The sequence below is a fragment of the Corapipo altera genome, unplaced genomic scaffold (assembly GCF_003945725.1).
Source record: "Corapipo altera isolate COAL_440 unplaced genomic scaffold, ASM394572v1 81, whole genome shotgun sequence".
NCBI lineage: Eukaryota > Metazoa > Chordata > Aves > Passeriformes > Pipridae > Corapipo > Corapipo altera.
In genome coordinates this window covers 401,689-690,046 of record NW_020884987.1, presented here as the reverse complement: position 1 = coordinate 690,046, position 288,358 = coordinate 401,689, and the positions used below count along the sequence as shown (strand labels likewise).

The window sequence follows — 288,358 nt, the reverse complement described above, 5'->3', positions numbered from 1 at the left end:
TTTCATTTTTAATGAGTCTGCTGGAGTGGCAGCTATGAGATCAGGCCAAAACTGAATTACATAGTCACTGGAAAATGCACACTTTGAACTGGCCAGCAGTGAAAGAAAGAAGGAGTTTGTTAGACTGTCGGAGTTTATGCTGTGGAACAGATAAAAGGCCAAGTGTAGCAACTGCCAGTTAAATAATTTCTAAAATAAACCAGTGGATCTTTTTTTCTACTGAAAACTCAGTTTTTCCGTAACTCCTCTAATCTTCTAGTTACAGTTCCTGCTTTAGAAACACTACTGCAAAGCAGAGGCACCAATACATAATCCAAGTTTTACCTCGTTAATGGAGTTTTTATTTACATATGTATGTAATTTATATGCATATATATTTTTTTAAATCACTGTTATTGCAACATGAGGTACTATTTATTGTCAAACCTGACCAAGTCTTTGAGACAAGCGCTGGTGAATTTATTTTTTAAACCACTTTGAAGAGAGCTGGGAAATCTGTGGTGTGTCAGATGGTGGTATCAGGTAATGAAAATGGGAGTGAGAGTCCTAAAGCTGGAAATAGCCTCCAAGTATGGAGGACTTGGCCCCCTGCATGCCTGAAAGTGCTGATATAGGACAACTAACAATGTCTCCCCCTGTTCTTCAGTATGAAGTTCTCTAAACTCTTTTTCTGGAAATTTCTGAATATTTTTTTTGTTCAGTCTTAACATTTAAATTACTTAAAGTGAAAATTATCAAACTGCACTGTAGCTCCATATGCAATCTGTCATGCTGTGATCTGTTCTTGTGGCAGCGGCTAGAGAAAGGAAATTACCTCTGCTTCAGAATAGAGAATAAAGGTGACTAAAGCGTTCAGCAAAACCCCACTGCATTTCAATTTGGAGCTGAAAGCTACTTCTGTCTGAATCAGCTGCGACTTGCTCACATTTTTGTCTGTGCTTACAAATCTTAGTCCAAGCAGGATAAAAAAAACCAAAGCCCAACATTTTTCATCTCTACCAGCCCTTGGAACATTCTGTGCTATTTATTGCAGCTCTTTCCATCCACAGTGTGTTCAGTGGCAAAAGATGTGATATTACAGCTAAAACTTACTTCTGCTTTTGTAATCCCAGTTCTAGTTCCAGCAAAACTCTCCATACGAATGTGAATCCAGACTTTGTCAGAGGTTTGTAAAAGATGAGACATATGAAAACTAGATTAATTTAGTAATGGAGCTATTTGTTCCTTCAGAACCAACCTTCAAAGATCTCTTTCAAGTCAGATTTGAGAGCTGTGTGTTTTAAGTCATAGCCTGCATTCTTGTGAAGGGTAGGATTATTGGGTCCATAACACATTTTGTATTTCATTCACATTAGTGGGTTTTTACTTGTTGTTAAAGAACAGGGCTGTGTACTATAGTCTCTAGCTTTAATTTTTTTTCTTACTATTCAGTTTTTATTGTTGTTGTTTTTTGTTTTCCCAAACATACAATTAATTGTGTTCCTGTAATAAAGATTTTTAGAGCCTGATGGACCCTATACGTGAAGTTTCCAAGCTTTCATCATTTTAAGTGTTCCCTACAACGTAGGTTTAACCTTTATCAACTTCATATACATACAAGCAAAGCTTGGTTGGATACATGCCAGCAGCCTTCCAAGGCAGTAGAATGAAACAAGCTTTTGAACCTCTTTAATGGTCTGTTATAGAGTAATTTTTCTTTCTATTCTATTATCCAGTCTCTTGGCTCTGTGGAGGATTTATTTTCTAACTAGACTTGTTTTGCCTTACTGCAAGTAGCAGTAACTTAGTGCTGAGGCACAATCTCTCCTTGTTTCAGGGTTGCTTCACAAAGCATTTGGATAGATTTAAGTACAGTAAGACAAAATTTGGAAGTGTTTTTTTGCAAGGGAATGGAAAGTTGGAGGTTTTTTCCCCCTTATTTGGGGGTATAAAACTATGGGAGGAAAATAAAACAGGACAAACAATAGTAGATATTCCAGAGATTATACCCAACTGGTTTTGAGGCCACAGAAAGAAATCCAGGATCCATCTAAAACGCTTGTCAGTCAAACAAAAATATCCTGAAACTAACCTTTGAATTTCATTGATACTCCCTGGAAATGCATTGATCAAGTATATAGCAAATACTATATAGCATAGCAGCTACATACTATATATATCACTACTTTGTAACTCAGCAAGACCTTTACTTACCCATTGATTTCAAGCATTTATAAAAGTTCCTTTCTGGATCAATGGAAACCATTTTCATGGGCTTATGCCTGTCCTAAAAGCTTATCTTCACAATGCCAGCAGTAGCCTATGCTTTGCTTGTTTTTCTTCATGTATCACCTTCTCTGCTGTCTCCCTCTGCCGTGTTATGACTTTAATTCTCAGTTTGAGGATTTACTGGGTAGTTTTATTGCATGCTTGGTGTTAAAACAGCTGTTCTACCCTTGCTTATGATGAATGTGCAATGGAGCTTGGAGTTGCACCGATGCCTTGTGCTGGCATTTTACAGAAATGTATCGCTGGACCATTTCCTCACGAAAATAGATTTACCACCTGAACTGCTGGGGAACTGAATGCTAAGCTGCCACCACAATAAATTCTTTCTGAGAAAGAAAAGGGGTTTTTAGTACATCTTTCCATCTGGTTATGCTTACGGTCCTTTTTGACAATGAAACAACACAGCACTGTCATGATAGAATTTTCCATGACAAAACCTACTGGCAAAGCCTAGGTTTCTGCTGTTGGAAATTATTACCTGTTTCTATTAAGTTGGCAATTTCAGACAGATGAATTATTCATATTATTGAATATTAATTGCCCTAAGAAATAATCTCTGGAGAAGATGTGAAGCTTTGAAATGTAGTAGTCCAGTTTTGAGATGTCTAGTCCAAGAAAGTCAGTAATTAACAGGACTTAGCTCTGTGGTATGGCAAAAGAGAAGTATGAAGACGTATGAATCATATGAAGAAGAATTTTCTGAACTGTAAGTTGAGTAAGTGTGTGAAATCATCATTCCTGATATGAGATGAATGCTGTAATAGCTGTACCTTATTGTACCAGGCACTTGTGGATCTTTTTGACTTAGTTGAGTTGTTAATATTAGATTTTAGAAAATGAAAACTTCATAACAATATCCAAACCCAATGAATAATATTTTATGAAACTAATAAATAATATTTTATGAAACTAATGAATAATATTTTATGAAACTAATATATGTATTGTTGATTTTTCTACTCAGCTAGTAGATTAAATGGAAATTTTGAAGAGATGAAATTCTCTACTATGAAAAAACAAAAAGTCCCTGGCTGTCAGAAGCTATCAAAATGTACATGTACTTGTGTTGCATGTTGGATTTGAGACCCCTTACAGAGGACACAATACCTTAAAAATTCCCTCAAAAGACATATCAATAGTAACTACTATTGTAATACGGCAGAGTTTTCTCTTCTTGTTGCTTTCCAATATCTGATGGCCACAGAAATATAATCCAATTCTCAAAAATCTTTCCTTTTTTATTTGTAAATCAAACCCATTTTTAACAACAATATGTTTCTAAGTAGTACCTCTGAAATATCTCTACACCCTTAATTCATTTATCCTACATCAGAGGAACCACATCGATCTCCTAATACTCAGTTGATGAATTTTTTTGTCTAAAGAGTCTTTCAAACTCTTTACAAGATTTGAATGAAAGACCTTAAATATGTATCTAATAAAAAATTATATTGTGGCCAAACAAAATGTCTTTTATCTGTGTTCAGCTATTCTTTTCTGACCCACTCTCCCAGGCATCCATTAATTGCAGTATTTTTACAGATGTTAAAGGGTATCCTTGTTTTTTATTTTAGTTTTTTGAAAACTCTAAAAAAATCATCAACGACCTGGTAATTAATGCAGAAATAGAAATGGAACTGTTTCTCTGAACACTTAGAAATGTTGAGTATGCTCAAAAAGAATCAGTAACTGAACTTGTCCTTCCTTCTCTTGCAGAAGTCAAATTTCTGTTGTCCTTAATGGCCCTTCTGTGGGTACATCAGTGCCTTGTGCTCTGTGCTTCCCTATAATTTATAAACTACCCTTCAAGCTGGTTTTGAAGATGTTTGCTTGAATTCATGGTATTATATTGTTCCCTCATAAAACACACACATAGAATTCCTTAAAAGTAGTGGATGCTACACCTATGTAACAAGAAAAATACCATCTGTGGTAGATTACAGAGTAGAACACACATGGTTCAAATAAGGGGAAAAATCCATTGTTTACTAAAATTTTATATTCTGCAACAGATACCACATGAAATTTGGGCAGTTTTTTCAGGCTTCTGTGTCAACTGTCAGGGAGTAAACAGGAGGAATGCATGAATTGTAGTGGCAGAAAATCTAGTCTTATGTGTCTTGTTTCTTGAAGCATGTTAGAAATCTGTTTTCAGAAAGGGCAGCTGTAAAGGGGGAAGGAAAGAAATACTTTCTCTGTCCATCTAGGAAGTGAAACCTAGGACAACCTTAGGTATTCTGTGCTTGTCACTAGGTTCATATGCATACAATAAAGCTTTCCAGACATGGATACACTCCAGACATGGATACATCCCAACTGTGCAGCTTACTACTGAGTACATCTCCGCCACAGCAGATGATTTTTTCCTTGCTATCAGTGATGTAGTGATGTGTACAAGGCCATCATCAGCCCACCTATTTTCATGGAAAGTAAAAAGAAAAGTCTTCACACTATTACACTTGCCACAGTACTTGAAGAAGCTGTAAGCTGACAGGCCCCAAAACGGAGCATATTTTGGAAATGCCTGTGGGACAATGCAAGCCACCCCCTTCCTATTCCTTACAGCTGTTTTCCAGGAACCTGAGTTTATAAGGGCATACCAGGAATCCCCATTGTCCTAACTATGGAAAGGGTGGGAAAAGGAGAAAAAGAAGTCAATGTGAGAACCTAAAGGAGACAGGAATGACTACGGTGAACTGTTATAGTCAGACACGGTACTATTCACTTCGGAGAGACCGTGCCCGAATCTAAAATCCTGAATTTCCACACTTACTGGCAGAGGAAAAAAAATATGTGTGATATTGCAAGAACATAAAAACAAGTGTGAATTTGTAGTTCAACATGTTATTATTCGTTGTCATGCGATAATGTCTAGTTTTGAAATCTTAGGGAGGCTTTGTTTCACTCTGCCCCTGCACTGTATCACAGGGAACCTGGTTGCCCATGTTGTTTTGTCTTTGGTTATACTTAGTAGCAGATGTAAAGATACAGAAGGCTATCAGCAGTTAGTAAAAGGCATACTACAGGAAGAGGAGTTTTTTTGGCACTGGGCATGCAACAGCAACAATTTTGGAGTTAGCCAAGCAGTAAAGCAGCCACCCCAACTAGCTGTCTGCCTGTTTGTAGTGAGGGTCAGCAAATAAAGCAAATAATTCATCCTGGTTTAACAAGAAGTTAGTCTGATGATGAAAATTCAGAAGTGGGACAGAAAATAAAGCATAGAGGATAGAGTCTTCACTGCAGTGTAACATTATTTTAAATTATAAACTACATGGTGAGCTTTTACAGTAGCTGTGGGGACTTCTTAATTTCCCACAGCTTCTTGCCTAACAGTCTGCTCCTGTGTTTCAATTGCTTTAATTCCCCTCCCCCAGTGAATTCCCTCTGTCCTATCTATTATCCAGAGAAAGAGAGTTAAACTTTGTTTTCCACATTCTCTGATTTACAGTTATTTTTCAAAAGTAATACACACTTCTAATGTAGGGTTTAGAGACCATCCATTATTCAAGTGCCATTCTTGTAGTGGCCACACACTGAATTGCAAAAGTAGGCAGTAAAATAAGGAGCTATAAATTGTGTACCTTCTATATTTGCTCATATTTCCTTATAGCAGAAGCTGCTGCTTGTTAGGGGTTAGAGAACTAAAATGTCCTGGCATCTCTTGCAAGCAGGAAAATCAAAAACTTCAGTCATTCATGTGCTGCAGTAGCTGTGGTACTTAGAAAAGGTCTTGCCTTCTTAGTTAAGTTGAAGTTAAAAATGATCTGTAACACTTTGTACTGAGCAGGAAAATGGTACTTCATTTTATTAGTTGTCATGCTGTTGCACCCCCTTCCCTGCACATGCATTCAAAATCCTCAATATTTTCTGTGTTTTTCCCTACAAAACATAGTCCCCTACATGGTTCTAGAGTTTCAGTATATTTCACTGTCTCAATCATAAAATTAAAAAAAACAAAGAAAAAAAAGAAAACTCGACGAAAACCACAGGCACAACTCTCCCTCCCAAAACCTCAAACCTTCACAAAATGAATGCTTTTCCATTCATGGAACTTGCAGAGCTTATTATTGTTTCCATGTTTTTCAAGGAGGTGGAGTTACAAGAGTTATCCAATTTTTTGCCCTGGATGGAGGCTTGGTATGTTTATCCCAATCAAGCTTTACTCATATAATCACAGATTTTTGAGGCAGTGTTAAATTGGATTTCTTAAGGTAACAGAAACCTCTTTGTTTGAAACCTTCAATTCTAGAAATACCACAGTGAAGTTTAGAAAAAAAAGCAATAAGAAACATCTGGTAAGTCAGGATACTGTCTGCACTGGCACAACGATACAATGATAAAAAGCCATTTTTTTCCAAGTCTGTTCTTGCAAATAACATTATTACAACACTTTTCTGGCTGCAGAGAGCTTTATGGGGATAAGAACATGCTGCAAAGCGTTTTGCTGCACAGAACAGCTACACATTGGAAATAGTTCTCTGTTGGCTGCTTGCATGAGAGAACAGTGAGGTTGGCTTGTAACTGGGGCAGGTCTGTGCATCTCGCACGGACATATTCAAGCAAGCAGCTGGTAGCAGAACCAAGTGCGTTGTAAAAGTTTAGTTCCTTAGTAGTTAAGGCATTCACTGTACTCTGTTGTAATTGGTTCTTCATAGCCTTGGAAAAAGTTATTGGATTTCCATGGGGATCATTCTCTCTGTTTGTTCATCCTGTCTTTGATACCCTTGGTAGTGACAGGCTGCAGCCTGCAAGAAAATGGACATCACCCGTGCATATGAAGATTGTCCCCCAAATAGGCTGAATGTCCCATTGCCTAGGGACAGTTTGCTCTGGGAAAGTAGCCAAAAAGTCCTGGCACAGAATGATTCCCCAGCCCACAAAATGGGACATGGAGCGGTTCTAGTAGTTCAAGCAAGGTAAGCTCATCCCAGCCACAATCCAAGCCCTCGCATTCAGAATGGAAACAACTCTGTGCTTTCTCTGGTGTGCAAGCTCTGCTCATCCTGGCAAAGATAATGCTAATACTGTTCTCACAAAAATGGAGAACTCCCTATTTAAGTAGCAGGTAAAATTATTTTGAGATAAGACAGCCAACAGCACCATCTTGGAAAAAATACATTGCAGAAAAAATACTGTGAATGTACTTTCACTTTCTTCTCCCGGCTGCAAGTATATCCTTGGCATTTTTACTGTTTCCTTTCTTTTCCCTGTAGTCAGATTCTTGGTGTAGTTTGATGCTGGATAGGAGATGCTGATTTATCTCAGTGTCAAACAAGCAACTCTTGAGCAAGTTGTGAAGTGGGACGTTTGTCCCGGTGTAAAAGGGCTCTGCTGGCACCAGATGTCAGTGTTGGTCTGCACTAACAACCCTGGCAGGGCACATCTGAGTGTCCCCCTCTGCACCACAGGCTGAGCAACTGCCTCAGCAGCCCAAAATGGTGACAATATACTTGTGAGGCATCACCTGCAATGGAGTTATCGATGAAAACAGCTTTCCGATTAAAAGATTTTTTAAAATAAAATACTCGCTTTAGAAGTGTTTTGATAAATTGTATCAACTGTGTGTGTATGGGAAAAAGGAGTTTAGATGAAGTAGGAAGGGACATGCTTTGAGGTGAGTGGCTGAGACTGATTTCTGAGTCAGATTCTGTGTTTCACCTTCTGGAGGATTGTAGAGAATTCTTGGCTTGTTGTGATCTATGATCTGAAAGAGCTTTTGACACAGCCTTGCAAGGGAAATGTTATTCTGTGTAATGGAAGCTAATGCTGGCTGCCTTTACTTTTAATGGCCACAGTGATGTGAAACCTGAGGCCAGCATGTTTGGGCAGTACTGCTGGTAAAGGGATGGCCTTCCCACACAACAGGAGAGTCAGAGGTTAGGGTCAGGGATGCTGTTTCTTGACTGAGACCCTCAGTTTCGAGGGGAGTTACAAGCAGTTTTGGAGTATTTTTAGTTAACCTAAGTAAAATCTATCTGTGACTTGAATTGCCTTCTAGAGGTTCCTGTTAATCTCTGATCATTGAGGAGAATACAGCAGCAGTACTTTGGGTCATATATATAATTTAAATGCTTAAAATTTAATGTGATCAGAGGTAATATCTCATTGTTTAATAGATCAATAAATTTATTAATTTTTCTACTATTGCTGCTATAAAATTGATACTTCCTACTACAGCTCATAAAATTGCATTTTGAAATCATGTGAGTTTTGACCTCTGGCATCCTGCAGCAATGACTTCCACAGTGTGACAATCTTCTGGGAGTAAAGGTATCTCTTTTGCCCTTCCTATGCTCCTGAAGAATTTACCTTCTATATTAAAGACAGACAACTAATTCCCATCTCCCTATACTTCAGTATCATTCTTTTTTGTTTTTCAGATTTTTGTCATGGTCCTTCCTTTGAACTCTCTTTTTGTCTAGAGACAAATGTCTCTATTTGTTTCCCAGATGGGTACTACACCTCTAATAATCCTGTTCAGATTCTATCACTTGGCAGAAAAATGGTCTGTTTTCTAATTTTCCCTAACGCTTCCTATTTATTTATTTATTTATCTTTACCCTTATGAAACAACTGATGTTTTTTATAGGACTGTCCATTATAAACCTAAGATCTTTCTTTGGAATGGAATTAATTGCTTTAGATCTATTGTTATATATATACACTTTTAAAAAAGGCTTTCTTTATTTTTTCCATTAGTTTTGAATTCTGGGAAAGATCTGGTCTTTGGAAGTCCTTACTCTGATTCTGCTTCTAGTGGGGAAGGCTTACAGCACACATTAGAGAGAACGTAATTCCAAACATGATAGCCTATAATCTGAAAATATCAAGGCTTGCCAAGGGACAGAAAACTAAATGCTTGGAAAACCTCTTCCTTGTTTCTAGTTCTGTCAAAAAAAAAAAAAAAAGATATATTCCTTAACCCAGCTGTCACTTGAAGTAGCACCGAATGCTGTTTTCTAGATCCAAACCTGCTCTTACTTCTGAGATTTATTATAGGTAGGTCTGGATATAATCTGCTTCCTAAATTTCTGAAATCTTGGTATGAGTATTTTGTGTATACACTAACTTAGAAGATACTTACCATGCTATCCATAACTGTTTCCATAACAGGGACAATTACTTTTAGTTACTTTAATTTTATGCTCATGGGCCTTTTGCATCAAGGAAGATCATTTTGTAGTTACATATTCCACAGCTCAACTACAAAAGTAGTTGAACAAAACAGAAACCCCTTGAGAGCTGCTGTAATTGCTCCCAAAACTGAAGTATTACCTTGTTTTCATCTCCAAGCATATGACAACTTCATGGGTAAAACTTTGAAACATTATTTAGTGTTTTGCTCTTATCCTTAAAGTGTTATTGAGAGGAAAATTGTACAAAGGTAAGAAAATCCCAACATACACCTTCAACTTGTCATTCTTCCTAAATGGCATCTATTTGGTAGGTGAAGTGGCTGTAGTTTAGGGGAGGGTGTGAAGCAGATATTTAAATACTGTCAGTATTTTTTCTCTCTTGCCCTCCCCCCTCCATTATCTATATTCCCTTAAACTACTGTTGTATTCATTGATCCCTGGTGTGAAAGTATATCCATAAACTAAAGTTGCATTAGGTCCTCAGAGGAGGAAGAAGGTGAAGAAAAGCAAAACAGTAACTTTGGCTTAGTAGTACTAAAAAAAAATATCTCTGGTAAGAGAGAATGCCAACAGTGTGAGAATTGGAACACTGCTGTAATTGAAAAGAATGCTGAACTAATGTTTGTATTAGACTAAATTACTGGGAAAGAATAAGAGAAAATATGAAAGTATGAAAACATATCTAGACCACAGAGTCCAAATAGATTACATTTTAAGGGAACATAGACGGAAACAGGAAACTTCCTGTTATTCTCCTAAGTTAGATTGTTAATAGAAATAAGAAAGTGATTTAGCAAGAAATGTGTTTCACTGTTATCTCTGAGTCTTTTCTTATATTACCCTGAAAAAACATGATAATAGATATTAAAAATAACAAAAGACCCTCCACCCCTGCCCCAAAGCCAAAACACTTCCTGCTTGCCATCTTTATAACTCCTGTCAACCCCAGCAGTATTTAGGCAGGAGAGAAATTCTGACTTTATATTGCTTAATCATCCTATGTGCTTATTACTTTGTAGTTCTGTCTGTGATTTGCAGTCCCACCTGTCACCTGCGCTCTCTCTTACTATTTCTTGTTCTCACCATAATGCTGTTATGGCATAATCTTTGCCTGATACTTCTGAGGCCTTCCATAAAATAAAATTAGACCCTCAATTGTTTAAGTATATTCTGACAGCAGTGATGAAAATATGTTAAAGCTGTAATAACTTGGTTAAAAAATGGAAATACTGGTCTATTTTAGAAATATGTAGAAGCCAAAAAGTAGCCACAGCATATATGATAGCATATTATTCTTGAAGAATTACAACCTGTTAGTATATTTCTAGCTGTGTAATAAGACTGCAAATTAAAAACTCCATCTACTCAAATTTTCCTACTTGGTGGTAGTAAGACCAACTGACATTATGGAAGTGGTATTTTAGCACTGCTTTGAGAGATGAGGTAATACTTTGATCACTGAAAGGGATTCCTTTTCTTTAAGGATTTTTGTCCCGATTTACAGAAAAAACTGAAGAGCTCTCATCTGAGTGAGTTTTATATGTTTCATCCAGGAAAAAAAAGTACAGTGCACAATTTATCTTCCTCTATTCAGTGACACTGATCCAAACCCTATTGAAGTTCAAGAACTTTCTAGCTGTTTCTATAGGTTTTTGCATCAGGTTAGAAAAGAATATCCTTTTGACTTTCATGCAAGTGAAGTACTTGTGTCTCAGATCATAAATCTAATCACCAGTGGAAGTCAGACAGAAGAATGTCCCTTTTTAGGCATTGAGCTGCACTCTGTCTTCTTGTGTGCAAGTAATGACTAAGCTTTCCAAAGGTAAGGGCTGATGATGCTCTCCTTCCCCATTTTTCCCTCAGGGAGTACACAATTCTTCTCCTTTCCCAAGGTTGCCCAGCATGTTACCCTCCTAAGAAGACAAGAATAAGAAGGATGTTTAGGACACTTCTTTCTCACATTGCCTCCTTCAATAAGTTCTGTGCTTCATTTTCCTTCTCCTGGATTTACTCCAAATGTTTCATCATGAGCTCAGAGTTTTATTTAAATCTTACATCTGTTAAATTAATCTGTGTGTGGCAGACTGCTACCATGATTAATATTTCCCATCTTGGTGTGGACAGTTGATGCAAAACACAGGCTAATATTTTCAAAACTGCACATTTCTAACTAAAATCCTATTAGTCATCTTTTCTAGACAAAAAGGAAGGGTCATGTATACACTCAAAATGAGGTTACTTTAAAAGGCAGACAGAAAATGTAATGTAAAAGCTCACGGCGTTTTTAGAGCATGCATTGATATATGTAGCTCTAAAATATTCCAGGGTGTGGGTTTTTTCTTTTCTGGAAGAAAATACAGATGTTTGAACTCCAGCATTACCCACAGCACTAGTCATGTTTTCCAGGTTGGCTTCCTAGATGAACTGTGGCTTCAAGTCTAATATCTCTGGGATTCCTCTTTCACTACATCAATATCTGGCACAGTGATTTTTTGCAGTTTTGTGATTGCTTTCCCCATTTAAAATATAAACACCATGAAAAATGTTACTGGTGGTGATATGTTATCATACAAAGGAAAGATGCTTTTGCTTTCATGGTTAAACATGAGATTTTAGTCATGACTGGTTAGAGACCCTGGTCATAACTTTGGTTTAATTTTATTTTTCTTGTGTCTGAATAAGAACCTTCATCAAACAATGATCAGTGATTAGACAGGCATCTGAAGCAAACAGAGGGAGCATGTATGTGAAGCAATGCAGGCACCAAGAAGCTTCTCAGGCAAATCTGAGTGACCTTTAGCATGGCTGCTGTGGCCCAGCCCTCCCTTTAGCAACGGCAGAAAAATGCTACTGAGAGCAGAAGATTTCAAACAAGTAAGTGAAAGTGAATAATGGTTCTTTTTCATTCTACGCGAGGTAAAATAAAACAGGTAAATAACCCATGTATTGCACAAAATTGAGTTTTAAGCATGAAAAGCATGTCTGTGGCAGATTTGGGGCAGACAGGAGTGTGACAAAATCAACTATCAGGTGGTGACTTCTACAGACTAATCACTTTTGATCTGTACTTCTGTACAGTTCAAAAATTGTTAGGTTTCAACTTCAGCCTTAGATTGCTCAGAAATCAAAAATGCTTGAGGTCCTATATTTCCACTGCTTTTCTCAAGTCCTCATATAAAATTGTGGGTTTTTATACATTTGATTTTATATGTCACGTAAGGTAATTTCTATTAGTTCTACCCAGTTTATGTCAGAGTTTCTTCAGTGCGTAGTTCCAAGTGTGACACATATAGATAGTAGAGCTGCCGGAGCTATATTTGCTTATTATTAAAGTGTCTGGGCTGTACACAAAGTCATCTTGCAAGGGCTTAAAGACAAGGGATTCTGCAGGACTTAGAAACAGTTTGAACCTGGTAACTTCTAGGGGTACTGGTAAAGAAAACATTCCTCTGGTAGACAGACTAAGTAGCTAAGGTTTTGTGTTTTAGTTTAATTGCATTTAATATATTTTGTAATAAAGTTAAATAATTTAGAGCCTTAGAGGTAGATTTAAAGAATTGATTAAAAATTAATAATATATAAAATAAAATTGCAAATTCTTACATTTAACCTAGTTAAGGCTGATCCATAACCCAAACCAGAAAGGCTGGTTTATTATATCATCAAATTTTGTCTTCTACATTTTTCATTTTGTCAAGTGGGGCTACTTGTCTCTCTTTTTCACTAGTCTGGAAACAGTAATTGGAAGTCACCACTCCTGTGGAATGAGGGGGAAAGGTAAATTCTGAGTGCATCTCTAAATATAACCCTACCTGCATTCCTTCCATACAGCCACTATCCTGTAATTCAGAGAGGGATGTCCAAAGCTGTCCCTAAACACTCAGTCATAAAATTCAAGTCCCAAACACTAAACCTTGATCTTTTCTTTGGTAAGAATGCATATGAGTAAGTCAATCAATAAACACATTGAGTGCTCCCAAACTCTCCTGGCAGCTTTGCCATTGTGAAGTCTTGCATTCTCAGGGCTCCCCGAGTACAGCACTGACTTACTACTGCAGCTACTCCTGTTTGCTGGGATTTCTGTGCTCATATTCGTGGCTGCAATCATGGCAAAGTCTCTTGTCTCGTGCTCCCCCGAGAGTGTCTCTTATTGGGATTCTTGGAATATAAATCAGTGACTGTTTCAGCCCACGTTCTAGCGAGTGGACGACCTCTGTATCCCTTTGGATAGCTCTGTAGTGACTCACTAGTCTTGTCCTATCCTGGCTTTCTTAACGTTTTTCCATTCACTTCGGTTGCAGAACAATGTTTTTTCCTGCACTTCAGCTCTAAGAACGAGGGAATTCTTTTCAGCATAAATTGAGCTAGCTGACTAAATCTGTGCCTCTTGCTCTGTTCTTCATGTGGCAGTTAACTTCTTTTTCCCTGCTTTGGTTTCTGCTGGGCAAGGTCAGGCCCTGAGCAGGAGCAAACCGAGCGGGCATCTCCTCGTGTCCCTTGGCTCTGTGCAGTGTGACCTTTGTCTGGCACTCCACACTTGCTGCCATGCTTGGCCTGATTTAATATACCAGTTTGCACAGATTTTATTTTGGAAAAGAGATCTGGCCACGTTGATACGTGGAACTATGCGATGACAAAACTTCTGTGTTACACAGAGAGTGTTTGTGGGCAGAGAGTGTTTGCAAAAAGGGACAGTCTAAGTAAAGCATGCAGCCAGGACAACAGATTCTTAAAGGTACAGAAAACTACCAGGAATACAGTAGACCTAAGATTGAGAGTTGATTTTCATACAGTGTCACCCATAATAACCCTTAATTGAAAACCAGTTACATGAAATAATGTTTCATTCTGTGTATTACAGCAGCACAGATAATGAGAGTAACCAAATCTGTGCCACTGAGAACTGGAATGAAGAGCTTTCTCCCCACAGGGAATGTTCTTACCTTGGTCACTGTGGGTCCCTCCCTCACAGATTTCTGCAACTAGGAAGCCATGGCTTTCAGGATTGGCTCCCTACATTTTGAGGATTTCAGATTTGTGGATTTCAGTAACATGCTTCTAGAAGTCAGCTTTGTCCAGCCCATCTGGTATCAAGGTTCTGTTCAGAGCTTCTACAAAATGTATCTCAACTTACAATACCTTTTAAGTTACTCTAACAAAGAACATGATTTCTTGTAAAAAGTAAAACTGAGTAATTTTGTATTTCATAATTTATGAAAATTTGTAATTTTATTTGTATTTTTCTGATTTTTGTAATTTATCATAGCTTCCATACTTTGGCAGGAAAATAAACAAGGTAATTAGCTGAGATTTAGAGTCATAGGATGCTTAAATCCTGGTTATTAAAGGTATTTATCTTAAGATTCATGTATGATGCCTAAGGGTAGATCTTAAAGACATTTAGATAGAAACAAAATCCTGTTGTTTGAATGCTTTTTTTTTTCCCCTCCTCTGAAAGAGTTCATGATATGAGAGATGTTAATTTTAATTTTACTCTGGTTTTGAACACAGTGTGAGTGCTGCTATTACAATGATGGGTTTATTGTGGGGTATAAATGGAGCAGGTCTCTCCATCCAAACTCTCAAAGACATGTGCATAAACATGTCCATGCAACACTCACTACAAACCTCGGTTGTTTGAAAACAAAATGTGTAATTTTTAAAATGTAATGTTGTAACTGCTAAATTTTATTTTTATCAGCAGGTTTGATCAACTTGGCAAGAAAGAACTATTTTGACAAAAGACCAAATCTGAGGGAGTTTTTATTCTGAAGGAGAAATTGTATGCAGTAAGTAGCAGACATATTGTGTGATTCTTATTTTATTCTTAAAATATTTAAGACTCCATCAGAGTGTGCAATAGAAATGCTTTTATAGAGGCTGAGTTACTAATGCCTGATACTGCCAACTTTTGGAATGGCTAGAACTGAATTTCTGTAAAGGGTTGCCTGTCTTACATGGTTAAAATTAGTTTGGTGCTTTTTTCCCCCCCTTATCCAGTTAAAATTAAATACTTTAACATATTTAACAAATTGTTGCTCTATAACTTTACTGAGATGAATCCAAGGGCACTGATGCCTTTCTGTATTTATGGTATCTACTTCATTCTTCTGCCTTTCACTTCCAGATGGTGGATGGAAGAGAAGAGTCACTGATCTGGAGCACTGTTAAACAAAAAGCTCTCAAAAGTGCTTAAAAATAAAGATCTGAACATTATATTAAAACTAAAAAGTTGCATTTCATTATCACAGCCAGCACTGAATTTCATGTATTCCACTATTAAATGAATCTTTCTGTGCTAAATCCCCCTTTTAAGATTTGTCCTTTTTTTAAACACAGGAGGTTACTTGAGAGTTTTTTTTCTAATAGGGTAATTTCTTAGCAAACCTGTGCTTGAATGGTGTGTCTTCCTAAAAATAACTAAATGCTAAAAGAAAGCTTTACAAAGGTACAACAACCCTTGACAGCACAATGTTAATTAAAAAGCTGTCTTTACATCTGCAGCTGATTACACTTCTGTGATTATTTTGTGCAGTAGCCAAGAAATGGGTGCTCACTTGTCACCAAAAAGAAATCTTAATGGCTACTGTGAATCATCCAGGTTGTTAAGAGGTTAGTTCACAAACCAGGTGGGATTAGGTAGAGTTGAAAAGGTGTGCCAGGCTCTGCAGGAGCTCTTCCCCAAGCAGTTAGAAGGGAGAAACTTCCTGCAGTAACTGGAGTTTCACAGTAGGTGAATTGTAGGCTTCACAAAAAGGTCGAGGGGGTAATCCTTGAATATGCTGTCCCTTGAATATGCTGGAATCCTTGAATATGCTGGAATTCTGAATGTACAATATGTTAAAGAAAAGAACAAAATGAAGTAACTGCCAAGTAGAGGTGTTAACCTCTTGTGTTCCTGAGAAGGAATTAAACTAGCTTCACTGCTTAAGTACTTTGCTTGCCTTAAAAACAAAACAAAAAAACCCAAACAAAACCCCCAAGAAATCAAAATCCAACACCTGCACGTTAATCAAAGTTTTGTGATGTTTGCCTTCACAGAGTTTATTTGGGACAGAATTGGGATCTGCACTATCCGCATAGATTTTCCAGAAAGAAAAAGTAGATTGATAGATATGAACCATCGTGGTAACAGAGATTGCTAAAACCTTTTTATCTTTTTTTTAAATAACCATTAAGAGCTTTTCTGAAAGATTCTACAGTTTTTGTGGGATTTCTACTTAAATGTTAGGACTGGACCATGTGGTAAAAAATTACAAAATCCTCTAGAGGATATCAGAAATCTAGAGGAATGTTGGTGGTGTTGCCACCAAGTCAACATGTTATAACTGAAAAATTTAGTTCTGGCCTCATATATCTTTATTTTTGAACTAACAGAAGGTTAGAAATGGGCAGTTCTTGAGATCTGTTTGTTGAACTTTGAAGCTTATCTTTGTAGAGTAGCAGTGAAAGTCTGAGGGAAATGTCAGCTATGGTTTTGGATGTTTTTTCATACAGTGATTTATCTTTCTAATCAAGGAGGAATAAAACTTTAAGAATTTAAATGTGAGAAAGGAAAAGGGAAGAAAGGGAACTTGAATTGTGAAATTGGCTTCCTTCTCTGTATGAGTGGATGTATGGGGCTGTTTGTGGAAAGGTACTGATCATAATAGCACTGAGACTTTAATTTTTAAGGTTTTGTTCTGATGGAGTCATAAAAGAATAAGATTTCTTGTGGTAGACAAAAATACCATTGTGATTTATTTAATCCCACAGATATCTCCAAATATTTTCCTTCTGTCTTCCACATGGTAGTCAGCTCTGACCCGGAGATATTAATCCAGCTGCTCTGGCACTCTGGGATTACACAGCACAACAGATAATAGCCACTGAGAGAAAATATAAGTTTGCTTCCTTACCTTGCATTTAAAACTCCTTGGAGATGTCAGTTCCTCCTGTTTAACACAGTGGTTTTACAGCATTGACATGTCCAACAAGGACTTGGTTAGACAGGCTTTTTCTTTGCATGTAATCCTCTGAGGACCTGATAAATATTTGGGGGTTTCATTTTTATTTTTTTTTTCTACTGGAGTTTTTGAAAACAGGCTCTTGCAGGCCAACTCCTGAACCTTGTGAATAAGGGAGGTGACACGCAAGACCCACAGGTAAATTCACTGTGCCCCTGGGGCTGGTAAATCAGTCAGTATTTAGAAAGAACACTAAGGAATCAGGGGTAAAACCTATAAAATCAGTAACTAGCAACAATTTTTTTGGATGTGCCAGCACTGACCAGTTTTGAAAGGGTGATCTAAACCATCTCTTTGAGCTTCTACAGGCAGGCCTGTGTGGTGTTGCTGAACAGCATTTACCCAACATAAGTAGTTTTACAGGTGGAATATTCTGAAGCAGAGTGACATACCTGTTTTTATAGAATTTTGTAAGTTATAAAGATATAATTGGACATTTTATACAAGCAGTATCTAAGAATGGTAGTGTTTTATTAATTCGGAAAGCAGTAAAGCTTGCACAAACTGTTTGCATTAGCTTTTGAAGTCTGTTTTCTTAACATCTTGAATTCTGGCTTCCTGGCTTTGTGACAGAGATGCTCTCTTGAATGATTTAAGAATGGTGGCAACTACACTTGAGCCCAACTGCTTTAACGAGTCCTAGTTTTGGTATATGGCCCTTAAAACTTCCACAAAAACCATAATTCAAAATTTGTCAGAATGAGAGAGTCCTGTTTATGACATCAGTCATGGTAACGCAGTGCTTACGAGGTCTGCTGCCAGAAAACATGCAGGGTTAGAATTGTATGATTTTTATTCTGTATTTCTATAAAATAGAGAAGAAAATTCTATCTTTTATGCTTATAAAGTTTGAATTCATGTTCTTTCTTTCCCTCTCTCACCACTACGGGAATTCTAACTAACAGGCCCTTAAAGCATTGCAGTCGCTGTGGGATTCATGTTTTTCCGTGCTGCACAGATGTGTGGGGTTTTTTCCTTAGCTGTGATTCACATCAGGTAGTTTGAACTCTGTTAAGTTATGTAGCAGAAGTAAAAGGGGAAGAGGCTTGTGAAAAGGAAGAAATCTGAGTTTAAGACTTAGTAATAAATGGGTAAGGAGAAGAGCAATTTTGTTAGCTCTGTAAAAGAAAAAAGTTTTTCATGTAACCTTTCTTTTGTATTTGTTAATCTATAAGCATCTGCCTTCTCTAACATAATGTTTTACCATAAAGTCCTATAAAATATGATTTTTGGTTTTGGGGAAATTTTATTCTAAAAAATTATGGGATTTTTTTTTTTTTTGGAAATAGCTGACTTATTTCTAAAGTACTTCTGAATTCCACTGGGTTTTATGGTCAGGATTTTCACAGCTGTACAGTGAGGTATCCCCATTCAAATTCAACTGTAGTTAAACAGTGAACTCCTATGCTTTGAAAACTTCCCAGAGTACCTCTGAGTATTGGGAAATGGCTGCATGGCTTCCCACAAGCTTATGCAATGACTGGAGCATTTGGAATTCAGCTTCATTTGTGGCTTCTAAAAGCATTAGATGCGAAAATAAGTAATAAAAAGTGGTGAAGGATCTAAAACTATTTTGAGAATTACACTGATGAAAAAGTATGAACGAACTTGTAAGGAGAGGTGCAGCCAAAAAACAAAAAAAACTCCGACAACAAAAAAAGCTCCTCCAGACCACCCGAAATGCTGCTGTCATAGTTCTTGTTTTAATAAAGAAATAAATAAACACACCCCCTAAAAAAGAGCCCCAAGCAGACAAAAGCCAAACCATCAGAACTGAAGTTCTGTAATGTTGCAAAACCATGTTCTGCTTTTTTAATGTGAACATGAAAGCTCACAGTGGCCAAATAATGTGTTCCACAGTTTAATAAACTTATAAGCCTGCCTGTCTGAGGTACAATCTCTTCTTTTAGTTTAAGTTAACAACTTTACCTGAATTATTACACCTAAATTTACTGGTATATTTACATATTTCATGGTGGCTTGAATCATAAAGAACCTATTTCTCTGAACACCCCTGGAAAGGTGAAATTTAATAGATATTCTAAAATATACTTTCTGGGTGAAAAAGTTTAAGAAACACTCTGTCCCTGTAGGACAAGAAAACTTCACACAGCAAAATTAGAAAGGTAGAGACACAGAGGGGAATGCAGAGGTGAACACTGTGCCAAATCCCAAAGAAGCAGTGCTTTTCCCCTTCCCCTGGATAGGGGTGTGAGGACTGTTGTAGCCTTGTAGTGCTTATTCCCCCTTGTGAAAGTTGCTGACAACTGACTTAAGAACCAGCAGGAGAAAAAGCTTGAAAAGGCACTCGTGCATCACTTTAGTTCCCTGCTTGTATATTATGTATCAGCACTGTGACTCAGAGTTAAACTGTAAATTAAGTACCTTTGAAATTAAAATTGAAAACCCATATGGGTATTGGTCTCTGTTTTTTTCTGGTGCCTGGCGCTTTGCCCCAGCTCATGTTTCCATATGTACCCTAGAGATGAGTAAAAGGACACCTTTCTCTCAGCCTAGGGAAGGCTGCGTGGAGCATCACTTTGGTGTGCAAGACAAAGACCTGCCTGTGTGTTATGGACTGGAAACTGCATGGAAGGAAATGAATATTGTAGGTATGGCTCCCCTTCTGCTGGGTCTCAGCAGTGGTTCCAGGATATTGCCGTGCGTAAGTCACCAGCAGAGGGGAAACTTCAAGGCTTCCGTGCAGATCTGGAATATTGCTTTGTAAAAGTAGTAGGAAACCTCAGCCATGTCAGACCAAGTAAAACAGAATGAGGGACCATAACAAGAACAACAAAAATGTTTGCAGTGTCTGCCTGCCTGGTCCTTCCTTGCTACTCTTCATTTGTGCTTATGAGCACCTGTAGCAGTCGGTATTTGCTGGCTTTGTTCAGTTTGTGCCACTGCTGCGTGGCTCCTCACATTCTGATTAGCTCACTGAGGAAAAAAAATGAAAAACAAAACCCTCCAGAAATTAAGATGTGCAGTTCCCACAGACAGCAAGAGGGGAACTCAAAAGCGAGGACCAGAGAGGGCTTTCATTATTCCTTAATGCTGTACCTGGACTTGTATCTGAGTTTTTGTTCAGCAGTTTGGGCAACGATTGATTTATGGCATTTGCACTTCTTACCTAAAGCTGAAATCATGAATGGGTAGGATAGGATTTGCTTTTGTGATGGCATTATAAAAATAGCACTGTCTGGAAGCAATTTGAAGAGTCCCTGCAACACGAGCAGCACACTATAAAGGTTTTCTGATTTGGAAAGTATTTTCTACTCCATGAGACTTAACTCTTTGGTAACTGTAGACATGTGGCAGTTGACAAGTTACATACAAGGATGTGATCTAGCAGAAGACAAGATAGGTGGGACATCATGTTAAGAAATTATAAAGTCAGAGATACTGGTATTCCTAGGATGCAAGGATAAGCTATGGATCTAGGTAGCATACTGCAGATTAAATGTCCTAAATGTTTGTGTTTTTTACTAAATATTATAGAAATATATAGCATATTTATATACACGGATAGAATTTGTGTGCTTCATGCTTTAGGTACAGTTTTTGTTAATATGAACTGGATTTGTAGTCCAGAAAATATTTGTATTCAGACTGTTAACAAACACTGTTCCAAGAAAACTTTCTTTACAGAAAGCTTTTATGTAAGTTGAAAATGCCTTGCTGTTTATACATAACTGCATACACAAAAGTGGCATTACAGGTCAGTTGCTTTGGAAAAAGAGATGTGACCTGGAAAAAATTGCCAGTTCGTGAAAATTTCTCTGTTTTTGTAGATGCAAAATATTTTGCTTTATTTTTCCTTCCTTTCCGTTGGGAAAGAAGTGGTCTCATAGTGATATAGTTCATCAGCTAAAAGGATTTTACTGAACTTTTAGAGCACAGGAAAGACTGTGCAACAGAAAGGCATAAAACAGCATTTGCAAGCAGTTTGTGGCCAACTCTAGCTGCAAACTTCCATCTGTGCCCAAGGGATGCCACCTCTTGTAACAAAACTTGAAAGGACTAGATGCTGTCTTTAAAGCTTTAGTTTCTCAACTGCATTTTTAATATAAGCAAAAGATGTGTCTTGCTTGCAGGCAGCTGATAATATTATTATTCTTAGCTACATGTTGTCTGACCTGCTCCTGAATTGAAGTCTGCTGCAATTTCCGTCATAGCCTTTAAAGAAAAGTGAACTGTTGGTTTACATTGCCTTAAGATGCTATTGTGTGAACTGTGCCAGCTGAAGAGATGATTGGTGAATATTCCAGTTGTCCCAGGCAGCTGAGGCCACTGCCTCAGCAATTATCCCAGGCCAAGTCATTTGTCCTTGTGGTCAGTGAGCTATGACCTATTTCTCCTTTCAAGTATGTTTTGGATTTTAATGTACATTTTTTGCTGTTCCTTTTTCCTTGTCCCTGTATTTGAATCATGAACTACAGTGCTACTTTGCTGAGAAAAAGAATTGCTGGCATCTCAATAAATGCAAGGTAGCTGAGGCAGGCAGGGGATGGGGAGCTGCAGGCAGTGCAACTGCTCTGGTCACTGCACAGAGTGGGAATGATAAGTTTATTGCACCTTTGAATAACCTTCCTTGAGGAGAAAGCTTTCTCCACTGAGATGCTGGCTTCCTGTGTGATCAGTTAGATTGTCTTCTCTGGCTGAGAAGCAGAAGGCAGAAAAATACAGCACAGTTTAACAGAGTAAGTCAGAGGGTTTAACAGAGCAAGTCAGAGGGTTTAACAGAGAAAGAGGATTTCAGAATATATGAACAGGAAAACATATATTTCTGGAGGAACCTAACTTACTGCATAACCTCTGCTCAGCGGCTAAAGGAGAAAGCATGTGCTTTCTCCAGGCTAACACCCACTTTGCCTTTTGCTCCAGTCTGAGAAGCTCATGAAATAACCATTTATTCTGTACAAGTTTTCCATGTGAACTGAAAGAATAGCTCGGCTTTATGATTACAGCTATTACTTTCATCCAGCGTCAAAGCTGAGTTCCAAAAAGGTCTGTGTTTAGTCTCCAGTGAAGGAAAAATAAGTTCCCTGCTCCTGCTGCAAACTCTCTCATCTTTTCCAAATAACTTCTGTGTGAAGCAAAAGATGTGTCTGAGCAGTAGAGGTGGCAGCAGCCTATGTTATGCTTTGGCTACGACTGGAATTTGCAGAGAAGTGCTCTCTGCCTGGAAACCAGGCTAATATTCCTTCACTTGAGTAGCATGCCCGTGAAAAGACAGGATAGCAGAAGGAATCCATGTCTGCTGTTTGTGCTCCCTGCTTAGGGACACACACGAGCACAACCCTACAGAAGTAAAGCCTAAGTGAACTTCAAACTGATTTCCTTTCACAAAATGTTTCCTATTGTATGTACCACCTATCCCACTTCTCTACTTATACAGTGGGTAATAATTAATCAGAAAATAAATTTTGTCAATATTGCACCTTCATCTTTTGGTCTTTGTTTATTTTAAATTAGCTTCTAAGTCTGAAGGTAGAAATGAGACTTGTGAAAAGACTTTATTTCAACCTAAAAACTGGAATTGAAACTGCATTTTGTCCTCACAGTTATTAATACTTGTACAGAATCAGTATATAAATCTGTTGTCTTGCAAAGATGGGAGTTTTACACGTACCTCCTTCAGGAACAAATGGGTCTGCAAAAAACAAAGCAGAGGATCTCAATTTCTGGTTGCTCAGTGCACTTTAATGGCTTTAGCATATGATGTGCGAGTTCTCCGTCTGTTTTTCGGAGCAGAGGAGTTGGTAACAGCAGTGCCCTGGCCAGATTCCAGCAGGGAACTCCAGAGCTCCATCTGCCAACTCCGTCCCGCGGTCACAGATGGGTAACTGTTGCCTAAATAAAGCATCCACCCCCTGCTGACTCTCTCACGTGCACGAGTATATGCAGGGTGCACAGCTTAAGTGGCTTCATGCTTCTGTCTAAGTCATCTCTTTATTGTGATAACACAGCAGCTTCTCGTTGCGTGTTACATTATGAAATGCTGAATTGTTTTCTTTTTTTCCTTTATTTTTTTTCCCCCTCATCTTTGAGCAGATTTTTTTTTTTTTTTAAATAGAATTTGCCAGGGCATTGATTGTATATGTACCTGAGGGATAACATGTTTGTATTTTGGCTTTGGAGGAGTTTCTTGCTCTCTGTAAAGTTCAATACTGAGGAGGAAGTTGGAGGAAATTTCTTTTGCAACAATGTCTAGAAGTATCAAGTGCGACGTGAAGTGCTACAATATAGGAGCTGGCAATCTCTGCGAGGGAAAGCAGAGAAGGCCTGGCATCTCTGAACGTGAGGATACTGGAAAAAGGGAAACTTCTGTACGCATCCAAGAGCAGGATTCAGGTTTTGCAGAAGGCTTTGACTTTTGAAGACATGCTTTAAAGAAGCAGTCTTTGTAACTTTACCTACAGGAAATCTTTATATTGCTTCTCATGCAGAAACCAAGATAAGTGTCTTTAGCAGGAGGTGTCTAAGCATCTTTTCCAGCCTCGGATCTTGTCTTTGCTTTGCTTACCCTAAACTGGCTCCTTTGAACAAGAGACAATGAGAAAGAAGCCTCCCAGGAAGGACAATAGGGGTTTTTTTTAGTGCAAAGAGAAAAAGAGCTGTACTTCAACAGAGGCACCTCATTGGCAAGACATTTGCAGATGGTTGTGTGAGGCAATGTTAGTCTGACATGATGAATATCCTGGATTAACAGCTGCATTACCTTTTCACTCTTTGCTGTCTATAAACTACAGAATTTAAGCCAGTTTGTCCTGGCCATTAGTGTTATGTATGTGGTATATGCAGGCATTTTCTGATTCCCAAATAAGTAAAAAATATCTTTAGTTGATGCTGAAAGTATACATACTGTTTATTTATGTTTCTACTGTAACAAAAATCTAACAATTATGGAACCAGTGCCATGCTGCTGCTTCTACAGTCTTTGCTCAGAATTGAATATAAGTGAGGGAAAATAAAGTTCTTAATCTCTAATTTTCATTTTCCATTTCCCGTTTCCCCAAGGTTTAAGAGAGCAATTTCTCTTTGGAAGTTATGTTTGCAAACTTGTGCTTCTGATGTAGCTGTATGTTGATAATCAATTTTAAACCAAAATGACAATAAGAAATAGCTGATGGTGATTTAATATTTCCTTGATAATAAAAGGATTATTCAGTATGTATTTTTGTACCCTAGCCCCAGATTTATGTTTGAAATTGTTGCTAGACTCCTGCAGAATGCAAAGTCTTATAAACCCTTGTCATTGTCAGAGAAATCGAGACTGGTTTGAAATCTGGGCATATCAGATGCAAGCAGGATTTTCACAGTGATAGGATTTCACCCTTGGATTATGCTGAGAGTTCTCAGTCGAGAGATGACTGAAAGCTTAAGCAATTTCCTTTTTTTTTTTTTTTTTTTCCTACTGGGAAATAAGAAGTTGTTTCAGGCTTATGTCAGAATCCATCTGAGTGGGTATGGAAGCAGGCAAGTTCCAAAATCACTTCAAATTAAAAATCAGGCCAATGATCATTTGTGTTCCCTGCAAGCAAAGATTTCTCAGTATCCAAATATAGCTTGAAATTACGTGGCCGCAAGGAAGGATTAGTAGCATCTCATGATAAATATGATTAAATTGAATAATCTATTTGAAGTTCCTCTGGAATTTGCCACTCCTATATTTGTACACCTTTAGCTACTCCTGGAGGAAGGTGAGTGAAAGGAATTTTCCTGGGATTTGTATTTGCAAACTTCTTTTCTAAGAATCAAGGACTCTTCAAGTTATTTGGAAAGTAAGAATGCAAATTCATGCCCTATTCTGTGTTTTATCATATTGCCGATAAAAAAATAATGTGACACTTTAAAAACAAACCTGGAGAAACTCAGTTCACATTACTACTGTAGAGGATACATCAGTATTATGATGCAGAAGATTTGGTGAAATACTGGGCCAATGGTTTCTGTTTTGAATGTTCAGCAAACTAAGTGTGAAGAGTACAGAGACTGAATCTACATTCTGAAACATAACATTGTGGTGAAGGGAGGGAAAGAACATACAAGGGCTATCATCTAAGCCACATTCACAGGGTAAAAGTATGAAGAAAAAAAATTAATTTTAAAATGTATCAGTTGAATTTTCAGGTTTTGTGAGATTTAGCAGGCTGTGGATTAGGGTCTGAGCAGAAGATGAATGCAATTAGAACTTAACATGAAAATATGGGGGTACACTATACATGCAACACATGTCTAGGGAGTTGTGTACTGTGGTGTTTTGGCAGATGGCGGCACCAAGTGTCTCAGTGGGTTTTCTCCTTCCCTCGTTTGGGTGATTCCTCATATCCCCAGGACATTTATTTGAACAATTATTCTTGTGGAAATCACTGGGTGAACAGTTCTGGAAGGGATTGGTAGCACAGTGATGGTCTTTGGTACAAGGTGGAATTTTTGTGACTGCTAAAGCTGTTGTAGCCACAGGCACATTTAAGAGATCAGGAGGTTGTAACTGTTTACTTGTTAGGTACTTCCCTGATACTTTATTTAATATAGATGTATTTATATACCTGTGCATAAATATGTATGTGTAGAGTGTATATATTCATGCAGAGTGAGTGAATTTTTGTGAATGGAAAATTCTAATTTGGCAGTACATTAGCAAAATGATTGGGAATTGAAAGGATTCTGTTGGGACAGTAAGGCCTCAGATTTTTTTTTGTTTTATTTAATCAGACATAAGACTTGTGAGATATGTCATGTTGATAATGCTAAAAAGTAAAATTCATCTTTTCTGAGAACAGGCTCAGTTTGAACAGGTATAGATCAAGCTGTTAATTTGGTTACCCTAATTCAGAGAGACAACTTCAAAGCGTGTTTCAGCCTCCAGGGCATCTTTTGATGGATAGTTATGACAGTTAATGTACTAATAACACTTGTTCAGTAGAAAATAATTTTGAAACCATAGATCACCTGTGTAGTCATCCAACAACGAGTGAAAGTTAAATTCTAGGACTCAATTACATTTGAATCAGAAGCCTACTAGTCAAACCTCTGGATCCCCTTGTCTCCCCAGAATTACTTTGTTCAAGTACCTTAATAAACTGACTTGTATTTTAACAAAATTGAGGTAAATAACTTAGAAAATCTAAGTAATCTTGTGCAGATTATGAGAATCTAAAAGCGAAGTCAGTGTGTACAAGGTGGGTGACTTTTATGGGTTGGAGAAAATGCATTTAACAGCATATCTTGAAAAATTCCTGTGACCTTAAAAATCCAGTCAGATTGCTGGTGTTACATTTGCAATGTAGGTAACTAGGCTGATTTTAACTGCTGCTGTTATCAGTTGAATTACACAGACACCGTGATAGCACACACGCCTCATGTTTACTGTGGAAAGATTCAATAAAGTTTGCAATTCTTACATACTTCTGCTACTCTTAATGCTAAAATACGTACATCTTCCCTCTTGACTGGCTACAGTGTTTATTTTTTACGGTGAAAAAAGATGGCTGATGGTGAATCATCAGGCCAGCAACTACTGGCCTTGTTTGGAATGATGTAACTGGTAGTCAGAGGTATGTGAAAGTCAACCATTATCTGAAGCAATGCTAAAAGTACAGCATTCTAAACCAAAAAAAAGATCAAATGTCATAGTAAATAGGTTCCATAGTGAAAAGGGTACTATTTTTTTTCAAGTATCGTCTAATTTAATTTAGGTGATGCTAACAACCATTCTGCATTCCTGTAACTATGCTGCAGCTCCTTGCCATGCAGCTGAGCTTCCTAGGTAGATGCCATGAAAACCTCAGGACAATGATTGTCCTGTTGCTCTCACAGTGAACACTGCATGATTTGAGGTTCTGTGGGTCACCAGAAAACCGTCTTTGTAATTCTTTTAATATTGGGAATTCTGAGAAAATTTTTGTGTGGTTTAGTCTGATTTATAGATTGCTTTGTTAAGCCCTTCCCTGACTCAGAGATGGGTCAAAGAAGAAGGCAGCAGGGAAAGCCTTGGTGGATTCCTAAAGCTGCTCTGCATCCCATCTGGTATCCCTTGGCATCCTGTCCTGCATTGGCAGCCCATCCTGATCATGGGGCAGAAAATGGAGGGTGTGCTCTCCCAGCCCCCTAAATCTGTTTTTCTGTGCCACTCTTGATGAATCACTCTTAGCAGAACTGCATCAGAAGAAATCAAGGGGGTCTCTAGATTTAAGGTTCTTGAGTTCTTTGAAAATTATCACAGAATGATGGGTCCTTTGCTGTTCGTAGCAGACAGGGTTGTTCATATGTAAGTTCTTTTATCAGAGGAACTACAGACATGACGTGCCATATTTGCCCTGTGATTTCAATATCATGTGCTATATTACTATGTAATTGACTTCTAAGTTGCAGTTTTAGACATGTTCATTGTGTTAAGTTTAGAGTTCATTTGTGTTAAGTTTAAGTTTTAGCAAGTGCAGTGGTTTTCAGAATACCATTGCTCAAAATTTTTTGGCATATCATTCTCTGTCAAAAGGCAGTGCTTGAAGCAGGTGGGTGCAGAATTCAGTGTTTGCTGAACGGACATAAAATGGCAAGAGGTCTGTGAGTACTGAAGAGTCACAGCTACATTTTTTTTAAACAATGGAGAGCATTTGCAATGGACCACGTGTAAACATTTTACTGTCAGGGAGGTATTATTAATAAAGGTCTTCTTCTCCTTTCCCGCTATCCCCAACTTGCTTTTATACTGAGGTTTTTTTTGTGTTTGGGTGGAGTTTGAGTGGCTCTAGTTGTAAATACCTTTCATTTCTGATTGGTGTTTTTGATGGGAGGGACACCTTCCACTAGACCAGGGTGCTCAGAGCTACACCCAACCTGGCCTTGGACACTTCCAGGGATGGGGCAGCCACAGCTTCTCTGGGCAACCTGTGCCAGTGCCTCCCCACCCTCACAGGGAAGAATTTCTTCCTCATATCTAACCTAGACCTACTCCCTTTCAGTTTAATCCACTCCCCCTTCTCCTGTCACTACATGCCCTTTGTTTTTGACTATATTGAGGTGTAAACTAGATTTATAAATACTAGAAATTCACATTTATAAAACAAAAAGTAGGTTTCAAAAAGCAGAATTTGCACTGATTCTTGAAGACATTAAAAGTTAAGACAAAATAAGTGAGCTTTTCTTCACCAGGAAATTTCGAAAAAAGGATATTTTTTTAGAAAGTTTGGTGCTGCACATATTCAAAATACATTTGTTCTTTCCTCTTCTGTTTCTTCTTCATTTCCTTCACTTGGACATAGTTGTGGAGAAGCATAACCACTATGAAATACCAAACTACTTTGGTAGGAACAGAAATGATGACAGATGCAACTATTTTGGGGAATGAAAGCTGCTAATCCATGTAATTGTAAGAACATATGAAACTCAATAATGGCTGAAATGAATGTCTAATTGTTCACTTGCACTTGTCTTTGGGCTTAATCTTAAGAACTCAGGGCAATCAGACTTCCCAAGAAACTGTGATACCTCAGAAACAGAGCACTTAAATCTGAGCTGTGAAGTTAATTTTGGCATGTCTTTCTTAAGCAGGGTTGCAGTTGGAAAAAAAATCTGTATGACCCAAATGAACTAGTTTGGTCTATTTTTTGGAAATGTAAACAAAGCATCATCATTACATGATTTACAGCTATTCAGCAATGTTGGATTGTACACCAGAGGAAGCATCTTGTTTGAATGGAAAACTTGGACTTATAAAGTGACTGTGCTGGTTACCATTCCCCAGTTGCTATGTTTTGTTAAAAAAGGAATATTGAGATGTTGGTGAATTACTGTGAATTTCCAGATGACTTGCCTCAGATTCTGCACTTGGCCCAAGGTAATTTCTAGCCGCCTTTTATTTTTTTTTTTATTCTCAGCTTCCAACCCCGCTTTGACATTACTTCAAGACTGGTTAAAATGCAGAATTATTGTTTATTATTAGACTCTGAGTGTATAGTGGAATTTTCAAAATCTCCCTTTTTGAATTTTATTTTGTTAAATGAGTTAAAAGGCATACTTGTAAAATTATTTGAAAATTAAAAAAAAAGCAAAAACCAGTTTCATTTCCTTCGTTCATATATTTGCTTTGCTGAAATTGGAGACTTATGAAAGGAAGGGACTCTAAGAGTATAAAGTTTAACACTTAAATGGGAGTATTGTTTTGCAAATCTGTTTTTACACAGTTCCATTTACAGCATGGATGGTATTTTAAGCTTTCAGGCTTTTAATTTTTTTTTTTAATTTATTTACCAGTGTCTGAATATCTAATCTTCCTTTTCTTCCTTTTGCAAAGCAGATGTATGACAGTGGTCACTTGGAAAACATTTTAAGCAGTAGGAGAGAAATGTCATTCAACTGGCGTTAGACTAGTTATTTATACTTAAAACCAGCAAAAACCTCTAAAACCCCATGCCCTTCAAAACAGCCTGTTTCCTGTAGAAGTCTTGATGGTTAAATTCATCATTCTTGTGTTTTCCTTGGATGCTTTTTGCATGTCTTTAAACACAACTAATAGCCTTGGGAAACATCACAAGATGGTTTGCAGGCAACTCTCTGAGTTTTCCATCCTCGGACCCTCCCAGCTCCTTTGCAGTGTGTTCCCATTTGTTTAATTGCTCTTTGGGGGCAGTCCCACATACCTGCTCCCTTAGTTTTAAACCCTTGTGACTGGATTATAAATGTCTGTTTACAACATTGGTAATGGTTCAGTGCCTTCAATTTGGATGCAATTAAAATGCGTTTTATCATACATATTTCCTTATTCTGTCTGTAGGGATCAGGATGGCTTTGAACTATTCTGGTATATAACTACCAGCAATTTATGCTGCTGCTGTTGAGGACTCTGGACTTCTTGCCAGCCTGAGAGTCCTTGGTAGGCCATCACTGACTGAGATAACTTCATCAACTACAGAAACATGTACAAAGATTTAATTTGTGTCTTTGCTTTTTTTGCAAAATGGAAGTTAAAAAGCCTGGAGGTCTGTTTTTTTGTTTTGTTTGTTTGTTTGTTTGTTTGTTTTTTGGTTAGTTGGTGTTTTTTTGTTTGCTGTTTATTGGTTTTGTTTTTGTGTTTTTGTTTGGTTTTCATTTTTGGTTTTCATTTGGTTTTGGTTTTTTGTTGGTTGTTTGATTTTTTGGTTTTTGTTTAGGTTTTTTTTGTTTGGGTTTTATTAAAGAAAATCTGGAAATTCTAATTTTTACTTTACTTAAGTAGGAGGAATTCAACTTTCTGTCAGAATAGAAATTTACAGCAGTGGAGATTATTTTCTCTTAGATTTATTGTTGTAGCCTGTGCTGGAATGATATGGTCTTTTAAACGAGTTTGTGCCTGAGTTTTAAATGTTTATGAGGGTCAAACAGACAACACCAGGTTGAAAGAAGCCTTTAAAGTACAACAGGGTGAGATTGATCAATTCAGGTTGTGGCTTGGAAGCAACTGAATTTATGAAGAAGGGTGAATATTAATTGGAAAACTCTTATCTGCAGAGTGCTAACTTGGAAGGTGTGGCTCAGAAATTCAGAGTTAGAACAAGAAGCCCCCAGTTCATTTTATTTAAGAGAGGTATCAGCACTTAATTCTCATTCTTCTTGGGGAATTTTACTCCATGTAAATGATTTTAAAAAATTCCTCGAAAGATCTACTTAATGATTTTTAAAACATGCCATCATTATTTCTTAATACTGTGCCAACTAAGACATAAAGTTAGTGATTTACAGAAGTGAAATGAGCCAACAGGACAACCCACAATAAAATTCTGGTGCTCTGATACTGAATAAAATTCTGATGTTTTGTTCCTTGCACTGTGATTGGATAGAGATGCTTGTACCATAATTGTGCCAATAACTGAACTAACAAAAATTTGGATTTTTACCTTAACTTCTTTAGTTCCCATTTATTACTACATTTAATGACTTGGACCAAGTATTCATAGCTAGTTCCTGGTAAAAAGTTGCAGGAACTACAAAAAATGGTTTTCAACATATGAACCCCACTCTTCTTGGTGTCCCAGTGTGACCTGTGAGATACTTGTCTTTAATCAAACTAGTAGGGCCATTCCTAGGTCTATGGGAACAGTCATAAAGTTGGTACCACTGTCCCTCTCCCTGCCTCCCTCAGTTTATTGAAGTAAAATACTGATGCCTGCACTGCTGAATGCTGAAGAATTTTTTATATACTCACAAGGAGCAAGAAAGATGAGTCAGTGGTGATTCATTTAATTATCTGCTTCTCCTTAGCCATGTGGTGTTTCACATCTCACTAGCTCTATGGTCAAATTTTTGGCAACCTGTCCAGCAGTGAGTGCAATAGGCAGTTTCTTCTTTCCCTGAAGTGAAAATGAAGCTGTGGCCCCAGAGGCTGGCAGCAGGCAGGTTTGCACTGGCCCCAAGCCACGTCTTAAATGCCATCGTTTCAGTCCCACCACTGCCTGTCAGCTGCCCCACTGCAGTCAGAGGATCAGCCTCCTACCTGCCCTGAAGAAATACTGACCATCAGCTTCGTGTTAGATGGCACACAGCTCTCTCATTTTATTGTGTGAGAAGGCATCTCTTCCACAAGCATAGGTGGGAAAAAATTCCACTGTGGAATCAAATTTCTCCGACCCCTATAACTCGGACAAAATTTTCCTTGGAAGCATAGATTTGTGACATAATCAGCCAGTGGTGGGTGCAAATCAAATTCACTTGCAGATCAGAACCCTCAGAACTATAGAAAAGCCAAATTGCCTTCAAGGTTAAAATATGGTGAATTGAAGTGAGAACCTGTTTAACGACAGTTAACAATAACTGAGGCACAAGAAGATGATTACTGAAAAATATTTGTAAAAATACAAATAATATAAAAGGAAAGTACTATATTTTAAAAGTACTATATATTAAGTACTTTATATATAGTACTATATATTAAAAAGTAGTATATATTAAAAATCCATTACATAACTTGTCAAGAAAGGGAAATTACATCTGTTTTTACAGAATTGTTTCACGTAACAAACACATGGCAGGACACAAAATTCAATGAAATGTCAGTGTAGAAAACAGCACTGCCCAACTGCTGCATTTTGTATTTATGTGGTGGTCAGGCAGATTTCTCTGGCTGCAAATGCCTCTCATATAATTGCCATGCCTCTGTAGGTACCATTCAGGTGACACATCTAACAAACACACAAACAGGGAAAGGAGGTGTCCACAGGGAAATCCTACTCTTCCTGATGGAAGAGCAGCCCACATCACACCCTCTCATATCATGGTGGCAGGGCTGAGTTTCATCACTGGTTTTAAAGAGCAAGGATATAATAAAATTGCATTTATCTTCCCATGTTAAGATATCATGAGGTAAAACTGATGGCTGCCTGAAAGAGTTTTGTTTACTACCAATTAGACTTGCAATGACTGAAAAATCATTAAAATAGCAACCAACTGAATTTGGAAAGACTTCCAAAGTAAAGAGACAGCTGCTTCTTTTATGCAGTTCCTCAATCTTTGTGGGTTCCCTGCTCACCAGAGAGCATCCACAGAAGATCAGCAATGCAGGAAACGATGTGTAAATCATTCCTGCAAGGTCGGTAAATTCACTACTGGAGGTTAAAAGTTATTTGTGATCAGAGAGAAGCAGTAAAACCTATCAAATGGTGGTTCTAGAATTCAAATAAAAGTTGAAAAAGCAGATAAATGTTCTAACACGATCTATGTGTTTCTACTTTGCATTATTAAAGGCTAAGTTAAATTTTAGCTGAATCTTCTGGCTTCAAGTCATCTTCTTCCACCACTAGCTCAAATAAAAGTGAATTGCTTCTACATTATAAAAGTAAATGTAATAGAACCTCTGAACAGTATTGAGGACAGGAGCAGTTTTGTATTAAGGGTGGTGTGGGGGATTTTTTTTTCCTTTTTCAAGCCATGTAACCAATAATGCTAGTCACCCCAAAATATTGGGGTTACGCATTAGGAGCTTGTGCATTCAGGAGTGACAGTGTGCCTAATGGTCTTGGCACTGATTTTTCCTACTGCTGGCCTGCTCTTTTAAGCTTTGACTGGCTGAGTTTTTTTTAGTGTAATGGTTTGCCTTCAGTTCTGGACTATCTACTTAATTTATCAGGCAAATCCAGCATTTTAAGTTTTCTACACAGGCAAAGTGACGAGACTCTCTTATCTGTTGACATTGGCAAGATTCACCCAAGGCATTGCTGATATTCCATCTGAATTGTTGTGATCTGTCATGACATCCCATAATGTGGGGGATTTCTCACTTGTTTCCACCATACCATATTCAATGTTTTATATGCAGTTGTGAATTGTTGCTGTCTTTTCGTTTGCTAATCAGTTTATTTCAGATTTTTTGACTTTATGTTATGCTAGAAGCTATCTCCACATTGTATCTAAAACAGTTTTAAAAACCTGAGGATTGATATGGACATTGGCTCCATCCAAGCCAAACTTTACTGTGGATATTCATATGTGGGTTGTAAATCTGTTTATTTCTTGAAAAACCCTTCATTCCAATGAAAGTTTGGCTACTGAAAAGAAAGCTTCATTTTTACATGTTTTGTGGCTTGGTTTTACTAGAACTAATTGCGTTTATAATAGTAGCTGACTTCATTTGTATGGTAATGGGTTATTTTGTAGGATAATTAAGAACTTAGATACAAAGAGGACACTGAAAGTGAGCTGTCACTGAGCATCAAGTGCAGATTTATGGGTTCAATTAGGCTTCTTGTAATACTGAACCATATTAAAAACACTGAATGAGGATCAAGGGGAGACAGAAACACATCTTTGTGCATCCAAGTTTCTCAACTGCAAAGTAGGTGGCTGACAAGCCCACATGGATTGATGACAACACACTACTGTTCTCAGGGTTTTTTAGACAGGGATGGATTCAAGGTCATGAGACTGCTGGGACAAAGCTTTGGTGTGGAAATTGTCCCATAAATGAGTGAAGTGACTAGTTCTGGGCCTCACAAATGTAAGGAATTAAGTGTTACTTAGATCAGTACATCAGTTCAGTGGTTTTCTGTACTGATGCAATACTTTCCTTCCAGGAGAGCAGTACTGGGAAAGGGGATGCCAGACAGGCATTTCTGAGTTGTCTCTCTTTTTACCTCTTCCCCCCCTCCCTTCCCTTTTAGAAACACCCCCCCCCCCCCCCCCCCGCCCACTGCATTTGTAGTGAAGTTTGAACCTTGCACACACTTACTGTACTGTCTTTAGTGAAGTGTGGCCCTTTCTCCCCACAGTCTCACTTTTCTCTGGAAATTGTGACCAAAGTAATTTTGGAGAATTCTCTTTGGAGAAAGAAAATTCAGTAGGGAAGGAAAGAGAAGAGGAGGAAGAGGAAAGAGCAGATTAAACCAACACAGTGTAGAAACAAAAAGCCTACAGATCAGAATCCTGCTTAGCAGGCTAAATGTTTGTGTGCTTTTTGTGCGTATATGCTGTAACATTAGGTGAAACCATTGGCATAACAAAGGCATTGCTGCTGATTTGAGTTTTGGTCAGGATTTTTCCTCTTCAGTATCTTCCTTTCTTGTCCAAACCAAGGTGAGATTTCTATTAAGCTGTTTTGTGTTTTGGCGTGTGGGTATGTCACAAACTGCTACGTGAATACTAGTTCACTGCATGGGGTTGAGGCTTTTAGGAAGGATAGAAAAATCAAGGGAAAAAGTTTTGGACTTAGAAGGCTGGGGTTTTTAGTATGCATCACCTGGGGGAAAAAAGCAAAATTCCGTGCCCATTTTCTAGGCTGTTCTACTGATTTGTGTATATGTACTGGGAGAAGCTGAAAGACTTTTACCCCAGACCCAAGGCACAGGTACCAAAGCATGAAAATTAGGGAAAAAATACCTTTGCATGATAAAAATAACATTGTACGGTGTTATAAAGCAAGATACAGAATGGGCCCAAGTATACAAATAGTTTCAAAGCTAATTCTGAGGAGGTAAAAATGTACCATGTGCCACAGTATTATTTTTCCCATCCAAACCTGCACAGCACTCCTGAACGTGGTGGGAAATAGGACCTCTTTTAAAATATTTATTTAAAGGAATCTGACACCAGGAGTGTCCACATAAATTGTGTTTTCTTTCAACTTCAACAGTTGTACAAAACCTTGTACTTAAGCAACACTGTCTTTATACCAAGTTGCTTTGCTTGACTGCTTGGAATACCCACGGGAACCTCTCAGTTCAGCAAAGCCACTGTGCCATAGTCTTTGGAGTAATGTGATGCATCTCAGAGTGACACGTTCATCTGGATGCAGTTGACCAATTTTTAAGTGAGATTACTTTTTAAACTAAACTCTTCACTGGATGTTAATAAAAAGAAATTGCAAAAATGGAAAGCAGGTTGTGTTATTTTGTCTGTCCTGTTCGCTTTTCCTCTGATTTTCACTCTCTTTCTTGCTTTTTCTTTTTATGTAACATATGTCTACTAGGTTAAATAAAAATAAGTATTCCTTTTCTGGGAAAGATCACGTGTTACATTTGAGAAATATATTGGACATCCTTTCACAAGGCTTGTGTCATTACTTCTACCAATTACAAAAGGTACCATTATTTCCTCAGACCTTTCTTGGAGTCAGGAATACCTAGCCAATGAGTCAGAACCTCTTCACATTTCGCCTTTTAATAATTTTCCAGTTGCAATGGTTGTCTGTGTTGTTTTTTCTAAACCCTGTAAACGTAAAAACCCCATTCTAATTAAGTGAAAACAGACTAAAATGTGACTCATCCTACTTGTCAGGGATTGGTTTGCAGATGTAATTTCTCCTTCTATAGCCAAAACCTGGGAATAGTTATAACCAGTCTGACATGATATTATGTTTCTGGTGAACTAAATTAAATCTCAATCCTTTTAAAAAAAGTTTCAGTTGGAATTACTTTCTTTCAGTCTTCCTACTATTAAGTAAAACTGAGCACTCCTCAAATCAGCCCTACACTCCTGCATGTCTTATTAGAACATAAACATCCAGCAGGAAATTTTTGGAATAAAATAGGAGCTTTTATGCTCCAGCAACAGGGATTCCTGGTAGATGACTGTGCAGCTGTAGTAACCACACTGTTCAGGGGAAAGTGAGGTATTGCTTAGCATAATGCTGAATTTCCAATCTCCCTCTGTATTTTCTAGGGAACTCTTTGTTAAGAGACCAAAAAAAAGTATTTTTAACAATACATTGCTTAAGAAGTACACAGGAAGTTAATTTTTGGTAAGTTATAAATTCTTGGGTTCCTAAACGCCTTAGTTCACAATCTCTTTGCTTGCTTTATTATTTTACTAGCCTGGCTGGGAAAACAGACTTTTAAGTTCTTATGGGAAAAGGGGAGGAGGAGGAGAAGGAGGGAGGAGCAGATAGACTAACATATGAGAGAGAATTGCAAAGCTGGGAAATAAAATAGCTTTTGGGACAGCACTGTGAAGTGAGTCATGCACTGGATTAGGGACTAGGATGAAGCATGACTGTGTAAAGGAGGCAGCAGGCTGTGAGGGATGGCCTGAAGGGGAAAGGAAGGGAGAGTGCTTGGCCCTCTGATGAAAAGGGAAAACTTCAGGCATGACTGTTGCTTGAAGAAGATGGGCTGTTAAAGTGGGATGATTCATTTCATGTTTCTCACCTCTCCTAACCTGGCCAGAATTGTCTTTCTTGGAACCTGCAGACCTTTGAATGTCCTAAGCTGGGTAGCAGCATGAAGCCTGCACAGGAGATCTGTGCTTGGATCAGGAAGCTTTGGCTCTGTGCTGGCCCAGGTACACAAACCTCCATTCTTTCTTTTCCTTAGCTGTGTTCCTACGTGCCTCCAAGGTGGAATCTAACTCATGTGTTCACTTATACATGCCTTATTCTCAGATCCAATCCCCTCCTTAGACAGGACATTAACTTTTGTCCTGCTATTTCCCTCTTCCTTTGCCATGCATCTCTATCTACCAGAGAGTACAAGTTGAAGTCCTCTGTACAACATTAGTTGTAGAAATAACACAGTTTAGTTAAATTGTTGGATGACAAAGTCCTGACGTGCCTTAGGCACAAATTTTCTTTCAGAGGTGGAGGAAATAGGTTAATCTGTAGAATTCTGAGACCAACAGACATAACCTGCAGAAAGACTAAGTAAGGATGGATCATGAATGTTTGCTAAGGAAGTAAAGATGATTAAACTTTTAGTTTAGGGAGAAATACTGTAGACAAGCCAAGCTATAGGATTAAAGCCATCCAGTAGCCCCCTTGTAAACATGAATGAACAACAGACAGAAGTCCTTTTGGTATCTCCTTCTTATTAACAGTGGAGAATGACTTCCATGAAGTCTGGTAAGCATCAGACACTTAAGTTTCAGGATCACTTAAAGCAGTTGTTTCTGCAGTTTTGTTGAGTCATCTCTCACCATCATTAGCAAAGCAGAGTTTGTCTTTGGCTTTGCTGACATTCACTGACCTCTGCGTTCAGAAAGAGTACTTGGTGCTGTCTTGAATTTGACTGTGAAAATGTGGCACTAAACAAAGCTTGAAAACATACAATTGCAAATGGTCTCCAGATGGATTGAGGGATTTACTGAAACACCCACTGTTGTAGAAACGAACAGTCCTTTGGGTAAAACACGATACCTGGAGTTTTAAAAGCATTACAATAAGCACTGAAAGAGTATGCTGTTGAAAATGATCCAGCTTCATGAAAAGGAAGGAATCATTCCATGATTATTTAGCTATTCTTTTCTTTCCTTTATAACTTTGGGTAGTGTCTTTTTTTTTTTGAGTTTAGATACTTTAGATATTGCAAAAAGTGCATGATTTGGCTGTGTTTACACAGACTCGTCCTCTGCCAAAGAAAATACTTGTCCGTGTGCCACCCTAACTAAGTACTTCCTCTAGTCTGTGTGTGTGTTAAGTTCAGCTTGGCCTTCTGGTGTAGCCTATATATAACATAGTGGACTTTTAAAATTCTTTGTTACAGGTTTAGCAGCAAACATTCAAACAGCCACTGCAAGACTGTTGTAACAACAGTGTAAGTGGTCTCATATCCCCAGTCCAGGGTTATGGAGAATGCAAAAGGCTCTTTCTGCCTTGTTTCTTGTCCACAGAATCTACATTTTGTTATTTTGCTGTTGACACACAGATTGTTTGCCTTTGCCATGGTGGAAGTCCTGTTCCAGGACATGCTTTAGCAGGTCATTGGGCTGAGTTACTTCTAGGACTGATATTGGAGCTGCAGCCCAGCGAGCCCTCGGTGATCTGTAGGTCCCTCATTCCCTCATTGGAAATGGCTTTATTCTGCAGCTTCAGTGAGACTGAGTGACTTTTCAGAGGCCTAAAAGTTCTCTTACAAGCATATAGATTGTATTCTTAAATGTCTGTGGCACTGAGGAGAGGTTAGGAGTAACTTGTTTTCACCTCTCCTTTCCTTCTCTCTATTCTCTATGTATGAGAGTACTCTTATAAGATTATTCAGACAAGCCAGTTACAAGCCTGAATTTAAGATTTCAAAAAGGCTAAAAAAAATAAGGTACATTAAGTAAACTAAACAAGTCCTGGAGAATGTCCAAGCCCTAAGAATATTTGACTAAATGCTGGTGACTTTTTAAGAGTTTGCCACATCCTTGAGTTAACATCTACATAGAGCCCTCTGACTTCAGTGGGGCTTGTGACAGTTTTGACAGCTATTCCCTAGGGAGTGTTACAAGATAAGGCAGGGATCAATGTCAAGTTCCTGACAGGACTTTACCTCTGACATGCGTGTTTGCTTTTTTTACAGAGGGACATTGTCACAGGCTTCTTGAATGCAAATAAATTAGGTCAAGATTTTATATTGAAAGTTTTTCTGTATTCTCAGCAGAGTAGAGCTAGGATTTCATGGCAGTCTCTTATTCTTAGGTGTAATTCTAAAATTAGTCACAAGAAGCAGACAAAAAAAAATCTGGAAAACTCTTCCACCTTCATTAAAGTTGTATAGGAATTGACAGATTTTTCTATTGCAAATTTTATAAGTAATTGTAAAAAATATTGCATGAAATAATAATAGTAGATATTTAAAGCTTGTATTCTAGTTGCAAAAGATAAGTTTTTATTAACACTAAGCAAAAGGTAAGTTTTTATTAATACTAAGTTTTTATTAACACTAAGTTTTTATTAACACTGTTTCATCCTGCTTGAAAATATCTTTTATGTAATTTAAACTTTGGTCTTCATAGAAAAATTGTTGGAATGTGGAATGTTAGAAGTATAAGGATGAAATCGAACAAGCATTTTCATTTATGTTTCCCACCCAGCATATGAGATGTTTAAACCTAAGAATAAAAATAGTTGATTACAATCGAAAATTTTGTTCTTGGTATCCTAAAATCTGTGGACCATCAAGTACTTTTTGTATACAAAAAAGAGCTTTTTTATACATGGCTAAGTTTATGTGGGCTTGGCTCTTTGTAGCCATGTTTAGACTTGATTTGCCTGCTGAGGTAATACAGATGTAATTAGTGTACTTGAATATAAATCCTTTATACAAACTCTTGCTTCCTAACAAGAACTCTAAATCTTTCCCAGAGAGCAAACAGTTGTTAACTGAGGGGAAAAAGAGAATTCCAGTCACCCACTGTGGCTGTCACTACCTATGTTTTAAACCAACCCGTTACTGGATCAAGGGTTATAAGGAGAGGTTGTGTTCGTGTCCTGCAGTGCCACCAAGTTTAAGTATTTCAGCCACTGTCTGAAATGACATGATAGGAGATATAAGGAGACCGTTTTAAGCTACCGTGGGAATCTTAGGTGTGGGGATCTCTGAGAAACAAGTTATGCTACTGAAGCAATGAACAACCATCTTCAAGCATTAATAATTATTTTATAAAACATCTGAGGCTCATCTAAGCTAAGCTAGATCATCTAAGCTATCACTCAAAGGGTAAGAGACTGGTTTCCTGAACTACATCATGAAAGCAATCATTTGAGGCAAAATGAAACACGACAGTGAGTGTGGCGGGTAGGTATCCTCCTGAACAATCTGTTTCAGCCCATTAACCATATGAGAATCCACTTGCTGATGGACCATAGCTTTGGAAGTAAGCCTATGTCCTAAAGAGTTCTGAAAAAAAATATTTATAGGGCTTTTTAAAAGTTAAATCAGTTAATATATTTTTTTCATGGCAAAAATTAAACCTAAACTTGAGGGATTGTTTCTGGGTAAACTATGTTTTCAATTAGCACTTGGTCTTTAAAGGCAGCACAGAATGTGCTCCACACATGCATTCAAAGAATCTTAGTGCAATAAAGCTCATAAAAGCTATAAAATATTGGAAGGAAGACAGCAGGGAAAGGGAAAGGAAATGGAAAAGCAAAGCAGGCAGAATCAACCTGGTTTGCATTCTGTATTTGGACCTGGCATAACTAACCAGGCAACTGTATTGACACTTATTTAATGTTGTCCTGGGCTTTTAATTCTAGTAGTGAGACCAACATCCCCAATGAGGGATATATACATATTTTATATATATCATAACTGTTAGAGAATATTTTTCTTATATTAGCTTTGTGCAAATGTGATAAATTCAAGTCTTATATCCTTGACTTACACAAATGCTGATTCTTTTCTTGCTTCTTTTTCTCTCTTATTTCCTTCTGTTGTTGTTGTTCTTCCCTTTTCTTTTATTAATCATCCATAATTTTGTCAGTGTTGACACAGCTTTTTCCTTTCTACTTTAAACAAAGAAAAATGGAATGTCCATGTCAACATGGAAAATACTAAAAATATGAGTTTTTCATTTTTCATGATTTTTTAAAAATGTTTTTAAGTTAGGTTTTAATAATTCCCTGGTTTTTCACTTATAAGATTTTATCGTCTGATAGAGGTGGATCCAATTTTCCAGAAGAAGACTCACTTTAAAGAGAGAACATAGTCAGTACATAAATCCCATTTTCCTGCTAGGAGAAAAACAGTGCTGGAAACAATCTAAAAGGATCATCCAGAGTATTGCAATGCATTATGGAAGATAAACTCTATCCATATTATTCCTGGCAGGTGTTTATCTAACTTTTTCTCATAGACCTCTCGAGTGTAACCTGCCCATCACCTGGAGGTGTTTAAGGTGAGACTGGATGTGGCATCAGTGCCATGGTCTGGGAACCATGGTGGGGTTGGATCAAGGGTTGGGCTTGATGATCTCAGAGGTCTTTTCCAACCCTGCTGATTCTATGATTCTATGATTCTATGATTCCATGTTGGGATTGCTATTGCTGCTGGCACCAGCACCTGACAGAAGGACGTTGTGCTCAATGCTCCAGGCGGGGATGTTTGTTTATGTAGTAAAAAACAATGTGATAAAAAGATAGTTAGACAGGGGTGGAAGTAACCGTCCCAAGAGAACATATTAATTCAGCAGCTGAATATTGCTGCTGTCTTCAGCAGGGCCATTCTTTCACCACAGTGTCTACTGCTTTGATTTGGTGTCAAGGATAGCTGCCCGAAAATTATTAAATCCATTCCTTCTTAATAATTAGATAAATTAAATAATTTGTTTTAAAAAGATTACCTTAGAAAAAACTAAGCAATTCCAGTAAGTTCCTTCTGTCAATGGAGCTGAGGCCTTTCCCAATTTTAAGGGGTAAAGAAGTAGAATCAAAGGCACTTCAACTATCTAGGACAAAACCAGTATGATTAAATATGGGGGTTTTCTGGCAAACTTAAGTTTAATGTATGGTATTATATCGAACATTCACTAAACATCTGCTAAGGTTTTTCTTACATGAGAAACAGTATCCTGTGTAAATGGATCCCTTCAGTCCTACTTTATAGTCTGTGTTAAGTCACAGGCACTTTGTTTCACATGGATGTAGCAATAAATATGGTTTTGTATAAGGTGAAAAAATATATTCTTTAGTTTAGAGGTCCTTTGCCTCAGTGTTTCCCTCCTGAGAGGGGAAAGTCTCCTTGGACCCATCTCCACTTTTGGCTTGCACAGGGCCTCATCTGCTGGAGATACTGCCTTCTGCAGACCACCCAGCGTGGTTCATGGCAGCCAGCAGGCTCAGGCCCAGAGCACTGCTGACAAAGTCTCATTTTACTCCAACAGACAAATTCCAATCCACTCGGTTACCTTCGGGTTTATCTTATAATTTAGATAGTTTATAGAGCTTGATTATAGAGCTTGATTAGTAACTAGCTATCCTTGCAGCATTATGTATATACTTTCCTCTAAGTTTAATTTTAATGTACATTTACTGTGAGTAGCCTGTTAATTCTGAAGTCCCTCCTGGAGCTGCTTTAGCCATTCTACAGCCAAATCTGCAGGCAAACTCTGTTAATTGGTGTGTAGTGTGTACAGGATTTCTCAGTGTTTTTATTTTCCTAGGAAATCAGATGTAACTTGGGAGCAACGTGGTGTGTAAGGCTGCATTCTGAACTTCTTACTCTTGTTATGGTTGGTAAGAATTTTGCTATGGACTTAAGTGCTTTATTCCCCAGGCCTGTCTCAAGGCAACAACTCTTTCAGCTTCGGATATTCCACAGAATTAACTCTAAGGCTGAAGATCCCTGCTTTAAAAATGAAAGTGCAATTATAGGAAAAGCAATTAGCTGGGGTTTTTTCCACGCTTTGGTCAAATGTTATGCAGTATGATTTGTAGCTGATGGGGTGTAAGTCCGTGAGACCAAACATGGAAGCCACGTGCTCTTTTCTTACCCAAACTGACAAAATTACACATCAGGAGAGCTGAACACAGGCCCAGGCAGCACATTGTGACAGCGTGGCTACTCTGCTTCTGGTAGTTGAGGACACAGACTCTTTGGTCCTTAGCTTGAAAATAAACACTGGTGACTACAGGGTTCCTTCTGTGTGGGGCTTTTGATGAGAGTGTGGGCAGTAAGGGTTTAATTACCTCCACATCATCATCCTGATTTTTTCAGTGGGGTCGTAATTGCCCCTTACATTTTGTGAGAATCAATTCCATAATATTTCTGAATGTTCCAAACCTGCAGTAATTACCTCCATTTAAATAAACAGCAACCGATAAAACATTTCAACAACCATGGAAAAACCAATAAATAAGATTTTAATCATATCCTTAGTTAACACAACTTAAACTCTAAATGACAAACAGTACTTTGTTTATTAAAAACATGACATGCTATACTAGGACATTATGACAAGTTATAAAAGGTCTCATTTTGTGCTTGGGCCTGCACTGGGCATATTAAAGCACAGTTCAGTGATCTGGAATCGGTGACAATAAGATGAAATAGTTCTACATATTCTTAGACACAGATTTTTAAATGAAGGAATGACAATGAAATGAGTATAATGTTCTTTTAAAACCGTTGATAGGGTTTTGTTGTGTTGAGTAAGTAACCCTGAGCCTCAACACAGCTTATGATAAGCCTATTCCTAAAAGACAAGAAGATTCAAAATGAACTTTCAGCCAAATCCCCTGTTTACAGTCCCATTGATTTCCCTAGGTCAGGAAAATTGGGATACGAATGTGATTGTTGGATAGGATTTTATCTCTACTTTCGCATGGACTTTCAGTCAATGAAAAGGTGCAAAGTAAACTAAACTATCTTAGGGTCCTAAGGTAAATTAATTAAATATTAGGGGGGAAAAAAAGTGTAGATCTATCATCATTTGGGGCCTATTTGAATTACAGATGAGCATTTGCCCCCACCATCTAAGTGGGTAGCTTGCTGTGAATCTTTTATGTTTTCACTTAATCAGTTTAAGTTCTTAGGCAGACAAAAAACAGACTGACAATGAATTTGCAATAAACTGAAATAATGATGCTGTTTTTCCTGTTCTAGGTAAAGAATAAGTATAATTTACAGAGGACTTCATGCAAGACTTTCCCTAATTATTTTCCTAATTAATTCCTTGATTTTTTTTTTCTTAGACTAATGTTGAGGTCAATTTAATTGAGGCATTTTGAAGGAAAGGCTACCAGTGCCAATAACCTTACTGAGCTTATTGGGTTTGGAATTGCTCACAGAAAAAGCACATTTTCGGTGACTTACATAATCCATGACTCCACTCTAGCACTTTAAAAGCAAAGTATCATCCTACTTCCCCAAATCAAAATAAACTGAAACAGCATTACAAAGTTTGAATGCAACCAAAAAAATATATTTCCTCTATAAGGACTTAAATTCAAAGCCTTCTTATCCAAAAGTTGATGGCAAAAATCTCCTGCAAATGGGCAACACGTCACTGATATGGCATTGTTTAAATCTCTAGCTGTCACTAGTTTTTTTTTTTTTGCGAATTTCTCTGCAGGAAAATTAGGATTTTGAAGTTGTGCAGTTTGTAATCTAGTCCATTTAAAAAGCTGATTAAAAAGTAATATAATATTTTAGTGGTTTTATTCTTGCTCTTTTCTGTAGTTTCCTATTGTGTTTTCTTATTTTAAATAATAGAATTTTCTGTCCTTTTACTATGTGAAAAATCTGTATAAAACAAGAAAACTGACTCCTTATGCACTAAGGGTTTTAAAAGTGCAAAGTGAACACACTTCACAGGAAAAGAAATATTTTCCTCTCAGTTGTGTTCATTTTAATGGTTAGTTCAAATGAAGAAGAGTAAGCTTTTTATGTGGACTATATTTTTGGGCTTTAAATATGTGATATGTCAATTTGCTGCCTGTTTTTATTTTTATTTTTTTTTAAGCTAAGTGAGTGATCGAAGAGCTTATACAAGGTGGAAATTTCAAGCAGCACTTACCATGGATTTAACTGCCTACATAAAACTTGATAGCACCTCTCACACTGACTTAAGCTCACTTTGGTGCAACTGTGTTGCTTTTGAAAATCTTGCTTGTTTTTTGAAAAGGCACCTTTCAAATTTAATGAGAACTTATTTCCAGTTTCCATGAATCCACTGATTTCATGTTGCTCTAAAAGACTGGTCCAGGATCTGATTTATAACAGATAGTTTGCTCAATTTTATGAAGGGATTATTTGTCAGTTTGGTACAAGTTAGTTCAAAACAGGAGCACTGCCACACTGTATGTAACAGTATGGAAAGTCCTTGAACTCTGTTGGAGAGACTCTCATGGATATTGGATTTTAATTGCTCATATGTATGCATGCTCTGAAGCATCCAAAGCTGCTAATTATTCAGGTTTTTCTGGCCTGACTTGGAGATTTTGAAAGGTTTAAGTGTGTAAATTCTATTTTAATATATTTCTGAGTCCTCATAATTGCCTAGTAGTAGTTGCCTAGCTTCATGTATCACTCACAGTGCTCTATGATTTTTGAATAATTTTGAATTTCACGTGTGGTTTTTAGGTCAGATAACACACAGTACCAAATTATTGGCTAAAAATAAGAATGGATGTCAATAGACTGGATAATATGGAGTCTTTAGTTTGTTTTTTTTTTTTCAGAGTACTGTTTCTTGATATTTTTAAGAGTGTCCTGGCTTCGGGGACAGCTGTGATTTCATGAAGACTTTTTAGAGCAGATCCTAAAGGAGCACACACTGCTTTTGTGTGGAGATTTTGCTATTGCTTTGTTGTTTCTCTTCATTTTATACAGAGATTCTTCAAACTTAAATGTTGCTCCAGTGGGAAGCATTATATATATAGTATCCTACCAGGACCTAAAGGGGGCCTGTGAGAAAGATGGGGATGGGCATTTGAGAAGGGCCTGCTGTGATTGGACAAGAAGTAATGGCTTTAAACCAAAAGAATGTAGATTCAGACTGGATATAAGAATGAATTTTGTGATGAGAGTGGTGAAACACTGGAAAAGGGGTTCCAGAGAGGTGGCGGATGCCCCATCCCTGGAAACATTTAAGGTCAGGTGGGACAGGGCTCTGAGCAACCTGATCTAATGGGAGATTTTCCTGCTCATGGAAGAGAGGTTGGACTAGGTGACCTATAAAGTTCCCTTCCAAACCAAACTATTCTGTGATCCAAATAGAAAGTGATTTTTTAAATCACATACTATCACTTTTTCATCTCCCATGAGCCAGTAATCAGCCACTAACTGGTATCCATCCTGAATTCGAAGTGTGTCCTGCTGGTGGAAAGAGCCTTGGTTTGTGTCCTGCATTTCCGCATTTATTGCTCTACTGAGATGGACTAGACAAAGAGGATTAGGTCTTACCACTCCTGCAGTGGCTCTGTCTACTAAATTTGGGGTTGTCACATTCTTTAAGCTTGGTGTATAGCAATGAGTAGATTGAAGGTGGATTGGAATAGAACCTGCTCCAGGAGTCAGGGCCCAGGATTCCCCCCCGGGGAATTTTCATCTTGTGGAAGTTTTCATTGACATAGAATTAAAACGAGCTCCAGAAGGGCTTTATTACTGAATCCAGGACCTTGGGCTAGTTTGCGAAATACCACATTCCTCTGTTCTTACAGAGTCCTAAAGTCTATGGAAAAAGTGAAAAACCATTGGAGAGAAGTTGCTGCATAAGTAAAAGTACTATTCTATGCCATGCTGGCTTCTCCCCTGTTGAGAGGAGGAGGGGGAAAGTGACACTGAGCATACTTGGAATTATTTATCTGCCCACTCTTAATTGCTTGGTCTGACTCTTTTTACGGTGGTGATAACTGAAGAATTTCTCTCACTCATATCCAGTGGGATACTATCAAATAGCTCAGGCCTAGAAGTGAATTTGTTTAAATGAAAAATGATAGCCTTAGTGACTCCTTATGATGCTTGTAATAAAACTGAAAACCTCTTTAAATGCAGATCCATGGTAAAAGGAAGTATTTATAAGGAGGCATAAGGGGATGGATTCATTTTGCATCCTTTTCTATTCCGTTGTTCATCTGTTTTATTCATGTGACATAATTTGTTGGTGACACCAAAGCAGTAATAGATTTGAAGGGCAGCTTTTAGATATTGCTGCAGGAATCTCTACAAAGGAGTGAAATGGTAGAAGGTATCTTTGAAAAATCTAAGTCCTCAAAAAAAAAATTCTATTGAAAATGGTCAAAGGGGTCCTTCTGGTTTTTTTCTTAATGTGCTGTATGGGGAAAATTATGTCATCGTTATTCTATCCTGTTCTTGTTCTGGGGTTTGTATCAGAGTGCTCATTCTTGCTATGAATACTCTAAGAATTACCAACCTGTTGCAGACTTAAGATTTGGGGAAGTAAGCATGAGCACTTGTTATCCCATTTTGAGGACAAAGTGACTGTAAAGGTGAGTTTTACAAGTTTGTGGCCATTTCTCTGGTTCTGGGGTAGAATCTGAGTTCATAGAATCGTACAATTGTTAAGGCTGGAAAAGACCTTTAAGACCTGAGTCCAACAATCAGCCCTGCACCACAACCGTGTTCACCGCGGTCCTTGCTGTAAAAAAATGTTTCCTAATATCTAATCTAAACTTTCACTGCACAAGTTGGGACCATTTCCTCTTGTCCTGCCACTTGTTACCTGAGAGAGGGTATTTTGTGGTCTCATTGTAGCTTTCCCCAGGCTGCTTTAAGGACTTTCAGCTGTTGGTTCTCTGAGCAATTCACAATTTTATTATAAGAAAATTCACATAAATTGTCTCTAGTTAGTAGCATATAGTTCAGAAACACCTACCTGTCTGTCGTAATGGTTTTTCATCAACAAGCACAGGAGACTTTTCAAAACAGTGCTCATATTCTCAGTCTTTCTCCTCTTAAATTATCACTATTTGTGTACTCAGTGTTGTAAGTGACGGGTTACCTCCAACTGGGTGAAACCTTGATTAGTGTGGTTTTTAAAATCTGTTATTTTCCTTCTCTAATATATATATATATATATATATATAGTAATTTTGCATTGTGTGATTTCATGGGATGATTTAGCCATGTTTGCTGCTCTGTCATAGCTCATGTGTGCACAGAACAGAGCAAACAGCATAGGTAACATCTGGCTCTAAATTAGATATATTATCTAGAGCACCTGTTGTTTCTAGCAAGCATCACATAACATCAGCTTTTCAAGGGAGATTTCCTGGGGTTCTGCTAAAGTATGCCACTGAAATCATATGATTTTTGAGACTAGCAAACCTGTGCAAGTCCTCATGAACCTGTCAAAACAAAATTTCACCTGTGACAGGGCAGGTGTTATAACAAATAAAAGATAACAAGTGTTATCTTTTGTTTTTCCAGCTCTGAGTTTCTCAACTGACACTTACCAATGGCTGTTATTGCTTTTCAAAATAAAAATTGCAGTGGCTTGCACAGCTTCAATATTTTCTGGGTTTTTTTTTCCATAGTTATCACTCTTGAGCAACAGGGACTGTGAGATACTCCACTCCTGCAGTAACACCCTGTATGGGCTTAAGGTTGTTGTATCAAGACTGCTTGGTGTGAGAGAATACAGAATTTTGATTTTGTTCTCTTTCAGCATATTTTTATGCTAATACCTGGTTTTACTACTAGAGGAGGTTTGATGTAGCATTGCGGTGCTGTACCATTTTCTGGGTTACCTTTCTTCTTCTGGCCGTGCTGCTCCTTTGAAGAGATAGAAGAGAATTTCGCAGGTTTTAGGATTCTGCATCACTGAGAAGTGCTAAATCATGCTGTGACAGAGTGGTTTCGTTTTGCATGAATCCAGGTGAAGTGTTTACTTAAACCAGGATTGTTCTCAAGCTGAAATGGCTGAACACAGAGAACCTTCCAGCTGATGAATCTGCATTTCCCTGCAGCAGGTGTAGGTGACCCCACTCTTAGCAAATGAGGGGATTAGTGACTGAGCTTCCTTTCAGCAGATCATAAACACTATGGGAAGAAAAAAAATTAGCATCCTACTCCCAGCTGTGATGATCCACAAAAGAGACTGGCTTAGTACTCATGATAGAATGCTTATTAAGGCACATTTTTAAGGGCTAAATACTAGGCTGAGGCTTAGGTAGGTTTCCAATCATCAGGGAACAGTAGCAGAGAATCTTGGAGAAAAGCAGATAATAGGATAGTTTGGATGGTCATTCTGGTGTTAGAAGTGTAGAGCATCTTCGAGAGATTTGCAATAGTCTTCCTGGCTGGTAGGACAGTAAATGTAGAGCATGCTAAGCATTTGAGGGAAGATTATTCAGCAAAAGAATTCATTTGAGAAAGATTATTTCCCTTTGGGTGAAAGGCAGTTACTTACACGTTCCTGAAACAAGCTGCCTCAGTTGCTCTGTGGTCCCTCTCAAGGGACTGGGGTCACTTTTGATAACACAGCTACAGCAAGGCAGGGGGGCAGTTATCAGGAGAGAGGAGGAAATCCTCCTCTGGCGAGCTGGCAGGGATCAAGTTCCTAATAAGGGAATCGTCTCCAAATGGGGCTCTACTCTCCATTCCCAGGAAGCGTGGGCTGGGTGTGTTAAAAGAAGAGCTTTCTCTTCCTGACAGCTTCTTATGGAACTGTGCTCCCTTAATAACTGGTCCTGACACAGCACATGCACTGCACAGCAGCAGGAAAATATCCTACAAGTGTACTCGTAAAGAGAAAAGTTCAAGGAAGAGTGAAGCCAGCCCTGATTCGGTTATTTACCATCAATCAGACTGTTGCTTGGCAGGGAGTGGATGATTAGGAGCCCGAACGAGCTGAAAAGGGGCAGGAAGAGAAGTGGAGGCAGCATTCTTCCTATTTAAAGCTGCATCCCCTGAAAGGAGTGTTTGCAGACTGCGCTGGAGCTGGTGCTGAAGAAAGGGCTTGCAGACTTTGTCCTGGAATTGATGCGGAAAGGCAGAAAGACTGCCCAGCTGGCTTCATGGTGCTAAAATAACCTTACGACTCTGCACTTTTTTTGTTGCCCAGGGAGGATACATGTCTAATATCTAGGCATGATGGCAATCTGGGTACAAACGAGAACTTTTTTCATCCTTGCTGCTTTATTAGGCCGATTTGTAACCACAAAAGCACAAGAAGAGGACGAGTATGACGGCGGTGAGTTTATCTCCCTCCCTCTAAGAAAGTTATCATAAATCCCCCCTCTTTGCATGCAGTGTGCTCGTTGTGCGATTTGGCTAGTAAGCGGAATTGAAAACCTCCGGAGCGCAAGAGGACCAAGACTTTTACTTTTACATACTGAGAAGGAGGCAGAGCTTTGGGCTTCTCACCAGAAGACCGAGGGAGGCTTTTAAAGCCGGGTTTTGCGGCGCTCGCTGCGGGCGCAGAGCGGGAGGGGCGATCAAAGGCCAAGTGCTGCCGTGGGGCTGAGCCCCCGCATCCCGGCGGGGCTGCGGCCGCTGGGAAGTTCCCAACAAAAAGAAGGGCTTGGGACGGGGCTGGAGAGCAGCTGGGCAAGCGAGCCGGGAGAGTAAACACTCGCAGGGCGGAGTCTTTTGCGCTGAACTACATCTGCTTTCTCACATTCTTTGTTTTAGAGGAACGCAGAAACGTGGATTCTCCTTTCTTCTCGCACACGCTCCCTTCGCCCCCTCCGGCCCCACGTTTTCTTTCCCTCCTCCTTTCTTTCCTTCTCCGACTCGTTTCCCCCCGATTGTCGCTGGAAGGGCTGTCCGATCCCCCTGGGATGGCACAGCCTCCCCTCCGCCCGGGGCTCGCCTCGCGGTCTGTGCCGAGCTCTGCGGGGACAGCGGGGCTGGCAAGGGGCGAACCTGACCCGTGCAACCCGAGCTGTCTCAGGCTGCTTTATTTCCGTCTTTATTTAATGTCATTTCAATGCCTGCGAGAGAGAGACTGATGGTCAGAAGGACGCACAGTGACTGTCCTCTTTCATCGCTCGGGATGGATGTCGTCCTGTGTGTTGATTTCCTGAAATGTGAGCAGACTGGCTTTGGGACAGTCTGGAGCTATTGTATGAACGTACTTCCGAGGCTTCTCATGTGTAACAGTCCTCTTTTCAAAATTATGCCCAACAAAGGGACTTTGTAGGGCATTCGAACGCACTGTGGGATGTACCCGACAATACAGCTTGCAGTTACTGTATCGTGTATTTTCAAGAGTAATTTTTCTTGTAACTGAGCTTGTCTGGTAATGCGCTGGATTGCATAAGCGAGGAGGAGTCAAAACCTGATGAATAAACCAGTGCAATAATTCCGAAACTTTCGTTCTACAAAGCAAAATGAGCTTGTCGTGCCCATGCACAGCTGCATGAGAAGTCCCATAGGGGGGGCACTTTGTATAAACTTGCCATAAAGGGAGGCATACATTATGCGTTTTTCAGTTATGTGTCATACCAAAGAAAACACTTATGAAAATATTGACTCCCCTTTTGGTATCTATTTAGTAAAAATGATAGCTTTTTTACCAGTTTAAAAAAAAAAAGGCAAAATTTATGTGAGCGTTGTGTGGGCTTATTACATGTCATTTACTTCTTTGTTGCTATTATGGAAATTATGGGATGAGCCAATAATGTAGCAAAACATTTTGGGATGTACTTTCCATACGCTGAAGGCTGAGGAAATGGAGAGGTACGTGGTAAAGTCAAAGAACAAAATATGTTGTAATGAATTAGTGACATCTGTTTTCACTTCACTTATTCATCTTCCTGTTTGAGAATGTAATAGCTTTTGTCTACCATACATCTGAGGAAACGCCTTCTCTAATATTCATTATATTGAAAAAAAACAAACCCAAAGCTATTTGAGTGTGATGTGAGGGATAGTGCAATGAAGGTAGAAGTGGGGCACATCCTACACATTGGTCTGGTTTAATTGCATAAGCAAGGGATTTCAGCCTTTATTTAGTTCCTGATTGAAGCCTACAAATGCTGCAAAGTGGGCAGGTTTTTACCCTTAGTTTTTATTTGGCTTAGTGCTTGTGCAGAGGTCTAACATCAGTCAACATTGTATTGGACTGCAGGTGATTTTGTCCATACAGTTGATTCATTTCTCCCCATTCATCTAGTCAAATGTGTGACTTGAGTACAGGTAAAACAGGAAAACAAATACTGGAGGTGCCTAGGGAAGCAAGAAAGACACTTCAGGAAACTTAGATAAGAAAAAAAATCAGACTTTCAGAAAATACGTAAACCAGTGTTTTACCAATCATTTTTCATGAGAGTCCTAGAAAAAATGAGAAGGATTAAATGCTGACTGTCAACCTCGGCCATGGTGGAAGAAAGAAATAGCTTTTGTGGAAGTATGTAACAGAATTTATCATGATGTGGAGGGAGTGATAGGGACAGATGAGTTGAATATAATAAACCAGGTAAAGTGGTCTAAAAAATTAATGAAATAACTGTAGTACTTCAAACCAAGCATACTGCTTAACAATATTTTTTTTTTGGCACTTACAATTGTTATGCTTTTAAGTAATACTAGTTTTAATATTAATTTTTTTTCTCTTGGAACCATTGCGGATATCTGTTTTGCTCAAGAACTCTTGGCTGGCAGTGCTACATGGTGCATGCACTTAAGAAAAACAGGCACTTTCAAGCCTAGTATAGCAAAATTGGACATTTTGAGACTGACTGCTTAAATGTGCCTATTTAAAAGTTATTTATAAATAAGGTCAGCACCGTGAAATCCCAGAAGGACTGAAAGATCCTGGTTTTAAATTCTGTCTAGAGACCTAGTTTAGTTCAGAAATGCAGTAGGGTCAAAAATTGCCCAGGAGATGGCTGAAATTATGTGTCATTTAAGCACTGAATACTTGGAAGCCCTGAATCTTGGGTGTTGGGTTTTCCACACACTGTCCAATCCTTCCTTTTTCCTTAGGGCTCAGGATAGAGAAAACTACTAGCAGAAGCAATGTATGCTTCTGGGATCCTTTCCCAACCACTTGGGAGCATAAATGTGATGGCTATTTTTCAAAAGAGTTTTTAAAAAAAATTATAAACACACCTTTGGTGGAAAATCAGTAAACTTGAATCAGATCCAAAATTGTGGAAATCACCTTGTTCAAGAAGCATTGTCTGCAAATTCCACATGAGCATGGGCAGTGACGGTTTATTTCCTCCATCTCCCATACTTCTTACTGCAATCCTATACTTGCTCTTAGGTTCTCATCAGTTTCTGCAACAAAACCTTGTCTGAATTTTGTGGTGAATTATCTTTCCCTTTCCCCCTCATGTGGTGTCAACCCTACTTCAGCTGAGATCAGTGTAAGCCCTGGTATTGATTTAAAAGTATCTAATTTGCCTTGTTTGACAGCATGAGCAAACAAAAACAAAGAATGGCCGCTGTTCCGTTTGAATTAATGATCCTCATTGCTGCCTTTGAATTCTCAAGGTCTTTCATTTTGTCTGGAAACCATGCAAAGGAGAGAGGAGAATGGACTGGCTTTAATGGAGACAGAAACAGCTCAGCTGGTTTAATGGGGGCTATTAAATGTGTCCATTATCCCCTCATGACATTGGAGACATTATCTTCAGGGAGAAAAGATGTTACTACATTGCACAATTTCCATAGTGGGGCAAGTGTTTGGAATACTATGACAGGTGAAAGTCCTCTGTAGCTATGAGAAAGTAAGAGAATGACTGAGCATTCATACCAGATGCTGCTTTAGGTTTTTATGGATCTTTCATCTTTGTAAAGAGTCCTCACAGCTCCTAAGAAGAATGGTATGTATGAAAGGTATTCTGTATGAATGATATCCTATCATTCTGTATGAATGGGGAAAAACCCCCCTGTTTTGCCACTTCTCACAGTCTTAGCGAGGCTCTTATGATACTTAGAATTACGAAATAGTTTAGATCCTGCTCTTGTCTGTGAACCTTCTGCAATCTCCTTGTCCAGATCGTTGATAAAGATGTTAAACAGGACTGGGCCCAACACTGAGCCTTTGGGAACACTGCTGGTGACTGTTTGCCAACTAGATGTAACTCCATTCCCTACCACTTTCTGGCCTGGCCATCCAGAGGATTTTTTACCCAGTGGACAGTGCACCCATCCGAGCCACGAGCAGCCAGTTTCTCCAGGAGGATGCTGTGGGAAACAGCATCCAAGGATTTACTAAGTTCCAGGTAGACAACATCCCCAGCCTTTCCCTCATTCACTGAGTGGGTCATCTTGTCATAAAAGGAGATCATGTTGGTCAAGCACGACCTGCTTTTCATAAACCCATGCTGGCTGGGCCTGATCCCCTGGTTCTTCTGTACTTGATTCTTTTTTTTTCTCCCCCCAAATTTCCAGATCCCCAGATCACTTTCTTATATCTGTATTTTGCTTTCTTGGTGAGAAAGGGTGCATGTGTGTGTGCATGCATGTAGGTATCTGTGTTTCAGGGCCTAATCACAGCAAATAACTCAAACCCAGAAATTATTACAGCTCTAAACAAGCAGAAAATGGGAATTCAATATCTATTAAAAAAAAGTCATAATCCTTTGGGGACTAACTCTTTGACTTTTGAATATTTTGCTTTCCTGACTGTAAAAGTGTGGGAAGGAGACTCTACACAGAAACTTCCACAAGAAGAGTTCTCAGGAGGATTCTTTCTGCTCAGACTGAGCAAGCTTTTCATCAAAACTCTAGAATACATAAAATTGAGGGTCATGTTAAGCTATCCACATTAACTTGCAGGTTTTTTGGAAAATACTTTTTGACTGAAGAATAATTGCATGCTGTGTTTGTCAGTGCAGGCATATTTTTCCTATAATGTTTACAAATATAGATTGTTGCCCTAGAAACCAAATGGTCATTTCATGCTCTTATTCACATTTTGACCCGCTCAGTCTTCATTTCTTGGTGAAGTCCTTCCATCCTCCCAATTTGTTTCAGTATGATAATATTCCATCAGCTTGATTTGTTCATGTAAAACATGTAGGATGGGTTTAAAAATAGTTCAACATAAGTTAGTTAAAAATAAGTATTTTTCAACTTGCTAACTCTTTCGAAGTTTTTAGAAAAAAATAAATGTCCACCAATCCCCTTGACTGATTATAAATGTATCTAGGAAACCCTGCTTAGGAACAACTCCTGGTGTTGAAGTTGTATTTACTGTATGGGTAAAGTAAACTGTGATTTTTCTGTGATTGGAATTAGAACTAATGAACTTGCCATATAAATTGTTTTTTGGTGTTCTGTGAGAAAAGAAACACAGGGATTTTTGTGATATGTACAGGAAAGCAGAAACTCTGAAGGTAGATCTTCATGCAACACTATGATCCTTTAAAAAAAAAGAGCAGATGTTCATGGCCTGTGTACAACTATTTTTCCATATACAGGGAAAGGCAACAAACTCTGTGCCAAAAAAATAACAAAGTAATAATAAAAAATAGTCGAAATTCCAACTGGAGGCATGTGATCTATCCTTATATGTATACTGATTGTTTCTCCCATGTTTGTCATTGTGACCCTGCACATTTTTGTGTGTAAACTCCTGATGATATAACTTTCTCAAAAATTCTTCTTAGAAAGAATAAATCAAAGTGCTAATCCAGTGGATTCTCAGTTGGGTCAAGGAAGAGAGACAAGGTTTCCACTTCGACTTATTTTACACACAACCCCCCCTATTCTTAATCTAATGCCCAGGGCAAAACCAAGTATCCCCTAGTGTAAAATGAATAAATTAATCAGATTAACTTGGAATTTCAGTATTTTACAAAGGCTTCTTGGAGTTTGAACTTTCAGAGCATGAGGAAGGATTGTTGCACTGCCTGAAATCTCAAGCAGCAACAGACCCACCTTGTTCAACCATTCTTTGAATGCCCTGGTGAGACTGTCACATGCAGAGGGTCAGGTATAATTTGAACTGGAATGTCCCATGCATTAATTCCAAGCTTAATGAGGAAAATGTGTTTCTTCAAATAGTATAAAATAAGAAACCAGGCACTTTCAAGCTGGAGAAAAATGGCTTATAAGTCACGTAACACTTTGAGGAATAGAGGTACCCCAGAGGATGGCATCGTGTACTGTTTATATCTTTTATGTAGTCAGTGTCAAATAATGTGTGTACAAAAAATACCTTTTCTCTACATTTTTTTTTGGTGATTCTACACTTTTCCTAACTTAAATTCAGAGAAATTTGAAATGTTAACGCTGTTGCTGAACTACCAGGAGGGATAAAGCAGTAATACTGTCTATAGAAAGAGACACAATTTTTTTCAGAAAATTCTTATTTTATAATTTGCTTTATAATTATGAAAACAGTAACAGGCAGGAAGCTTTGGATGCTGATAAGCCCTCCACGCTGTGGTAATTAAAATATCCAAACCATTGCTTACAATTATCTCTTCTTGGTAAGCAACATACATTTTTCATAGCCTGCTGTGCTGTCTTTTATTCTTGCAGTGAGAAACAATTCCGTTACTCCACTATCCCACCCGCATTTGCTGAGGAAAGGTCATGTGTTATATAAGCAGGGAGACTAAGAATGACTGTCAGAGGGCCAGTGGCGGGATGCTCTCTGTGCAGGGAACTTCTAGTCATGCAGACCCTTGGGATCCTGTTTGCATTAGCTACTGAAGATAGGTCTTGTCTTTGGAGAACTGTTCCAAGGCTGTTCCTTGGCCATGCTGCTGCCAGCTGAAACTTGACTGGGGAATTTGCATTTTTCTGCAGCTTTGTGTGAGTGGTACAGCTGGGAGGACAATATGATGAAGTTGTTTCTATACTGAAAAACTTCCATGGTGTTTTGTGTCTTTACTAGTTTTCATTTATAACCTTTGGACTATGTAGTGGTGGCATGGGAGGTCTGAAGAATTAATTTGAATCTTCGTGCCCCTGTTCTTTGGATAATGTGGCTGAATAGAAGTACAAACAGCAATTCTGATACTGCTGGCAGGAATTCAGAATTTTGGACATGAACTCATTTAGAATAAGAACACAAGAATAAACTGTCTCCCTGAGGCCTGCTCCCTGCTGTGCGGTAGATATCTGGCAGAGAAGGTCCATACAATATCTTCTCCAAACAATCTTTGGTCATTAAATGCTTGCCAGCATCTTCAGCAAGCTGAAATGAAGGATTATAGGCATAATGACAGTGTAGAGCAGGAAGAGATTAAGGGAGATAAAAGGAATCATCAGAGGATCACAGAATGATTTAGGTTATTTAGAAAGTGACATTAAAGATCATCTTGTTCCAACCTCCCTGCCATAGGCAGGGGCACCTTCCACTAGACTGGGTTGCTCAGACCCCTGTCCAACCTGGCCTTTGACAGTTCCAGAGATGGGTCATGCACAAAATCTCTGGGATTTTGTGCCAGTTGCCTCTCCTCCTCACAGGAGAGAATTTCTACCATATAACTAAACCTGTTCCTTGTTTGAGAACTGTCCCCAGCCAGCTGTATTACTACAGGTAACCTAAGAGGTTACGCTGGGCACCCTGTTAAAAGCAGTTCTCTCTCTTCCAGGAAACCATAGACAACCTTGATTGGTATTAAATCACTTTTTAGCCTGAAGTCTCATGCCTTCTGACAGGTTAAATATCCCAGTAGGTCAAGAAAAAGTATATAAGGAAAAAAATCAAAGCAGAAGCAGTGAACACAAGCTGGCTTTCCTTGATTGCCTGTTTTACGCTCAGTTTTCCCCAAATATTTTCTTTACTGGGTTCTATAAAATCTTTTGATCTAGTAAAAATGTGATGTATTGCAATAGTAATTGCTATCCCATGATAATTATTTATGTCTTATTTTCTGTCTACCATAAAGTGTTTGGGTTTTTTTCCCCACAGCTTCAGTGCCTCAGGTTTTCCAAATACTGGTCCTCACATGTTTAGTGGTTGGATAACAGCATCCCATGGCACATTGTTGAGATAAATAATTGAAATAAGAAGAACTTCTGTTAGGCCAGGATATAGCATTAGGTTTATGAGGTGCCAGGATTATCTAGCCATCTTCAAGCCATCCATGCTATTCAGAAAAATCCAGTTGCCCTGAATTATGAGCATCCAGTTAGACTTGAATTATGGACTATAATTATAGGTGACAAGTAATATAATCAATAAACATGTATTATTTTTATTATTTGTGATCAAGTATGATCTATTTTTGGGCTTCTCACATCAGTGATGAGCCTCTTGGTAGAAAAGAAACCATTGGGTAGCTTGGGTCATCTCACTCCTCCAAGGCTCCTGGAGGCTTCCTGCAATTCCTCTGAATAATCCTCAGTGTGTCCAAAGCTCAGAGAATAGAAGACAAAGCAAAGCAAGAGTCAGGAACTTCCAGAGATGTATCAGGTGCGTGATGGGGCTCATAACTCTTGAGGAGTCCTTGGGTCCATGTAAAAGAGGAGTTATTGCCCTGTTGTGACTTTGGGCTATGGAAAAGGAGTGGAAATAGTCTGCATCTTCCACTCCTTCAGAGGCCTAGACAAAAAGTAGTATCCTACCTTTTCTCTGTATTAATTTTCCACCAAAGGAGTGAACTGAATCTTGAATTGTCTGAGGAGTGAGGTGGAATGCAAGTGACAATAACTTATGAAGGCACTGTTCAGACTCATGGCCTATGCATTAGAATCATAGTACAAAAGACTCCGATTTGTTGGGCCTTTTTTTTTGTTTGTGTTTTTGTTTGTTTTGTTTTGTTTTGTTTTTTTTTTTAATCTTAGAAAAAAAAAAATCCACTTCAAATTTCATGTACTAGAAAAAGAACACAACTCTAAATGTAGATATCTGTAATTTGGAACTCCCTCATATCTGAAGTGTTTGGGTCTGTAAAGCTACCAGTAAATTTTTAAAAGAAAATCATGTATGTTATTGTGTGTTAAATTTTAAAGTAAGGTAATATAGAGTGTTTTATTTTATATATATATATGTATATATTATCTTACCTATAAAATGCACTACATATATGTAAGTGTGATGCCTTCCTAGTGTATGGGAACTACATTGCAAAGCAAATGCATCTCAGTGGTGAAAGCAATGGAGGATGATTTCCAGATGTTTAAATGCTTGCTTTGGCAAGAGTCAGAAAGTCCTGGAACATGCATTGGCGGCAACAAAAGGAAGGGAAGAACCTGATGTAAGAGGCACTGAGCCTGGTGAAAAGTGAAGCAGAACATGGAAAATGGAGCCATGTGGGGAAGGAAGAGCCAAAATGACATTATGGCTGCTATGACAGCACCGAATCCTGGAATTAACCCAATGACTGGCATCGTGCTGGAAGCCTACTTCAAAAATTAGGGCTGATGTCAGACAAATTGTCCTTTACTCACTTTTTATTTTGTTTTTTTTTTTTCTTTCCTCTGGAGGAAATGTTTGCTGTAACGATTGAAAATTTTATCTATACCTGGATGCTGAGCTTGAGTTACTTGGGCATACTTTGATTTTACGTCATTACTGTGAAGTGGAGGGCCTTCCTATGAATTTGTGTGGTGCTGAGCACAAAGCATCCTTGATCTCAAACGAAGCCTTAGGGCACTGCTGTAATACACATACTGAGTCATTGTGCTAATAATACATTTCTGGAATTGCATGGATTTTCATGTGGAAGGGCTGACTGGTTTCAGAAGAGCAATCTGGCTCCTCAGCAAAGAAATCTCTGGTAGTGAATCACCTGTAAGGTTTCAGTAGGCACCTCTCTGTGGGGCTGGTTGTAGTGTACACATCAAAACTCTGAAGCTTTACCACATTACAGCAAACTGCTCACTATTCTTGTGCATTTTTTTTTTAAACTTATCATTTTTTTCTTTTGGTTTTTTGGTATGATGGGGAGAGAAAAGCTAAATCTTGATTTCTTCAGGCTGTGCATGTCTACCCTTATGACGAGTGCCAGGGCCAATCAATGTGTGTGGCACTGCTCTAATTTCTATTAGTGAGATCATTTTGATGGTTTTAAAATTGAGGGCATGGAGCACTTAGTTCTTGAGGTTGGCTTTTTTTTTTTTTTACTTTTCTTTTTCCAGCTGTTCTCAGTTTCTCTGAGCCTTTCCTGGTTTCCTACGAAACTGCTGCAGTAAGGAATTTGTCTATTTTACAGGCACAGTGCAAGATAGCCACTTTATTTTGTTTATGTTTGGATGTAATGAATACAGAGAGTAAATATTTAGTTACGTAAATCTCCCATTCAGGAGAGTACCTAACTTGAGGCACGTGAATGGTTTTATATCTTGTAATGAGGTGACTAGTCTGTTTGCCCCTTAATGAATGAGAACTGTAATTATTTCAGTTTTTTGTTTAAAAGAGGGCAACAAACTTCAGGATTTATTTGTCTGAAGTAAGATTTAATTAGGAGAAATGATGCAGCAGTAAGTTATTTGTAATAAGAGTAGTTATCTTAAAAATATTTTATCATTTATACTGACATTTTTGCACAAATTCATGTGATTTTGACTGAAGGTTTCTTCCTGTCATGAGTAAACATCAGCACACAAACAAAGCCCAGTTTCTGGTTTCATGGGAAATCAGGGGAATCTCAGTGGCTTTAGTTTGAGTTTGCTTTGTGCTCAAATCTGACACAAAAAAGGTCCTTATATCATCTCCGTACATAAGAACACGGAAGTTAAGGCTTTTGGGATTCTAAAGATGATCCCTGTGCTTAATATGGTAGATGAACTCCTGGTAAATTTTCCATGAAGGTACAAAATATTCAGTAGAGGCTTAAGTTTGAGGCAGAATTAAGCAAGCCTAATCTAGATGGTGGCATTTGGGGTGTGTGACATCCTGATCTGTAGCTCTGCCTGGAAGAATGCTTTGGGACCCCTTGGCTGGAGTGATGGTACCAGGAGGGAATGTGACTCTGCCTGGAAAGGAGGTGCTCCTGTGGTCCTGTTTTCTAACAGGATTCAGCTGTGGCTTAGTCTAAGTCCTATAAATGTCAGTGAGTGTTGACTCAGTGCCATGAGAAGAAACATTCTGATGTAACAGTTCCCTGCCTTTCTCTTACTGGGGCTGGAGTCACAACTGAGCAATTCCTGACACGCACACAATTTCAAAATGCCATGGAAGACAGTGAGCTCCTGCTGCTGCTCTCCATGTCTGCATCCAGTGTCCCTGCTTTCAAAGCCCAAGTTACATCACTGGTACCACCTGCCAAGCAGAGTTCTCTTGAGAAAAGGAGTAACGCATTTTCCTTGTGCTGCCTTTTTTTTTTTTTTTTTTTTTAAGTCTACTTATCCCATCGGTTGAGTGTTTAAACATCTGAAGGGGTTTGTAAATGTAGCTAAAATACAGCACTGTTTTTGAGATAAAGCTGGTCTGTGGGCTGAAGGATGCACTGAAGTGGAAACATGAGCTGTTGGATAGTATTGTTACCCAGACTTAGTAGCCACCCATACTCTAATTAGCTGGGACAGCTCCTGGAAGTTTGTAGCTTCATCAAATAATTACCAAAGGGCTTTGCTCTTGAAGGCAGCTGGGAGACCCTGGGCAGCAGTTCCTGTAATGAATTACAGTAGAGGTATAGGATGTCTTGAGGCCATGCTTAAAGACTGTTCTCCAGTTTGTCTTTCTATTTACACCCTCACACAAGAAAAAAGGTGTGGTTTTAATGGATCCCTGTTATCTCCCAGTATAATCATATGAAACTGAATCTGGTTAGGATTAATGGAGTGGTTAATCTTCTGACTTTCAGTTGTTTACTTTGAAAGCATAGATTTGGAGCTGGCTTAGCAAAAGGATACACTTCTACTAAAATTAGTTTCCAGTATGTCAGAACTATCACCTTATACTTTTGGTCACCAAAAAAACCCAAAGCAACCCCAAACCAGAGAAATCAGAATTATTCTTTTACCCCAAAGTGGATTTTATTTCTTTATAAAATAGCTAAATAACTCTTCATCTTATTCTTGTGTGTGTGTGCACGTACTCTCCTCTTTTCTTTTTTTTCTTAAATCTCCTCCTTTTTGGAGGCTGAAAGACTGAAATTCCTCCTTGAAGTTTGTGAGACTTAGGGAATTCTAAGTCATTTGTTTATATGATGGAATGCAGTTCACAACGAAATGTAAATACCAGCACTCTGATCCTCCTGCTTTTACTTTTGTTATGACATAAAACTGTTTATTAAAATGGCAGAGCAAGCTTTAGGACATTTTGTCAGTCAGGCAAGACAAATAGCTAATTATTATGAGCCCTTTTGTTATCTAACAAACTGTGAAGTTTGAGGCTAGGTTTTGCTTAGGCCTGGTTCTTTCAGTACTAGTCTCAGTAGGTAGAAGGCAAGCCTTTTTTCCAGGGGTGGAGTGGTATAGGTTTTCTTAGATTTTAGAGAGAGTTGGGCATTGTTTTTTCTCTTTTTTCTTCCCCCTGTAATAATTTAGCATAAGGAAGATGAGGATTCGACAAATGATTTCAGAGCTAGTGCAGAGGACGCTTCTCTTATCTCTTTGTGTGTCCTGTTAAAGCAATGCTCCTGGGACTGCTAGCCTTGCTCTGAGAAGACAACAACAGAAATGGTGTCAGACAACTGTGATTAAGGCAAGTTTAATAAAAGAAATTGCGTATGCTTCTGGCTGACAACGGTCTCTGTCCCACTGAAAAACTTAGCTAATACCTTCAGTTTGATTAGAAATAGAATGACAATGTTTCAGGAATACAGATATGAAAAAGAAGAAACATCTGCTGTGTAATTTGTAGGTTATTACAGATGCTATGCAATTTTAGCAATTATATTGCAGTACAATATCTTCAGGCATCTAAAATGTTTCTTTTGAGTCTTAATGAACTAAACACAGCCCTTGTTCCTGAGAGTGATGCAGGCATGTGCCATACTTCATGTGTTGCTCTGCTATGTGTTTTTGTAGCCCAGTAGCAGATTTGAGGCTGGGAGAAATTGCAGATCTATCTACTATCCCTAATGATAGATGTACTACTAAAGAACACAAAGTGTTTCCTCAAAATGCCTTTTTTCTCCCCATGTTCTAGCTTATGCTACTTTTCTTGCTGTGGGATTGTTTTTGATTTCCCTTTTCTTTCTTTGAGTTCCCATCCTGTGGGAAACATGTAGGAGCCTGCAACCAGATAGCTCTGGGTTTAGAAATGAAATTCTCTTCACACAAAGTGCCTGAAGGGCAATGTTTTCCTTTCAGTCCAAATAAATGCATAATGAGTTTTCCAGCACCTGTGTTACATACACTCACTGCTCTATGGTGAGCAGTCTGACATGCTTGCAGAAATTCACGTTTTCATAGCTTGTGGAATTTCTGTTATGTCATATATGATTAAAGCTTATGGTGTGTGTTGCACCAGTGCTTTAGACGGTGCTTATTCAGAGAAACTTTCTGCAGGAAGAACTAGGACCAGTATGTACCCTAATTGTGGTGTTTGATCTGGGCATGAATATTCCCTATCTAATAAAAAGGAAAAATTTGCTGATTCCTTGAACAGGCTGGTGTATATATGTTACTCTGGCTGCATAAGAATATTAAGAAGAACAGAACAGAGAATAGAAAAACCTTAAGTATATTACAAGTATTTTTAGTCCAAACTGACTTTGCATTTTTGATTAAGGAGTATTCTCTCTGAGTCATCCAATATTTGAGTTATTGGTTTTTATAGCATATGAATAGTTCAGCAATTACCTGAAATTAATCATCTGTCATGTAGGAAAGTTTCTTACTCAGTTTAAAATGCTACCTATGTTAATAACAAATTAATATTAAATAAGATGGTACTAGGACATCAGATGCTTAAGGCCTGATTCAAAGGGAGTAAGTTTGTAAAGCTACTTTTGGAGCCTATGTGAAGCACAGCCTAGCTCCTGTGCAATGCACCTCTGAGGCAGTAGTACAGGCCATTCTGGGCTCTTCAGCTTGATACTAAACTGCCAAGGAAGAAATAAGGTTTTTGTTCTTCAAGCACTGCTGGCCTTTTTAATAACATTTTAATATTCCTGTATAAGCTGGACTTAAAAACAGGTTTCATTTCTGGGTTATTTTGGAAGTATATTGCTCCATCATAGCAAAATGGCACCCCCTTCCGAACCAACCCACAGGCTAATGAATTATGCCTGAAGTTTTTCATGCCTGAAGGATGTTGCACTGCTCATAGGTAGGGGAATGGAAGCACAGAGTGAGGAGACATCTGTTTCCGTCTGCCTGCTGATTCTGAGTATTCCTTTTGGATACTGATAGGGAACACTCAGTAAGGAATGTTCTCCCTACAGATTTATTCACGCAGTGACCTCTTGCTGGATCGAGGTGTTTCACAGTGAACTCTAGGCACCTGTGTTACATCAGGAATGTTTAATTGCATAGCTCAGTTGCAGGACAATGTCTTGCAAAAGGCTGTTACACATTTTTGTATGCTCTCCTGTTTGAAAGAAGATGCTGCTGTTGCCAGAGGGATGATTAACACGGACACTATCCTGTACTTTCATTGTTTACCAGCAGATGTGCATCTGGGATTGAAATTATTGCCCTTGAGGTACTCTGAGGAGTAATTTTGTTCTGAATCAAACAGTCATGGGCTTTGTACCTTACCAGTTGGCTCTTCTGCCTCTCTGCCTGTATCACTGGGCTACTCAGAGCATATTCTTTTCACGGAGAGCTCGCCAGGAATGAATAAGGCCTGTTTTTCATGTTGACCTCAAGTTGTGCGTAATTACGTAAATCCGGACAGACGTAACAATGAGGTGTGCATAGAAGATGTACCTCATGGATGGATTTGTAGAGCTCATAGTGCAGTTGAAATGACATAGCTAGCTATGGGAAATATATGGTTGGTTGTGCTCCATGCTGTGCTTTCCCTCAGTTCTGTGCCATGAGAGAAACACATTTCCTGTATCAGCACTGCTGTGAGGTTCATTATTCCCATGTTCTGGCTAGAAAAGGTATTATTGAACAGTAATAAGAGACAGCTTTCTGTCTCTCTTTAATACCTTTACAATAATGTTTACTTTCCAATTTTAGAAATTTTAGCACAAAATGTATTTCTTCTTTTTTTAGTTCAGTCAATCAAAAAATTCATTGCTCTGTATTTGTGAGCATCTCCCGCCTGCTCCAGACAGGCCCGTGACCCTGCAACTCAGAGCTCAGTTAAGAGCAGGGAATTAGGAGACTTTGGAAGGTACAGTTTCTCTGCAAAGCCTGAATAGGACGATGGAGGGAACTTCACTCTGACAATGTGACATTTACTTAGGGCTGTGGAGCAGGATTTGGAATTGCATTTGGCCGTATCGCCCTGCTGCCAAGCTGTCCCCTTCTTAGGGTGAGAAACACATTTTGGGCAGAGAAATCACTTTTATTTGGCTAAGAAATGGAATTTCTTCATTTCATGTGCCAGTTTTTCTTGCTCTGAGCAAGATGAACAGCGACCATTGTGTTCCTGCTCCTTCCTCGCGCCCCGCCCGACCTCAGCTTTGTCTCTGGTGGTCTCCTTCCAGCACTGGTTCAAAGTGGGAATTCCCAAATTCTTAATTTCTCCTTCACTCCAAATTTGTTTTTATTGTAGGTAAATTGCTTTGAGGGTAAAAATGAAGAGCTGGTTTGCTTAATATATATTGATTCCCACTTATGAAACAATTAGAAAACCAATGACTGATTGATGGTCCTAACTGTGATTCTGAGTTGATTTCTAGGTTGGAAAAGCTAAACAAATGTGTCCGTTTTTATTGTTTTCCTTGATAGGTCAGCAGGAGAGTAAGAAAAGTGATTAATTTCGAATTAATGTTTTGAACAGTGAAATTTTATTCTCACGACTAAGCTGATTGTGAAGTGGAAATTTCATTCTGGTATGTTTGGCACTGAACTACCAACCTTAGATATTTTACATGTAGTGGAAATACTTTTCTAGAAGTAGGCATTGAAATAACTTGTGGAAGAGCCACCTGTACAGATTTGTGTATAATTGAGATGATAAACACTTTCTCTGAATGTAATATTAGCAGGTTTATTGCACAAGGAAAATTTTGGCTGAGAAAATGGGGACTGAAACTTTTTTTTTTTAAAATACAGCTCTCAGGAGCCTCACATATTTTGTTTTTCCTCTGGTCTGCAGTATGTAAATTCAGAGCTTGGGAATGAATGGTCTTAGGAAAATTGCTTGGAAATTTCACCTGCAGAGGTTGTGCCTGGCTTCGGTGCTGAGGGCCAGGAGCAGACACTGATCCAAGGGTGGCATCCAGACTGCCATCTTTGTGATTTCTGACATCGACACAGAACCAGTGAAATAAAGTCAAGCCACCATTTATTTACTTCAGCCTTCATGAAAAAGGCCTGTCCCAGGCTCTAGGCAACCTGCCATCCATTATCCACACAATTCATAACAATAAAAGTGAAAAAGCAGTAAACCATACCCATGTCTGCCAACTGCCTTGGCTTAGGGGAAATGAAATCATCCAGCCTCTCATGTTCCCTTGGGCCCTGCAACTCGGCCCCTATCAAACATTTGTTCCAGAGACAAGCTATGTCTCTGTTGGAGTTAAAAATGTACATGTTTATATGTTCCAACAGATCATGAAATTTCCTAGCTTAGAAAGCTGACTGTGCCAAGCTCCTCTTCTATAGACTGTAATTTCCTTTCTGAAGAGAGAAGAAGCATCTGGACCTACTCAGTCCCCAGTGCAGAGCTCGTCCACGTCAGCAAACTGAAGCTCCAGTGTGACTGCCCAGGGTCAGCTGTGGACTGCCTGGAATCTCCTTATTAAACAAGCCCAGAGTTCTGGATATGGACCAACCCCCCAGAACTGAACATGCTGGGACATTTGAAAAGTCCTGTTTCTATACCAGAAGTTGGTTGCAAAAAGGTCATCGATGCGTGCTCTGAGTCTCAGACTTCAAGTGCAAAACCTTATCCCAGCATAGCAAGGATTAAAAACCCAATTAGTGGAGGGGTTCGCTTTCATTCATCTCTCCAGTAGACAAGGGGGTAGACTGTGCCTAACTTTTGTGATCCGAATCAAACTGGCAGTTTAAAATTATCTTGGTTTCTTTAGAAAAGTTTGTTTAAAACTTATATTCTCAACCACCGTTGCTTGGTAGAAATTTTCCAATAATTGAACTTCTGTCAAAGGCCATACCAGAATTGTAGTAATATAAAGTCATAATGTATTTGGCATGAATGATAGATTATTAATTTTGAGGAGAGCATGGTGTGATATCTAATTTCAGTCCTGATTGTGTCTCCATGGTTCTTTCTAGATGACTATTCTTTTGACTTTGCTGAGAGAAAATACAATAACATTGTTCTTGGCACCAAATTAACCAAAGGATTGTTGGCTACTGACATTCTAGGGTAGATGGAGATATACAAATGGGATCCTCAGTACACATTAGTCAGGGAGACTGGAACAAGCTGCTTCCACTGGAGAATTGTCTCCTGACCTTATTGCCTCACAAAACCCCAACCCCAAACCCCAGACTAAAAACCCAACACCAGTCTGCATTTTCTGATTGTCAAGGTGCTGTGTTGGAAGCCAAGTCCCACCCAGCACATTTCTGAAAGGCTCAGCTGAGCAGTACGGGAACTGGTCACATCTGCAGTGGATTCTCTGGGGTTAGTTTTCAACACCAAATAATTTTGCAGTATATTTTTCCTTTGATTGCAATTTCATACTCGGGTTAGTAATGCATGAAAAAATGTACTGTCAAGTCAGATCATTTGACTTACTATCCTGACATTTCTGTTTGGAAAAGGAAGATCTTGGAATAGATCTTCATCTGGTGTAAATTACGGTGCTACCATTACTTCAGTGGAATAACTTACTCAAGCCAAAGGTCTGCAATGTTATCCAGAGACCAGGTGTGCAACAGGCTTGAGATTTTTCCCCCATTGTCTGTAAAATTATAATGTATTAATGGCTGGAGGGCTCCTAGTGTGGTGGGTGATCTGCTCGTTGTAGTGTGTATGCCTAATCCTCATCATAGTTAGGATCCATGCCATGAAAATATTATCCTTGTTAATGTTTACCTTGCATGTAAAGTACATCCAAGAATTTGGAAATATTCCCTCCAGGCTGTAATTCAGGGATAGGAGGAAATCTCATAACATGCACACTTTTAAACTGGAAAAACAACAAATAAATTTAACAAGTTGTTGTTTTCTACTTTTTGGGTCCTCATCCAATACACCCCTGAAAAGCCTGAATTAAGGCTTGGATTAGGGCCTCATTCAGTTGTTGGGATGTTTTTACTGAGTCTCACAGTTCTTTTTCCTAATTGGAAACCGCAAAAGAGACCTTTTCTTCCCTCCTGGGTGAGAAGCTGGGCTCAGTTTTGAGTGGTCAGTTGATGCTGTTTCAGCTATTTTTTAATATTATGCATGAAAATAAGTGAATTTAGAGCCCTATGAAGTTTGCATCAGAGATATAAGCTATGGGTAATGAAACAGGCAAGTGTCAGTGTATTAATTCCCATTCTGTAGTAGGTAAGTTAGTATTTTCACTGACACCACTGTAAACTTTTTGAGAGAGGACCAGTTTTTTTTTGCCGATCCCTCAGGAGTTGAGTAAGTCCTCTCTAGGATTCCAGGTGTTGCCATAAAATAGATTCTGTGAAAAAAGTAGTAAAAAACCTACTAATAATACTACCTGAAAGTAACCATAGAAGACTTACTTGTCTCTTCCTGATTGAAATGTTTTATAATTTAAATAAAATATTGGGATGTCAACAAGCTCATGATCCAGTAACATGAATAAATCAGGCAAATTTTGTCCATGGATAACCACATTGTTCTTTCCTGTGTGTTATATCAGACAGAAAAGCAACTGATAAGATTAACATCCAGATAAGTGGACTGTATTTATATGAAATTCTTGAGGTCACGTAATCTCCTGGAAGTATAGAAATTCCCTGATTGCAATGTGGCACTTCTTATTAGACTGGGGCAAACTCTGAAGCATGTATAAATGAACCTGTGTATGCATGCATACATGGGACAACGGTAAAAAATGTTTATTATGTTGATGAATGAATGTTTGAGGGTATCATTTAAAAGAAAAACAAGACATTGTGAATGTTGGCATAGTGAGATATTATTTCTTTTCTTTCCCAACTTTTATGGGAACATTTAGGAATAATTTACGCTTTAAAAATTCTTTCTCTTCTGGTTGAATTGTATTTCCAAAGAAGAGGCGGAAAATTGTATGAAATGAATTTCAGTTGTTTTGAAAAATTAAGTTTTTATTACAACAAACTTTATTTACTGGATAAAAATGTACTCAGAAGTCAAGCTTTCTATCATTGGAAAATTTCTTAACGGATGTGCATGTCTGAGTATTCCTCAAATCAGTGAGAGAAACAACACCCATCTCTTCCACAGCATCTTTAACTGCTGTTCCCCAAGGCCTGTGGGACTGTTGTGCACACTAGAGCACTACCATGGATGTTTCCAGTGTTGCTGACTTGACTCAAAATTTATGTAGATGAGAAAAAATGGACACGGGGCCAAAAAATGCACAAGTCATGAAACTGGAGTGGGGAAAGAGTAAAGTCCCATGTTGGGAGGAGACATTTGTTGTTTCACTGGTTCCTTGCTTTGCAGCGTCACATGCCAGCACTGAATTGTGAGGGAGGACTGGGAGGAAAAAAAAGGGGAAAAAGGAAGTATACTTTTAGTGCCTTGCACTAAATCAGCACACATTTCAATTAAAGCATAGGAGTTTTCTCTTTTTTTAAGATCTTCAATTTCTGTGCTATTTAGTGTTCTCTAGAACTGGCTCAAAGCTACGTAATGTGGTTGAATGTAAGTTATTGTTTCATATTATGTATTGGTAAATAACACACCTTTTGTTCCAGAACAAAAATAATCAAGGAAATGTACATAAACAAAGTGAATTAATGGCATGGCCTACTTTTGCAGTTAATGGATTATCATGAGATGAGATACTTTTTTTTTTTTCTCATTAAGTAATTTTTTTCCCTTTTTTTAAACCCCCAGTTGATAAGAATAGTTTGGGAAAATGGAAACTCTAAGTATGACACTGACATTGGATTTCTAAAATTCCGTTCTGACAAGTGTTTTTTTAGTTGCATCAAATCCTGACAGAAGTGCAGTCAAAATATTTTGTAGCCACTATGGAAAGGCAGGAAACACTGTTAACCTTTGTGGGCTGTGGTAGTTATTTTTATGGCTGTGGGTTAAAACACTCTCATTTAGTTGGTATGAGAAGACACCTATTTGATAATACTTAATAACTTGGCACCACATCATTTTCCATAGTTGCCTTTCCATGTGTTAACACTGCTGCTGTTTCTTTTCCAGTGATCCAGGTGTCACACTCTGAGCTCCCTGAGGGGCTGGAACCCCTGTATTGTGTCAATAAGTATTTCTCCTGTGGGTGTAATAGTGGCAGGTCCTATTTAAAAAAAATAATTCACTTTCCATATATTTATAAATTAGTTAAAATGTTTAATTTCTATGCTTATTTATTTTTGTAGCTAATTAGGGCATTCTTTGACTGCAGTGCTATAAACGTGAGAACTTAGAGTTCTATATCTGGATGCAAGTCATGTAGCTCTTCATTTGAAAGCATTTCTAAATTTAGGTGTGTTTGTCACTGTGGTCCAAGGAAAAAGATTACAGGTTGTGTATTTCTGGAGAGTCAAGAAAAAGCCTAATTAAAACTGCACCACAAAAAAGTTGTGCTTTCCCACTGTAAGGGATCTGCTTTGGTCATGATTAAGGCAGTGTAACTGTGTTTGTAGCTTTTGATCCTCTTTTCACGTGACAAAGGTTTCATCTGGGGAAATCACATTTCTCTTGAAATTGTAGGGAGGATTAATGATAACAAAAGTTTATAGAGTAGAAGAAATAAGCAAAACTTACTTCGTAGTGTTTGAGAGTAAAATCTGTTCAAAAAGTGCATGTAGCAAGTTTAACCCCCCCCTGTGGAGTATGTGTGTGTAAGAATGAAAGCAGGGGCTTCCAGCTGGAGTAAAACTAAGCACCTTTGAGTCAGCAAGAAGTCAGTATTTCAACTGAAACAATTACACCAAAGGATGAAAAGTCCTTGCAAAAGAACTCCTTTGAGGAAAGGATAAGGTATCAAAAACATGGGGACTGGACATTTTCAGTTGGGCTTGGTAATGACTCATGAGAAGAAATCAGACTGAAGGAGTACATTTGCTTGGCTGTAGTCTTCTGTCAGTCTCAAGCTTTAGTTTGTTGAGAGTGACAAAATATGACATTCAGTGTGTTACAGAGACTCTTGGCTGTGAAGAGCAGGGATTGGCCACTTTCTAGTAAAACTGAAAAAAACCCAACCCAGATACTTGTGGCATGTCTCAGAAAAGAACAGAGATTTTTATTAATTGCAGCCCCCTTGCTTTGTGTTCTGCATCTTTAATGGAATAGAGAGGACTTTTCTAAGGCATAGAAGGGTGGACTCTATTCTGCTTGCTGTTCCTATGGAATCACTTCAAAATCAGGTGAAAGAAAGCCAAGCCCCCTCAGACATTTTTAAGATGTGGCCAGAGAGGCAGATAAAATACAGCATCACTCTTGGAAAATTCTGAGGACAAATTTGTTTTCAAGGAACAGAACTGCATGACTTCTCACAATGTATAATGAGGTTATGGTGAAATAATTACAGAATCACAGAAGATCTTGTGTTAGAAGGGACCTGTAAGTATTGTTGAGTCCAACTCCCATTTTAACATGCTTACACCAAAATCAGTGTCGTTATCAAGAAGCAAGTAAACAAAACAAAGCAATAAATTTCAGTTTGATGCTGAAAATGCTTTCCAATTTTATAAAATCTATTAATTTACAAAAATTAGGTGTTAAATAGAATCTGGTTAAAAAAAAAAAAAGTTGAATATGTCTTTCCAACTTAGTGGAGACTAAGGTCAAATTTCTCCAAAGTGACCTCTAGTTGGCCTGCTAAAAAAGAAAAGAGGAAGGAATGCACTTGATGAGTAGCTGTCCTCACAGTATCTCGGGGTGAATAGGCCTACTATTTTGGAGAGGTAAAGATTTCAGTGTTCTAAATTGAGAGACAAGTAGGCCTGAATTTGAAAGAAGCAATTTATTTGCCCTTTTTACTTCAGGTTGAGTGGTGGTTGTACATCATTTCATTAGGAAACAACAATAAAAGAAATCTTTCCAGATGAACAAACCCAAACAAGGGACAACTTTCAAATATTCCACATTCCTCAGCTGTAATATAGGAACAAAGTAATATTATATAACCTATGGGGTTTTTTTTGAAACTTTAAAGTACTTAATATCCTTTGATGGAATTAGTTATGTTAAAAAATATTTTACCTAAATTAATCTTAAAATATTGCTATTTCATGGTACAATGGAAAAAGATCTCCTTAAATTACGAATTCAAGAAATAATTTTCTTGAATATTAATCACAACAAAAATGTAGCATTCTCAAATTATATTTATACATTTGAAATACTTTAGAATATGTACATAATATATGTACAGTACAGAATTTACGTAATGCACAGGTAAGCATCCCGATCTCCTTAGGAGGAGAGCATACAGGAAACTTGGCAAAGTCTGTCTTCTCTGATTTCATTCAATGAACTAAAAAAAAATCAATAGGAAAAATAAATTTTGAAATAGGTATCTTAGAATTATTAACATTAATAATTTTTAGGCAGGGTATGTGCAAATCGTGTCCCTGATTCCATTATGTGTGGTACTACATTAGATGTGTTAAGCAATTCAAAATCAGTCAGCAAATTCTTCCATTTCTCCTGAAGGCACTACATATCAGCAAAATATTTCCATTTTCATTAAAATTTGAACCAACAAATGGTTCATGTTAATTATGCAAGCTGAATACCTGGTAAAAGATTTTCATGTTGGTAACACAAGAAAAAAAAAATTATGGTTCAAGTCTCTAAATAATTTTGCAACTAGAAGATTACCCGATAATTGTATTTGAATTCAAACATCAGGTTTTTGCAAAGCCAGACATGTGTGAGCTGAAACTGGAGCTGAGACAAACCAAAACACAGGTTATTCTACACATATTAAAAACCTCCCAGCCCCGTGTGTAGGTTATTCAAAAGTAGCATGAAGCTTGCAAACCAGTGCCAACTACAATCTTGAATATAACAGCATGACCAAACTTGCCAGTGAAGCCATGTGACAGCCTGCTGGATGCAAACAGGCCTTTGCACTCCTTAGAAAAATAATTTTCCGTAAGTCAAGGCAGACCTCTCAATATTGGGTAAGAGTAGCAGACATTCACTCGTACCTGACTGCCTGACCCTCTGTGGACAGCCACTGAAGGAGGTCAAGGATGTTCAGGAGCAGCAAGTAAGGGAGTCCAGAGCAAGAAGGCAGAGCAGGAGCAGGAATGAATGATAGAATCATAGAATCAGATGGGTTGGAAAGGACCTCTGAGATCATCAAGTCCAACCCTTGATCCACTACCACCACAGTTGCTAGACCATGGCACTAAGTGCCACGTCCAGTCTCATCTTAAAAACCTCCAGGGATGGAGAATCCACCACTTCCCTGGGCAGCCATGAAGGCTCGGGAATTCAGAGTTCAGAGTTCAGCTGTATGAGTATGTACATCAAGCGGAAAGTAAAACCAACAGCCTTCCCTTATTTAACTAGCATAAATAAATATCTGATATGTCAGGATTTCAGATGAGGAAGATTGGCTGTGAGTAGTGCAGACCTGCCAGAACCTGACAGTAAGGCTGTGTCCGGCAGCGGGCCAGGACTCATCATTAAGCATTTTCTGTTCTCATGACCTGGAAAGGATTTTACAGCAAAATACCTGAGCTCCCTTTTATTTGTAATTGAGTTGTTTTCTACAAGGTGGGAACGTAAATTAAGTTCAAACTGTTTGATAATGCAAAAAAGCAGTGTCCCCTTCTACATTTTTGGATCGATGCATGTGATGAATGCTTGGCACTGATGTTGAATAAATGTGAATTTATTAGCCATGCATTGCTTTTACGTTGTTCTCTGTGACTACACAGATGTTTTGTGGGAGGAGGATGTAGGAGCAAAGATAGGATTTGGAAAATGTTTAGATGCTTCTGATACATGTAATGCTGATGTAAGGCTTTCCTTGAGAGTGTGCAATTAATTAAAGCTTGGTTACTAATAAAGCATTTTGGAATGGAATACTAGAAGTAAACAAAAAGAAGGAACAATCTGATGCTGATAATAGTAGATGAGATTCATATGAAACTAAGATACAGTTGATGCTGTGTTGTTAATTAAGATCTTATTTAATTATACGAAAAGTTAGTATTACAAGTCTGAAACAAGACTGAACAGTACATTTGTTACCAGAGATGACTTCCATTAAGCTCATATTTTACATGTAGAAGACTGTAACCTTTCAGAAACAATAGATTAGATGCAGCCAAAATGTGGGAGGATGTTTTCTGTTTGTGTACAGGGGAGATGAGTAGACAAGCTTACAGACATATGTGTGTAGTTACTGCATTGCAGTTACTGCTCCCTCCTCTGTGTTAAACCTGTGTTTGAGGGTACACTAAGACCCTCCCTCAGCTCTGTGGTTGATACATGTTTGGTCCTGTTTGAACGACTGAGTCTGCCTGCCCAAATGGGAAGTGTGTATGGCTTTATAGAGGAAAAATATACAAATCCATCTGAAAAACTGTTCTGCAAGGCCTTGTCTATGTGTGTGGAGTTATTATCTGTGATTTTCGAGTATATGGAAATGGCATAGTACTCAAAATCAAGTTACAGGTTGTGTTTGAAGTAGAAAGCTATAATAGCTTGTGATGCCTCCACTTGCTTTTTATTGGTTTTGTTTTAAAAATTTAGAGGGATGCGTAAGATTTCCTTGGTGCTCTCTATGGAAAGCTGGGCCAGCTGTCATTCCTGTAGAGATTGTGAAACCCTGGCACTGGAATGGAATCCTTATGTACGCACTAGACTCACAAATGAAGTGGCATTGCAGCAATTTCATCACACCTATGAGTTCCACCACAGTGGAACTCAATGGGAGTTTGCTGGAGTCTTGATGATCGGATATTTCCTCCCGTGCAAGCTGTGGAGGGGCCTTGGAGCTCCTGGGACAGGGTATCCAGCCACAGCCGTTTTTCGGACGTAAGGCTCATCCTCTATGTGACTCAGACCTTGCTGGGAGGGGTGACCCAGCCATCACAGCCTTTAGAGCTGCAGGACTTCAAAATGAAGCAAACCAGATTCAATGTAGGTAGAGTAAAAGAGCTTCTCATTCAGTGAAGCCTCATATGAAGGTAAGGAGGAGGAACTTAGAGTTCTAAAACTTCTACCCCAGCTTTGTTCTCCTGCACCTCACGGCTTCCACTGAGGTGGCAACAGAGCAGGCCAGTGATTTTGGTCTTCTTTGGGGCCCTTTTGTGTGTGCAGTCAGGTCACTGCAGTGCTATGTGCCTGAGTTCTGGGCACGGGGTGTCTTTTACCAGGGTAATAAGTTATGGGATAGATTGGTGACAGTTTGCCTCACGTATTTTTTTTCCTTGCACAAAATGTGTCAGTGGGTTGGGCTGCAATGGTGGGAACAAAACAAAGGTCTCTTTTTTTAGAAGGTCAAGACAACAAACCAAGGAAGAGTCTTCCTAGGAAATACAGAGTTAAGGGCACAGTTTTAGCAAGGGACAACATTATAATTCAGGAACCCAATAGATAATTTCAACTTTAGCAGAACTTTTCTATAATTTGTCCTGAAATTTCTAAAATTCAGATGATCATCTTCTGGACTTCAGTACTGAGTGGAACTTCATTAGTAAAATAGTAAAAGGCAAATGTATGCTTCTCTATGAACAGTTCCTCTCTTACTTTTCCTTAATTTATAGATTTTTAGGTTGATATTCTCTGATTCAGTCTTTAGCATAAAATGAAGTTCTTCAACAGAAAAGTCATTAATAAGCATATGTATAATGGTAGTGAGGCTATTTTTGTAAATGTCTTCTGTCTGTTTAGCTTCAGCTGCTTAAAATTGCAGTGCTTTAATGGCTAGCAGGTGTATTGATAATTAAATAATTAAGTATCAGTTAAGTAATAAATATCAAAGGTGCTTTTGGATTATTATCAGCCACCAAAATGAGAGTTTGTGCTTTTTAAATGAATCTGTGAACTGTTTCAATAATATGAGATGGAATACATTTGAAAACCGATTTTGTGCTAAAACCCAAAAAGACAGCTTTGTCCTCAATGCCAAGAAGATGTGTTTTCACCACTAGATAATTAACATCATTTACTCATGACAATGTGGAAAACCAGCCTGGATTTTACTGTAAAGTAACTGTGTGAGATACAGTTACTACAGTGATGGCTGACCTTGTCTCCATTGGGATTTTACAGGGCATTCTCTAATGCTAGCTTTCCAACTGTGGGAAAAAAAGCCCAACAAAACAAAAACAAAACAGCTATTCTGCTTTCAATCAAAGAACCCAAATTTATATTTATAAAGTTTTTTTTAAATTTTTTTTTTATTTTTATTTTTGTATTAAGAGTTATTTTAGTCTATATTTATTCTTTTCCAACCAACTACATTTATATCAGGTAAGAAACATGAATAGGGCAGGACTAGTTTGAAACCTGGTAGCCTAGACAGAGAGGTGCCATAGCCTAGAACAGGCTTTTACATTACTTTGAGTAAGTCAGGGTAATAACATGAAATAGAGAGAAAGAAAATGCACAAGCAGTGATTTGTTGAGTGTAAATGGGAAGGAAAATAAACTCTGGCCAAGGGCTGAAAACGAATCTCATCAAATTTTTCACTAACCTGGGCCTTCAGACTGATTTCTATTCCACATTTTCTGGATTTAATCTGCCTTGGGATTTGGGAGATATTTTTAAAGAAATAGTTTTCTGAACTCTGGAAGACTGAAGCTATTTCCATACAAAATAGCCTTCCTGGCTATGTCTCATAGCCATAGTTCCCATATGTATTAAAATACTGCAAAATGTGCTTTTGTTCTTTTGTACTATGGTGGGATGTAATCGATTATAGAGACATACAAAATGTAGAGTTTGTTCTTGCTATTCTTTTCCATGCTTGGATTAGTAATTATCACTGTCAGGAATTTTCCCTTATCAGTCTCTCATATTTATCTGGTTCTCTGGGTACAAAACATATGGGAACTGCAGGGGAGAGCAAGGGGGCAGCGACTGCAGGAGGAAACTCGGAGAGGTTTGCTAGGAGCAGCTGATCCCTGGGATAATGGCTTTTCAGCATTTTTTTAATATGTGGGCCCTGAAGAATGTTGGGAGTGCAGTGTACTGTAGAGCATTATAAATCTGCTAACAACAGATTGGCTTTTCCTCTGGTGTTCTTTAAACTGAAGGGCTGAGGTGCATGTCCTAACTGCATCTCGGTTCTGTGCTGGAGCAAAAGGCAAATTTCCACAACCCTGGCTTGCCTGTTTCCTTTTATGCCCTGGTTTTTTTTTTTTTCAGGAAGAACTGTCAGGAGATGACTTCGAAGTGGGCTCTGATGCCATCTGGTCAGGGCCCAGGTTTGGAATATCAGTGCAGTCAGTGCACACGGTTGCACCTGCATTTTATGCACTTCATACACGTCTGTAGGTATCTTAGTGGGACCTTTTTTTTTTTAACCCAGAGACCATAGGTTCAAAACCACTTCAAGGAATGCTGTTTTGAGAGAATTGCCAGCAGCTCTGCCAAATAAACTGGGACAAAACCTATAACCTATTGATCATTAAAAGAGATTAATATGCAGTAAAAGGCAAATATTGGAGGAGACTGGTTGAAATTATACTGAACTATTAAAATTTAAGTTTGGGCAGGGTACTTAGTCTTCTATGAAATACACTTTTTTTCTAATACTTCTTGCATCCCCAGCAGCTGTTCTTTGCTGAGCCCTTGCGTAGGTGCCTGGTTGCTGCAGGTGGCTCAAGGGAGCACCAGATTTTGGGTGTTAGAGCCTCGTGCCTCTTGCCTCATTGAGAAAGCAGAACCAATATTTGCCTCTGTTTCCAGTGTCTGGATGGATGCTCACCTCCTGCCATGAAGGTAATGGTTCAAAGTATATCTGGTTCTTAACAAGCTGAAGCTCCTGGCCGAGGAAATTGATACTGAGGCGCAGTAGAAATGGAGACTTTTGTAAGGTAATATTTACCATCACTACTCATGTAGAGATACTCTGTGATTACTGTGTGTTTCAACACTGTTACCATGAGCAGCTGTATATTATTTCTGTGCTCTGTATATTAATATTGGACACATGAAATCCATTTGTAAATATACTTAAGGAGCTATTTAAATAATTTGGGTTTAAATATCTTCTTACTGATTTAAATGTACTTTATTGTATATATTTAATATGCTCTGAGTTTGATAAGCAAACACATTTATTTGCTTACAGCTTGCAGAGCTGTATGGATGGTTTCCTGTATTCAGGTTTTGTAGAAACATTTATAATGGCTGTAAAAGTTGCAATGGAAAAGCGATTGGAAAGAGATTTGCATGATTAAATTAAGAAATATGTTTGAATTTGAGTATTGCTAGAAATTGGTGGCTGTGATAGCAACACCATCGAAACACAGGGGAAAAAAAATCTTTTCCAAGTATCCCCCCAGCTTGCTTTTATTATCTTTCTTGTAGGAAAGATGACTGTCTTTACTTTCTCTTTGTATTGCTATACTTTGATAAATAAAAAATAGATAGGACAAAACAATGATTAACAATAATGTAATATATTCCTAATACAAATATTTTGATGCCTACTCTCATATGAGTTTGAATTTTTTAAAAATGTAACCCTACCTTCTTGAATTGGTCCTGGACTGCTCTTTTGTTGCAATGTCCATTTTTTTAGCTGATCAGAGCATATGCTAGATGTCTGTTAAATACAGTATATTGAACCTGGTACTTTTCCAGACTGGACTATTTGAAAGGCAGAAAGAAATTCTATGCATATAAATCCATCAAAAATTCAGGATGAATGAAATCCCAGAGTGATCATGTCTGCTTTCCATTTATTGTATACATTGTCCAACACAGAGCAGGATATTATAAAATAATGTACTACTAATAATAATAATGCAAAAGTCATGGAGTAAAATTTTGTGGAGGATTTTAATTAAGGGAAAGAAAAAGAGAATTTAGGGTTTCAGACTGTGGCTCACATTCTTGAAGTCACAAACTTCTGAGCATGCAAAGAAACTGAACCCTCACCTGAGGACAGTTGGAACAGCAGTGGTGGTAAGGTGCTACTCGAAGTAAGTTCCTAGAAGAGATTCTGCAGCTTTTTATACCCTGCCCATGTATACATCTTTTGGTAAACAGTTAAATAATCCACTGTGCTAGCAATATAGATTTGTCAGTGTTTGTCTTGCCAACAGAAGTTTTTATTTTGAGTTATTAAAAAATTCTGGTTTAGGCTCAGATCCATATTTTCAGAATTTCTCTGTAAATGGCAGCTGATACTTGGTTTAGTTTAAAATAGGAAGAGAAGAAGAAATCTCATGTTGCTTCATGCTGTTTGCCATTAAAGATAGTCGTCTAAAGTACTAAAATGACTTTTAAAATGCAGTTGAGGGGAAACTTCCTGACAGATAAAATAGATCCTGAGCAATGTGCTTGTTAAGTGTAAGGGTGTGTCTGATTCAGCTGCTTCAAGTTTCCAAACCATTCAGCAACGGAAAGGAGGGCTCCAGGGTCATGTCTCCAGTTCCCTGAGGCAGGATGGGCACCATCCCCTGGGGGCTGACTGGAGACCTAGGGACAGAAATGACAGAATCACAGGCTGGCTGTGATTAGCAGATAGTGCCAGAAGATAAGTAAATAGCAGCAGGACGTATTTCTACTCACCCTATGAGAGAGAGAGCACTTAGAAGGCAGAGCTGCTAGCAAATTCTAAATGGAAGAGTCTGGAAGATACATTTTTGCAGCATTGTTTTGATTTTCGTTACATATCATAGAGCTTTGAAGTTGTTCTGGCAAGTGATGATCTGGTTTGTTGTTGTTGGATGTCTCAGCATGTATTCATTAGGCTTACAACACACATGAAGATTGCAAATAAATGGAATCAGCCATTTGAAAATACACTATGTACTGTAGGCAGAGGAAATCTGAGGAATGTGTGTGAATTTTAACCACTCACCACCTGTTTTCTGCACAAAAAAGCTGATGGATGCTGCCTTCTTTTTGACCCTAAGTTATGGATAACTTCTGAGGAAGGATTCCTTTAGCATAAAAGTTGCTTATGTCTTGGTGTAAGTGCTTTTCAGAGTGATATTTCAAGATCCTTCATGCAAAAAGGAGTAGTTTCCTGTAGTAAACTTCCTAAATTTTGCTCTAAATATTTTAGTAATGGTGGGAGAGTTTTACTAGATGTACTTATTACACTTGGTGACGAGGTAACTGGAGTAATCTAAACTTACAGACACAGCAAGGAAAATGGACTAAAAATGGTATTAATAGTTCAGTTTCTTATCCATCATCTGCTGCAATATGCCACTACAAGGAATTATCTTTTTTAAAAAGAGAAAATCCAAGACTGAGCATCAGTAGTGGTCTGCAGAGGGGTACTTCAGTGCATGTTGATGTGAACAGCTGGTGCAGAAGCAGAAGATAATTGTGTGCTGGAATTTAAGGTTGCAAAACTTAGATCAATGGGGTTTTTTTGATAGAAAGCTTTGATATTTCTCATGCCAGAATTCTTCCTCTGGGTGTTTTGAAGCGTTCACCACGAGGAGCTGCAGCGTGAGTGGGTGGATCTGGCAGGAAACTACCACTTACAGCAGAGAAAAACGATCTCCTGTGACATAAAAATAGATATAAAGTATGGCACAGAAGCTCTTTTGTCTCTTGAGTTTAGCAAGCTTTCTATGGGGGCGGAAATTCATGTGAAAGTGCTTATTGGAGGTATTGATCAGAGGTTTACCAGTCATCCACCAGAGGAGAATGGAACGATAGCTGTACAGTGGCTTTTGGACTAGCTGGGATTTGAGAGCCAAAAAATACATCTGCAATAATTGAATAGAAGTCTAAAGTTGTAAATTGAGCCGATCTTAACTTAAGCAAACACAATTATGATATTTTAAACAAAACCTAGTTACTTTTCATAAAGACTTCATTAGAAGATTCAGTTTCAGGTTTAAAGCTTTTAGAACAAATCTTCACAAATCATGAAAGAATCATTGAAGAATAATTAAGGCACAGTTTAGGCTTTGGTTTGGAAATGGACTTTGCAGCAGAGGCAACGGTAGAGCGATTTCAGAAGACAGGATGTGGTTTTGCTTGGTATTGGAAAATAGTAGTTACCTGTCTGTCATTCTTGTTGAGTTTCCTTTGGACTGCTATGTGAGATCTGATGTTCCCAGTGGGTCTTAGTGTTTGCAGGACAATGTTTCTGTTTCTGGGTTTTAGGAAAATAAATGCCAGTGTTTCAGTTTTATTAACTCATGCTTTTGGGGTGGAGGCATCCTGCAAACCACACGGTGATGGTCTAATAAATGAAACTTTTCTTGAAATTATCAAATAAAGAATCTTCATTCTTTACATAAATTGAATATAAAGAATCTTTTAGAGACCATAGTAGGAAAAAAACCATAATCAATCTAATTTATTATCCTTAAAGACTAGTTACTTTATAAAGCTTAGTGACTCTTCAAACTGCTCTGTTGGTGGGGGCATCCGGGCAGTTCCCAGTGACCACTGGCTTGCTGCAGTGCAGGGTTCAGCATCCTGCTGACTCTGAGCTGTTCTGTCCTTGTCCTAGGATCCTTGTTGTAGGATCTACACCTGAGTTGTCCCAGGCTCAAGACCTCACCCTATGAGCACAGTGCAGGTGTGTTTGAAGGTGCTGATGAAGGAAGTGCATCTGCCTGGGCTGGCAGAATCTCTTCCTGCAGTCCTTAAAACACCCTCCTGCTGCTTTCTAATTGATTCATCAGGAGATGAGAATTTATTGCTTAGGGCTGCTTTGCTAGGCACTGTGAATGAGGCTCAGGTTGGGTATCCTGTGGTGTCCTGTGTGCTAACACATTCACAGAAATCACAAGCTCTGAAAACGTGCTCTTTCCAACATCCTGCGACGTCCCCAAACCTTACCTTGATTTCAAATCTTGGGGTATGTATTCTCATAGTTTCACTTCCCTCTCTTATTATCTGAGGTGGAATCTTTATCACTGAGTTAAAATAGTTTCCCCTTTGTGGAGACTCGAAAGTTCCCACCTGTTGAAAGGAGAATTATAATGCAAATGTGTTGACTGAATCTCATGCTATTGGAATAACTGCTTAATATCAAAGGTTGTGTTATATATATAGAGAGAGAGGGAGAGAGAGAGTTCAGGATGAAACCGGGATTTCAGAAGGCAAACATGGAATAAACCTTGCTCAGTTCTATAGCTGGTAATAAATATATAGGGCATACACAGTGAATACAAAAAATGGCAGTCCTTGTGAATTTACAGCTTTTAAACCTAAGTGGTCAGTCAGTCCTGAACAGGGAATTTCACCATTGTGAAGAAGGCAGTATGATGTTGACCTGCAAGCCATGGATTTCATCCCAGACCTTTTCTGTTTAAAGAATAATTCTTCCAGAGTATTTGAGTGAACTGCTTATTCCATAGCACCAATACAGGTCCCTATAAAATTACATGGTTTGGAATAAAAATAAATAAATCATGTTGTCCAAATGTAAATATGGATATATATAAAATAATAATTTCTGTAGCACTTTGTTAAGTTTGTGAAAGATTATTCACTGGATTCTTGTGCTTGGAGGTGAAAGGGACTGTAAGACCATCTATTCTCTGGCCCTTTTATATCACACTTCATTTGCTCTCACCACTATACCCTTGAGCCCAATATTCTGTGTTTTTATTGATTACATCACTACTTAAAAACATAATATGCCTCATTATCCCATTTTTTTCAGAATTGTTAAGGTACATTTTAGAGGTTTTTTTGATGGTTTCTCACCTATCTAATTGGAAAGTGTGGTCTCAGGCAGAGGTGAGGTTCCTGTGGGCATTTGGTTCTCCTATGTGCCTCTTGGCAGTGTCAGTGGGGTCTGGTATGCCTGGTGAGGTCTATTTGCTTGTTGGAGATCTTGAGACCTCAGCAATTGCTTTAGTATTTACAGAGATGCGTATTGAAAAGTATCATCTGTTATCCACTGTTTCATCCCTAACATGACGTAATCTTCATTATTCTCTTGTGCCTCAGTGAGAGCATTAAAGCTCAGCAGTGATTTCTGTTACTTAGAGTTTGAAAATTGTTACATTATATCAATATTCACATCTGATAGAAATCTTATCCTAGTTTTTTTTTTTTTTTAAGGCTGACTATAATGTTGTTATTCCATAATATTGGCCAGGGGTCTGGTGCTGACCCCATTACAACTTAGGAAGTTGCAATGCCTCTTATGGTGAGATTTAGTGGATGTGCTTCACTGATGTTTACCTGGATCTGGGAAACAGGCTCAGCTCTAGTTCCTTTGCCTATGCAGGAGTCCTGCTGAAACTGCTGCTAAACCAAGTGCAATGAAGCACAAGTCTCATCTAAATTACAATATGGGTAATAAGAAAACAAAGAAATTATAGAGAATCGAAATTATTTTTCAGAGAAGTAATAAGTTCAGAATTCAATCAATAAACTGAGTTTTAATTGCATATTTAATATTGTTTCTTTTAAAAGGAGCAGTGCATGGCCTATTAACAGAATAATAAAAGATTGGGTTAAGATCATTAGGTGAAATATTGTTTGAATCAGGTCTTGTAATGTAATTACAAAATCCTCTATTGTCGTTATGGAGAACATGGTGTCTACAGATATACCCATAGTGTACAGAGCTGATAAACACCAAACCAAAACTTTTAATCTATGTGGAAATTTCTGCAGTGGAATCAATAAATGCCAGTGTCTGAGAATGATTTTTATGGTATAGTAATTTCAGTTTGATCATTTACAACCATCTGCATGAAGTGATATCTTGTTTTGTATTTAGATATTGTGTATTTTCTGTTGATCAAATAGCAGCTGATGAGTATAGGTATTTCTGGTGTTTTATTCAAAATTGAAGAATATTAAGATTTTTATCTAGTTTCAATGGCCAGATACTCAGCAGATACACAAGATCAATTCTTAGAATTGACTTTTATTTATTTATTATTACTCCTTTATTAATGCTATAACTGTATTTGACTCAGCAGTTACCTTTCTGATTTGTTGGAGAGATTCTATAAAGTACAACAAGCAATCTCTTAGCTATGTGCTTTGTAAGTTCCTATATTTGATTTATAGACTATATTGAGTGTAAACTACACTGCTCTGCTTAATATCAAGGGTATAAGAGGCCCTGAAACAACAAGGCTGTTTATATTCTTCCCAGTGTTGATATCCAAGGAATGCCTCAAAGTGAGATTTGCTTCTGAACACAATATATTTATAACTTTCTGTTTGCCAAAATGGTGCAGCCAAGGACAAAGAACTTGAAACTACATAACTTATATTGTTCTTCTAATACCCTGAAAGCATATTTTGCATCCCAGAACCTTGTTGACTGGTCTGTTAAGTCACTGTCATCAAAAATATGACAGGATAATTAAAAAAAAAAAAAAGGAGGTATACTTTGTAGTGCCTAAGGAACAGTCTATGTTTTGGCATAATATATTTTTAGCACTAAGTCAGATTTAGTCCTGATGTTGAAGAAAGGCACATTTTCACCTCATAGGTTTGCTCCTGGTAGGAAAAAAAGTAGAAAACCTGTAAATTATGCTCTATAATGATTTTAAATTACTGGATTTCTAAATTGATGAGTATTGTATTACATACAAATCATAGTGATCTCTGTGTAATATAGCAGTTTATCAACTGTGCACAATGGGGTGCACCTCATCTTGGAAGCAAACTTCTCCCTGTTTGTCCTACAGTATATCAACAGGGAGGATTTTCCCTGCTCCCCAAAGTAAACACAAATTTATATAATTTTCCTGTGTTTGTATTTGTTAGCACAGGATTGCACAGGAGGCTACACCCCTGTTGAAATGCCATAGACCTCAATGTTTAATTAATTGTTCATTCGCTTAAAATTCTCTCAGAAAAAACCCCAAAACAACTGTCTTGGAGTTTCTAAAAATTGTCTCTTGGGGGGATTTCTCTATTAAAACCCCAACATGTTATGTGATTTACATAATAAATAATTTAATATTTTTTTATATACTGCAAAAGGCTGTTACCTCGCTTTGGATGGGTGCAACCTTTGCACGTTCTCATGGTTTATACGTGAGAGTAACTGCAATAGCTCATGGCAACTGTTGCTAATTTATTCTGTCATGTTGACAGTGTTTAATTTATTATTAATTTTTAGTGCTTTCCGCAACCATAAGAAAACCCAAACAGCCCACCAACCACAAATAAACCTTGTCAAAAAGTCCCCTGTCAAGCAGTGAGTGAATTCCTTGTCAGGAAAGAATTTGTGATCCAGATATTGGAGGGAATTCTAATACTTCAAAGTTTCTAGCAGAAGAGCAGAGAGCTAGGCAATGTGAAGCGAATTGTTAGTGTACAGAGAGAAGCCTGATCCAAATTTAACGAGGCTAAAAAGTGTTTTTGGGATTGTTAAATTAAAGTGCTCTAAACTGTAACACAAAATTCTGGATTGGATCCAGAACTGAGTATTAAGAAAAGCAGTGTTATATTTATTTTTTATATAGGTCTTAAAAATCATCCATTTTCAATAGATAGAATTAGTGAAAATGCATGAAATTATTCCAGATAATAATCAGTTCTAGTTCAAAGTTTTTAGAAAGGACAAAGCTGAATTAATGTTTTCCAAAACATATCTGAATGCAATTTGTTAACTTGGGGCTTGCTTCAGCTGTAATGAAATCTGTGTTGGCTTATCCATCAGATGAGATTTTTATTTTATTTAGGACCTAACCTTTCCATCTCTCACAAATAGCTGTCTTCTCTGTGTTATTTTCAGTTTCTAACAGGTCTTATCCTTGGTTTACAACTGCTGGTAAAATATACATTATATCTGCACATGTGCTCAGAGATGGGGCAGTGTTTGTCCCTGTGTGACAGTACAGGACAGAGCTGATGTGTCACAGCTCTGTGTCGGCGAAGTCGCTGCAGGTTACTCCTGAAATTGTGTCTTTCTAGTTGAGGTAGAAATGTTGCCTGCCAGCTGGAAACTGCTGGAAACAGGGAGGCCTTTTAGGGAAATGTTGACAGAACTTTATCTATAGCGTAGCCGTGTAAACCATCTGTTTCCAATAAGGTGGTTTTTATCTTTTCTTGTCAAACTTATCACCATGAAAATATTTTGCTCTCTTCTTCAGTATACAGAAGTGCAGTTACAGACATGATAAGAATGAGCTCTATGAAGGGTGGTTTTCCCTTTTGATACTATGCAGGTTAAGATATCAATTTATGCATGTTTATTTCACTGCCAGAGGCAAAAAGTTATATTCCCTTTATGTTCTCCCAGCTCTTCAGTTTTCATGGTTCTTCAGGGAAGCAACACAGAGGACCACACTTAGACATGTACCTCATTCTGCAGCTTTTAAAATTGCTACATATCCACTTGTTTAAAAAATGGTGCAGCAGGTGACAGTGCTGAAGGGCTGTTATAAACAATAGGAAGATCTGTCAGCAATAATGCTGATCCATTAACTTCAGTGCTACAGTACCTGTTCACACAAATTGAGGGTGAGGTTCTCTGCACTAAGTCTGTGAAAATTTGGTTTTCTCTTTTGCTCATTTAGTGCAGTTATGTCCGTTGTCTTTATCACGTGTAAGAGCAAGATTCAACAGGTATATGTTAGGAGACTACAGGCCTTGAATGATTTTGATTTAAACTTTGAATAAGTCCCTGGTGAATAAAAGCAGAGAAGAATTTATCCATATGATGCTGCCAACTTGGTGCTGAAGGCCTGCTGAAGGTATTCAAGAAGTCTTGTGGGTGGCCTACGAGTATAAAATAAATCTGTTTTATTACATGCATCTAGTTTATGTTGCAACATTACTGAAAGCTTGAACTCTCACATGAATTTTTGAAGAGAGCCAGGCAGCAAAGCACTCTCCTGAGGAGATGTGTGCGTTGTGCTTTGGAGCTCCACTGTTGGACACTCCTCCCTGAGAGCACTCTGTCTGTTTTATGCACTGGTGTGCATCTTTAACAGCTGAAATAGTCACTTCTTATGTCCTGTAGAGCATTTTATTTGATTATAACAACCCTTTAATGAATTTGATTCTGGGTATGAGCCTGCTAACCTGGTAGGATTAGTGATATTTTATAAATAATATAATGATGAAATATTTAGCCTTATTTGCACAAAAGATTGTTGGGGTAGCTGCATGAGGCTATGTTAGCACAGGTCACTGGTGAAGCAGGAGTTAGGGAGGAAGGGCATTGGCAATATTGCATTTCTTCACTAGTGTGAGTAAATTTAGCAACAGGACATTGCATTCTGGAAATTGTCACAGACTTCTAGTGTACTCTGTGGACAGATGCCAGCTATTTCTAATTATCTGGTAATTGTCCTAGAACAGTGATAGATGCCTGTGTGAAAAACAGGTGCTGATCAAGGGATTGAAAGTCAATATCTTAAGCAGGTGTAAACTGGAGAAAATTCAGTTTACTGATGGTTACTGGCTTCTCAGAGCTGTGACTCTTTCAATCAGCTGTGACCACCACACCATATTTCCAGCCTTTTTCTTTAAGTGTAAGAAATATGAGTATCTTTGGTGGTTCTTGTGGTGATTGCAATGCTCTGAAGGAGCTACAGTATTAGAGTTGGTTTAAAAGCTGTGTTACATCTGAAGTATAACATCCCTAATTGATTAACTGAATTTCAGCAGGCAGATAGAACAAAACATGCTAATTTGCACACAGATATTCCAGTCTTGCTTTACTTAGAAATGTGAGTAGTGACCCAGGCAATAAAGCCACCTCTTAAAGTTCTTGAACATAAATATCCTACAGGCTTTGAAGAACCAGGATAATGATCTCGCTTCTGTCCTTTGATCATAACAAGCATTGGACTTTACTCTTGTTACTGAGAGGGTGTTCCAACATATTCAATACTTTGCTGAACTGGATTCCTATTTCTAAACAGATGGTAAAAGAATGGCTAATGCTTGTCTGTTTGAGGTAGTGTGAATTACTTCTTGCTATGGAGTTACTGATACTTTTAAAATTTTATCAAGCAGTTCTTGAATGGGAAACTGTACTGTTAAGGTATCTTCTTGATGTGACTCTCAGAGGTGGAAGGCGGTGAAGTAAAGGAAAGATATGCTTTTTCCTTAGGGAAAAGGTTTCAGAGGAAGAATTTGGGGTTTGGAGGAAGATAAAGTGGAAGGGTTTTTTTGTTCAGAAAATGAAATTACATAGGAACCTAAAAATATAGGAAATGAAGGTGCTTTTTGAGGAAAAGTTAAGACCTTGAAAGACCCAGATGAGCTTGTGATAAGCTGGAGTTTATCTGAACCAAGCAAAGCATCATTTGAGCTTCTCCAGGGAGTGATTTGAAAAATATTGAAGAGATGTGGTGAATGGACTTGTATCGTGTTTTTATCCAAACTGCTTCTTCAGTCATAACATGTGTTTTCAGTGCAAAATCTCAATAATTCCATGTTCAAGTAGAGCCCACCCTAAAGTGAACCTTTATGTCTTTTATGAAAAGTCCTAAATTGTGATGTTTAAAGAAGTAATTGTGCTGTTATTACTTGTTGCTTGTTTTGTAGTCTTAAATACTGTGTGAAAAATGTAATTTGGGATACATTTCCGGTACCACAAATAATCACTGCATTAGAGATAGAAAACCTATACTGAAAGGTATTTATAAGGAAATGGTGTGTTGCATCATGAAATTTCAGTGCATCTAAATGTAACACAATAATGCTTTGCATGGGATTAAAGCCCACTGACATTAATAGGTGCCTTTTGATGCCAGGGGTTCCATCACCAAAGGCTTATTATTTAAAAGCAATGAAGGCTTCAGTGAAAAAACAAAGTCCTTTGTTTTTCAACTGGGTGTGTGCTACTATCATGTAATTTTCTAGATAGGTGAAATAAGACACATACTTTCACTGTTAAACTAAGGTGATGTGCAGGATTCCTGGCTTCCAGCTGGTGATTTCCACTTCAAAGACCAAGCCAGGTTTGGTCACATTAGAGCCCAATTTTACGTCAGGGCTCCCTGTGTTGTTTGTACAGATTTCTGAGTGCAAGTGAAGGACCAAGTATTGATACCAGCAATGGGGTACAGTCACACTAGAGTGCCCACATACTCTGAATTGTTCCCTAAAAGTGATTTCAAGTCTAACATCTAATCCCTTAAGCATGGGTGCTTCTTTCAATCACACAGAAATTTTCATTCTTTTATAGAAATGCTGCTTATTTTCTTTTTTTTTGGATTCTATGCATTTACATGCACCTGGTTGCAGCTCCTAGCTCTGCTTTGAGAGTTAACTGGTGCAACAAGTTGTCTGTATTTGTAGTGCTTTGCTTTGGAAGAAAATGTTCTTGTAACTTGGATGCTGCCTCCCTGGGATTTTAAGGGCTCATCTCAAAGAAACAATAGTAAGATAAAATTAAAAAGATCTGAAAAATGATAAAGTAGTTTTGAAAGGAGGAACTGAGGGAAATACAAAGTAGATTAAGTTCAAAGCAAACAGTAGCTGGAGGTGATGACGGCTGGTTTGTTTTAAACTACGCAGCCTTACTTGAATTTTAATTTATTCCAAACCTTTTTAGTATGGACTATTTGCCTGACAAAAGTTCATAAGGCTTCCTCCCTGAAGTATGGAAAGATATACAATGAATAAGAGCAAGAGAGCCTGCAGGAAAGCCTTTCATTTCCTCTGTCCCAGAAACCATAATCCTGCAGGACAGCAAAGTAATGGCTGGTATGTGTCTTTTTAAAGGACATTTATCAATGTTATGCATCTAAATGACAGGGTGGATAGGAGTCACTCTTTGCTGACCTTTTCTTTTTTGTTCTTTTTAACATTTGGCGGGGATTTTTTATGCTCATTTTTCGTATGTATGGACCAAGAATTGGGACAATACCAAAGTATAATACAGTAACAGAGAGAGTCTCCAGATGGGCAAAGATAACTCTAGTTACTCTTTCACACTGGATTTTTCTTAAAAAGTTAATGTAGCCCTTTCCCACTGTTGCATAAAGATAAGAAACTGTTTTTTTTTTTTTAAACTTCCTTCTTAAATTTAATGAAGTTATGCAGCATTCTGAAAATGGAGTAAAGACATTCTTCACCTGACCTAAATCTTCTCTTCCTCTAGTAGGATTTAAAGTATGTTGGTCTGCAAATACAAGTCTTCTTGAAGACATCCTGGAAGTTGCAGTTTGCAACCACCAGCCTGTGCTAGAGAGAAAGCTGCTTATAAATAGCTGGCTTTTCCCAAGCCAGCCTTGATGAGTTGGGGCAACCTAAAAAAAGGTCTCATGACTCAGAAATGATGAAAAAGATGGAATTGGGTCAGGTCAATGAAAACGTTTTTCCTCAGCTTGACTTGGATGTTTATTACAAGGCTTTTATTGGTGTGAAGTTCTCTTTAGAAAATCCCAATGAGTTTTTTTTTGACTGAAATAGGTAATTTCAACCATCCTGAGAATGAAAGAAAAGGTTTTCAATTATGCATCTAGTAAAACTACCTTCCTCGGTATTTCAATAATGTTATGTGCTCCAACAAAAATACCCCACACTGTAGAAAAATTCCTGGTCAATGCTAATTGTATTGCTTTTATATTCAGTTTCAAAGATTTTTTAATCCCAGACCTTTATTAAAATGAACTCAGCCCTACTCTCTTGTTACTTACTGACATTGTTACTGAAAGAAAGAAACAGCTTGTTCCTCCTATATCTGTAAGTAATAAATAACTTTAACTCTCTCTTGGGCATGACACACATCTAAATCACTGTCTCTTCCTTGTGTATGTATGTCTGATTGACTTCAGATTGTGCTTAAAAACTAGACTGCTCCTTTATACCCCTCCTCCCTGATGCTGTGCAGAAAGCAGCCAGGATGTCCTGAGGGCTGCCAAAGCCTGTTCCATGTCATCTTGAAACCAGAAGTTGCTGACTGAGCTGTCTGAACTGTGGTAAAGGTAATGGTGGCAGAAAAGAAACAGAGGCTTTGTTCCTGACATTTTTGCAGACTTTTTTTCTTACCATTCTCCCTTTTTAATTTCTCAGAGGCCTGGAATTTCAGCAAATGAATAGCTTTGCTATACAAACAGCATATTATGAGTATAGTTTCCTAGCAATACCTTCCTGCTCCACCCAAGCACTGGGTAGTTTTCACTTCTGTTTGAAAGGCTGAGCCTGTTGGAATGCAAGGATTTTTAATTATGGAATTAAATTTTCTTGCTAATTACAAATCTTTATTTTTAGTTGAAATGGAGGGTGATATTAGCCAGCAAGGATACATTTAGGGGATTACATGAGTCCACTTTGTAAACCACAATGCAGGAAAGCTTTGTGGAAAAAACAGTGTGTAATGGTAGGTTTCTACTGAACTTTGATGTGTATAGCTTCAAAGAATGAGGATGCTTGGGCAGCAGTGTGTTTCTCTTAGAAGTAACAAGAAAAGATATTCATACACATTTTGTCTGACTTCAAAAGAGCTAAATCCTACAAAACAAGGAAGGCAAACCTGTTATTTTGCAGTGCATTGTTATTTTACCAGTTAGACTCCTGGGTGTTATAGCATGTGTGAAACTGGAATAGTGAAACTTGTAAGATTTTGAATAGATGGGTGCAGAGAAGAGCAGACTGCAGTTAGGGGCTATTTATTTAATAAATTTGCCTTTTGCCATTGAATTGGTTAAATCTGATTGCCTTCTACAATGAGATGATTGGCTTGGGACACAAGTGAAGACAGTGGATGCTGTTTAACTTTGGTTAAGTAACATTTTTGATGCCATCTCCCATAGCATCCATAGGCAAATTGGGGAAGTATTCAGTCCTATATTCAGGATAGGACTGAATGAGTGGATAACAAGGGGAATGAAAAGCTGGTGGGACTACTGAGTTCCAAGAGTAACAGCTGCCAGTTCAGAGTCCAGCTGGTGGCTGGATCATGGTGACATTCCTCAAGGATCAGTGCTGGGAACATCAATAAATGCTTATTTTAGAACCTGGCTGACACACTAAAACCTTACCCTGCATGGCTTGTTCCTTGGACAATGGTTTCTGGTTGACTGGACAGCCCAGATGGTTTCTTGGGAATCACTGATGGATTTACCGCAGGAATCCAAAGGGGCTGTGAGTGGAAACTTTGTCTTGATGATCCTGACACAGGAAGCAGCTGAGAGAATTTTCTTCACAGCCAAAATGCTTTACTTTTTCCTAATGCACAGCAGTCCAAGATTGGATTTTGGAAAGACCAAAATCAAACATCCATGGATTCCGGAACAGTAAGCCAAGATAGACTGTAGAAGAATATTAAATTTTCATTGTAATCTTGCTGGTTTAGACTTAAGTTTAAATATGTTAGGAGCAGTTCCCTATGTCCTGATCAGATTGGCTTTAATGTGCAGTAGCAGCAGGTTGGGCAGAATTCCCACTGTTGGGGTTTGTTTGCTTCCAGAATGAAACCTCTTACATTTTAGGAAATGTGCTAGTTGCAGGTTTAGTTCTGTTTTAATTTTAAAGATAATGCCTGTATTGCTGAACTTGTGAGTGTTCAGCAGTGCTGAGCCCACCCCTACCTCCACTGATTGAAATGCTCCTGATATATGTACTCTTTGTAAGCTCCCTGCCATAAGAATCTGATGTCTCTGTGGGACCAGCCTGCCTTCATGCAAATGAAGTGATTCCACTTAAAAATGTCATCCTGGAGTCAAGAATGTGCTCCAATATTTTGCTTAGAAAAACAAATGATCTCTGTTGCCTCAAGCCTCTTTTGAAATAACAGAAGATAATAATTGGCCATGATAAGCACTTTATTTAGGCTTTTTCTGCACTGAGTCAGGAAGAAAGTTGTGGTACAGGCAGCAATAGCTGAACTGACCTCACCCTGACAACCTTATATGACAAAGTCCAAGCAGGGCACTTGTGGCCGTGTGGGCTCCAACAGGGACCAGGCACCCTGTTACTGGCTTCAACTTTTGGCTGATTTGCTCCAACTGCTGAAATCTGCAATAGTGTTTTCTCAGGCATGCCCTGAATGCCTCCCCGTTGCAGTCTCTGTGCAGCCTTAGACATTTGGAAGTAATTTTATTTCCCACTGTATGCTTGAGGCTTGATTGCTCTCATCTGAGAGTATTTGAGCAACCACTGCTGGCAGATCAGGCTCTTCAAACTCCCTCCTTCACCCTATTCTCCTGCAGGCACCAAGCGATGTGTCCAGCCATTCACTTGGATTCTACTTGAAAAAAAAGAGAAAAAGAAAGTAAACATGTTTACATCCAACCTCCTTCATGGGATAACTCCAGTGAGTTGGTTTAACTAAATGCTTTTGAAATAGGCAGATCCCAGACTGTGGAATAACCAACAGGAAAGGACCAGTCCAATCAATCTTCGAGTAAAGCGTTGCTGCTGCACAATTCCCTGCCCTACCTGGGATGTTTACAAGGGTTGAGACTCGTTCAGCAGTTCAGGAACAGTGAGGTTAAGATGCAGATACACACCAGATGCTCTTAGGGAATTGAACAGTATAATAAACATTGGTCAGTGCTGTGGGACCAGCAAGAGAAATCCTTTTTACTGGAAGGGATCCCACTATATTCTGCCTTCGGATACAGCATGTGTTGGATCTTGCAATAAAAACATTCTTCTTGATTTTTCTGTGTTGGAAATGAAATTTATCCATAAAAAGGCAAGGAAAACCTCTATTCCTACTGATGGAGACATAAATCTGTGAACTTGAGAGCTGGGGAAATAGGGACAACCCCCAACCCAAATGTAAGGTAGCATTGATTCCATTCAGTAAAGGGAACAGTGGAGAAGCAGTTGCATACTTCAGATATTAATTTAAAATAATTTTGGAGGGGTTTTAACTGTATCCTAAGCATAGCTTTTTCTTATTCAGTTTTCCTCATTCAGCAAAATTTGAAATTACAATGCTGAGTGGAGAACACATTTATATATTTTGGCACAATTTTCTGGAATCAAAAAATCACAGTTACCAGGTCACACTCGGAGAGCCCTTTACCTGAGAAATTACCTCTTCTCCTGAGTCAGGGTGTATTGTTCAGCTGTTGCTTTTTGCCTGTGGACTGGTGTTTAGAACTCGGAGGCTGGGTTTTCTTGGTCAATGAATCTCAGAAGGTGAACTCCCTTCCCTCATTGCCAGCCAGAAGCCACCGTCCAGGTGCAAAGTGTGTCTTTAGTAAGGCTTTTATGAACTGCCACAGCAATTTCAGCAATTAATTAAGTCTCTGCTTGGGAACTGACTTGCACCTTGATACTTAGTTTTTATTCATAAAGTTATTCGTGGGCTCTGCAGGAAAACCAGTTGAGTCTGTAATTTTCCAGTCCTAAAATACATGTTTTAAAACTATCTGCATCACTTAAAATAACACTCTGGGACTTTTCTACTTCTGAAACAAGGCACAAAGAATTGCAGCTCCTTGTCTAGAGAGCTGGCCTCCTCAATCACATTGATACTTATTTGGAGCATGCAATATCTTTTAATCTGTGGAATGCTTTTGAAAAAATCAGCTTTCTCAACTTTGCAAATTGCCCTCTAGGTTTGTTTCTTTTTTTAAGCAGGAACTCTGCAGGATGGATTAAAACCTCTTTTCCTGAGAAAAAGTTCTGATGAAACCTGTTTTCCTACAGGTTTGTAGTCTAAACTGTGTGCCTGTGTGCATTCCCAAAGGGATTTGTTATTATCCAGTTGTTTTACAAGGGAGCATTGGTAGGGCACTAACTTGGAACTCTCTTCCTAGCTTTCTGAGTGCACAAAATTGGCAAAACTGTGCATCAGTTTGGTCTTTTATTAGTCAGGAATTCCAGGTTCATCCTCATGTAAAGTATTTATGTGAACTCTCTGTTTTAATAACTATAAACAAGAATTGTTTCTGTGTAACAAATGCAAAATATATTTCGTATTTGTCAACACTCCTGAAAACTATCTGATTTTCAAAGTAATTGGTGTTTACATTACAATTTGCAAGGTACAATAATTAGGATAATACTTTATTTAGTATGACTCCAAAAAAAGTTACCAAAAGATAAACAAAACAGGCAGTCTGATTCTTATTGGAGTAAATGAGAGGCTTTTTCCATTGATTTGAGGGGAATTGGATCAAGCCCTACATTTGTTGTGGCAGGCTGACAGTCGAACATTATTAACACCAAGCTACTCTTGTCCCTGCCTTGGCAGTCTGTACACATGCACAACAGCACATCTGCAGAATGGTTGTTAGCACTTATCATCTTTCACTTTTATTTACTTCTGCACCTCTGCTTTGTGAGTCAGTAGGCTTAAATTTTGCAATTCATATCTTGAAACTCTGCTTTTCATATTCTAGGTTTTTTGAGCTTAAAACCTACTATATCTGTGTAATCTTATATTTCCCTATTCTTTTGACAAGGTAGCGTGAGGATGACAAAGGGAGGATGAGATGAGCCCTATTTCATTAAAAAACCCCCATACCTCTTCTGTTCCAGTCTTTTTATGTTAAGCAATGCCAGAGCATTGGGGTTTGGTTACAGGATGCATCATGAAGTTACTCTTGGCAGAAGAAAGCCTAACGCTGGCAGACTGTGCTTTCAGTACCAGTCCTCATCTTTTCTGCCTGTGTTAGGCTGTGTTCTCTCCTGCTGTAGGTCTGTCAGCCTTTAGGCTTCTTTAATTAGCACATTGGTAGGACTAATAAAAGTGCGACGAAATGGAGCTGCTTTGATGTCAAGCCCTTTTCTTTCCTTTACCACTTCATCTATGAACCAAGGTTGCTCCTGCAGAAAACCTTTATATCTACGTATTTTCTTCCACCATATACCCTCCATCACCTCGAGGTAGTGGTGCTTGACTGCTCCTGCTTTTTATGGTGCCATTTTCCTTCTTTCTTTTTGTTCTGCCTGGTTCCATGCCCGCTCCTTATTTTCCTTTTTCATACACAAGATGCAAACCAGAAATCAGTGAAAGAAATATGGGCACAGTAATGTGGAATAAGTGACTTTAAACAGCAAACGAAGCAGCAGTAAATTTCCAGGTTTTGCTTTCAAAACAATGCATAGCTGGTGATGAAAAATTGAAATGGCTTCATGTGCTGTCTTTTAAAACACTTGTCCTGTTGTTGGCTTGTTGAGGAGTGGAATTAACCTTGAGAGAGATTTACTTGAAATGAAGACAGGCTCAGAACAAACTGCCCGAAGCAGGGTGTGCCTTACGCACCTTGTATGTGCACAGACTTCTTTGACACTTGCTTGTGATGACTGATGGATGTTGACAGCCATCTAGTGGTTGGGATCCCGTATCATGTCCCCTGCCCCTCTCATCCCCCAGTAATTAGTACATTTTCAGTGTTGACACCAAACTAAGCCTGGGTATGTCAGTGCCTGATATGATTTTTACTTCCAAGCTGTTGTTATGTAGTCTCTGAGTCTGATGATCTAGTACATTAGCTATAACTGACTATTTGACTTCTGAGAAATTAGTTTCTTTGAAGTAAAACTGTTACACCGACACGACAATTTATAGCAGAAAAAAACGGCATTGTGCTTACAGTGCATTTCATTGAAATTCTCTTTCTGAAGGTTGGTTGTGCAAGCTCATGGATGAATGAGTCCTTAAATATATCATTGGGTATTTCTCCTACCTTGCCTTTCATATTTGCAGACTGCTTTGGAACTCAGTTTCTCCAGCTTCAATGGATTGGCAACCCTGTGATTTCTTTAGTCAGTCCAATACTAATTAGAATTGTACTTTTTTTCTGTAAGAAAGGAATTGGTTAATGGGCTAGCAGATTCTTTTGCCGCATTAAGAATTTCCAAAGCTGCTTCTCAAGCCATTCAACACATTGTTTTACAACTGCAGGGCTAACAAGAGCGTGTGATACATAAAGAGGTTGTAAGCTGGTCTCTGTAATTAAAACAAACTTGCAAATTTCCAAGCCAGAGAGGAAATGGTAGAATTAGTTCCTTTGCTGTCTTTGCCAGTCTGAGTGTAGCTGGATAACATGTCTGCAGCTCAGGCCTGAGAGCAAAACATCAAAATGTGGTTTTAAAATGAGTTGGCTTTGAAATAGCTGCTCTTGTCAGGTTACTACCTCAGTGTGATGCAGTCACGGCAGAAAAGAAAACTAGAAGCACCAAAGGTAATCATAGAATATGCTGAGTTGGAAGGGACTCAGGATCACTGAGTCCAACTCCTAAAGCTGGATAATTAAAAGATGTAAAATCTTTGTAAAGATGTAAAAATATGAACATTGAAAGATGTAAAACTGCGTTTTCTGGCAGTGTATGGGTTTTTGGTGTGGTTTCTTTTTTTTTTTGTTGGATTTGTTTGTTTGGTTTAGTTTTGGTTTGTTGTGGGTTTTTTTTGGTTGTGTTTTTTTTTTTGGTGGTGTTTTTTTCATCGGCATATCTGCAATCTGATAGGGAAGCAGACTTCTTAGTATGCTTCCAGAAGCTGGTATGTGCTTTTTTCCCCTGCCTTCGTCTGCCTCCTTCCCAGCTGTTGAGTGGGACTCGGGCAGAAGCCAGTCCCCATCTGGCTCAGCTCTGATTTGCCAAAGCGGTTGCTGTGTGTGGTTCATTTGAAGTTATGACAGAACGCTGACTTTGGGCTCAATAACTTAAAAATTTCATTTATGCAAGCTGCTGCTCTTTTGAGCAGCACAACGAGTTCTGAGGGTGATGTGTTAGTTAAAGGAGACACAGACCATATGCCAGACATCTGGGGGGGAAAGGCTGAGTGTGTCAGACAGCGTGTGATGTCATGCTCACAGGGGAGAAGGGAGGAGAGTGGTTTCCAAAATGTGATCTGCTGTTTGGAAAACGATTCTCACAGTGTCATAAATGGACTGTGCAGCAGTCTTGGTCGATGTCTTTACTTCACACTGAAAACATTTCCTCCTGAGCTTCTGCAAGCACCTCTTCTAGTCTTCCTGTCAGTTGGTGTGATAAAGTGACCGAAGAGGAGTCAACCTGGTGAAAGTTGCCATTTGAGTTTCTGTAAGAGGGCTGCAGAAGTTAGTGATGGCAGGCAACAGTTAATGACACATCTGCTCCAATTCTTCTTGACATTGATGGAGTAACTGGACTTGAGTTGAGGCACGAAACCAAAATTCCAAATCTGTTCATATTTATTACTTTGTAATTTTCTGTTTGCATCTGGTTTAAATTAGGGCAGAAATGTATAGAACAGTGAAACTTTCATTGTGCTTAGAACTGTGAATTTTTACACTAGTAACAGATTTTCTTAAGAAAACAATGACTGTGATCTCTGACTAGGGGGATGTGCTCTCTATATATAATTGACCCTATTCCCAGTCTTATATCAGTTAGAAATTAGGCCTGATGGGGAATTTTCAGTAATGCATTTAACTGGATTGTCCAGTTTCAAAGACACTTTTGATAGGAAGGTTTCTCTGGTCAGATGGAGCTCCCACCCAGGTAGGATTAATCGTCTCTGCAGCATCTCAGGGGTCAGGAGAATAATTTTGGACTGTGAGTGACAGCTTTGCTGTGTGTGACTCAGAGAACGTCTTCCCTGGGATTCTCAGTCTTCAAGTTGTTACACATTGTCTAGGGGCAGCCTGGGGACAGTTTGGTTTTGTGGGTGCTTGTGTTCCTTTAGAGGATGAAACATTCACTGGGACAAAATGAAAAAATCTCTTTTTGCTGCTAGGGTTTTCTGTAAAACACCAGACACAAAAGGAAAACTTAGAACTTGATTTTTGAATTCTTTCTCAGACACATTATAATTTTAGGAGAAGATATTGAGATATACTCACCTCATGATTAAAAAAAAATCCATGATATTTAGAGCATTTGCCTACAGAGTAGGAAGAAAACAAAGGCATGGACTTAAGTACTGATAGAACAGTTCCCAAACAGGTGGTTAAGTCCCCTTAGATGCTGCCACCAGTCAAATGGAGAAATTTTTGGAATTTCTAGGTTGCAAAATGAACCCACAGAAGTTGTTTCACCTGGGTGACAGTAGACTTTGTAGAGGGGAGAGAAAAACTATATTGAGTGGAATTCTAATTGATAAGTAAGAAATTTAATTCTAAATTGGAATTCAAGGAAAAGAAAGAAGTTAGTATTAAGACAAGAAAGAAAGTAAACCTTCTGTAATGGAACAGAGTAGATTAAAAATGATATATGCAACTTCAATAAAATAGAATGAGCTCCACAGAAATGTGTAAATACGTACTTAGATGGGACATATACACATAGTCTGTCCATGCTGATCCTACATAAATAGTGACATAGGATAGTTTTTCACATATGGATACAATATTTAAGAGGCATTTTGCATGTAGTTAATATATATCCACAGAAATATTTTGTGTGTGCTGGGGTGATCGTGTAGGTCCAGAGCAGCTGGATTATAAATGCTGAGCAAAACGAGTAATGTGGGGAGCCTCTTGTCACTCAGCTGGAGACAACCCAATAGGTATCCTTGTAGTGGGTGCTGCTGGGCCAGTGGACTGTGGCTGAAAGTCCTGTTTGGAAGATTTGATTCTCCATTCCCCAATAATTAAACCTTGCCTAATAAATGAGGTTTTTCTGTTTCAACCACTGCCACATCTGTTCAGCACTGTCCCAGGCCTGGCTGTGTAGGTCACCTGCAGCTGGGAGCAGGTAGCATGTGCCATTTCATGCAGAAGTCTCACAGGTCCTTTCCCCGGTCAGATGTCTCCAACACCCTGTGCACAGCTCTGACACAGAGCAGGGAATTGGCAGGAGTTCCTTGGGACAGAGTTAGTACCCCACGGAGCAGAATGACATCCAGAGACTCATGAGGCAAAGTTCATTTAGTACTGTGGGGGGACTGTGCTCTCCCTGGTGACTCTATTTTACTTCTTTCTGACAAGAAACAAGGTGGTAAAATGAGAAAGGCTCGTGACTGATATTTAAAAGTCCTTAGTATCAACTTCAGCTATGCTGGTGGCCTGATTTCTCTGTGTATGTGATGCTGCTTCTCATCTCCAGCTGTGCCCTTTCCTTGTCCAGTCCTACTCCTTCAATTTCATGCTTGGAAAATGTGTCGTGTGTTCTCTCTCCCCTGTCCCAGGAGAAGATGTTGATGAAATAGCCTGCACTCAGAATGGACAGATGTACCTGAACAGGGATATTTGGAAGCCCTCCCCGTGCCAAATTTGCGTCTGTGACAACGGAGCAATTCTTTGCGATGAAATCCAGTGTCAGGATCTGCTGGAGTGTGAGAACCCGCAGGTGCCCCCGGGAGAGTGCTGTCCTGTGTGTCCCCACACTGCACGTGACTTTGACCCCACCATTGGTGAGACTGCTTTCTAGTTTACTTTTTTGAAAGGGCAGAAAACCCAAAGAACTAGGGAATCTCATTATATTGAAGTTTCTAATAGTATTTCTGTGGTGAAAGTTTAAATCTGACAATAGTGGATACTTGATAGTTATCTTCCATCTTGGGTTGCACCAGAGCTGGTTCTGGAAACAATTTTCTTTAGAATATGAATCTGAAATAATCCCAAATGGTTTCACAGCTAAAAAGTTGATCTGAATTCCATCTTGATGTTTCAAAGGGGTCGAATTCTGGTTTCTTTTTGTGGTTCATCTGAAACTCAAAGATAAATATATTGACATAAATAAACATATTACCATAAATATATATCATATACATAACTATATATATTAGGTGTGTTCTTTAACAAAATTCAGGGGGCCTCTAATAGATGAACTAATGTATTTAGTGTAAAGTGTTTCTTCAAAGTGAAAACATGGATCCTATTGTGAGATATAAAAATAAAACGAGTGTGAAGTATTATTGACCCCCTGTTTGCATCCCGCCTGTTATATACCTTAAAGATTATGTCCTTTCCCATCCATTTCTTCTTCCTGGAGAGACTTGAATAAAGCAACCCCCCGTCAATTTTCCTAAAAGAAAATTTCTTACCTTGCAATTAGTGCCATATAATACAGCATATTGAATTCTTAGAAATACATTCTATGTATAATAATTAATTTCTTCAGGAGATATAATTGCTGTTGGTTAGCTTAATATAGAACAAAGTAGTGATAGATCAAAGTAGGGACTTATGTAATTGAGAAATGGAGCAAGATGTGGTGAGCATTATTAAATGGACTGTGCATCCTGTTGTGTTTTGGGAGGCATTAGGCCAACACCAACAGAGTACACCCAGTAAATATAAAAGCAATGTGGATACATTCCCAAATTCCTTACTGTTATTCGAGGTATTGATAAAATATTCCTCTGAAGGATTTTTGTGGTCATGGGTGTGGCTGTATGGCTCTGAATGCAGGCACATGATACTGCAGGTGCTTTTTGAAAAAGAAAAGGTCAAAAATCCCTCTGTTAGCTCTGCTTTTTGAAAAATACCATGTAATTTGTTGTGGATCCATCACTACTGCTTGTATTGGAGTCAGTAATAAAGCTTCCTTTGACTTCACTGTCAATCATTAGGCAGCATCTGACAATTCCCCACAAGATAAACTGGCTTCCCAATGTGATTTTTGTTATTCTGTGCAATGAGGTAAAAAAAGCTGAGAATCAGGGGCCATCATTGCAAACTGTTCTGATTCCTCACACCTGAACAAGGGAGTATGTGTGTCTCTGGGAACTTCCCCAGCTCCCTGTAGGCAATACACCATCCTCTGTGCACCCCAGGATCAGGGATGGCTCTGACTGCAACACTGCTCTGCTCTTATTGTGTTCTGTCTCAGAGTAAAAGCATTAATTTCCTCTTTTCTTCTTTTCTCATTTTTCATAGGTAGAGGAAGAAAGGTAAGATTTTCTTTGCTTTCTTTTTTTTCTAACATATTACAACTGTTGAAAGATTCTCTTGCGTCTCTCTACAACTACCTGAAAGGAGGTTGTAACCAGGTGGGGGTTGGTCTCTTTTCCCAGGCAACTATCAACAAGACGAGAGGGCATGGTCTCAAGTTGTGCCAGGGGAGGTTTAGGTTAGATATTAGAAAGAATTTCTTTACAGATAGGGTGGTCAGGCATTGGAATGGGCTGCCCAGGGAAGTGGTGAATTCTTCGTCCCTGGAGATTTTTAAAAAGAGACTGGACATAGCCTCAGTGCCATGGTCTGGTAACCGCAGCGGTAGTGGATCAAGTGTTGGACTTGATCTCTGAGATCCCTTCCAACTCAGCTGATTCTATGATCTCCTTGGAGCACACCACGAAAGATACATATATAAGCTCTGTTTGAAACACTTAATTCTTTCTCTTGGCCTTCCTCAGTGGCTAGGGAGATTGCAGTCCACGTGGAAAAAATGTTGCGATGCAGGCAAAAACTCTGATCTTAATATAGAGAATCCCCTGGCTGAAAATCCCTGCTGTCTACATCAAAGGAATTCCAGTTTGAGTGGTTTGGTGCTTTCACTTCCAGCCGTGCCACAGACTGAGGGAAGGGACCACTTGAGGGAAGGGACCACGAGGTCATTGGATGCTGAACTATCATAGCCTGCAGCTGGTTTTTGTGCCGAGGCTGGCCTGCCCAGTGGGCAGTAGGACAGTATGTTCCTGCCCAGAGCCACGGTTCTGTGGCAGCATCTCTCATCCCGTGCAATTAAACAAAGAGAAGATCTGTTCTTACGAAAGAAATTAAAATGCATTCTGATAAATGAGCTTCTAAGATAGTAAACAACTACAATAAAAAATTGAAATAATTTCTGGGTGATCAAGTATCTACACTCACTAAAACGGAGTGCTCTCTATGTAGAGGTAGTTTATAAATGGATTTATTTATTTAAAATAATTTATACATTTAAAATAAATTTAAATCTATTTATAAGTAGACTGTAACCACCTTACTGTTGCTTGATAAACAAGGCAGGAAATTTTTTGTCTTTGGAAAGTTCTCTTTTTTTCCTTAAAAAACCAGCTACTACCAATAGGTCTAAAGCCAGCAATTTGATGTAACATGCAATCATTGTCAACACACTCAGCTCAAAGAAAAGTCAATTGGCAAATGCAGTTGTCCTTCACTCTGAAGCTGTGCAATATCATTCTGTCCCTGGGCTGCAGATGGATTTTTGTGTCCATAGATTTCATGTTACAAATTTAAATTTAATATTTTGAAGAAATGGAACCTGAATGTTGCTGTGGGCTTTGCATTGTGTATGAAACAAATCATCCAACAACAGAACTCCTGCATATTTTCTAGCGCTTTGTAGCACTTCTAGCACAAACGTTTCATGATTTTTTTTAGTTTGATTATTCTGTCAGATAGTATCTTATGGAGCTAGAGAAAGTTCTAATTTATACCCTTCATTTAATTAGTGTCTATAGTCATTAAAATAATATGGATTGTTTGTCACAGGTACTTTAGTGTAGTTATACCCTTAGAGAAGCTTTAGTTTTTGTCACAGTCACAGGGATGGCATTGATAAACTAACGTGCTGTTAGTTGTACTTGCACTTCTGTTCTGCCATCTGATGTTTGTGCATCTTTTTCCTACAGGGACAAAAAGGAGAACCTGGAATAGTGCCACCTGTAAGTCTATATTTTTTTCTCCATTTATCAGCACACCCTGGAAGTGTACATTTGAGTGCTTTAAAGCAGAATTGCAGTAATGAAGTAAATACAACAAGAATGCACATCCTAGGAATGAAAGGAATGGAATTAAGTACACTGTGTCACACATGCAACATTAGAAATTCCTGTCAATTGCCTTTTGGGAAAAGTTCTTACTGAGTCAAAGCTGGTATAATCTTTATTTTTATAGTTAGATTTTTGTGGAGGTACAATGGTAAATTAGTATCTAGAAAGCGGTGAAATAAAATGTCACTGTTTATCTCTTTCTAGTGTGAAGACAAACGGATTAAAAAAATCGATAAGTTGAGCCTAAATAATTTTAATTCACTTATTTTTTTGTTTACAATAACAGTGATACTTCCAAGATTTTGTTCACATTGCTTTTAAAAAGACTGAACTGGAAATTGATAACCAGTGGAATATTTTCCTTTTTCTTTTTTTCCATCCCCCTAAAAAGCATGATACTTTAATTTCCTCTCTTGGTATTTGCTTTTCAGTAACTCATTTTCTGTAGGGTAGTCGTGACAAACACAGCCATCTCATTAGTGTGGTAACTTTAGTTTCTATTGCCTGCTTTAGGTTTCAGGAATACGAGGCCGCCCAGGACCAGCCGTGAGTACTTTTCCGTCCTCTGTTTCTCTGATGGTGGCATTTGCCACTTCCTGGCATTTCTGTTTTGTACTGGGGGGCTGATGTGAAGGAGGACTCTTCCATGCCTCTAGTGGGTATTGGCTGCAAAACCATCAGGTTTGAGGGGGTGAGATTATGGGATGGTTGTCACAGTTGCGGGTCGGCCCATCCCAAGCGAATGGATGAGTGCTTGTAGGACATGCAGGTCTGAGGACTTTTGTGCCGGGTGGATGCTGGGAAACGCTTCTCCAGCAGGGATCTAGCAGGAGTAGAGGGAGATACAGAATTCTCTAGCTATGGCTAAGCAGGGAGCACTACTGGACTAGCAGGAAGGGTGTCTCAAAGCTGCGCAGCTCCACATGGAGAGCCTCCAGCATTCAGAAAACCTTTGCTGAAATAACCTGTGGAGCACAAGAGAGGTGAAATTATTTTGTGTGTCTCTGCATCCTGGTTCCACTCCCTTCAGGCAATGTACAATTGAGAAGAAATATTGAACACCTGGTGATTAGAGTTGTTTTCTTTATGATGATGTGGAAAAAAACCCCTCCCAAATTATTTTCAAATAAGCATGGTATTTCATATTTTCAGAGCATTATTAATCACTAGCTAGTTTAAAAGGTGCTTAATATTTCTGATCTTTCTTTTAGGGACCTCCAGGCTCACAAGGTCCACGAGGAGAACGAGGACCAAAGGGAAGACCTGTAAGTTATTAAATACCTCAGAAATAAAGTACTTGAACTAACCTCAAAAGATTAGATGTCTTTAAACTATCTCTGTGTCTTCTAGAGCTACAAAAACTGTCCTCCTATTTTCCAGGAATCAGGTGACAATCAGTAAAATGTTTCTATTTCACCATTCCTTAGTTAGATTGAAATGTGAATGCTTTGAGAGAATTGACAGCGGTTTAGCAGTATTTCCACTAAAAGCTGTGTGTTCTCAACAAACATTCCCAGACAAAACTGGAACATCACGTTCCCCTGTTTCTGAACTTGTTGACTATTTGCTGGTGACTCCCGTGCAGCAGAAACAGCGTGAGTTGTGTGGCCCAGAGCATTTGAGAAAAGACAAAGCTCAGGAAGTTAGCAGGAGTTAATATGTGACTACAGTTGTTGGTATGCTGGTGAATAATGTAATCAGGATTGCTCAGTGGAAATGAAAACTTCACAAGGGAATTTCAGTGTCGGCATGTGGAGAACCACAGAAAGGCCAAAGAGGAGTGCTGAAAATACCCAAGATGACATGTTCCTTTTGAAAAGGCTAGGTCAAAGAGCAGAAACTGCTAAAAGCAGATTTTAGTGTTGTATCATTGTAATTCCAATGTGGATATTTTCCTATCCCTCAGGAGAGAGCAAGCCAATACTGAGGTTGAGCATAGGCCTAAAACAGACGCCTGAGCTGTTCTTCCAGTGTGTGCCTGTTGTCTGTAGATGGAAATGACATTTCTAAAGCAGTGGGGTGAGTGTGTAGCCTCTTTGAGATGACTGCCAAGCCACTGCTGCTCTTTAGATCACAATAAGAAACATGTCTGAAGAATGAGTGTCAAGATGCTTAAAAGAAATTTGGGAGTAATCGTGAAATCTTGTTGTGTGAAGAGCAACCTGGGCTGTGTTTTCTGAATCAGGCTGTCTGAAGTGCTTTCCTAGTGTGCAGTACTGTCATTGAGATGCTAAATAATTTCTGATTCCCTGCCAAGCATCCCTCTCATACAGTGGTGGCTACAAGCACCTAAAATACCAAAAGGTTGTAAACGCTTTTGGGTTCCTCTGACACAGGTTATTATTCTGCTTTCAAGGAATATCAAGGGGTTGAGAAGCAGCCAGCTCCTTTGAAAATGTTACGTCAAAGTTTCCAGAGAGCTGTGTGTATGTCAGGTCTGAGACCAAAGAGCACTGCTGTTAGATACAGTGACTGCTAGTGAAGAGGGTTTTATTTTCACTTGTGGAAAAGAAATGTTAGCTCACACCTGCAGTTTGTATTATGAAAACCCCTCACGGAGCAGGTAACCCTGTACAGTACAGACCGCCTTTATAAAGTCAGTTTGGGTAAATGCATTGCTGACTGGGGATGTTACAAAAGCACTACACGTTTTCAAACTCTTTGTTTCTGTCTTCAGGTTATTATTGATTATTATTTTTTTTTTTTTGTTCTTTAAATGGGCTCCTGCTGACTAGTGAGTAGAAGAAACTCACCCTTGCTGTGAATTTGTCTTTTACAAAAGCAGGACCCTGGAATGTAAAATGAATACAGGAGTATGAGCGTATTTTTTACATTAAATGCTTTACTAGTGTAACAACGAGAGCCATTTAGGGACTAGCACATCTAGTTTTAGGTATTTACAAATGATCTTTTGAAGACAGGAAATAAACTTGGGCATCCTCAGAACCATTCATATGTTTTTCTTTCCATATGGATCTACACTCCATTGTAAATGCAGTAACAGTTTAAATAGACAGAAGTCTGAGAGTGTTCTACTGCGAGACGCATTTTTTCCTTTTATTCTATTACAAGCAGTCCCATTAATAGTTTCCTGACCATCAGCAGCAGTGGGCCAGAATGAGGAAATTGTGTGTTTAAACGGTGCCACCTTGTGGCACTTGTGATAATGTTTTTCCCTTTTTTTTTTTCCTCTCAAACCTCACTGACCTTGAGCTGGTGAAAGAAAATGAAAGAGCTTTTTTATGTACCTACAAATAGATGCATAACATAAAATAAATAAAATTACAATCAAGATTTTATTAAACACCCACTTACATTGTTTATATACCACTAGTTAGTTGCCACCTACAAATACAAACATACTTCTCTTAGAGCAGATTGATTTTTGGTGAATAAAAAGTAAGTTCTTTTTAGAAAAGTTATTAAAAAAAGCAACATTTTCTTGATTAGATTTTGTTAAAGTGTCTTGTTTGGATATAGAAAATCAGTAATCATACAGAATGTTGCTAAATTCTTTATAGGCAACTGTTTGTTGCTTTTTTTTCTGTAAAACTTAACTTTGTTTTCTTTTTATTTTGAGAATAAATGAAATAAGGTAACTAATTCTTTTCCTCCTTTGAACAGCAAGCACTTTTAGGTTTGGCAGTGTGTTCTTGTGTTTAAAACAGAGATATTAAATAATAAAATTTTCCACTAGAACCTTCTGCTTCCATCCATCATGCACAAATCTTCTCATTTGTTTTGGAATTCCACCTATTCACAACTCATTCTGCAAACCATACTAGTAGAAACCATACCAGTTCAGACATAAATTCCGCTGAAATGTGTTGCAGACATAGTTCTCATCTCATGGAAATACAAGCAGTCTGTCTGATTATTAGTTGTGTCTCTAAAGATGACTCACTGAGCCAGGCTTCTGAAGTTTTATGTTTAAGGATCTTTAAAATAGAAGAGCTCATTATATAGTATGAAACTTTTCCTTGCCATAGTCAAGCATTTTGTTTTAATGAAAGAATCAGTAGCGACAAGCACTTTAACATCTTTATTTATGGTTCAAATATATCTTTATTGGCCCTGTTACCATTGATTTTGTTCCACTAATGCTTTATTAGCTGCTTCTGTATTTAATTTTAGTTCTTACATGAATTAAGAAAAATGCAGTTTAGGAATCAAGAGTGGGTGATCAAAATGAGAACCACAGGATGGGCTCCTAGCCTATTCTGCAAATACCAGCTAAAGATAACTGTGACACCAGATAACTTACTCTGCATTTCTGGCACTGTAACTGTGTTGAGAATTCACCAATGGTATGATCTGTCTAAACCATTCATGAGGTCAGTAGGCTGTAAAAATCCAGCATTACGCTGAAGCCTCCTAATCATGTGTGTATGGATGTGCTCTGAGCTGAGCTGTATGTATTTTAGAAGTAAATTCACTTTATTCTGTATTGTGTGCAAAGCCAGATAGTTTTTCAGGGATAGTATGCTCCAGTATGGATTGATAGGAAGTCTGAGTTTCTAAGAGAGCCTGTGGCAGAAATTACTGCAATTTACTTATATTTTGGATTCATAATTAATTTTAGCCAATGCTTCTGATCTGAAGGCAGGAACAGGCTCTGAGGGATGTTGTTTGTTTGAAGATCTTTAGAAGCCCAGGTTTGTCACAAAGAGACAGTTGTTTGCCAGTTGCTGTGATTTCAATGAACACCTTTGCATACTTGGCATTTCTGATTTTCTTTCTAGGGTCCTCGTGGTCCTCAAGGGATTGATGGTGAACCTGGTATCCCTGGCCAGCCTGGTGACCCTGGTCCTCCGGGGCATCCCACTCACCCAGGACCGGATGGAATAAGCAGGGTAAGTTTTACACTTGCTTTAGGAGGAAGTGAGTGTTGGATCATATCCACGTGATACAGTTAGTGACTTCCTTTTGATTCAGTCAACATGGAATGTTGTGCCTACAGTTCCCATCTTCCAGTCATGAGAGACAACAGCAAAAAGTTCTGCCAAAAGTTCTGCTAAGAACTGGGACAAGTTGAATGTGAGAAACCTTGGAAAGGACACACCTTTCAAAGTGGGTTTTGGGATCTAGAAAAGCCAAACTGCCCAAATCTAAGACTATCACTACGGTTCTGTTACTTCCAGCTGATTTAAAGACAAGAGATCTGAGGAATATTGCAGGAGAACTAGTACATCAAATTAGTAATATAGAAAAGAGAAAAGTAAGATGAATTATAAATAATAAAATAACTAGTGAGAGAAATGAAAATGTAATTGTTTATGCTTCTTGCTGGAAGTATTGAGACCAACACTGAGAAGATTTATATAAGAATTTTGTTTGTAAAAAGCAATGTTAACCAGCCATATACATTGACAAAGTGTTCTGCAAGACTTATTTTTCTCCCTCCTCCTATTGAACACTAATTATGACTGATAATTAAATAGATATTTGAAATTCTCAAGTATATTCAGTTACATATTTATTGCTGTTTAGAAGATACCTGTTTTGATTTCTCACTCCGATGGTCCAGCAATGTTACTGAAAAAAAATAGAGTTATGTTGACAAAAATCTGAAATATTCATGTTAGGCCAATGGCTTGTAACTTTGGGCAGCTTTTCATGACTTTAACCACATTTCCAAATAGTCTTGAATCCAAGAGATTTAGCCCAAGTAAATATCTTCAGCAGACAGGAATCTCTTAGAATCACAGAAGCAGCATAATGGGTGTTAGGCTGTTGCCCTAGAGAAAACATGGAAGAATAGGTGTGGCCAGAGATCTAATACATTTTTTGTTTGTATTCCTGTTTCTGAAGTTAGACAATCTCCAGCCTTGTGGAAAATATGTTTGGAGACCAATCTGATGAGGAACAAATAGTAAATCTTAGAAAACTTGAATCTGCATTTGAGCTTGTTCCTTGTTCTCAGCCACTGTAAGCTCTGGCCTGCCATGAGTGAGGATCTGGCTCTAAGCGAAGCAAAATAAAACTTGATTTCAACTATGTGCTTGCACAAGAAGGAGAGCACTGCAGGATCTCCCTGCTCGAACTCATTGGTCTCTGTGAAGTGGTAGGAACAGCAATGGTTTTCAGCTTTGCTGGATGAGGGCAGCATGCTTAAAAAATCTGATTTGCAATCATAAAATCAGCCACATTTCCTTTTACCTTAAGATATTTCTGAACTTTGGAGCACAGTAAGTGAAAACAAAAGGAAGGTTTAGAAGACATGAAGGAATAAGGCAGCTGAAGTTAAGGTGTGGTTTAGATTTGCAGGTCATTAAAAAAGTTACTTAATTTCATGGGAGGCTTTTCCCTTTTTAGGTAACTCTCTCATTTATTTAAGGTTAAAGTGGAAAGAGAGTCAGAATAGTAAGCGGACAATATGATTTATCCACCTGGTCTTCGAAACTTTAAACTCCTCAAATTTACAGGAGAGACAAATTCTTTTTTAATGATTAAACTAAGAATTTATTTGCTAGCACTGCAAAGCCGAGGTAAAAAATGGAAATGTGCTTAGATGGATTTTTGCCTTTTGAACCATGATGATGACTTACAGCTAAAATCATCCATCTTATTTTTTCAGCCATTTGCAGCTCAGATGGCAGGACTAGATGAGAAATCTGGGCTTGGCAGCCAGATGGGACTGATGCCTGGCGCAGTGGTAAGACCAGATTAGCCCTGTATGGTAGGACAGGGTGGAAGTGGGGTGCACATGCAAAAACTCAGAGGGGTTCCTATGCCTCTCGAACTTGGATATACAGTATATTCTAGTGCTGTGTTGCTCAGTATCTAGAAAAAAAACAAGTGAAAAAACATTCTCCTGCTAAATGAAAGTCTTTTTTCCCCTCACCTCTAGCCGTCCTACTGTTTTCCTTCACTCCTTCTGAAATGTAGCAGCTACTAACAGTAAGGTACAGGAGAAAAAAACAGCTCCTGAGTTTGTGTTTCTTATATCTTGAGCCATGCAGATTAACTGAAAATTGTCAGGTGTAACACAAAGCAGAATAAACAAATATGTGACTTTGAAGACTTCTTTTCATGTTGTGACAACAAATAAGTTATTTTTGGTAGTAACTGAAAAAAAAAAATCCCAAACCAGCTCTTAACTGAAATCTATGCTTTATTATTTCAAGACAGAAATAATTTCTGTTTCTCCATGGATCCGGTTTTATCAATGGCATCCCTCACTTTTCAGATATGTCTTTTACTTTTTCTGCACTGGGGTAACACTAAACGTTTTTGCCATCAGTGAAAGCTGTTTCACCACTCTAAGCTTTCTCTGCTAGAACCCCTGGGGTTGTTTTTGAATATTATCTCTCTTCATGTTTGATGTCCTGAAAATACTGTTACCCTCTTTGCTAAAATCTTAACATTTATTCTTAAGGAAACCATCCTTTAGTGATTGTGCTGTCCATTAGTTTGCTTACCTGAATCTTATCCATCCAAGTCCCCACTAGTAACTTTCAAAATTAGTTTCAATACCATATGAAAGGTTCTAAAGATAATCTGATATTTTGCCTTAGGATTAACTTTTCTTTTCTGTGAATGTCTCTCTCCAGTGAGCTTGCTTTGTGCACATACAATGATTTGTTCCACAAGTCTGTCCTACTTTGTTGCCCTTCATTGTTTTGCTTAATCCTTTTACTCAGTTTGTCTCAAGGTATTGCATCTCTTGTACTGTCTCTTCTTTTGTCACTCTCAAATATTAATAATTTTGATATTAATACATGTATGTCTCTATAAGGCCTTACACAAAGTCCAATAAAGTAATTTGGCACTCGCTGTCTTTGGATTGATTCATCTGTTATATGACATTCTTTTTTCCTTTCCTTGTAAACTAACTGACAACCGAAACATTGTTCTGTTTCTAATGTTGATTAGATTTTTAAAATAACCTATTACAAACTCTTTGACATTTGCTTTATAAAAATTGATAAAATTAATGAATGTTAAAAGACATAAGTCTTCAGCTTCTGTCAAAATGCAGATTATTGTCTCTTATAGATGTTTTTGTGTTCCTAGAAACAAGAGAATTATTTTCAAACAAGATAATGTTTATTTCATGTTACAAGTTACAATTAAGCATGAGATTTTTCTAACAATCCCATAAAACCTTCTAAGGGAAAATCTGAACTTTCTGTAACAAACCACAGCCATTTGGAAGCTGTTTTGGTGGTTTGTATGATACATTTAAACACGTCCTTCCATTGCTGCTTCTCAGCTCATGGCTGAGAACAACAGGATTAATTTAGTTTTGTCATTGATTCCATTAAGAGATTCATCTGAGTAATGAGATTCCCTTCAAGGGAAGACTATTCTTATTTTGTTACTATTTTTTTTTTTTTCAGTGGAGACAGCACAGTTGTTCTGGCTGATTCCAGAGAAATTGTGAGGTTTCAGAAAGCAACCAAGCCCATATTTTCAGTTGTTAATGAAATGACGCTCCTCTGACTTTTCGAGTTTGAAGATTTCATTCTATGTGCGTTTGATAACTAGAGTTTTCTGAGTAAAAGCCTTCCCAGGGGTTTGACCATAGAAATGCCATCTTGGAGGTCACTATCAGACCTTTCTTGCTGTCTTTGCTGGTGAATGTTGCTTGGGAAAGGGTGTTTTCCAGTATGTAACAAGTTATGTGTTTGACAGGGTCCAGTGGGTCCGAGGGGTCCTCAGGGTCTCCAAGGAAAACAAGTAAGTGCTTCACCTCAGGATATTTGGGATAAGTGGCTAGAGATGAAGGAAAAGCTCATAGTAATGGGTGTGTGTTCATCTCTGGGGCGATGCCCATCTTCAGTGACACGTGGCTGAATACATCTTCATCTAGAAGTGAATTTAAATGAGCTGCTGTCAAGAGCTCTGCTCCAGATGTACTCTGTACACAGGAATTAGCTCAAAAAGAATGGTTTATTAGACCTTTAACAAGGTTTTAACCCAGCACGTATTTTTTAATGAGGGAACAGTGATGAAAATGGTGACTGTTCTGTACAGCTTCAGTGTTTTTAGTATCCGACTTTCACTCATATTGAAATGTGAACTGGTTCTGAATTAGAATCCAGTCTGTCCCATGGACTGTGATTTTCCTGGTCATGAATTTTAATTGATATCCTTATAATTCCTTTTGGACTTTGTAACTGTATTAATCTTTGGTTAATTTTAGGGTGGTGCTGGCCCCACAGGCCCACCTGGTGAACCTGGGGATCCAGGACCTATGGTAAGACCGATAAATGCAAACATTTCTGCAAGAAAATTACCAATATGTTATTCATTTTTGTTTCAGGACAGAATTTTTCTTATGTTGTTTCAACTATTAAGTAACTTTAGTGGAGTTGTATTGTTCAAAGCAAGGACCAATGATATTATAAATGATCATTCTTACTTTTCCAGCGGAGACCTGAGGATGGTTAAGCACTGGTAAAACCATACCTGGTGGTGTAACTTACACAAAGGGTGATGAGAATGTTTATTTTTTGAGGGAACAAAATCATTCAAAAAGGCAAGAGCCAGAGATTTCCAGCAACAGCAACTCTGATTTTTAAAGTATTTTTTTTCTCTTAAAGAGTCTATCCTATATTTTCATATAATATAATGCAGGTTTTTTAGGGCAGGATGGTTAGAAAGAGCACCACAAAATTAAGCAAATGTGCTTAGGCATAAAATTTGTCCTTTGTCCATATGTTTTCATAAAAGCAGACTTTGAAATGAAGCAAATAGGTATTTTAGTGATGGCTAAATTGACTTCTCAAGAAATATATTTATGTCTTAGGGACCAGTAGGTTCTCGAGGACCAGAGGGACCTCCAGGCAAACCTGGTGAAGATGTAAGTTTTTTGCTCTTTGTATCTTTTTAATTTTTAATAAAACAAACATTGGCATCTGTGAGACAGTGACTAACCAGCATATGTGTCTGTTGTAACTGCTGTTATCTGTTTGCTTTTCTTTGTAATCAGACTCCTCATTAAGTGCAGTGTCACAACTGGGAATTTTGGCCATGGTACCTAAGGCCTAAGCACCAGCTCTTTGTTATTTCTTGCCTCAATCAGTTCTTGACTGTGATGTCTTTCCTGAAATCAAATGTGATAATATATCACGAGAGAGCAATTCTCTTCTCTTTTGGTATCACATGATGAGTTAGAAGAACTGTGATGGTAGCATGTACGTGTGTCTGGACAACGAGATTTTAGCGTTTAATTTCTTAAAACTTTTGATAGTTTGTTATATTCGTAACAGATTTTATTACTCTTATCCATGTATGTACACATATATGTAAAATGGGTGGTTTATACATGTTACATAAACGTATATGTACTGCACAACAGCAACCTAAGAGCTTGCCAGTAGGTGTGTATTATTTGTTTGCAAAGCACACTAAATCTGCCTAAACTGTAATTTATAGCTTGGAAATTCGTTAAAAATTGCAGATGCTAGATATTTTAGTATAAAAATTCCCATAGCTTGTGTACCAGCTACCTTCCCATTTAACTGTATGTTACAACCCACCCCAGAAAGGGGAGGGTAACCCAGGTTCTTATTAATAAATCCCTTGGGGTAGATTAGAGCAAAATGACATTGAATAATTGGTGTTTGAAAACTTATATATGTAGGATTTATTTTAGAACAATTTTGTTTCAAAGGTAAACAGGTATGTTGCCATTTTGGGTGTTATCATCTATATCTCTCATCTACAGCAATATGGCATAAAGAGAACCTTTAGGGGAAATGCATAAAGGAGAGAAAGGAAAGACAGTATAAGGGTAAGGGAGAGGGAAAGAAAAGCTGAGAGTGGAAAGATGTATATAATCACCGCCCACGGGGTCCAGAGATGACACTTGGTAGTTGCAGTCGGTGAGTTGAAGTGGTGGCCTTGATCTGTTGGGGATAGGGGAGAGAAGCCCACAAACTCAAAGAAGTTGTGAGTTATTATATCCATGGATGCTGTCCCAGGCCATGCCTTGAGCCTCCAAGGTCTCCTGAGCCTGCGAAGAGTTCCTGTGAGGGACACGGGAAAGGGTTTTTCCCACCTTTCAGGATTGGCAGGGGGCTTTGATGGACCAACAGCCCCAGCCACTTCCCAGCCTACAAAAGTCCCTTGGTGATCTTAGAATGCTTAAATCATTAACTGTTTCAGTCTCTGACACTGTACAAGGAGTTTACAGTTAACTCTCAGCATGGGGAAACCGAATCTTGACGCTGCTCTAGGACTTTCCTCCATTTCCAGAGTACGTCTGGGCATCTTTAATTGCATTTGTGAGGCACTTTGCCTTCTCTCTGTCCAGAAAATATTTTTCTGAAGCCTTTCATATTCCTGCAGGCTGGTGTCCTGGATGTATTTGAACTGATTGATGCATATAAAGGAACGATTGGTTGTGACTGGAGGACTTTGAATAATCTTCAAAACGTGCTTGCTTGGTTCTGCCATATTTTCTTTCCCATTGCAGTACACAGAAAATAGTCACCATCCTAGAATGGAATTATACACATTTTAAAATATTTGAGCAGAAGGAAAGTAACAAGCTGCAATGCAGATAGTTTTAGATTGCTGTTCCAGTGGGAAAATAAAGCAATCTGGTGCTGGGTGAAGAGTGCCTCATAATTCCCAGGAAAATTACGTGGCAGCGCCATCTTGTGATGCTGGGATGCATTGTGGGATTCTCAGTCTTCAGTTCCCCCAATGCTTGGTTAAAAACCTTTCTTAAGTTAATGTGTCTAATACACAACTGCTGGACATGTGTGTGGTTGATTTTAAAAGAAGATGATTGAATATCTTCATTTATTTGAATGGAAGAATGTTAAGAGAAGTTAATTTTCCCATTTTTTCCTAATTTAATGTGGTTTTTTTTTTTTTCCCTTAGGGTGAACCTGGTAGACCAGGACAAGCTGGTGAGCCTGGATTTCCAGGATCTCCAGTAAGAGCATGATTATTTACACTTTAGAAAAACCAATCATATTTAGAAAAATAATCATGTGTCATCATATGATATTGATCACTTATCACATCATACTGATGATTCATCAGTGCAAAGCTCTGCCACTCATACTTGTGTTAGCTCACTCTTAGGCTCCAGTCAGTGGAGCTGTTGTTATCTGAGAGTATGAAGGTGTTCATGTAATTTCTGTTATAAACTCCTGTGACCAATATTCTAACACAAGCACCTAACTCCCCTCCAGGAGTCTTCCCTGAGAAACTGGAGAGGAAACTAAGTCCAAGATAACTTCAGTTTAATTGCTAAATGTGTTTTAGTAATGGCTGTTTATCATGCCGAACTTTTCCAAAAGAACATATGCAGTGAGCAGCTCTGAGTTTATATTTATTTTAAATAGCTCTGAGTTTTGATCTCTGCTTAATTAATGTTTCTCCATATTAAGACTCAAAAGTTCATTTGCCACTCATTTTATTTCGTTACTTCCATTGAAATTTGAGGCTTGATCACACCCTAATATAAATGATAAATCTTTTAATATTAGTAAAAACGTACATAATGTGAGACAGTCCAACTTCAAGACTGTGTCATGTGTGACCTGCTCAAATTCCCTGCCTCACTATGCTATGTCACCAAGGTGAAGGGGTGTTAGCAGTATTCATATTACCTGCACCCTCATCCCTGTTAGCACCATTATTGGTGGGCTCATATGCAGAAATCAGGATTTTATTTGTTTGTTTGTTTGTTTTTCTTACTTAGGGGCCTCGAGGCTTTCCTGGTGCTCCTGGTCTCCCAGGTCTCAAGGGTCACCGGGTAAGAGACAGGTTTTCCTACTGGTTATAGATGATATTTCAGGCAGTTTTACTATAAAGATACTAAAGATTATTTTTTTTTTGGTATTTATGTGAAATTTGACTACACTACAGGCGAGCCAGCTGTAGCAGAATTACTGACATTTGAGAGGAAGAGGGCCTTGCAGAAAACCAACACTATTCCCCTTTAAACTGACCTCTGTGTTACATTCTCTAGTGCTTTCTTCACTCTATTTTCAAATGTTCTGGGAATCTGGAAGGAGCTTGCATGAGCCCTGCCAAGCTTCAGGAGGCGCAAACCTGACAGTTCTCTCTCTTTGTTGGCAAGTCTTGTGTTAGGGTGGGGAACTTGAGAGGTGGATATGTTTGCAAAATGGAGCGACTACAAATTACCAGGTTTTCTGGCCAGAATTTTACTTTGGGGAGGAATAAGTAGGTTTCCTGTGGCTCAGAGCCTCCTCCTTGTTGTTTAAGGATTTTTTTTATAAAACCGTTCTTGTTTTAAAAAGGAAACCAAATCCAAGGAAATGTACCTTGTACAACTGGTTTCCATTTAGGAAATGTTTAAAAACTTTATTCCGTCTGTTTTTTTTTCTTCCTTATTTTTTCCTTTCTTACTCTTACCACCTCAGATCCATTCTCAACACTTTAGTATCAAGTTACTTTAACAATAACAGTAGGAATGCTCTCTGTATGTACATATATGAATGCAATTTCTCCATATTTTTATAATTTACAGGGATTGAAAGGACTTGACGGTCCAAAAGGTGAAATTGGAGCAGCTGGAGCAAAGGTATTTTTGTGGCCCAAAAAACTAAATGGTTGAGCATGTTTTATATGAGCATGAAAGAGGGTAGATATTCTGAACACAGCTTTGTGCACGCTCCTGTCAGTGCTATTCATGCAGAGTGGAGTTGTCCGTATTTACTGTGTGTTTGATATATATAAACTGCTATACAATGACATGTCTGGGCTTTATCCTGAGAGTCCCAGTTTCAACTGGGGCTCAGTTTTAGGCCTGTAAGGTGTCACTGGGTGAATTGACTGCGGTCCATCTGTGACACGTATCTGTGACACCGAACACAAGAAAGTCTCTTAATGAGGAGCCCATGCATATCTTGCAACTTTCCAGTTGGGCAGTTCGTGTTTCTTGTTGGCTTTGTGACCAAGTTGAGAGGGAAAACACAGTTTTCTAACACTTTTTTAATACAATAAAATAGAGCAACACAATAATAAAAACCTGACTCTTCTCTTTTGAATTACTGTACTACAGACTGACTTAAATGAAACAGGCATTGGAGTGGAGAGAGAGGATATATTTTATCCAACTGACTATTTTTCACCTAACAAGTTTATTCTATTACAATTTTTGACCCCCACTGGCACTGCAGCACCCTTACAACTTCAGCTTAAAGCAGTGGTAACACAGGATAGCCACCTGGAGTCAGTCCTTTCAAGATAGGTTAAAAGTTGTATTAAAAGAACATAGAACACTTTTTTCAGGCTTTTCCACGTTCATTAGTGCTGATGCTGAAACATTTTTTGGCCTGGCATAGGTGATAATTGAATGTGGGACAGAACTATTCCTTTAGATTAAAAACATAGTAAATGAAGTGAACCTTCCAAAATCTGAATTTAAATGTGTAATTAGTAGTTAAGGAGAGTTTGTGTAAGAAAAAATTTCTTTCCTGACTTTGACTTTCGGTGGAGGCAGCAACAGCAGAAGACTTGGAAGGAGCAGGTAGGTGGTGTGGGCAGGTAGCTGGAACACACAGGAGTTAAATCTGCTTCATTATTTCACTGAGAACATGTAAACATGGCACCTCCCATCAGCGTGGGAAACAATACTCTTGCCCTGTGTGATGCACATAGGCTACTGTGCAAACCTGCCTCTGAGCTCCAATAGGAGGACACAGGACAGGGAGGAGATGTAACTCCACTTTGCTTTCACCCATTTCTCTAATTGCATAATTTCATTTCCATTTCTAGGGAGAGTCTGGACCAACTGGTGCCATGGGAGCAACGGGTCCTCTGGTGAGTGTCATGTGCACTGGGTATTGCAGAAGTGATTGTAAATACTGTTGCCAGTAGGAATTTCTAGGTTTTGATATCTGTATTTGAGGTCATGGGGCTGAATTTTCTCTTAATTAAGGCTTCATTTTCTATTACACTCACAGTAAGTTTGGTCCACTGTAAGCTGTTATTCTTCTCCGTTCAAAGATGTAGGGTGATAATGATAAATCAGAAGGCTCAGCAGAAACATGAATGTAGGTGTGGTGGTTGTTTACCTACTCATGTAAGTGTAGGGTGACTAGTTTTTTTATTTTTATATATTGATGTTTCATATGGAGTGATTTCAATATGAGAAAAACTGGGTTAGGTTGCTCTGAGGTAGAAGTGGAGTAATTTAGTCAGAAATGAACTACCTAAGAAAACCATGGACGAAGGATTTTGGATATTACAGTAGGGATAAGCATACAAGGCATGAAAGTGAAATGGAGAAACTTTTTCTCAGAGTAGTTTTCATTCAGATGCGGTTTTAGAAAACTGAATAGGTGTGAGATGCCAAAGATTGACTCTCAGCAGTTCTTCTGGAAGTACAGCACCTTTCTGATATTAGATAATGGCATCTCTCTGGGAGCACTATGTTGTATCATGTAGGATGCAATATCCCTGAAGTGGGATCCAATTTGTGAATGAGAAGTAGTGAAAGATATTGCTTTATTGTCACTGGTGAGTATATACAGAATTTATTCAAATGTGTTTAGAACTGGAAATACTGTTGGAACAGAAGAAGAAAAATTACTGTTTATTAAATTTCCACTGGTCAAGTCTGTGAGACTGTAAGGACTAATGTGAGATCCTACTTCTTTCCTGCTATAGCACAAGACAAGCTATACCTGCAGGGATAAAAAAAAGAATAACTTGATTCTTTAACTGTTGTTTCCATCATCCATCCTTATCACTCTTGTAGTCTCAGTGAAACTAATCACGTTCATGTTAAAAGTAAATAAAGAAGATTGAGCAGAAAACCACTGGAGAGTGATGCAGTGCAAAGGAAAAGTCAAGTATGTTTAGAAAAATCCCAAAAAACAAAGGAAAAAAAAATCCAAAAGAGGTGGTGGCAAGTGTTCTCTCCATTATGGGGGGGGAAACTGAAGTGAACTGTGCTCTGCCCTTCTTATTATTCTGCCATGGTGGCCTCCTAAATAATGCACTTCTTGTTCTCTCTTCAAGGGACCTAGAGGAATGCCAGGGGAAAGAGGTCGAATTGGACCACAGGGTGCTCCTGTAAGTAGGATCTTCCTTCTCCATCCTAGTAATTCTTCCCTTGTTTTACTTAAATCCCTGACCCTGAAAGTGTTTATTCATGTGACTTGCCAGTCACTTGTATGGTGAGTTCTGCTGTAGCCTAAGAGTGTTAGGGCTGAGTGGGTTTGTGGGGTGAGACCTTTACCATAAATTTTAAAAGTTAGAAACAGTTTTTAAAAGGAGAATGGTAGCTGTACGGTAACTTCTCATACCAGAGCTGCCCATGAGGCCAAGTACCTTCACAATACTTTTTTCTGTGATACAGAAAAAAATTTGTTTCTGTGGAATTTCTCATGAGAGGCTATTTTCACCAAAAATTACAGAACTGTAAATAATATGTATTGATTTTTGTCTGCATAAAAGTTTAAAACAAAAGTTTAGATGCAGTCTTTCAATTAGGATTTCAAATTTAGATGAAGTCATACAATTTAATTCCAGATAATAAAACTGTCTTCTTAAAAAATATTTTGATTTTCATCTAAAAGGATTAGCCTTGACATGAGATCATACTTGAGTAGAAGTTTCATCTTGTTGCTTTTACATCCAATGTCAAGTATTTCTTTTTCTGGCATTTCTCCCTATGACTTTTATATGTTCCATGTATGTTATATGCCCCATACAATGACATTCTCAAAATATTGTCCTTTCTGAAAATAGAGAAATTCATTAATTAGAAGGGGAACGTAATTTCTTCCAGAGGTTTTTGACAGTGTTTGGAGGAATGTGCAATCCAGCGCTTCTTTTATCAATTTACTATGTGTGGCTTTTATCACAAATGCCAACAATAATAATTTTTTAAAAAGTAGAGTTCTTATAAATATTCTGTCTTTTATATTTTCATAACTAGGGTGGGCGTGGCCAGCATGGTATGCCTGGGAAGCCAGGGCCAATGGTAAGGTTTTTTTCTCAATCACCTGTTTATTCTCTCTATTTCCACTTGCCTTTTGACACTACGAAATAAAAAACCATGTTGGGAGTTGCTGGTATCAGTAAAGTGCACCTGGAATTAATTACTTGTGAGTGATTCCTAATTCTACTTATTTTTGTTTTGGTGCTGTCTTCTGAGAAATTATACTCCCTAGTTTACTTCCTCTAAAGGCTTTTATTTGCAGAGGAGTAAACTACAACATCCTGTGGGAAAGGTGATGCTTTGCTGCTCTTATGGAGTCCATACTGTCGGGAGGAAACTGTCCTAAACATCTGCACTGTGATGTAAATCAGTTTATAATTGCGTATTATCTTCCTTCGAGTACAAAGTTTTCAAACGAGAGCGCAGCCATTCTCAGCAAGGGGAAATGCCACTCACTGAAGCAGAACTTACTCCCTGCAGTTGATCTCTTACCAAAGCTGTGTAAGAGCCTTTTAATTAGGGACAGTCACTTATGGAACTGAAGAACCAGAAGCCTCAACGTCTGCCAAAATGAGCAAGCCTGGTTTGTGTGGCTGTTGAAGTCCTCACGTGATGGCAGCAGGTCTGCAGATGATGTGGCTGTTTGAACTATGAAGTCATTGTATCAAAGGTTGCTGGTTTCAATCCTACAATCCGGTCTCACAATGCATTTGGAAAATGCATATGAGAAAAATTCACATAAATCAGTGATTATTCACACACTTATTATTAATTTTCTGTTGCTTTTACACATGAGAGCTTGTGATGATTTTGTACTGCTTGTGCAAGGCCAGCTTCCACTTAAAAAATATTGTATACCTTTATGTTTACTTTTTTTTAGGATGTGGTTGACAGTTTCTGCCTGTTGATGGAGTCAGCCTGAACCTTTAGCTCTTTGTGATATTTTGCAAACAAAACAACAAACCAAACACAATATCTAACTACCAGACACCCCAAAATCATTGCATAAAAAAACCCCCCCAAACCCCTAAAATGCACCTGACCACAGTAAAAATTTCATTCTTTATTTGCTAATGATTAAAACCTGAGAAAAATTCAGTTACCTATGCCATTGGAATGAACAGACTATTTTATTAAAAGCTTAATTAAGAAATAATTAGCTTTAATAGAAGCTCAAAAAATGAGCGTTAAGTTCCTAAAAGCTGCAAAACTCAGTTATTTAGTTTATCACGAAAGATGTTAAAGTTGTTAGAAGAAACTTTCAAACAATGAAAAGATTTTTGGAGTATCTAAAACAAATGACAAAGTTTAAAAAAGCTGGGTCCCAGGCTAGGGAATTCTACATGAAGCTTGAAATTTTTCTTTGGCATAAAATATGAGCTCAGCTCCACTGGACGTGATAACTGGTTGGCTAATATTTTTGGAAAATCCCATGAAGTGTCACAAGGGAGATACTGGTCCTTGATGCATGTGTTTCTCATTGGAGGAAGCGTTAATGAAATGTGTTGTTATTTGGGTCAGTGCAGTGGTACACTGTAATTCTGGAATTCTTGCTGCAACAGGAGAGAGATTTGGCAGATATTTATTTGTGATCCAATAAGCTGGGACATAGGTTTACAAAAATCTACTTAGTGAGTTGTTATATCAGTTCTGTAGAAATCCAGTGCAAGGTCACGGCAGAAATGCTTGTAATAATGCTAAGTGGGACAGACTGTTCTGATTAAGTTTGTCAGGAGAGCTTTATTACAGTATGAATCATATTTTACAAAAAGGCATAAAGTCAGGAAAGGATAGAGGAATCATGTGGGAAGAGTGTTGTAGTGAGTGTTTATAACCACCGTGTGCTGCCACTCTGAGACTTTATAGTACAGTAGAAAGTTCATCTGTTGAAAGTCCTGTTCAGCACAGGAGGCATTATGGAACCATATGGAACCAATCCACAAATTTAAGGCCCTTAATTGGCAGTCTTCCTGTATAGCAGAACGAGGTTTGCGTCATACCATGCAGGTATTTTCAAGTGTATACTTGCAGTTTGTTTTCTAGTGAGTTTAGACAGTCTACCATGTAATGCCTGCCCAAACTTCATGTCCTCACAGTCACAGGAGGTGTGACTCTGTTACTCTGCAATGCAACAAACCAAGAATTTGCCTCTATAGCCAGAAATAGTGTAGCAACATCAGTACTGTGGCTGGAGCTGTCAGACCTTCTGAGAGCATTGACTATCTCAAGATATTCTGTTATTTGGGGAGAGCTATACTGGTTTGGGGAGCTGAAGGTGTACCTCTGCAAACACGTGTGCTTCATGGTGTGGCAGAACTCAGCCTTTTCTCCACTTCCTTTTCCAGAAACACCTGCCTATCTTTGAACAAAGATTCAAGCAGTAAATTGTCTCTGCTCTACATCTTTGTCTCTCTTGAGAATTTAGTAAAAAATCTGTGTTTTACAGCTTGCAAATGAACTTGTCTGTGAATCTGGGAATCTTAATTCTCATAATTGCTAACTGTGTGTGTTGCAATTTGGACTTTAATAGCTGAATCAAGAACTTTGCTGAAGTCAGTAAATATATTATTAAAATACTGCACCACAGTTCCATAAAATCCGTGTGTATCACTTAAAAAAAGATATTTATAGTTATTTTTATAAAAGTTTTATGACTAAAACCCACGTGTAATCCTAGAACCATATTTACCCAGTGATTTAGGAACTAATCTATAAACTGCCAAATTACAGCTTTCTGTGTCTGTCTTTTATAGGGCCCACTTGGCATAACTGGTTCTCCAGGTTTTCCCGGTATTCCTGGTCTGAAGGTAAAAAAATAAATTGAAAGTATCTTTTTAAAATGTCTAATAACACATAATTAAAAATGTATACTAGACTGCACAGAGTTCAGATTGACATGTGTACAAGTCCCCAGGAGTCACTGCGAAACCAATGTTAGTCAAGACCTTCAGAGAGAAGATGAAAATCCAAAGCCAAATGAAGCAATTGCAATTCACCACCCTTAGGATACTTTGCTTTCACTTTTGCTTGTGTTAAGGGGTGATTATAAGATCAATGTCATGCTGTTCCTCAGGAATCCTGTCCCGTTCATTCAAAGCATAACAAGATGTGTTATAAGTGAGGTTGCAAGGACTGGTCTCAGTCAGTATGGAAGCAGTACCTTCTAGTGCTGAAACCTCTAGTTTTGGCCAAGAACACTTTTTGAGATGACCTCAAATGCCTAAACCCCAAGAGAGATGTGCTGCAGTTCATCACAATAGAGCAAATAATGTTTGCTGCCTTTCGTGGCTCAGTGTGATTGGGCAGAAATGGAAAACTTGCACTGGCTGCAGCACTGCCTTTGTGGCACTTCCCTCACTTGCTTTTCAAGAAAGCGCACAATTTTTTTCTCTTAGCATTGAGACAGTGTCTTCAAAGAGAGAAAAGACAACTCATACGGCTTCCTTATTCTTCTTATACTTGCTCTCCATCCAGTTGCTCCTTTTTTTTTCCTTTACGCTCCTAAAACTCAATAGGAAAATGTTATACAAGAAGAAACTCTCAGTTAGATAGCCAAGATCAGCAGATGTTTTGTGTTGTTTTGAAGCTGGCAGTGCTCATGAAACTGTGTTTTGGAAACAAATCTTAAGAAGAGTGTTAACATAATTGTAGAGTCAAAGAACAGCAGGTTGGAAGGGGAGCTCAAGGATCATCTGGTCCAAGCTTGCTTTGCAAAAGCACAGTCTAGACAAAAGATGGGTGTACAGTTAAATGATAGACCTTTTAGTGCATGTCATAAATGGTTTTGATATGGTAAGCACTATCTTACACAAGTAAATGTTTGAAGAAGCTGTCACATGATGAATCGATTACAGTTTTTGAAAAGGAGAAGCTTGGCTTCAAGTTTGATCATCAGATGATGTCAAATTGGAGTAGCTGCTTTGAACTCCTAAAAACGAAGCAGAATATAAAACGAAGAGGTGGACTTTAGTTCTGAAGACGTGATATTAACAGCCATCAGTTCCAAAAAGCTAATTTCCTATATAAAGATAAAATTCAAAGAAGATGCTAGGAAGAATTTCTTTTTTTTTTTTTTTTTTTTTGTTTGAGCATCCAGTCTAATCTTATAGGGATTTTATGCTTAATATAGTACTGAAACAGTGAGTTCATCTGCACTGTGCAAAAAAAAATCACCCAACCAACCCCAGATGTGTTATTATGTCTAAATCTTAAGTCTTGCTGCTAATGAAGGCAAAAAAAAAAGCCCTTGTAAAATTACAGACACATACTGGGATTTTAGAGAGACGTGTCTGTCCTGTGATCTGATTTGGGCTCCTGGATAGTGCTACTTGCATATAGAAAGCTTCCTTGTCTTGTAAACATTGAGGAAAAAAAATCCTGTTTATGCTTTTAAAGTTTACATTCACATAGAAGTAATAGAAGCAAAATTAGGTAAGCAAAATTTAAGAGTAATAAACTAATTCAAACCAAATTATTTTTCTGTTATAAACTCAGTATGCCTCCTTAATTACTTTATAGTGCTGCTTTTTAGGGCAAAATAATGTTGTTATTTTGTCGTGTGCAATCTTAGGGTGAAGCAGGTCCAACAGGTCCTCGTGGTCCTGAAGGTCCTCAAGGACAAAGAGGTGAAACAGGTCCACAGGGCCCAGCTGGATCACAAGGTCTTCCTGTAAGTACATTAAATTGAGTTCCTCAGTGCTCAGCTTGTGCACGTTATCTGTTTATAGGGGTTTTTAGTACCCCATTTGAGCACCACCGAGTTTTGCTCAAATTACTTTTTTTTTTTTTTTTTTTACCAGGGGAAAAAAAAGGTCTCATTCATTTGTTTTGTGCTTACTTTACTGATAATAACTTTTTATTATTTAATTACAACAAGAAGGAAAACTGAAAGTTATGCAGCTTGATTCAGTATCAGTCCTAGAAGTACTTTAAACTTAAGTTTAAACATAAGACCTTCAACATTAAAAATCATATTTACTTGCATACTTTATTACCCATTTTAGCGTAAGTAGATCATATGTTGCTGTATTTATTTAATAGTCTTTCTTGTCTGGTCTTCTAAAGTGGATAAAATAACCTTCTGCATTTGCTATTGATGCCCTCCTCATTAAAATGATTCTTAATGATTGGTACATTATCTTTAGGGTACTGAAGGCACAGATGGCTCCCCAGGTGCGAAGGGCCCTACTGTAAGTAATCATGTTTCCTGCTGAAGAAATTGTGTAAGTTAATTTATTTTATTTCCTTATTTTTATTATGTTTCCTTACGGTGCTTGCTGTTGTTTCTGTTTGCAGGGATCTCCAGGCACTGGAGGACCCCCTGGTTTATCAGGCCCACCCGGTTCCCCCGGACCACAGGGCAGCACTGGCCCCCCTGGTATCCGAGGCCAGCCGGTAAGGATAGGGATCAGCAGGGCTTCCTTTAAATAAATTAATAATGAGTGTGCTGAGACTCGGATTTTGTGGATCTTCTGTGTGTCCAAAATACTGTTGTTGTCTTCTTAAAAGTCTGAGAAAGAAGTGTGTCTATATAAACTCAGACAAAGAGATTTATTTAATTTTTGTCTTTATAACGTCACAATAAACAAGCATGGTAAGGGGAAAGACAAATCATTATAAGCATCCTATTATATTGCCTACAACTAGTAACTAAGCTAGGAAAGGTTCCTCTGTTTCACAGTATAATACAAACTGATCAGGTGATTTATGCAGACTTTAAACCTTATCAGTGCTACTCATGTGTTTGTTTTCAGGGAGACCCCGGTGTCCCAGGTTTCAAGGGAGAGGCAGGACCCAAAGGTGAACCTGTAAGTCTCCATGTGCTTCGTAAGATGAAAAGGAATCACAAAGGCTTGTATGAATATTTCAAGTAGATCTTTAAATTTTTAAAGACATTTCTAACTGCTCATAATCATGAGAGTAACCATTATGGAAGACAAAGCACAGTGACCCTTGGTGTAGAGTGTGCTAACACTGAATGGTGAAGTGGGTTCTTGGATGTTATAAATCACCCACCCAACATAGGCCTGACAGGACTCAGGGACAGAAAAACCACTTAGTGCAACTATTGAGGTTTCTGTAGCACGCAGAATGAGAGCCTGGTAGTTTCTCCATCTCATATGAAATGGATCCATATGATTCTGGACATTTAAGAGCTCACAGGTCTGTGTGCTAATCATAATAAAGTCCATTTTATTTTGAACTTATATTTAATACTTATGAAGTTTTGCATATATTAGATATAGTTTATTTAGACACAAAATAATATAAATAGTTGCATGTTCACAGTATGAATAGCTGTTTAGCCCACAGTTAATATTTGTGAAAAGTTACTTGAAAACATGGCTAATTACATGCTGCAAGCATGTGACTTTTGGGACAAAACTGACTCTACAGAGTTTAAGTTGATTTGACTTGTCAAACAATCTTTGCAGCTTTTCCAAATACCAATTATCATGGGTGACTGTAAGAAGCACTGTACAGCCCAACTGCAATTTATTAGCTTATAAACATTGTGAAAGAGAAAAGCAGATGCTGAAAAGCTCCATTTTTTAACTGAATCAAAACCTAACTCTTTTTTTTCTCCTTTATTTGGAAAAATGTTTATGGTGTTTAGAAGACAGTCTGTTTCAATATGCCTGAGAAGTGGTAAGCTTAACAATGATTTTTTTAAAAAAAACATTTTACTTACACTAGGGCCCACAAGGTCCCCAAGGTCCCATTGGCCCCATTGGTGAAGAAGGGAAAAGAGGTCCTCGAGGAGATCCAGGGTCAGTAGGTCCACCAGGCCCTGTTGGAGAAAGGGTAAGCAATCCAAAGGAATAATGGCTTGAGAGATGCACTGCTAAGCTGAAAAACCTCTTCACCTAACTATGGATGTTCTTACAGCTTTGTTGTGGGTATAGTCAAAATTTATTTTCCTAACAGAAGTTAATACTGTGCATTATTTTTTTTTTACACTGGATATTTTCATGTGGGGATTCACTGCACAGGGTGGTATGGTAGGGAAAATGATAGAGATAGGACAAGCTAATCTGCAGACCTTTTGCTTAACCCTGTGTAAGTGGTCATCTTGCTTCCAGGGAGCTGTTCAATATGCATGAATGAGACATTGATATTTTTACCACTCCAAGTGGTAAAAAAACCCCAAGACTAAGTACCGAAGTTAGAAAATTGTAAGGAACCCCCAAACCATAAATCTGGTCCTTTATTTGCAATAACTTACGTAGAAGTTAAGATAATCACCTCACATCTATTGCTTTTCCTAGGGTGCTCCTGGTAACCGTGGTTTTCCAGGTTCCGATGGCTTGCCTGGACCGAAGGTAAATGAAATTAAAGTGTTCATCTTTTATTGGGTCATTTGTTAAATTTTCATACATGCAGATACATAAAAAGAAACTCTTCCATTAAAAATGTCTGCTTCTGGGCAAATAGGCTGATCCTCAACATCACTGGAAAAACAATCAAAAAGGCCTCAGAAATGCCAAAAGGGATCTGAGTGTTTTGAGAATAAAATTTTTTGGGAAAAGTCACTTTTGGTTCCTTGTGATGTTCAGCTTTGCTTGCTTGTCCCTGACTTAAGGCTCCCTTGTACTGAAGTGTGCATAGATAAGAGACTTTGACCTGTTCTACTACTATATTTCTTAATGTATTGCTCTGTAGGAAGTAGCTATTTGAAAAATTGCCTTTTCTTTGTGGATGGTGTAATTTTCCTCACACAAATGGGCTTATCTGTCTTTGGTTTTCCTAACCACTCTAACACTTCTAGGGAAGGGATTCACGTGGGTATTTGTCTGGTGCTTCCGTAAATTCCCAACTTCTTGGTAAAAATAAAGGAATTCTAAAATTCTTGTATAAATTTGATTCAAGGGTGAGAGACAACTTTTAAGTAAAAAATTGGGAAAAAAGTAGTAATAATAATAATAATAATAATAATAATAATGGTCTTGATAATTGGGAACTCTGTTTGCAAAAATAGGTCCTTCATGGAAGACACTGTTTTTACTTAACCTTCTCTTACTGTTGCTGCTCAGGCTGTTAACAAGTAGCCCATTTGTATCTTTCTAGGGAGCCCAAGGAGAGCGTGGTCCAGCAGGATCTTCTGGTCCTAAAGGAGGTCAGGGAGATCCTGGACGTCCTGGTGAACCAGGCCTTCCTGGTGCAAGGGTGAGGGACTAACAGCAGCATGCTATAAACCATGGCACTCTGCATTTTCTAAAGGCAACAATGAATGTTATGGAATTAAGAAGCTGTCATACAAGGGCAGACTCATTTCTGTGAGGCTAAAGGCCAAAATACCTGTCTTTTTTCCCTACTGATTTTGGGAAGCACAGCTTTTGTCTTTGAGAAAGGGGAAATAGCCCTGATAGAGAACAGCTAAACAGAAGGAAGTGTGCTTGTAAAGCACATAATTGCCACAGAGAACACGAATTGAAGGTCAACCTTCATTAAATTGGTGGTTGATAACTTACACAGTTGGGTGATGCATGTCATCTAGGGATTTGTTTACAGGAAAATTATAAGAGAACAATTTGGAATACCAGAAAACGACATAAAGGGATAAAAAAAGAGATAAAAGGTAAGATGTGATATAGATCACTGGGTTATGTTGGCAGAAATAAAAATGAGCCTGTGAGAAGCTCAAGAGGTGTAACAGCAAGAAAAGGGGGAATAGGAAAAGGGAAGAGAAGAGACAGCAAGGGATGAAGCTGTAAAGTGAAGATAAGGATGGAAGACCTTTAACACAGGGAATTTTGTGCTGTGGTATTAACTGTGCATGTCTTTTGGATTTATTTACATTTATTTAATGTTCTGGAGTTACATGCCTAACCCTAACACCAATAGTATTCCCGATTTTAGGGTTTGACAGGAAATCCAGGTGTTCAAGGCCCTGAAGGAAAACTTGGCCCCTTGGTAAGTGTTACAGAAATTAGTTCTTTCAGTTAATGCTACAGTAATTCAGAGGTCCCACATCATTGAATTTACTTCTATTAACATGAGTTTTCTTGATTTCTTAAGGCTCATCTTCTCTTTTAATTGTTTGCTTTAGATTCCTGACTTCAAAATTAGTTTTGTCTGTATAGCAGTGTCTGTTGTTCAGCAGCTGCTGCAACATTTTTAAGCCATTTATTGCTAAAATATTTTTCTAGCTGTCTCTTTAGGGACACAATAAAGTATTTGGTACATAATGACTCATTTATAATAATTGCATAGTATTTGATTAAATCCAGCACTATGGCTAAAGCTATGTCTGCTCTAAAGACATTTTAGCTGATAAGTGGAGCACCAAAGCAGGTTAGCATTATTTTCTTTCTACATGCAAACATTTTCTGAGGTTAATAAATGCCTATGAATAAGTATATTTATAATGTATTTGTAAATAAATTTTATTTATTTACAACTTAATGTGAAAAATTCTTTATCTCTTCAGGGTGCTCCTGGAGAAGATGGACGTCCAGGTCCAGCAGGTTCAATAGGAATCAGAGGTCAGCCAGGTAGCATGGGCCTTCCTGGGCCAAAGGGTGGTAGCGTGAGTATGGCAAAATCTGTTCAACTTGAAACATCTGCATATATTTTAATGGATGAAAAAAGTATCTAAAAATAGTCATTTTTATTCCTGCAATTTAGGGTGATCCTGGCAAACCCGGAGAAGCAGGCAATGCAGGTGTCCCAGGACAGAGAGTGAGTATGGTTGTTATTTGCAATGACTACAGAAAAGGATGCTTTTCTGTTATATAAATTCATTACACAAGATTTCTTCCTACGTCATTTTAATTTAGGGAGCCCCTGGTAAAGATGGTGAAGTTGGCCCTTCTGGTCCTGTTGGCCCTCCAGTAAGTCAGCTTTTACCACTCTGCCTGCCCATCACTCCATCCATTCTTCACCCTTTTGGCTTCTGTTTTTTTCTATCTTCATGCCAGTTGTTGATTACAGATAAAAAAATCCCAAGAACATTTAAAGAACAAATTGTCCTAGAAAAATGGGAAGCTTTGTATTAAATATGTGTGTATACATATATGTGTGTGTATATATATGAGTAGTCTAATTCCTTTTACTAACCATTACAACTAATAGTGCATGGAGCAAAATTTTCATAGTTCATTTTCCTAGCTTCCTTAGTTTTAACAGAACTGAGTTCTTTTCTGTGACCACAGAACTTTTGAGGGGGGAAGGACCTTAAGAAGAAATAATATCTTTTAGATGGGGCATATCCTGGCCTGGGATAAGTAAAAGTGTTGAAAACATACATATTCAGAGAGAAGAAAAATTGTGGATCGTGCCTATATTCCTCTGCTGTTTACTTATTACTTTCTTTTGTGTAGGGCCTTGCAGGAGAAAGAGGAGAGCAAGGCCCTCCAGGTCCTACAGGATTTCAGGTATGTGCATTCATTTTTACTTTTATTTGTATTTCGTTAAGAAAAAAATAAACAGCCATGTCTTTATCGACTTATATTGAAGAAATTCAATCAAGTGATATATGATAAGACACAACTTCAGAACTAAGGCAACGATGTTCAGAATAATTAGTGATATTCACTCAACTGAACTGGCAAAGGCTTAAATGCCAACTCTGTATCCCTTGAGAAAACTGCTGCTGTTATTCAGCTTTTATTTGGAGATTTTCCAAAGATGTTCCAAATGCAGAGCAAAGTGATTGTCTTGATAATGAAGTATTAATTAAGTCAATCTTTGTTTATAGAGACCTTTATTTTTAGGGCTGACAAGCAAATGTCCTGCAAATGTTTTAGAGAAGGGCTGTAATCTCATTTAGGGGAGGGAGAATGCTTTGGTGCAATATTCATAAAACTGTTTCCCTTGGGGGTCTCTTGTACTGAGTGTGCTAGTACATTCATAGTCTTGGTGTTTTACATAAATTTCTATCATGTTTATGAGCATTTTATTTACTTTTTTCACAGGGCTTACCTGGGCCACCAGGTCCTCCAGGTGAGGGAGGAAAGCCAGGTGATCAGGTAATTTATGTGTAACATATAATTAAAATGAATTCACTTCATAAAGTAATTTTACATTTTCTTCTCTTTGTAATGTAATTTCCCCCTCTCTATTTCAAAATATATACTGATGTAGTTTCCAAGTTGTCCAAGAACTGCTTTTGGATAAAATAATTGCTAGAATCTGACCATATTCTTGGACTGAGTTGGACTATCACCTCTTGTCATTGATAGATAATATTTAGAACTAGCCATCTACATTCACAGGACTTTGGGAATGAAATGTTTACCTCTGATTTCCATAACTGTAAGGTTATGAATAGTGATTTCTTTCTAATAGTGAGTTCTGTTCCACTTAGGGTGTGCCTGGAGATCCTGGAGCTGTTGGTCCATTGGGCCCGAGAGTAAGTGTTTTCTTTCAGAGTTTAAATATTCATAATAGTTCTCTGAGGTTGCAAGTTGATATATAATATGGACTTTAACAGCTAAAGTGACTATTTGACTCTTTTCCCCCACCAACAAAATGGTTGTAAATGTGGATATTTTTTAAGATACTTTCTGTAAAACCTACCCCCTTTAATGATTTTGTAGCTCCTGAAGTGGTGTCGAGTACCAGCTGCTAAATGATTTGATTTACAGCTGTGAAATGACAGTTTTTAGTTTGCTGACAAACATGCTATTTCCCCCATCTTTAACAGTAAAAGCATTTTATTTGATCAATTCTCCTAGAATTTGTTCATGGGCTCTGCAGTTCTGCACTTATGATGCATTTAGCATTTTGTCTACCAAGACTGTACCCTGACTTCTAAATAAGTAATAATTTTCTATTTTGTAGGGAGAACGTGGCAATCCAGGGGAAAGGGGAGAACCAGGGGCATCAGGACTCCAGGGTGAGAAGGGCATGGCTGGAGGTCACGGTCCTGATGGTCCAAAGGTAAACTGAATGGAGATTTGCATTGCTGGAGGGATGCAATATATAATTCTGCTCATTTGCATGAACATAAATTATAAATATGAAAGGTCTCTTCTTTGTATAAGGATTTCAGGAGGACAGAGAAGTTATTCCAGTTATAATAACTTTCAACATACTTAAGTGCTGAGAGATAGCATTTTGTATTAATTTATATAGGTCTGAAGTTTAAAATGGTTTTTGTGTTTCTCAGCAGAATGGGACAAAACCATTTCTGAACTACAGACAACCTTCTAGCAATGTTTTAAGAGCCATGTCAGCTTGTGCAAAGACACTTGGCGAGGCCGAGCATTTTAAAAACAATGCTGAAAGCTGCGTGCCTGCCTTTCATCTGCCATCGATGTGATTAGGCCTAGGAAGGTCACCCCAAGTAGGGAGTGCCTCTAGTAATGTGGGACATGTGACAGGCATGAACTGTGAGAAACAAAGGAAAAACAAAGCACCTTCGCCTCTGGCAACTTCTACCTGTACCTACTTTTTGTACTAAATATATGTGGCATCAAGGTCAAGGCAGAAACATGCTCAAGCTTCTTTTTTTGCCAGTTTTCATCCCCAATATGCACTGAATAAACACTTTGGAAGGACTGTGGTGTTACAACTGAACTTCCTGAGTAACACAACGGGGAAAGAAAAGTATTTGGATGTGAACAAAGTCCAAATTTCAGATGAAATTATTACTTAAAATTGTACCCCAGAGACTTCAGCGCAGGCACAGCATGTTCTGCAGCCAAGATACAAAGATACTTCTTAGTTGAATAGACAACAACTTGTTCTTTTTGTGCTTCAGGGGAGCCCAGGCCCTAGTGGGACACCTGGTGATCTGGGCCCACCAGGTCTTCAGGGCATGCCTGGAGAAAGAGGGATTGCTGGAACGCCCGGCCCCAAGGGTGATAGAGTAAGTCTCTTTGTTTCTGTTCTCCTGATTAGAATTACCTATCTCTTGACACTGCAATTATTCCTGGGTATGGACTATTCAGCACTCAGTGTCACAACCGAGCCTTTTTGGGTGTTTTCCGTAGGGCGGTGTAGGCGAGAAAGGTGCTGAAGGTACAGCTGGCAACGACGGGGCAAGAGTAAGTAAATCTGCCACTCTTCTCAGACCCTACTCTTCACACCCTGGGTTGTTTACTGTTCTGGGGGGTCTCAGCTTGTGGAGTTAAACACCAAACTTAGCAACATCATTAATTGTAGTCATTGTCATTACCCCAACCTCTGAGACGGTTTTGGGACATCTGTCTTCCAAGATCCTGTTTTGTGTCATTAATAATGAGAGTCAGAATGTCAATGTAAAGGATTCTCAGTTGGTTTGAGATTAGGCTAAGCTGACTACAGTAAGAAATATGAAAAAAAAGAACAGGCAGAGATCAATAGAGGAAAAACAGGCCTTCCAGCTCTGACTCCTGGACTAAGGCAGATGCCTCCCTGTTGTCTGGATTGAGTTGCCCACAGTCAGTCCTGAGTTTCACATGTGAAAATTCCTGTAAATGTACTAAGCCTCACACAGGCAGTAAGTCACAGGCCTTATTCATAAACACTGCACAAAGGAGAAGATGAAGTTAGATGAGAAGAAAAAGATAAAGAAGGAATAGAGGTCTTTTATGAGGAGTTTGGTCACTGGGAGAAATGCAAGTCAATTTTAGACAAAGGAGTTAAAACAAGTTTTCAGAGTTAAAGAAGAATTCAAATGAATGAAAAAGCATATGGGAACAGTAACATCTGAGCAGTTTTAAAGTAACTGTTTTGGAGCATCCTTTCTCTAATTTTCTTTCATCTTAATTTGTTCAAAAGGGTCTCCCTGGTCCAATAGGCCCAATGGGTCCAGCAGGTCCCACTGGTGAAAAGGTAAACAGATTTTTATTCCATTCTCTACTGAATTTATTAGCACTTTTGCTACTCAACAAATAAGTTACTTGGGAAATAATAACCTTTAATTTTATTTAAAGGGTGAACCAGGTCCTCGAGGTCTAGTTGGTCCTCCTGGCTCTCGTGGAAACCCTGTGAGTAAACATATTTTGGTTTTGCCTGGCATAAGTTAATATCCAACACTTATCCAAACTCTAGGCCTTTTTCTCATTTGCTGATATGTTTTCCTCTTTTTCTTTCCCTGTAGCCAGATTTGTAGTTCTGACTTGTAACTGTGTACTTGCAAAACTATTACTAGATTTTGATCCTCTCTCCTATACTTGTTTGAGGGAAAACTTTACAGAGTTAAACTCACATCACTCCTGAAAGTATGCCACTACTTTTAGTTGTTTAAGTGTTTTTAAAAGCATACCCATACCAGATACCACTGTACATATACAAATATTTAGATGGACAAAGTGCAGAGGTTATTCTTAGTTCATCTAGTTATGTAACTCTTGTCATCTTCATCTACTAGTGATTTTTAGTATTTTAAGGGTTGACTTCAATCAAGGAATTAGAGGCTCAGCCCTTCTAGATCCTTCATACTGCTTGAAATTGATTGTGTCCCTGTCATAAATCAGAACAGTCTTATTTCCAGGATAAATTGGAACAGCTTCCAGCCCTCTAGGGAGTGCTGGAGTTGGCAGCCTTCAGCTCCTTCTTTTCCAAACAAATGTTGTGGGGAAAGCTCAGCTGAAGCAGTTCACAGCCTATTCTGACCGTGTAGAGGTCTTTGAACTACTGGTTTTTTTCCCCAGTGTGGTTGGAGTGGCAGGTTGCATGTTTGGCTAATCATGCTGTCTCTGGAAGGAGTGGGTTGGGAGCAGAATTTCTTCTACTTCTCTTTTAGTGCTTGTTCATTTCTTCCATTTTTAAATTCTGAAAGCTGCATATAGTCTTGACCACATGGCGGATTTTAACATCATAGTTAACATCCTTTGTTTTATGATTGAAAGATCATTTGATTCTGATTAATAGAGCAAAAGTATAATCACACTTACAACAATAAATAGTTAACATCTTTTGTAAATTATATTGTATATAGAAAAGACAGTTGTTAAATACAATTATTCTAATTTTTTTTTCACCAGGGTTCCCGAGGAGAAAATGGCCCAACTGGTGCTGTTGGTTTTGCTGGCCCTCCGGTATGTGTTTTGGAACACTAATTAGTTTCCTTTGCTCATGCTTTGACACAGCTCATTTCCTTCATTATGAATAATATTGCAGTGCTCTGGAACGTGAGACGCATTTTTGCTGCAAAAAGGGTTGTTCTTTTTCCCATCAGCATATCGAGTGAAGAAAAGGGCCAGTAAATGCTCTAGACAGTTGAAAAGTGGTTTTCTTTATAAGGTTATGTAATTGCTCACCAGATCTCGTATTTTCATTAATATGCAATGTTGCTCCTTTGAGATTAAAATGAGGCAAGTTGAAAAGTGTCATCGACTGAAGGTAGCAAAGATTTGCACCATGAGTAGTGGAGGCTGGAATGAGTTGATGGACCACATGGAAGGGAATACTCTAAACTTTCCCACAGCTTAAGTATCGTGTTTCAGACCTTTCACAAAGAGTCAGGCACTTGCTTCCCTTGGTGGGAAAAGAAAAAGCCTAGAAAAGACAATTTTGTTTAGTCCTTTTTGATTTTAAGTATGTAGTAGTTGCTGAGGAAAATAGAAAATCTAAAGAAAAGGGAAATGTGAGCTGGAGAAGAAAAATATTTAAAATGGAAATATTCACTTGACAGAATGTTCAGAAAGTCTCATGTATGATCTTCTAAAGACTGTGCTAAACTGTTACAGCTCCCTTGATCTGAACTGTTAAGCAAATGCAGTGTTTTCTGGGTCAATTTGTCCCCTTGGTACTTTTTGCTTATAGAAATTCCCTACAAAATAACTTTGTTAGGCTGGACAGATATGGTATTATCTAACCTGATTTCTCTTCTAAATATTATTTCTTATAGGGCCCTGATGGTCAGCCAGGTGTAAAAGGTGAACCTGGAGAACCTGGACAGAAAGGAGATGCTGGATCTCCAGGACCCCAGGGTCTTGCTGGGTCTCATGGTCCACCAGTAAGTGTGAATAACATCATCACAGGACCAGTGGCATAGGCTGATCTTGCTTGTTTAAAAAGTTCTGGGTGTTCACTTTCATACCTCTCTTTCTCCTCTCCTCTTAGGGTCCTCCAGGTGTTCCTGGTCTGAAAGGTGGTAGAGGAACTCAGGGTCCCCCTGTAAGTAGATTTTATTTGTTGTGATCTGACTGTAGATAACCTAATACTGAATTTTACGTAATGAGTGAATTATTCCTCGTGTCAGCTTGTTTTTTCACAGCCTGCAAATATAACATTTGCTCACTAATTCAGCTGAGAACATTTGAGGTACCTAATGCTGTATTTCTTTTGATAAATGTGGTATTAAAATGTTTTTTTTATTAGGGTGCTACTGGATTCCCAGGATCTGCTGGAAGAGTTGGGCCTCCAGGACCTACTGTAAGTCAGTTGTTTTATTCCTAATAGGTGTGTTGTATAAACTAGTTGTTAAGAACCTGAAGACTAAATAAAGCAGGAAAGATGAAGTAGTGTTTATGACCTGACACTACAGAAACAACAGCTAGTCAACACCAACTTCTGTGGCTGCATGTTTACATCATTAAGTAAAACTCATTAGTCTTTGTCTTGATCTGGTGCCAGTGTGTCCGATGGGTGCAAGGCTTTCCATTGCGTTAAGTAGACTTTGAGCCGATGACTTAATTGCTTACAGGAACAAAAAACCAACCTATATCTACCTCTGCTTTTTACTTTTTTGTCCCTTCAGTGGTGACTGAAGTTAGGGTAAAGGAGGAGACCTCTGCTGAGCTATCTCATTGGTGGAGTTACTCATAAGATCCATCAAAATAAATTCAAAACAAAACCACAATCACAACATTTTCAAAAACGCAATTAAAACAAGAAGTTGAGGATTCAACTCCACAGAGACCTGTGTCATGCTTCATATGCCTTTTCATGTTTTAATGAGAAAAATAACTTGCAGCCATTGTAAGTTTCTCAAAAGGCGAAGTTTGTGGAAAACTTAGTATACCCGTGAAGTTTTTAAAAAATATTTAAGGAATGAACAAAGATCTGTTACAACAATTTGTACTATGTGAATGAAAAAATTGGATATGGACTTTAGTTTGATGATGGTGGAAATAATGCACTAGAGTAAATTTTCTGGCAATGGTTGTACACCTGAGGGGAAAAGAAAAGAAAAAAGAGAAAAACAACAAAAAAAGATGTCTTTTAAAGGAGGGAGTTTGGAATAGAAAATTGGGGAGGCACAGGTGGAACTTGAACGTAGTTTGATGTTTATTTCATCTCATCCATCTGATCATAAAAGAGATGATGAGAATGAGCTTTTAGATCATTCAGATTTTCAGCCTTTCTCAGACCATGTGTATTTATAGCTAATTAAAACATGGTCCTTAGAATTTTATTGTCCTGATCAGAAAAGGATCCAACATAATGAGGTGTTTTAATCTCCTTAGGGAGCCCCAGGGCCTGCTGGGCCTATTGGTGAGCCGGGAAAAGAAGGTCCCCCAGGTCTTCGCGGTGATCCCGGTTCTCATGGCCGCGTGGGAGATCGAGGACCCACTGGGCCTCCTGGTGGTCCTGGAGACAAGGGTGACCCAGGGGATGATGGGCAGCCGGTACGTTCTCTGGGTGTCACTAATTCTCCCTAGGCCAGCTCTGGGCTTGGTCTCATTGTTATTTATTACTGCTGACATGACAGTGATGTGTTTTTCTCCTTTCTGGATTTCAGGGCCCTGACGGCCCCCCTGGTCCAGCAGGAACCACTGGTCAAAGAGGAATCGTTGGCATGCCAGGACAGCGAGGGGAAAGAGGCATGCCAGGGCTGCCAGGTCCTGCAGTAAGTAATGACCAAGGCAGTATGTCACCAGCCTGGGCATTCTCTTTGTGGGATTCTGAGTGTAGTGCCCTACAGCACAAGGAGAAAGCTGGAAAACTCCAACTGCAGGAGCAAATATAGAGAGAATAGAAAATAAATAAATCTTATGCAAATGCATGAGGTGCAAGGTTTGTTTCTGCCATAATGGAAGGTCTGAACCTGAATTAAGAATAAGGGGGTAACAGCATTAAGATCTCTGGCTAAAATGTTCCTATTTGACTTAAAACTAGAACCTTGAAAAAAACCCCCCCAAACTATTCATTTAGATGCCCAAAGGTTACTTGGATGTGAGTGGATACTCTGTAATCACTATTTCATAAATAGTGAACTACAGTCTTTAAAATTGCCATTTGTGCTCTCTGCTAAATGTAGGATTTATAGATATTTATTGGAAAACCAAATTATCCAGGAATTCAAGTCATTAAATAGACTGTTAGTTAAAGGGTTGATATGGAGGATCTGCCATTACCACTGGATCCATAAAGTAAATGTATAGCTGAAGTTGGCCAGAACTTATTCCAGGCTAAGAAGATTCGTTGGTTTTGAGGCAGAGAAAAAAAACCCCCAAAAGTTACTCATATCAAACTTCATTATGTTTTTCTGGAGTCTAAAAGACCTTACCTGTTACAGCTAATGATATTGGATGTATTGATTTATCAAGGGAGTATGTGCCTAAGAGAGTTGCTACTAGATAAACTAACTTCAAGTGCAGCTCCTAGTCAGTAAAAGCCTATTCAAAAGTAACCAGCACAATTAAACTTCTCAAAAATACACAGTATACTAAATATATATTAAAATCTGTAAGAACATTTTCTAGAATTATCAGTTTTTTGAATTTACAAATGCACATGGGGCTTCAGTCTGGATTAATGAGTAGTTTTGCAGGCAGCAGTTTTTTTGTGCCTTCTTTGTTTTGTGATTAAAATTTTGATGTTTCTCATCTTTTTTTTTAGGGTACACCAGGAAAACAAGGTCCCACCGGGCCACCTGGTGATAAAGGTCCCCCAGGGCCTATTGGCCAGTCAGGCGCCACTGGACCTGTAGGTGAAGCTGGTCCAGAAGTAAGTATTAGAGCCTTGTAGTGTGCAAAAAAAGACTAGAGGTTATTCTCCTCGAACTAGAAAGTTATTATCCACCTGTAACTTCTTTTAGAAATGCAAGGTTACAGAGTTAATTGATAGTTCTATTTTTATTCCATAACTCCAGGGACCTGCTGGTAATGACGGTACTCCTGGACGAGATGGAGCTGTTGGAGAACGTGTAAGAATATATTGTTTTCTGAAGTAACTTCTGGAAATCTCTGTTTTATTGCTGACTTAATGTAGATTTTTTCTTCATTCAGTTAACCTGGATGAAGAACTTGTTCTGAAAGTGTATCACAACTTTGAATAAGCAGTACCTCTCAAAGCTGAGGATACCTGGCTAAGAGGCTAAGAACACCGGCCTCCATGAGCCCAGATTTGAGTTCTTGCAGCAGGAATATCTCTGTAGATTGCAATAGCTCAAAAATAGGTTAGCAGTGCTACCGGTCTAGACCAGTCCTCTTTAGATAAATAATGTTGCAATTCTGTTTTGTAGGGTGACCGTGGTGAACCTGGCCCTGCAGGCTTACCAGGTTCTCCAGGGGGTCCAGGAACTCCAGGCCCTGTTGGTCCGCCAGGAGATGCAGGTCAAAGAGGTGAAACTGTAAGTGAGGCTTTTTTTAAAGACACTTTGTTTGTTTATCAAAAGACCATCATGTATGTTTTTGTGTACTGCTTCACATCCCTTCTGTGTGTCATCTTTGTAGGGTTCTCGAGGTCCGATGGGTCCCCCGGGTCGTGCGGGAAAAAGAGGTTTGCCTGTAAGTTGTCTGTGGGCACTGTGGTTTTGTCTGAGATACCTTTTACTGGAAAGTGTATGAGAAACTCAGCCCATATCAGAATGTTAAACAGGGCTTCATTTTGCAGTGTTCTGACTGCAAGTGGGTGCAGGTAGTCTTCTGAGCAGCAAAGCTGGACAAATCTGTTTAGATACTCCAGTTATTTCCACATGGAAATAACAAAGGCTTTGGAAGTCTCTTTATTTGGACTGTGTTGCTGTCTGGATAATGGTAGTACCTGAGTTAACAAATGGCTAAAATCTGTGTTTAAATAAGGGGTAAAGGGACAAATGCTGAACAAAACAACACATTTTTAGGTAAAAATGGCAGAAATACAACAAAATCACCTGTTCCCATTAAACTGCCTTAATTCAACTCACGATTTTCTAAATTCAGTCCAAATGGAAAGCTAAAAAAAGTCATCTTTTTTTATGTTACATAACTCTTTTACAATCCAAGCTTGGAACAGAAAATTAATTGCAAACTTGGGAAATTCAAAACAATGTTGTCCTGTCCCTAAGCAGATGTCATTTATGAGACAGGAAAAGTTTATTGAGTAGTTAGTGATAATGATGCCATTGATAAAATATTTGGAATCTGGCATTGAGAAATTTAGCATTTAATTTGAGCTGAGAAATATAGAATTGAAAGCAGAGGCCGTATTTTCCACTGATTCTTGAATTAGTGTGAGCAGTTTGAAACTGTCAAAATTAACAAAAATGAAATTGTGACAGTAATAGAAGCAAGTTATTTGTGCTGGAGAGCCTGGACATTGTTGTCTGTAGTTAAGGAATGTAACTTCAGTTGTACTGTAATCACAGTGAACTTGAAAGAAGCTGTGAGAAGTAAAAATGCATCATGGATGATTTCATAGTGAAAATATGTCTTATCATTATGAGTCTGTGAAAGAACCATAATATTTCAATCTCATCAACAAAAATCATTTGCCATATCCAGAGAAATTTTCTAAATCATAAAAAAATTCGTTGTTTTTTTGGAGTTTCTTGTGGGTTTTTTTCCTGTATTCTGTAGCTAAGTAGGTTAAATTTACTACAATGATATTTAAGCATAAATTTTCTGTATTTATTTTTACTTATTCTTTGGTAAAACATGAAGGTTTTTGGAGCTGACCCAGAATCACCTTCTTTTTGGCTTTAGAAAGGAAGAGGTCTGAGTACAGTGTCTAAAAGCAAATGATGGGTGTTTGAGGTTGAGTTTTTTTTTCCAGTTCTGAATTTTACAGTTCATCATTGATATTTACAGGGTCCCCAAGGACCTCGTGGTGACAAAGGTGACCATGGAGATCGAGGTGATAGGGGCCAGAAAGGACACAGGGGTTTCACTGGGCTTCAAGGTCTTCCTGGTCCTCCTGTAAGTTTTTCTGTTTTTGCTATAGTTGTATTTTCTTGGTAGTTAAATAACGTATCAGGAACATATTTATGCAATTTAAAAAAGAAAACAAAGCCAATTAGTTACTTTTTTCCTCCCAAGGTGTTTATGGGTGGCCTGGCTGTCCATACTTGCTAATATTTTTAGTGCAGCTTTACGATACCATTGCATGATGAGGTAAAACTGTGTGTTGCAAGATAAAAAACCCCAGCAGCCAAATCATATTTTCACTTCACATTAACTCTGTCAATTACTCTCTTGTAAGCCACTCTGATTCTAAATGCCATGAAACCAAGGCTTTTCTGCAGAAACAACTTAATATATGGCCAAGTATCAGTAAACTCTATCAACTTACTAAGGTACTAAGGAAAAGGTACTACCCATTGTTCATGTGTATTTTAATCCTATTCATCCCAAATCTTGTATATCACACATTAGTCTTTTAAAACTGAAGGAATATGCTTCAAATATCACTATGATATGATAATTTCTTCTGTTTAGGGTCCTATTGGTGAACAAGGCAGCCCTGGCATTCCAGGTCCCTTTGGTCCTCGGGTGAGTATAATGTGTAAGGTTTTTCGTGCTTGATTATTTCTTTTTCCATGATCAGACTTCTATTTCTGCTTCACTTTTATTTCAATGGATTTTATTGACTTTGGTGTCATGTAGTGGTTACCCTAATATCTTTTGCTGAGACATCACCTCATTTAATACAGTAAAACTTTGACATAAGTGTAGTTTATAGCTAGATAAAAAGATCAGGATCACAACAGACCCTTTTTGCAGATGCTTTTGCTGCAGCTGATGCGAAGCCAAATAAGTGGCAGCTCTGCTGATTGCTACTCTGCCTTTCATACCCCCATATGTGTCATTCACCCAAAAGTAAAGGAGAAAGATGACTCTCTTGGATGTTCCCAAGGGACAGTATATCTCTGAACCTGTATAAGTTTTGGCATTCAGCAGCCATTTCAGACTGCATAGCACCTGGAATTGATCCCACTTGAATGGTTAAGGAAAAAATATACAGCTGATCCAAGTTATATTGTCTGAGGTGATTCACATTGAAACTGCCTTCTTACTTTTACAGAAGAAAAACAGTGATTTTTAAAATTGTGGTATTAGACACAAATAATTGGATTGCTTTCTGACAAGGTACTACTTATAAAGGGCTGTTTTGTTCAACTTTGTTATTGAATGCTAAAATATGTTTCTTCTTTCTCCTGTATTTTCTAGGGTCCTCCAGGTCCAGTTGGTCCTTCTGGCAAAGATGGAAATCCTGGTCCTCTTGGGCCAGTTGGGCCTCCTGGTGTCAGAGGGACTGTGGGAGAAGCTGGACCTGAGGTAAGTTGGTGGGAACATGGAGAGAAAAGTTTACTTTCGAATAATGAGCTTTGTTCAACGGCCCATCCCATCACTTTCTCAAACATCCACGAGCTCGAGGCAAATAATAAATGTGCTAGTTTCTCCAACAAACAGCCAGGGTTACTGTGTATTGGAAGGGATCATTTCTTACTCATTTTCATCTTCTGCACTTGTGATGATCCCAGTCTCATGCACCTGTGCTCCCCTTAGACCAGCCTGGGGCTAGTTCTGCAGTTAGGTCATTGGATCCTGCTGGATCTGTAGTTTAACATGGCCATTTGGCCAGTTGGGTCCTTAAACCTCAGGCCTAAGCATAGGCCAGCTGGTGTCTGGAATCGGCAGCAGTTCAAAACTGTCAGTGCCCCTAGGGTGGCACTGAGTTAGCACAGCCATCACCACACTCCGTTGTGCCTTCAGTCCAAATAAACAGCCCTAACTCTAACACTAAGCCCAGCTGACCTTCAGCCTGGTCTGAGGCTTATAGACACCAACTATTAGTTGATTTACAACTAATAAAAACTAGTTTGACCATTTTGGAAGAAGTCTTAAACCTTTGCTGAACACCCCAGGCGTATTCCACATTTACCGATTTGCAGTACTCTTTCACAGAATGGTAGTTAGGCTATTCCAAGGAAGACAAGTTAGAAAACTAGACGAATTTGAGAAAAGAGTGATCTAGATGATCATGTGAAGAATTAAAAAATTGGTGTTATTTATTTTCGGGAAGAAGTGGAAGAGACGGAACAAAATAATGAGCAAGACAAAGAAGGCAGTTTCTGCTGTCTTTCTGCCTGGTAAAACATGTTGTTTCCCATGTTTATGATGTTTATCATTCCATTCATTATTCACCCTATTTCATTTGAATTTCTGCCAATTATTTGTATTTCTACTTCTGTCAAGACACCAAGACCTGAATGAAGAGTCTATGGCAGAGTATGAGAACATAATGTATCTCCAGGTGCTTCACCTGTGTAATGAGACAGTACAAGAAATATCACATACCAGTACTTTTAGTTTTGCTTTTCCCGGTGGATTTCACACAACTGTGAATTGGAACCAAAAAACAAGAAATAAATGTTAAGAATTCCTTTGCCAGACACAGTGTGTGTTTGGGTGTGTGCTCTGTAAGTAAGCATTTGGAGTGCTAGTTGTGAATTCTGAAGTAATCACTCTCAAAGGAAATGTCAGTTCTGATCCACTATCTGATGCACCAGAGCACCAAACTTCAAATGAAGGTACGTTACAGACTTTATGCTGCCAAAGAAGAGCTTGTGTGTGGAGATATGCTTATTATCAGACACATTCCAAGTTGACAGAGGGACCTCACAACCTTTCATTTGGAAAAACTTAGTCAGGAAAACACCTGCTCTTCCAAGGAAGGATGATGCAGGTTCTGTCTCACAGAAACCCTGGGTTCTCTGGCCAGAAAGCACTGGGCTGCGTATGTGTAAAGATGTTTATAGTGTCAAATTTTACTAATTGAAAATGTGCCTGAGGCATCTCAGGGGAAGCAGGAATTTTAGATTGCTCTAAAAATCACTTACAGCTGTTGGGAATTCAAGAAATAAAGTTATTAGGCAGAGATTTGAACAAGAAGGGACAGATGACTTAAAAAAAAGGAGTGAGGAGGCCATTCCTTGGTGACTTTTTCCAGCTGTCGAGTCTAAAATCAGGAGTAAGAAAAAGTGGAGCAAGGCACTAAGACAATCAGAGAGGATGTGAAGCAGAGAGAACGCCTCATATGTGGTTCTAATCTCTTACCTCTGTTCCTGAAAAAGGTGAATTGTTTATATCTGAATTGTTCCCTGTGCGTGAGGGTGACTGGCCCTGAAGTTTTGGGGTTTTTGTAGTGGCTGACTTTGCTGCTGTTATGATCTGGTTATTAAAACTACTAGAAATGCCTCTACCCCAATTCACGTACAAACGAGACCAGATGCCAAAGTCAATAGTATGAGGTTTATTTAATGGTAAATGTGAGACAGAGAAAGAGAGAGAGAAAGAAACAGGAAGGGGGGGGGGGAGAAGGAATAAAGAGAGTGACAGAGAGAGATTAAAACAGAAGAAGTATCTCCACTCCGTGTAACCTGTTGGCATCCTGTCCGTCCAGTTCTTCTGGTCTTCTTGGTGGTGAGGGTTTCTCACAAAACATAGAGTCCAGTGGTTAAATATACATCCAGGAGATACCTGGCACGTCCCCTGTGGGTGGGCGGGAGGCTTTGCAGTCTCTTGTGACAGGCTCTGGATTTGTTACCTTGCATGGATCACGTGCAGTCCTCTGGTGGTGGAAGGCCTCAGGAATGAGTTGGGGGGGCTCTTTGGGGGTCCTTGATGGTTTATGACCCCTGCTCAGCTGCCTCTCATGTGAATGTCCTGTGTGCATGGTGCATGTGGCCTTCCAAGAGCCGGGGGGAAGGCGGGGGGGAAATGGGGTGTGGGTGTTTATTCCTTCAGTTTAGTGTGGAGAGACACACCCAAAACACTTCTCCACCACCACCCCCTGAGCCCAGGGCTACTTCTTAACACAGATACATTGTCTTTCCCTGAGCCTTGTTTACTTCTCCTCAGACTTCAGATGATTAGACAACAGTCTTATCTCGAGTCCCCCGACACGGTCGAAGTTCCAGTCAGGTTTCAGTGGTGGCAGAGAGGCAGTTCCTTCCTTGTAGTTTGACAAAAAGTCTTTCTATGGTTTTGACAATGTTTAAGACATTACCAATATTTCAGTCCATAACAGCCGCCATTTTGCATAGTCTTTATTCTACTGTGCCTCTATTGCCTTTTTGTTTTGAACCTTAGGGTCCACCAGGTGAGCCTGGTCCACCCGGCCCTCCAGGACCACCAGGCCACCTCACTGCTGCCATTGGTGACATTATGGGACACTACGATGACGCGATGACAGATCCTCTACCAGAGTTTACTGAGGATGAAGCAGCCCCAGATGACCATAACAAAACAGACCCAGGAGTCCATGCCACACTGAAGTCACTGAGCAGCCAGATTGAGACCATGCGCAGCCCGGATGGCTCAAAGAAACACCCAGCACGGACTTGTGATGACCTGAAGCTGTGCCACCCCTCCAAGAGGAGTGGTGAGTATAAACACACCATCTTGCGTGGTCTATATGATGTTGTCTTGCTTCTAGTATACACTTGGGCACTGGAAAAAACATGTTTAATACAGATTTTGATGGCCTAAGTTGACATTCACAATAGGAGCTTGAAAATATCTCTCAAAAAATTATTTCCTCTTGCCAGTGAAGTGTATGTTCTGATGTACCCCATGTTTAGTTGTTCAGTATTTAGTCAGATGTTTTTTAAAATAAGTGCAGTAGCACTCATATGATGACAGAGATAAGTTGGGATGCCAATTGGGAATATTTGCTTAGTTGCTATTAGCTCAAAGTGCTACCTGTGGGCTGGAAGTTGCTATTAGCTTAATTGCTATTAGCTCAATAGCTTATAGCTATTAATAGCTTAGTTGCTATAATAGTATAATAGTAACTAATAGCTAATAACTAGTAGCTAATAACTAGTAACTAATAATTAGTAACTAATAACTAGGAACTAATAGCTCTTAGTATAATAGTAACTAATAGCTTAGTTGCTATTAGCTCAAAGTGCTACCTGTGCCTGTAAGTGCATTCCATACAGAATTCTCTGCTGTTATTTCATATTGGCACTTCATAGGTGGTAAAGCACTAACATACTGTTTAGGGCTTTCCCTAACTTACATGGATTATCGGTGGATAAATCAGAACAGACTGGAAGGTAGAGATAATTTGTGGTAGGCCTTACCATCTTTTGCCCTGTTTCCTGAAACTTTGCTTCCAACATCAATATTTAGGAGGGGCTGACATCAGTTTCTCATATGTGGAGAAAAATGTCTTCTGGCCACTGAGTGTTCTTTATATACTTGGAGGGTTCAGAAGCTTTGCAATGAATTTAAAAAACCTTAACCATAGACAGCTTTCAAGTGTGAATTCTCCAGTTTTAAATGTTAGAAATACTGATCAGCTTGTATCTCGGAGCAACATTATAGTGTGTATCTGAAGCACACATCAAAACACAGTTTGGATTGATTCATGAAACATATGCCTCTTTTGCGCTGTTACAACATACTTTTGCTTATGTCTTCCCAGTTATTTCAAGAATCCTTATAATATAATAAAGGCACATTTTATGTTCTTTGTAGGTGAATATTGGATTGATCCTAACCAAGGATGTGTTGAAGATGCAATAAAAGTGTACTGCAACATGGAAACTGGAGAGACCTGTATTTCAGCAAACCCATCTACTGTGCCCCGCAAAATGTGGTGGGCCAGCAGGTCATCTGACTTAAAGCCTGTTTGGTATGGCCTTGATATGAACAGGGGATCACAGGTAAATAAATATAGTTAATATTAAGAGTTGGCTTCTGTGAAACTTATTTTCTTCTGGTTTAGAACTTCATCTACCAGTGAGAACATTATAAGTATTGATTGACTGACTTATATTCAATTGGTTGTTATTACCATACAGTAAAGACAGGATACAGCTGGGAGCAGCAATTGCAAGTGCATCTGAGGCAGGATTGCCTGTAAGTGGACCACTGCTGTAATAGATTTATTTCTCTTGATCCCAAAGCCATCAGCTTCTCTAGCAACCTATTTTACTAAATCACTATCTTGTCCTTAAAAAGAAGTGTACTTTTACCCTAATATGTGATCCAGATCTCTGCTGTTTTGAGTTCTGCTCTTCCTTTCAGAAAACTCTTTACGGCTAAAAGTAACAAAACTTACTTCACAGATTTGTTTTTAAAGAAAGTATGATTGTTATATGTGCCAGGTTGATCCATGCTGAATGCATCAATCTGTAGGCAGAAAAAACTCCACTCACCTTTCTGTTGGGTTTTTCACTCTGTGGTAACTTGGAAATTAGGCTTAATGATCCTGACAAATAACAGAAGTTTATCCTATGCAAAGGATATAATTAATTAACCAGCTTTTGCCATTTTTCCCCTACTTTATCAAAAACACAGAGAATATCTTCAACTGTTATTTCATAGGGAGTTTTTGTCTTTAAGCATTTGGTGTGTAAAAGAAAAATGCTGCTATCGACTGGATTACTGAAAACAGTTCAGAATTCCTACAGTTAAGAAAGATATGATATTGATTGCTTTTTTGAGATGCTTTCACTTATTATCAAATTCAGGAGATCTTGCCATGACCCAAGATATCACATTTGATGTCTAGCTGCCTACAGAGCTACACAGAGGGGTTTTGTAGGTCAGATGCTCTTTGGTGGAATAAATGATCTTGAGGAATACTTACTATAAAAAAAATTTCATTTTTTTGATGTACTGTCAGATTTGGTAACAAATAACATAAACTGTGTAAAAGTCATATGCACTCCTTATGGATTCTAAAAAATAAATGTGTCCAAGATTGCTCAATAGAGATACCATATTTTATAGATTATGACAGTGTCAATCAGCAAGAGTTTCTCTTTTCTTCTCTGGTTTCACTGAAATGTATAAACTTTTAGTCACTCTTGACTGTTTTTTTATATGTTGCAATGATTCATAACATATGAATAAAATGAAACGTGCACAGATAGGGGAAAAAAATCTCAAGAATTTTAGAATTTTTGCTATTGATAGAAAAATTGCTTGTTTTTGTAGAAACAGTGGCACTTCTTAAAACATTTGTCAGACTTCTCTGAAGATTGATTAGTTGATAAAACCATATGCAAATGTATGGTTATTTTTATGTAGTCAAACTCGAGCTGTTTGTGATGCTTCTAAATGCAAAACAAGTTGCTAAAGTTGCAGTGTAACAGGTACTCTGTAAAAGGGTTTTCTGTGCTTGACATTTCTTATATGCTTCAAGGCTACTTTAATGCACTGTTTTATAGGGAAGAATCCCTTTCAGAAACAAGGCAGAATTCATTCCAAAACTTTGCATTTCTGTGGAGGCCCAACTGCCTTTGGGTTATTCAATTGCTGAGCTTTACAGTCAAAATTCTTCAAAATTATCCATGTTATAGAATGCCTGCATTTCTTTGTCCTCACATGGCAGCAAATTACAAAAGAAATCATTCTTAGATTTTATGTAATAGGGCTCCTGCTAGTTATGTCTGAAAAGGGGTATGATAATGACAGATTTTAGAAACTTTGTGAGCTCTTTATGAATTTTAATGTAATGTAAGTCGACCTATTTCTTCATCTTCACAGTTTGTGTATGGGGATACAGCTGTCACTCAGATGACATTCCTGCGCCTCCTGTCAAAGGAAGCTTCCCAGAATATCACCTACCTTTGTAAAAACAGTGTAGGGTACATGGATGACCAGACGAAAAACCTGAAAAGAGCTGTGATTCTGAAAGGGGCCAATGACCTGGAGATCAAAGCAGAGGGAAACAGCCGATTCAGATACACTGTTCTGCATGACAGCTGCTCTGTAAGTTTGGGGGGTTTGCCATTTGCTGTGGAGAAACAGGACTTTTGTGCCTTTTCAGTTCTTTCTTGAATTAGAAAAAAATCCATAGAAGGAAGTAATTAAAATGCTGCCGAACTGTATCACAAATTGCAGAAGTAACTGATCAAATAGTCATTTTATTACAATTCTAGCTTTATGTAGTAGAAGTCTGCATTTATTTAGAGAATATTTACAAATTACTACTTCTTAATGAGCGTACTGAGATACATAATCCTGCCATTTTGCATTTCCCAGTATTTGTTTACCTCTATGTGGAATCACACAGAGTGGTGAGATAACCACAAATATTTTGTCTGCCGGATGGGTATGATTATTGCAACAGTGCAGTGGAGGGACCTCCAATGAGTTGGAATACTCAGTGGACTACACAGTACTCATTCAGTACTCCAGTGAGTTGAAAAGGAAATGTTCCCCCCCAAAAATTCTTAGTGGGAATAGAAACCAGCAACAGTAGTAGATTTTTTCATGTTCGGTAGCAGCCTCAGCCAAGTACAAGACACTGGCAAATATTTCTGAATTTAGTTTTGCACCTGAAATTAAGTAAGGGCTCTCTGTCCTTTGAAGTAGTGATGTGTGCAGGTGCATATTAACACACAGAGGAGACTTTCACAGCATAAAGAAAAACCAGTGCTGTTGTCTCAGCCTGACAGGTCTGTTCATTACTGTAACAGCAAGAGAGCAAGATCTCTGCCTTTCAAAATAACCAAGGTGCGGTGCAGGTGGTGTTGCTCAGCAAACTTGCATTGAGATCCTTCTGAGCAATCAGACAACTGACTCGCCACTGGAATTTGGGCTGGTTTTGACATGGCCTAACACTTAATTTTTTCCTTTTTTTTTTTTTTTCGTTCTAGAAACGTAATGGGAACGTGGGCAAGACTGTTTTTGAGTACAGGACGCAGAATGTGGCGCGCTTACCTATCATAGATATTGCACCAGTGGACATTGGCAGCACCGACCAGGAATTTGGAGTTGAAGTTGGGCCAGTTTGCTTCGTGTAAGAGGAAGGGGGGAAATTACCACACTACCCAAGCAACAGCAACAACTAAACACGTGAACTTAGACTGATTGAAGTTAATCCTGAGACTCTTGAAGTAATGGCTGATGTTGGATCAGCATTGTATATACAGCTCTTTTGAAATGCCCGGCCTCCTTTTGAATATTTATTTTACTTGCAAACGTTCTAAGTGATTAGAACCAACTTTTTAGTACAACAGTACTATTTTAAGAGGATCAATGACCACCTTTTAAAAGTAATATGAATCCTTATGAATCTTTTTCCTCGGTTTCATTTTTAATAATTTTGAAATTTACAGGTACTCAAAATAGTTAGTTTTAATGTGGGACAATGTAAAGCTCTAAGGATTATTTCTTTTGCTTTGATATGTACTGAATAACAGAAAAGTAGAGCACTTCTGCGAACCCTTGGCTGTATTTCAGTCATACCTACTCCCTCTATCCCAGTTTGTCTTCCTGTGGTTGCTGGTACAACAGACATTCACAGAAATCTGTGTCTTTTGTAGAAGAAAACCTTCAGGCAAGATCATCTTAGTTTGGTGTTGTTTTTCCTGCACTTTCCTATGTAAATCTGCTCAGAAGAGAGATCCACAGCCATGATTAATTTATGAAATAAAAACACTACTGGAGTAAATGTGAGTTTTCAGTAGGGGTGTCCCACATATAAAATTTTAAGGCCAGACTTCACTTCTCACAATGTATCAGTATAATTCCTTTAAATAATCCTTAATCTTAAAAATATGTCTTAAACCAAATACTTGTTGATTTTCCAGTACTTGCCCATCTAAGAAACCATTGCATATCAAATTATAGAGATGTTTTATATATGGTGCCAGTTTCTGTACATTGCAAACCATTCACATGTATACCAGACCAATTGCTAATAAAGGAAGTTTAGAAATTCATTGGTTTTAGCTGACATCCAGACATGCATCACCAGTAATTTGACTTTCTGGCCTTGAGTTGTCAAGCCAGGACAGTTCCATCATTTCTTAGCATGAGCTACCTCATCTCTGGAAGCTGGGATGCAATTAATATTCCTGTTTTTATTTTAGATGTTAAAAGGTGCTACGCTTCTGTTGTTATTTCAAGAAAGGAGATAGGCAGGGCAAAAAAAAAAAAAAGAAAAAACCCAACAAAAAAATGATGGTGCTAAATGACTATAGAAGGCTGATGAAATAAAGATGCCTACTGTCAATGTCATTTTCAGAGCTTAGCTGTTAGGCTTATGGTGTTTGAGAGAACAATGTTACAGTGCATTTATTTGTTGGTCATTCAGTATATAGAATGTTTTGTACCTCTGTCATGCTTTATTTTGTAAAGTATGTGGGTACAAACTTACTTAGGTTTTTTTGTTTCTTTATTGCATCTGTGCTCTCCACTTTTTTTTTTTTGTTTGTTCTTTTTAAAAAAATAAACAGCTGGGGCTATCCCTAAAGAAAGTCATGCACACAGCTTTATTCATGTATCTTTGCAAAGCATTTAATTAAATACGTGCTTCTCGCTATGTAAGTGGTTTCCTTTCTCCAATGTGTCCCATATCAGTTAATTTCCAGGAAATTAAAAATAGAAGTATTTAATCTTTGGTTGCTCTTTGCATATCTCATTTGCAACGCATTCTCCTGAAATATTTCAAACCCAGGAATATAGGGATATTTTGAATCATGTCTTCTGTGCCACTTTTTGCAGATAGGTGCCAGTTTGTACAAAATCATCACAGCAAGCCTAATTAGGATTGTTTGAGACTCCAGAGAAAGAGTTTTTGTTCAAGATGGAATGAAATGTAATCTGGCCAATTCCCAATGTCCGTGTAAGTTATCACTTACAGAGAACAGTTTCTGGACAAGCTGTAACATTGCATTTGTGGCAAAGCAGGCAAGAATTTACCTTCCTTTCCCACTTCTGAAAGGGCAGGAGCTTGGCAGTTTTCCGGGTTGTCCATGTGCATGTCCTACAGGAGAGATACAGAGGCTGGGAAGAGGGAAGCTGACAGGTTCACGCTGATGTTACCTGTTGACTTTTATTACTCAGGCAGGAACTCTACCATTTCTTTTTTACTAGCATGAAATGATTTCTGTGAGGATGTGACTCAGGAGTTAACTTATATACTATTGGATCCTTGAGAAGTTTTAGATAATGTTAATTCCACGGAATAATCTGAGGTGTAATGGCTTGATCCAGTGTGCTCAAACACAGGTAGATATCCAGTTGCTGTGATCCATACTTCTACAGCACATTTATCCAGATGCACAAAATAAATAATATTTGGAGTATAGGTTTGTGTTAGAAAGTTATTTTTAATCTCTGATTTTCATGAACAGAGTATTATAATCCATGATTAATACAAATGTTTTGTGAGGTTGTTGAAGAAGAATAATCTTTTGTTATGGAAGATACTTTTTGTTTTCAAGTTTTTGCATCTCTAACTGCATATGAAGTGTGCAGTGTTTCCTCAGCCAGCTGCCTTGAGCACTGAAAAAGATCTTTAACTAGAGAGCTAACTAAGATAATATTCTGTAAAAACTAGGGCTGGAGAATCACTAAAGCAAGGCCTCTTGTGAAGTGTGAGCTCTCAGGTAGTTAACTTTTCTTTGTAACGCAAGTGGTTGGACATGCTTTTTCTCTTCTCTTGATTATGTTTATAGGATACATGAATACTGCATCTCTTTCCCTGTTTATGTGTTCCTCAAAGTATTGTAGAACAATTTTAAGCAGGCAAAAAAAAAAAAAAGGTGGGGGGGTAGGGAGGGGATTTTTTGTCTAGGCAATGTGGCACAGTCTCACATAAATACAGCTTTAATTCTGTGAACCTAGAATGAAGGAGCTGATAATGCTACTTCATAAATTTCAAATAAGGTCAATGTCAGCTATAACATTAGTGAAGCTCTGTCTCGGTCACAAACAGCCTCAAAAATGGTAAAAAAGGCACTTAGAGTGATTATAGCAACATAATACCAAAGACTGCATTTAAATTAAATTTAAGTTACAAGAGTTGGTCGTTGCTTCTGTTTTCCATAACTAACCTGTCCTCAGTGAGAAACACCTGGGGACTGCCAGCAGTTGACATCTTCTCTTGGTTCCTCAAAACCAGTAATGCAATATTGGTGTGACAACTATTCATTGAAATCATATCCAGAAACCAAAATTCCCAAACTCCTTCCTTGCCTGCCTGTTCCCTTCCTTCAGGAAATGAAGGCTACACTGAAGATTTAATACTCGCTAGGCAGTTGGTTTTGCTGAGAGAGGATTCCAGAAAGAGAGTAAAACAACTGCAAAAGGAAAAGCAAAACTAGATGAAAGTGTAGAAATGTGAATGAAGCAAAAATATTCCCTGCAAGTATGCAAATAGTGTTACACAAAGCAGGAGAAAACTTGATTAGCTTGATTGTTGATATATCTACTGTGCTATCAGCATTACATGTTTTATCCGTTGCTGGGAGAAAGTCTGGAAAAGCATTAAGATACCAGGCCACACTCTAATTTGAGCAGGATACTAAAGAGTCAATTTTTTACTCGTTCCCCACTCTAATTTTGTGTATATTTTTATTTTCTTCCTAGTAGGGTAAGAACCCATCTTTCTATAATCTCTGGCTTATTTTTTTTTAATAATGCTATAAACTGTTATGATCTGTTGTGTTCTCAATATCAGAGAATGGTGGGCTGTCAAATGTTTCTATTGCAAAATTTGTTCCTTGATTTATGTATTACTGTCCCTCTTTCAGTAAAGGCTGTAGCTCAGTGTTTGTAGAGAAAAACAAACAAATAAACAAACAAACAAACAAAAACCAAATCAAGCAAGTTCACATTTGACAAAACATCACAGAACTGCTTTTTGGCCTTAGTCAACTGAGTGGAAAAGTCTGATACAACTAACTGTAACAAAAGAACATTATTACAATTCTAGAAACTTTAGTGAAATATTTTTGCGTGTTTAGCAGGGTACAATCTTCCCTGCCACAAAGAAATACTCCCATGACAGAAGATTGTGACAACTGTAGGAGCCATCTTTGTGATTCAGGAGCCTTTGCCCTCTAAAGAACAAGCTGTGTGCTTCCACACAAAAATCAGAGCAAGTCCAAAGCATTTCCTGCTGTCACATTGATGTGGTTTAACCCAGCAAGCAGCTAAACAGCACTAAACTTATTGTCCACTCCTCCCCCCAGTGTGGGAGGGAAGAGAGCTGGAGGGGAAAAATGTATAATTCATGTGTTGACAGAAAAGAAAGGAAAAATAATAATAATAAAAGAATTCAAATGTACAAAATAATGATGTACAATGCAGCTGCTCACCACCCAGTGACCTATACCCAACCAATTCCTGAGCAGTGGTTCCTGGCCAGCTTTCACTGCAGCTTTATATGTTGAGGATGACACCATATGGTTTGGAATGTCCCTTGGATCCATTGACATCAGCTGTCCTGGCTGTGTCACCTCCCAGCTCCTTGTGCACCCCCAGCCTCCTTGCTGGCAGGGTAGCATGAGAAGCTGGAAAGGCCTTGACTTAATGTAAGCACTGCTCAGCAACAGCATCAGTCTGTTATCAGCAGTATTTTCATCCCAAATGCAAATCCAAAACACAGCACTGTACCAGCTACTAGGAAGAAAATTAACTCTGTCCCAGCTGACACATCAAATCTGTGATTTCCTGCTGGGAATTTTATTCTCTGCTTTGTAGATGCTCCCAGCGTGAGAGGAGGAGGTAGCAGGCTTTTTCAGGTACCTTGGAGCTGTTATAACAAATGTAGCAAAGCTGAAATGTGAGCTATGATGGGAACATTCACAAAAATCCCACTTAAACTGCAACATCTCCAGTGCCTCCAAAAGTGATCTTTAGTGACTACCTTCTTCAGGGGGCACAGAATCAGCAACAAAACTTGTGACCTTTAATACAAAGTTATTTATGGCTAAGGGTATACTGAAAGAAGAGAAAGGTTGGATAAGCTTAATTTTGCCAGGTACAACCTCAGGAAGCAGAATTGGCTGCTGTGATGGGAAAGCAGCAGTGGGTTACAGTCAATGCTTTCACAAGACACTCTAGGCCGAACACTGGAGTCTATTTTTGCAGGATGAAAAAGCAGGTGGGAAGACAAGAACACTGGGATTTTGTTCTGGCGATCTTCATTCATCCTGGAACAGCAATCTCTCAGTGTAGTGTAAGCTACTTCTCACCCCCTCCCAGTAAACAGGTAGGTAGAAACACAGAAAACATCTCTTCATCTCCCAAGTCCTAAAACCTCCTGCAAAATGTCTTTCTCTTCTGGAACTTTATGTCTAAGTTTATATAGATTTTCTTTAAGAGCATAGCAAAATGTATTCAAGGACATCTGGTTACAAGCACACATTGAATTAAAATGCTAGATCATGATAAAAAAATTCATACATTACTGTAGCTCAAGATTTTCGTGACATTATGTGTCTCATTACTCACATTTCCCTAAAGAGGCACTTAGTTTAAAAATTGAAGTCTGCCAGACCCAATTTCTTTCCTGGTGTAAAGAAATGGATAAGATTTTTTCATTGAACCCTCAGGGTTTCAGTCTTGGTTGAAATGGATGTGTTATCAATAATAAGAAATATATTCTAATTAAATGACTATAATAATGTGGTCTTATTGTCATAAATGATGAGTCCTCCAAAATAACACCTTTTCCAGCCTATATAAATAACATGCACCTGACAAGGAACACTGGACATTAGATTTTCCTAGCAAAACTCTCAGGACAACCTTAGCATGGCAAAGCATAGGTTGGAAAGAAATGTCTCCTTTATGAATATTGTGTGGACAACTTTCCTTGTTTCTTTTTGCCTCTCATTCAACTTCAAGCCTCTCTTTCAACTACGTAGACAACAATGTTTTTTTCTTTTCTCCAAGATAGTTTTAAATTTATATGACAAAGGAATATGCACCTGAATATGTGCCTAAAATCCACTTCTCTTAGAGCTTGAAAACAGGTGTTAGTGTTTTCATCCAGAGCATTTCTGGATGCTTAAAATGTAAGGAAGGCAAACAGGGAATTGATTTAAATCATCTGTCAAGAGCCTTTTTTCAAACCACAGTTTTGGATATATGCACCTTAGTTTTAGACTAACTACAAAGAAGAGTTTACATTTTTACATTTTTCTACCTCTATTAAGGCAAGTAAAGAGTCTAAAACCAGGTAAAGAGCAGAAAAAAACCTTTTTTTTTTTTTTTACTACTGTAGGATGCGGGCCCTAGGTTTTTATTCTCCCCTGTAGCTGCCTGAGATTGAGCAAAGACAGGTAAATACTCTCTTAATTTATGGGTATTTTAATTATTTTTTCAAGAAACCAAGGCTATATGGAAGATTTATTAATCAATGGGCAGTTGGTCTTACTGAGGGAGGATCCCAGAAAGACAGAAAGTAAAAAAATTGCAAGAGGAAAAGCAAAACTTAATAGAAATGTAGAAATAGTAAAGAAAGAAAAAAAGATTTCCTGCAAGTGTGCAAATACTGCATGGAAAACAAGGTAAAAATGATAGCGTTAGACAATGATCGTACTATTGTTTAAAAAAATCATGACAAAATGTAAAACTAAACCAGCATGTCAAAAGCTGAACTCGAAATGCTGAAAAAATTGGGGACCCATAGACCCAGTTGGCCAACCTGTGTGCTTATGCTAGAAAAAACACAACATTTTGATTTTTGGATTATTGTTTCCCTTTAAACCCCTTGCTGTGAGTTTAAAGCTTTTGTTTTGTTGTGATTTCAAGCCCATTCTGCAGAGTTCAGAATATCCACAAAGGAGCCTGCTCAAGCAGAATTGCTCTGTGCGTTCCAGGGAGTTCAGTCGATTTCTTATAATTTAGGCTGGATTTATCCTGTTCTACCTGCTGTCCTGCTATTCAGAAATTTAGCTCATGTTAAAATCAGAGGTAATGCTTGTTAATGCATCAAATAAAGATCGTGAGAAACCTGAAGAATGTGATGAATTGCAGCTGAGAATCACCTGTGTTAACCCCTGCCCTGCCTGCCCCAGGAGAGCATTTGTGGTCACAAAGGGAAAACCAGGTACAAGGGACTATCTTTCTTGTGAAGTTGTTGCTCATTCCTGTGAGATGATTATTGGGCAATATATTTAGGAACAAGAGAAGAAATTTGCTTTTTCCACAAGCCAAAGAAGAGGAGTGAGTAAGTAAGTGTGTTTATAATTTGTTTATTATTAGGGTCTAATTAGACAGCAAACTTTTCCTGTTAAAGGAAAATTTGCTGGATTTCTGTCAAGTTTTGGAGTGTTTTAAACATCATTTCCATAAAGAATGTAGAAAGGAGATGAACGAGTCCACTTGCCAGCCAGTCCACCTTCACCAGCTTGGTCTCCTGCAAAAGTGCTAATGATGTGGGGGCAGGCTCTGTACCTTCCTCCATGGGAAAGACTGAGGAGCATCTATCAGCATCTACCTCTGGGAGAGGTTTCCTGGCCTGGATTCCTTTGTGTGGCTTATGGCCTCAAGCTCAGATCCTGCCAAACTATTGTAGTAATTACTTCTCCTTAAATTTTTGCTGAAATCTGGGGATCACTTGGTTGTGCAGTTCCAGTGGCCATAAAAAATATCAAGATGTTTAAACTGTCAGCTCTGGCAAACTGCTGGTGCCTCTGGCCTGCCCTTGAACCATTTATTTATGTAGCCCATGATTGCCTATTTATTTAGACTGAGGCGGGTTTTTTGGGGAGGGAAGGTTATATTTTCTCCAAACTGACCTTCCTTGGTGCATGGGCTCTGTTTTGGATCTTGCTGCAAAGAGCTGCATCTGTGTGGATAGAGAAGCTCACCAGGCTTGCAAAAAGGAGCCATTGGATGGAGTAGGAAAATTAAGAAAGAAAAGTTCCTAGTAGTGTACCATAAACTGCATCCCTTAGGATTACCAGGGTTTCCTTCAAACAAATTATCTTTGAAAAAATCAGCTGAAGCGGTACCAGAGTTGTGTCCTGCCTTGTTAATTTGCTTGAACAAAGAGATATAAATAGTAAACTTAAAAAAAAAGGGTAGTCAGTTTTATGAAACAACAAGGAGTTTTATTAAGATATTTTATTATGTGTCTCTGTAAGGAATAGACCAACAACCATATAAAAGCTTACAAAGATGGTTAACCTTCAACACTATAAATGTGTTAACGTGACAGAAGAAATTCACAATTTTGCATCTTTATTGACTTTTACAGAGTGAAGGGAGAAAGTTCTCAACTATGACATGCCAATGGCTATCTTTGACAGGAGGCATTTACAATTCTTTAAATCCTTTACATTTTGGGTTTTTTAAGCAAGTCAATAACCCTGACTTGCAGAGTTAGGAGTGAAAAATACATTAGCACCATCATATTAGTCTTTTACACTTCCCTAATTTTAGTGGTCTTGACCAGCAATGACAGGAAAGTAGAGAAGCACCTTTGACAACAGAATACAATCCAACAATAAAATTATGGCGACTACTGACATTAAGGTATTAAACTCTTAAAATATACTGTACTTTTCACAGCTAATCAGTACAGAAATAGATGTTTTTGTACCAAATGATTCTATGGAATTGACACTGGGTCCAATGTGTTTTGACTGATTTGATTGATTTTTGGTTTGACTCAGACACATCCCAGTTTCTGTCCATGTTGAGGTAGTTGAAACAGGGAGGTCTTCCTAGCTTTATGGACTTCATCTTGGAAAGAAGGGTAAACTTTGGTACTGGGAGCAATCAGTGCTTTTTAAATTGGCTAACATTCAACTAATAGAACACAGTGTTGTTTTATTAAGTGTTGAAGTTGTATTATAGCACCACGGAGACATGTTTTGAAGATGGAATTTGGTAAAAAAAAAAATAGAGCAAAAAGCATTTTTACTGTATTTTGTGTAATAGCAAAAACAAAAACAAAACAAACACCCTTGATATCAAATTGATTTTTTCCCCCAGAAATTTTGTTAATAAATAACTGGGATACAGATGGTCACCTTTACTAGCTGACAAGGCTTAAACAAAGGAGCATGGTTGGAGTGTGAATCTGTTTGCTGGGGTTTCAGAAAGAGCAGGATCTTGGATTTATAAGAAGCAGACTGGGCCAACGTCCACACCAAATTCCTGATCAGGACCACCGATATCTATGGGTGCAATATCAACCACGGGCAACCTCATTGGCTTGCGTGTCCTGTATTCAAAGACTGTTTTACCCCATTCACCAGTGTGTTTCTGTGAAGTTAAAAAGAAGAGGAAAAAAAATGTTAGAGAAATGAGTGTTGGGGCAATGTGAAAATCATCCCACAGTTTATCAGATTTCATGTTCTCTCTTTCCATACTAACGTGTCCCTTTCAACCCTGTGAAAACTGGTTGCAGTCTCTATGGCAGTGAACATATAGACAAGGCATTCTTCATTTCTGGACTTTTTGTGTGAGGGTTTGTGGCTTAAAAGGCTTGGAATCCTGATGGACAGTAAAGTGCTCTGGAGCAGTTCTAGCATCCTGACTTTGGACTGAAATGTGCTCTGTGTGCTGAGAGAGAGTACAAATGGCTACTCTGTAAAAGTGGTTTTGGCCTCAGTAGAGTGTCAGCAGTGATGAGACAGCTCTTCATGTTGGTGTTAAAGAAATGGCCATTAAGTGGCTGTGAAGTAGATATGTTCACACATCCTTAAATGGCAAATTTAGCGTACAGTGTTTGTTGTCTTTTTGGAACCTTAAACACCAGAAGGGAGAAAATGTGGACAGTAATAATGTTTTGCATTTGTTACTGGAAAGGCTGCAGAGGTTGATAGACCAGCATGCTCGGGGTGTTACTGCTCCTCTCCAGTGCTTTCTGCTGCAGTGAGGAAGGCACAGGGAAGCAGTATTGGATCTGCAAAATAACTGCGTTTGCCCCTTCCCATAATCACAGCCCATGGCTTCAAATCAGCTAGCCTTGATTTGTTGGTGTGGTTAGTTTTAGAGCTGACATGGGATGGATTAAAACTTGTTGACTGTGACTTCAGTGTGTTGACTCTAAAGCAAGGAGGTACGTGTAAAGCAAATATTTTAATGGGAGTGGACCTCACTTTCTACACTTGCTATGGGAATGAAACTTCTAGTGTACAGGACCTAAGTTTCCCCTATTAGGGGCAGCTGTATTCGTTCCTTGCCCAGGCCATGCAAAGCTCTCTCTTTCTTATTTATCTGCATTATTTATCGAACTACAGCAGTAAATTCCTGTTTACTTACCGTACAGCTGTCTTCAAGAACAGCATATGTGAATTTGCTGTTTCCTTCAGCCTTGATCTCGCTTTCTGTAGAGCTCATCAGTTTGAGAGCCTTTTTAACGTTCCCACTGGCTTCATCCATGTAGGCAATGCTGTTCTTGCAGTGGTAGGTGACGTTCTGGGAGGCACGGCTGGAGAGGATGCGGAGGAAGGCCAGCTGAACTTCTGAGACGTCCTCCGGAAGCTCAGGATCCCCATAGCTGAACTGCAGAGTGCCACACATATACAAGAGCGTTTAGTCACGTCTAGGGACAGCCTACATCATGATTATTTCACCTATTTATTTTTTAGTAGGCTGTGATGTACAATATGGGCTGTTGACTGTGATTATTTCTCACCTGGAAGCCTCCATTCATAGATTCTCCAAACCAAATGTGTTTGTTTCCACTGTTTGCACCAGTCCACCAGTTTTTCCTTGGCACAGTCCCAGGGTTAGCACTGAGGCATGTCTCACCAGTTTCCATATTGCAGTATACTTTAATAGCATCCATCTTGCAGCCCTGGTTTGGATCAATCCAGTACTCCCCTAGAGGTAAAAAAAAAAATAAATGTTAAGGAGTTTAATATATTTGGAGAAGAATCTGACTGCACGATGGTAAAGCTTATTTCTATGCCAGATTCCTGAGCCAAATTAGGAACCATATTAATTTTAACCAAAGAGATGCCACAGAAAATAAGATGATATAAAAATATACTGAGTTCATGTAAATATTGTAATGGGACTGACATTTGAAATAAATATAGAACTTGTGATGTTTTATTCCCTAAAATTATTTAAACATATGTTCACTTATAAGGATGTAAGGAATAGGGTTGAAATCAGTGCATGTACTGTTTAAATGCATAGTTACTTAAAGTTTAAAATTATATTTATGTTTATCATCTTTATCAGGATATTTGTTCAAAAAAAATCAAATTTTTTATAGCAGACCACTGCATTTAAATACTCAGGTTAAAAAAACCAACAAAACAAACAAACCAACACCCAAGACCTGCTACCATTGGTGAAAATAAAATCTAAACCTACCACTCTTGAGCTCAGGATGGCAGAATTTCAGATCTCTGCAGTTGCGAGCTGGATTCTTCCGTGACCCATCAGGACTAATGATGTTTTCAATCTGGTTGTTAATTGATTTCATTGTAGATATGATGTCACTCAGATTGATATCGTTTTCTTTTGGCTCATCTCGATATTCATACCCGTAGCCCACTGGACCTTTCTCACCAGCCCCCAGGCCAACCGCACCACCACAGCATGGACCAGGAGGACCAGAAGGACCAGGAAGACCAGGTTGGCCTGGTGGACCCTAAAAAATATAATGAATGTAGCCCTGAACAGAGATCATAGGTTAAAACTGAAAGTCTGCCCTAATCTTAAAAAAAAAAGAGTTCTCACGTAGACATTTTATTTACTCATTCATTAATTAAACAGATGTTTAATGTCTGTTAGAGTTTCCAGGCCTGTATTTTCCTAAGACTGGAATTTTTCTCCTCTCATTTTGTCAAGCTGTGACTGTCTGGGCTGTCAGAAGAAGAAACCCTTTCCACCAAAATCCAGAGAATGGCCACTTCTTGGCTTTAGGAGGTGATTATGAGAGTGATCTTTGCAGCTCTGGCCACTCTAGAGGAGTCTAGAAAATCCATTTCATAGCTTCCAAGAGACAAAGGGAGTCTGTGCTCCGCAGTGGAGATCCCGCTGTACGTGGAAAAGTCAATGATCATCCAAGACTAACACGATGCCCAGTGCACCAATAGTTACACTAAACTACAAATGAGCTGTATTTTTCTGGATTTAGCATTGGTAGGTAGACTGCCACAGACTCTGTCCATGAAATACAGAATTTCCGAGGGAGATATTTAAAGAGGAGAGCACCCTACATTTCTTGAATATTCCCTAAATATTTGTCTGTGTGAGCGTGCACTGTTTACTTACGGCAGGGCCGCTTTCACCTCTGGTACCACGGGGGCCAGGAGGACCAATTGGACCTGGGTATCCACTTCTACCCTCTTTTCCAGGTGGTCCAGCTGGTCCTGGGGGACCCTAGAACAATGATGAACACAAATAGTATGGTATAAATAGTTTATGAGGCAATCTCAAGTTCAGAAATAATTTGTGAGATATTTTGAACATTTCTGTAAAATTTCTCAGGTGTTTTTCTTCAGGTGCTGTCTGTTAGGATGGTCAATTAAAATTTAAATATATATATATATGTATATACCAAACAGTCTGATTTTTTCTTGCAGTTAGGCTAGGTAATGAGTTTTTCTTACCTTTGGACCTGAAGGTCCTGGACTTCCCAGTGCACCTTGTGGACCCAGGGGACCCTATGAAGAAAAGGAAAATCAGTCAATGCACGTCCTGCTAATATTTTGCAACTAGCTGGATATACCTTATAACTTATATACCTTAAATAAAGACCTCGAAAACATCTTTCAGATTATATGAAATACATCCTTGTAAAAAGACTGTGTTGGATATCAGAGAGAATGGTTGACATTCCTTGACCAGAAAAAACTCAGTTGTTCTCTATAAGAAAACATATTAGTGATGTGTTATCCAAAATGCAAGAAAGCCAATTGACACCAATGAGCTTTGAATGAAATCTTGTATTAATAAGAATATGTAACTATAGGTTCAAAATGCTGCAGTTTTAACCATATTACCAGTGAAATATTTTTAATAATTTGACAAAAACTCATGTTTTCAAATGCATTTAAAATTTGCTCTACATATGCATTACAAAGAACTAAGCCATTTGTTTAATAATTATTGAACATCTTGCAGTCATTGTGTAAATGAGAATTTATCAGATTTTTACTCATGTTGTACATCAGAGAATGGATTATATTGTTTTGTTAAATAGGTTGGTATTGGTGCCACCTGTGGTAGATTAATTGAGTGAGTTTTGGTTTCTTGATTCTCACTTGTGTCATGAGTGCTATTAATAGTTTTTTTTGGTATAAATCCCTCTTTAAACTTTTACCTGTCATAAATATCCAGGGAATGCCTTTCTATTCCTACCCATCAATTCTTCTAGCTATTAAGAACTGCTCAAATTGGTAATGCATGTTTACAATTCAGTAGTTTACAATTTTATGCCCATTTTGCCCTAATATTACTTCCTATAAAAGAGACATGACAGAAGAAAGGTATTTGGATTCTGACTAGCTTTAATCATCTGCCTAGGATGGATTTCTAATACACATAGATATTTCAACCCATACTTCTACCTTTTCTAATTTAATCAGGAATAGCCTATGTAAATAATTCAAGAAGTGTTTATTGGAAGGGATTATAGTAAACCCAGCTTCAGCTCCTACCAGCTTTCTTACACTTTTCTGTTAATGCTTCTTTCAGGTTCATTCAGAGAATCTAGACTTTTGAACACATTTGACAATCAAATTACATGTGTTCTTTATAATTTTTTTCTTTCCTCAGTAAATTAGTTGAGGCTAACTAGGCACCTTGGACCTAAACCACAGAAACTAAGAACAGCTGTAGTTCCCAAATCAATACAAAATACTCACAGGAGGACCAGGTAGACCGGGGGAACCAGGAAACCCTCTATGACCCTTTATACCGGGGCCGCCTCGTTCACCAGCGTCACCTTTATCACCACGAGGACCTTGAGGACCCTGTAAGAGTAGATTTGCAACAAAAGGAATATATAAGGAGATAAGAGCAATGCCCAAATAACAGGGATTAGTGAATGGATAATATCACAAATACTTTAAATATAACTTACAGCAGGACCACGAGCACCAGCAGGACCAGTAGAGCCTGGAGGGCCAGGTGGACCCTGTGACATGATAAGAATGAAATGATATGGATCACTTGGAGATGCCTAGACCACCTTTTTATTTCCAGATAAGCAGAATATTCAAAGCCAGCAGCTGTTCAGAAACAAGAGGAAGCTACACACACACACACACTTTATAATCAGCAAGAATCATGACCAGATCCCTTTTTTACCAATGCCAGCCTTACTCAGCTGCTTCTAGGCACTAGAGCCCTTCTTCACTTTGCGTGGTGCTCAGTGCTCAGGCTATGCTGGTGTTGGCACTTCTGAGAAATAACTTGAAGACTTCCAAAGGTACTCCCTTACTTTAAATAAATAACATTGCTTGTACTGCATGGGCACCAGATAGGGTGGAAATTAAGACAGGACCCGGTGGGATGATGTGCTTTTTGGCATCCTGTGGAGTATGCAAATTTTGAGCTGGATTTCTGTAGTTATTAGGAACATAAACTGAGATGTCTTTCCCCTCGATATTGTTGTAGAAGAGGTTCTCGATGCCGAGAAACTATGACAGTAACAAATGTATGACTCTTCAAAACTTCCTCTTTATTACTGCATGAAATGGACTTTGCATAGGAAAGGTACGTAAATAAGCAGTAAACTATTTACTTTGGTCTTACCTGAAATCCTCTTTCACCAGCTTTCCCAGGTGGGCCAGCAGTACCTGCAGGTCCAGGGTGACCAGGGGGTCCCGGAGCACCAGGAGAGCCACTTTCACCACGGTCACCCTGCAGACAGTAACAGTTGACAGGATAATAAATGTCACATTTTACAGAACTCAATATAAACGGTATTTTCAACTGAGTGTAAGAGGTTCAAGAAACAAATTAGATAGCAGAGAACTGTGCATATTGTCATGCATCTCATGTGTCATTTATTTGGGAATCTAAGGATGTTGGTGACTTCTTACTTTGCCACCTGGGGAACCATCGCGTCCGGGCGAGCCATCGGAGCCAGGGTTACCCTGCAAAAGAGAGGGGTACAGTGTGTTCATAAATTGCATGATGAAAGAGCTTGTTTCCCAGTCAGCTTAAATAATGTTCATCAAAGGAGTTTTCTAGCAGAAAGAGTTCGTGGAGGTGGAGTGGCCCCTAAAAGATCTGTAAGACCTGCATTATTTTGCAGGTGTACGAGCAGTGCAAGTCTCATGTTCAGTTCTAAGTGAGACAGATGATACCCACAGGCAGTGAAGGGATGGCAGAGACAGCAGGCTATGGCTGTGCCACCTTACCTGAGAGTGTGATGTGCCCAGACCCCTGTGCATCAGGCACTTGAGGGAGGCTTTGTGAACCTTAAAGCTCATATGCTCCCAGAGTCTCCCTTTAGTAACTCACAAACTAGCAGGAAATAATCACATCCACTCACATCTCTGCCAGGCTCTCCAGGTAAGCCTCTTTGTCCAATAGGACCTTGGGGACCAGGGGCACCACGTTCTCCTGGGACACCGTTGGTGCCTGGTCTACCATCTTCACCCTGAACAAAAAGGGAAAGGATTTTGTTACAGATAATGTACTTATGAAATACCAGTGTATTACACATCTAATTAATTGTGTAGTAATTTTTAAGGAGACCTAATAAAATGATGGGCCAGTGTGGTTTTGGAGATTGTGAATAAACAAGAGAGTATAAAAACTTGGACCGAATGGTTTCTTTTCATTGCTGGTAGCATTCATGCAATGCCATTGAACTCAAGGAATGTTTTTTGTCAGCTAGGAAATAATAAATGGCTATGCCTTATGTGCCCAAAAACAATAGCCAAAGCAGTTAAAAAGAAAAGCTACTCTATTGCTGTATTGCTGATAAAATATAAACCAAGCCTCACACCACCTTTTCTGAAGGGAGGTGAAAGTATTTTTCCGTTTGAGTCATAATATTTAAGCAAGAAACATATTGACAATGAAGCAAAGATACACAACTTGTATCTATCTCACAACTCATGAGACTATGACTCAGATCTTGTGGTAAGGAGACTTTATAGCCTCTTCCTTGACCCTCCTTAAGAGTGTGAGGCATCCTCTATACTTCTACATAATCTGATATGAGACGCTTGGTAAAGGGGATAAAAGACAACCTCACATCCCACATTTGCTGGTTGTCAGACATTCTAAAGCCTGATCTTATGGATGTAAGCACAAATAACTGTAAATTCTGTTGTCTCTGGACTAAAAAGCATTAAACACCCCTCCCCCCCACTGCCCCTAACACATTCATTATTTTTTATATCCCTGCAGTGAATGGCTCTCACCTTGGCTCCTGCCATCCCAGGTGGACCACTCGGGCCACGCAGACCTGGCAAACCTGTGTTACCCCGGCCGCCAACAATGCCTTGAGGACCTGGTTCACCCGGTGCCCCCTGATTGAGGAAAGGTCACATCAATCAATACAAGCGTCTTTAACATTCCATAGGTGGTCACTTATTCTTGACAGACATAATCCCAGTCTGTTGGTGTCACAGTCCCTGGCTGAAGGTGTACTCACCCTTTCTCCTCGTGCACCTGGTGGCCCTTTTTCCCCTGGTGTGCCGGGCTCACCTCTGATTCCAGCAGGTCCTGGACCGCCAGGAGAGCCGGCACTACCAGGGGGTCCAGGAGGCCCATCCTTGCCTGCAGGCCCTGCATTACCAGGGGGACCTGGGCTACCCTAAAAAGAATTTTAAAAAGAAGAGTGTGAGTTGAGTTATCTGAAACAGCTGCACACTGGCACTGCTCTTATGAAAGTCAGCCAGACCTGAGTCGTTGCCTGAAGGCAGATTTAGGGTCCAGCCTCTGTGCACCCAAATTTGATCTGGTGCTATAAGAGAATCCTTTCATGTATCACTCTCAAAGTTGGTATTTTTTTATCCCTGCTGTCTGGACATACGGTTTGCATAATGTAACACCTGCACATTCTGGATGCCCAGTGGCTGTAATGGATCCAACACAGGATACATGTCCCTTACTCAGGGCTCTGCCACAGAAATTGGAAAGAGTAGCAGATCCTTCTGCTTTCTTAAGTCACTGCTGCCAGATACCTTTAACATAGTGTCTTGGACATGTACAGGATGAAATGCCTTTCATTAAAATCTTAGCTGAGCCAATCAATGGAAATAACTGTGTTGACTTTAATGATATCTTAAATAAAATCCTACTTTTCCTTTTTGTTCAGTAATATTCAAATTCCATCTGCCTGTAACTTTGACAGAAAATTAAAATCTGTTTATCCAAATACAAAAGAATTTTTTTACTTTATATCTCAGTTACCATACAACAAAAGTTTGCTTTTAAAATGGTCAAATGCATTTGTATTCTTTTTATTTCCTTAATTTTTAAAGAATCAAAAATCAGACTAATTTTGTGGGAGTCAAAAGTAGGCACACATTGAACATACAAGGATATTAAGAAACAGCTTTTCTTCACAGACAGATATTATATAAAAGTTTGGAATTAATGGATGCATCAGGTTGTATTTTTATAATAGGACACTGCAGACTGGTAGATTAAACTTCAGATGAAGCCATACCATAAGAAAGAAACTTTGCCTTAAGAACAATTTCAGTTAATCCCAAAACAATTAAATCTTATGCCATTTTATTCTACAGGTACCTAAGAAAAAAAACAACTCAGCAATTATCTACAAGACATAGCTTTGAAAGTGAATACCAGTTCAAAAAGAGTATTGAGTATTTCTTGCATCATAAAAGAGCAAGAGAGAAGACAGGATGTCTTCCACCAACAGAAATACTCAAGGACCTGATCCAGGAGAAGGACTTCACTAAGTCTGGCTTTGGAAAGAAAACCATGCTAGAAGGTGTATCAAGACAGTAAGTTAAGTGAATTAATTGCTATTCCATATGATAAGGAGAGTAAACTCCTTATGCAGATTTATTTCCCTAAGTCCAAACGTCATATTCAGAAAGATTTTGCATAATATATTTTATTATATTAATACATGCATAAATATACTCCCAAAGTAAGAATAAAAGGAGCATAAGACTACTTACATTGCTACCAGGGGGACCAGGTAGACCACGAGCACCAGGGAAACCAGCAGCACCCTGTAAGAGATCAATACTTTTAGTTATCATTTTCTGAAGACTGGAAAAAGATGAACAAATTGATTTTTATACACCAGCTGACTTTGAATTACAGTTAGCTGTTTTGCTTTTAAGTTCCCTGTTTTTACAATTTTGCTGCGAATTTTTTTAATACTTCTTTTTTTTTTTAAGTAGAAGGTCACATATGCTCCTCAGATGTGAATTAATGGGCTCTGAGAAGCTTGGAAATGATGGCAAGTAAATATAATAACTGTTGAGATAAGCCATTTTAGAGCCTTGGGTCATTGTGCCAGAAGCTATTTTGTCACCTTACTTATATTAAAACCAATGTAATCCAGACCACTAAACACCTCAACTTTAATTACTCCTTCTAGAATGCCTGAATTATTCTTGAACAGCAGATACTACAGTCATTGAAGGTTTTTTTTTTTTCATTTACATCATATTTGTTGTAATAGACAGAGACATTTAGCAGTGACTAAATCAAGGAGATACTCACAGGGCCTCCAGGAGATCCACGGTCTCCTTTTATTCCTTGGGGACCGGGTGGACCCTACGTGGAAGGAAGCAGATAAAGCAAAATGATTTGATAAAGATGGAAATCACAGTGAGTGTCAAGAAGTTTCAGGCAGTTCAGCTGCTTGCACTTGGGGGGCCTGGCCACCTCAAGGCTGAGGGAGGGCTGAAGAAACCTCTCTGTGGCAATAAGGGACAGCAAAGACTTACTGGTGCACCGGGGCCGCCCTGTGGACCCGCAGCTCCAGGGGGTCCAGCCTCTCCTCTCAGACCAGGTGGGCCTCTCTCTCCTTTCCCACCAGGTTCCCCATTTTGGCCCTGAAGAAAAATTATATTGCTTCATTACTACTCAAAAAAAAAAAAAAGCGGATGGTACCACTGTGATGAGAAACCTTATCCAGATACTCTTCTGAAGGGAATTTAAGTATTAAATTAAATGTGAATGCAATAGAACTCTCTTGATCTGCCAGTACAGAAAGTTAGGGACAAAGTCATGTTGCTCTACATGTGACTGAGTAGAGAAAGAGTGGTAGATGTACTTACTGGAGCTCCAGGGAAGCCAGCAGGTCCAGGAAGACCTTGTTCTCCTCGCTCACCCTGTAGAAAACAACATGTCAGCAATGGAAGATGTTAAAAAGATAAGCTTTTCAAGATAACCTACAGGTTAGAGAACACTCCTATTGATGCTGCTGAAGTTTCTTTGTCTTATCAGCCTTTGAAGGAAAAAAAGCCCTATTCCAAAACTACAGTTGCTCCTGAATGCTAAAAACAGGAATTATTTGATAATATGAAAATTATCTAAAGCCTGACAGAGTGATCTCAGTTACAACTGTATAAACCCTGAGAATAACCCATGGTGTTTCCCAGATCCAACTGAGATCCCAATGTGATGTGTTATCAGTATAAAAAAAAATAAATATAAGGGTATTTTTAAAAGTTTGCTTAACTGTAAGACAAGATGGACACCACTATTGCTCACACTCTTGCCCTGAGCTATCAGTACAGCCCCCTGACCCCTTTGCGCTGTTAAAAGCACTGATTTTCTGAAGGCTTCTTTAGTACCTATAAATCCCAGGAGTCAAGAGCATCTGAATGTGCTTAGCTTATTTACAGCTCAAGTCTCATGAGTTCCTGACAGGGCAGGTACAGCACTGATGTCTACACCAGGCTACAGGAGCAACGCTCAAATTATACTGGAAGGAAAGTACTGTCACTCACAGGACCTCCACGGGAACCCATCGGGCCTGGGGCACCTGCTGGGCCAGTCTCCCCCTGTAAGGAACAAGGATGGTTACTGGGTGTTTGTCTGCTCCCCGTGACACAGCTACTGCTGGGACTTCTTACTGCACCATGTGTCACTACAGAAGGTCCTTTACCTTATCTCCAGGTGGGCCGGCAGGACCAGGAGGACCGATGGGACCTACATTGCCCTAAACAATAAGAAAAGAGCATATTTTATATCAAAATATGACAATGCTACCTGTGTTTTCATCAGTATAATTTATGTCTCAATGTAAACAGATTGCTAGAGATATTTAAATTGAAGACAGTCTACAATGCCAGAGTGCTGTTGCAAACTATGTTTTGGAGTGACAGTCTAAGTTCACACCATTTTGCAACTGAGAGATCTCCAATGGATTGATAATTTTTTTCTTTTCCTTGCCATCCAAACCTAATTCATACCCACCTGAAGTTAACAGGCCTCTTTCAATGGCATACACTAGAAGTTACCTGTTGCCCTAACTTTTCATATAAATAACTGATCCACATTTCTTCAGTATATGTTCAATATCTCCTGACTGGCTCCCTGAGTTTTTTCTTTCTTGGCAATTTAATGTGTACCTTATGGTTTGAAATAAATGTATTTCCTCCAACTCAACCAAGCTGCACTGGTATATTTGTCATGCCTCATTATTTTGATGGATGCACTGCTTGCAGGTACTGATTTGATATATATGTATATATTTCAAGTGTCTATTTTATGTGTATATGCTATATAGTTGCAAAATATATCATATGCAGCAACCTGTAGAAGTATCCTGGGTGAGAACGTTTCCTATAGATGTCTTTTTGTGATTCGTTATAAACCTGCATTCTCATCAGTCAGATAGATTTTCTCTACTTCTATGTGATTGCTTTCCCTCCAAAACATTGTCCCAATTAACTGAGATCTTCTGCTTTCAAAAAATTCCATTATATTTACCCAGGCAACGGTAATCACAAACACTAGTATTAAGTCTGATTTAGTTTACAAAACTAGTTTAGCACTGCTGGCATGAAACACAATGGGATTACTACTTTACACCTCTTAGACAATACTTATTCATTGTAACTCTAAGTTTATTCATGTTCTAAGTGCAGACTGTGTGAAGCTAATGGATAAATTGTTAGATGTTAAAAAAGGTTACTCACTCTCTCTCCTCTTGCACCAGGAAGGCCGTCAGCACCTTTGCCACCAGGTTCTCCCTAGGACGTGTAAGATGCAAAAAGCATAAGCCAAAAGTAAGCATAAGGGAAGGGAAAGGGTCTCGTGCTGAGGGTCTCTCAATAACCACATTTCCTCATTGAGATCATACAAATCTAAAATTGGGGATGACATTCTGCCCAGTATTCAGCATCAGATACTACATACTTTGATGGAAAAGAACCCGAATTGATTCAAAATGAAGCCTATGACAAATTGTTTGCCTGTGGTATGAATTATTCTCATAGTTTATTAGCTGGTTTGATGTATCCATCCCCAAAGAGATCTAGCACAGGAAAATATCTAGCATATATTAAAGCAGGGGGAAATCCCATATTTTTCAGCATATAGGACCCATATCACATTGCTAACTCAACAGTACTGCTACACAATCTACACCTCTGAAATCAGGCCAAAAGTGAAGACATGAACAAACCCAGTGCTTTGTGGGAAGCTAACACTAAATTAGCATAAAATTGGCAGCGTGTCTGTGTTACCCTCTCCCCTTTTGGTCCAGGACTTCCAGAAGCTCCTCTTTCTCCTGGCATTCCCTGTAAGCCAGGCAGTCCTGTGCCTCCAGGGGGACCAGGTGGTCCGGGAGGACCCTAAGGAGTAACAAAAAATAGTTAGAAAAACAAGATTAACCTGAATGAGAGACATAATAGCAGGAAAATAAGAAAGTTGGTGGGTACCTTGGCACCTTCTGTACCAGCAGGACCTGGCCCACCTCTTGTTCCAGGAGGTCCTGGGGGACCCTGTGCACCACGTTCACCTGGGATACCGTTTTCACCCTGTGACAAAGAAATGCATTATTCTTTGTTTTCAGGCTCATGCTGTGTTAATTCTTTCATGTAATTGAGAAAAGTTGCTTTATTATTTACCTTAGGGCCTGGGAATCCGGGTCCTCCAACATCACCTTTTGGCCCCTGGTTACGAGAAAATAAGTGTAAGTTATCCATGCACTTGGTAAATCTCCATTATGGTTGACATCCTGTTTCTCCCCTCTATTATCACTAAAATCAGACTTCTCTGCTCTGAATAGAACTTAGAACTGACTGAATTTGGAAATGTAATATAGGAAAAATATCTCATTAAATAAAAGGAATCACTACTTACTGGTTCTCCAGGCTTCCCGTTTTCTCCAGCTGGTCCTGGTCCACCAGGCAATCCCTATGTGAAGGAACAATGTTATCCATGTTACATAGATAAATTATGCATTTTCCATCTTGTAATTTTTTTTTTTGACTCAAAGATGTGTACTTAAATCATTCCAATCCTTTACAAAGGCAGAGGTGCCAATTTGATAGCTAAATTAACCACCCAGCCTGCAATTATGATATACGAAGTAATAACTTTTGTCAAGTGGATGATCTGTCTTACTTCAAAATATGATGACATGCACTGCAATATAAATGTTAAGATGCCTTTATTATCTTTTTACTTCTGTGTGTTTTAATGTATTGAAAGAAATCAGAAAGCAATAAACACACAGCACCTGGAGGCCGGGTGGGCCTGCTGGTCCTGGTTCTCCTCTGTCCCCAGAAGCACCCTAGAATCAAACAAATGAGAAAAAAAACCCCATGAACTTGTCTGACAACATTTCAACAGCACCTCTAATCTATGCCTTCATTTCATGATCTGATGATGACTTTGCATAATCCCAAAGACTAATGGACCTTGGTGTTCTGGTATTTTCTCTTCTCACTCCAACTGTTAGATGTGATTCCCCAGACACATTTTTGCTTGGTAATAGTTGATATACACATTAAAGGGAGACATGCTTCAGTTTGAAAAGGTGGTAGATCTCTGAGAGCTCTTAAATTCACTTTTCATTTCAATCTGTGCCAGGTGTACCTGACTCAAGTTTATCCTACTGATGTTTTGAGTATTAATTCAATAAAATAATGGCAAATAAGAGTTCTTCTATTTGTTTTCATAAAAGGAGATTTCTATATATCATTAAAAATATTTTCCTTCCCCTAAAGTCACAGTGTCAACCTGTAGATGCCAAACCCCCTCGGCAATAATTGATCATCGTCTCATACAGGGCCACCACACTTACAGTAGGTCCTGGAGGACCTGGGAGGCCAACATCACCATTCTTCCCAGCAGGACCCTGTACAAAGACAAAATTAGGCCATGGTTAGGGCCTAATAAGACTCATCAAATTATTATTCATATTATGCCATTTTTAAATTGTCATATTATGTAATTATTAAATTATCATATTATGAAACAAAATGTTGACAAAACTTACAGGTGTTCCAGGTGGTCCACCAGGGCCTCTTTCTCCATTCTTACCCGGTGCACCCTTACAAAAGAGAGAGATCACATTTGAAGTACTTGTTCTGGTCAGTAGACAACAACCTGAAGCCACAGCATGAGATAGCCCCAGTATGGAACAATTTATTTTAACATTTGACTGATCAAGCATCAGAACAGAAGAAGTGGAGAAATCCCACTCACCTCATTGCCCTTAGGACCTGGGAAACCCATTACACCTGGTTGGCCACGTGGGCCTGGAGGGCCAGGGGGACCAGCACGTCCAGATTCACCCTGACTGCCCTGGGATAAGGAGAAAAGAAAGGAAGTCATGGCATCTCTCAGGTGAAATAAAGGAATAACCATCAAAGGGAGAGTGAGGGTGAGACACTGTGGTTCAAAACTTAAATATGTTTTGTATTTCAACTCATCTCCTGTATACTCCATATTTTAACTACTAAATGACAGGATTTACAGACTGTTATTACAATGGTAGTTAAAACAAACAAGAAAGGAGACAATTAATCTGACTGTGATAACAACCTGTCATGTAGATACCGTGGGATGAAGGTAAGGTCAAGTAGGAGGACTAGCATAAAATATTTGCACAGTGTACATACGGGAGGGCCAGGTTTCCCATCACTTCCAGGGCTTCCTGGAATTCCAGGCAAACCCTGCAATTGAAGAAAAAAAAGTGTTACACTTTGGTTTAAAATGCAGAGTATGTTTCAACACATAAATATATAGAAACTACTTGTTTGGTTTAATCCTCTTTAATAAAGATTAAAAGTCCTCCCATTTCTCCCATCGCATGAAGGGGAAAAATGGAGAAGGCTAAAATATTTTTTCATTATGGGTTTACTGCTTTTCCTGAGGGGCACTGGATATGAACAAGACATGGCACGTTAATCAGCAAGCACAAAAAATGTATTCTTTCATTATTTGGGAAGAAAACTAATTTCAGATGGTAAAAAATCAAGTAATGAAACAATTCTGACTATGTACCTCTACCTAAAAGCAGCACAATTTATAACACTTTTTTATTAACTTATTTTTCTACATATTATTTTTGCTGCATTTTAAATAATTCATTTTCACTTCCAATAAAATCTTGTTTGGCTCCCAGCAGCCTGCAGTTGGGCTTTTGAACTTCAATATATTTGTTGTCAGCAGTTGTTAATTTTTGGCCTAGTTCACAGAACGCTGTTCCATTGTTCTATGAACACTTACATATTTTTACATCCTGTGAGTATCACTTGTGAGACCATCTCCGAAAATCTTTGAAAGCCTGACCAACAGCTTATTTGCTTTAATTGCAAACAAGCAACAAATGTAAGACTTGGCTATACTGAAATATATAAACGGATATATAATTTAACTGTTTAAACATTAAGGTCTATTTAAATAATAATTCAAATATAAATGTATTTAAATAAAAACGCCTCAATCGTATCAGCTCAGATGAGTCATCCTTGATAGAGGTTCTCTCTCTTTCTTGGAGATGTCCTGTCTTACTCTCATTCCTGGAAGACCTGGGCCTCCATCTTGTCCGCGCTCTCCTGCAGGTCCACTGGGGCCAGGGGGACCTGGGCTCCCACGCTCCCCTGCGGGACCCTAAAAAAGAGATGTGGGAAGTCACAGCAAGGAAACCAGCACCCTATTGAATCCGGAATTCTCTGTTCAAAATCACGTGGATTCTCTGAAAGCTTGGAGGGTTTTTTTTGGGGGGGAAGATTTATACCTTTTCACCTGGAAGTCCGTTGCTACCGGGCAAGCCACGGAATCCGGGGGAGCCCTACCAAATAAAAGAACAGACTGTGGATCACAGGCAATGTGGCATAAGTAATGGGAAAATGGGTTTTTCTTCTAAACTATTTACTATTAGACACATTGTTATGAAAATTAATGAAAAGAAAAAGATGGAAGTGGCATTTTACTGCAGTAAGAAGGATACAGATTATTTTCTCTTTGGTTATAACCCTCTTGTTGAAATTATAGTCCACCCATTATTATTTTAACTGGCTCTGCATCATTATTTATGAGTTTTCTAAAGTAATAAAAAAAAATAAATGTCATATTCAGTATCGAACAATTATACATTATATCCTCTAATTCAATACTGAGAAGAGCTCTAGTTTATTGTTTTAGTATTTGCACTCACTACTATCTTCATTGCTTACAAAAATTTTTAATTGTAAAATTTAATTTGTACCCCATTTATGTATTTAGTATGATTAATTTGTTTGCTGTGCATCTTTGATTTCTCATAGCTTCAAGCAAATATTGCAATCAATTATTAAGTTAGGAGTTATAAATAGATTAGCACAACTTTGCTGATGGTTCAGATGGGAACAGAAATCTAAAATCTGTAATGATGTTGTTATTTATTTTGTTAAATAAATTAATTCAGAGATTCCTTTGTGAGAGTGTCTTCAGAACACTATTGAATCTACTAGCTAAAAAGACTGTTTACAGTAAAGATATTATAACATAAAAGATATCCTGACAATATTGCTGCTATAGATATTTAAGATGTATTGACAATAGAGATGTTGACATAAAGACGTATCTTGAAGGTGGAAGAATTTGCATTAATTTCGCTTTCCAGAGTTGAAATTTTTGTAATTGTTTATTTTTGTTAACTGAGAAGTAATTTTGAAATTTGTTTTATTTATACCCCCTTGTAGTTCTCAGAGTTTATGATGCTTTTCAGCACAAATCTTTTGATACAACTTCCAGATATATAAGATCACTGCTTCTTCAACATCGAAACCTGAAAGGCATTAATTTATTTCAGGCTGAGATAGATCCAAGTGCTGCAATTCAGAGGAGAAGCTGGATAACAATTCTGCCCAGTTTCATAACCCAGTTTCGCATCTGGAATTTGCCGAGAAGAGACAAGGGCCAAATTTTCTCCTGGAAGTATTTTGAACACCCGAATTTGCTGTCTCTGCCTTAACTCAAAAGGTACTTCATGTGCAGGTGACCTGCAGAACCTTACCCTTTCTCCAGGGGTGCCGGGTACACCATTCTGCCCGGGCTCACCATTGGCACCTCTTTGTCCTGCCTCACCGGGCGGTCCAGGAGCTCCTGGGGTGCCATTCTCACCCTGGCAACGACAAAACCCAAGCCCGCCAGTGAAGGCAGAAGTCTCCAAAAAACCCTAAAAGGGTTTTTTTGTATGGGGAGTGATTCAGAGTTCAGACTTCCTTGGAAGAAGTCTCTGAACGCATTTTAAAATTGCTTACGCGCTCGCCTTTTGGGCCTGGATCTCCTTTTGCACCATCCTTACCGGGGTCTCCCTAAACAAGAGAAAATCCTGTTAAAATGATGGGTAGCAACAGGGTAAAATACTAAGATGCAAAAGTGATACCTTTCAAATTATTGACTCATATTTATTATTTATCAATCTGCACAGAAATTAGCATTCACTGGCTGAACCTGGGTGTGGAAGACACAGGGCTCCTTAAAAATCCAGTGAAGAAAGAAGTGATACAATATTAAACACCACTGAGTAAAATTTTGTGTTTGTTTCTGAGCTATTCCAGACATCGAGTCTTTTGCTCGAAGTCCTTGAGTATTTTCTCTGACAAAGAACTGTGTGTGGTGTAAGGCTGTCAGAAAAGAGTCTGCTGGGGTAAATGGCAGTATAAGAGTAGGTACAACTCACTAGATGTAGTGGACTGTGGACTCAGCCCGTGGGAATTTAAACAGGTTAAATTCGGATTTTAAAACAACAGATTTAGCCCAAGGTAGACTTTTGTAGTGAGTTTCTGAACTGACAGATAATTTAGGAAAAGAAATAAGTATTACTATCCTCTCTATGTGTTTTTTGTATATAGCAATACCTAAATGTGTGAAAGATAAATATATTGTATATTTATAAAAAGTATTGACTATTTTCATTATAAAATAATTTATTAGACAGTCTCAAGTGAATAGAAGTTTAATCATAGAATCATAGAATCATGGAATCAGCTGGGTTGGAAGGGACCTCCGAGATCATCAAGTCCAACCCTTGATCCAGTACTGCCATGGTTCCCAGACCATGGCACTGATGCCACATCTAGTCTTATCTTAAAAACCTCCAGGGATGGAGAATTCACCACTTCCCTGGGCAGCCCATTCCCTTTCTGTAAAGAATTTCTTCCTAATGTTTGGTTTTGGTTTTTAATGGTATCAGAGTTACTTCCACCATATTTGCTTGTACCACCAGTGTAACAAATATTAGTTACTCACCGGACTGCCTTTTGCTCCAGGGTTTCCACTTGTACCTGGTGGACCAGGAAGACCACGGCCTCCTGGCAGACCAGGAGCACCAGGAATACCAGAAGGTCCCTACAGAGAGTGAACAGCAAACCGGGATGAAGAGAGCATGGCAATATTGGACTCTATCCAGTCCAAATGGTGACCCTCACCAACACAGTGCAGCAAAAGGTAGTGATATGAACAGTACCCACCATTTCACCCTTGCCTCCAGGGCTTCCAGCCCTTCCAGGAGGGCCCTGTAAAAAGAAATGTATTAATAAATAATGCTACTCCCCTAGGACTGAGCCAAAGGGTTTGCAGGGCTTTGTGAAGAGCAGATGACAACAACCCCTCTCAGGTCCCATGTGGTGTTTATGTACCTGAGGCCCGGGTGGCCCAGCATTACCCTGAGGACCAGGTTCTCCTCTCTCTCCAGGACTACCACTAGAACCAGCAGGACCAGGAGGACCAGCTTCACCCTATGGAAAAAAAAGCAAAATGAGAAAATGAATGCATTTTAAACTTGGGCAATCAGTATTGGCTTCATGGTGTCTTCCTCTATCTGTGGCATCTCTGACCTGGGAAGAAGATTGCCACAGTCACCTCCTGAGTGCAAGGGACAAATCAGACAGTGCCCGCAGTGCTGAGGCACATGGTACCCAGGTACTCCAGCCAGTAAATGCTGCACAACTCCTGAAGTTGTGGGATGTTCCCTTCAGTCCCTGTCTTAACACAGCACAGAACACAGGGCCTACTGCTTGAAGGTGTTTTGGAGTGAGCATTCGTGAAGATGATGGGCATAGGGTTTGTCTCATGCTACATATGAAAAAACATCAGTTCTAGGCTTGCAAACACTGTAATAGCAGCCAGAAAAATGAGGCCTCATAAAATATTATGTACAGTGACATAAGGTGTATAATTATAGAAAGGACCAAATCCCATGCATCTTTAGCTGAATACCTTAAAACCTGGAGAGCCTGGAAATCCTGCAGTTCCAGGGGGACCTGGGGGACCCTTAAAAATGAAAGAAATACTATTAATGCAAAAGGTAAAAGCCATATGGAATTAATCTTAAGTTAAAAAAGAAATATCTGATTATGGGATTTTCCTCTGAGTAGGGAAACACCTGGCAAAATAGAAAATACAAATCATGCTGTGAAAGATGAAGTTTGGCTAGTCCTAAAGTATCACACCTACACCTTGGTAACTCTGACATTTACATGTTCAGCTAAATTTCTGTGTTTTAGATTTAAAACCATGAAATCTATCATTGCAAAGATTAAGTTATAAAAATGTTCAAAATCTTTTCTAATTATAAAAAAGGTGTAGGAAGGGTAAAAAAACAATATAGCTGTCACATTTATAAGTAGACATGCTCAGGTTTCTAGGCAGATGATGAAGAAAAAATTTTTTCCCACCTTGGACAGCTAATTTAAATGTATTTAATAAGACTATTCACAACTTGATCTACATAGAGGAAAGCAATTCTACCTATCTGTATGTTCTCTGAGAATAATCTGGTTCTGGATTTTTGCATTTTCCTGATTTGCAGTGTTAAAACTCTCCTATTGCACTCTAAGTGCTTCAAGTATCTTAACCAACACAGTTATGAAATATAATTAAAATAAAATGGTCATTCTTAAACCAGTGCACTGCAGAACACCAGCTAGAAGTAACTAGAATAAAGCAACACAAATACTTAAAGTCAAACATCCGTGAGTTGTCTTACAGGTGGGCCTGCTGCTCCTGGAGATCCGTCTTTGCCATGGGCACCCTACAGAAAGAAGAGAGGTGTTGAGTACAGAGCACAGAACCCACATGCTTTTATGTCCGTGACTCAGAAACCATGTTCTCGTGTCTGTACATTCCCATCTAGTTGATCAAGACCTGAGGATTCCTCAACTGAGAAATCTCAAAATAATAATTAAATAAATACTTTGTGAAGAAATGTCCAACACTTCACATGACTTGTACGGTAATGATGAGACAGTAAGATGCAAAAATATATTCTTACTACTTTTCTTAAGGAAATGGTGGCATCATCTCTATGAATAAATAAGATCGCAGTACATGCGTATTTCAAAGTAACAGTCCTAATTCACATAAAAGACTAAAATTTCACTCCAAAAACCTAATAAACAGTGGTATGATTTAAATCCTGTTACCTGTCTTCCAGACATATTAGACCAGGTCCTCTACTCAGGTTATGTAGTGTTTGTGCAAACAAGTTGCTGGTTATTATATGTTAACTATGCTTTGTTGATTGTGTTGAATGCTATGAATTCCTTCAGAGCAAGTGATGTACTCCCTAATCCCATTCAAAGAGGAATTTTGTCTTTTTCCCACAGGTTACTTCTGAGATTGCTTTTTTTCCTCTCTCTGACTTCTCCTGCTGCCCTTTGCTTCCACTCCTCCTTCCTTTTGCTCTTGGCTGAACCTGAGCATATGCTGAAACATAGAACTCTCCCTCAAGGTGTAATCAAGTCATTTAAAAAAAGGAAACACAAAATAAGATGGTGAACAGGTTGTGAGTTAGAATTGTTACATTTTTTGTTGGGGACCAGAAAGCTTTCATGATTTTACAGATGCCATATCGTTTTTTAGCCCTTTGCATTACAACTATTACAAGGAAAGCTATGAAGTAGGGAATTCTCAGCATATTGAATCCAAATATGCTGCCTCTGAGTGAGAACAACAGCTGCAATTACTCACAGGGCCACCAGGATTCCCAGGTCTTCCTCTTTCACCAGCTGGACCTCTTGGTCCCTAGAAAACATATGAAAACAATTCAGTTAAATGGCTTCCAAATTAATATGGCTGAGCAAAGAGACATTGCTCTTATTTGCATATCTCACTATTGTTCAATGCATGTGGTGGGATACTTAAAGTTAAGAGAATGATGAGTAACTCGGGTAACACGTAAACACTTCAGGATGCACATACTTACTGGCTGGCCTGGTGCTCCATTTACTCCAGGAAGACCAGTTTCACCCTGTTATGGAAACAAAACACCAATGACAGAATGAACTTTGGTGAGAACACTTTTTGGTTTATTCTAGAGGAAGAGACACAAAACAAGACACCCCAATCCGTTGCCCCTTTCTGCATCAAGCTGAGTGTCCTCAGAGGGAACTGCGGTCTGAAAGGTCTGAGAAGTCTAAACAAGTGCCAAAACGAAATACTAAAGAGGAAAAAAAAATCAGTAAGACTCAGTCCTTTAAGTATTATGCAACAAAGTTAGATGATCCAGCCATGTCCTTCACATTGTAATCTCATGTTTATTATGACTAGACAACTGGGACATGATGTGGTTCAGGAAGTCTAACTCATTTGGAACGATTCTTATTCTCTTCATAGAGAAATTAAATGGGTTTCTTTAATGTTAACTGGATTTTTATAACTGTTTGAGAGGCAAAGTACAGCTGTACAACGAATGATGGAGGTCATTAATCTACCTACTACAAAGATGACCCTCTAGGATTTTACCTTTGGACCAGGAGCACCACTGTCACCTTTGGCACCATCTTTTCCATCAAAACCCTGTGGGAAAGTAAAACCATATCTGTGAACAGTATTCCTGCTGCATTCTGTAAAACTTGGTTCCTCTTGGCAAAATATTAAGCCCCCAAAAGAGGCATATTTTGGATAATGAATGCTATCAGCTATTGGAACACTTTTTGGCATTTGGGGTGAAGCTCTGCAATTGAGGTAACTAGACAAAATTTAAGTATTTGTTACAGAAGGTCAGATCCCATTGTTAAGAAATTTGCCTTTAATTCTAGGATTCAATCTCTTTAAACTGATGACTGAAAGAGTACAACCATACAACACCATAATTCAAGTGGTTTACTTACTCGTTGACCTTTCATCCCAGGCATCCCAGGCATCCCAGGGATTCCCTTGTGACCCTAAACACATAAATACAGAAGTGTAATAAATCATGTATTTACTGTACTAAGGGCACAAACCAGTTTTCACTGTGAGTCATGTTCACTTGACTAACTTAAAGTGGGGGAAAAAAACCCTTTTGATTAGAAAACTGTTGTTAGTGGGGGCTGTTCCATACCGGTAATCCAGGGAATCCACGGTCTCCATTTCTGCCTGGTCTTCCTGGTTCTCCCTATTGAAAGAAAGTAATTTTTTTTTTTTTTTTAGTGCTTACTATTGTTTTAGTTACTGGCAAAGCAGCAGTTCTAGAAGATCAAGGTGAGTCAGAATAAGCAGGTGAAGCTTCTACCAAAGACAGTGGGAAAAATCATAGCGGGGTGACAGTTCACTGCTTTCTGAAAAACAAGTGCCAGGATTTAAAAACTCAATTTTAAACAAGATTTCAGTTAACATCTAAGTTATTCCAAGACAAACTTTAGAAAGAGATGATCCCGGAAAACTTATTTTTCGCGTGAAGTACTCAAAGTGGACAAAATATTTATCTTTTTGTCTTGCCTGGTACTATACCTATTCAGGGCTGCCAGGTGTGATACAAAACGTGGTGTTAGTGACTAGACCTCTCAAAGGAAGATTTAAGGGGAGCAGGAAACTACCACTACTGTCTGATTTTTTTTTATAACTGCTAATTTATTTTGCACCAGATCAAAGTGTTATTTTTTATGCTCATGTTTTCTCTCTCTTTTTTTAATTATATCAATCAAATTGCCTACTAAAACCAAAACATTTTTTAATGCATAGTTAGACTTAACGTAAGGCAAATCCAGTGTCTTACAGTCATGTTGTCAAATGCAGAAATGAGATGTTAAAAATTCTGAAATGCAATGGTATCAATGTGCTTTGCTGTCTTAACCATTTAATTAACATTTTTCCCTTCCCATTTATTAATAAATGGGTGAATAATAGTGAACTTACATCTTTCCCAGGTGGACCAACTGGGCCTATCATTCCAACGGGGCCTGGAGGACCCTGTAAAAGAATAAAAAATATTAAGTCTTTTTCAAAGTAAAAATGCATTCGGCATCATAAAGTACTTGTATATTTGAAATACATTATAGTAAACAGACAGGATGAACTGTCTGTTCAATCCACTTCAGTGATGACACTGTTTCATGCTTGTAAGATCACGCCTTTAGCATATAAGTGATACAAAATGTATACGTACAGGAGGGCCAGGTTGTCCTGGTTCTCCAGGGGAACCTTGGTATCCAGCAGAGCCCTATAATGCAGCAAAAAACCCAGTTAAGATGTGAGCAATTACATGCACCATTTCATGGTGCTGTTACACTTTATAATCACATAATAGTAAGGAGAATTGTAGTCAGAATGGTCAACAAATGACCAAAGGTCAATTTAGCAGAACCAAGCAGAACCTGCCTCCGTGAAATCAGAAACAAAACTGCTCCTCTAACAGGAGATGGATGTCAAAAAACCAGACCCTTTGTGTGTTCGCTGAATGTTTATCAGGATTCCCACTCTCCTTTACCTCCTGTTCAGCTTTTTGTATGGGTAAACATTTGGGGTTGTTAACGGGATGACAGGCAGTGGCACATCTTAAAACTGCCTTGGCTGAGACCCCACAGACTTGCAGAGGGCTCAGGGGTACACATGGACTTAAGCAAGCACTTGAGTCTTGGTGAGGCATAGAGGGTACAGCCCAATCAATGGAGGATGACATTTAGCCATAAAATTCTTCAGCATAATATCTAGATTTACTGGTTGAAAAGATACTTAATATTTATGACAGAGAAAAGGAGAGGCTCATATAAATGATGTAAGGTGATTATGAAAAGATTAATTGTACTTACAGGGGGACCTGCATGACCAGGTGGGCCAGGGGGGCCACTGGGCCCAGGGGGTCCTGGAAAGCCACTCTATAGTGTAGATTAAAAAATAGTAGTTATATTAATGTATATAACTGTAAAGCTTAATGCAGTTGTAATAGTCATCAATACCTGTGAAATAAATTTTTACATGTTAGAACAGAGAAAAATTCACAGTGACCTGTGCCAGTCAAAAAGTGCAGTAGAAAAGAGGCAGCATTATATATACACGTTGCTAAAGAAATACACTGTCTTGTAGCTACAGTCCCTTCAGAAAAGGCTTCACTGGGTTTCTCCTTGCAAGTTTAACTGACATACTCCACAAGCTATTTTCACAGTTGCAATTCCTGCTTTTTGAGTCACTATGCCCCTCCTTGAGACACCTAGCAGGATGCTCACAGCTCAACTTGTCAGCTGCCTGAAGGGCAACGGTAGATAACTGGAACTCCTAATTTGTTAAACAGAATAAATGCGTGTCAGCTTCTCTGCCATGTAACTGAGCTTTACTAGCCTAACACTACAGATTTCTCAGGACTTGAGGGTATACTGAATTAAGGCCATATTTTTGTTACTGCTAGTAAGGCAAGCATTTCCACCAGTGAAATCTTTTCTAAACTTTAACAGTACTAAGTCATAAGAAAGAAAGTTAGTCTTAGACTAACTAAACCCTCAGTATTTCTACTTCCTGTAACAACAACCACAAAAGCATTTGATGCTGCAAAACATAAAACATTTGAAAGTTAGCACAGTGGTCTACTGCTGCTGTATGGGGTTCTTCAAAAAAAGTTATTGTCAAATTAAACTCTTCATTTGTTTCATAAAGCCAAAAGAGTTACATATGTGAATTATAAGAGAATCACTGTGTGCTGCAGTACTGGCAATATATCCCATAGTTTAATTATCCACATAATGTGTGTTTCATGGGATATTGTCGTATTGTGTCAGAATAGGTCACTTGTTACTGGTGTTACATGAACCTAATTTTCATAATACAAGATCAACAGTGTTGCTATACTATCCTGCCATATGTAGTATAGTATACTACTATACTACAAACATGCTATGTTAATATTAGTCCACAGATTGTCTTTTGCCCAAAAAAAAGTAAGTAATTGTAATATTTACATTTTTTAGGACAAGAAATATACGAGTGGCAGAGCAGTCAGGGTCAGGGAAAGTGGGGTGCCCTTCAATGTGTGAATATAATAAGCAGTCCCTCGTTGTTAATTGTTACAACTCATTTGGTCTAAGTAACTAGAGACTCAAGATGAATTAGAGCCATCAACTCATCAATAGCACCCAATCCATTTGGCTTATGGCTACAAACAAACAAGATATTATTTTTTACAAGCAACACACTGAGGAGATAAACTAATAGTTAGGGGTGACACGTGTCTGCTGACAGCATCTCCAGGCAGTGAACAAATGACCATATGGAGGATGTGCACTGGTGGAAAGAGACACAGACAGCACATGGAGGTTATATGAGAAAGTCATGAGAAACTGTGATGTAAAGCACAAAATCCATCTGCAAGCAGTGGAAAACCATGGGAAGACAGCAATGGAGAGATGTGTGATAAAGGAAGTACCAGGCATGGTAACCACCCACGGACTATATTTGTGCTATTTTTTTTTCATAATTCTTTCAAATTATTTCAGTTTGGATACTTATTCAAACTAAGTATTTAAGTTAAAAATTGATAAATTTATAAAATACTAAAGGATTTATCCTATGTAATGATAATTATAAACATTATTTATTCCTAATGATCTCAGTCACATCTACCTGTAGCTGCTGTTACTTTGCAGTCACATATGCCATGATGCAAAGCAAAAGACCATATGACCTGAAAGCATACAGACAATCCTGAAGACATTCTAGGGTGCCCAATAAAGTAGTTTGATGGAGTTTTTTTTAGTCAAGTCCAGGGATCAGAGCACAAGAAATCACTGATCACTTCCAGGAAAAATGCCAATATAGAGAGGAGTGGCCATAGTTGTTAACTGAGTGTCTTGGTTACCCTGCCTGCTTCAGCACATCCTCTATTAAGACAATAGGTAGTAAAATGCAGATGATTATGATAAGCTGTGGGCAAAACTGTGAGGAGCTGAATATGAATGAATGAATAGATAAATACAAAACCAGACGGCTGAAGAAGACCAATGCATAGATAATCACATTAGCAAATGGAGGAAGCAGAAATAAAGAGATTAAAACAAAGATGAGAAAATAATGAACTATATTTCAGGAAAACCAGCTGTCATGATTAGTAAACTTTACTTCACAAGATGAACCCTGAGAAATAACACATTTACTTGGAAGTGCCTTAATATGTTACAACATGTGATACCCAAACCTTGTTTTGCAGAATTGGACAGAAAATAATGATTATGCTTAATGAAACAGCAGCCAATTTCAAATAATAACAATTCACAACATCCTCTATATAGCAGATTGCCTGAATCAAGAACACTTCATGGTGAATATCTCTAAAGTCCAGTGCCTAAAAGGAAAATCATAAGGTGCAACATTCAGATTTATTTTATATGGGAAGTATAGCTCAGGCACAACTCTTTCAGGCAATCCATGATTTTTGTCACTCAAAAAACCTGTGAAAAGCTTATGCAGATACAGCATCCTTAGTACACAGACTGAATAGCTGTGGGTAAAAAACCAGCTATTGTAAAAAGAAAAAGTGAAAAGATTTTGACTTCTGGGACGAAAAAAAAAGGTTTATAAGAGGGTTTATCCACTTTTTATCAAACAAATTTGAATTGTGAAAAAGCAAGTAAGTATGGAGTATCATGCTGAGTAAAGACAGAACGCTGCTGAATGTGTAAAGGAAGATACAGGGCAGTGGAAAAGGTAAAAAGGTTGTGGAAGGAAGGGAAGCAATTAGTGGAAGAACATGAAGCAGATAAATGAGGAAGGTATGCAAGGGAGAAAGGATAAATGTTTAAATAGTATAATAAAGTGAACCAGAGACAGAGATTAGGAAAAAGAAGGTAAGAAATTGAAGAAAGAAAGTGAACAGCCAAAAAATCCAGATGATCTATATCTAAGTAATATTGCCGACCAAACTGCTGCCTTACATCACATTCAACTTGCAGGCAATAAATAAATGAGAACTTACATTATTAAATTAAAATCAGGATACATACACATCCAAGGCACAATCTACAAGCAGAAATTTTATTCTTTTAAAAAAAGAAAGGACAGAAAAAAGGCTATAGCATCTTACAATGGCCTGTGGGTACATGGGTACACCTGGACCACCAGCCTTCACATCATAGGAGTCATACTGTGGAGAAAAACTCTGTAAAAGAAATAGAGAAGAACAGAAGGGAAAAAAAAAAAGAAAAAAAGAAGAAAAATTGTGATTGCTACAAATAGAGTAAGTCTTATCTTACATTGGTATGGCAAATTTATGGAAATAACTCATTTGTATCTACTGAGTAATACTTGTTTGACATATAGCTGCCATATATTTACATCATCCAAAACAGAAGTACAGCCAATGTCTTCCTTCTGAGGTCATGGTAAAGTTAGCTCCCTAGGCTGGGTGTATCCATTTTTCATCTTGACAGCTGGGCCTCAGCTGAACCAAAAAATTACCATTCTCTCTCCTTTTATTCTTGTTTTATTCCTTTTAAGCTTCTTCTCCCAGTCTCTTTTCTTTTGGACTTAGTTGTCACTCAAGGAAGTTGATGAAATATTTTCTGTTGCACTAAAGAATGCAAATGTTTATTATTATTTTCCTGATTTCTTTTACCTGTGACTAATGAATGACTAATGAATGACTCATTTCATGTTAGCAGACTTAGTTAAATGATATGGCATTAATGCAGTAATGGCACACAAGTGGCTGAACATGCAGGGTTGAATATATGCATTGTTCTGCCTGATATCCCAAACCAGTGTGGACCCAGCTCCTCCGCTGGCCAGGTACAAGACTCCTGTGCTACTGATATCAACTCTCTTGTCAGGATTCAACAGCACATCTTTGGGTGACTAATTCAGCCTTTTATCCTCTCCTGTGTCACCATCTGCCCACCCAAAGCCAGTAGCTCTTGCTGTATTACTGTGGTGTCCATTGAGACTGGTTAACTGATCTATGGGGACCTCTCCCAAAAGCTCTGTCCTGCAGGGGCAATCCCTTTCAGAATTAAATAAAAACAAGACATCTTTCCTCAGTTTCTGGCTTACCTGGGAGTGAAAGTGTACATGCAAGTTATAATCAGTGGCCTATATTCAAAAGTAGCAATTGATTCAACGTGCAGTTTTTGACATCCTGTAAATCCAGGCCCAGTCAATTGCATGGAAGACAATTCCATCTCTTAAAGCACTACAGAACAAATCCAACTGCACAGAAACTTTAGTTACAATATAGTTCTCTTGCTGAACCTTGCCAGCTCTAATAAAGTTCTTTGGTAATCAGAAATGAATTCAAGATTCAGAGCCAGAAGTAAAGAGGGAGCACGACAAATAGGACTTGCATGGCACTTCCTTGCAAGCAGAGGACCTGTGTTTCAGTCTAGTCTCATGGGAATGTTTCTTTATTAAACATGCATTTCATAAAATATAGGAAAGTATGAGAGTTTCCTAACCATTGAGTGGACATACTGCCTCCTACACACTTTTTCTAGTTGGACTCTTTCTGAGTTACACAAGTACTTCAACAGATCTGGCTCCAAAAGTTTAAAAAATAAGATAAGGCAGATATTTGATTGCCCTTCGGGGAAATTTTATAGACAACACCCCCAAAAAACAACAACAGAACTCCACCTACCACTCAGCTCTGTTTTTCAAAGGCATAAATGAGAGATGAAAGCAAAGCGTCTGTGAAGGTGCAAGGGACAGGTGCCTCCAGTATTGCTCTGCATGTTTATGGACAACAATGTAGAAACTGAACATAACAATGACTTACACCTCCACTTATGCTGGGACATGACTGGCAGATCCCGGGAGCCCCGGGAGCTCCAGGACTCCCTGGCTGTCCTGGTGGGCCAGGGGGACCATTTCTGCCTGGAATCCCAGGAGAACCCTGCAAAGACACAAATAGATACAGATGTTGTCACCTGCCTTCAACTGCAAGGGCATCGCAGGACGAATCTTTCCATTTGTAACAGAGCCTGTGTGACTGTGGTGGGAAGGCTCTGTTAGACACAAGATCACAAACAAACATTCAGGGAAGACATAGCACACCAATTGCACACATGGAAACAATTCTTAGTTGCTGGAGCCTTATTGCAACTGGTATTTGATCAAACATGTTAGAAATATTAAGCAGTTCAATTCCTGAATCTAAAATTGATACTGCTAGTGGAGTCATAGATTTTTTTATTTTACTGCTGGGAAGAAGTATAACAAAACATAACAAATGTGACATCATTTGGACCAATCTCTCTGTGTTCTTCCAGTTTAAATTTTTGAGAGTTTTGTTGAACTTAAAGGGATACTTCAAAATAACTATGTAGTACAGTCCTTCAGACAGTGCAGACACCAATAAAAGCTGGATATCTTAGCAGATTGGATAGGATATATAACACTAGAGGAACTGGGTCTGGTTTTGTTCATTTCCTTGCAGAGGAAAAAAAAAAAGATATACTCACAGGGTCTCCTTTGGGGCCTCGGGTAATTACTCCAGGAGTCTAGAAAACAAAAAAAAGAAAAGTAATTAAATAAGATAATAAAAAAAAAATAAAATTACACACATAAACAAGAGCAAAGCACATTTAAACATTTGAATATAGTTTTAGGACATGAATTCCATTTATTCTTATTCAGGATATTTAAAAGCTATGGGGTCTGTGGTCAGTCTGTCTGCGTTTTTTTTTGGCTCATCCATGGAATTACATCTCCTCTTCAGCCAAAAAACCATGACCCTAATAAAGTCAATGGAGCTGTGCTGTTGAGTACAATGGGGACATAAACCACTGTGGAACCCTGTAAGGGACATTTTTCTTGTATCCTTCTCAGTCCCGCATGTTAAGTGTGAGTGTGTAGCTAATTTTGAATTCTCGGATCTACGGTTCCAATTTACTTATTTTTCAATGAGTAATTCAATTACATGTTGCAATCTGGATTTTCAATTTACATACTCAGCTGCTGGTGATAGCAAAGAATATTCAGCTGAAACTATCTTGGAACATTCAAGGTGGCATTTTCTCTCTGCACCATGCAAGGTCAACAGGACAGCTTTCAATGGGCTCATATATCAAAGAGTGAGGCTGGTGGAAGTATTCCACATGTCCTTCATTATCAGGAACCCCAGAACTGATAAAATGAATCTCCAGACACAATGAGAGAGGGACTTGTGCTTAAATCTCCAGTGTGCTTGTATGTACCACTCATTTACACCTCTCAAACTGTTCACTGAGGCAGCTCAGGTAATCCTGGAAGGAGTAGAGTTGAACTAGTGTGGTGAAAATAACACGAGGTGACATCTCATGTTCAGGCAGTTATACTCTAGAGCTGCAGAAATGCATCCCCTCTCTCTTCCATATACACATCTTTTTCACTCTCTTATCCTCTAGACAGGAATCTTCAATGTGTCTGTGGCAACCTCTGTGCTCTAACAGAATCTCATGGGTCTTAAACACGGTTGAAATGTTCAGATAACCTTAGAGCTCAGCACAGCTGGCTCACTCCCTGAAGTGGTCAGTCAGGGGACTTGGCTTGTACCAAGTTCTTGATTTTCCTGAGGTTAAGTTGCTGCAACTGGCTTATATAATGTTGGTGCCTATAAACAAGATGATGATGAGTTAGGGATGTGCAGTTTGAATCACCTTTCCTTTCCAGGGCATTAAGTCAGCAGTAAGTCTGTAAAAGGACATTTACTCTGTGCTGGTGTAGAATTGAGTTGATAAGAAATGCAGACTCTCAGTATGGTGCGGAAATTCTCCAGTTTTCTTTGACTCTGTGCTGGCATTAGTTTCATGGACATAGACTGAGCATGTGGTCAGCAAATAAGGTGTTTACATTATTCCTATGCTTCTCCATAAAATGAAAAATGTAGTGGCTAATTGCTGCCCTCTGTCCCTTTCTACTCTTTTTCTGTGCCTATTGTCTGTGTAAAACTGAGTTGAAAGACTTAATGCTTTCAGCTACATGGCCCGAAGGTCTAACAAGTGTTTTATGAGAGCTGGTACCAATTCTCTGATAAAACATAGAAATATTTTTGAATTAAGCAAAAAAGGTAAAACTCTGTAAGTTCAAACTGGTTTTTAAATTTGATTTGCCAAAATTTGCCCATCCTAGGTATTTGCCTAAAGCCAGAAAGTGGCATTAAAAAGTGTTTAAGAACATCTAAACCAAAATGAACTGAGGTTGACATGGATCAAGAAGGCAACACCACCAAAGAAGCAACATTGAGAATAAACTCACTCTTGGAGATGGTGTTGTTGTGGGCGGACAAACTGGACAGCACTCTCCAAAAGGAATCTCTGGGTTGGGACAGTCCAGCTCCTGGTCATCACAGACGATGTCATCACAGAGAACAGATCCTGAGTCACACACACAGATTTGGCAAGGCTCTGGTTTCCAAACATCCCTGTCAGCGTAAGCCTGCCCAAGATGGGTACATCCTGTGACTGGAAAGACAAAAGAGTGTTTAATGTTATTTCAAATGTTTTTTTTTCCAAATCAAAGATGAATAACATGAAAACTGTAGGACAGTTTGTTTTGTTTACTGCTGTCATACAGTTTATGCACGTGAGGTAAAAGGCTGAATACTCCCCTTCAGACACTGGAAAGGATCTGTTACATTAACTGCAGAGTCTGCTCTGAATGTAGAAACAGACATCAATGGAAACCTCCTGGAGCTGATCCAAAGCCCAATTAAATCTCTGATAATCTTCAGTCTGGAGTAATTTTAGTGTCAGACTGAGTTACTGTCTAATTAGTAATTGAATTCTCTGCTGCAGCTAAAATGTAAACGTGCCAAACCTCTCAAACAAGTGTATGTTGGTCCCCATGTGCCAGTGTGAGCACTTACACATGGAAGAAGCCATCTGGCCAGCTTGTCACTGCATCCTGCATTAACAGCTAACACCAAGGGTTTTCAAAGTGTTTCTTGAAAGTATATGTATGTGACAGATCTAAAAGAATGTTCACATTAATTGCCCAAATGGTTTGCAATTGTTGTGTCATCTGGCCTACTCAAATGTTACAAGTGTCTGTATTTTCAGAAAAAATATTGTTCCTCTGTAATACTCATGGCTTTGTGAATTCCTTCCAACAGCTGTTTTACTAATCAACCATGTTGTACATTATGAATTTGAAGAGATTGACAAAAACCAACTTCAAACATTAAATCTGGGCTTTGTATTTTCTTAGAAAAAAATCATAAACTAGAAAGCTGAGTCATTTAAGAAACCAATATGAAAATAACACTACAAAGTTTTATAAGCTCATTTTTAGTTTTATAGAAGTTATTACAAGTCTCAGATTACACATATAAATATCAATGAATGTCTTGAATAATGTTGTAATATTTTTTCCATAACTAATTCAAAGTAATTGTTTACAAATGCAAAACTCTGGAGGAAGAGCTATGTGTGAACCTACATCATTCTCAAAGCTTTAATACCAGAATAATTTACCTACAACATACCACCCTTTAAAAAGAAAACCAAACTGCCAAAAGATGTAATTCAAAGCTCTGACATTAAAATTACCACTGGCTCCAGGCAGAAATTTCTGAATGCCATCAAATTGTTGTAATAGTCATTATTATGTAGTATGAGACTGCATCCAAATTTATAGTGCAGTCCCTTCCTATGGATTATTCAGATCCTTCCACCCCTCACCCCCCTGTCCCCTGTCCCCTGTCCCCTGCATCTTTGATCCCATTTTTTCTCTCCTCCACTGCTGCATTAGCACACTGGTTTCTTTTTTCTCTCTACATTCTTTGTTTTCCTTTCTCTCTGTGTTTGTGGGTACCTGTTCCCATACCTACCCCCAGGCTCTTTGGCAACACACATACTTAGATGTTTTTCCCCTCTTCTCATGCTCCCTCTGAGCTTCACCCTTCCTATAACACGTGACTTCCCTTTTCATCTTCCATGAATCCTATTTTATTTTGTACCTGAAGAGTTCACCTATTTTATTGCCATGTACTCAACTGAGATGAGTTTTCCTCTCCTCCCTTCCCAATGTCTCACTCAGCTGCTTTTCCTTGTCCATATTAACCTGACTTTTTCCTCCATTTCACCCATGAAATTCATCCCCTCCTTGTATGAGCTCTGGAGGGGTGACTGGGAATACAACCAAGATATCATGACTGACTGAGAGGAGAGCTGGAGTGGGGATCTTGGAGCAGGGCACTGCATGGGACAGGAGGTTTTTTTTCTGATTTCAACCCTCCTACAGGCTGTCTGTGCACACCTGTTATTTTCACACTTCAATTATACTTTGAGCAAACCAGAAAATGTTGGCTGTCAGTAGGCTGACACTACTTATGGTTATGACTTGATTTTGAACATTATCTTTATTGGGATAACAACAAGATGCATCAAGCTTCAGAAACCCTTTTCAGATGTTTTCTTTGCCTGATATCAGGCTGGGAGCCAGTATTTTACCTTCCTTTGACAACAGAGAAAATCCTAAAATTGAAAATATTCCAATGGCATATGAGAATTCACCCCCCTCAAACATTCACTATCACTTAGAAATTTACTTTTTCCTTTTCCATCTCTTTTGAGTCTCACAAGAAACTTCAGATTCTGCACAAGAGAGATGGAAAAGAACTGATCATTTCCAGGACAACCTCTTCCTCCCCCACACAACAGAGGGTCATGGCATCAGAGGATGCTGCTTCAAAGGACACTGCCTAATAATGACTATCTTTGAAGAGGATATAGACATCCTTCCTTAGTCTGCCAAGTTAATTTCTAAAAAAGTTGCTTGGTTTCCCAGTTCTCACACCACATAACCATGTCCATGGATCCCTGGTTAATAAGCTTATTCTCTGCTTAGTTAAGTGCTGACTGTTTCTGCAAGAAACATTTCCCTCCTTTTCACAAACCAGGATTTCACTGTGAGCAGGTTGGATGCACCCTAGAGAGCACGGATGGGCAGAGATCCATGTCAGAGTGACTCAGCTGCCACTCCACTTAAGCACTTCCCAGGTCCACAGGTTAAAAGATTCTTTTCATTTATAAATGTAACAAGGAAGGGGAGAAATTACTTTTCTTTAGGGTGAGTTTAGATATAATTGTTAAATAAAGATTACGTGATACAGATCTAAAAGAACTTAATATTATTACTGCTTGCACTTGTAATGGACATTTATGTGAATTGCATACACGTATAAAAAGATGCATAGTGTACACATTTTTCTATACCCCAAAGATGTGTTAAATTAATTGTAATATTCAGATTTTCAGCTCTCAGTATCATTTCCTTAGCCTTTCAAAGCAACATTTTTTTTAAACTATGTGTTTAAGACCGCAAAGTCCTTATTCACTAGGAAATTCATATGCAAGGATTTGCACTTTCATATGTTCATTGTTTTCTTACTCCTTACATAATTTTCATTGATTTGTTCTGTTGTTTTGTTATTTTCAGAGATGTGATCCTGCTGCCCTACTATGAAGAGGACAGCTTGGATGGGTAGCAAAAAAAGGCCACCTTTCCCATATTTTTACACTACTAACTAGAAAAGATTCTGTTTTCAGAACACCAGCAGAGGCTTTCCTCAGTGACCAGCTTTTCCCACTGAGAGCACCCACCTTTCCATATTTTAGTAAACAATATAAATGAAAATAATGAAAATTCAAAATGTGTCAAAACAATTGACACAATTTTACAGTAACAAGCAAATAAAGTAGATTTCTCCGCATTTTTACAAGATTGCCGTTCAGTTATTCTACAGTAGATGGCATCATTTAACAGAGAGAAGACAAAAAAATCGAAGACATATGGATATAATGACATTCATATTTGCTTCTAACTTTCTGGACATTGTTAAACGAATTAAGAAATAAGCTAGGAGAGCTGCAATGAAAATCGCTGTGGCCTTTGGCAGAATGAAAGCATTAAAAAAGGTTTCCAAAGGAAACTTACATCTGGGAAGACTTAGTCTGTTAAAGACACCCCCTCTGTGCTCAGATGTAGATCTGTGTGTCAGCATGTTATGACATAATGCATTTTGCATTGCTCATAAAGATTAACCATTAGCTCCAAAATCCTTTGGAAAGCTGATTTATGCTAAAGCACTGGCAAGTAACATATAGGAATAATGAGGTTATAAAAAAGCTGACTTGTCTGCTTCTAAACTTGTGTTATAACAGTCACATACTGGCCAGCTTTTCTTATTGATTCTTAAATGTACACATCAGCCTAAGATTTAAAAAATATTAGAACTCAACAGTATTTGCCTATAGCAATGCAAAGTCCTATTCTTCTTCCCAAAGCCCTAAATAGGGTGGCTACACAGCACTTCACCTCTGTGGCACTTATTGCAATGGTTTGTTGGAAGTTCTGACAATCTCTAGTGCACAGTAAAAAAGTTAAATATTTGAAAGCCTGAATAACTTCACATTTATGCTGTTTATTGAGCATTCATGTTGTTAAAGATTTTGCTGTGAGTAGCATTTCCCTGGGCCAGCCCAAATAGTGAACAAAAGAAAAAAAGGCAACACAATCTTTGTCATATGCTGGTTTTGAATTTTTTCCCATTTCAAGCAGACTAGCAGCTGTACAGAAGCAGATCAATAGTGGGAACTGAAAGGAAAATCATCATTTAGTTCCAAAGGGCCTACAAGTGTGGTACGTAAAAGAGCCCAAATGGATACAAGGGAAAACAAATATGGTCACTGCAGGCCTCAAGGATGACAGATGTCATATGGGACACAACCCCAGTCCCAGTGAGGTGAATGGGAATTTGTTATCAAGTGCTATGAACTGGGAAGCTGACCTGTTTTGTAGCTGCTTTTGGTTTTGCATTTGTGCAAGTACCATGATTGTGACTTAACCACAATTACATGGCAAAAGGAAAAAATTCCCTAATAGTATCCTCAAAAACCACAGGCTTTTCCACTTTGGATAGAGCAAATGTCCAGCTTTTGCATTAGGAGCAGACTCATATATCCCATTTGCAGAGATGTGAGTAAATGGTTAGAAATTAAAGAACATCTTGAATTTGTCTGGTTCTGCCTCAGAAAGGGCAATAGTCCACACAGAGGTGACTCATGATCCTCCAGCAGCTGCCTGATGATGGCTTGGGAAACAAAACTGAGGAGCTTTGATCTGTGAGAATCTGATCACAAACACAATGATTCAAACAATTTTTGCTGTATTTAAAGTGAATTTGGTAAAGGCTAAAGCACTGACGTGAAAGAAACCTTGCCTCTGACTTTGACTGTATCTAAAACCTGGTGAAGCCAAGAAGGGTCTTTCTGTTGCTTTTTAACTGTACAAAGCCTGTGCTTCCTTACTCTGACCTGGTTTTGCTCATTTGCTTTACAGGATGACTACTTCAAAAGTTGTTTTACATTTCTTCCATAGTAAATACATTTATTAATTACATGCTCCAGCACTGTTTGATACACTGTTTAACCAAGGGACAAAGCAGAAAGGAGATGTGTTGTCTATTTTCAGTGGAAATGCTATCATTCTCCCCTGCAGTGGAGTAGATGGAGGAATCCATCCCAACATCTGCAGCAATGCTGCTTTCCATTTACTGAGCAGAAAAGAATGCCACAGAGTCTACCTCAGAGCAAATGGTTTGGGCTGCCTGTCTGGTATTATGATGATGTTTATAAGAAACCCAAACATGTTCGTTCTATCCCATCATTAGTAATGGAAACAAAAGGACTGTCATAATGAATGAATTGGCTTGCTGAGCCAGAACAGCCGGGCTTGTTGGCCTGTTCTCCTCTCAGGTAAGGGCTGAGTACTCAGAAAAGTCTGAAATACTACCTTTTTCAGGAAGTCAGAAAAAGAGACGGAAATAAAGGAAGAGAAATGGTTTAACAAGCAGGGTCTTTTTTCAATGGCAAGGTCTTCAGACATTCTTTCAACTGGAATTGTCTTAAAACAACAAATTGAGTCTACTTCACTCAGTGCATGAGGACATAAGGGTCAGTTTGGGCATCCCTACCTATTAGGGCATTTTCAGGTAACACTTTGTAAGACTTGTACATCATGTGATCAGAGGTACCAGGAAAGAAACCTCAACTTATAAATCACTTAAATGCAGACCGTGAAGAATCAGAGCGGGTCTATCTTAAAAATCCTTTCCTGCTCCACGAGCTGTAGAGCATGAAGAACTGCTATCAGGTGGAATGGAAAAGAATGAATGAATAGTTCACAGATTTCCCAAGTTTCACACCAAAAAGAACGGCTTTCAGAATGAAACCAAAGCTTTCTTACTACTGGAGATGCTTGTCTGCCAAGAAGGCTGGCGTTGGAACAGTCCTGCCACAGCGCCAGCCCCAGTTTTCCCCTTTTCTCACATGCAGAGTAAGAAGGAGAAAGCTGCATAAAAGAATGCTGGTTAAGCATAATACAGCCCTTGTCTGTCAGCAGTATTGTGGCGTGGAGTCACGCACTGTTCCACTGGCAATGCATGGAAGAGGCTGAATTCTCGGGCTCAGGATCCTTATGTCACACAATCAAATTGTCCTTGCTCTGACACCCACCCAATCTATCTATCAGATTACAAAATAAATTAGAGAAAACCAGGCCTGCACTGGTACAAGCAAGTACTTGTATTTTAAACAAATAATTTCTTGTTCCCTTCCTTCGTCTTTATATGCTACAAGTGCTGCAACTTTTCTACAGTCTTTAAACATTTTAGAAATGTATCTTAAGGATATTTACTACCAAGTAAAACACAAATTGACTCCATTTTTCTTGCAGATGATTGGCTTTTTTTCTAATCTTTCAAAATGTGATTTAAGAACTCTAATTTTCCTGCTTTATCTTCGAGGGGTTGTTGTTCTTTTCAAAGGTAATGTGGTCTAAAGGAGTTGAGTCTGTCACATTGTTTTGCCTCAGCATTTCTATTTCACAAATTGCTGTATTTGGGCATGCATGCTGACATCCTTGAATGATGTTCTTCATACAACTCCTAAAGGTCACCCTGCCCCAGCAGTGCTGCAAGGAAAGAGTGGCCAGCAATATCCCATCAGTGATATTGTTACAAAACAGCCTCTCTGGCTTCAGCTGGTGTCCAGGGTGAGAAACAATGGCAGAAGAGTTTCCTTGTTTCAAAACTGCTAATAAGGAAAGAAAGTGCAAGAAGGTTTCTTGGGTTTTTTAGTTGGTGGGGGTTGGTTTTGGCAGAACTGTTGTTTCAGGCTGAGTCATACAAGGGGCAGGATGGAGCAGACTGCTGTATATCTATCACCATGCTTCTTTTTCTGGGGTTGCCCAGAGAATTGTTGTCTCTGTTTCTCAACTCATACAAGTAATTTTGAGAAAAACACCTGATGGATGCAAGAGATGGTTATACTCCTTTTGTTCTTAGCTATTCCTTGACAACATCACGGCTTATATTGGTTTTTGTAAGGGAGGAAGATATTCCTGAACGACTTCTCTATTGAGATGTTATTCTGGGATTTCCTTTCCAAAGTCTTCTATCGACAGGTTGACTCTGTAACTCAATTATATTTGAGATCAACCTCTTTTCACCATAAGCTGCAGAATGCAGATATTTCCTTCCTGGTTAAGGGTAATCATTGCCTGATCAGAACCTCACTTGATTTTACTGGGCTTTCAATCAGCCTAAAAAACATCAACTTCTAATTATTCCAGTGGCAACCAGAGCTCTTCAGTGCCTGAGAGATCAAATCATTTAATAAGGATAACCATTTGAATTAGACCAGGACTCAAAGTAAGAAAGAATTTCATCTTATTTCAGTGCATTCAATGCTCTTTAGAGGGAGCATTGCGTAATTCTTCAGTTACTCTTCTAGTTATTGGTAAAATGCCTATGAGATTTTTCCATCCCCTCTGTTCTTACATTCCAATATTTTTTGGCACATCACCTTTTGTGCCATTTGGTGTCACTCTAAAAATAAGCAACAGGCTGCAAGCACTTCATTTGTGGTTCTTTCATTGTAGCACTGGCACAAATTCTTACTACCCTGCAGCAATCTGATTTTAATGTGCTTCTTGTCTTTAGTCAATGATGCCAAATGGCACAAAGGTTTGTGTGTCTTAAACCAAGCAGAAACTGATATAAATTCAAGGTTTAATACGATTACTGATGATTTTATGGATTTATTAGTTTCTTTAAACATACATCCTGCCCATTCTTTGGGTAGTCAGTGAAGACTTATACAGTCAGAATCCAATTGTCAGAGTAATCTTGTTTTGAACACTTGACCACTTCCAATTCTATTCCATATTTCTAAAGAAAAGCAATAGCTTCAAGCTCAACATTATTAGGATCAATTAAGTGGAAAAAATTAACAAAATCCAGCTCAGGATTTTGTCAGAACTTTAGAAAAAAGGTATAGCTCAAAATCATACTCCTGTGTTTCTGATTTTAGCTAGGACCAGGAATAGTTTATAACATTGGAGCGTTCTTTGCAACATTCATTGCAGTAGGTCTGTCCTGGGAAGAATAATGAAAAGCTGGAAAAGACATTGTGTACACGTTTCCCAGACTGTGCAAGCACTCTGACAGATCCAAGGCATCATAAAAGTGAGATTCAGCTTCTGACCTGCTATGTGAAAGGGAATGAATGGAAATAGAGAACTGTTACTGTTTGCTCTACACAGCACCCCATGTAAAGCACTGAGCTACTTAATTCAAGATGCTTTAAGCTTTTCACATGATCAAACCCAAAGGTTATGTGGGGAAAAATGTATGGTTTTTGTTTTGAATTTCCTAACTTTGTAATTAAAACCATTTTTGTTGGGTGATTAAAATTTCAAGTGGGACGTGATCCTCACCCTCCCCTCAGCTCTGTGAGAGGACTAACAAATTTATGCAATGTTGTTTCTGTGCTTTGCCTTGGAAGAAATCAGTTTGATTCAGTGCTTCTCTCCTGAGGCTCAAGCAGATGGGAAATGTTACAATGCAGAATAGTACATGTGTTAATATCATTTATATATTCAGATACCTTGGACAAAGTCAGCCCCAGTATAACTCCATGGCCATAGTGAATTTACATCAGAGATGAATAAAGCCGTAGGGGGTCAAATTCTACTCTAGCATAAGTCCCTGCACAATTTTATTGTTTTCCCTGTAATTTCAGAAGTTGGAAGTAAATGAAGAGTTTGGTTCTTGTGTTTCATATTCCTGTGAAGGATTAAAGCACTCTGGCATATTGTCTAAAGAAAAGGAGTCATATCTCTGGCTGCCAAAAAATTAAAGGTATCTGTAATTTAGAAGGTCACAGTGGGATTTCGAATGCAGAGAGTATCATTAACCTAATTTCATCTGCAAAACACTTGTATCCATTCACTCCTTATTCCAGTTTGTACTAATTCACCCCACATCCATTTCAGACAGTTTGTTGGATACGAATGGCAGTGTTTGAAATTCTTCTTAATCTGCCTCATAGAGGATATTAAATGGCTATTTGTACACTGGATACAACGTTCTTATTGTCAACTTCCTAGGGCTTCTAAAGTGAGTATTGTGAGGGTTTTCTCAGGGTACCAAAGACAACTTTCTTAATTTTGGGGCCACTTTTAAGTATCAAGATCTATGCCTGGCCATTTTTCAAATACTAAGACTTAAGGATCTCCTGAACTAATTCCCTTGTGAGGTGAAAATTCACACTTTTGGTGCAGTGAAGAGTCAGCAGAGAGCTGACTTTTTATTAATATCAGAGGTCAGAGGCTTTGCTACTGAAGTGGCTGCCTGAAGCCTGGCACACATTTAGCTCTCCCTGCTCTGTGCAGCAACATCAGCTGGCACAGGCTGAGAAAAAACAACAGTGCATAGCAGAGGAGGGCTGGAACATCTTCAGCAGACACAACCAGATCCACCACAGTTTATCTGCCACAGCCCTTAAAAGGTATGAGTGGAAGAGCCGGAGCCAGAGAATACCTGATAAATGAATAGGTTCTGTACAGTTTTGGGTTTTTTTTTTTGATTCTTCACTGGAAGATGGTTATATCATTCTTTCTCTCAGCTGCTGTAACAGGAAAATAATCAGTTGGACTTGAAAACCTCTCTTCTTTCCTTTTTTCCTCCCCCTCCTCCATATTTTTGCTATTCTGTTCATACTAAAAAGAGGGATCTACAAAGAGGACCACCCTGCCAACAGCTAAGCCACCAACAGGCTTAGAATATTGTGCAAAGAATCTTCAAAATGTCTGAGCAGATTTCAATTACTCTTTTCAAAGATTTGCAATTCCCACTACACAGCCCATTGTTTGCTTTCACTAGGACATTCTTCTCTTAAACAGCTGGCACAGAATGGCTACTGCTCTGCAGGGAAACAAGCAAACACCATACAGTAGATTTAAAGCCAAACACAGAAAATATATATATATATATTTAAAAAAAGAGCCTCTCATGAACATAAAAGTGTTTCCCAAGAAAATATGAATCGTATTTTTGCTGCTTACAGCTAAAGAAGGCATGGGGGATGTAGTTTATTCTCCTTTGATGCTCAGTGTGACAATTACACTGAACAGCAAAGGAACAATGAGCGATGCTTCCCATATTTCCCATTAACTGTGTTCGGGTGAGCAATTGTTCTGTTGTGTCTGTTTGAAAAAGGGGATGCAATTTTGCTCTTGCCTGTTTTCCTAAAAGAAAATGGAAAGAAGGAAAAGAGAAGAAGCAGCACAAAGGGACAGAAAAGAGAAAAAAGAGATTTTTGCAGCAGACAGCCTTCTAACGCACCGACTGGTCACTGGGCGTGAATTGCAGGGAGTTGCAGTGGGAACTAATTACGTCCAGAAGTTTTCCAAGAACTGCCAGCGCTGAAATGCTGTGGGAAGTAGTTTCCAGGCACAGATCACCCTTTCATATCTACTGCTCCAAATGTGCACGGGATGTTCCTGTTATTCTGCCGCCCTTTGCAGGGCTGAGATTGGGAACAAAGCGGTGCCTGGAGGTACCACAGCAGCCCACAGGAGGTTTGCATGTGGAAGGAAATCTTTCATTGCCTGACAGGAGAGAAGAGATGCCAGTGCCACCCTCTAAGATGGGATGCACAGTGACTGAAAGAGAAATCCAGCAGCAGAAAGGGATGGGTCTCCTGTTGTGCTGAAGGCAATTCTGGTACAAACTCAGCTAAACTCTTAAATCTACAAGTCACATCCCTCATTTCATAGCAGTTATTTGGGTGCCTCTTTAGCTGTAAGAGAAGGCCCAGGATTTCAAAAGAAAAAAGCCCACACTGAGCTTTAAAGCATAAAACTTTTCATTATCCTCACATTCTTCCTGTTCAGTGTCCTGTGCATGCTTTCTCCTCCCTGACAGACACCTCTTCATGGAGCACTTGTGTGAATCAAAGGAAGACAAAAATGTGCAGACATTGTTAAAGGAAGTACCATTTTCAATCTCATTCTGATAGCTCATGTTTAAATGAAGGGTTTGACGTAAATAAGGGAAAATGGAAGTAGTCTCTGAACTAATCTGAAAGGAATCTCCTCTGCTAAACTAAACAAAGCCAGAAGTCCCAGAGCTCAAGTTTATCCAAACTAAAGCCAACAAACGGTTGTTGTTGGAGGGGGTTATATCATGTTTTCCATTGTCATGTTGACATGAAACAGGCAGAGGCTTCCACTTTGCAAACTTGGAGACAAGACTGGCTCTAAAGTGAAAATAAATAAGAGCAGTGGCTGGAAGTAGGTTAGGTTTTCTCAAAGCAAAATGGAAAGAACCTTTCCTATGAAATACAAGATGAGAAAAAATAATGACTGCTTGAAAATATAAGTTTAATTTATATTTACTATGCTTCTGTGTGAAAGATGTGTTCCTGTACAGTCAATGATGGATCTCATTCCTCCTTGCACCTTTTCAACATTTAAGATAGGATACGTACAACTCTCTGTCTCTCTTTTGAACATGCAGAAGAGATTTTCTGACTCCTGTAACATGTAATTTTTTACTGCCTGTGGAGATTATCAGTTGATTAGCCATAACCAGAAGCAATGCAGGGATTAATATTTAAAATTGTTATATAGTCTCATAGCAATGTGAGAAATATTAATAGCATGGTCCCCACACATAAGTATAGAAATTTCCCTGAAACATGAGGCATCCCACTGTGCTGACTGGAAAAAGGTCAGGAAATTCCGTGGCAATTCCTCATAGATTTTTACAGGGACAACACATCTCTCATCAGGGAAGCCATAGAGGGGGCAGAAAGCAAAGCTTCACCAACCCTGTGCATAAATGGAAGAAAGAAAATCCACAGAGAAGTAGCTGTTGTGCAGCAATAACCAAACCAGCACTAGGAGTAACATGGCCACAGGAAACGAACAGCAGCATCTCTGTAACAGAGACAACATCACTGGCACAAGCATGGCCCCAACTGCCCTCCCTGCAGGAGGAATCCACTGGATCCCCTCAGCTGGAGATGGGCGGCATGCCGAGGGCCAGGGGCTGCAGCATTCTGCTGCACCTCTCCATGACCCCCTCAACAGCCTAACCTGAAGGTACAGAAGTCAAATAACACTTCTTGTACCTCTCCTGCAGAAGGAATCACACCTGTGCCCAGTTCTCCTTCCGTACAAGGTATATTATGATGGCTATGTTGAAGGAGAGGTAGGCTGGTAAAATATTGCAGCAGGTAAAATGATGACTGAAGTTTTTGTTCTGTTTTGATTGAAGGTTATTATCATCTGCCAAAACCCAAAGTCAGAATGTCTCAAAACTATAGACAGTTGGTGGTAGGTACTGAACTCTAAACTGTGTTAGGGTCATGCAATCTACAATTTACCAAGCTGCTACAGGGAGAATGAGCTAACAGTTGCAATGCTGAATCAAAACAGATTTTATTATACTCCTTTCAAGTCTGCGTTTTATTTTTTTGGGTGCTGCCAATAGCAAATTGAATTTTGCTCCATCACATTGAACTGCAATGATGTGGGACCCTAATCCAGTTACTTCAAGACCAAAAAAACCCATTTTGTTAACAACACTTCTTTGCCATTGCCAACAATTTCCCTTTATTTAGCTGAGATTTTTTGCCTAGTTTCTTAAACAAACATGACTAAAGGACAGCATAATCTTGAGTATTAATGGGTATGAACATTGCACTGATTTCTAATTCTGTGGTTTTTGATGGCTTATTATTTCAAATCAACAAATTAAGACTTGCAACTGTAAGAGCTGCTGTGACTTGTGCTCTTCTCCAGACTGTGAACCTGCCACAAAAACATCAAGAGCAATACAGTTTTCCTGGTGCCCACCAGCCTGGGAAAGTGTGCTTTGTTATTGTTAGCCCCTACTGGTAGGCTGAACCTTTCAACTCTGAAGAGATTGCTTTTAATCCAGTGTGCTAAATGACAGTCTGCATCATTTCTCTTACTGACCCTTGGTGCAACGTCTTAATCATGGAGCCAGGTAGGTCCCATTTTCTTAGATTTTTGATTAAAACAAGGAGTGGAATCACAGAATATGCTGGGTTGAAAGCGACCCATCAGGATCATCAAGTCCATCTCCTGGCCCCACTCCAGACACCCCAAGAATCCCATCATGCACCTGAGAATGTTGTCCAAACATTTCTTGAATTCAGACAGTCTTGGTGCTGTGTGAACAACATCATAACATAACTGGGACAATGACTAATGTCTCTGGTTTCTCAACCAGTGTGCGAAATGAAAAAAAAGGATATTAATTCACTCCTTTCTTTCTCTTGGATAGCATTAATTAAAGCTAGCACCCAGCTGTTGTGCAAGGCTAAGAGTTTGCCCGTGACACCTGGCTGCTGATTTCAAACCTCAACATTGCAACAGAAACTGGAAGAGGAAATAGGATTTGCTTGTAATCTACAGCACTAAGAAGAGAGCAACTGTATTTACTCTGACTGAGGCATCAACAGTAATATTTGTGCCAGAGACAACACCCTTCTACCTCTGCTTCTTCCCCCTGTAATAAAGCAGTGGATGTTTCCAACTCCACCTTCTCTTTTAAAACATCAGTCTATGTAGATTTGGTGATTTGGTCTCAACTCAAAAATAAATCTGGAAAATAATGAAAGGGTTATATAATAGTCTCATTTTCCTAAGGCTAATGTGTTCCAGGGATGTGTGATATAAAATGTGTTTATGAAATTTGTCATATTTCCAAGAATATATATATAATGTTTAGAGGGGGTGGATTCCCCAGGCTTTCATTTAGCATGATTTTTCCATACCAGAAAGGAATGTTTTAATTTTCCTAAGCATAACCTTGTCTGCCGTGTGCTCACCAAAAAACACTTAGGAAAAATGGAAGAAGAGGAGTAGACCCCTGATATTTCATTACCTCACATAGTCCAGATTATTTATGATAGTTAATTATCTGTTGGCATACAGGCAGACATCATCTGGTTTTACTGTCAAAGCTGTGGAGATGTTTTCTGTGTTACCAAAACCTTTGAGGAAAGAGAGTTCTGACTGTTGTTAGCATTTACCTTAAACTAGCACTTTATCAACAAAGAACACACATGTGCAATGTTACAGGGAGCAAACTGCTAAACATGACAGTCTGTCAGTCTCACAAATAAACTGCATCTGTACAGTACTCATCCACTTCATAACCTATCTAATCCTTCCTAGTTAATAAAAGAAGAAATAAAATGGTCAAGTCAGCCTTTTACAAGTTTTCCTAAAATATCATCCTTTTATCAAGGATCAGAAGTGGATGCTCAGCATGAAAAGTCATTTGCATGCTGCCTTGAGGACCGTACATGTAATGGTTATATTTCATTTTAAAACTGTGAATTGTGACTGTAAGTAATATGAAGGGTCAATAAGTCTTTTCAGAGGTATTTTAGGATTCAGTCATTACCTCAGAAATGAGTTTCCTGACCAAACATCCAAGATAATACTTACATTACAAGGAAAACAGTAAATTACATTAGAGGGAAAAATTATTTTGAATAATCCTGAAGGGTTTCTGGCATTGCTCTCACTCTGCTTTCACAGTAGCAGAGTTTTCCTGATGACCTCAGTGAAGTTCCTCAAGGACTACTGGGTGTACCTACAAGAAGTGTCCCACTCCAGGTGACTGAGGTGTCCTTTAAGCATTGCAGATGCAGATGAGACAGGCCCAAATCCATCTAACTTCTTTTTTGGCATTCATGTAAGGGGGCTGGGGATGTGCTTCTTTTGTAGTAGATGGAAACTGCCAAATATCTCTAGTCTGTCTAGCTGAAATTTATTCTGTCTTCTGGAAGTAGCTGTCTTAGTTGACTACAAACTCAAGATAAATGAGATGAGAGCATGTTTTAAGGCTAGGAAATGCTTTTCACAAATCATGTTGGCTGGGTAGAAGATGGATTTCTTTCCTAAAGAAACATTCCAAGTTCTTACACTTTTTAGTAGTTTAATATGCAGAATGTAGAGGTACCTTCAAGCAGTGGAACTGAAGAAATCTTACTGGAATCTGACTCATCTGTTGTGCCTGAAGCATCAGCTCCACGTCCTGTCAGCCACCAGAAGGCATTTTATCTTGAAAGCCCCTTACAGTAACCTGACATCCACCAGAAAACCTGGATTGTGTCAAGGTAGTTTCACCTGCTGACTACAAACACCCCGGTGTGACCCAGCTTTTGGTCATGGAAGTCACAGAATATTCCTGGTTCCACATCATCCAGCTCCCCAGCTTTTGAGAAGGTTTAGCCTGAGACTGTGCTCAAATCTCCCTTCCAAGCTATTACAGCAAGACAAAGAAACACATAGCCCAAGGGTACATCTGACTATCCTAAACTTAGTGTATACTGAGCAGTTTCCTTAATATCTTGCCAAGTCTTGTCTCCTGGCAGGCTTTTCCAAGGAAAATTTTATATTGACTTACATTTGATACTAACCATATAAACATTTTTCTTGACAAGAGAGTGCATTTTAGCATGTCTGGAAATTCTCTTTTCAATCGTGGAAAATTTGCTTTCCCAGTCCATTGCTGCCCTGCACGTGAGTCAGTGATGCCAATAATCAACTCCTTCAATTGTTATTTTCTGTGAGAAAAGCATATTCAAATATGTGGAAAGAAGCATTCCAAAGAGAGGAGAGAATCCAATTTTTTAAGGCATAACCAGTGATTTATCAGTCTCTCTCTCCAACCTCATCCCTGTAAGTAGCATGGAAGTCAGCCCAGTAAGGAAATGTTACAACACCATGAAACAGGAATGTGACAGAGAAATGAGAATACTCCTTCACACTTTGTTTGTATATGGTTCTTCTACCCAAAATTTACCATTTCTTGAGTCAAACATGTCATGCAGCTCAGAAATGTTCAGGGAAATAAGTGAGGGAAGGAGACCTGACACTCAGGGGCGATCTGTTTGTTGGGAGAAATAAAATTAATGTTCCTTTTTTTTTGTATCGGATCGTCCCTTAGTCCTTATCCCTCTGAAGATAGTTATATAAAAGTACACATAATGCATGTTAAATACACACAATATATATATTATCTGCTGCTGTAAGCAAAGTCACAGTATATAGTTGCTCAAATTCTACAATCTTCACCGAATTTTATAATCTTCACTGAACATTATTGGAGAGAGAGTTTATGTACTGGCCAAGCAGAAACAGAAAAGCCTCAGTTCACAGTAAATTATGTTTGCTCTTTACAGAACATCTTTATATGCATTGTTTTGTTGGGTTTTTTTGTTGTTTTTTTTTAAAGATACTTAAGCTTAGCTTGTGTCTGTGCTTGGAGAGGAGGCTGGTGTCTGGGCACGCTGCTGTTGCAGAGGGTGTTGCCTGATTTGCTCAGGCAGGATCCTCCTGAGCTCTGGCTGCTCCAATGCCTTCTGGTGGACTCACAGTCACCCCCTCGGCAGAGGAGGTGCCTTTACAGGTATGATGAGGCAGAAGGATTTGCCATGAAGTGGCTAAAGCAATCGTGTTCCTGATTTGTGTCATACAGAGTAGTGCAGGGTGTGGTTTTAGAGGCATTTGGCTCTCCTTTGCAGCACTACAGTTTCTTTGGCTGCTGCTTATTGAGTTATTTGTAAGGTTATTCATTGCCTCCATGCAGGAATAAATACATTGCCAATCTCTCATATTTTCATGAAAGAAAAATAAGTTTCATTTTAAGACAGCCTGGTTTACAATGTCTGGCAAGCAGGAACAGAGCACATCCAAAAAAGGTCAGATGAACTTGTGGAATGTCATCTGTTTAACTTAAATACTCATACCACACTTATCTTCACTCTAAGTTGAATTATTGTATACAATGTAGTTTTCCCCCCTCTAAATTCCATGTTGAGTTAGAATTTTGGTGTTCTCGCTCTCTGAAAACATGCACACACATACTTGCATGGACTTCCAAATACCATCAGCTGCTAATCAGTCTCGTGAGGGACTGAAACAGCCTGCAGATGCCCAATTCAAACTATTGCAGATGAGAGAATTAATTTTCCTGTTTTATGCCAAAGTAAAAATCCTGTAAGCTGACATATTTTCATATATCAATCTTAAAAGCTCCTTCATGAAAACTGGTTAGAATTTAAAGGCTTTTTTTTTGCACTCAAATTGTTTAAAGAAACCCCCTTGCTGCCAGTGGAAAACAAACAAGTACAAAGGAGAAGTTCAAACAAAATAGTTGGAAGCAAAGACTTACAGCTTGTGACAAAAAATTTCCAGGCAGCACAGAGCTAACAGCTGAAATGTCATTCCAAGAGTTAAAAGAAATAGCTTAAAATCTCTCCGGTGTCTGTAGTAGGAAAACAAGTAAGAACAAGAACAAATGCAGCCAAGGCAGACAACACTGTACAGTGCTTCTAACTGTAAAGAAAGCAAAGCAAAGAGAAAACTTTGGGATGAAAATGCAGACCCCTGCAACTTTCATCTTCACCAAGAAATATCTGACTGCTGAACTAGTGAAGGAAAAGTGTTCCGGTGAGATTCGTGAATGCACATTTCTTACAAGCTACTAAAATTATTGGTAAAAATGAAAAATAAAAGCATAAGAAGCTTGAATTACTCACCAACTTGTTGTGCCAAAATAACTGAGGGTTGAAACACGGCAAGAATGAGCAAAGTTACTTTTTGCACAGAGCTCATCATGCCTAAATATTAGACATGAGACTCTCTGTGCAAAAAAAAAAAAAATGGGGGGGAAGAAAAAAATCTATTCAAAATAGCAACATCGGTTGTTCCCTGCCCTTCCAGCACCGGGCCATGTACAGAACTCAGCCACAAGCATTCCCCAGCTTTGGCCTTAAATAGGAAAAAAATTGGCTTACTTTACTTTTCCACCCCCTTTACTGAAACATGAGAAGAAGACCCATCCCCTAACAGTAAATGAATGATTAATATTTCTCTTGGCTTTACAGAAGAATAAAGTCAACTAAACAAGATACACAGCACATCTGGAACTTTTGTGTGTGTATATGAAACGCACGCTGACACTGTGTCTGGATAGTTAGTGTGTGCTGCATATGAGATATATGCATGTGGAAAAAAAAGTCCTGTGGTAAAGCCTCTGGGGCAAAGCACTTTTTCGTGTTAATTAGGAGTCAGTGGGTACAACTCAAAGAGGATTTTTAATTGTTAGTGCTCCCTTGCAAAGGTAAAAGGTAAATACCTGGTGTGGTTGCACGAACTGAAAGGATCCCAGAAGTGGAGGAGCAAACCTGGATGTTTATGATGATGAGCAATCAGAGTTAATGAAAGGAAGAACTGAAAATCACAACACTTCTGTTCCAGTACTTTTGTCACCATTTCCATCTCCCAATAGGATTTTGTGTGATTTAGGGAGAAAGTAAACATCAAAAAAAAAAAATTATAAAAAGATCAAGATTCCAAATCAGAAGAACTAATTTCTCAAAGTAAAACTTTTCAAATCGTTCAGTTTGATGCTGTCATTACAACATTTGGAAGGAATGCAGAACAAGTACCACCTTTTCCTTGTCTGTTAGCTTCTCGAACAAGAAGGTATGGCTGAGAGAAAAAAATAAAAAATCTTGAGACTAATCCCTTTTAAACCTAGTCCTTCCTTTGCTCCATGCAAAACTTTACTGAGAATAAGATCACAGCCCACAAACTTATTTTCCAAATCAAATGGCTTAAGCAGGTTTTGTTATGAATGTAGTTTTGCTGGCAGTGTAGCTTTAAGTACAAGTTTGGGATACTTCAAAGTGAATGCAGAACTCTGTCACAGTGGACATCTCTGCTAAAACAAGGACCAAACTAATTACTGCTCTCAAACGATCAACATGATCCAGGTCATTAACTGTAGAGGTGTTCGTTCATTTATTCTGAAGTGTTGCTCAGATTACAGTGACCCAGGAACCAACCATCCCTCCTATCAATAATTCCTGAGCACCATGAACAGTCATCCAAAAAAAAAGGGACCCATATCTCTGCATGCATCACAAAACAAGAGCAGCCTGAGGTTAACTTTTAATCTAATATATATTGGGTTTCATTTCAAAACCTATTAATCTGAAATATATTTGCACTTAAACTGAAAAATGCGCTTCTGTTGGGGTCGCTTGAGGTGGAAGAGGTTGAAGCAAGTATGAAAAGATCTTAACTAATTCAATGTCACTATCAACATATGCTGAGAGTTTCTTCTGTGTCTTAAATACTTCTCAGGTATGAATGGCTTGATATATTTCAAAGGAATTACACATCATTTTCTTTCATGAATTAAGTACCTTCCAATATTCCACGCTGTCTGTGTTGCAATGGCAGAAGTATTTCCTGCAGCTTTGGGTTTTCATATCCAGTATCATATCACTGAACAGATTAGGTTATTTGGTTTGTAACGTTCAGATAACTACAATGAACAAAGATAAATGCTTTCTGTTGAATATACTTCAAATTTTTATGCACCGACCTATAAAGTTCTCTCCTCTTTTGGAGGAGTTATGCTCAGGACATAAAATAAAACAACAAGAGATAAATTCAAGATAAATCCTAGATTTATTTCTTTGTCACTCTTCAATAGAAATGCACAAGCAGATCAAACACTGGATACAAGCATTCTCAGCTATGGAATGAAAATTAAACTAAATTAATGGTTTGTCAAAGTCATATGTAGGTGAGTTTCAATTTTCTGTAATAATGTCTCAATGTTTGTCACAGTAATTGTTTAGTTTTCATGAAATATACGAATGCTATGTGATAAGTGTTCGCATTTAAGGAAAAAAAGAAGATAAATTAATTCATGGTCTTTGACTTAAAGCCACTTTCTTCTTGAGTTCTGCAAATTTTTCAGCCCATTTGATCACAATACACATTTCTCTACATTTCTTAAGTTTAACCTTTCAAAAAAACCCCCCACTCTTGGTGACTCCCTTATTCTCACTAATGTTTGCCTTCAATTGACTGTTTGAGTAAAATTTAAATTCTAAGAACAGTTTTGGGTTGTGCACCTTGTATATTATATTCTAGGCTATATCTAGATTATGAACCCAAATTTATCCACAACACCTACTATTTGCCATAGGCATTGGAATATCAACATGTGTGCTTGAGTTTGTACAGAAATGAATCCTGAGGCACAACCCATATCACTCAATGATTACATCCCATAAAAACCAGTAACGTGTGGACCTTATCTTCCTTGGGCAGTACATTTGCTGTGGTTCAATACATGACACATAGCAGTGCTCAGCTACAATGGAACTTCTCATTAGTGCTACCTTCCCCTAACAGTGGTTGTGAATTGATTTTATAATTCTGGTGTAAAACACTGCAAAAATTTCCATTTGCTGTCATGAGTCAATTACTTTTGACTGGCATTCCCCACTTTCTTTTAATTATATGGCCTGCACGTCCACTTTCCTTGAACATCCATGGACACTTTATGAACAAAGGCTTCCTTTTCACATCCTCTGCACAGAAACAGTACCCCTAGAAACCCAACTCTCTTGACTCTTGTGTCTTGAAGGTAGCTTTAGATTATTTAGTAAGTAACTCTTGGTTAATGCTTAGCTTCCTGGGCATGCAATGTCTTAGCATCTGGACCAAACTGGAAAAAGTACTCATTGTACTTTGGAGCATTTTTAAATTGGAGCATTGTAAATCGGAGCATTTTTATGAAGGGATTTGGAATAATTACTTGTAAAAGATATGGAACACATTTGTGCTCTACTGTAGATACCATGAAAGAGGATCTCTACCATGTGCAGCTCAAACCTATAGACTAATCTCTACATCAGATGATTGGAATATTCATGCTGCTCCTGCAACCTGGGGTTCCTTGTGCCTGTTTGAGTCTTGTGGTTAGTGGCATTCTGCTTCAGAAGGACAAATGAGAGACATATTCTTGCATATTTATCAGGTGACCTCAGGTCCAGTTTCCTAAAATGTCAGTCCTTATGCAAATAATACAAGGGTTGCTTTAAAAGTTCCGATGTTCTGGCGTGTAGAACCAGCTGGCAGCTCTCCTGTGTTTCCAAGAGAGCTTAATCTGAACAAAGAATCTTCAGATTTTGTCGTTGTAGTCACCCCTATGTCAGGAACAAGACATTTATTTTTTGTTCAGTGTGGATTTTAGTGATACTAAAGAACCTCCAGATTTTAAAAGGAATGTATAGTTTCACAGAAATAAAGCACTGCAAATGGTGCAAATAGTGACAGAAGGTACAGTGGGGGAAAGAACCTAAAAGAAAAGCTGAATGTGGCTGGATGTGGCACTTAGTGCCATGGTCTAGAAAACATGGTGGTAGTGGATCAAGGGTTGGACTTGATGATCTTGAAGGTCCTTTCCAACCCAGCTGATTCTATGATTCCATGAATTTAGAGCCAGAAAATAAAACAAACAACCAAAACCCCATGCAATTCTTTAACTGTTCCTGTTTGTGAGCCAGAAGCAATGCAAATTATGACTGTTGCTTTAACAGACAATTGCAGGAATTAAGGTAGCCAAGTCAATGAAATGGTTTCATTCTTCTCCCATTTTTCCATTTTCACTGAACTTATATCCTAAGAAAATGGGAAATCAGCTTTTGATATCCAGCCTCTTGTTTGCATGTGCCCTTTTTTCAGCTTTGGACATCCTCAAGGTTTCCACAAATGAAAATCCTCTTTTTTTTTTTTTTTCCAAAGTCCTGTGCAGATTAAATAAAATCCTTCATCTGAGTCATGTTGGGAACTAACTGTGTTACAGCACAGCTGTGAAGGCTCTAAAGGCAGAGCCAACATTATGACTGCACAGGGGTGAAGCAGACAGCACCCACAGCATTTTCTCTTCACAGCAGGAGGGACACCAGCCAAAGGAGTTTAATGACCTTTGGGTGTACTGAAAGCTGGGGAATTCAAAATCTGTGGCCAGGGCGCGGCTTTTCTGTACTGAACACGCACCCACTCCTGCTGCCAGTGATGGAATCCTTAATTCAGAGCACTGGCTCAATGCCTTCTGAGGATGCTCCTCCTTTTCACCGAGGTGTCAAAATCTTTTTGCAAAGAACCCTTTCTTCTTGTCTCCAATCCAGATTTCCACTGTAAAATTGAAAAAAAAGAGCAGACACTCACTTTTTAAAGAAATACTACAGTCCTATACACCTAAGGAAATACTTAATGAAAGAGCTGCAAGACTTTCTGGCAGGAGATCCACTTGTAATGGCTTTTGTGCTCTGCAGCTTGTGACTGTTGCACACCAAAATAATATAAAATAGTGGAAAATATTTATAAATTTAAGAGTAAACCTGACTGTGCATTTGTGAGTTTGTGATTCACAAAATCTGTTCTTCTATATCTCTAAGTAGCAAAATGATGTTAAATTCATCAGAAGAGCAGCCTGAGGATGAATTACTGTAAAAAGTAGGATGTCTTTTCTACCTTGGGCTTGGTGTAGCAAGTGTAGGTGCACTATGCAAATGAGCCACTCTTTGCTCTGCTCAAACCATTGTGGCTCCAGGCAGTACATGTAGTTCCCAGAAGAGCTCAAGTATATTGTACTTTAGCTGTTGGTTCATATGGCACCTCAGCATCAAAAGGTTCCAGGTTCTAGGTTTCAACATGGGCAATCCAGCACGTTAATTGAACACTTTTCTTTTTTTTTTTTTGGTCTTTTAAAAATAATAATAGTAATAAAAAAGAACAACAACTATAAGATACAGCCAAGCCCTTTTAAAAATCACTGTTTCAAATTTTTCTGTTTGGCAATTTATTCTTTTTAGGGAATAAATATTCTTGTTTGAGTTTACTAAAGAATAACAAAAGGCCGTCCATACTCATGACTCATCCTTTAGAAAAAACAGAAAACAGAAGGACACAGGATTAAATGTTTTAACTCTTGATCTGTTCAGTATTAATGTGCTGGGAAGCAAAAAAAAAATTACCAAGGCAAACCAATTGAATTTTGGAAAAAAACCCAAACCCCTGTTCTAAATGAAGCCACTGGAAATGTGCAAGTAGGTCAGAGAACGTTGCAATACAAGAGTCTTCCACTAAAAATGAAATCCCAGTCTGAAAAAAAACATGATGTAGTGGTCATCAGGAATAGAGTCAGACCAGTTCTCACTGGCCGACAGTCCGAGGTAGGTATGACGTTGTCTTCTGGACTGTGAGTGCTCCACGTGTCCCAAAGAGCACACTGATTTCCTAGAATGGAGAAACAGCATCCAGCTGCTTTTCTGGAAAGAGGGAAAGTGTACCACGCTGGGGCCAGCCCTGATGATGCTCACGCTGGAGGGTGGGTGGCCTGGAGAGCTGACTGTGAGGATTCTCTCAACTTCTATTTTATGGGGGTTTTTTTCTGATCCGTGACCTCGTCACATTCTTTTCTCTTCTGTTAAGTCCAGCACATTGTCATAGAGCTCATCATACATCTGCTGTGGGAAAGTGGCCGGACTTATAAATTCATCTGTCCAATGTTCTACACAGAGAAACAACTTGGGACCCTAATTTAGATACATGGGTTGATCCATTCCACTTTTCATAGGCAGTTTTAAAAGTACCTTTCCTTTCGAGATGAATCCTGTCCTAACAACATAAAACCACCACCTGGTATTTAAGACTCTAAAGGTCTGTACTAACAACATGCAGTATAATGGTATATAAAAAGGATATTAAAAAAAAATAAAGAGTTATGTAGCTTACTGCTAATGTGAACTAATTTTATGGCTGAGCTCTATATGGGCTTGTAGGTTTTATTTTAATATTACGGAAAAGAAAACCCTACTTCAAACAGATCAACTGTATGTCAGTAAGAACTGTTTGGGCTATCATAGGCAAGTGTGGGAAAGTTTTGTTAGATACTCTGAGTGAAAAGATGCCACAAAACCACCCCAAAGTAGTAACAACCAAGTTGTGGTAGACTCTGGAGACCAAGTAAAATAGTTAGGAGGAGTCATCTGGAAAACCAAATGAAAATACCACACATTCATTCATTTTCATCCCTGTAAACTCTGTGGCATGAAGAGTGGTAATAACAATTATTTTCATATTTTTAGTTGAAACACATATGCAAATGAATTGGAGTCAAACTATTCTGTGAATCAAGAAATTGTTATGCCTCATTCGAGATCCATTTACTCTTTGTTTCCTAAAGATAAGGGATGCTTTCTATCTCCCTTCCTAACAATTGCATGTGATGGAAATTTAGAAATAAATATAATAGGAGAAATATATTTTTTTTTGTTGGAACAACATAATTTTTTTTTGTTTTAATAATCAGCTTTGAGGTGTGAAATTCTTCTTATTCCTTAATAGAAGAACATGTTTTTCTCAGCACATCATTTTTTACATGCACGGAAAATTCAGAAAAGGGTCCACTACATTTAAATAAATCCATATTTGAATGGTATAAACATCTTTTTCTCAAATGGCAGAACAGTGAATGGCCTTGTATGATTACACTGAAAAACAAGACTATATGGTGAGTGTTATGATTACAGAAGAGTATCATAGCCATGATTTTGAGAGCAAAGAATTAAGAGCATGCCATAAATAAAGACACGTGCAACCCGACCTTCCCAGCCTGGCTGAACTCCCCATCCCCAAAGAGATATTCCACCAAAGTGCTAGAGATCAGTCAAGCTCCAAAACCCACACCATTGAAGAAATCTTGCATGCAAAAAATTAGAAGCAGCAGCAGTGGAAAGAATCTCTCAGTTGAATGCCACTCTGCCTGGTTAGTATTTATTCCAAGATTGGAGGTCTGAAATTGGTCACTCTTTCCTGATCTTTGCTGCAGTGGCAGCATTCAGCCCATCCAGTTGGCATTACAGGAGAGGAGAGTGCAGAGGTCAATAAAGCTAAGATGATCCCAGGGAGACAAGGAGCTGGAACGCTTTATTGGACTTACAAGTTCATATTTAAAGAGTTTAGGGTCTACATATTCAATAGGGGGTTATAACTATTACGATTTATTACAAACAGGGGGTTTCAGGGGATGACATAAGGGAAAAACGCAGATTAACGAATTTTTGGGGTCTTAACAATTACCTCATGGGGAAAAACCCACTTTATCCTAGGGGATTTTATGGGGGGAAACAGGTATTCAGATCTACAGAATGCACAGATTCAGGGAACACAAAGGGAGAAATAAGGTACAATAGGTCTTCTGCACAGGCCTGATGAGATCAGGGTTTGGACTCTGGCTTGGGCAGGGCATGTGATAATATCATGCAAGGAGTCTCTTCACATCCTGCTGAAGAAGGGACGAAGAATCCACAGGGATGAGGTCAGTGAAGAGGAGTTTTGCCAGCTTGTGTAGCCCATGGTCTTTTGCAAAGACCACTCAAATCTCTCTCTGCAAATATTATATTTTGGGATCCAACAGGAGAGTCTCAGTTGCAAAGAGATCCCCTGGTGGGAACCGAAGGCTATTCAAATTCCACCTCTCCTGGGAAACTCTGCAACTCCCTGGCATGGAAAGAGTGCCAATCCCCTACCACCCACCCCACATCTCCCCCGCTGGCTTCTGCTTGTTCCCAAGACCAACAGGGCACAGAGCTCTCAGGAATGCACGGAACCAAGTGGACAAGTACACAGGACTGAAAGTCTGACCTGCTGTTACGGAAATCTCTGGTTCTTTGTACAACAGAGAATTAAGCCTGTTTCCATTCCCAGAGTTTCTGGTGATGGTTTTGATTTAGAAAATGCACTTCCTAATTTATAAAGGCCAGGAGGTCAGTGTTGTTATTGTACTATCTTTCCCATAAGCTGCCTTACTGTGCCTCCTTATGTTTGCCATTTTGAAGAAAACCACTTCATACCATGAGATTTCCAGCTCCCAAGGTATCATCCATGACAATTTTAACTACTTAGAAAGGGGAGGAAAGATTTTCCTTTGGAAGAGCAATAAAATTTCAAAATGACTAATTACTTCACATATTTACCATCTCTAGATCTCTGAGAACTTTACTGAGTGCCATCCTTGATTTAATCAAATAGGAAATTACAGCATAAAGAAGAGGGAATAATTTCTAAAAACATGAAATAAAGGTACGAGCAGGAACATGGTCCTGATCCAGTGTCATATTTTGTGAATTACAGTTTATGGAGGTTGCCACGTACTTCAGACTTGATCCTCACCAGCCAAATGACACTTACCATTATTCCTCAGAAATATCACAGGCATTACCATCAAACTCGTGGTACATTTGGAAACAGAGTTGTGCCACCAGAGAGTGAAACAGTAAAACATTTTAAAGCTTTATGCTGCATATTCATTGGTCCTCTACCAATGTCCAGATAGTGCAGGTCCCCAGATTCAGATCTATACATTAGGCTGAATTTCTGAAGAAAACAAAAAGGCATTTATTAAATACACTCGCAGTGTAGAACAAACTTCTGAGGATTAATTTAATTAACATCCTTATAATGGTTAACATTTCTAAAAATGTGCGTGAGTACAATCTACAGAGAAGTGTACTGCTGTTCATGTTCATGTTCCAAGCTAAATCAGGCATTTGCAATGCAAAATATATCAACAAACTAACTGATTTCACTAACTGATAGAAAAAATTTCAATACAAATGGTGAGTGGTTTTTCACCCCCAGCCTGTTCTTCTCAGGAAACGGAATTCCTTCCGCTTTCATGATTCAAGATCGCTGCTTTAGGGAAACAAAAAGAAGGATCTTGCTTGATTGCATTGATGCTTTCTATCAATGACTGCTCTATTGCTTCTTAGCCTGGGGGGACCCTCAAGGCAAAGTTTTATAGTGGCCTTCTGCAGCTGTGTGCACCCACATTTGCCTGGGTGTGATACAAAACAAGTGCCCTAGAGGTTATTAATGATGAAAAAAAAATACTGGCAAGAATATTAACTCAGTTCCACATTGCAAAACAGAATAAAAGACCCTTTTGTTTTAAAGAGCCTTGCAGCTTTCCCTTGCACACCCTCCATGTGCACAGCCAAGTGGCAAAGCCCCTGGCCCTGGGGCCTGGGGGCTGGGAAGAGAAAGCCTCTCTGAGCATCCTCAAGAAACATCAAGAGAACAGATGTTTCATGACATATTTGGTAAGAATTTGTAGCAGTTATGATGTAAAAACTAAAATCTGATACCTGGTGATGTTATCAAGAAGAAGTTTTGAGTGTCAGTACCTCCCATTTAAAATAAAATCTCACAACTTATGTCACAGTAAAGCCTAAGTGTACCTACCCCTTAGTGCAGATGATATGAGACAAATAAAACACTAGTTACAGCATTATTTTGTTTGTGCTGAGGTAGCTACCCAGCCCCCAGAGAACCTGACGTCCAGTAAGATGACAAGCTGTATGAAGCAACATATGATCTGAAGATGACTCTGCAAGTGGAGTTGGAGCATTCAAACGTTATTTATCATATTGACCAGAACCCTGAGATAAATGAAAATATGAACAAGCTCGCTTAGCTGTGCCCTGTAGGACAAGGTGTGTGCATGTTAAGTGCAACTTACGGTACCATCATTTTAGTGATCAGAGTATTTATTGATTTTACCTGAAAGCAGCTTTCTAATGAAGATGAACAGACAGCAGACAAAATTTTGACCATGGATTTTGGTCACATTCTTTTTTTGTTAACCTGTAAATAAAATCTCATGCAGGTGAAAAAATAACATGTATGTAAATCAAACATTTCCTATATGCAAGCATGGGAGGAGTAGGGGGAACGGAGTCTCCCTCTATTAATTTTTTTAAAAACCTTTTCAGAGTTAGGATGCGATGTCTTTTCAGAGCTCATTTTAAACCCTTTTTGAAATACTGTTTTCATACAAATGACCGTTAGGAAAGTTCATTTCATCAGTATCTTTGAAAAGCTACAAAGCTGTCAACAGCAATACTTTAATATTCATAAGAGACTTCTAATGTGGTAATTGTGAAAATACAAAAGTAGGGTGGATTAAAACTTCTGCTAAGCAAAGAGTAAAAAATATTTCAAACCAAAAGAATTCAAAGAATTTGACCTTGAATAACTTATAATGTTATCAATCTAACAATGTGCACTAGTTTTCCTTTGGACCTAGTACATTGGCTATTTTGGAATACAATGGGCAAGGAATCTTTAGTCTATTCATGCAGAGCTAATGACCTCTCAAAAGCGAAAAATAGCTATTAATCCTTCCCAGAAATTCTGAATCTGGTTCTTTCTGGAACTGATATTGAAGTCTGATATTCTGATAGGTTTCAAGCTGAAAGGAAACTTTGAAGATTCTGTTTAAAATGAATCAGAAATTCAAAACACAGAGATGCTCATTATACCAGTGTTAAAGTAGATATGAAATACATTTATAGACACAACAAGGTCTTTTCGATTAGTTGAATAGTGGAAAGCAAGCACAAACATGCAAGGATCTTTCTCTATTTTCTGCTTCTGTGGAAATGTCAGGCAAAAATGGCACATGACAGAAATATTTGCACCATAAAGTTATTCCTAGCATTTCAGGAATGGTTGTGGGAAGCAATTTTGGATACAGGAGAAAATGAGAAGACACTGTGTTCTGTAAGTTTTAAATGCAGTGTATCCTTTTCAATGAGCTGATTAACACATAAGTCAGAGACCTGAACACGTCAAGCACAGTGTAAACATCACAACCCTGTCGTGTCAATACAAAGAGACTTTCCATGCTCTATCGTTGAAGCACTTTTGATTTCCCAAAAGTTACGCTTATAGTATCTAGGGTGGCTTGATCTCCTTGGGAATCCAGGATCAAATCCATACAAACCGTGCTTTGACGAGCACAAAAAAAAAAGAAGATTTTTTTAAAAAAATACTATCAATTTGTCTGGCGAGAGCATCTACTATGAGGTAGAAATAGGACCCTGATTTCCACAGGAATCTGTGGCCACCTCTAAAAGACAAGGTTCCCAACAGCATTTAGACAGTGTGTATACCTGCCATTTTCACTTACTGCATTTCTTTTTTGGAGCTCCTGATCTAGTTCTCATTTCAATTGCACATCATCTGATCAACAAGGAGCACCAGGAACATCCGGGGTCAAGTTGGACAAAAGGAAAAACCCCAACAATGAGACTTCCAATGAATTATTCCGACCTGTGACAGTTGAAGAACCTGCTCTGCCAACCCCTCACCCCTGTCCCCACAGAGCTGTAAAACAACCACACAGACAGACAGCAAGTAACGAGCAAGACACTCCACATCAACAAGTCACTGCTTGGCTGACCCTGCAGTCTCTCAGCCATCTTGAGGGAATCAAGAACTAGAGGCTGCTTGCTCTTTTGACATTTCAGAGCTTCACAGTCATCACACCAATAATTTTTTTTTTTTTTTAAACTACCTAACAAGATAAAAATTTAAGGACATCTGAAGCGGTGCTTCCTTCTGTGCTGGTATTTCACTGCAAGCACATTTGTAGCATGAACAGAAAAGTTTGCCTCAAAGAGCTTAGAGTATTTCTTCTTTGCCTTTTGCTTTGACAATTAGGTCAAATTCAAATTAACTACTAAATTCTCACGTTTTTAGTGTTAATTTCAGATACAAAATATATTTGTGTTTTGAAAGACCCTTCATAATTTTTAATCCAGATGTGCTGTAAAATGGTCTTCACGTATGCGAGGCCATAAAATAAGTACTGCAAATTGTTCCTTTCACATGCGATATGTTTGCACATTAATACAAATATTTTGTATATTTTAGCTAGTGATCTTTATCTTCAGCCAGCTCTATTCCATGAAGGCATGTTTGTCTACTGTGAGTTACCATCTAGCCTCTGCTGAGTTAACTTGGCAGTTCTACCTTTTTGCTCTCCCTTCAAACACAAAGCAATCATCTGTCAAAACAGGTAACTGCAGAAACTTCCAGAGTGTCAGCTATTCAAGGAGCGAACTATCAAGGTATGTAGGATGGGCATTGCTGGAGTGACCAGGAAAAGGGATTTGGGGACTACGAGACCCTTGGGTTTTGGTGGGAACCAGACCGAGCAGTTATGGAGGCAAGAGGCTGATATTTGAGCCATGGACTCTGTGAATGGAACAAAACTAGAGCATCAGATCACATGAGGACAGAGCAGACATGTAGGAAGGCTGATATCTCAGCCCTGCCAGCCCTCCTGGAGTCTTCCTGCTCTGGGAGTGCCTCTGTGGGAGCGAGAAGGAAGAGCTCTGCTGCTGTCTGCTGCCTCCAAACCCATGAGGCAAAGCCAGCAACAACAACACAGCATATTTTCTTTACACGTGACAACCTCCACCCATTGAGCTGAATCAGAGTCAAGACATTCTGGCAAATGAAGAAATAAAATGAACAACGTCTGAAATAAGTTAATATAAGGACTGACCCGTTTGTGCTCCAGATCCCACTCTGGAACGAGATAACCCTACCACAAAAACACTTCATGGTGCTTTACCCTTTGCAGCTTAGTGCATACAGAAGCTTTGGGATGCACAAATTTTGAGCTTTCAAAAATTATCTTAATAAAAAAAAACCTTGAAAATCAGATGTAGTTTTTAATAATATCAATTTTTAGAATGATAAATTTACGTGTTGGAGTATCAGAAAATTGACTTAATTTCTTAATCAATAGGACAATAACAATTATAGTTTTCTGTAGATTTTATGGTTTTAGCATGTTCTCTTGGACCAAGTCTTTTTCTTAATTGCTTTTGATGGATCTGTCTGAACCTATAATTCCTTATCTGAAAGCATAAATTCCCCTTCTGTTTATCCCAATGACACAAACAATTTGTTTTTTAAAAATGTAACTACTTTGATGTGTACCTCTCCTTTCTGTTTTTTAAAAATCTTTTTATACATAACATATATATATTATATATATTTATATATATATATAAAAATATGGGTTTTATATTTTATTATAAACTGTCCTTGCTTTTCAAAGGTTTGTTCTGCCTCATGAGATGACTGCCTTGGAAAGCATATTTGGATATTCAAGTTATTTTCACAGTTGTTAGTTATCCTTTCCCCAGTCTCTGTGTACTTTGGGAAGGACAGGGCCTGGACAGAGTCACAACTATTCAGCTGAGAATCTGAAAAGCACAAGAACCACCCACAAAGTGACCAGCCAGTTACTTTAGACATTGCTGCAGCAGAAGCAGAGAGGTATCGATCTGTCTGCTAACCTTTCATCAATCCACCCATATAAGCAGATTTCTGGCATCTCTGGCATATGATCTTCCTGAAGGACATGTTTGTTTAAAAGCTGCTTGAATGTTTCTTGAAAATTTACGGCCAATGTGTTGACTGAAAAAAAGCCTGGACATTTCTTTTCTAGGGTGTGCAGCTTTTTCAATATTTATTCATCAATTTATGAGGAGCAGAATTATTCTACTCCGCTTGGATAAACTGGTATTTTTGGGGCTGCAGACGTGCATATGCAGTAACATGGAGAAACCTTCATGTTATGCAATAAATGGACACTAGTTTATCTGAAAACCTTGATTGAATAGTTACTGAGTGCCTGAGTAAAATCAGGGTGAAAGCAGGTTAGGAATTTGCATCAGGGTCGAATGTCTTTGAATTCTTCTGTTTGAAAATCCCTCTGATGATCAGAACACACAAAATGAAGTACTAATTATGTAGGGGAGTGTTTGCAAAAGCCGTCACACATTTCTTTGGAATGTTTGGATTGCAGTTCCCTTGTCCTGGCTACATCTGCCTTTTCCCCTTTGGACTGAGTTTTACAACTCTGTCCTGATCACTGTCCTGAACTTTTATTTCCATCTTCAACATTTCTATTTTGTATTTTCTATTCAGATAACTCAGGGAGAAATATAACTAATTTTTTTAAAGCATACTACTAATGTACCATTTTCTGTGACTTTTTCAATAAAAATATCCCTGGTGTTTCCTAATTAGAAAATTTCAGACTATTGCTGACTGAACTTTCCAAGCCAGTTAAAAAATCCAGGTACTAGATACTTAGATTGCCTCTGCAAAATTAGCTTCTGCCTGTGTTGGCATACATAAAATTATTATTCTTTTTACTATGCTTAAAAATTAATTTTTTCCTAAAACACCCATAGAAGTGTCTGGACATAAAGTTGGTCATAACTCCTCATTTTTGGTTTCACACTTCATCACTTTGGTTTTCCCTAATACTATAATCTTCAACTGGCCAAACATTGTTTTTCTTGCAAAACATTTCACCATCTTCCTCTACAGTGTTATCTATCAAATGCCCTTTTAGTATCTTTACTTAAGTCATTAAAAAACACTTTCTGGGCTTTTTTTCCCTAACTTCTGTGAGATTAAGCAAAAGAGCAATGTTTAGACACAATTCTTCCTGCATGTCTACAAAAGTTCCCGATAATGTTCCTCTCTTTTTTGGAAGTCTTATTATCAGAGAAGCATGAAAATTTTACAAAAATCATACAAAAGCTCTCACTAAAGTTAAAACATAGGTCTTAAAAGATTTCCTTTTCTGGAAGAAGTAAAAAATATTTTCTTGTTGATCTCTGTATTAAATAATATACATTTTGTTATTGTACACAGCATCTCCTTTACTTTCCAAATTCCCATCTACTGAAAGTATGGTCAAAGCCTCTGTATAAACAGCAAAACTCTAGACTTCATCAAAGAAAACAATGCAAAGATTATAAAGTCCCATGAAAGTTGATACATATGGAAAATTTTCTGTAAATTAAGTTGGGAAAAACTTATGTAGAAAAAAATTTGAATCTTCAGTGTTCTGTTTATCTGATACGAGGCTTTAAGTGTTTACTTTCCATCAGTCTGTGTTTACAGTGGGTTTGTGGACACTAGATTAGATAGCAATGAGATCTGTAAAAGCCTGGGAAAAAATGAATAGTTGGCTTCTTATTTCTAGAAAACACATAAACTGTCAGTAACTTTCAATATTATAATGATCAATAAATACATGTTATAAATAAAGTAAGTTTTGTGTGCTTCAGCTTCAGAATGACTCACTTTGGGGCTTGTTTGTGGTTAGATTTGGGTTTTTTTTAACTATAGGTTATTCTTTTTAAGTCACTGATACCCAGAAGAACTCCTACCCCTTTCCCCAGAACCTATTAAAATAACCAAAAGGGTTAGAATTTGCAATATAATGTTCTAGATTTATGTCCTATCTCGAATATAAAAATAGGGCATTTTTATTATTGTAACTAATATATTAGAAGATCAAAGTTCAAAATTACTTTCTTGATTCAGTGGAATTATAGGGATCAAGACTCCTGCTTTCTGGATTGACAATGATTGTGGAAATACTGTGCTTGTGTATGTCATAAACAATTGATTCTTTCTATAAAGTATAATTTAGCATAAATATTTTTAGACATTTAATTCGTTTTCTAACCATGTGTAGAAACTGTGTTCACTTCTGTAACTGTGCTTTATACAATTACACATTTATGTTGGTTTGGCTTTTTTTTCCTCCATAGCTTTTAAAATAGTTAAAGAGAACTGAAATAAAAGATGCAGGGTGTTATTAGGACACAATATGTGACCAGGTTAGGCAACAGATTTGGTGGATAAACAGCAAAACTTAGCAAAGCACAATTTCTGAGGGCTTATATGCTGAGTCCTGAAACAAGAAAAAGTTACTCAGAATCCCCCAAAAATGACTGAAGAGTTATTTAGAGAACTAAGAGTTTTTTCTACATTTTGGAACAAAGCAGTTCCAGTTTCTTTGCAACTGTCTTAAAAGATGTAGGAAAGATGAAAGAACAGGCCCTGGAGATCTATGCAAGTATTAATACACTAAAGCATTTGTGTTTCCTCTATGACTTTGAGAGCATAGAAGCAGAAATTTTGGACCTACTATGTACATCCAACCACGGATGTGCATCTTTTGCTATCGAGAAACCTTACGCCCAAATGGATTTTAAGTAGCAAGCTACTCAGTCAGTCAAAATCCAAAAAGCATCAGCCTTTATGCAGAGAAAGAGAGCTGAATCAGGAGCGAGGCAGTGTGGGACATGCCCCATAGAGCCTCACAATAATATTGTTATGACTTCTTGAAGACAAAAAAAGCTCCAGTCTAGGGACTATGTCAAAAAAGACAAAGCTCTGCTTAAAAAAAAAAAAAAGAAAAAAAGGAAAGAAATGCTTTGTGTCTCTGAACAGTTTAAATTGTTAATTTTACCATTTACTCTGTTCCAGCACCTAGAGTGAAAGTTCTGATGCAAATGAATTTGACGAACAATCAAAGAATAAACTTCAAAAGGGTTGGGGTGGGGTTTTTTTTGGTTTGGTTTTTTTTTTTTTTTCAGTTTAAATGTAATTTGAAGCCAAAATTCCTGGTTGTGGTCTCAGTCTGAAAAGAGAATATGCAAAATCACTCCATCTTTGTTAGTGAAGGTGAACAGGACAGGTAGAATCTGCAAAGGAGAGCCCTTTCTCCACAGAAATTTTTTTGGTCTAAACTGATAAATTCTGCTTTGCTTTGTACATGGTACAAAATGGAAATAGCCAAAGAATTAAAAATTATGAGCTTGTTTGGAAAATTTAAAATTTTTATAAAAGAGACAAATAATTCTCCATGTAGGTTTGTGAGCTGTTGACACAGCATTTGAGAACATCCAGGGTAGTAGGCAATGTCTACAGGCAGGCCAAACCAGAGGGCTGTTTTGACTACAGCCTTTAGCAAACCTAATAAATATTTCCCCCCCATATGCCAGGGGTGGAACAACAGAGAACAGTACAACACATCAACTTTTCCATTTTTCAGTCATCTGGGTAACATTTTATGATGCTTCATGTAATACTTGTTACAAAGGCAATGCTCTTTCTACATCTGTTAAAATTTTTCTTAGATAAAACTCCTTCAATCTTTGTGTGTTCCTGATTTCTGACTAAGCCCAGCCACTACCTTGTGCTGATGTGAGCTGGGTAATATTTAGGGAAGGCTGTGCCCAGCACATATCTCTATGTGAAGTGGAAATCCAGCTCTTGAGTGAAAACAATGAAAGTCTGATGGACATGAGCAGGTCAGAGAGAGATGTGAACAGTGTTACCCTACTCTAAGGATGATAAAAATTTTTTTGGTTAATTTACTCTAATTCAGTGAGACTTTGTGTCATACATGATTTTTTTTGTTTCCCTGAAAAGTTCCTACCTGCTCCCTACCTGGCCTGCAGAGCTTTTGAGGAAATAGTGCAACACTTCCTGTTCTGAATGTGCAGTTTTACTAAAACGGGATCCTTAAAATCTGCTTATGTCTGGTGTGTTCCACTGATAATATTTCCACTTCCCACTACTCATGTAGTACTTGAAATATGAACTGAGGGTGATGGTCCTCCAAGGTAAAACAGTCATTCCCCAAAGAGTGGGTGAGAAAAGAGCCACTAATATTAGGAAATGCTACAGTTCATTCTGTACATGATTTGGATAAAAGGGAGTGAATAAATTATTAAGCATTACCATTTCCAGTTCCTGTTTGCTACTTTTTTTCACAATACTGTAAAGGAAAAGTCTAGTAGCATTTCTCACATGAAGACTTTATGGTACTCAATTACAACGCCAGATGCTGTTAGCAAGGACAACCGTCTTCACCAGTGACAATGAATGGCTTCCTGTTTGATTGGTTGGCTGGGGTTTTTTCCCTCCCCAGATCCTAACACACAACTGCTTGTTTTTTGCTTCTGGTTTTTATTTTTAATTTCTTTGTCATCACTGGGCCCTGTGGAAGAGATTCTGGGTTGGAAGATGTCTATGTGAAGCCAGGCTTCTCAGATTGGGCTGTTCTGCAGCTGTGAGCAGCTACAGAGGATGATAATGCACAGTGTGGAGGTGTTCTCTGTCCACACTGAATGCCATGAAGGAAGCAGCCGCTGCTTGGTTTGGCAAGAAACAACCTTACTCACTTAAAAGATTTCTAAATGATGTTGCTTTAGAAATCAAGACTCAGAATTTCAAAGTAATAGGACTATGTTACAAATTCATGTATCCTATAAATATAAACAGTTAAATTAAGGCTGCACTCGATAAATTTAAGCCAACGTGATGTGGTCTTAAAGGATTGTATGTCATAGACCACATGTTTTCTTCGGGGATGTGGGATGCTACCTAAGGGAAAACATATTTCCTGACAGTGTGGGTAGCATAAGGTTTTATATTAAACCTTTTGTAAAGGTCTGTGTTGTAGAAGTCAGGAAAAAAAGCACAACTCAGCTTTGCTAGATAGTACTGTTCCTGGAATTCATGTTGCTTTCTTTGTTAGAGAATAGTTCTCCAAAAGGATTGCCAAGGAATTTTAGTAGGACTTTGGGAAATTTAGATTTTAGTAAATGCATGTTTTACACCACAGACAATGTCAGTATTTATTTCTGACTATTTAGGATGTATTGTTTGTACAACACACATGGACAAAGACTTTGTAAATATATTCAAACTTCATAGGCCAGGAATCAGGAATTAAAAGTTAATACACATTATTACAAATTATTATATGCCTACTGGGTTTTCCATATCTCCAGAGTGGGGTAAAAAGACATGAACTAATCCAATGTGTGATGCTGCAAAGCATTGAACAGAGTATCGGGGTAACAAAAAATGAAAGATACCTTGTTCCACTTCTGATGTTTGACTCCTTGCAGGAGTCGTGGTAAATTGGGAGTAGATTTAAACAATTCTAAACCAGAGGTGATGGTGATAAGACAACTTGATAATGGGAGAAGAAAATATGTAGAAGAAAGGGAACGTCAGACTATGCAAAACCCATTCCCTTAAAACACAGTTGTTGTCCCAACTTGGTATTGATGATCCATAAGTCCCATGTCAGTCTATCAAAAGAAATGAACCTGATATCAAAATGCAGACATGATTTAAACAGTAAAAATAGCCAATATAGTGTCTTCTGCTTAAGCAGATTAGGAAAAAAAAGGTTTAAAGCAGAATGAAGCCATCAGTTAATTAGTGAGAAAACAGAACAAGATTCTTAACTAACTCAAAAAGCAAAGGGTACAAGACATATATGTGGGTGACTACCAGTTGAACTACTTTTTGGAGCAAGATTACTGTGAAAATTGCAGCAGTGTAAGACTTTCATATTCCCAACTGCACACCACTTAACCAAAGACTTGGTTAGAAACAAAGAAAACAAAAAGAGCAAATCACCATTCGCCCTTTAGTCTTGTAAAGAACGAAGAAGAGTATGAAATGGGTCTATTTGGTAAATTAAAAAAAAACAGGCTGAAAATCTTTTCTGAATTACAGACTTTGGAATGAATAAAAATAACATGCTGTGCATATTTATGTGGTCTGTGTCTTCTTCTCTCTGTCTCCATTACAAATTTTGTCTGCTGTTGGCTTCTATGCAGGCAAACTGCTTCATGTTCTACACTGAAGAGAAAGTCCTTTCCTCTTTTCTCTAAGAGAAAGTGCTTCAGTTTTATTCTGTTTTCTGCATATTCTGACTTCTGCAAATTCCTATAATTGTGAAAAAACAATAATATGTGCTATCGCTATCTCAGCACACTGATAACAGTGAAAGCAACATTTTAAATACTCTGGTAGTATTCTTGTCGCCATTAACCATGATGTACACAAAGCCCTACAAACCTCTGAAACCCAAGTGTGTTTTATTTCTGCAGTCATAGATATATGGTTACTACATTTTACACTTATTCATGCTTTATAGTACATAAATAATTTCCTTTATTCCCTCCTTATTTCCCTCCTACTATTCCCCAAAATAATCTGCTGTCATAAGATTTCGATTTCAATTTAAAGAACTCAGTAATGAGAGAGACTGCTTCACTGTGCTTTAGACAGACTTTCAGGCATCCAAAATCTTGACCGCTTTTTGTTATAACAGTTGTTGACTACTTATTTGTATTTTCATGTAGTCCTATAGTTGCCCAATGAGATTATTTAACACTAATAAATTAAAATGAGCTGTAAATACTAGACATCAGGGTATTTACAAGAGAAAACACCTGATTAATAAATATTTCTAGCTTCTGAAGACTAACACACAGAGTAGCATTCTCAGCAGGGCCTTATTTCATAAAGAAAAAAACATAACAGGGAATCTAGGTCACAAATAAGAAAATTTTCCCTCTCCTGTGTTTGTAACTATGTGATGTGATATGTCCAGCTCGTATTAACACATGACATTATGTTAAGAGATGTTTCTACAGTAGCATCAGGCAATTTAGCACTGCTTTGATTGGTCTGACTGCTGGTTCACCAATCCTTCATTGAACGTGTTACGTGGTCAGAAACATGTTTAACTTCACTTAACACTGTCCTTTTACTGATGAACCAGAGCTTTTTCTGCAAAATACAGTATCATCACTTACTTAGAACAAGGACATTACTTTCCCTATAATGGACCAGATTAAAGACCCTTTTAGACCCAGTTTGAGCTGTGACCAACAGCAGATGCCTCAGGAGGGGTGTAAGAGCAGGGCCACTACAAACTGATACTCTCCTGGAGTAAAATTGCTTCTAGCAGTTTACAGCTGAGGGATTTTCCTAAGTGACAAGCAATGTTTCTGTGTTTAACAGCTTCCAAATGTGATTTGGCTTTTTGTTGTTCCTGCTGTTTTCTTCATGAGTTCTCTGTGAGAATTCGAACCCAGGCAATCAGCATTCAGAGCGTCCCACGGCATGGCCCGGGGCCTTGGCAATTTGAACTTCATTGTCTTGTATGAAGAAATAATTATTTCGTGTAGTTTGATGCTGCCATTTGCTAGTTTCATTCAAAGTCCTTTAGCTCAGGGCAGCAGAGAACCATTCCTTATTTATCTCTCTCATTCTTCTCATTATTTTATAAACCACTCCAAATCTTTCTCCAGCATTTGCCTCTCAGGCTGAGAAGCACTGGTCAAATCACCATTCTGTAAACAATGAGTGATCTCAAAACCTCCTCTGCTAACTGAGAGACACAGGTATGAAATTTCTCTGTGCTCAGGGAACAGGTACCTGGAGAGAAACAGAGTGTTTCCCTTCATGTTTTCTCCCCAAAAGAGTTCAACTTGTCACATGTATGGTCACTGTTTGGTGGACAGAAGAATGATCATCATGCCAGGAACAAGAGTTATTCTCTGAGTTTTAAGATCCACTTAGAAATTACCAAAAGCAACCGTGAGGCCAGAGCAAAGAAGTGCCAGAATATTTCATGTAAACCGTACCTGAACTTGCTCTTTTCAGTATCATCAGAATTTTTTCAGTTGTTCCTTGTGGCTTGTTTGTTCTTTCACTGTTGGGTTCTTTTTTAAATGATTTTTTTAATCTTTAAAAATTAGAATGCAAGGTTGCATAACCATAAAGCTCACACGACTGCTTGAAATTACCAGAATGTCAAAAATATTTTATTTTGCAAAAATTAGCTGCTTTGTTTCAGTTGTTGGAAACAATCAGGCTGAAAAGAATCATCTGGCACACTCATCAGAACAATAATTTTCTGAAAATAAAATCTAAACAAGAAATAATTAGTTGTTACCTGCTGTGTATTTCAATATTACATAACTGATACTTTCACTCTGTCCTTTCAAAATATTTCCTAAATTTTATTTATTGTTCACGATTTAAATCTTAGTCTAGTCAATCTTCAGCAAACCTCATTCATACTGAATGACAAAGCTGGGTGTCATCCCTTCTGTGTGCACACTGGCTCGACTGTACTTCATCCTTTAAATGCTGTGTTCATAAAGGGATATGGACATTTCAGATCCAAATCTTATCTGTTTCAACTCAGTTCCCCATTTCAGGTTCTGCTGCATATGGTGGCTACTTTCTGATAAGTTTAAACACTGAAATGATACTTAATGCCAAAAAAAATTGACAATTTCAAGTGAGCGGAGAATCAATATAGGTTGTAAAAGGTGATTCATCACCAACAGGTCAGCCTACCTCACCTCAATTTACCAGTATGTTTCTACATTTGGTACATTAGAAATTAGGAGATACAGAAAGCACAAGAATTTCAAAATGCTGAATGATAGGCTCAGATATCTATTACATGAAAATTCAGTGCCCATCTCCACAGGATAAAGTGGTAGCCTTGATCTGTAATCCTAAAATCACTAAAAAAAATGTAAACTCTCTCTTTTTTCTATATGGGCTATTGGGATGTAATGTCGACAAGAAACAAAAATAGTCTCTGGATTAACATTCATAAATGTTCTGTGTTATTTTTCAAGAGAAGCTTTTTACTCGCATTCACCTTGAATTCAATTTCTTAGAAAAAATTTCTTGTTTCTGCTCTTTGTCTACAGATTAATATTCCAGAGAAGCTGCACATGTTGCTTGAGTTTGTCTCGTTTAGCTTTCTCATATTTCCCCCTAATTCTGTAACAGCAAGAAGGATATTATGCTTACATAAGGTTGTAGCTCAGCAAAACTTTTGCACTTAATATTAAATACCTGAATAATCCCAGTTAGGTTGGGCAACATTTCATAAATGGGCTATTCATGGTCTAAAGCCGTAGCTTCTGGATTTTCAACTAACCGGTTTAGGCTAAATTTAACATGATCTATTAGCTTAAGAGTAATATTCTTAATTATAAAATCTAAACTGAATATTTATTAGGATATGAACAGTTCTATGCAAAGAAAAAGATGTGTACTGAAAGAATGGGACTAAAATATTCATATCACAATGTGGTTGTAATTAATATTTTTTTAGATATATCAGTGACAAAACCTGGAATAAGAAATACAGCAGTCTACAGGAACACTCTGGTTTTTGTGTGCAGAGAGTACTCAACAGGTAACAATGCTGGACCACAACACAGATTATCAAGGCAGTTATCCTTGAGCTCCTGGAGACATGTTCACTATGTATGACCCAATTAGCAGTAAAACACAAGCACACAATCTAAGCAGTAAAAGGTGTTTTTTCCCATTATTATTATTCATTGTATATCCTGACAAGAGACTAAACAGGAGACTAGGACTGCAATAACTATCGTGGAATCATGGAATATCCTGAGTCAGAAGGGACCCACAAGGACAGGACACAGGACACTCCCAAGAATCTATCCATACTGCAATTCATAAATTCTTAAATATCCATATTGCAATTCATAAATATGCACAAAAATAGCCTGGTCTAAGGGTCTTGAGCCTTTCCCTGATGTTCCAGTTTGGTAAGCACTCAAAAGAGAAAAAAAATTGTGGCAAAAAAAGAAATTAAACCCCACAGATTTCTGAGTGGCAAACCAACACCTGAAGTAAAAATCTTGCATACTCTAGAGAAAATGTTTTTCCTCCCCATTTAGTGCAAGGTTTTTTGGAAGCATGTTCTGTGAAGGCAAAGATGTTGTGAGCAGAAACCAGAAGGAATGAACGGAAAGCTCTGTCATGTGCAGCAGCAGCAGCTTCTTTCCCAGAGCCTCCTGTTTTGGAGGAGTCATTGCTTCACCCTCTCCCACCACAGTCTTTTAAATCAACCTGTGTCAGCTGCATGGCTGCTTTCCATAAGTTCTGGCTCTGTAGGAATAGCTGCTGTTGACTTGCCAGAGACATGAGCTGAAGTGTGGGAATGTTTGTGTCCTATAAAATAATTCAGCTATGCCAGAGAAAAGTAATAGCCAAAATCAGAGGAGTCTGTATTTCTTAAAGTGAATAAAGCACACCTACTGGAGAGGCTAAGAGCTCTTCATAGCCTCGTTTACACAGACCTGCAAGGCTGTGATATGGGAAGCACCAGCCACAATAGCGGTGATCCAAGAAATACTGAGCTACTATCCTCATTTCCTCTAATGATGTTTCTTACATGACTTTTATGCAGGGCAGATAACAGCTAAAATTAATGAACTCAAAAGTATATTTTAATAAGGAATTGAAGGCTTTGCAACAATATTAGCCTCTATGTTTTACTAGAGGCTAAAGAGGAAAGGTTAAAACGGCCATAATCGTCTTCCATTATTTTTCAATGTGCTTTCACTGTAGAATCTCAAAGTGTAGACATAGATAATTCTTCCAAACAACTATGTGGTAGAATGGAAAAACCAGGTTTTCAAAGGGATACCTGTGCTGACGCAAAATATCAGGCAGAACAACAGCCATGGACTCAGTCACAGGTTTTGTTCCTAACAAACACTCTATACTAAAAACTATAATTAAGATGATGCCTGTGGAACTCAATAAGTACAAAAGCAACAAATCAAATTTAAGGCAATCAGTTGCTTCACTTGGTCCATCAAAAATTAGTTCAAACTAGCTTAGATTCCTGAGAGAAAGAACTTTCAGAACAGCATTTTGAACACAGGGAGAAAAAGATGAATTTAAGGAGCGAAGGGGGCTAAAGAAAGAAAACAGAAGCAACGATAGAGGGAAGGACAATATACCAGGAAGTCTGAATTATTCAGAGGACTTCTCCTTTTTCCTCTAAAAACATCAGCATATAAAGTCAGTCTTCTACATTAGTAATCAATGGACCATCTGTTACTTTTTGGCTAAGCATGTACAACATCAGGACAGGAGAAAACAAGTAGAGACAATAAGAGGAAACAGAACTAAAAATACTTACAAAACGTGTATCTAAGTTTGGAATAATGACACTGTGAAATAAATGAATAAATGAATAAAACATATTTAGTCTGTATTTCATAGGTGATGACTGGATTATAATGAAGTATGCATAGAACATATGCCTTTAACATTTATAAACTGGCATAAATAATTTAGTTGTGAATAGAATTTTGTCATGAAAGTAAAAAAATTACAGCATCATTATTTTGATTTAGTTACATAATAGTCTAATGTCCGATGAAACTCTGCTAGAAGTCCAATTTCACCTTTTCGCAGTATGTGTCTCCTCATGCATGACCAAAACTGGGGCAAAATTGAATAAGTTTTGTTGTGTGGTAAGAAAAAGGAGATAATAATAGAATGAAAAAAAAAAATCTTAATTCCAGTCATGCCCTTGTCCCAGATATGGAGCTAACTTCCCAATAATGAAGGATGAATGCATTATCCAGCTCAACCTGACAGCCAGCAATTCTTAGTGGCTTGAACTGAATCACGATCTACTGCAAAAGTATGGAATGGTAGTGAGAGTCTGAAGTCTGTCTCACTTTACAAAGAAATGGAATACCTGAACAGCTTCCCTAACCTGAGCAGAGCCAAGCTTCTGCCCACAAATCCTTACCTCTGCGTGGATTTCCACTGACATCATTGGGCTGTGTAGGTAATTGTCTGTGCAAAGAGATTTATCTGTAGGTTATGGGCCAGAGTTCGTGTCTACTGGGTTGTCTGGTTTGCTCTATTCATCTGGGAGTCTTTTCAGTTTTGGATATTAAACTTTGCTGCTCAGCCCCCAGAAATTTTCCCTTCTCACTCCTTTCCAACTGAGTGCTGAATTTTTGGGATGGAAAATGCCAGAGAGAGAAAGATTTTCTGAAAGACATAATTTGTGAAGTAAGATTTAGATCTTACTGTATGCCCACCAAAAGCTTGCTACTCATATAAAAAGACAGATATGTGAACAAAAAGAAGTAAATTCAGATTTAGAATTTTAAAAAAATATTGGAGAGAGATGATAAATACTACAAAGGCTTTTTAGGTACGTAGCCTTCACCACTTTTTTTAAAAGGTAGCCCTGAAAGAAATTCTAGCTCTATTGTTCCTTCCTGTGTTACCAGCAAAGCAGTAAATCAGAATGTGCTACTTGGAAAGTTAGTTATAGAAGTCCAGGTTATTTGATGGCATTTACAGAGATTTGGGTTATAGTTAAATTATATACTGTATTTAAGTACTTAAGAAAGAGAAAACCATGCCACGATGCACGATAATTTTAAGCAGTATCAAGAGAAAAAGGGTATTTTAAAAAAATAATTCATTATGATTGGCATAAATTTGGAAAACAGTTTCCTAAATTACAAAATAATGCATCAAGAAACCTCGTATTTAATTTATGTTTAAAAAGCCCCACAACCATAAAAAAAATATTACTAAAAGTCACTCTTCAGGGTTGCTTGCTTCTAATGAGAGAATAATACTTCTCCTAATGAAAGAAAAGAGAATAAAAATGTTTACCTTTGAAGACCTGGCCAGTTTTACATTCCTGAGCATTTTGCATATGATTTTAGAGGGTAGGATGTTTTCAAAGTATTTTCTTTGACTGTTTCATTTCTACTGTAGTGCAAAGAGTGTTTCTGTTTTCTCACTGTGAGACTGATGATTCTAAGCAAAAAAATTAGTAAACTTGTTGGTAAACTAAAGCAGTAAAACTAATGACACATTTCCATTATGGCTATACTTTTAGAGGCACAAAGAAAAAAACACTAAAAGCTAAACTCATGCTGAGTGTGACCTCTTCTGTAGCACAGATCCTTGCACATCCCTTGAGCAAATGGATGTGGTAAGGCAGTTTTGTTCTTCCCTGTAAGTGGGAATAGAGGGGAACAGACAGATGTGAACATTAGTTTCATCCTTCACAATCCCTTTATGCTCAGCATCGCTTTGATTTTCATTAAGCCTTTCTACTGCAAAGGAGATCAACCCCTGGGTTTCAGCTTCATGTGGGCTACCTGGGACAATCCAAATATTTACCTGGATGGCACAACAGCTTTAACATTCATGGTTACCCCGACTGACTGTTCAGAATCTCTCAAGAGTGATGCTGTGCAGACCACTTTGAGGTAGGAAGGGCCACAGTGCAAGACATGAGGTTTGCCTTTTTTGGGTTGAGCAAACAGGACTTCCATTTCTTCTTGCTCTGGACTGCATCCAGAGCATTCTGGGTGTGTAACTTTGGGTGAGGTTCATGCTCCCTACGATCACTGCCAAGGGCTGCTGAATTGCTGTGTGCCTGCCCTGGGAGCCCTCTCCTTCTGGGTGACCCCTGTGCTGCAAGTGCTGCTGCTTCTGCCTCGCTCCCATTTGGCCAACAAGTTATAGAGACTACTCCTGCCAGATTACAACTGCGTGTAAAAGTGTGGTTTTTACATTTAGGCTGCCTGGCCAAACGTGCCTGTCATTCTCCAGTCACAAAAACTGTTAAAGGTGAAAAAAACCAGAGGAAAGAGGCTATGGTTACACTTGGCTGGTGTGAGAGCTTTCCTATACCTCTGCAATGGTCACTTTTAGTAGTAAAAAAGGCAATAAAAGATGCCATGATTGGGAAATCACATATAGTGGTAGACTTAAAGCACAGGATTCATGCTTGTGTTACATTTCAGCTCCGTACCATACAAATTTGAGAACATTTATCTCTGTGACTCTGCTCATGGCAAAGCAGAGAACCAGAACTTCCAGTTCACAATGCAGATGTTAGGTAGTCCATACCAAGATGAAACCCAGGGGTTGATCTCTTCTCCTTTGCAGTAAAAAGGCTTAATGAAAATTAAAGCAGTGCTGAGCATAAAGGGATTGTGAAGGATGAAACTAGTGTTCACATCTGTCTGTTCCCCTCTACTCCCACTTACAGGGAAGAACAAAACTGCCTCACAACATCAAATCTGAAAGAACTGTTGTCATGAGGCAGAGTATCAAAGTAGCAGCTATAGCTTCAGCCTGTTTCCCTCTTAGGGTGGCTTCTGATGTAGGGGATGACTGAAAGTATAAAAATATGAAATGCTAAGAGAAATGTATGATATTTATTTGGGATATTCTAAGCGATGAAACAGTGGACTATTCTTTTTTTTTTTTTTTCCCACCGATGCCTATTTTCACACAAATATTTTAAAATTGTTGCTTTGTTCTTGTCATCTTCCATCTTCCTTCAGGGGAATTTCATGTGGCCTGCCTTGAGGCAACGTAAATCAAGAATATTCATTTCAAAGTGTCACTGTAACACCAAGGAAGACTGAGACGATTGGAAGAAAATACAGTTAGTGTGTGTTAAGAAAAACCCAAACAGCCAAACCCAACTCATTATCTGAGAAAATTTTAAGTTGGGTTTGAGTGGATATAAGTTCAAACTACTTAGGACATATTATTTTCAGTCAAATTTGGCTACTCAAGTAAGTGTGAAATACTGAAAGGATGTGAATCAAAGTATTTTTATTCCTTTCTCAACTAATTAGCAACAAAAGATAGGCTAATACAGAACAGATGCATACATCTGTTCAAGTGCTAAAAACAATGGCCTGTATGGCACAATTGAGAAGCCAAAAATAAGAGAGAAGCTTGATCACAGTGTCCAAATACACGATCGTATATATACCAAAAATGCAAAATGTTGAACAAAATTACTGAGACAAAAAATTTAATTGTAAACATCACATTGTGTAAATGGACAAGAGAAAGAGAAGAAATGAAGAAAAGTGCAGAGGAGGGAAGGAAACTTAGACAATGGCCTAAATTAAATGCTAGTTATGCCTGTTTTACATCTGAAATTATAAATCCTTAGGTAATATTGAACTATGCTTAAATCTAGTAAAATTAACTATTGTTCCAAGTAGAAATCTATGAAATATTTAAATGTAGACAAATTAGAAATTATTCTGATTTATTAAAAAATTTTGCAGATTGTGAGAAAGACTCTTTTTGTTCTACATGGCAGCTTTGTAATGTGTACTTACAACACAGAGATCTCATTTCAAGGGGAATAAATAACAGAACGACCTAAGCAGATTTAAAGTAGTATTACTTCCAGAAATAAATATAAGAATTTTGGTTTGTGCACCTGAAGAGATTTTTTCCAATCTAATGCATGAAAAGCAGTATTTCAATTTTTTTCTCATGACTTCATTTACCCTTCTTAGACTTCAGGAAAAAAATACTCAGGTAAAAAATAAAACAAACAAACAAACAAAAAAGCAGAAATAGAACATGCATTGGTTGAGGGAAATCAGTTGATGCCGTAACTCAGATCAAGTAATATAAGCTACAAAGAAACCAGACAGTCACGTCTCTCACTGTCAGTCTCTGGGCAAGAAAGACTCTCAGTGAAACTGTTTGCATTTTGCAGTAGGAAACATAGTCCAAAAACCTTTGAATCTTGTTTTAACATAAATTTTACTTCAAACACTTGTAAAAGATTTAATTGGATTTCGTTAGTGTCCACTGACACTACTGAAGCTAATTAGTCCAATACTGGACTAATGGCATAATGTGCAAAAGAAAATCCATCTCAGAGCTTGAGAGCTGTAGGAAATAAAGTGTAATTGGGTTTGGATGGCAATATCATTTACAAAAAGCGTACCTTGCCCATGTAATCCTATGTGGTTGCGAGCTATGCTGGCGATGGTACATGCCTGCGGTAGGGTCGCCCATGCCAGACAGGTCAAAAACGTAGGGTTAGATACAATACATCCTTGGGCAGGATGAGCTCGCTGGCCTTCTGGCAGTCATCCTAGGAGGACAACTCTAATCCCAAACCTGGGCAGATGGAGCTCATCAGCCCTGTAAGGCCATCCATCTAAGAGAAGGTCACTCTAATCAAACCTACATCCTGAGGACCTTGCTGCCACTGTCCGAGCTCGCTCGGCCCTGGCAGATGAACCTCAGGATTAAAGGGTGGGCTCAGTTCCGCGCATACTGCATCTCACCTAAAAAATCCATTGCACAGGCTCGAAGGCTTTACCCACTTACCTTGTCCATGTGTGTGGACTGCGTCAATATTTCTTTTAAAGCAAAAAAATTTTCTGAAAATCAAATATACCCACAAAGCACTATCTTTCTGTTAAGGCTGTTTTGTGCTATCACCATTTTCAATGCCTGACAGGTGGACCATAACAATTTTAATGCTTTTATTTTAAATAATGAATGATATACCTTAAGATGTCGCAGTGACTTAATGCTGTTTCTATAAATGTTTTACATACATGTAGCACATTACATTTTCATATCTATTATGCAGAGAGTACTAAAAAAAAAAATAATTTATGGTAATGAACATTAGTTTCTCAGTAAAGGTGTCCTCCTACTTCCACAAATGGCACAGTTGTGGAGACTCCAGTAGGAATAAACCAAGAGCCTTTGGTATATAGACAAAAGCAATGAAAAAACCCAAGGCAACAAATGGCAAAAGGTTTTCCCCTGGGGAAACAAAGGCATGAGTCCTTTCAGGCTGATAAGGAAATGGAAACCCCATCTGCACCAGTCTACCTAACGCTTAGAGCAGAAGTTTCCGTTGAGCTTTTAAAAACAAACCTGCATAAACAGAGGTCAAGAGTGGTGCCCTGCAGTATGTACATGTGCTCCTGCACACGTGTTCCGTCCAGTGAGAGGTTACTCTTTGGGCCTTGTTTAAATTACTGCAACCATTAAACCTGTGAAGTTCCCAGCTTCCCAAGAATATGTTATATATGCTCCTGGAACACTCACTGCACCAGGGCTCCCTTGTTTGGTTGTTCAACTGTTTGGTTTTTGGATCAAAATCAAGTCCAGGGAGAAAACAGGCTCTGAACTCTCCAGATAAAGGCAGTTCTGGGCATGCATGGAAGCAATGCATGAAGTACATTAGGAACTGTGATGTCAAAACAAGGAGATGCCCAGGTGATAACTGGCAGCAGCTTTTACTATGTCTATCTCTGGTTTTTGGTTTTTTTTTTGGTAACAGAGTTTTGGTCTTGGAAGGTTCCCTTTACCCAGGTCTTTCTTGGATGCTATGCTCTAGTTGAGAGGAGACTTAAATTTTGGGGCATATGACCCCCCCAGCCAACAGCACAGTCAGTCAAGCAGGGCCTGAGGGAAGTGTAGCACTGGGAGAAGAAGTATCAGTTTGTATTTCTGGCCCTGTTTCTGTTTGGTGAAATTTTGGTCTCCTCTGGTCCTGCCAGTCCACAGGGTTCAGCACCTCAAAGTCTTCCACCTCCTCCTGGCAGCAGCAGGCTAGGTACTGAGCAACTGCTCCTGGTGAGTATTTCCCTCGTATTCCAAACAAAACTCTCATTTTTTAATCTGAGCACCGGAAAATTAATTGAACGACCATCTGTTACAAGGTCATACTGCTTTTCAACACTTTCACATGCTTTTTTCAAATGTCTTCTAAATTGTGATTGCAGTCGTAAAACTATTATTGAACACATGAGTATATGTAATACACAAATTAAAGGGATGAAAGAGTTTACATTTATGAGATGACTTTTTAAGAAATTTTGATGTGCTATTATCATATTACTCTGGAAGAAATCTTGTACATACTCAAATAACTCTATGCAACTGGACCATGTGAACAGAAAAAAAGTGCAGTGTCATGCTTAAAGTTTGTCCATATTCAGAGCTGACCTTGCAGAGCTGACCTTCAAAAATCAGGAAAGTTTAGAGAGATTAGAATATCCCTCATATAAATCATACAAACCTCTCAAACTCTGCAACAAGGGTTGCTTGTTTAGCTTGTTCGGGAAACTAAAGTGTTTATTTAAAGTTGCATGCAAAATGCATGAAAAATTCAGACCACATTAAGATATCCTATTTCTTATCCTGCTCTGCTAATCAGTTATCTATCTTGGATGAAGACAACTGTTGATTTACACGTTGAACTCTGCTTAAGTCATTCCAGACTGAAGCTGATACCACAAGTAATAAAAAACAAGAAAGGCAAACTAAGCAGACTTTAAAAAAAAACCCAAAAAAAAAAAACCCAAAACCCTTAAGACTGCATTCGCTTCTCAAAATTAGTCACGCAGAAAGTGGTGTGATTCTCGAACCATGTTTTTTCTGCTCCGGGCCAAATCAACAATTTGCATTATTTCTAGTGTTCAGCATGGGAAGCAGAGCACACAGATGTATCCCTGTCAGCTTTTCCAGTGCAACACACAAATATTTTCCTTCCACAGAGAACTAGGCCCTTGACTCAGTGTCTTGGTAAGCAGACATTATTCATTATAACACAGCACAGATGCAATTCAGATTTCATTTACATTACTCTCATTCAATGAGTCAAGCTGCACACTTAGGTGAACAGGATTCCATGTCCATAATATGTTTTAAGGGAAAAGAATGGAAAATTACTGATGTTTTTTAAGGGGTTCAAAGGGTTACAGAGATAGCTTTCTCAGCAGGCCTCACCTAACTGCACTTCATTCAAAGACACTAATCATGCTATTTATATGTATTTATAACACTACTATGGCATATTAATTCTAATGGTGAAGATTTAAGTGTCTTACCCCACACAGCTTTTGCTATCACTGTACAAACAGCAAGACTATTTCCTTTCCCTTGCCTCAAGACCATGGAATATACTGGGTGGGGAACTATTTTGGTTTTCCTTCTTTTGCCAAAGATTTATAATAATGGTGGATAAAATAAAAACAAGAGCAGAATTAGTAGTGAAATAAGTATAAAAGCTAAATTAATCTTTGCTTATTAGGTAAAATTCCCTATATTCAGCAGAAGACTGGGTTTACTAATGTTTTTATTACCCCTTTTTCTTTCTTCAGGATGATGTGTTGCTATCACATAGTGGGTTTAAGGTTTTTTTAGCAGTGGTTTTGAATAAAAGTGGGACTTCAGCTCTATTAAAGTAAAAGTAAACACCACCAATACCCTCCTCTATTACTTGGGTTTAATTCAGTCTGCATTTAATCAAAGTCTCCTTGAACTGAAAGACTTCAAGTAAAGTTGGAAAATCTGAATGAATTCATGAGGGTTTGTGCCTAACGTGACATCAGTGTGTAACATCAAATAATTCACTTTCAGTGAATTTTATAACATTTCTGTGCTTCCACTTACAAGTATCAGAGGATCGACGTTGCAATAATGAAAGACACAAAGGGAACAGTGTTTGAAAATGACACTCCAGAACAGCTCTGAGAAGGAAGATTGCAGGACCCAACATCAACATTAAAAGGGGCACAACAGGGAGCAATGTGAGGCACAGCTGTCCAGGAGGCACAGAAAGAATCATCTCTTCTTTGGACATTTATTAAACCGCCTGCAGCCTTGAGGCTCAAGATACTGCCTACCAGCTGTACAACAGCAACCATTACAGACAGTTAAGACTGTCCAAAAGTCTTAATGGTACGAAAAACTCTTACTACTTCCCGCAGGGAATTTGGAGGTGAGGACCAGGCAGCCTCAGCTTTGCTGCAGCTGCCCCAAAGCACACTGCAGTTGCTTGCTCTCCCCCTCCTACCTCTACTGAAGGGAGCAGGTCTGATTCTAAGCTGCCCCCAAAGCATATTCCCACCCTCTAGCACAGCCAGGGCTCCCACAGTGCACAAAGCTCCCTGTAAGATGGGCACAGTACCATGGGAAACCTCCCTATGGTTTAAGACAAAATGCAGTTTTCATTCCATGCAATGCAGGTTCATGCAACTTCAGGAGGGGGTGGAGGCCCAGAACAGGTTGCAAGGTGAGGTCCACAAACACCATAATACTATACTGTACTGGCTTGAAGCACAAAAAAAAAAGGGATTTTGTCTGAGTGAGAATTAAGCAACTTTTCTACAGTATGTCAGGCATCTCTCAGGCTCGGTAACCATAGCACAGCACCTATACTCAGGCTACAGGAAAAGCAGCCCTGAGATCAAAGATACTTCCTTTAAATCAAGGGGAATAAAGGTACATTTTCAATCTCCTTCTGCCAAGGACAGAAGGTGCAGGCTAAGAAATTTGAGCGATTCTTCAAAATTGTTCCGAAAAGTGAAAAGCCGCCACAAGTTATCACTTCCAGCAGTGTACAAACATGAACAATGTACACAATACAACATGTTCCTTCAGCTGTTTCAGGTGAGGGAAACAGGATTTAAGCAGGTATTCGTTACACCTGGAGGCTGAAGATGCTGTGGATCATCTCAAGCAGAGCACTTGTCACAAACGGGAAGGATCAGTGTTACACTCAGGAGGGACCTGGATGGCTGATACTATCAGCAAGGATGTGGGAAATGTGTGATACAATGGTAACACCACACAGTATTTAGGGCAGGCAGTAACTCAGACATAGTGAAACACCTGAGTTACAAACCCATATAGTATCATAACTATAGATCAGTGAACAATGTGATGAAATTCCAAATGAAACCCAATTCATAAATGCATGTGTATGGAAAAAAAGTAATCAAAAGTTCCCCAGTGTGATGGGTTGACCTTGGCTGGACACCAGGTGCCCACCCAGCCTCTCTATCACTCCCCAGTTGGGAATGAACTCCAGCTCAGCCAGACCCAAAACACCCAAGGTTCACAATAAAATAGGTCAATTAATGAATTTATTACTAAAAAAAACCCCCAAACTTTAAAGACATCTTCCATCACTTTTCAGTTTTGTAAGCACCCCATCATACCTTACTTCAACCCTATTTTTTCGCCTATTTTAACAGTGTTAATATTGCAAGTTCTGGTTATCTAAACAGACACAGTTACCCATAAGCTGCCAAAACTGACTGCATGAAGTCCTCACATTTTGTCTGAAGTGAGCAAAAGAAAACTAAATTCTTAAATACATAGGATTTTTACAATCAATTTTCATATTTGAATAATGCTCAGCACCAGGCCTGTCCAAGGTGCAGACAGTAATTTGTACAATTTGTTCACGTAGAGCTAGCTTAAATAGATGTAGAACAAATCCTGCCCAGCCAAACCCTGCGTTAATCCCTCTCAGGAACTCAGGTAGCTCAGGCTACCAATCCCATCTCCACTTGTACCTGAATTTTAATTCAACCACTCAGAAAATGAGAATCTAACAAAGAAGGTCCATAACTGGTAAGACCGGCCTAAATCAACCCTCAGTCTCTGCATAAAACTTGTTATCTTTGAAATCATCAGAAAGGAGTATTTAAGAGTTATATCTTCACAGACTAAGATGTAACCTCTGAACACTCAAGGTAATTTTCAGAGAAAAGGTCTGATGTGACATTACTCTTCAGCCTCCCCTAGCAGATATTCTATAATGTAAGCCTATAATCCAGCTTTATGGATTGGCAAACAGATGTTAAGCATGCTGTTACCTTTTAGGATTTAATCTTATAAGGCCTAGTAAAAAGAATTTTTTCCTCCTCTAGAGACTGTTTATCTTTTCTCAGGCAGCTTCTGCAAACATGAAATTGCAGTGGCAGAAGTTGTTCCAAACTTAGATTGTGTTTACATCTCATTCTGCAACTAATCAGACTATGGATTAGTCACAAACTGTAGGGGATCTTGTGTCACTCCAGAAGTCTGCATGTTCAGGAATGTCCTTGGAGGTTTTTTTCATTGTAAAATTTAAACAAGATTAAGATTTCTCAGTTTTCACTCACTGAAATAATGTGGGTTCAGTGGTGGCCACCTGCCTTTTTGTGTGAGGTGGCCTTTACATTTCACTCATGAAGATATATTGCCCTCTTGTTGTACTCCTGCAGAAACTGTACATTTGGCCAATGGGTCACAGCTAAACACTATGCCCAAGATATGAAAAAAATGGGAAAGAGGTTTTGGTCATACAAGAAAACTGCTGTATTGGATCAGAACTCCAACTATTCTAACTTCCATCTTCCATACTTGCCCATATCACTTGCTTCCAAGAAAAGCATAAAGCATTCTTGCAGAGCAGCTACAGAATTACAAACCATCAAATTAATCTCCTCTTGATTTGACATTGCCAAAGCTTTGTTTATATACAACCATATATAATTCCTTCCAAACCTTGTTTCTTGTTGTGCTGTCTTGTAAATGTTTTGATAGCTGTAATTTACTTCCAAGACTATCAGTCAAAGTCTTTGAAAAGTTTATGATTCTGTAATTTCTTTTTTTATAGAAATTTTAAGTAGAATATTTTGGGAAGCAAATAAAAAAAAATAAATTCAGCATATTGGAAGCTGTTTATGGCAAAATGTCATTGGTAGCTCTTCCTGCTTGCCATTCATGTATAGTTGAACAGGATGGAAGTGGGTGCTCCTAAATTCCATTTCAAGCTTTGCCTGTTACTACATTAAACAGAGCAATTAATTCACTTAGAAAATTACATATAAAACACTAAAAGAAGGCTCATCATTTACTTGTGTTTCTAGAATGTTTAAAGCATCTACTTAACACTAGAAAAGGAAAAAAGATGAATATTTTTATTTTTGTAAATATATCAGACAATTCTCTTTGAGAACATGAGATTAAATAACTCACTAAAATTTCCCGGTATCCTTCTTTCAACTACTTGTCTGCTAGTACAACCAGCGGAGCAAACATGTTTAACCTCCACGAAAGATATTCACCCCAGTTATAATTCCACTGCCTTCAGTGGGCACTCCATAGAGGGGTCTGTGCTCACACACTAAAGATATTGGGCTCCATGTCATTTTTTGTCTCCAGTTATATGCAAAAGGCCTAATTTTCTCAGACTTCTTTTTCCATAACAAAGAAACTGTTGCAGCACTCTTTTACATTGGCTTTGTGGAGAAGAGTGAATGAATTCTGTACACAGGCACATCAACCACCATGAAATTTGATGGAAGAATATTCAGTTCTTTCAAAAGCTTCTGCATTAAATGCAGACTGAAATTCACACAACAAATGAAAGGATAAAAAAGAAATAAAAATTAATTAGTTTCAGAGTATAACGGTGTGCATCTAGTTTTGCACATAACAGTGCAGTGCACACTGAACTAATGTGCTTTTTGGAGAGCCATCCAAAGGAATCTATAAAAGCTATGAGAATTACACACCTGCATCTTTCAAGCATATATTCCTGACCTAAAATTGTTCCCTTCGTTTTGTTAGAGAAGTGTTTGGGCCAAGGACTCCCACAACAGTCAGGTAATTTGATACCTGAGAGAAGAGAAATAATGTTCACCTGTCACAGAGCTGCAAACCTCAAAGGGAAACTGCTTTGAGCTCCAGATATTCATCTTGGGTCTGATCTGAATCAGCCTCACAGGTACCACAGTGCTTAAAACTGTTAGAAGCTACAAAAATATGTGGACAAAAATCTTAAAGATGTACCATATGCTGAGGATTTGACATTATTGCAGGCTGCGTTTCAAACCATTATTATTTGAAAGCAAAAACATTTATTACATTGCCTATGGATTGTCCTTCATTCAGAAAGACATCTGAATAATCTGAAGTACTTAGAGATAGGTATGAAGGGAAGAGGGTGACTTACTGCAATGACATAACAACTGTCATAGTGGAGCTCAGAAGCTCTGAGAGATAGGAATTTGAGTGCTACTTAGTTTTCAACATAAACAAATGAGATAAAATATAACATGTTTGGATTTACTCTTGTGAAATCACAGATTCTCCCTTTAAAAACCATGTTTCTTTCTGTTCACGTTGTGACCTTTCTTTTCTTTGATTGGGTAATTTTTTGTTTCACTTTTATTAATTTCTCTTCTGTTAAATTCCACTTTTTTCCTCATTAATACTAAATGCTATAAAAATCATCACCTGATCTTCTAACCTAGGCTCTACTTATTCCAACGCTTCATGTTTTGCCACGCTGTTTAGGCTAAAATGAAGTTTTAAGGAGAGAGTTTGGAGGAGCAGGGAATACACAAAGAAGCCCACAAGGAAGAAAGAGTCCCAGTGACGGGTTGCCCAGTCTATGCTTTAATCATGATACCCACAGATGCCAAGAATATGCAACAGTAGAGACTGGAGATGACCAGGTTCCATCCCTCTTTCTCCTCCATTGATTCTTGGGGATACATCCGAGATATCTCTCCTCTTATTTCCCAAGGTTTATCATTCATACTCTCTTCTGAATCTCTCAAAACACTCATTCTTCACAGAAAACAGTCATGTACTCCTTATTTTAAATTTATGCAAGAGCTTTCAGCTGCACGTTGTGTTTTCGCTCTGGTATTGCTCTACTTCGGAGTGAAACATCTCATTTCCACAAGTGTGAACAGCACTTAGCTGGCCTGCCACAAAAGTTCTCAATTAACTGGGTTTGGATCCATTAGTAAAAGGGAAAAAACCACTTATAATGTTGTGGTGATTATTGCTTCTTTTTTTCTCCAGTGAGCTTGTTCTGCTTAGAATCCAAAGAATACCTATTTGTCTACATATTTTACCGTAAGCTATGATTGCTACTACAGTATGCACAGCATGTGTAGCATGTTCTTAAGTCTTCTAGAGATCATGAGAACTTTCATCTATAAAAAGAAAACAGAAGAATTCTGAACAGTGTTTGCCATGAAAGTGGCACAGAAATTTTTTTCCTCAGTAATTCTAAGATAATATTGTAATGATTTTTTTTTTTCATTTTATAGAGCATTCATAACAGTCTCCAAATTTACCTAACAAAAAAATGGAGACACTGATGGAATTTTTAAAAGTAAATTTTCTCCAATAGTTTCATTATATGACTGAAAGTTGAACTGAAACTTATAAACAGAACCAATTGACCCCTCTGGCTAACAGGCTAATTCCATTGACCTCAAGGGAGTATGATGTGCCCTAAAAATTGACCTTCTGGCAAAAAAGAATTCAGCCTATGGGAAGATTAATTACATTTCAGAATAAAATGAATGGATAGAAGTGATAATTTCCTCTTTTAAAAAGGCAGATATTATCTTTTACATGTGAATGTTTCTTGGTGAAAAAGTTTAAATACATTTCTATTGATAAATTAGGGCCCTACTGAAGCACGAGGTTAGATGTAAAAGAAACAAAAACTGAGTCCCTAGGGAAAAATTACTGTTTGTATTGCAGAAGAGTTACATGTCTGTTACAGAAGTATTTCCTTATCCTGTTGAGATATTGCTAAAGTGATATTTTGTTTTGTGGCATTTTTATCCCCTATCATGTCCCCTCCTCCTTGGCTTTGTCTTTTAGAAACTCTAGGTACATTTCACATTTTAAGACCATGTTATGTCATCCACAACTGACAGAATTTAAGCATAACTATTCTATATAACTATATCCTCAAAATAATTCCAAATATTTCTAATTTTGCATTTGTAAAATAGTACCATTGCTTGTAGCACTAATGTTTTGCAGAAGAACCTTTCAAGTGAAGTAGATATTTATGTTAACATGAATTAATGGGAGTACTTATGCTCCCTAAAACTGTTTGTGGAACAGCCCCTAGTGCAAAATGGCAATTAGAGTGCATGACTGTATTAAACAAGAATTCCCATTTAGCCTTGTTTTGCTCCACCTATTTTAGGACTTAACTATTTTTATAGCTCTTTAAAAATAAGCACAGCTTGTTTACTATAACAGAGAGAAATAAAGTAACCCAAAATAAAACAATAATAATAAAAATTTGGATTTAAAAGCGTAACACTTGAATGCCAACATCTCCACAGTTGGTTTTTCTTTTCCAAATTCCAAACTGCTGTGCTGGAAAAGGATATCAATAGGTGATATAGATGATTACTCGGAGCTGGGAAAATCATACCAGTTAGGATAAAAATAAGCAATCATCTATTTAGACCTTTAGATCTATTTAGACCTTTTTACTCTACTTACATCTACTTAAGTAATGATGGTTGCTTCTTGTAATTGAGGATATTGAAGTGATTCATGCTGCCCAGTTGACAGCTGGGATTTAATTTTTCTTTTTCTTCCCTTGGTTTCTAAGCATCACTGGCTGCATCCTCTTAGGGATTTATAATTAAAGAAATTAGGATCAGCCTCCAGTTTTGCCGAAGTACTTTGATTTCTTTCTTTGCACACACGTGGATGTTTTGGTCCACTGTTTCTGTTCAAGGCTGTTATACACCACTTAGACTCTACACTGGTATGTTGTAGTTTCCTGATAAAAAATGTAATGCTCTATCATTGTTACTACAATTTTCTTTCACCAGGTATGCAATTTTTTCTTTTTTTTTTTTTGTGGCAATTTGCACCTGTGGGTACGAGAAGATCTCTGAATATTCAAATGTTTGCAGAGAGAAAGACATGGCTTCATCTAAGGGGTTGAAGACCTGAATTCCAAGGACAAGTACTGCAACAAATAAAATGGAAAACAGAGGTTTCAAACATCTCATTTCCTTTGGTTCATACCTGCACAGCACTTATGTATAATGGTAATATAATTCTTCCAGCCCCTCCTAGGTTCAAGATGAACTCTTCCAAGATGTTTTCAATTAAGGTCTGGGACTTTGCACAGACATCCACAGACCCATCACATTTGCATTATTTGTCCTTTCTTGGGTGCCAAATAAGTGGAACTTTGGACTCACTTTTATACAATACTTTCCCCAGCTGTCATTGATGAATCTTCTTTCAAGAAGACCTGTGTATATTTGATTTGAAATAATTTTCCCCTAAACTCCCATTAGACTTTCCCTCAGCTCAATGTATCATAATTTTCATTTTTGTTGAAGCTATGTCAGTTCGATCATCCTATAGAAAATTCATGTTGCCATACAGTTCTTTGGCCATTTTTACAAAATTAAATAGTGGTAAATTTTGAAAACCTGACCCATTCCTCTACTTTGCATCCTATCCCTTGATGAACTTGCATAAGATGTTTCTACAGGTTTCCATTGTAGCATTATTTAATGATTTTTACATCTGCTCTACAGATTGTCATTCTATTATTTTTTACTGATTTTTACATCTATTCTCCCCTCACTCTCTATTTGTCTCCCCTCCTCAGCACTGTCTGTATTCTACATTTGTAGAAAGGTTGTGATGCCTGCCAAAGTCTAAAAGGAAGGGCAATGACTTTAGCTCCTTTAAAAGGTCTTTGGAAAAGTTACAAATTTTGGTTTAGTTTAGTCACAACTAAAGAATTTTGATATAGGATCAAAGAGCCACACTGAGTGACAAAGACAGACACAGCAAACATAAATCTACAGGCACCTGCATCCATCTGACTGCTGTCCTGGTCATGACTGCCTGGTCCTGCTACCTCTCAGCTCTCCAGATCCTTGCTGACAAGGTGTGAGTCTTTCTTGACTCAGTTCAAGATGCAATTGGTTTGTGAGAAATCTCAAGAGGAGGGATTATTTGGAAATCAGGATGAGAGCAGAAGCAGAGCTGCCAGCAGTCAGACTGACTTGACTTTAAAAAACTTGCATTATACATGTGGAGAGGCTGTGTGAGATCAGCTCTATACCCAGTCAACTGGAAGTAAGCCATCATCAATCCACAGTGTGAACAGATATTGTGAGTGCTCCATAGAAAATCAGAGTGACTCAGTTTAAGTCACTCATGGTTTTTAATTTATATTTCTTAACCTAATGTACCCTGTATGCCATAAATATTGCCCCTACCACTTATAATGTGTTTTAACAGAACCCTTCAGAAAGAATGTTATGCAACAGAAGAGTTTGCTGCTTGTGGTATTTGCAATCTAACTTTAATGGCATTTTGTTGTTTCTTAGCAGCATTTGAGTTATGTAAAGAACACATTTTTGCATCTTATGTTTCCTAGTTGGAATATATTACAAGCAGCCAGTGGATGCAAGAGGCACTTTCTCTTGACCAAGGGAACTAATTGTTACTGATAGAATCCTGTAGAAAGCCAAATTCAGGGCTGGATTATTCTCAGCAGCACTTTTTTTTTCTTTTTTTTTTTTTCCTTTTCATTCTTTAAATATCTCAAATGACAATCCTTCCATCACTTTCTGATGACTATTCCACCGTCACAAAAACAACCTAAACCAGTGCTTTAAAAGGCTGCAACAATTCATTTGTAATTTTTAAGTTTTTTATTTCATCCCGAGATCAAATCATTGATTGAGTAAGAATGCCCACAACACTTCCATAGTACCCGTTTTATCCTTTAAGCAACCAGGAAAGAACTTACAAATTGTGGGTTTTGGCTGACCTTGTGAAGTTTAAAAGTCAAGCCCATTTCTCCTCTTGTCTTCCTTTTGACACTGCATTCCAAGAAGCATAGCAATGCTGTGATAAAGCTAAGGAAGCAAGCAAGAAAGCACAGTAGAACTTTTCAAAACAAGCGCAATCCCAACTCTTCTGGAAATGAAGCTAATAACTAAAGAAACTTTTCTTCTATGCAGCTGTGTTACAGTAGAGGGTCAATTTTGTTGTAAAAAAACCTTTGTCCATAAACACCTGTTTTGTCAAGCATTTCCAATCTATAAACAATATAAATATATAAAATAAACTTGATGAACATCAGACATGTACATTTCAGTTTCTTGAGTCTTTTCCCCTCCAAATTTTCTTCCAGAACAAGCAAGCTTTTTAAAAGCAAAAGCCTCTTTTGAATCTAAGATTTTCTCCTTTATCAAGTTAAAATAGAACAGAAAAACCATCTAACAACAAAAACCTCCCCATGCCCTAAACGGAGGTTTAAAGGCCAATTCAAAACCCGTTTCCCTCTGTGGTGCTCCTCACACTGATGCTTCAGTTCTAAGGGCTGTCTGGAGTTATTTTTCTTCTTTTTCAGTCCATGTCAAGGTGGAATTCGCTTTGCATTTTGAAAAAAGGCCTGACTAAAACCAAAGAAAAATTTGTCAGAATAACTGTTACAGCAAGACACACCATGGCTGAGCTTCCCTTTGCAAACCTGGAGCTGGCTGTGCTGAGCACTGCAGACCATTTGCAGGCTGGTCTCTGCTCTGGGGAAGTAACTGCGCTGCTCCTTCCCTGACAGGACACAAGGCAGGAGAGAGCAAACTGCTCTCTTCAGACCCTCAGATTGTACCATCCTGGTCACAAAGGTTAGTATCCAGAACTCACCACAATGTGAAGTGAACTCAGAGAAGTTTATGTGGGTCGTTTGGCTAAGGTTAGGCAGCTGTGCTCTTATCCACACCTTCTCTCAGTGAGTAGAGTTTCTTTTCTTGTTTTTTTTTATTTTCTGATGGGTGAAAACTGTGTCTTACAATATTGGTTTTCAGCTTGTAGTCAAAGTAGAATAATTCAACGACCAGCTGCCAGCGGTTTTACTTCACTCTGGCCCGCACCTAATCAGTTTTTCATACCAATCTGCGAGAAATGTTTCAGCCAAGAACTTCAGGCCCAAACCTGTTGGCTTGAGCGGCTTCAAAGGTGACTTACACTTGTTTTTACACAGTGGCTTCTGCAAAAAAATTATGCGTCCTAACATCATTGTTCCTCAAAAATATCTTCCAGCCTGCATTACCTGTGCACTGAATTTAAATGGACTGATTAATAAGTGGCGAGTGATGCCTGGCCATCACAGCAGCCAATGGAGAACTGCAAGTTAAACTTGAAGGGTCTTGTTTGACAGAGTTTTAATCGTCAAGCACCACTCTCAGAAGCTGTAATCTACATAAATTAGAATTATGATAGCACTGCACAGTTTCTTAAATGCTCTTAACTCCTTATTTCAAGTATCTTTTCCTGACAGTGTAATAGTGGAGAGCACAATGCATTTACAGTACTGATGCAGGACAGGGACTGCCCTGAACACGAGTTCACACACATACACACACTGCAGGCCGTGATGGGAACATCTTTATCCCACTTGTGCCAAGTGTGTCATCACATAGTTCCACTTCTGGAGGTTTGTACAGTTCTAGTTCCTTATCTTGAAATCATCCAAGACCAAACTGTCTCACACTGCAGTGGAAGTAGTAGAAGAAAAGTAGAAGAAAAGGGAACAACCTTAGACAAAACACTTCTGAAAACGAAGCAAAGGAGAGGAATAATACTTTTTGTTTGAAAACCTTTTACATCTCCAAACTAGGGAGCAAATGTTAAAATTTCACAGGACATGGCCTAACCTACTTCACTTTTCTTGTGAAAACCCACCAAAACATGCTGAACACATAAACATTTCAAACACTAAGCCTGCACATGCTTACTAGGATTTGCCTCATTGTCATTACTCCAGAGACTCCATCTGTCCTGGAATCTGGCCAAGGATTCAACAGGGATCCTCTGCAACTGGAACTCTGGTTTTCACTGGTCCCTGCAAAGTCGTGGCACTGGAACGAAGTTCTCACTCCTGTATTTTCAGTTTTTCTTATTGGTCTTTAATCTTCAAACTGTTTTTTCAAATAATTTTTGTTATAATCCTTATCAAGCTATCAATATCTTTGCAAGCTACATGGTGCTCAGCATGGCTTGATTGTTCCTTATCTGTGCAGAAACCTGATGAAGAGGGTTCCCAAGTGCTTGAAGGTTCCTGTTGCACCAAGAAAACACGAACTACTGAAGATGCAATCATGCCCCTGGATGTTTCTGTCTGCTGTTCTTCAGGCAATTATGGGAAGATTGACAGAGACCATCTGGACCTAGTTTTGTTCTTATCAAGCAGTAGAGGTTTGTGGAGTTTTTTTTCTTTGTTTCCAGTTCTCTGTAAGTGACTCATCCACTAATGTTTAGCCACAGCTTTTTGTCTTTGCCAGAATGAGTTTCCATTGAGCAGTACACGGATAGGGGGGAGCTGGAGGGAAGAAATGCTTAATTGCATCTCCAGCTTTGTATGTTTTCTGCAACAAACTCCACTGTTTTAATAATGGTTATTTCAAAAAGCCTTCATTTAGCTCTCCTAAATCATATTTGCTCAAGTTTCAAAAGCCATAGGGATCATTCGGGAAATACAAAAATGGGTTAAGAGAGAAATGAGTTAAGCAAAGTTATTTTAGTAAAATGGTTCCTTAAGTAAAAAGGTTATTTAAGTAAAATGGTCTGCACCTTTTTTTTTGGAGGGAGAGAGTTCATTAGGAAAAAAGAACGGATAAATTCTGAAGTTTGATCACCTTGACGAGGTCACACATGATGAGAATCACAGGAAGAAAGGTTTCGGATAAAAATACACATTAAAAATTAAAAATGAACTAAAAAGTGACTAAGTTAAAGTTAGAAGACATTTGCTTGGTAAAAAATGCTAAATACCATACTAATGGAAAAAATTTCCTGTCTTCACAGGAAGAGTCAAAATGGCTCACTCTCATGGATCATCAGACTCCAGTGACTTTTAAAAGTTGAAGCATCTCCCCAGGTAATTAAATATGTTGTGCAACCATCACAGTAAACAGGTGGAAGACACAAAAATGATATTAAGGTAATTTATACTGTATACATCCATCACATATATAAAATGCTGGATACAGGCTCTAACACGCTAGGTTTCCATCACAAATATTTATTAAAAATCATAAATAATAGTTATTGATGTTAACTACCATCATGCAGAACATTGCAAAGGAAGGAAACCTTGAAGCACTTCAGAATGTGATTAGTGAGAGTGAAAAGTAATCACACATCGCTAGAATATATCAGTGTAGGGATACAAGCCAAGCTGCAGGCTTTGGTTTGTCACGAAGATGAGGTTTCACGTGCACAGACAGGATGGACCATTTTCAACAGAGGGGTGTACAAGATGCATCTCTGCAGCTACATTCCCTTTGTACAGTGGCAGTCACAGATGAGCAGGAAATAAAGTTTGAGTATTTTGATATAGCAGCACAGTACTGAGGGAGCATGGTGAGTAATGCCATACAGCTGAACTGTTGATCCAAACCCTGTATTATTTGCATTTAAAAAATAATCAATAAAAAGCACATTGGATACAGTACAAGATTCTTCTTGTTGAGCTTGAGAGTGAACACATAGGTCAATGTTATTCGGCCAAGATATTCCAAATTACCTGATCATTTCAGGTGCTAAAGTTGACATTAATAAAAGACCTTATTTTCAGAAGATATTGCCTACCAGCCTCCTGAAGATCAAGTTGCATAACATATGAACCTAATTTTCCTTTTTTCTGGTGTTTTCAGACACACACAATACACCACAACCCCCCTCCCCCCCAAAAAAACCTAAACAAATCACTCCTCCCCAAAAAAATACCCAAGTAAAAAAAAAAACAACCAACAAAAAACATCCCTGTGTGCTTTACTGTAGTTATGGAATTGTTTTGGAAAAAAAGGGAATTAACCCAAGCCGTTTGAGGTGCAAAGTCTGAAAATTAACATCTTTCTGAATATTTCCCACTACTATTACTGTGCCATTTATGTTATGATAATACAAGACTGACACGCTTTGAGAGAAAAATCACTTTACAAGGTAAAGCAGAATTCTCTTAAGCCAGATGTCCCTGTAGTTGGCCCTTTTGTCTTTCTGCAGGGAGTTTCCAACCAACAGATGGTAATAATTTAATAACAGGCAGATAAAAGGAACTGGCTGTATCTGCAGCGGACTAAGGATCCTGTGTGACAACAACTTCTGTGTCTGGGGAGGTCTCTGCCTTGCACTGGCCACACTTGCCTGACTCTCCATGCTGCCCATTACTTTGTGCCTTTCCCAGAACCTCATTCTGCTTAGTACATGTCGGGAAAATGTACTGGAAACTCCTGGAGAGTTGACTACTCACCTCAGCAAACATTATGCTACCACTACCACAGAGATTTGAAACACACTGCTTAAATCTGCCATTTATACACACACAGAGAAATGGTGGGACTAAACTACTGACTCTGCTGGGAGTTAGTTTTAGAGGACAGTTTTGGAGACAAGTGCTCTACTGGAGATCACACTGCTGGGAACTGCGAAGCAGCCTGCAAAGTGAACTGTCCCTCAGGAGAAGTGTTGCAGTTTTTGGGATAATAAGGTCTCTTTAAATCATTGGGCTTTAACAATGCTCACTTACACTGGGAAGGTTAGAGCCCTGGCTTGGTGTAGCAGCTGCTCCTAGGAATGACTTGTTATTCTTTATCAGCTGCCTGATGACTCTGCCCGGGTCAGAGCACACATTTTTTTATTCCAAAGGCTCTGGCTTAGCAGACCCCAGATGGCTGGAGAACACTTCCACTGCAATCACAGGCAAGGAAAATTGTCCTCGGTTTGGCTGATGGTTCCACATTGGTTCCACATAACTTCCCTTGCTTGGATAAAAAAAAAATCGTGCTTGGCTTGTACAAAATTTGTTTAGAAATGAACAAAATTTGTCAGGCAAAAGCACGGTGTCCTGCAACTCTATTTGTGCACAACACCCCTGTGTTGGGACATGGGTGTCATGCGGGCATGGATGTGCTGCATCTGTATTTATAGGCACATTGAATTCATCTCAGGCACTATCAGGAAATAAAATCTTCAGCTATTGGTGTGGTGAAACAGCATAAATAGATAGTATTGCTTAGCCACCACTGTGGCCAAGTGGACACTGCACATAGGTGAATTATTTTGTTTTCTCTCCCTTTACATAACTCATCCTTTCTAAGTCTGACTTCTCCCTCTAAGTTGATTTTTTTTCTCCCTCCATTTTGGAGAGCTTTTTTCATTACGTGCACTATTGTTCTGTAGAAAGATTATTATTAGATTTGTCATGCTTACAAACTTCTGTATTTAAGCATATTTTTAGATGATCCACACTTACATAGTCTTTTCCAAATTCTACAAGTTATATGTAAACTTTTTATTATTTTTTTTTAGCTTGGTTTCCCTGCCTTTGGAATACTTGTTCATATTTTTTGACATGAAGTGTTACAGTGAGGCAATTTTTTCCTTTTAGAAAACGTTATTTTCAGACAGGTTTCGAAAGGATTCTACAGATGAGGTTTATATAACTACACTATTCATTTTAAAGGTAGGTAAACAAGAAAATTGAAGCTCACTTTGTCTGTCCATGCCAGATACAGTAGTAAAATATTTTATAGGTACATGCAAGAGAAATGTTTTTGACAACATTTGAGTTGTTCCATAAAGAAGGAGAATTTGGCCCTTGAGCAAGAACTGCATTAAAAGGTTTCAGAGATTTTCTGTTCACTGACTGACTCATTAAAAAACCACCACTCCGTCCCACTGACCAGCTATAATTTTTTTAAGTCTAACATAACCTTTTCCATAAAACTCTACGAAATAATTTAATTCACAATAAATAATGATACTTGGGGTGACTCTCTCTATATATATTCCTGATGAGAACCACCGCAGAACACAAAATACAGCTGCTTTCACTCCGGGTAATGACTCATCATTGAATGGTTCCCAAGAGGAAGAAATCCAGTGCAGTGGAACCAGGAGTTACCAGTGTAATCATGAAAGATCTCTGTCAGGATGGGATTCCTGTACTCCGTGTACTCTCACATTAAAAGGAAGACAGGATGTTTTATTAGCTGCGATCGTCTTGCCAGCGGATCCTTTGTAATGTTTTGTGGCACTGGTTGACCACAGAGCCTGTGCTTAATCCCACAGGCATAAATCCTAAGGCCTCAGGCAAGTATTTGCTGGATTTGACAAATTTGCAATAGTTTGAAACAAAAGTTTCACAAAGCAGCCTTCTGACGTTCAGAATATGCTTCAAAAGTTTAGTATCCTCTCTGGACAGGGGGTTCTTGTGGCTAAGAGTCAGTCTCTGTGTCCAGTCCCAACCAGAGAATGTCCTATAAAATGCACCCAACCCTCCCACTGTGTTCTCAGTGATCACCTCACCACCCTCCTTTGGCATCTGGAAAAAACAGTCAGAAAGCTGCAACTGCATTACTCTTCAGCAACCTCACTGTTGTACAAGAACATTAGAGAAAAAAAGCTGAATTCTCCTGCCTTCAGCAAATTGTAATGATTATCAGCAAGTGTTTAAATCTGCTCATTTTAGACTTTATATTTAAATTTGTACCTCGAGATTTTCAAAATTCAGAAATACAGAAAGCCTACCATTTAGTTCCAAAAATGGATGTTTAAAAATTGGGGAAAAAAAAGATGTTAATTTAGAAAGGAAATTAATGAATACACACATTTTCCTCTCTAGTTTTGTCTGTATTTAGGACTCTAGGTCACTAGATTAGTTAAGACCACATTGCTGTGGCTATTTGAAAATGTACAAGTACAGGTCTTAGAAGAAAAAGAGAGTGATGACACAGGAGACTGGATGATACTGTAACATATTTTGAGCCCCTTAAAAAGAAATAAATAAAGAAAAAATTTTGTATGCAGAACCTTAACATGAGTAAAAGTTGTTGCTGGCACAGACAAAACGCAAGATGCGGAATAACAACACCATTCTGAGGAACTCATAGCATGGATTCATGTAACTGAGAATTCCAATGCAAGTGAAGAATATCAGTTTTAGAAAAATATTGTGATGTCCATTCTGCACAAATCTGAGGCAGAGAGACAAACCAAATTGCCCCAAATATTTAAATCCATTTTTTTTCCTCTACAAATCTTCTGTTTTTTTCTTTTCTTGGAGGCTGTAGGAATCCCTACAGTAACTGCATAATTAGAAGGTGCTTTCGAGAACTTTTTGAAAACTGCTCATATTAAAAAAAATTAAAAATAAAGTACAATGGAATTACCACATTGCAGACAACCTATTACCTCAAATGGGAAAGTGTGAAGCAAGAAGCTGAATTCCCCAAGGAGTGACTGGAAAACACAAGAGCAAGCCATATAACCATTTGGGACATGGAAGAGTTTGCAGTCCTTTCCACTGCCAGGACAGGACTATCTGACAGAACAAATAAGGTGTTCCCTAGCAAAGACAACCACAGTTAATCACTAAAATATTTTCCTGACTATGAAATAATAACGTGGTTTATAAATATCCAAGTGATAATAGTAATAGCAGTTTTCTATTTGGAATATGCATGTTTTTCATGGGAGCAAGCACAATAATTCTGTAGAGATCTTTAGTTTTATGCCACAGATGTATGTGAGCAATTGTGTGGCAGCTTCAAGAAAAATATCAACAGTGCTAGATTTTTTTTTTTAGAAAAACGATCCATATTTAAGATCTTGAAAGATATACAAGAATATTTTAAAAGTCATCTTGACTGGACAAAAATCTTTCTGTAGCATGGTTTGAGCAAAGAGAGTGTGCTGCCTTCAAACACAGAAGGAATAAGCTGCTAGTACCAATTTAACCTTTTACACACTTGACATATCCCAGTTGTATCCAGGTATTCCTCCTACTGGCATCCTTGCAATTTGCCAGCTGTTCCATTCCTTTTCTGTCCCAAAAGTCTGACCTGACCCTAACAGTTTTAATGGGAGCTTTGCCATTGAATTTAGTCACCACCTGTTCTTCCTCCTCTTACAACCTTTGAGAATTTCAGAAACACCTTTTAGTACTAGTGTTTCTAATATGTATGACTTCCCTCCTCACATTTCTATGTAGCCGTTCTGTCCCTGGCTAATTCTCTTTACAATGAGCTTCCAGTATTTCAGTAGGTCTATACCCTCCTTTTTAAAAACCAAAGATTTACTAAATAAAAAAACACACACCCCCTCCCACACTGAAAAAAAAATGCACCATCCCACAGCACTACTCTTTCCTGTTCCCAGGATCATAATTCTGGTGGGATCAAGGAATCTTCTCCCTTTCTGTTTCCCGTCATCTAGCAGTTTACAGTTCCAGGTTGTTCCCATTTCACATTAACCACCTTATTTCATATTTTTTTTCAGAAGCCTTATTGCTTTAGTTAGTCTGTTCTTTATTTTGGCAGCTCTTCTATAAAAATCTGTTGTGAAGGTTGTGTGAGATTTTGTTTGGTTTGACTGTGTCTCTGCAGTTCAGCCTCCATTTGGATACATACATAGGAACTGTTACAGAATTGATGATCATCTCTTTAAACATACTTCACTTTACTGAACAATATTTCATTCTTTTACCAAGTCATAATTATGTTTCCCTTAGTTCTTGTTTTTGACTGCTAAAAATTACCTGCCTGCTAAATATTCAAAGTACACAGAAAAAAAGACAAGATGCAAGTCTTCTAGGTTGGTTCCTTCCCCTCAAAATAATTCCCATATTCAATCTCAAGAGGAAGACTGGCTTTTCCCTATATTTTTCCTGTCATCTGCTTGGGACAAGGGGCAGTTGCTATTTAGATGTTATTTAGAAAGGTCAATCAAATCTGTAAAACCACTGGAACTACAGTATCTAACCCTGCAGAGCTGAAAACACAGTGTGCTAAAAGGACATAAAAGGATATAAAATCTTATATCCTTTCAGCACATTGTGTTTTCAGCTCTGCAGGAAGCCCACAGGAATAGCTGGTGTATTTTCCCAGGAAAATCCTAAGCTTTGAAGTCTTGAACTTGGGTCTTGTTTTAGTGGTGCAGAACATCATTTCAGGTTTAGACAAAGAAAGTCGAAAATGGTTACAGTCTTGGCTGCCATTCCTTACGAACAGCTATTGCAAGAATGGGTGAGGTAAATTTAGATGTATTAAAAAGATGAAGGTGAGGTTGCCCTTTCCCCAATACTTCAGCTAATCTGTAGCTGCTTTCTTCCTTGACCAAAGCCATTGTCAGAGAAACTCACAGCTGGGCACATGACCAAGAAACAGAGGAATTCCCAAGAAACAGAGGAAGAGAAGGAACCAAACACCCAGTACTTTCAGCATGGAGCTGACTAACAAGCCAAACTACAACTTACTGAACCGTCCCAAGCAAAAATTTGGTGCAGATTATCAGTGATGGAGTTTATAAAAGTCCCTGCATGTTACACTAACGACAAAAAGACCCACAAAGTCATTGACAAGAGATGAAGAGAACTTATTCCCCCCAGTTAACAAGCATTGGAAAAGCATGTAAGTTTTGCAGCAACTTAATTTACACAATGACCTCAATGTTATCTTTATATGATCACAAGTCTGCCTCATGCAGGCAAAATTCCATATCAGAAATCATTTTCAATGATGATCTTGTCATCCTCACTTCCCATCATGTTGGAGCTGTTTGCAGGAAATTACCAGTACGGCCAGGTAATATCACAGAACAATCACATTAACTTCAGGAAGCACTGTCAGGAATCCACCTGACAGTGGATTATTTTCTTGTCTGAATGTGGGTTAATCTGCACAAAACCCAGGTTGATTCACTGCAAAAAGCTCCAATACAAAAGCTCTATAATTGTGCTGACAAAACACTCTGAGTGAGTTAAGACCACCCAACAGGAGCACAACAGACACCAGACATGTTCTGACCAAAGCCAAGCTCTGACAGTCAGTTTGAATAAGGGCAGAGGAGATTGTGTCCGTATTTGCTTGTGTTGCCATCCCTGTGCCTGGCATAACAAGCCTTCTTATGCTTCTTAAGTCTGTGGATTACTTGTATCCTCATTTCTCTGTGCAGAATTTTCAAAGAAGGCTCAGAATATGCAAAACAATATTTGAGTGGGTACCTGAATCCATACTGGGATGGTTCTCAGTAGGGAGACCTGAAGCATTCTGAAAATAAGAATGTCAATGTTGATTTCAAGGTATGTCCACACTGAATATCCTTTCTTCTGTTTGATTCATTTTCTCTCCACCTTTGTCCAGCTTCTGATGTATGACCCCCATTTAGATTGAGTGGGCAGCAAGTTTGTGAGTTATTGTCCTTGCAATGATACCACCAAAATCATATTTTCTCCCCCAAAAATATGCACCAAAGCTTACATACAATTCATAATACTTGATTTCACGTCTACTTAATTAGTACTGCAGAGCAACAGGGAAAATCAGATAAAATGAAATATTAAAACCAGAAGCTTTTACAAATATATATGGAGTGACACGAGCTGTTTGTTATTGGCAGAGCTGTTTTTTGCAATAGCCTCATTTTGCCCTGGTTCTTAAGACTGTGGTTAACACAGACATTGGATGACTGCTACATAATAGACATCGTGTCAGACATGTGAAAGACTATAAAGAATTTCTCAGGGTCTTTTAAAAGAATTTTCTCATGATCTTTTGAAAGAACAGCTGGGCTTGCTTATGCAGAGATGTTCAGGAAAGACTTAATTAGCTGTGTGAAGCTAATGAGCGTAAGTTAAAGCATATTCAAAATCCAAATAGGATCATCTGCAAGGGCATTTAAGATGCTACAGCTCATGACCACTAATCCTCCACCAACCACTGAGTCATCCATAGCTGTCCTAAATATTTCCACACAAAGGAGAATTATCTATTCCTCTTCTGGATTCTACTGATTTCCATAAAACAAGAGCTAAAGTCTCATGAATTGCACTATTCAAACCACAGAATTTCACTTTTTACACTGGAAAGACTTACTCTACCCTCCATTGTAAATGAAAGATGACTCACCAAAAGTCTGCATAATACTATCCGAAAGTAACAAGTCCATGTTTATTGTTGCACTAATATAGTTAATCCTGACCCACATCAAAACCATTTCACATATTCTCCAGCGAAGCTAAACTTCCAGAAGAGGCATAGAACACTATTCACTTATGTGAAACTATTGTTTAACGAAAAAACCCGCATCCAAAACCACTCAAACACCAAGGTTTTGGCCTGCATTTTATGCTTTAAGGACATTTTCCTTTTAGTGTTTTTCTCAGCACAGCAATCCCAACAAACCAGGTTCAACAGGCTCCACTGAAATATAACATTCAATTATTTACCTCTGAAAAAAATTCTTGTGTTTTCAGGGGCAGAAAGAAAACAAAAATGTTGTATCCTTATGCCAAGCAGCAATTTAAAATTTTTATCTGATTACCTAACAATAAAATTTGATGTTACAGAGATAAGTACGTACCACAAATATAAAAGAAATACCAGTCCTAATAAAGAATATACCTTTTGCAGGTGATAGACTCTTGGGTTCAGAAAAAACACCATGTGATAGCTTCAAGAACTCACAATCCACAAAAATTAAACAGAACTTTGACTTCAGGTGTTGGTTTGCTTACCTATTTTTCTATTTTATTCTCAGTCTGTGTAATTTTTAGTCCTGCATTTCTTGTTTGTCCTATTCTCCTGAAACCCTGTGCCAAAGCCTATGCTTCAATATAATTATACTAAAGTTTGAAAAAAAGAAGAAAGACAAATAAGCCACTGAGATCTACCTCTCCCAAATGAGTGGGATCTTGGAAATGAGTGCTTATGCTTCCTCACAAGAGGAATGCACATTCTGTGAGCAGTGTGCTTTTCGACTAACCAGATGTAGAAACAGTTAAAGCATCAATAGGCAGTATTGTGTCTCCGCATAGGATAATGTGGGGGCTACCAAGAGATTGAATATAGGATAAAATATTCAACATGAAAAATGACAGTGATGAAACCCCACACATTTCTTTTCAAGAGCTGCTGCTTCGTTTTCCCCAGCGTGATGGTAATGCCACAAAAAGTGGCTGCTGCTTTTTTTTTCCTTTTTCAGCATGACTAAACTTTTCACATTTTTGTACCAGACATAAGACAAGAATAAATTTCCAAACCTACAGCATTACTCTTGCATATTGGAATGGAAAAACAATTGCTCCAGCAGACACCTCCAGTCTTATTACACTGACCTCAACAGTATGTGAGATTCAGGACTCATTTGAGAGAATATTTTAAAACACTGACATTACTGGAAAATGAAGTAGAATTAAACACAGACCTCACAAAGACGTGTCACACCAGATTAAGTGGGTCTCTTTCATAAGACAGATGGTATTCAAAACAAAGGAAATGAAATAGATCTACTCTTTCTAGATTCTACTGAAGTGTTTAATATTGCATCACACGGTGTACTGCTAATTGTCCTGGATTTCAGATGCAAAAGTAGTTCTGAGAAAGGAAGTTTGGCTAAATGGAAGGTCACCAGCATCACTGTTGGAGGAGGAAACAGGACTCCCTAAATGTTTAGTTTTGAGGTACATTTTTATAATATTAACACCAAGCAAACTATGGAGCTTACTGAGTTAAAGTGGGAAGCATTGCCAGTAAGCACAGAGGAAAGGGACCCAACAGATTTGATATCTCAACAGTAGGTGTGATAGAAATGGGACTAAGCTGAGTATGCAAAAGTGAATTTCAGGAAAAATAAGGCCCAATCTCATTAGATAAAACCTGAGAAGGATTAAAACCTGGGTGCAACAGGAATCATGGTAGGAATATGAACTATCAATATGAGTTGATAGTGTTGGACACTTTCTTCAGTATTGAGCAAGAGGAGTGTGGATTGTTCTTTTTTAAGAGTGATGAATTCAAATAAGGATAGACTGAAGGGTTTTTAGAATTACAGAAAAACAGTCCACTGTCTTACACAGTGAAATGGAATTTTGCCTGTTCAACCTGATGAAATAAAGACCAGAAAGAGTGTAATTGCAATCTAGAAGTTTATTAAAGAGTGGGGAAAAAAAAGGTAAAACAGCTGTTTAGAGTAGAGTTTACAGCTATAACAAGAGGAAACAATTGCAAATTACCATGAAAAACTTAGAGTATGAATTAATGAAGATTTTTATCATTGAGGAGAGAGAGGGGAGAGATTCGATCCATTTAGTAAGCATTTATTCTACTTTATTCATAGTAGTTGAATGAAAACATCAAGACTGCAATCGCTGATTCTGGACAGCTCTTCCTGTCCTGTGTTACATGTAAACAGCAGCACATAGGGGTGCACAATTTCGAAACAAAAATAAGAGTTTTGAAACTGGGAAGAGGTCCTGCATACAGGAAAAAGGATAAGTTTTCTGGTTTGTTTGATCAGGAAAGATCCTTTCATTCTTATTCCAGTGTTGGCAGATGCTTAAGACTGTGACTCTCATATTCCAGATTACTTTGTTATATGCTAAGTCATATAACATAAGTTATATGTTAGGTCATAGGAGTCTCACAGACTAAGTATCTTCTAAACCAAATTATTAATGAAAACAACTCTCTTTGCAGAACAGCCAGTTTTGACAAAAGGAGAATATTTTTATTAAAATGAAGATATATTGAATATATTTTGGCTAGCTTTATCAGTCGAACACTAAATAAGAAGGCTAAACACATATCAGAGCTCACGATGATGGTCAGGATCAAACCCTGAAATGATATCTTAGTGTTTACCAATTTTCACACAACGAATCTGTTCTACATTAGGATTGGTGAGATGGCAAAATTGAGGTTATTGTATTGATTACCCTTTGTAGTCACAAGAAGCTGAGCTTGTTAGTTTATATATCTTCATTTTTACTGTTCCAGCTGAAAAGAAGTTGTACATATCTGACTAATTAAATAACAAAAAGATATTACTCCTGGTTCACAAAATGACAGATTGGAAGGGCCAGGTATATCGAAAAGCAGATGTTTGATTTTGTCTTTGGGAGGCTGAAGAACCCCTGGGTCATTATGCTGAATATCGTTTGCCAGATTCCTTGTTATCAAGTCAATAAACTCCTCTTATCTTACACTAATCAGAGAGCTAAATTATCATATTACAATAAAAGGAAGATTAATAAGTATAATTATAGAATATCAAGCTGCTTTTTCAGAGTAAACCGTTCACATTTAATCTTTGCTCCTGTCTCAAAAATCCCTTCCCACTTTCTTAGAGCCTATCTTCTTTATTTATAGCCTTTTATTATTTTCATCTATGTTTACATGGAAAATCTGAAGATTTTGTGTCTTGGATGATGGGTGAAAACCAAGCACAATTTTCATCATGAGGCAGAATCCCACAGCGCCATAAATGGAAATCAAAATGTCTAAACATATCCATAAACCCAACCAACAGCAATTCCCCAAGCTCTTAGTGTTGACTTAATTCTTGTCCCATCTGAAATCACTAGAGGACAATGACTTCCCCAAAACTAAGCCCAGAGGGAGTGATTCTGTTTTAGAAGTTTACACTGAATGATAACAGGCAGGTGTCTGATCTTTCTGTGTTTATCCTGTGGCACCGGCACATGGTTTTCAGCTTGTTTACTTTTCTTTTACTCATTAAGGTTTAAGTTTTTTAACAGCAACTGTATCTCTAAACCACAAAGTGTATTTTCATTGCATAGAACTCAGTGGTTGACATTTTTTTAGCCCTGTTACTGTTTCTTAGATATTTCAGAGAAACGCAGATTCTATCCTAAGTGGAAAAAAAAAAATGCTGTTGCTGTTCTGGTTCCACAAGTGTCAGCTTTTCCCAATAACACTGACATCAGCTACACAGTTATTAGGCCAGCTTTTCATAGGAATTGGAGGTATCTCTTCACTGTCTGTCCCACAAAAATACAGAGTACATTTCTAACAGATACTGTGATGCTATATTACTTTACAGGAGGAATAAATCAATGACCAATTCTCCACTGGATTGTATCACCAAGCACTTGGATTTTTAGAACAACTATTTACATTAATAATCAGTCAGAGTCTTAAAAAAAGGGTAATAATGATATAGGTGTAGCCCTACTCAGGAATAGCAATGACTCACTTTATGGATTCCTCCTGTCACAAGGGGCGTGAAAATTCTGACCACATTCACTTAATTTAAAAGTATTCCCTCTCCACAGTCTGATCTTTTGACAATCCTAAAAAAAATCGACTAGCCTAAACAAGTGAAACTTGATAAGGAGCAGAACTGCCAGAAAGGGAAATTCCCGGAGCAATTAAAGAAGCATGCTAACATTTAATACTCAGGAAAGTGGTGCCTCTGCCTTGGCAGTTCTAAACCCGAGGATATCACAACCAGGACTTTTGTGTAACTGTTAAAGAAGTCATAGCCAAGAAATGATAGTACCAGCCCAAACTATCAAAGATTTCCAGCATACCGGTCTTAAGGTTAATTCTCTTGGTTCATGCCTTACAAACTCTCCTGATTTGGGAATTTCAGGTAAATTTTGTGCAAGAATTTTGAGACTGTATTTGGGTCTGAAAACACTAACTAGGAGTGGAAGAGGAACATTTGCCAGAGTGGTGAATTTAAGGGGCAAAAATCAAACCCAGAAATTAATACCTTGATTTATGCTAGCCATGCTGACAATCTTGAAGCGAACACAAGAAGGAATTTTAGACAGACCAGCCCTTATAGTTTGCTTTGGTCAGCACCAATACTTTCGGTTCCTTACCACCATGGTAGCACAGAGTCCACGTTTTGGTGCATACAAGATAACTCTACAAAAGAGCAAAACATATGAAAGAAAGTGACTCTGCAGATTTTATGACAGCTGGAGTCTAGACTATGGTTTGTTTCAAAATTAGGGTTACATGACATGAAACAAACCAAATGTTTAATGCAGTGGAATGCAGTAAACCTAAAGTGATTACCCCATTCCTTATTTATTAACTCTCTCTCTAAACTAATAATATGCAATTAGTTAATTCTATAAACAGTCATTACTTAAGACAGTACTTCAGGTAAAGACAGCATTCCCATTTCATTTAGGTATGATTAAGCCATTAATGGAAATGACAGCATTAATATTATCCTCCAGCTGTTGGTGGATGTGCAAGAAAATGCCACATCAACAGAAACATGGCTGAAGATCGGGAGCATTAGAACATGTTTTCCTTAGAACAGGAAGAGGAGTGAAGCTTGAGAATTCATGACTGCCAGGTCAAAAGACAGCTGTGCACTTTAGAGTTGCTTAAGCAGCTGTGTATGAGCTTAAACATCATTTTCTAAGAAAGAAAAAACTTTGGCTACTGATCCAGAATCTCATTTTTATGCAACACCTCAACTACAATAGTAAATGCCTTTATTATTTAGGTTATTGTCCATATTCCACAATCTTTCGGGGGTTCTCGTACATCTGCTAATGAGCATTTCTGTAACATCGCCAATAGAGTGGACTTGGATACTATTATGCAATCCAGAACAAAATGGTCAAGTATTAACATGGACAAACTGAAGCCTAAACAGGATTCACAGAGTTTATACATGTATTTTTGGTAGTACTACAGATGGGATCACAGAATTCCATCAAGCATGGGTGTTCAGCCTGCACAGACAAAAGAATTATGTTGCTATTTCAGAAACAATTGCCTATGTGGTTATCATCTGAAATTAAAATTCTGGCATTAAAATGTAACCAGGAAGTGCTAACATGTCTTAAACAAAGACTTCTACTCAAGGCCTATTTCTGTTTGTCACCATGAAACTCAGTCTCCATTGTCTGCAAGGGACAAAGAATACTTTGCCAATAACCATGCCAAAGGCAAAGAAAATCCTTCCTTCAATCAGATGCAAAGTACCACAGTATATCAGGGTGGAATCCTTACACCACAGAGGATTACTCTTGAACGGTATTAGAAAGCTTTCTGATAATCAGGTTCAGCACATTAAAAATTAAATGTAATCTATTATAAATCTTTTTTAAAAATTTATCTCTGCATAAGTATTCCAATGGCTTCCAAAGCAGTGGTGTTAACAGCTGTAATGAAATAAACAGAAAATTTCTTCCATTCTCTGTTTTTACTTTTAATCAGGTTAAGAATTAAAAAAAAATCCAGTGTTTTCCAGAAACATCACCTAATATTTATGTTTTCTTTAGGCCTCCTATATCCTTCTGTATTCTTACAGCGTAACTTCTCTTTATATAAAATATACCAAACAGCGCATAATTATTTCTCTGTATATAATATTTCACCTTATATCTACCTCTGCCAATTTCTGTTTGCACAAAAAACCTGATTCCAGTTCATAACATCAGATTTATCTCAGAAGTGAAAACATACATATTCTATGCTGTGATTAACTGTAGAGAAACAATTTATTTTGTACTTCCACGGGTGGCTCACATAAATAATTTCAGGGAAATGCACATGTAAGGGGAGCTCACACCACATCAGATGTTCGTGCATGATAAATATCTGGTCAAGTATTCCTTATTATTCACATGCCAACATTCATAAATTCTGAATAAGATGCCTTAACGCTGTTTATGCTCTCATAGTGTATACCTAGAATGGAGCCGTTAACTAGTCCATTTTGTGATTTTCTAGGTTAATTTGATGCCGTAATGCCTTGAAAGTCATAGCATTTTGTATTTTTAAAGTATTGGCAGAATGTGGCACAAAGTTTGCATTGACTATGGTGGTTAGATTGGCACCTGGCAATGCAATGACCCATACTGTCTGACTGCTTATTTTTTGGAGTTGCTGAAGAGGTTTTTTTCAAATGCAAGGGAATTCATCAGATCTTTATCAAGATAGCTTCATCTTTCATTTCTGTGGGATCAGCTCAAATGGATTTATTCAGGATGAACAGCACTTGATAGCACAAAGAACCTCCTCAGGAAACATTTTTACCAGGACTCAGTATGGCTTAGCATGGGTGATCCTTCCCAAAAAAATTAAGAGGAAGAAGAAACAAAAGGTGACCTTGTGAAAGGTCTCTGATTCTCTGGGGTAAACATAACCACATCAATAGTATTTGCACGTGGCTGGTGGCTTTTCTGGCAGTTTTGAAGGCCATCTTGTGGCCGTGCCACTTCATTGTTGGGCTTCAAAAGTGTTTTGACAAAGGGACAGATTCTGATCTCTCAGCTCTATCAGTCTGTTGCCTAAAGAAAACTCAGAGAGAAAAAAAAATTCCAGGCAACTTGGTATGGAGGTAAGGTAAAAAACCGATTTAATGGTGCCTCTCAGGCACAGAGGTTACAAGACATGCCTGTGCCTTCTCTGTCTTAGGTGTTACAATTTATAATACTGTCCCTCCAATCCCAGGTTTTTCCACCCCCTGGCTTTTGCCCTGTTCCACCCCTGATCCACCCCTTGGGAGTTAGGTCTGAGGTCTCCCTGAGACCCTTTCCTCAGAGCACAAAGGGCTCACAGTCACCCAGTTCTTGACTGTACCCTGTGGTTCAGACTGTGGATTAGATGTTCTCAAACAGAAGAAGGCCTACCTTGGAGAGAGACTAAACATTCTAATGGAATTTAGGAGAATTGATATGGGGAATTGGGGTGAGAGGGTTGGGGAATGTGTGTCTACTGTGCTAAGGGTAAGGGAATAAATGCTACTGATTCTAAAACCTACATTTTCTACATAACTACTTATAAAAATTAGAAAAATCAAAAGATCAAAAAGGCTCTAAGGCATCAGTTAATACTAATGCTGTGGAAGACATCAGTATGACTAGGTTAAAATGAGGTAAGCAGTCAAATTTTATAAAATATATCCCATTCAAACTGGACAACCATCCTACTTATATTAAAATTAAAACTAGGATTTTTTTTTTTTAATAGGGATTGGATTATTCATAAGAAGAAGACTTCAAACCCTAAGGTATTTCCATCAGTAACCAAATACTGGCTCCCTTGCCAGGTGGGGTGACAATTCCAGCTCTTGCACAGCCATTAAAGCAGCCCAGCACTCCTGGTTACTTGTGCATTGGGGTGTCTAATGAGGCAGTTTTCTGAAAATATACTGAAATATCTGATGAAAAAGAGTTATTTGAACACTCTTGCTTCCTGAAGGAAGGACTTGAATGACTTGATTCAAATCCCCAATGTACCTTTTCCTGCTTTGCACTCACAGTCCCACAGAAGTCACAAGGGATTTGGGAAGAGGGGGTGAGGGGAGGGACAGGCACTAAAAAAAATGAGGAGAAAAGGAAAAAAACCACTTAACAAAAGACTGGCATGGCACCAAATGTCCACCAAAACACTTCTAAGTCAATAATGTAATGTAGTTATTCTTGTACAGACTTTGTGGTAAAGGATTTTGAAGGATTTTAGACATACATCTAGATGATGGTCCTTGTACTACAGGCACACAAATACATCTGTAATCTAAATACAATAATGTTTTTTGACATACCACGTCAGAGCTATTTTTTTCTTTTCAGATTCTTAGGTATAATTTTTGTCAAAATATTCATGTGACTGGCTATTTAGACTATTTTAAACATTTTTTTAAGTTCTAAATGAAACAGTATGTTGTGGAAGATCCATGTTGAATCATCTTTAATGTCTCTCTTTTTTTTATAAAAGTTGATCTTGACAAGAAAGAAACTTCAGATTATTCCTTGTGGCTTATCTCCTTTTTGGAAACAACAAGTGCTGTAACTTCTTTCTGATTGTGAGCATCTTAGGCACGAATTATTTTTCCATTGACTAAAGCAAATTATATTGTGAGTCTTAACCCTAAACATTTCTAAAAGGATAATTCAATATTATCCATGCTAATTCCTCTATCAGTCTTCACTGTTACAGCATCTGGTACTGCAGGACAATGACAAAGGGTTCACTGATATTGCAATAGGACTAATATTGATATGCTATCAGCTTACTATTTCAAAGACAATCTTAAAAGAAAAATAACTCTAGAAAACAAGAAAATTTTATTATTTTAACAATTTCAGTCTTGGGACTGATGAAAACAGTACAATATTTATGTCAGTCTTCCTCAGAGCTTAATAAATTGTGTATTAACTGAGGGCAATACTTTGGAGTGACAACACGCGGACATTAAAAAGACACTTGTTAAAAGCCCAAACATAAGTCACTGGATGAGAGCATCTCTTCTCACAAGGCTGGATCTCACAGAAACCTGGCAAATATGCTATGTCTGTACCCTCTAGTGCCTCTCTCCTCTTGCCACAAGACTTTGGTTGCTGACTATATCCGCTCAGTAGCTCTGAGCCTGGCTCCTGCCACATCCTAAGAGATATTCTATTTGTGTCCCCAAAAGTGAACCACAAACTTTGGGAAGTAGCAGCGTCTCCACAGTGGAACAAATGAGAGGCGCCTCTGACAAAATCACATTGTGATACATTTATAAATTCACCGAGATTGATTGAAAATGGATGTCGGACTGAAGAAACAAAAGGAAGAAAAGTTCATCATCACCTGGAAGTGATTTACAAGACTGTGCTGCACTTGGTAACAAAATCAAGATTTCCCAAACATGTAAACATCTCTCTGTGAGCTGCTGAAGTCATAGGTTCCATTTTCCCATTTTCTTTCGGCAGTCAGGAGAAAAAAAGCTGGTCATTGTGGTACCACCAGAGAATAGAAAGTACTGACCTACTGGGCAGATAACCCACACAGTGCATTTAGCAGGGACTGTCCAGCACAAGTCTTCACCACACAGGTTATTTCCCATCAATCAAATTCCAGTAGTTTGCACAACAGATTTTTCCCCCCCTTGTTAGGTACAGGTTTTAGCACATCTGTATTTTATAGCAATAAGAAATGCCCAATGAAATCTGCCAAAGGCAAGAAGTTGCTTGTTTATACCAACGAGAAACCTATTTCAGTCTCAGAAGTAAAGGGAGAAGCGGTATAATTATGAACTGTCAGAAATATATCTAGCTTTTCATCACACTAACTCATTCCATACATTGTGTTGGGGTAATTTTATTGCAAATGCACTGAGTAAAGAAATCACTTTCACAAATTTCAGCTGTTATAATAGAGAAAGGGATATTTCAACAACTGGTTTTCAGCTGGTCCTTAATGTAGGGAACAGTCTTAAATAGAAGAGGGCAGCTTTTTTAGAAGTCAAAAGTGGTATGATCATGACCACTTGAAGACTTGTGTCGCTGGCTTCTCTCTAAATCCCAGTGTGAGAAACTTTTGTTATTTCCAATTTCGCTTGAAGTTTCAATTTGATTTCACTTTTTTTTTTATATAATTTTCAGTTGTGATGATGTAAGGAAGTATCTATACTCCAGTAAAAGTGTTGAAACTCATAAAAAAAAAAGTCTATTAGTGTATGCAAAGGCCTTTGGGGAACACTCATGCGGAAAGAGTTCTGCAATGCTTAATAAACAAAAGCTGGAATTGCAGTGGAAGTTCGAGTGTTTCAGATTCTTCAAACCAGTATATAAAGTTTGCAGCAATATAGACACAGTTCTGACAATCAAGAAGAAGCATTTATAGTGTGAGATCATGAGACAATAGTTCCTCTTCTTTCTCTAAAAGCAAGAATAAAAAGCCTACCCTGGCTACTCAGTTCTTCAGAAAGCATCTTTGTTGAAGAACAGTTGCAGATGTCTGGAGCCTCAAGTACCCAGGTTCACTTACCAAGTGTTAAATTTGAAATCCACCACCAAGTTTACACACAGCAGAGATGTTTTTGCTGTCTTGCTGTACTGAGTCTGTCTGGGGTGGAGTTAAATTTCTTCATGACAATCTGGAGAAAAAAAAGTGTTTTATTTTTGTGACAAAACCAGTGTCGACAGCACACTAGTGTTTTAGTTTTTGCTGAACAGTTCTTGCACAACACCAAGACTTTGTTTCTCACTCTGCTGCACCAGTGAGTGGGCTGAGAGTGAGCAAGAGTTTGGGAAGAAATGCAGCTGGGACAGCTCACCCCAAATGACCAAAGTGATATTCCATACCATGTAACGTCATGCTCAGCAACGACACCTCAGGAGGAGAGGGAGAAGAGTATTTCCAAAGCAACTGTTGCTGTCAGTGGATTTCCCTTGAAATTCTGTGACAAACCCTTTGGACTCCAAAGGGCACTGTGTTCAGTGCCCTGTCCCACTACTTAGTTCCTTTTATGACTTCAAGCGCATCACACAAGAGAAGTTTTATTCACTTAAATGCATTGGGGACATGGAAAAGAAAAAAAAACAAACTCATAATTAATGTAGCTAGAGTGGCAAGGCACTTGAGCATGCAGTAATTTCCATTTTCATATAATTACTTGTCATGGGGGAAACCCAGAGGAAATCTTCTGTCATCATAAACAAAACACTTTTTCAATGTTGATGGTGCCTTACTTGTCCTGGCTAATTATATACTCTCCTGCTATGATTACTCAATCAACACCCACATGGAAGGCATCCCGAGAGCCTTCAAAGCATCCCTTTTTTTTTCCCCATGGGCAATTAGGTGTATTCTGTTTATCCCATCCATCCTTACAGCATCCCCACAGGTCCTTACAGAACTTACACCATGCTTAACTCCACTTCCCTAAAGTATTTTGTCTCCCTTGAGCTGCTATCCATGACTGGTTTGGCAAGAAAGGGTGGAGGGGAAAAAAGAAAGTGAACTACAGTGTAAATCTGTGACCTGGCAGCATGACATCCATGTCCACCTCTGCACCTGACAGGGCACAAGAGCCAGGAGCCATGACTCAAATCGACTGCTCACCAGCAGCAAATGCCTTGGAAAGAGAGGTTCCACCCCATGGCTTATACTTCTTAGTTAGCAGACAGGCTAATAATATTTTCTTTGGAAAGGCTTTGGCTGAGGGCACTAATAGGAGCCTGGTTTGATAATGTTTTTACAGGCACTTTCCCAGATAAATTAAACAGCTGAGAAAATCCCAGTCGGTTTCACACAAACACTGAACTCGAGCAGAAGAGCACATGGTCTGCTTGACTGTTCCAAATCACTTCCTAAATCAAGATTAAGGGCTAAGGACTATGACAATAGAGGATGAGCTACCCTCAAAGAAAAATCCTCACGAAAAAGGAAGTCCATTCAAGCCTCCCACTAGGACCTGCAGCTCTGATCTCAAGGTAGGCCTTTTAGATAAGCTGACTTTGGAAAAGGTCCTACAGAGGTTTAGAATGGCCTGTTATTAAATGTGTGCATGTTCTGAGAGCTACGAACCATCCCTTCGCTCATTTTTATGTAATTTGAGCTGAAATAATCTGAGGCAGAAGAGATACATTCCCAGGCTCTTTTCAGCCTCAGATTCACTTTGTGTTCAAGCCGTGCTTCTCCTTAACAACTTTGTACTTAACCCACTGCTAATATAAAAGAAAAAAAATGGTAAAGAACTATTCTATCTTGACTAGGATTACAATTTTTTATAGGCAAACAAATTGCTATTCAGTGCATTCCAGAATTGACTTTGCCCTACACTTTCATATTATAATTTAAAAAAAAAATAAAATAAAGAAACTTAGTCTACCAAATCACATGAAAATATTTTCAGTTCATACCTGAAATCTTGTCACTGAAATCAGTAGATCTATTTGTCAGGTTACCTAAACACAGAGCACCTGAATAGGGATCACATCCAGTCCTTAATGGATGACATATTTTCTGCCTTTTATCCAGTATCTTTCCTCTTCTTTCAGAGAACACCTCTAAAAAAAAAATCAGTGAACAAATACATGTAGTAAACATGAGGGGGATATAAAGAAGACACAAACAGGATTTAGTTCTCTCCAGAAATATCTTTAATGACTCGGTTACCAGAGCATTCGATGTCCTAGAAAGCAAGGAATAGGAAGTGGGAGGTAATCCCTAGGAAGCTGAATCTGTTTTCTCCCTGCTGTTTCTTGGAGTTTCAAGGCACTAAAAATATTCATCTTGTTGAGCTCAACTATTTTTACTCAAGGTGCTAAATTTTATAGCCTGAAGTAGAAGCTTCTGAAGGCATTGTGAGTTTTTCAGTTACTTTAGCATTGCAAGCTGCATTTTTATGTCCTTGAGAGAAAGAATTAAATCAGGATAGCAGGGAGACTTTATTAAAACTATATATTTTGTCCTCTGCAGTGGTTTCCACAGGTATTTTATCAACTTTTGCATTCCATTTATACAAGTACTCATGTAGCATTTATTAGAACAAGCATGGAAGCTTCTTGAAGTTTTTGCTTGCTTTTTAAATTAAAATTGGACGTTATATAAAAATTCAGTTACAAAGAACTTTATGAAGGACACTCTCAAGTCAAGGAATATTCATTGTCGGATATTGAAAATTCCTGATTTAGAACCCAAAACCACAGGCCTTGGTACAATGAATTTTGAATCAGATACAACACTAAAAATTGGAAGTAAACCCAGGGAGCTGTAGGGAAGCCCCACAACAGACATACAAGTCCAGGTGAATCAAACACTTCTATTTCCCATATAAGTGTTTTCACCTTGGACTATGAGTTAATAAAACATTCCCTTCCAACATAGCTGAATTTTGCATTCTTGTAAAATATTGGTCATTTTTCTGGACAGTTCTGAGACCCAGAGGAGTGCAAAAATACACAGAATACACCAAGAATATCACAGGAAAGACACAAACACGGAAGTGAAGAACATTGTTAGTCAGCTTGATATCACAAGAGAATGGATTTGTTGTACCAAGCGAATCACTTAAGTGTCTGTAAGATGAAATAATTCTTCACAAGATTTCTGAATGAGAAAGGGAACTGAAAACTGAGGGTTGATTGAAAATTCCTGGGAGAACTTAGCACTAGTTCTATGCTGAAATTACACACAACCTTTTTTTTTTTTTTGAGTTTGCCACCTAAAATTTAATCAGCATGGACCATTCTGAAAACTTGAGCACATGTCACTTGGCTTTTACCTTGTTGCTGTTGATTAGTTAAAGCTGGACAGCTTTACCCTTAGAGAATTCCCTTTCAGAGGATGGGATAAGGAGAGAACTGTAAATGCCAGGCAGTAACACGGAAAGCCCTTGGTGAGAACTTCAGCTGCTTGGTTGAGTGTTCATCCCAGAGCATGTGGTTATTCTGCAGTAATCTGGAAAGTCTTGTTAGAAACATAAAATTCAGTGGTTTTTTACTTCACTACTGGCAAAAGATGCAGAAGTTCCCCTTTGAATTCAATAAACTGGATTATTTACTATCAGAGGTGGGTAGTAGAGTTCATTCACTTCTACATTTTTTTGGTGCAGTAAATTACCTTCTTACGAGTGGGTTCTCACTTCTGTGAACGAAAATAAAGGCAGGTTCCAGGTCAGATCACAGCACTTATTGTTCATTAATCTACAGCTTTTTGTAAGGATATATGGCTCAAATTTCTCTAAAGATCATTAGGTTCTGAGGAAGGGTTTAGCTGGATATTCACCCACTCTAGTGGGCTGCTTGTCTGGTAAGAAAGCTTTCTTCTGGCATTGTTGGGATTAATTATTAATTTCCACATTTGATGTGTGTCATTTGAAGGTTAGCAAGCATTTCCTGCAGAAAAACAGTGATTTCTCTGATGGTATTTATTTCCAGACCTTTTAGAATGTACTGGCATGTGTTATTTGGCAATGAAATCAGAGGACACAGGACAGAAGGGGGGAAACAGTTCATTTTTAGTAAAACTACTGATTTTGACAGATTTTAATTTCTCCTTTCTTGGGCAAGAAATATTTAATGAAAGCAAGACAAATATCACTGAGGCATTTGCTATCTAAAAATTATATTTTTTGCCCTATTCTGTCATCTTCAATTACTTTGGATTGGTTTTTTTTTTTATTCATTGGATTCTGTAAACAAGACAATTCCATAAGCAAGAGATGAGAGAATAACACAACTCCTCTCTGAAATCCCAATTTTCCAAACTCATTCTCTTTCACCTCTACTTTGTTATCATGGAAACGTTTTTTTTTTTTTGGGGGGGGAGAGGGAGGGCAAAAGTCAGCCTTTTTTGCGTTGATTACACAGCTTTTCAGACCTAAAATGTTCTGTGTTGTCATAAGGACAAGGAAAGGACTATCCAGATGTTGCAGAGTTGAAGTTTTAAATTGTGTGGGATGATCAAAGAGATTAAAACCCCCAAAACTATGGGGCAAAGAATGTCATCCTCTTACCCAAAGCATACATATTTGGAAATTTTTCTTGATGTGAAGTAGCATCAGAAGAGCAACACTAAATTTCATATCTTACAAATATTTAATATTAGTGAGGCTAGGAGATGGGTTTCAGAATTTGCATATGAGAGGGAGTATAACTGTGGAATATACTGCAGCATCAGTCGGAGAAAAGATTTCTGTCTTCAGGGGATAATAAATCCACTGAAGTAGTGAAATAATCAGGTACTGGTTATGTGGCCCACTCATTCATGTGAATTTAATGCACATAGACACCCTGTCCCCACCACTGCCTTTAGTGACAACCTGAGACAGTTTGGTTGAAATACATGTAGAATTAACTGCTGGTGGTGCAATGGAACAGATCCACTTACCCTAAAAAACAAGTATGCTGAACAATATTTATTAGTAATCCAGGTAAAAATACATTTCTCCCAGCTTGTTAAGAGTACAACCATTGCAGGCTTCTCCTATTTTTTTCTTTCTCTGTACACTGTAGAGAGCACTCCCATCTCTTCCTTAAGGTGTTGTAATGTTACATGTTTGGTATATTTTTACTGTGGTGATTTTGGGTTGAACATTGCATTTTGCTCAGAACAGACACATGGCAACACCATTATTCTGACCATCCCAGGCATTTGTTCAGAGATGGTCAAAGTTTTGGCAGGACAAGAATTTGATCTTCGGAAAATGTTCGGTACTAAGCCTTCGGATGTTAAAAAGAAATAAAATTTAAAAAAACCCAAAACTGGCTCCAGAAAGATGTACTAAGTTTCCTGAGCTGCTGATTCATCTTGGTGGAGCTCCACGCATGTGTTTTGAGTTCCAAAAACATCTTCCTTGTGTACAAGCCCTGGCCAAAGGCATTACAGAATCCAAATTTCAGCTGACAGCATCCAGAAATGTTTTGCAAGCTTGAAAGATTGCGCCGTAGAAACAGCCCTGCAAACTCGACAGACAGAGGGGCTGTGTCTGCAACATAAAGAGTAGCCTGTGCTTCAAAAATGGAAGAAGGGCTTTCTTCTCCCCCAGTTTTTGTGCCACTTTGGGGCATCAAGACTGTCTTCTCTAACAAGGTTTTGCCGAAGCTGCCTCCAGAAAATTCTCACAGAGTGCCACACCAAACCCTGGACAGAGGAAGGTTTAGCACGGCGCTTTCAGGCTCTCTGGAACCACCAGGTGGTTTAGGGGGATTGCTCCCTGCTACACATGCTAGAGCCAAAGTAATGTAACACAAAGTTACATTAATGTGTGTGAAAGTAAAAGCAGAGCTCAGCTAGGCCCAGCTCTAGGAACTGGCAGTGACTCCTCGGTGTTTCCCCTCCAGTTTTCTCTGAAATAACCAAATGTTCGCTGCTGCCAAGATCCCAGCCCAGGTACCTCTTTTTCAACAGCTTTTTCAGTTCAATAGACTGAGCAGCAGCCTCACTTGAATAAATAACTGAGTGAAACTTGGAGCAGAGTAAACCTAAGAAATCCTGCAACACTGACAATAAAGAGCACTTATAAAGGAAAAAAATCACACACTAGAACTGTTCCCTTTAAGGACCCTGCGCGACTTCACCTTACACTGGTTGGCGCTAAAGTAAGAAAAAAATTACATTTGCACAACTGTACATTGGTGATGGAAAGAGTGGCTTTAAAAATGTCATGTATAGGAAACTACCCACAGCACACCCAGTTAGGTATTTGAGAGACAGGTTAAGTCAGTGCAGTAATTAATGTTGTAAAAACCTGAAATTAAACCCACATTTTAACGACAGATGCAACATGTCTGCAGTAAAAATAGGTAAGCTGTGATTGAAATGAACACTTTGAAATGAGCACTTAAATAGTGTAGACTATTATCTATAGGCCTTCTATAAAATGTCACACAGTTTTCAGTGACTTTTTACTTGGTCAATAGATCTTTTGACTGTAAGAAGGTTTGCAACGGGAAAACAAGTTTGCCTCATTCTTAGAAGCAAAAATCATTTATTCCATTATCTAGTCTCCAGCCCCAGAAGATATTTACATTTGAATGACTGTACACATAAAAAGAGAGTTCCCAATGAGTCTGTCTGCCCAGTTCCCTTCCATAGCTAAGCCATTCACTGAGAACAGAGTTTAATAAGGGAAAACCAGGTACCAGTATTAGAAACCAAAACAGCAAAAGAATGAAGTAAGGAGCTTTTATACCATTGCTTCCTTAATCATCCTAGCAGCAGGCACTGGATTTGGCCTGGAGCTGAATAAAGAGATAGAAATAAAGAAGGGGACAGGGAAGGTTGGCCTTAAGAAAATATTCTTAATAGTCAAGGGGAATCAAGAGATACTACTAAATATTTACATTTACATCTGATTCACTTTGCATTTAATTATTGGATTAATTTTAAAATGGTCAGTCTCTCTTCACATTCAGTCTTCTTATCTGTCAACTGTAATTTTATTCTTCAGAATGGATCAGTCAAATTACACCGTTTGCCAGACATTAAACCACATTCATATGGAGTAGAGAACATTTTTGTCTTAAAATCTAAGTGTCATATACTACCAGTCTGTCAGTTAATCTAAGAGCAGAGGAGGTTCATTTGGGATAACTACACTGCAGTGCAGATACACTCTTTTCCCCATTTAAAAACAACATTCTAAACAAAAAAACCAACCAAACAAAACCAACTCACAAACAAACAAGTGATGTGTAATACTACAATGAGATTGTATTTTGCCCCAGCTCTTATATTTTACAAAAAAACCCAAAGCAGTGAAAGCCATACTCCACACAACAAATAGCATATTCAGGTGATTTACTGCTAAGAGTTCAGTTGTCACTCCCTTGTTTTCCTTCAATCTTTTATCATTCTCTTCGCAAGTTGTCACACAAGATACACAAACTATTTTCTTTGTACTCTGATGATCTGATGTTTCAGGAGTAGGTCCGCATTACAGTACAATTCCGGCTTCTGTTTGGATATAATCTGACTTTTTTTGATGCATTCCATAACTCCCTGGCATTCTGTCCTACTTATTAAGATTATACCATCAATGTTTATTGTTATCATGTATGAACCCTTGGTCTAAACCAAGAGTTTCATTTCTCAATCTAAAACATCACAGAAACTCAGAGCATAAAGCAAAAAACATTCATGATTTTAGTTTGGATCCAGATTTTAACAGCAAGCAAAAATATGACCCATCTACTCGGAATACCACCCTTCTAACAAGTGAACTAAAAGTGGATTAAGTAATTTTTGAATGTTACCTTCCAAAGATGTGAAAACTACATACCACAAGTTTTCCACAGATTAAGTTTACAACAATATTTCTTTAGGTATATTAAAATAAAATTGGCATTTTTTTACTCTACTTTTTCCAAGAGATATATGCAATTAATTTTGTCATTCTCTTTTTCATGCAACCAACTTAGCCAGAATGTTACGTGAACATAGGATTTTTACTTAAATTTCTCTCAGCTAAAGAAATTATGTCTTTTTGTGAAAGCTCTTTTTTTTTTTTCCTTGACTGCATTATTCACCATATACCTAAGAATACTTCATTACTTGGATTGCCTACACATAACCTTCTGTCCCTTGGCTATTTTCCTTGCTTGGAAATACCTCGCAAAGACATCTGGGCTCATGACAGTTGCTTTAGCCATATGATCCATAAGGATAAATTCAGATTTTGCAACTTCTTAATGGTTGACAGAAACACTCTTATCTTTTTTTTCATTATTGCACTGGACAAAGTTATTACTCTTTTAGAGTTGCAACCAGGAGACAGAAGAGAAACACAGCTCCTGAAGATGTGAATTTAGAGCTGGTTTAAACGGAAAATAAGTCAATTTTTCATCTCCCGGCGTTTTCCGTTGCTGTATTTCTGCAGTGTGGAGACTGGAAATCTTTCTTTGTGAAGTAGAACAGAGTAACACTCATAAAATTTACTATGGCAGCAAGACCGTTGTCAGTATGATGTTTAACTTCTGACTAAATACCAAAAGTCAAAAGCAGTTTTTGCAACAGGGTTTACCATGAGCTGGATGCAACCTATGCCTTAAAATGGTTTTTCCCCTGCTGAAGAAACACAGACAGGCAGGACTAGAGTCACGGTATTGCTGCACAGAGCACATAAATACCTGTCTGGAGTAAAACTTTGCTCAAAATCACCTAAAAAAAAAAAATCACGTTGTGTCCATTCTTATGCTTTTTTAATTTAATTGTTTTAAGGTATTGCCAGAAATAAATGCACATGGATAGAGGATGCTTTTAGTTAGTAATATTGTAATTTAGCTAGTAATATTGTAGTGCCAGCTTCTCAAGTAACAAAAGTTTTCCATCAAAAGGTAAACAGCAAGTGACAATGTATCTCAGGATGTTTTTCATGTATGACCAATTCGTGAGGAATTATGTAAAACAGACTTGGTATTATACAGAAGGAAAAAATGCAGTGCACTTATATATCACCACTTACTGTACATCAGAAAAACAAGGGAGATTTTATTTAAAAATACAGATTATACTAGTGCTGACAAATACAAATAATTCACAGAAAATGGAAGCCTTATTAATTTGGTACTCTGTTAAAAAAATATTGCAGGAATATTAGTTTAGTGTCATCTACTGATATCAAATGGCCCAAATTCCTAGAGTATTTAATGCAAGGAAAGATAATTCATGCCTCTGGACCAATTCATATACTAATCTAATCTCATCTGGCCTAGAAATTGAGTTACCTCACTTCTTGGAGATCCACATGAGGTCAAGGACAGTACAGGGTTTTTGACCTGGCTTGTTGCATGGTTGTGTAAAAGATTGATGTTAGGTTTAGACTCAGTTGAAAAAATGAATTTACGCAGAAAGTCTTTGGTATAGGAAGAAATCCTAAAACACAAAACTGTCCTTAGCAGTGAGCTTCAGGCATTAAAGAGGATGACCTGAACACTGCCTTAAGGTTACATTAGAATTCTCACTTCAAAGTATTATTGTTGCTTAAAAAGGACGTTAATTTTATTTAACAGAGTCCAACAGACAAAATCGGTTGGGTGTTGTCTGTTAGAGACAAAACCTCATCTTTTCTTTTATAACTGTACTGGAAAACAAATACAAGACACCCAAACTGACCAATACAGCAGTGCCGCTTCCATCCTGGGTTAAACAACACCTTGAGATACAGGTAAAACTGATCCTTGTTCCCACAGGTTTATGTCACTGTTAGGGAAGGATGTACTGAGAGAAGGGGAATTTCCTAGAAGGAATTACCAGATCTTCCAAACTGCAACAGGAATGAGTAACTTGACTGACTTTAGCAGAAAATTAGCCATAGAATCCTCAAGCCAGAAAATTTTGCTGTGAAACTCTCTAAGAACTTCACATACAATTCCATAAAAGCATCTTTGAAATGCTTCTTTCATGGACTTCTCTTTTTTTTAGATTAGATTGTCTTTCTCTGATCCTCATTACATTTGAAAACCAAAAAAACTTCTACTGTGTGTTTGGGAGGGAGCTGCTGCAGCAGAGTGGTTTGTATCTAAGAGACAGCAATAAATCCCATTGTGTGACCTAAAAGTGTTGTAATGGGGACACAAACAAAACCCCTGGATTCAGAGGTTTCCGTAAGTGCATGCGGTGTGCAGGGTGTCCAGAATGTCAGCAAGTCAGTGCTACTGCAGATCTGAGTGGGAAGCACATTCCTCTGTCAAGGACCATCGGTGAAGGCCTGTTGACAATCATCTGGTGTTTGCAGGAGGTCTCCTTCTGAATTGGAGAGCAGAGAGTCCTGTGCAAAGAGCAAACCGTGTAACAAAGGAAAGTACTGGCTTGGATATGGTAGAATCAAATCATTTATGGCTGAAAGATGACAAATAAATTGAATTTCTCTTTGCAAATACAGCAGACCATAATCTCTGCACAGTGCAAAGGCACTCTATTCTCCCAAAGATCATATGCACAGATGACTCCTGAAACTCTCACCCAAGATGCAAATGGGATTATTTCCAGCACATCACACTAGCCCAGTGGCTGACGTGAGGAAAGAAATCCACTGAATAGAAGTTTCCAGGAACATCCCATCTGTGTCTCCTCTGATTTGCAGGATAATACTTCCCTAACCCTCAGCTATGCCAGTTTATTTTCTCAGAGGGTTTCCAAAGTAAATAACACATTTCTCTGAATCTGTACTTCAAAGCATATGGATCTGTTGCCTTAATTTTTAAGTCAGCATGAACAGAGCAGAAGTATACAAGCTCCAGAGAAATATAGAAAAGTTTGAAGAAATATTTGCGAAGTCTTGAGGCATAAGTGCTAACATGAATATAGATTACATAGACAATATTCCCATGAAAACAGAGTTCAAGTGAGGCTCTTTCAGTTTGGGCTCACAGATGAAAAGTAGGGTGTGAACCACTTCATGTTCCTGGACTTCCAGACTCCTTCCCTCCCTCCCCTCCCCACAAAAGCCTTCCAAATTTATCTGGAAAGAAGATATTTTTCAACAGTTAGTGTCCCATGAAAAAAAGGAATCTTGAGGCTGGAGTAAATACATATACTATAAAGAGATTTTGGCAATCCTTCTACTGTCTGGGTCTTGTTAAACTTCTCCTGACAGGCTTGCATTGTACAAAGGAACAGAAAAGGTCAGGTGCATTCTTAAACCAAAGTAACGCCAAAATTTCTCTTAGATAAATTTTTGTTCAACAGTTTATGCATATAATTCATTTGTCGAGCTTTTTCTCAGAATTGCTGGAAGTGAATGTCAGTTATATAAATTATGCAAAAAAATTTGTTTGTATGTATACAGCAGAGGATTCAGACAAATAACTCAGTGCAACAGAGGCATTCCTAAGGCTCAGTAGTCTTAAGATTTTGAAGGACAAGATCATCTTTGGTGTCAAGTCCGCCTTTTTCACAGTAGGCATCTATAAACTCCAGTTATTTTTTTGGTGTAAAATTTACCAGGTTTTATGCTCAGACTTCTAGTATTCTTATTAGAAGGCTAACCCAGAGATATTTTAAAGCTTCCTTCTACTCTCCAGATTAAAACAACTCTGATAATTTAGGTTGGAAAAGACCTTCAAGATCATTGAGCCCAACCATTAACTAAGCATTTCCTACCCTAGTGCCAAAACTTCAGTTCCACATCTACACATCTTTTAAATACCTTCAGGGATGGTGACTCCAACACTTCCGTGGGCAGCCTGTTTCAGTGCTTGACAAATCTTTTGGTGCAGGAATCTTTCCTAATATCCAATTGATACAGTTTGAAGCTGGCTCCCTGCCAACTCTTCAAACCTTTCCACAAGAAGTCGCCCCCCAGCCTCAGGGAGAAGAGGGAAAAAACAACCAGGAAAACCGAGACAAGAGAGAGACAGCTAAAGCAATATATATAAATATATTTATACTTATGTTACAGTTATATACAATTGAAATATATACATAATTTCACAAGGGAAAGGGAAGGGGGAAGGGAAAAGAAACAAAACCAAAATAAAATATGTATATATATCCCAGTCAGTAGCCCGAAATCTAGCAACTAGAAGAAATTAGCAAAAGACTATCTTACTACACTCCTTGGGACAACGGAGAGTCTCGCTGGAACGATTGCCGGCAACCTCCGTCTCCCAAGGTCGACAAGGCCTTACGAGGCCTCACTCCCCAGCGCAGTAGACTCAACAGCAGGGAACCTGCACCTCCGAGCCACCGGAAGGAAACAGAGCGAAGGCCTTTCCTCCTTTCTTCTTATAGCCTGGCTTACGTAAAAATCGTAGGGAATACTGGGTAAATCTGGACCCTTCTTTGGTTACAAACTGGTCACCAAGGAAGGCCTAGACCAAACTACCACACCAATATAAACCCACTCTGGAAAAACATGAGGCCATTTCCTCTGATCCTGTTGCTTGTTACATGGGAGAAGAGACTGACCCTCACCTTCCCACAACTTCCTTTCCAGTTTATGCACGTCTGTTCTGGTGCCATCCTTCATCAAGGGAAAAATGGCCTCTAACAAAGAGTTGGCAACAGCTGCAGACACTTTCTCATAAAATTGTACAATGCTTTGGGTTGGAGGTGACCCTAAAGACCATCTAGTTCCAACCTCCCTACCATGGGCTGGGACAGCTTCCACCAGACCAGGTTGCTCAGTGCTCTTGAACACTTCCAGGGACGAGGTAACCTGTACCAGTGCCTCACCACTCCCAGAGTGAAGAATTTGTTCTGTCTTCAGCTTCCCTCTGAAGCAAACCAAGGACTTCTAACCTCTCCCCCCCCCCCCCCCCCCCACCCCCAACCATCCTGCTAACACCTCCTTGTGCTTGCTGCATCTTTCTTTTTTATTTTCTGAGGAGTACCAGGGAAGGAGGGAGAGATTTCTGGAACTGCCCTCACCTCCCCTGGGATGGGTCTGTCAGGCAGACTGTGACAGAGGCATGACAAACCTCTGAGAATCCTACCCTGACTGCTTCAGCTGGATGTACATAAATCTGTGGGGCCAGATAGAATTCACCCCAGGGTACTGAAAAAGCTGGCTGATATCATTGTGGACCCCTCTGCATTATTTTCAACAGTCTTGGGAGTCTGGAAAGGTCCCAGTTGAATGGAAGCTGGCAAACATTGTCCTGGCTTTCAAGAAGGGTAAGAAGTATGACCCTATAACTACTGTCTTTCTCACTTCAGTGCCTGGTAAAACTATGGAGAAGGTTATTCTGGGAGTTATTGAAAAACACTTGAGAAGTAGCACAGTCATTGGTCATAGCACAAATTCATGAGGGGAAAGCCCTGATTAAGTAACTTAATTTCCTTGTATGACAAGTTTACCTGTCTAGTTGGCAGAGGGAAGCTATTGGACGTGGTTCATTTTGGATTCTAGCAAAGCTTTTGGTACTGTCTCTCACAGCATCCTCTGGCTAACTCCTCCAGCCCATGGCTAGACAGGTCCGTAATGTGTTGGGTAAGCAACTGGCTGACACGTTGGGCGCAAAGGGGTTACAAAGGGTTCCCCAGGGCTTATCTTTGGGGCCAGTGCTCTTTGATGTTTTTATAACTGATCTAGATTCAGGTATCAAATCTACATTAATTAAGTTTAATGATAATACCAAACTAGGAGAAGCTGTGAATGACCCCAAGGGCAGAGGCCTTACAGAGGGGTCTGGGTAGGTTAGAGGGCTGGACAGCCACCATCACATGATATTTAACAAGAACAAGTGCCAGATTCTCCACCTGGGACGGGATAAACCTTGTTGATCTTTGGGAGACAAGATATTGGAGAACAGACCTGCAGAAAGAAATCTGTAGGTTTGGGTGGACAGGAAGTTGAATATTAACCAGCAGAGTGCTCTGGCAGCAAGGAGGGCCAGCTGTGTCCTGAGGGGCACCAAGCACAGCATCTCCAGCTGGTCGAGGCAGGGGATTGTCCTGCTCTGCTCTGTGTGTCCTCACCTTGAATATTGTGTGAGATTTTGGGCACCTCAGTAGAAGGAGGACATCAAACTGTAAGAGTGTGCCCAGAGCAGAGTGATCAATTTGGTGAAAGGCCTTAAGAGCAAAACAGTAGGAGCGGAAAGCTGGACTTAATGATCATTATGGTTTCCTTCTAACTCGAGGTACTCAATGATTCTGTGAATGACAGTCTCTGAGGCTGGAGTTAACCCACGGACTGTAAGGAGAACTTGGCATGGACAAGACCTGACACAAGAGGTCAGGGTGCCCACAGTGCACTCTGAACACCCCGATGTCAGAACCATATCACAGGAATGGCACTTCATCACTTTTAACCTTTACTGAGCAGGTTTCTATGTCTGTAGCTTACAGCCATCAAAAGAATAATTAATAAACCCACTCCTTCTGAACTACTCTTTCAGCAGGGATTGCTTGTACTGTTCCCCAAATCCATGGGGTTGTACTTTGTCCTTTTATTTGTCTGCTTCTATCAGCACTGGTCTCAAAGATCATTCACTCCTCCATGTCTTGATAGCACACCGTTTTTCACTCCCAAAACCTCTTTTTCACTTGCCTGGGATACCAAATGCTCTTTTCATAATATGGTCTTACTTTGCCTGGAGCAGTAATTATACAGCATGACATGCATGTGCCCTGATACTTGTCATAAGCTTCCCACAGTGCTAAGCAACAAACTCCTTAAAAGTCTTTCAGAGGGGCAAGGTAAATACAATATTTTTACATGAAAAAACTCCGTCATATAGAAATAGCTGATAAGATTTGCTTGGTGCTTATAGCCAGACAGTAGGGATTTCATACACAATAGCTTCTACCTGTCCTGAGGAATTAAATGTATCTTTGGTTTCTTGTTATTGTGTGAATCTAGAGATACTTTAGTATCTCTAGTATTTTAGTATCTAGACCTAATATAATTTCACCACTATGATTATTACTTTGTAGAAGCACATAAAGTGGTTTTAAAAAGAAGTTACAAGCACTAATAAGGTACACAGGTTTTTGAGATTCTTTTTCCTGACACATCCCTTATACTGAAGATAGAATATATATATATATATTTATATATATATAATATAAAAGAAGAAAAAAACCCCAACCAACTAAGCAAGCAAACAAACAATAACCAACCAAACAAAAAATCTTAGGTACACTAGCTGATGTTCTTCAAAACAAATACAAGGGTTGGTAGTCCTTGAAGAGTATATGAACCTTTTTTAAAGATGAAGGGGGTGAGGTACTTTGTTTTACTTTTAAGAAAAGGATTTTAAGTTAAGCATTCCTTTTATACCTTCTTAATCTTGCATTACATCTGGGGAAGAACTATACTATATGTGCAGATACTCCAGTATCAACTTCCTGTACTCCAAGCAAATGACACTTATGCTACTAATCCCCCTTACTATATATTCTAGCAAAAGGGGTATTTTCATTATAGATGATAAATGAAAGCAGTTGTTCCTTAAAGCCACATTAGTATTGCAACAACTGAGCTCTGAATCACAGCCTTGAGGTCTGTACATCTTGTCACAGCAGTTTATGAAAAGGATAAACTAGATCTTTAAAGGAGCAACAAAGTATATGTGTGAAGTCTTCATTTCAGTGTGGGCGAGGTTTTGTTGCTGAATTCATTTAGCTGAAGGGTGAATTAAAGTCAGCATGTACTTTTGGTCATGGCCCCACGTGTTTAGAAGTAAAGAAAGGCAAAAAAAAGTACTTATTTCCAAAAGTACTTCTTTCCAAAAAAAAAAAAAAAAAAAAAAAATCCATCTACTGGGATATCTCCTTAGCCCTAATTCAGAACAGACTCTTGATTCAAGAGATTACCCTGAACAACCCAGCAAGACATTTGTTTCTAAAAAATAAAAGTATGTCAAATCTGTTTGCGTAAAGAAAAAACATTTGGCCTTTTTTTTTTTTTTCCATTCCAGAACAGAGATGGTTTGAATCAACTGCTTTTCAGAACTGATATGTCAGCAGAAAAAAGGGGGTTCTAAAGGATTTGATAGCTCTTCT

At 38.4% G+C, this 288,358-nt stretch overlaps 2 protein-coding genes across 2 annotated transcripts; one reads left to right on the top strand and one right to left on the bottom strand.

The window, feature by feature from the left end:
- Positions 1 to 49,639: 49,639 nt before the first annotated feature.
- COL5A2 (collagen type V alpha 2 chain) lies at positions 49,640 to 151,865 on the top strand. The gene is made up of 54 exons (XM_027666187.1): positions 49,640 to 50,227; positions 100,140 to 100,364; positions 101,833 to 101,846; positions 103,533 to 103,565; positions 104,187 to 104,219; positions 104,885 to 104,938; positions 108,416 to 108,526; positions 110,251 to 110,328; positions 112,311 to 112,355; positions 112,822 to 112,875; positions 113,428 to 113,481; positions 115,513 to 115,566; positions 116,341 to 116,394; positions 117,133 to 117,186; positions 118,383 to 118,427; positions 119,631 to 119,684; positions 120,553 to 120,597; positions 123,309 to 123,362; positions 125,126 to 125,224; positions 125,700 to 125,744; positions 125,851 to 125,949; positions 126,309 to 126,362; positions 127,252 to 127,359; positions 127,824 to 127,877; positions 128,623 to 128,721; positions 129,415 to 129,468; positions 129,986 to 130,084; positions 130,183 to 130,236; positions 130,335 to 130,388; positions 130,878 to 130,931; positions 131,472 to 131,525; positions 131,864 to 131,908; positions 132,340 to 132,438; positions 133,262 to 133,369; positions 133,494 to 133,547; positions 134,263 to 134,316; positions 134,418 to 134,471; positions 135,471 to 135,524; positions 136,337 to 136,444; positions 136,552 to 136,605; positions 136,810 to 136,863; positions 137,898 to 138,059; positions 138,173 to 138,280; positions 139,273 to 139,380; positions 139,526 to 139,579; positions 139,898 to 140,005; positions 140,109 to 140,162; positions 141,444 to 141,551; positions 142,071 to 142,124; positions 142,803 to 142,910; positions 145,728 to 146,019; positions 147,123 to 147,310; positions 149,142 to 149,366; positions 150,257 to 151,865. The coding sequence occupies exons 1-54, from the start codon at positions 50,125 to 50,127 to the stop codon at positions 150,401 to 150,403; spliced, it is 4,491 nt and encodes a 1,496-aa protein (XP_027521988.1). The 5' UTR covers positions 49,640 to 50,124; the 3' UTR covers positions 150,404 to 151,865.
- Positions 151,866 to 158,433: 6,568 nt separating this feature from the next.
- On the bottom strand, positions 158,434 to 209,025 carry COL3A1 (collagen type III alpha 1 chain). The gene is made up of 51 exons (XM_027666166.1): positions 208,811 to 209,025; positions 191,133 to 191,338; positions 189,359 to 189,397; positions 188,674 to 188,790; positions 186,988 to 187,062; positions 183,731 to 183,796; positions 183,088 to 183,141; positions 182,838 to 182,891; positions 182,044 to 182,097; positions 181,832 to 181,885; positions 181,464 to 181,517; positions 180,925 to 180,969; positions 180,690 to 180,743; positions 179,707 to 179,751; positions 178,938 to 178,991; positions 178,358 to 178,456; positions 178,190 to 178,234; positions 177,969 to 178,067; positions 176,978 to 177,031; positions 176,731 to 176,838; positions 175,471 to 175,524; positions 175,245 to 175,343; positions 174,350 to 174,403; positions 173,934 to 174,032; positions 173,725 to 173,778; positions 173,530 to 173,583; positions 172,963 to 173,016; positions 172,584 to 172,637; positions 172,349 to 172,393; positions 172,160 to 172,258; positions 171,965 to 172,072; positions 171,416 to 171,469; positions 170,380 to 170,433; positions 170,222 to 170,275; positions 169,547 to 169,600; positions 169,214 to 169,321; positions 168,987 to 169,040; positions 168,434 to 168,487; positions 166,933 to 167,094; positions 166,700 to 166,807; positions 165,820 to 165,927; positions 165,365 to 165,418; positions 165,075 to 165,182; positions 164,401 to 164,454; positions 164,183 to 164,290; positions 162,926 to 162,979; positions 162,588 to 162,695; positions 161,682 to 161,961; positions 160,993 to 161,180; positions 160,617 to 160,859; positions 158,434 to 159,614 (listed from the first exon to the last, which is right to left on the bottom strand). The coding sequence occupies exons 1-51, from the start codon at positions 208,887 to 208,889 to the stop codon at positions 159,468 to 159,470; spliced, it is 4,383 nt and encodes a 1,460-aa protein (XP_027521967.1). The 5' UTR covers positions 208,890 to 209,025; the 3' UTR covers positions 158,434 to 159,467.
- Between the last annotated feature and the right edge of the window lie 79,333 nt (positions 209,026 to 288,358).

What these genes read in the sequence shown, in the direction of transcription:
- COL5A2 (XM_027666187.1), top strand. Translation starts at nt 50,125, where the DNA reads ATGATGGCAATCTGGGTACAAACGAGAACTTTTTTCATCCTTGCTGCT. An exon ending in AGGGTCTCCAAGGAAAACAA is followed by an intron (nt 112,356 to 112,821) that starts GTAAGTGCTTCA and finishes GGTTAATTTTAG; the next exon opens with GGTGGTGCTGGCCCCACAGG. An exon ending in CGGGAAAAAGAGGTTTGCCT is followed by an intron (nt 140,163 to 141,443) that starts GTAAGTTGTCTG and finishes TGATATTTACAG; the next exon opens with GGTCCCCAAGGACCTCGTGG.
- COL3A1 (XM_027666166.1), bottom strand. Translation starts at nt 208,889, where the DNA reads ATGATGAGCTCTGTGCAAAAAGTAACTTTGCTCATTCTTGCCGTGTTT. An exon ending in GTGGTGCTCCTGGTCCAAAG is followed by an intron (nt 180,970 to 181,463) that starts GTAAAATCCTAG and finishes TTTCCATAACAG; the next exon opens with GGTGAAACTGGTCTTCCTGG. An exon ending in ACGGGAAGCCTGGAGAACCA is followed by an intron (nt 172,394 to 172,583) that starts GTAAGTAGTGAT and finishes TCTCGTAACCAG; the next exon opens with GGGCCAAAAGGTGATGTTGG.